General features: G+C 37.9%; 2 protein-coding genes across 8 annotated transcripts in view; both read left to right on the forward strand.

Annotated features, from left to right (window-relative positions):
* DGKB (diacylglycerol kinase beta) overlaps positions 1 to 36,508 on the forward strand; it is a gene marked incomplete at both ends in the record, with an annotated part of 339,119 nt that extends 302,611 nt beyond the window's left edge. The window contains 3 exon segments of the mRNA XM_083379029.1: positions 18,410 to 18,530; positions 21,029 to 21,089; positions 36,401 to 36,508. Of these exon segments, the coding sequence (XP_083235155.1) occupies positions 18,410 to 18,530; positions 21,029 to 21,089; positions 36,401 to 36,508 (290 nt within the window).
* A 95,843-nt stretch (positions 36,509 to 132,351) lies between these two features.
* Positions 132,352 to 226,215, forward strand: ETV1 (ETS variant transcription factor 1; the record flags this gene model as incomplete). 7 transcript variants are annotated; one of them, XM_083378052.1, is made up of 12 exons in its annotated part: positions 132,352 to 132,411; positions 133,111 to 133,198; positions 134,785 to 134,832; positions 143,816 to 143,869; positions 188,916 to 189,045; positions 192,749 to 192,937; positions 198,023 to 198,270; positions 215,297 to 215,377; positions 216,673 to 216,741; positions 220,903 to 221,072; positions 223,365 to 223,466; positions 225,994 to 226,215. In XM_083378052.1, 12 exons carry the CDS (start codon positions 132,367 to 132,369, stop codon positions 226,213 to 226,215), a joined length of 1,446 nt encoding a protein of 481 aa, XP_083234178.1. The 7 variants fall into 7 exon arrangements, with proteins under 7 accessions (XP_083234178.1, XP_083234173.1, XP_083234172.1 ...); XM_083378047.1 differs by lacking the exon at positions 215,297 to 215,377 and having other exon boundaries at positions 132,367 to 132,411; XM_083378046.1 differs by lacking the exon at positions 143,816 to 143,869 and having other exon boundaries at positions 132,367 to 132,411.
* Positions 226,216 to 248,019: the final 21,804 nt, after the last annotated feature.

Here is a 248,019-nt window from a genome sequence, read left to right on the forward strand (position 1 = left end):
GAGATAGGAGGAGAACCACTGAAGAACCGTGCCTCCCACTCCCAATCCCCTGAGACGCCGCAGCAGGATACCATGGTCGATGGTATCAAAAGCCGCTGAGAGGTCTAATAGGACTAGAACAGAGGAATATCCCCTGTCCCGAGCCCTCCAGAGATCATTCACCAGCGCGACCAATGCCGTCTCCGTGCTGTACCCGGGCCTGAAGCCCAATTGGTACGGGTCTAGATAATCCGCTTCATCCAGGACCAGAGGGAGCTGATGAGCCACCACACTCTCAACAACCTTCGCAAGAAAGCAAAGGTTGGAGACCGGACGACAGTTATTCAAAACAGCCAGGTCCAAGGCAGGCTTCTTGAGGAGAGGTCTTACCACCGCCTCTTTCAAGGCGGCGGGAAAACTACCCTCACTCAGAGAGGCAGATATAACCGCCTGGAACCAGCCTCGTGTCCCCTCCTGGGCTGCATAAACCAGCCAGGAAGGGCACGGGTCCAATAAACATGTGGTGGAGCTCAGCCTCCCCATGATCCTGTCCACTTCCTCCAGACTTACAGGATCGAATTCCTCCCAGGTGACATTGACAGGACCGCTCGTGTCCTGATCGTCCGATACTGCCCAGTTGGAGTCCAAACCGGTCCGAATCTGAGCGATTTTGTCCGACAGATGTTGACTAAATTCCTCGGCACGCCCCTGCAAGGGTTCCTCACTCACCTACTGATTAAGGAGGGAGCGGGTCACCCTAAACAGGGCGGCCGGGCGATTATCTGCGGACGCGATGAGGGCAGCGAAGTAGTTAGACCTTGCTACCCTCATCGCTGCGAGATAAGACCTAATATGGGGTCTTAGTCGCAATCGGTCGGATTCAGATCGGCTGGACCTCCAAACGCTCTCTAGGCCCCGTGTCCGACGCTTCATCTCCCGGAGCTCTGCGGAGAACCATGGAGCCCATTGGGATCTGCGCCGGGTCAGGGGCCGCAAGGGTACAACTCGGTCAAGTGCCTCCGTGGCCGTCCTTTCCCAGGCTTCCACTAAGGCATCCGCCGAGCTGTGAGCTGAGGAGGCAGGTGGGGACCCCAGTGCTGCTGGGAACCTCTCAGGGTCCATTAAGCGCCTGGGGCAGAACCATCTAGTTGGCTCAACAACCCCACAGTGGGGAGTGGCAAAACGGAAGACCAGCTGCAGGAGATGATGATCGGTCCATGACAGGGGCATAACAATTGGGGAGCCCCCACCAAGATCATCTAACCACCGACCAGATAAGAAAACCAAGTCAAGGGTGTGGCCTCCCTCATGAGTCGGTCCATGAATTACCTGCGTCAGGTCCATGGCCATCATGGAAGCCATGAACTCCCGAGCTAACTCAGATGCTCCTCCCAGGGATGGTAGATTGAAGTCTCCCAAAACCATAAGTTTGGGAAACTCAATCACCAGCCCTGAGAGGATATCGAGAAGCTCAGGCAGGGATGCTGCTGCGCGACTAGGCAAAAAGTACACCAGCAGCAAGCCCAACTGCGCCCTAGGACCAAACCTCAATAAGAGAGATTCACACCCGACTATCTGAGGAGCGGTGGCCTCCTGCGGACATAAGGTCTCCCTCATAACCACAGCCACTCCCCCACCCCTACCCTGAGTCCGAGGCCAGTGTAGCACCCGGAAGCCTGGTGGGCAAAGATCAACCAGGGGGATCCCACCCTCTGGGCCCAACCAGGTTTCCGTGATGCAGGCCAGGTCCGCATGCTCACCCTCGACCAGATTCCGGACGAGAGGAGCCTTGTTAGCAACGGACATGGCATTCAGGTACACCAGCCGGAGCTCAGGTGGCTGCACATCCCCGCTCCCAGAACCTTGGGTCGAAGACAGAGGGTCAGAGCGCCTCACCGCTTGTAAATAGCGGAGAAGCCCTCCCGGAGGTCGATACGGCCCTCTGATCTTACACCTGCTGCCATTCCCTATCGTCGTGGGAATTGGCAATCCCACGACCCGCTCCAGAGCTCCGGAGATGACCGACCTCGGCTCCCCCTCAACGCGATCTATCCTGGGCCTGGCCTGAACAACAGTTGGCGGATTACCCCCCATCTCCAACAAACCACAACCCTCCCCCTCCCTAACCCTACAAAAAATTTGGCTAAAAAAGTAATCAGGGGCCTCTTATTAAATTTATATCTTAGGCCCCTGTTCCTGCCCGGCCATCTCTCAGGGTCCCAGCAATCGGGCCAGGATAAGGCCAGGATGTTGGCAGAACTAACATATTTATGCTTCTTTTATTCTAGAGAAATCATTAAGGAAGCTTCAACTATGTATTTTTTTAAAAAAAAATCTACATCATATTTTTTATCTTTTTGTTTACTATGTAGGTTATCTTGATTAAGATAGGTAGCTGTATAAATTACTTTATGTAATAAGTAATAAAATAAATAACACAGCATTGTTTTATTAAGAGACTGGGAAACATGCCCAGACTTCAAAAAACCTCTACTGGTCTAAGAAACAACAGTTTCTTAAAAAGTTTACTTTGGGCAGACTAAAAGAATAACAATGACAAGCTAATATTTTCTTCCAGGATAAGATATTTGTGTTAGTTATTGTCAGTGCTCTTGATTTAATCACCTTTATCTGTGATACAGGAAATGAAGTACAGTTATCATTGACTGAATTAATGACAGTGTTTTTTCTGGATAAGCTCTCTAGAATGGGGCTTGGAAGGCACTGAAATTCAGATTGTTCCAATCTAATTGGAATAACTGAATTACCTAAACTATCTCCTTTTCTGATTAATTATCTTTGTTAGTTCTGCCCAGGTACTCTTTTCAGCTGACAGAACTGCGTGACAACTTCTCAGTGTATGATAATAGCACATGGCCAAAGTTGGATGTGATTCTCTTATTTCTTTCACTGAGAAAGGAGATAGTGGTTGAGCCCTTGAGTTTAATTGTTTGCTGTTTGGTGTTCTGTCTTTCATCAGTTGACTTCTTTTGTCTTGATATTGTTTGTTTTCTTTTAATTATTATCTCGACATTCTCCAAGTTGATAAGAAGTTGGGTGTCCTCAAAATTCAAATGATAAAAAGTGAATGTGTATCCCTTACTGTTTCACAATCACACACACAAAGTATTGACAAGTATTTGAAAGGGAGAAGAGGTCCTAACATATCCCCCAGCTGCTTTTCCAGCAATAGTATTAATTGTTACTACTACTATAAAATAACTATACCAAACAATTGTTTGTATGTGCATATACACATAATCACCCATACAAGCACACACACACACACACACGTGTGTGTGTGTAATATTGCTTTGTATGTATATGTGTGTGTATATGTATACACACATACATATGTGTGTGTGTTTGTGTCTGTATACATATGGATAATATATACACAAAGCGATATTATACACACAAATATACACAGGACATTTGCAGGAGTTGTTACTTATTGTAAAAATATCAGGTTTCTCGTCAATTTTATAGGGAGGAATCAAACTTTTTGAACAAAAAGAAGGCACCTTACCGAAAGACTTACCCTTTTTATAAAGGGGTGTTTGTATCTGTTTCTGCTTAGTGCAGTGGAAAAACAATATATGTACACATTTATAAACACACAATTCATTCATCCTGCAAGTTTTATAAATATGGTTTCAATCAATACTATCAATATTTTAGAAACTAGAGAGCTCTTCTTAACATACACAATTCTTCTAAGTGAAAATGTTCTGCATATTGAGAAATTATTATTGCTTAATTCAGTGTTACCATACAGCCCATATGCTGTGAAATTGTTTAACATATCATAGTATAAATATAGAAGAAGCATGTTTTACAACTGAAAAGTATATTAGGAAGCTTCACTGTTTCATTTTGCCTGTCTACTTATAAATCCTTGCACTATAATTAAAAATTAGGTTGTGATAAATCTATAAAAGTTAAACATAGATAGTACATATGTTGACTTCTTTAGTCACTAGCAGAGCAGAGCAGATACAGGAAAATCCATCTGTGAACTGCAATATCCATTGATGAATGGAATATGTGGCCTTAGTTTCAAGTTAATGAATTTCTGTTTTTCAGTCAATTTTATACTAGCCACTTTTTTTCCCAGTTCATCTGTTCCAGCAGTCCGGCCTGGCATGATAGCGTTAATTGGGGTCCCAGTTTGTTTTCATTAGTGTTTCTTATTATTTTTATTGTTCAATCTGTATACATTCCTTCCTCTGTACACCGCCCCGAGTCCCTCGGGAGAAGGGCGGTTTATAAAAACTAATAAATAAATAAATAAATAAATAAATAAATAAATAATATTATGTTATTAATCTATTTAATGGTAAATTCAGAAATGGCAACAAATAGCATTGCTGTGAAAGATGGAGAAAAGGCATTATGGAAAAAAAATCTATATTTTGTGGAAGTGCAAAAAAAGTATTTTAAAACAGAATTTTAATAAATAAATAAATAAATAAATAAATAAATAAATAAATAAATAAATAAATAAATAAATAAATAAATAAATAAAAATAATGCTAATGGAATAGCCTTCCATCACCCAAACCGGCCCATTAAAGGCTGCTGGCAGTAAGCATCAGTTGAATGATTTAATTGGAAATAGAAAATATGAGGAGGAGCCTTGTTTAAGCTCTAGGAGCTTATAATATCCTAAAACAGAATACAGTTGGTTTCACTTTCTGATTGGAATGCCTGTTTTTGAAAATAGGTAAGATCATCTCATCACTTTTCTATTTATTTACAACATCAAACTGAAAGAAGATATTTTTGCAGAAGTTGTTACTTATTGTCACTTTCATAGGGAGGAATCAAACATTTTGAACAAAAAGAAGACAACTTACCTAAAAACGTACTGTTTTTATAAAGGGATCTTTGTGTCTCTTTCATTGTAGCTGTATGTTTGTCTATAGGTATGTTCAGCACAGTGGAAAAACAACATCACTATCTCTATCATCATCATCATCATGTTGGAAGGGATCTTGGAGTCCATCTGGCTGTCCATTCTCTTCTTAAAAGCTTCCAGTGTTGGAGCATTCACAGCTTCTGGAGGCAGGTTGTTCCACTGATTAATTGTTCTGTCAGGAAATTTCTCTTTATTTCTAGGTTTCTTCTCTCTTTGGTTAGTTTCTGTCCATTGCTTCTTGTCCTGCCTTCAGGTGCTTTGGAGAATAGCTTGACTCCCTCTTCTTTGTGGCAACCCCTGAGATATTGGAATACTGCTATCATGTCCCTCCTCATCCTTCTCTTCATTAAACTAGACATACCCAATTCCCGCAACTGTTCCTTATATGTTTTAGCCTCCAGTTCCCTAATCATTTTAGTTGCTCTTCTCTTTACTCTTTCTAGAGTATCAACATGTTGTTTTTACATCATGGTGATCAAAACTGAATGCAGTATTCCAAGTGTGGCCTTACCAAGGCATTGTAAAGTGGTATTAATACTTCACGTGATCTTGATTCTATCCCTCTGTTAATGCAGTCTAGCACTGTGTTGGCTTTTTTGGCAGCTGCAGCACACTGCTGGGACATCTTTAACTGATTGTCCACTAGGACTCCGAGATCCCTCTCACAGCTACTGCTGTTGAGCAAGGTAACTGTACATTTGGTTTTTCTTGCCTAAATGTAGAATCTTACCTTTTTTGACCATTGAATTTCATTTTGTTAGATAGCACCCAATTACTATCATTTTTTTTCTTGGAATTACCACCTGACATTGACACAAATTTGCATGGTCATATTATTCCAAAGAGGCAATAGTAGTAATGGTGAATTGTGTCATTCCAAGTGCATTGAGAAAGTGATAGGATATGACATGCAGCACAAGTTATTTATTCTCTTCTATGGAAGATGAGGTCTTTCACTTACACTATGCAGTAAAAGATTCCAACTTCCCAACCAAATGATTATCCCAGATACATGCAGCTGATTGCATTTAACTTTTACCATTGCTAACTTAAGCTTATGTGAGACTCTCTGGCAATTAAAGAATATATTTGTTGATTATGTATCTGAAAAATGATATACTGTATTTGTGTTCACAATAGAAATTGTCCTATTTTTTTCTGTAAGAAAATTCTTTTCAGCAGGTGCTTTCACACTGTGAAATTGATTGTGAACAAAAGAATATATATATATATATATATATATATATATATATATATATATATATATATATATATATATATATATATATATATATATATATTTAAAGCCATGGGACATGAAATTGATTTAAAAAAAAACCAAAACTATCGCCAAAATTGAACATTTTAACAACAGAATAATCAGAGAAGCCATTGAGATAGAAAAACACCCCCACAGCATGAACAAACGAGATGATACCTCTCGCCTACCAGCCATTTGGAAACCCGCCTTGATTGACAGACAAGTCCCAACCACCAAGAATGATACCAGACCCAAACCCATAATAACATCACATGACATCACCACCACACAACCATTCAAAAAGCAAATCCGAACCCACAACGATAATGACACACAACCACAAAACAGAAACCTAACTACAGCTGCAACATCAGCCACTTTAAACCCCTCCAAACCACACAATAAGCAAACAGACACCCACTATAAAATCATGGCACCACCACAAACACAGAGCCGAACAAAAGCAGCACAACTCACCAGTTCAGGTCTAAGGCTGGCAGCTGAGACCAGCCCATCCACTCAAAACACATCCCCACCCAATCAGAACACAGCCCCCATTCAACACACACTCCCACCCAATCAGAACACAGCTAACCCCCCACACAATCAGAGCACACCTCCACCCACAGAACACACCCCCTCTGGCAGTTTAAAAAAGAGGAACAAACAGCCACTACCACACACTTCTCCCAGAAGAACGAAGCTGAAGCCACCAGCCTGAGGATGACGGATGAGATTTCGTCGAAACGTTGCTCTTATACCTTCAATTCTACGTGGGAAAAAACCCCAAATGACCAAAGATACAAACACCCGCGAAAACCTCAGAAAACATATATATATTTGTTTTCGTAGATTCTCGCGGGTGTCTGTATGTGTAGATCTAGAGTCTCGGGTTTCTTCCCGCGTTCCTTTCATCTTCAGAAAGTTATGGCGACGTTTCGACGAAATCCCATCCGTCATCATCAGGCCAGAGTATTCCTCCTGATACTCTGGCCTGATGATGACGGATGGGATTTCGTCGAAACGTCACCATAACTTTCTGAAGATGAAAGGAACGCGGGAAGAAACCCGAGACTCTAGATCTATATATATATATATATATATATATATATATATATATATATATATATATATATATATATATATATATATATATATATATATAGTTAACAAGCATTTAACATATATGTATATGTATATGTATATTTATATGTATATTTATTTATTTATTTATTTATTTGTTTGTTTGTTTTTATAAACTGCCCTTCTCCCGAGGGACTCGGGGCGGTGTACAGAGTAAGGAAGGTATACAGATTGAACAATAGTGAAAAAACAATAGTAAAAACAAACTGGGACCCCAATTAGAGCTATCAGGCCAGGCCGGACTGCTGGAACAGGTAAGTTTTTAAGTCACGCCGGAAGGTGCGGAGGTCGGGGGCCATCCAGATTTCGGTTGGCAAGCAGTTCCAGAGGGCTGGCGCACCCACTGAGAATGCCCTCCCCCTGGGGGCCACCAGCCGACATTCCTTGAGTGGTGGCACCCTGAGGAGGCCCTCTCTGTGGGAGCGCACAGGACGGTGGGGTGTTGACATTGGCAGAAGGTGCTCCCATAGGTAGTCCGGACCCATGCCATGTAGGGCTTTGTATGTCATTGTTAGCATCTTGAATTTCACTCGGAAGGCAACCGGAAGCCAGTGCAGCTCACGGAGGAGAGGTGTGATATGGGAGTATCGGGAGGCCCCCAAAAGTGTCCGTGTCGCTGCACTTTGCACCAGTTGAAGCTTCTGAGTGGATCTCAAGGGCAGCCCCATGTAGAGAGTGTTACAGTAGTCTAGGCGAGAGGTCACAAGGGCATGTATATGTATATGTATATGTATATGTATATGTATATGTATATGTATATGTATATGTATATGTATATGTATATGTATATGTATATGTATTGGTAAGATAATAATGATAGTAATAGTAATAATAATAGATACATGGAAACTGCCTATACTCAGACGCTACCATAATAGCTCTTAGGTTCTTGGTTAGGACTTGAACTGTTAAGTTTTTACCAGTCCCAGACTGTGAAGTGAATTGAAGATTTAAAATAATAACAATGGTGATGAAGGTAATGATGATGACGATGATGGGACAACAACCCTACCATGAGTGTACAATATATAACTGTTGATAAAAATCATGTAGGATTCCTTAAATGTCATTTGCCTTTGTGCAAATGCTGTCAGAAATACAATGCATAGTTTAACAAAAAGTACAATTCAGATATGACTCCTATTGATCCAGCATTTTTAGTTCTAGTATTTTTTTCCCAAGGTAAAGGGCTGTTTATAGAACATTGGAAAATATAATGTTACTAATAACCATTTGAAGTAAATGCCAAAATTGTTAGAAGTAATATGAGAACAAGATCTATTTCTGTTAGTAGAAAGATCCCTGATTTGTTCATATTGTTTTGTGCCTGATGCACAGCTATTTGATATTGCCCTGTCAAACAGGAAGATATCAGGTTTAAATTTCTTAAATATCCAGCTAAAAGCAACGAATGGTCTGAGCACATTAAAATTCCATTTTCCCTTTACAAGTGTTTGCTTCAGATGACCCCCACTGATCTTAAATATATTTCTGTATCTGTAACTGAATAGAGGTTTTTCTGTACATCATGTTCTAATGATACTCTGGCCTTTCTCCAACAAGGCACTGAATAAAGCTATTTTTAAAATTCACAAAATGAGAACAGCTGCAGCAATCAGATTTGATAAAAACAGGGAACTTTCCTCCTCCTCTTCTTCCTCCTCCTCCCCCTCCCCAATTTCATCCAAGTTCAAATTATTTCATAGAATAGCTTTACAGGAAAGGACTTACAAAAGGGATATCCTTACAAAACAAATAATATTTAAAATGCAGCTTAAAATGATACAGGCATTTTAGATGCAAGTTTAAAAAAATTGCATTTCCAGTTTTTAGAATAGCTATTAAAGGAAAGACATTTTTCCCCAAAGATTTTCCTATAATAATCTCCTAGAAGTAGAAAATAAGATCCTTTGTTTCCCAATGTTAACATTTCTGGGACTGGTTTTATTCTTAATGTTATTTGCATTTGAAAGAAATATGGTTGAAAATTGAAGTACTTTTTCTTATATTTTCTTCAGCATTAATCAGGAACTGTGCTGTTTTAAGGGCAGAGGGAAGTCACTTAACTCACTAATGACAGCACTTGTTCTAAAGATTTTTTCTGTATGTCTTGATTTTTTCTCAAAATCACATGAAATTGATAAGTTGTGTTTCAGTTAATATAAATAAAGAGATGCTTAGATTCCACCTGTGACCTCTTTAACAGTGTTCTTGAGATTCCTTCCAGCTGCTTGGGGTGCATGTTTGAAAAACAGAAGTGGAGTTTTAAATGTGCATGTCTTAGGGACTTAAAAGAAACCCCACAGATTAATTTCCTATAATTTATTCATTACATGTGATGTAAGAAGAGCCCCAACAACTAAGGCTAAGTCCTGCCGTGTTCTGCTTTCAAGGAACTCAACTAGTTGCCTTTGGAAAGTCCATAAGCAAAGAAAGGAATGGCTTTCTCTCAATGCTATTCTGCAGCAGCTAATTTTTCAGGATGTCCTTACTTCTAGATGGGAGATTCCCACCTGGAAAAATTCATTTTTTGAAAGTCATTTTGGTTGATTGCATCCTTTTGTGACAACATATTTGATCAATAGCTTAAGTGTTGTATGTAGACATTAATTGGGCATCTCATATATTTTACTTGAAATACCTTGAAGGATTCACAACTGTGACCCAATTCTCAGCTGCTTAATAGACAAGGAGCAAACCTTTCTTTGTTATTGTTGGTGTAGCCAGTGGCAGAGGAGGTATCCATTAAGTACTCAGTAAAAAAAATCTTCTCTGTATTGTTAATAAACTAGGTACTTTTCCCACAAAAGGATTTGCACCTACAAATTTCTAGAAGCATTTTTTTTTTGCGGGGGAGGAAATCTGAATTAGGACTAATTAAAATAAAAGAATAATCCCTTAAGAAACCACAATCTCACTTGAATCCAGGAGTTTATAAGATTTTTTTTGTACATCCTTTTTAAAAATGTATGTTAGAACTGTCCTTTGGAAGGATGTTTGAAGCAAACATTTAGTTTAAATTTATACCACATAAATATAGGAATCAGTTCTTGAATATTTGCTAGATATACATTTTCCAAATCTTCCAGATCTTTCTATAATTAGCATACACATGATGAGTGTAGTCTTTATTTGTATGAGCTGATTCTCTATGGACTTGGATACCATTGCAAAGGTCTATTATATATACTTTATTATATTATATCATAGATTATAATTGCGCTATAGTATAAGACTTCTAATAATTTTGTAATTGAAAAATACAGTATTTGCCATAGACTCCAGGGTCAAAGATTAATAATAACCTGTTCACCAAACCTAATGAATTTATATTAATAACTCTAGTTAAATCATTAAGATAATTTACTATGAAGAACGATTACTTCTTTAATAAATATTGATCCCATTTGTATTCTCTGCATTATATATTTCTTATACCTTCCTTCTTAAAATGCTTATAAAAACATAGTAAATATTTTTATAATTCATATTATGAGTACAAATCTATTTTTGAGTTATTTACTTCAGATAAACTTGCCCGGGTTAAATTACAATTATATTACAGAAAAAGAATCAGTATGCCATATTATCTTAGATTCACAACCAGTGCTGTTACACCTCTACCATATCTTATTTGCCATTTGCCCATGAGCTGTCTCTCATCTTTGTTGTTGTTAGTTGCGAAGTTGTGTCCGACCCATCGCGACCCTATGGACAATGTTCCTCCAGGCCTTCCTGTCCTGTCTCTCATCTATCCCTATTTAATTTAAAGAAGAAACTGAAATTGTGCTCTATACCAGTTTCTATCAGCCCCAAACTGGTCTTGTGTCTAGAAATCTACAGGTTTCCCAAATCCAGTCTATTTACTTAATATTTAGTATTTAATAATAATAATAATAATAATAATAATAATAATAATAATAATAATAATAATAATAATAATAATAAAACTTGAAATACAGCTGACTAAGCACATTGCTACCAACTGGCAATGCAACATCAGTTGACCATTTATTTTTATACACAAGCATGATATGTATATATTTGTTTCCGATAGTGGTAGTTCACATTACAGCATACAAGACCGTGACATTAAACATATCTTTGGCACCCAAAGCAGCTAAAACAATTCCTGTCTCTGTATATTGTACAGTTCTGTCTTCCTGCAGATTGCAAAATTGTGTTACTAAAGTGGTGGTGGTGATGTAAAATAAATAAATAAAACATTCCAAACAGACTTTAGTGATTAGGACATATTGCATATCCCTCATCCCAAAGTATTTCCAAGGATTCTATGTAAGCCAGATCTTAAATTCCCTATTCTATAATTTGTAACTGAAACTCAAACTTTCCCCAGAGTAATGATTACCAAGTTTTAATTACATTTAGGAGTCATGTATCCTCATCACTCCAAAGACAAACTGCCAAGAAGGAGAGATTTACTGCCAACCAATGATATTTTTTATGTAAATCTACTTGACTAAGTGCAATAACCCTAAATTCTAATAGAGACTTTCAATCTCTTGCCAGGTCTGCAATACTTATATACGGCTAAGATGAATTGAGTATTTACAAAACAGCTCCATTATAGAAGAACAATCCTCCATGTGTAAATCACTATTTCTAATCATAGTACTACTAGGTTCCTTTTCACCCCTGCCCTTGTTTATTTTCTTTGATTTATATTCATAGAAAAAATGGTTAAATGTAGTATTCTGTTCAATGGTGCATTGGTCCAATAATGCTTTTCAATGTAGACTTCTAAAATGTTCTTGAGTTTCTTAAATATTTTATCACCATCCTGAGCAGACAATAAGAATTGAGCACTGCAAAGACAAACAAAGGGTTATGTAGATTTCACTTTGTCTTTTTAATTGCTTAAACAGCTTGAGCAGGAGAAATGAAAGAAAAAAATATTGTGGTGACTTTATTCTTCTCTCCACCCAGCTGTAGATACATTTTAAAATAAGGGCAAAGGGTCAGGTGCCCCTTTACATGCTATTTGCAAGTGGCTGACATCAGCAATCACTATGTGAGCAGCTTTGTTTATCCATAACACTAATCTGAAGAGATGTGTGAAGTACTTTGGCTTGTGGAAGAGGGCAGAAAAGCATGGTGCTATGCAAACATTCCCACATGGTCCCTAATAGGTCATTCACACAGAAAACAAGGGAAAGTTTTTATGTCATGGACAAACTTCAGTGTAGAGCCAACAGACTGTCAAGAATCTGATGACATAGAAAATCATAATGGGGGATGAGTATAAAAGTGTCTGGACTGAATCATTGTTATCACACTTTACCAATGATGTTATTTGAACAACAAATATAGATGGAAGGAAGGAAGGAAGGAAGGAAGGAAGGAAGGAAGGAAGGAAGGAAGGAAGGAAGGAAGGAAGGAAGGAAGGAAGGAAATGAGTCTTAATATCTGGTAAAAAGTGGTCAGGGCAGTTCTAAGAAGACGTTTCCTTTTTGGTCATTTCAATTTATTCCACATTAATCAGATTTAGTTTAATATTTTATATGCAGGGTTCTGCCAGCTATTTATTTATGCCATTTATTTCCCACATTTCCTTTATGAAACCTATTTATCAGAAGCAGAGAATGGACATAAATGTGGTCAAAGATGTCAACAATAAATCTACGAAGAAGATTTGAAGATAGCTTTAGATTGCTAAAAAAAAACATTGATCTGCCGGTTGAAATTCAGATACTAAACCAACCACTGTAAGTTAAGAGCTGCGGGGGCAGGGGCTATTTTTCAAAAGCACAAAATTATCTGATAGCCATATATTTCATTTGAACTTTAGAAGGAACATGGGCTAGAGTGTGTTGTAATAATAAAATAATGTCAGTGAAGCCAGTTACATTAGGAAAATGGTCTGTGGATAGTCACGAAGTAGAGGCACACAAGCCCAATTTTCATTACTGGATAGAGTCTGGCTACAAAATATCTCTACTGTAATGATTTTAAAGAGATGTCTGATAAGGGCAGCAACATATCATTGTAATTCATTAGGATAAGGAATTGTCAGCGTATTCAATGATACACTGTATGGGATGAGTTCTTATTGCAATGAGGCTAAAGAATTTCTTCTTAAATGAAAACATCTCTGATCCTTTACTCTGCAAATGAGGAGCTACTTGGAGCTACTTTCCGAACAGAAGAAGAAAGGATTGGCCACTCCCATGGCCCATCATTTAGCCATTTCCTGCCGAAGCCAAAAGCACAACAAAGCACTTGAAAGCACTTGAAAACTGGGTGAGAATTGCCTTCTTGTTTTCCTAATTGTCTACTTTCCCTGCCAAAAGCTTCTCGAATTTGCTTCCCCCTGCAAGGAGAGAGGGAAGGGATTTCTTTTCCCCACCCTCCTTAAGAGTGGCCTTTGTCTACATTGGGAGAGAAAATAAAAAGCCTTGCATTAAATTGAAACCCAGACTGCAACTAAAGAACTTACACTTCAGAATATAACAAAATTGGAAGATATTACTATTGAGACAGAGGAATATAAGAATCAACTATCCAAAAAACTAACAACTTTAAAAGTACAAGGAACTATCACTATGGCAAATAACATTAAGGACCAACAACATACTATGGGAAAACGTAATGTGCAAGATAGTGATGCTAACATAGAGGATGTGGAAGATCAACAAAGACAGTTTCCTGAAAGCCTGGATAGCCAAGCATTAATTACAAAATTGGATAAGTATTTAAAGCAGATGAACCCAGACGGAAGAGGAATCCAGACCGAACTGAAGATAAAGTTTTTAGAGCAAATACAGACACTAGAACTAACAGGGCAATAACATAATGATTACATATGGTTTGGTTTTTGTGGATCACTGATGGCTAGATGGCCTCCTTCGATTCAAATAATATGTATTGGAGCGAAGGGAGACCTATCTGGCAATTCAAAGGCCTTGGTCTGGAAACCTGATTGGCAAAAAAGAAAGAAAGAAAACAGCCAGAGTTAGATTTAAAAAATGAGTTTATCCTTTTAGTAATCAGTGACCTATCAGGATCTAAAATAGAAAATGTTTATGAGATAGAATTAGAATGTGTTTGTGTATCTATTAGGCTTATTTTAGACATTATAATTTGTGCACTGACATAATGGAAATTTGGTTTATAGATCCCAAGTTTGATGTTAAAAGATGTTGATTATTCTATCTAAGAATTAAGAATTAGTTAAAATTTAAAACAGAATCTGGTTGTGTATAAATAGTTGTAGATTAATAAACATAGGCTGTGGTCCTGTCAGTAATGTGTGATGTATTAGGATGTGAAACAGACAATGTTTATTAGGTAGAATACAGCTACTCAGCCACTGTGTACATGTTAGATGCTATAGTTTTTGCTGTAATAAAATAAGGGAAATTTGGGTTCTCAATATTATTTGGAATGTTAAAGGCTAAATTTAATAATATAATTAAAATTAGAATTAGGTAAACTTTAATAACAGGATATAGATATATCTCAATGAAATTGAATTGACAAATTTTTCAACTGACCATGCTTTTTCTAGAAATTTATTTAGTTTAAACTGGTTGTATGAAATGTTAAGGGAAATTGAGGAGGATGTTTTGATAATATAACCTGAATTATATACTGAAAACTCTGTTACTGACTCTCTGATTACCCAGTCATCATGATGCTTTTTAAATATGTAGATTTTAACTGAAAAACCAATAAAACTTGTTTTTTTAAAAAAAAAAGTGAGAAAGGTTTCCAGAAAAATCCTCTTATGACCATACCTTGAACTATCTGGAATAGTAGGACAGTGGAGTCCTTGGTGCTCTCTCAGCTTGGTTGTTTGCTTGCAAATGTTTCATTACCCAACTAGATAATACTGGTAGGAATCAGAAACATATTCCCAGGAAAAATACAAAGAAATGAAGAATCTGAATCTATTTAGAGACATATTTAGAGAATATGTCCCATAGGAAATAAGTACTTGAGCCAGAAAGAGCTTTTTAGATAATGACAGAACTTTGAACTGTCCCTGGCCTAGAATAATAACTGTAATTTGGAATTTACCTATAGCCTACTGCAATGCAGCAACCACAGAATGTGTATTGCTTTGCTAAACTGGGAACCAGCCATCAGCTAGTAGGCAACTGCATTTTAGACCAATTATAGTTTCAAAAGCAGTCCCTAGTAGAATATAGCAGTTATCCATCTATTCATTGATGAGATTAGAAGAATATCAATGCATTTCATTTCAGAAACAGCATCATCTGGGGCACCACAAAAGTTGAGCAAAAAGTTATAGCAGGAGTAGCAAGTGTAGAAGGACCCCTGTATTTCAGACACACAACTTTAGGAAGAGTGCTGCCCTAAAGAGGGCTAGTATATTAGATCCAGATGGCTTCAACTTGTAGTCATTGCTGAGATTTAATCTGTGAAATGAAGATTTTTTTTGTTTATTTTAAAAAGTATATTGGGATTTCCATTTCTCATATCAGATTTTTCTATACTAAACCATAAAGCTGACTATAGATGGGTAACAAGTATTTGTTTTTTTTAATAGTTTGAAGAATATTTTCTAAGAAAACTTGTATTAACAACCATTGTATGAAACATGAATTTTAAGTAAAAAATAGTTATGAACATGAAATAAAATGTTTTTGTTCCTTATCCATCTGTTCTTGGCAACAAGTTTAAGCAAAAGTAGAGTAACAAAAAAGTCTGTGTGTGTGTGTGTGTGTGTGTGTATGTTTTAAGTTACTACTTTTTAAGATTTGGTGATCATATATCTGAGTTTATGCATCAATTTAATCACACAGCCTGAATTGATGTCATTCTAATATGTGATTGGTTAGTCTGTATTTTAATAAATCATGCCAAAACAGTTTTTTCAAAAATAAGTTTTACTAAATTTGGTATATTTATTTCTGGTCTTTATATATAAGCTTTCAGTCTAATGCTTCAATTTTTTACGAGGTTACATAAGAGTAAGTTGAGGCTGAAAGTTTGTTTTCCAAGCTTGTAGGTTGATTTTTGAACTTTTCATTACCGGACTAGGTAGCATCTTCAGAGGCGTTTAAGGGATGTCAGTGTCAATGTGTTTCTGTGCATAAGGGCTTCTTATGATCAGTAGGTCTTGTAATGGGTCAGGTGATGGTTTGTCAAGTAAGGGTCTTGTAATGGGTCAGGTGTGAGTCATCAGTGGGAGTCTTGTGATGGGTCTTGTGTTGGGGAGGTTATATCAGGTGAGGGTCATTGAGAGGTGAAGTGCTGATTGGGGGGCTTCTGAGGGATGGTTGAGGGTTGGCGCTGTCTCTGGTTAGCTGTGTGGTTGATTTGGATTCTGAGAGGTTTGTAGGCTGGTTGTAGGTTGATGTGTCTATTGATGAAATTGCTTGTGGAATGCCAGGTTTTGATGAACTCATGAATGTGGCGGGTGGTAGTGTGGCCGATGATTTTTTTTGTTGCTCCAATTGAACTGGTGATGTTTGGTGTGAGTGTGGGTAGAGATTAAGGATTTGGGATCGTGGCATTTGACTGCCAGCCAGTATTCATGGATCCTGTTTTTTACTTATTGTGATATTTTTCCCACATAGAATTGGTTGCAATTGTCACAATTGGTTTGGTATATTACATTGTTTCTTTCATCCTTCTTATCTTGTCTTTGGTTCTGGATAATTCCTGGCAGAGTGTAGTTGTGGGTTTGTGGACTATTGCTATTCCTAGAGGTTGGAGAATTCTGGCTGTCATTTCAGGCACACCTTTTGTATATGGTAGAATTAGTTTTTGTGTGGTGGTTGGCCATCAGGTATGTTGTAGTTTGGCTGCTGTGTGTTGGAATACTAAGTTTTTTGGATAGCCATTATAGAGAAAGACATCAAGCAGCCGTTTCTCTTCCACTTTTCTTAGTGGTGCTGCACTGTGTCCTGGCCCTTCTGAAGAGGGACTGGACCCAGTTTCTTTTGTGTGTGTGTGGGGGGGGGTGATTTCTTGCAAAGCTGAGGATTTGGTCATGTATGTGGGTTTGTGGTAGATGTGGGTTTCCAGTTCTTCGTTGTCTAGTCTCCTTATGTAGATGTTGAGGAATGGGAGTCTGTTGTCTGTTTCCTCTTTGCATGTGAAGAGTAAGTCTTGCTTAACTCAGTGTAATTTATTCCTGAGTAGTTAAAAATAAAATTTTAAAACTTTGTTAAAGCCATTTTTCTAAAGAAACTGAAGTCCATGGGATGTAATCCTTAATAAATATAATTGGGTATGCAGTTTACCAGTGAGACTTCCTTTTAAATAAATATGAATAGGATGGGATTTAACTATGATTTCAGTAGAATAGGATTTAACTATAATGGCATCTTCCAGTTTTTTGGATAGGCACTTCAGGTTGCCTTGTTAATCCAAATATACTAAGGTCTTTTCAATTAATGGATGAACAGCAAGTGATATATCCCCCTCCCCTGACATAATGTATTTAACTTAGAACACAACTCTTATTTCATTCCCATTACATTTATACAGATAATTATTTTAAATCCATCTATTAACCATATCTGTAATGGCTTGATTTTGATTTGAGATTCTAGTTAATAAATGGATATTAAATCTCTGTTTTAGTCATGACATAGTAGGAAATTGAAAGAACAATAGTTCAGAGTTAAGATAATGCAATTGGAAGTTACACAGGGAATATGCTTATTCTTGGCTTTATATTAAAAATGCTTTTACTTGCAGCTCAGGTGACTTTCTAAATCTTAATGCTTTCACCTTTTTTTGTAGTCTGACCACATGTTTTGCTTATTGTGGTCTCTGATTATATTTGTGGAAAGGTATCAATGCAAGGATTGTAGTATTTTTTCCCTTTCAATTATGACCCAAGAAAACAGCTTTGTTGAAATCAGCTTTACTGCTACTTTAGTTGTCACCAAGGCTGTTCTTTCAATGACATGCAAGACCAAATTCTCCTCATTCCAATATATTCTTCAAAAATGGTAATATTTTGGCCAGAACTGTTGATTGGTTTCTAATTTATTTGTATATGTTTTTATTGAGAAGAGCAGGAGAATAAGGCAAAAGCATGCTGTTCACATTAGCATTCATGCTTCCTCCACAGTTTTCAGTAGAGCTGTGCATTTTGTTTTCAGCCCTAAGTGATCAGTTGGTAGAAGTGGTTGGCCTGGAAGGAGCCATGGAAATGGGACAAATATATACTGGTTTGAAAAGTGCAGGAAGAAGCCTTTCTCAGTGTTCTTCTGTTGTCATTAGGTAAGAACCAACTTTTCCCATGGGAAAAAAAATATTTGCCTTTATCAACCAAGGAACCAGGACAGGCTTAACCCAGCTTTACCAACTATAAGTAATACATTTCTAGAACTCAGTATCATACTTAATAGCTTGGATGTTTTTAAATGAGATTTTAAGAAAATCATGGAAGATACTCTCAATGGTTAATTCAGAAGTAATGGAAGCAATTGTGGAATTATGTCAAAACACTTCAGGTTGGACAAAGTGGAAAACACCATACTGGGATAGACCTTTGATCAGATGCAACTTGCCTTGCTTATGTTCTTTTGTCAAATCAGTTGTCTGGCACTCTATTCACAAAATATGACAAAAATATGACAAAATATGACAAGACCATTGAATTTTTGATATGTAACTTTTCTGTGTTAGCATGTTGATCAGCATGTGTTAGTTATCTTCACATGATAGTTTGGTTTTGATAGGTCATTATGTTGTATTCAACCTATTACTGAATAATCCTTTTGTAGTAAGCTCAGAACTAAGGATATATAACTTACAAGGCAGAAAAAGCTAATGGGAAAAGAAATACAAGATAGGTATAAATGTCTAAAAAAGAAAAAAAGGATTAAAAAGTTCCAGTGAGTAAAACAAAATGGAGAACATTATAAGTATAGTTACACAAAAAGATTAGTGAAAATACAAAAATAAAAAGTTGCATAAATCACAAAATAAAAATGATAGAAGTATTCATAGTCTGTTTAGCTGGTATCAGAAAACTTAAATCTGAATGGTATTAAATTAACAGAAATGAAAAGAAAAGCAAACAGCACAACTTCCAATATGTTCACAATAAAATTAAGAGAAAATGAGGTAAAGTAACTGCTCTAAAGATGACAAAAAAGTAATAGATAACAAAAAAAAGCAAAATCATTTTAATTGCCACAATATAATTTGTTATATCTCAGAGTACATTTTCTGATTTGGTAGTTTCTTTACTATCAAGTAGATTATTGGGTTGCTGTGACATGATATGCCTAGATTTCAATAAATTTGAACATTTAAGATTTGGTAGTTAAATAAGGTACATATGGCATTCTAAAGATCCACAGCAAGAATCTTGGAGAATGGCATCAAGATGGGTACCAAAAGAGTCAGTGCTTGGTTTTGTACTCTTCCAAGATTTTCCTCAATAATTGGATTAAATGAATGATTGGATTTTATTTGCACAGACAAGACTGGTTATGATAGTTAATACTAATACTAAAAATTCAAAAAGATTTCAGTAAGCTGGGGCAATAGCTGAAATTAATAGAATGAAATATAATAGAATCAAATACAAAATGATTCATTTAATAATATGCATTTAATGCATACAAATATGATGTGAGCTAGCTAGCTTAATTCTAATACATGTGAAAAAGATCTTGTTAATCACAAGCTGAATGTGAATAAGTAGCATAATAAAGTAGGCTAAAAAGATAACTCAGTGTTAGAATGAATCAAGAAAACTAGTGTTTCCAAATCACAAGAAATATTAATTCCATTACATTCTGCTTTGGTCAGATCTCATCATGTATATTGTATCCCATTCTACACATCTCTACAAATATGTCACTATATTTCAATCAGTTCATTAAAGGAGAAGAAGAGTGAAAATTACAGGGAGAGATTAGGGAATTTTTAGCCTGAAAAGAAAAGGATTGAAAGATGATATGGACCACTGTTCAAGTACCTGAAAAGATGCATGGAAGAAAGGCATATTATTGTGTTGTTGTTGTTGTTATTGTTATTGTTATTGTTATTGTTATTGTTATTGTTATTATTATTATTATTATTATTATTATTATTATTATCATCATCATCATCATCATCATCATCATCATCATTATATTGTTGACTGCATTACTTTGTAAAAGTTATTTTAGAAAGACATTTAAGTTATAGAGAGACAAGTTCCAGGGCAATTTTAGGAGTATTAGCATAATGGTAAGAGCAATTCAATAGTGGAATTAATTTGCATGGGAAGTAGTAAGCTGTTTTTATTAGTTGTATTCTAACAGGAGTTCTGATATAATTTTTAGGGATGTTTTAATCTGGATTCCTGCACTGAGCAGTGGATTGAATTTAATGTCCTAAATAGGTCTTTCCAAATCTATGATTCTTTAATTCTGTGAATGATTTGACAAATATGTTGGCTCACATATCTTTTGGAAACATGCCTGTTGGAGACCTGTTGAAACAAATTGCTAATTTACCATATGGCAAAGTTAACTAAGAGTAACTTGAGCCAAAATTGTTAAATCAATCATGCTTGTATTTGATGCTTTAAAAAATAACGAATTATGGATTTATTGTGGATTGGGAAATATACAGTTACACACTATATGTTTAGAAAGGTGTATATACCTTATTTTTCAACTATGATTGACATTAAACTGTACTATTTTCCATGTGAGATGCGATATTTAAAACATGTCCTTGATTTATTTTCCCTGCATTCCTATATTTTTTTGCATTAGGACTAGCAAATCTCTGCCTATGGAGATTGATGGGGAGCTATGGATGCAAACACCTTGTACAGTAAGTTTGTTTTGATCAGTATGTGCAATAAGCTGATCAAATTAATGAAATTAGTGTTTATTCTATGATCCTGAAATCTTGCACATTTCAGTAAGAATTATTTATGTACCATAATATACAATTGCATTCCTTACTTCCTTTTGTATGATTTAGAACATAAAGCTTTCTGTTGCACTTTGATAAAAGAATGCTCAATAAATATTTTTGGCCATTCAACCTTTCTGATTTTATGCAAACAATTCAGGTTTCTGAAAGACTATGTCAGGCTTTGATTAAATAATCAAGGAAATGTAATCTTGATGCAGAGATGATGAGAGATATCTCTATTCTAATGTTCTCTCTAGAGAAGAAAAAGGAAATCAGATGAAATCCATTACAGCCAATTCACATATTACACCCAAGTTTCTCACCAAGTGTTCACACAAAAAGGAACTGAATGCAATCACAGATGGATGCATTTTTATGTTGATAATTTCAAATTGATGTTCCACCTTTATTTTAAAAAGAACACTCAAGAAAGAACAAGATGGTTAAAATAATAAAATGTCAAACCGTTTTTTTTTAAAAAAGGATGATAAGCTCAAAATAATTGGAAATACCATAAAGAAAAAGGACAGCAAATAGTAAAATTTCAGACAAACAAGAAAGTGAATTTAGTATGAAAACATCAACAACCAGGCAAAGGAAAACTCTCCTAATGAAAGTATGACTTTCTGAACAGGAAGATCCACAGTCTTAGTGTGAAAGTCTTTTTCCTATAATAGCCAATAATTTCTCTGATTGTAAAATGTGAAGAAGAACCTGAAATAAATGAATGAACAGCATTTACAGGATCAAGCAATCAGTTAGATACATGTGTCTAACATGCTTTTTTAATTATTATACTATAGATTTTAAATATACTTCCTATGGCATCTTTCAACCAATTAATATAAAAGTGGAAAAGAATTCCCTAAGAAATCATAAATTATACTGTAATTAAATGAAATTTTAGGTAGAATATCAATAAATCCTACAAAAAAAGAGAGAGATAAAGGCAGTGTTAGCTAATTCAGTGTGTCCAATTGTGAGAGGACAAGCAGCCTCAAAACAGTCAGCATCTAGGCTGCTGGTGCTCTGTCCCTTAAGACCTTTCCCTAGCCAACACAGAAATTGATGCCTATAAAAGCAGAGTAGAGAAACAGTTGTGGATGGTGTTAGTATTTTGTGTTGGTTTGGAAAACTAAAACTGCCTGAATCAGCCTAAAAGAAATAGAAAAGTTACTGTTCTCCATAAGTAAGGCTCACAATGAGAAGTAGTGGAGGAACAGGAGTTTTAGTAGAATTGGGAAACAATGGTGTTGTGTACTGGGTTCGTTGCTTCAGAGAAGAGACGAGGCAAGCAAGTTCAGCCAGGAAACTTCTTTATTTGCTTGCAGGAACTGAACTGGAAAACAGGGCTGTGAATGCAGCTATTTATATCCTGGCTGCCAATAGGTTTAAAGCAACCTATTGCCGCCCTAGAGGCAGCCAATGGCAGCACTGGAGACAGGTTGTCTGAGGAGCTGGGAGCCCTTAACCAGCTCCCTGCTTAAGCAACCTTCCAGCATTCAAACCCCACAAGGTACACTCAGTAAAACAAGGCCCAATACATTACTCCCCTCCCCCCTAGAATGTACACACAGTAGCAGCAACAGAAATAAGTACAGCAATTACAGAGTTTACAAAAGTACAAAATAGCAGTATGCAGAAGTACAGCATTGTTCCAAATGTATTCACTAATACAGAAACTTTCCTGAGCAGGCAGCAATTTCAGTAAACACACACAACATTACAGCACAATTATTTTAGGACAAAATCCTGCAAATAAGCTGGAGGTTTACGAACTCTCATAGATCGCCTGGGGGGATCCTGGCAACTCCTGGTCTACCAGCTTCCCTGCCGGGCTGGGTAGACCAGGATTATTGAGTCCATGAGAGTCTGGCTGACTCAAATTCCTCTGGCTGGCCATTCCAGGTCAGCCCACCCCAGAGTCCATTGTTTGAGCAGAGTTAGAACAGTGGCTGTATTGTTCAGGTTGACTTTTCCCATCAGGGGACCCATGTTGCACTCCCAGGCTTTGCTTCTCTATGACCACCTCCCCATTGCTCTGACTGCTAGGGTCCTCAGACCATGTGAATTGTTCTGCTTGGCTGCCAGTTTGAGGTTCTAGAATTGGACCTGGGATGAGGTCCTCACTTTGTGGGCATTCTGGGAACCACTTCCGCAGCTGATCAGTATGGAAGTGAACGACTTGCCCGCCATCTAAAGTCACTTCGTATGACAGAGGGCCCAAGATTTTAGCAATTTTGCCTGGCACCCACAAGTTCCCATGCCCATAGTTCTGGGCCCACACTCCATCAACCACTTGCAACCCCCTCGGAGGCCTTGGGCGAGAGGCATCTGCTGCCACCCAGTCTGGGTGCAGCCTGTACAGTTTTGTGATTAGTCACCTTCCCCGGTGAAGCTCTGCTGGGCTCTTGCCTGTGGCTGTGCAAGGTGTAGTATGCTGGCAAAGCAAAAAATCAGCCAGTCTGTGGTGCCAATCCCCAGTCACTATGCGCTTCAGTGACTCCTTTATAGTGCGCACCTTCTGTTTGGCTTGCCCATTACTGGAAGGGTGAAATGGAGCTGATGTAGCGTGCCTAATGAGGTTAGTCTTCAAGAAGGCTTGAAATTCTGCTGCTGTGAACTGGGCCCTGTTATCGGATACTGTGACGTCCGGCAGCCCATGTGTTGCAAAAAGTTTCCTAAGCACCTGGATGGTCCTAGCAGTAGTCATATTCGTGATTGGAATAACTTCCAGCCATTTAGAGTGGCTGTCGACCACTATAAAATATAGCTGTCCCTGAAAGGGCCCAGCGAAGTCAATATGAATCCTTGACCAAGGAGTATGTGTCTCCTCCCATCTATGGACAGGAGCATGTGGCATTTCAGGCCTGGACTGCTGACACGTGTAATACCCATGTACTTGAGCTTCGATAGCCTTATCTAACCCAGGCCATCATAAGTAACTTCATGCCAATGCCTTCATCCGGACAATGCCCAGATGTCCCTTATGAAGTGATTGCAGTACCCTGTCTCTCAATGAAGTGGGGACAATGACCCTGCTCCCCCATAGAATACAACCCTTGTGAGCTGAAAGCTCATGTCTACATGTGAAGTAGCTCTGGAACCCGGGTCCAGGACTGTTTTCAAGCTACCCTGTGTGAATCCAGGATAGCACTCTGCTTAAAACCTTGTCTGCAGCAGTTTCTGCAGCCACATCCCCAGCATGGAGGGAGAACTCAGGAAAATCCTGAATAGACAAAATGCAAGCCACTGAAGCCGGATCTGGCTCAATCTGAGGCAATGGCAACTGGCTGAGTCCATCTGCATGGCCCATGTCTTTGCCGGGTTTGTGAATCAGCCTGAAGCTGTAGGCCGATAAGAAGATGGACCATCTTAACATCCTAGGAGACAAGATGTGTGGTGTCTGTCTGTCAGTAGTGAATAACCCCAATAGCAGTTTATGGTCTGTGAAGACCGTGAAATCCCTGCCATACTTGTGGAATTTTTTTTACCCCAGCTACGATGGCCAATGCCTCTTTATCAATTTGTGCGTAATTCTGCAGAGGATAATGTTCTCGAGTAATAAGCAATTGGGACTTGAGTCCCATCGCTCTCCAAATGGCTTAAAACAGCCCCCACCCCATATGGGGATGTGTCACATGCAAGGCACACTGGCAAAGACTCTTTAAAGTGGGTAATCACTGAACTGGAGGACAGTAGGGCTTTCAATGGACCTTGCTCCATTTCCAAGCAATGTTTTTATCCAAGAGCCGGTGTAACGGCTCTGCCACTGCGACCTTGTTAGGAAGGAAGACATGGTAAAAATTTAGGAGGCCTAGGAATGCCTGAATCTCTCCTTTTGTCTTAGGGCTATGTGCCAGCTGAATGGCTTTCAGCTTGGAGTCAGCAGGATGGATGCCATCAGCATAGATAGGGAAACCCAAGAACTCAGTTGAAGGGACTCCTATACTACACTTGTTTTTCTTAAGTTTAAGGCCCGCTTCGTGGAGCCATTGAAGGACAGCTTTGAGCCTCCTTGCAAGCACTTCAGTGGACTCATCGGTGATGAGCACATCATCAAAGTAGGGGCAGAACCCAGGAATGCCCTTGATCATATGCTCCATAATGCTTTGAAAAATGCCAGGGGCTACACTAACCCCAAATTGGAGGTGTTTTACTTTAAATGCTCCTCTGTGCATTACAATAGTCTGTGCTGTGGCTGTGGCCTCATCCATAGGTAGCTGTTGGTAAGCCTGTGCTAAATCTAACTTTGTGAAAACTTTACCCCCTTGCAGCGATGCCAGGATGTGCCTCATGACTGGCACCGGGTATGCGTGCTGCTTGAGTGCATGATTAATTGTGCAATTGTAGTCAGCACAAATCCTGACCTCTCCATTGGCTTTTAGTGGTGTGACAATTGGGGTTTCCCATTCACCCCCATCTATGGGCTGTAGTACCCCCTGTTCAACTAGCTTGTCCAATTCAGCATCTATTTTGTGTTTAAGAGCAAATGGCACTCTACGTGACTTAATCCTGATAGGCATTACAGCAGGATCCAGTTTTAATGCTATCGGACTTGTGTCAAAAACATCTGCGAACTCCTCGCATACTGACGCTAAGTTTGTGGCTTGTGTCTGGTTGATACCAGTAACTTGGATACCTAATGCATCAAACCAATCAAGCCCTTTCAGGCTCGTTCTCTGACCCTCTACTACGACAATGTCCAGGTGCCCAGAAAACCCCTTGAATTTGACAACCAATGTGGCCTCGCCCTTAAAGGCAACTCTAGCATTCTGAAAGTCGGTCAGGAAAATGTTGGATGGCCTAAGCTTGGCCCATCTCTTACTGCAGTTGCAGATGAACCTGAATGTATCAAGTGATATGATGGACATGGCAGACCCCGTGTCCAGTTCCATCTTGCAAGGGACCCCTTGCAGCTCAACCTGAAGTCAAAATTTGTGCTTAATGGAGTGGGAAGCTCCTGTGCGGCAAACACTGCAATGGTTAGAGTAAAACCCTATGCTAAATTGCCCTGGGGCCCCAGTACCTCTCCTGATCGGAATGTCCGATTGGCAGTTTGATTGGCAGTCCTTCTGGCGACCTCTGCAGATGGTCGCATTGTGGCCCATCTTCCTGCAGGCCTGGCACGTGGCTGTCTTGAACTTGCAGTCCTTGCATTGGTGGCAGCCGTCACAACCTGGGCACCTAAGGAAGGGACCTGCCTTGTAAGTTGTCCCATGTTGATTGTCGCTGCGATGTGGCTGATTGTTGTGCTGTTGAAGCTTGTCCATTTCTTGGCTGCTGTTGGAGTCTTCTGCATGTTCAGCATCCTTGTGGTGGATGGCCTCCTCATGCTGCGTGCCTTTGACAGGCTGCATGGCTTTTACGGCTCCGCCAGCGGCTTCATCCACCATTTCTCTTAATGCGTCTGGGAATGATAAAGTCTTTTTGGTGAAGAGCTTCTGTTGCAGTTCTCGATTTCTGAGGTCACAGATGAGCTGGTCCCGAAGTCTCTCTTCTACATCGCAGAACTGACACAGGTGTGCAGCCTGCCTCAAAGCCGCGATGAATTCGGAAGCTGATTCACCCGGCTGATGGACCCTCTGTTCAAACATGTGCTACCAAGCTATTACTGAGAGCTTGGGCTGGAAATGGTCGCCGAGTCATTTCTTCAAGTCCATGAACGTTACGGACTCCAGCTGAGTCAGGGTGATCAAATTCTCCGTGATGTCGAATGTGGCTGGGCTGCAAACGCACAGGAGCATTGCGGCCTTCAGGCCGTCTTCAGCAACTTGATTGGTGCAGAGATAATTCTTGACCCTGGAGATATATGAAGACCATCTTTCTGGATGAGATACATTGAATTCTTCCAGTTTTCCAACCTTCACCATCTCGGGAAGTCTTCGCAGCTGGGGCTCGTCGTCTTTTTGTCCTGGTCCTCTGTATGCCCAGGAACTGATCCACAGGGCTTGTGGTCACTAGCGTGGCTGTGCTAGGCCAACCATGGGGGGGAATTGCTTTCCCGCCAGGCACATTCTGGCCTCACCCCTAGTGACTCTCAGCTCTGTGGAAGGAGCAGGATCCCATCCTCGTCGCCAGTGTTGTGTACTGGGTTCGTTGCTTGAGAGAAGAGACGAGGTGAGTGAGTTCAGCCAGGAATATTCTTTATTTGCTTGCAGGAACTGAACTGGAAAACAGGGCTAGGAATGCAGCTATTTATACCCTGGCCTCTAGGTGGCTGCCAATAGGTTTAAAGAACCTATTGCCACCCTAGAGACAGCCAATGGCAGCACTGGAGACAGGTTGTCTGAGGAACTGGGAGCCGTTAGCCAGCTCCCTGCTTAAGCAACCTTCCAGCATTCAAACCCCACATGGTACACTCAGTAAAACAAGGCCCAATACAATACAAATGGTAATAGCGAATAATAGCCTTTGAGCGCCATTTGTTGCCTAGAAGCTAGGTAGGGTTGTGTTGGCTCTCTGGGATTTTGGAGCCCACTAATTATAGTTGTCAGACCTGTGGAAAAAGTGGCATTTATTCCAAGGACTGTAAATGTTAGAGGAAAAAAGAAATGACTGCAATAGTGTAAGCATCTCTGAAAGAAAATTATGATTCCCAACAAAAGTTAATGAGAGGCTTAGTATATACTTTGTCTTATTTTTTTTATCTTTTCTTATCATTTATTTCTTTTTATCTTTTCTTCTCTTTTTCTTATTTTTTATCTTTTTTACATTTTGTATCTTTTATTTTCTTTTTTCTTATCTTTCTTTAATCTTTTTCTTTTTCCATTGTTTTCTTATTTTCCTTATTTTATCTTTTCCTTAACTTTTTGTTATCTTTCCTTAAAGTCTCTTATTTTGTCTTTATATTTTTTCCTTATATTTTTTCTTATCTTTCTTAATATATTACTTACCCTCCCATATCTTTTTTCTTTTCTTTTCATCATATTTTTTCTTATGTTTTCTTATCACTTTTCTTATTTTTTCTTATCTTTATTCTTTATCTTTTTCTTAACTTTTCTTATCTTCCTTATTTTTCTCATCTTTTGATTTTCATTATCTTTCATTATCTTTTTCTTATCTTTCCTATCTTATTCTTTATCTTATAATTTTCTTATCTTTCCATGTTTTAATTTTTTCCTTATTTTCTTTCTTTTCTTCTATTTTTCTTATCTTTTACTTATCATTTCTTTGCTTTTATCTTTTCTAAATTTCTTATCTTCTTATCTCTTTTCTTATCTTTTACTTATTTCTTTTTTCTTATCCATTTTGTTAACTTTTTTGTTTTCTATTTTCTCATCTTTCTGTATCTTTTTATCTTATCTTTTCCTCATCTTATATTTTCTTTTTCTTGTCTTTTCATAGCTATTTAGATATCTTCTCTTATCTTTTTAAATCCTATTCTTATCATTCCTTTATAATTTCATTATCTTTTTTTCTTATCTTTCACTTACTTAGAAGTTTTCTGAGAGATAGGAAACAGCAGGTCAAACTAGATAAAATCACATTGAATACCCAAACAATTGTACTGTGTGATCTCTCCATTATTCTTTATGTACTAATGATTGAATCTTGAAAGATCCCTCTGTTAAAGTGCAAAAATCATTGGTTGCATTCAAGATGTTGATGTGTTTGCATATAGATGGGAGTTGTACAACTGGCCCTGTGGTGCAGCCAGAACAATCTGGAGCTGAACACACTTAAAACTGTAGATAAGAGTGCATTTGTATCCTGGAGTACTGGAGTCACTTAAATATGAGCCACTAGTGTACTGCAGAAGCCCAAAAAGCCAAAGCAATCTTAGGATCCATTAATAGAGAAATAGAATCAAGATCATGTGAAGTTCTAGTACTGCTTTACAAAGCCTTGGTAAGACCACACTTGGAACACTGCATCCAGTTCTGGTTACCACAAAATAATATATATATTTAGACTCTGGAAAGTGTGCAAAGAAGAGCAACAAGAATGATCAGGGAGTTGGAGACTAAAACATATGAAGAATGGTTACAGGAATTGGAAATGTCTAGCCTAATGAAAAGAAGGACTAAGGGAGACATGATAGCAGTGTTTCAATATTTGAGGAGCTCCTACAATGACAAGGGTGTTAAATATTTTCCAAAGCACCAAAAGGCAAGACATGAAAACTAACCAAGGAGATAAACAACCTAGAACAAAGGTTGTGGGTGTTCTATCACTGGAGACTTTCAAAAAGACACTGGACAACCATTTATCTGAAATGATATAGGGCAGGGGTGTCAAAGTGCCGGCCCACAGGCCGGTCATGTCACAAGGAAACCACATCCACCCAATTGCCAGCAATGGGGAAAAAGTTCTCATACATTGCACAACATCATGTGACATCGTGATTTTGACATATCTGGTATAGGGCCCCCTACTCAAGCAGGGGGTTAGACTAGAAGACTTTCAAGCTCCATTATTATTCTTCATTCTGTGTTCTATTTTACCACCTTTTACTATGTTAGACATCACAATATCAGCAGTAGAATCCTTCAATCCTTCTATAATCTCCCAGGATTTGAAATGGACACCTCACATTAGAACCATCATTAAAAAGGCACAACAAAGAATGTTCTTCCAGCATCAACTCAGAAAGTTCGGACTGCCCCAGGAGCTGTTGATATAGTTCTATAGAGGAATTCTTAAGTGTGTATTTGTACTTCTATAACTGTCTGGTTTGATATTGCAATCAAACAGGATAGGTACAGACTTCAATGGATATTTAGGACTGCAGAAAAAACAATTAAAACCAGCATGCCTTCCATAGAGGCGGTACCTTGCTCATGTCAGAAGGAGGGCTGACAAAATATCCGCAGACTCTTCACATATAAACTGTTTTGATTCCTTCCCTGGGGATGCTGCTACAGGGCATTGCATGCCAACACATCTAAAGACAGAGGCAGATTTTTCCCTCATGCCATCAATCTGCTGACCATCTAATTTCCACAGTACTCTCTTATGTCTAAGTATATTTACCCATGTAATATGGTTATAGTATTATCCTACATCTTCTCTACTGCCTCTTCTTATTGGCATCATTATTATGATTATTATTACTCTGTTGTTTTGCATACACTGAACACTGGGAGCTTCTGCAAAGAGACAAATGCCTTGTGTGTCTAATCACACTTGGCCAAATAAAGAAGTTCTGTTCTGTTCTGTTGTTATCTTTGTCTTATCTTTTCTTAACAATGTTATTATTTTTCCTTCTTTTTTATTTTCTCTTATCTTTTCCTCCTTTTTCGCTGTTGTTTTTTCTAATCCCTTTCATATTTTCTAATTTTATTTTTTTCTTATTTTTTATCTAATTCTTAACTTATATTATCTTTTTATATTATCTTTTCTTATTTTTTTAATCTTATCATTTTAATCTTTTCAAACTTTTTCCTTTTTCTTATTTTTATCTTTCCTTATTTTTTATATTATTCTTATCTTTTTTACCTTTTTTCTTCTGTTTTCATTTTTTTTCTTTTCTCATATTTTTCTCATATTTTTATCTTTTGTTCTTTTTGTTTTCTCATATTTTCCTATTTCTTATCTTTTATCTTGTCTTGTCTTGTCTTATTTTACCTTACCTTACCTTATTTTAACTATCTTATTTTTCCTTATCTTTTTCTATTTCTGATCTTTTCTGATCTTTTTTTTTCCTTTTTTCCTTATGTTTTCTTGTTTCTTCTTCTTTTTCCCTTTTGCTTTTCTTTATCCTTTTCCCCGATCTTGTCTTATCATTTTCCCTTTTTATTGATCTTCTTATCTTTTGTTATCTTTTTTATGTATGTAATATGGTACTACTGAAGAAATGTTCCTCTACCTAGTTGCTGTATATTACATTCCAAAGGACAGAACTGACTTCTCCATTTTTATCAGCTAACTGGAGCAAAATAAGATTTTGTGGCTTGGTTTGGTCAGTTTTATAAGGTTTAATGGGAAATCTCTAGTAGATTTTCACTGCAAGTTCTTTTGTAAGGTAACTTTAAGAACCAAAAAGAAAAAAGAAACAAAATGGAAATAAATGGATAGGAATTTGCATTCATGACTTGTACTACTCCTACCTCCAAATAATTGGGTCTATGTTGGTAGCATGTGGATGAAAATAAAATCAGAGGGTTTAAAAATTATACATATTTCTTATAAGAGAGAGGTAAGATTTATCAAATCAAAGGAGGTATCTCAAGGAAGCATCTCTACATAAGGAAAATAATCTGACAAAAGAACAAGTTCAATAGATAAAAGTGATAACTAGAAGCAAGAGAGACAGTATCTATTCTACACTATTAACTGAGAAACAATTTCACACTCTATTGAAGAAGACTCTGTAACTTCAGGGAAATAAAAAAAACACTGTGGAATAGGAAAGATAATGAGTTGGTGACATGAAACCATAACAAATATACAGTGCTCCGGGAGCAAGGAACATGGATTGACTTCCAAGAGTTATTAAATTTATTAACAATTATTTCTTTCTGTTATGGGTATAAATTAAATTACAAAGAACAGTTACATCATCCCACAATATAATTTGAATATCTAAGAAGCAAGCTCAAGAAGCTGATGTCATTTATATTGACTTTCATGACAGAAGACTGGAAGAAGAAAGAATGACTTGCTTGATAGATAATGTCAGTGGAAAAGAGCTGAGACTTTCGCATAAGCAGGAATACTCAAACAACACTTATATGGAAGTTCTTTAGTTAAACTCATCTATTTGAAAGAGCTTGTATTTTAATTAAAAGCATAATAGTTTGATGCATCAGGTCCAATGCACTCCACTTTGTGTGGAGAGATATGTCCTATTCCTTTGTACTCCATGTAGTAGGACTACACTTCTTCTCAGGAAGGAAAGACTCTTATTGGAACATATATCCAGCTGTGCTCAAACAATTCCTATCTAAACTCACAAATGTTATTTAGCAGTGAATAACTCATTTGCATACATTTGAGGTTTGTCACTCTGTTGTTTAGATGAGTGTTATTTTGGAGTTCCCTTCACTAAACAGCATACACTTTTTCTGTCAACCTATGCACATTTTTTGGTTTTATTTTACAAGTTTCTTTTTTATTTTTGGTTCTTTTCTTTTTGCATAATTGACAATGCAATTTACTGCATGTGTGCTTTCTGCACCTTAGACAACTATATTGAGATGAAATCACCTATCTTTCCAGTTCAAACTGTTAAAAAAAAGAATTAGTTGTGACTAATTGCCAATTAATTTGTAGTAGTTAAAGGTGGGGGAGGGGCCAGAATAATTGCACCTACTAATTAAAATTTAAAATATTCCAAAGTGTCATCTTTAGGTGTCTGGAATACATAATTTCCATTTTGGTTCAGTGCTGGATCCTGTAACAACCCTGAGCTTGACAGCTTTATTAATTTAAAGGCTCAGCAATACCTATTAGTATAAAACATGAAAAAATGTCATTAATCATTTATTTTAATTTTGCAGCTCTGTCATTTTCTCAGTATGTTTAAAAATTATGATGACACCACCATGTTTTCCAATTTACCTGTGTGAAGGGAAAATGGATCACACTATTTAGGGGTGATACTAGACTACATTATTAAAGCTTAATTAATGCCAAACTAACTGGATTTAATTTCAGTTGGTGCAATGATATTACTAAGAAATTGTTTTAAATTTTTTAAATGATATTCTGTGGTGGATCACTGGCAAGCAGAATCTCTTTTATAAGCAATAGAATGTAAACAATGACAGGAATGGTGGTATAATTTAAAAATTTACAAATCCTGCTAAACCTGCTTTATATTTAATAGTTCTGAGTTGCAGGTATGCATGTGAAATTAGTCTTTTCAAATCACTAAAGTCACCCCATGTTTTTTCTAGATTTGCCTGCATGGACAACAGAAAGTAAGTTCCAGAACAATTCTAAAAACTGAGAAAGATGGGGTTGAGTTTAATGATTTGAAAAGAGTTGCTTTTGTGGGCCCCTGTGCATTATCAATCCTCAGTTATTGTTCCTCTGTACTTTTAAGTTTATGAGTATTTACAATCTTCAAAATTCACCTTCAAAAAGTGAACACTTTCTCCAGCAGGGTCATGTCCTTGATAACATTTTATATAGGCCTCCAAGCTCATTTTTTCTTGTAATTTTGTTTGTTTGCTTGGTTGGCTGTTAGGCTTTTTTAAGTGTTTCCTTTCAATTTGTTCTCCATATGAACCAAAGCAATAGTATTTCCAATGGCAGCAATAACTGACTCTTTAGGGTAGGTAAAAAAAAAGAGTTGGCCTTCAGTGACCCAGTTTGTTTAGTACTCAAATGAAAGGAAACAGGTTATTCTCTCCATTAATGAAAGCCTTAGTGCCTCAGCATTTTTTTCCCTTTACTATTTCTTATCATTGTCATTGCATTGCTCAATCCAGATGTCATTCGGTAAAAAAACATCTAATGGCTGGCTTCATTGATAATATTAAGCCATAGTTTGTTCAATAAACTAAAACTGCTCTATTGATAATGTTTTCTAAATGCCACCAAAATAGAAGATATAAGAAGCAGAATCAAAAGAATTGTGTATCCAGTTACATTATTAAAAAAACTTGAAATATTTCTTAAACATTTCTTCCCTGCACTTTTTAAACAGGACTTTTTAAATGCATTTCTGATGGGCATGAACATTAACAGCACTAAAATAAACCAATACAAGCTTTTGTCCTTCAAAATATCCCAAGCTTTCAAAAGTATCAAAAAATAGGAAAAATGTTTAACACTACCACTCTGGGCAGTTTATAAGTCATAAAAAGGTCCATACGTAGCTGTGGTCTATAATCTCTAGATCTATAATTTGAAGAGGAACTAAAAAAGTGAAAACCTCCAAGCATCCAAGAAAGGAGATTGTGGAGGTCTTTGGATCTAACCTATGTTTTACATTTGCAAACTGATAGTTAACATAGAATGCTGGTTTGGATATCTGAATTGTGAATTTCTCAATATAGAATTCATTCCACAATATAAGAGCAAATCTACAGATATGACATTCAATATCTAATAATGTCCTGTAGATTAGGTAGTTAATGAATGAGCTTATCATGTTTTAAAATATATACAGGTAGGTGGAAAGCTTTTCAGCATCTAAATATCCCTACACCAAAAATAATAGTACACATTCACATAAACATCAGTTTTCATATTAAGGTCTTTCTCCTGTAGCCCTGTCAATTTTTTTACTGGACAGAGGAAGATTAATTTTGTTTCTTTCTTTCAAATAATTATCATCACAATTTTGCTGCAGAAATATATTAAGGATAGCTTTCCATGTAAGTCCTTTTCATAACCTCATGTGCTACTCAGCCTGAAAAGTTTATATACCCCATATCAGATTATGAACTGGAATAGTTCATTTTGAATGTTTACCTTTCAGAATGTTGGGTGGCAGTTTCCCAAATGTATGACAAAAGATATAGTTTTAAAACAATATGCAGAAAACATATACATAAGTAAAATATATTTTTGGCCAAAAAGCATATATAAATGCATAGGAACATCCACAGCATTTTTTTTATAAATATTCCTTAAAGAGCTACAGTTGAATTAAAACAAATTAAAGATTAGGAAAAAATTAAAATTAATCATCTATTAAACAGAAATCCATATATGTTCTATATAAGTTAGTTTGGGAAATAATAAGTTGTGTGTGTGTGTGCATCTTTGATTGCAAATTTTCAATCCAAGAAATAGTCTTTCCTCTGTTTTAATGATTCTCTCCTCTTAGTGTACTTTTTTTGTTTCATTGGTATTAGTGAATGACAAGTGAAGGATATTCACTTTAGCTTGAAAATGTCAGGTATGCACTTTAAGAGATATATTTTTGCCAGTTTTAATGAGTCGATGTTTCTTTTTCAAAGAAATACTTATCTGTGATGGGGGTGCTGTATAGATGACAACTGATATTTAATAAGTGATAGCTCTTGTATTAGCAGTAGTTCACTAAAGAAAATGTCTCAAATAGCTTTTGAAAAAATGTAAGCCTCACTGGCCCAAAGGCAAGATGTGACCTTTTTATTACATAATGAGAATCATTTATTATCTCACAATGTATCTTAAAGTCACAGACAAAATGCCACTTTGATAATTGCTTTCAATTAGCTTTGAGCATAGCATACATTCATAAAATGTCTTCTCTAATTTAGACTTGAATTAGAGAAAATTGGAGACATAATCTACACGAGGGTTGTCTCATTTAAGGTGATTTCTGGTTTTATATCAAAGAAATCAAAATAGGTAGTTGTGAAGTATTTTTCATAGCGTTTTAAACAGGCTTTTCATATTTGATTTGATTTTACTACCAATTAATTAACAAATTAGAATGCTACTTAATCATTTTTGACCTTTTTAACATGCTAGACTTCGACTTTAAGTTCTACTGGTTATTTTCAAATTAAGCATGGAAGTTCATATTAAGTACAATGAACCCAGAAGTATAAATAAGAAATAGTATAATTGAGTGCCAATTTTTAATACATAATGGATACAACATTCATTATTATCTTAATCCAGCAAGAGCAAAACAGAGTAGAACCAGTTTCTACCTTTTTTGTCAAACAAGGGATACAACAGACCACAATGGAGAGAAATGTCCTGATCAAGGGGAGATTAAATGTGAAACATCGACTCATTACTGTATTGAGATTCATATTCAACACTCTACTCTGAGTATGTATATAGTTGCAAGCACATACTTTTCTATGTGTTTACACTTCCTTGGATCCAATGTATATTGAATTCTATAAATGTTTTAAACTATAGATGAGAGCAGTTGCCTATATAAATAGAATGTGATATGATAAATAAGATTCCACCAAGTTAAGGGGATGACTGCTATATGCAGAGAATACCGTGGCTTATTTTTATTCCAATATGCTTTTTGTCTACCAAATATTTCCTATTTTATGAAAATGTATATTTTATATGCTCTTGTTGTTACTATGTTTTACATGTGTGTGTGTTTTATACATTTCATTACACTGTGACTTTAAAATATTCTAAAACAAATGTAAGTAGACACTAGAAGGGTGAAGTAGTGACTTTAATTTAATTGATACGATTATGTTAATATTTCATTTGAATAATGGTCTAATCAATTATCAGCTTTTTAAAATTGTGTTCACTTGCCCTATGTTCTATTGGAACATGTTTAAAAGTTAGGAAAGGGAAGCTTAAAATTATCTTGTGGCAGGTGATATAATTATAATTGTTTTCTTTTTTACCAGATAAAAATTACCCACAACAATCAAGCTCCAGTTCTCATGGGGCCTCCTCCGAAAACTGGCCTCTTCTCTTCCATCATTAAGAGAACAAGGAACTACAGCAAAGAGTAGTTCAAACCTTACAAAATCAAATGAGCAGGGATGTAGACTGGAAATCTTTCAAGGATTTAAAAATATTCTCTACTTAATAATCATGGAAGCAGGAATAACAGTTGCTGTGACAGAGCTAATGTAAAATGATGCTATTAGAATAATTTGTTGCCACAGTTTGTAGGCATTTTGCATGAAGAGAGAGCTAATGTTTACATAAACTGGTAAAACATATTTTTGTTGCATGTATTGCAGTCACTAATTTACAGTATAAATATGCTATAGATGGGGTGGAGAAATGTAACTATTAGAAATGTGATTTTCATACAATATGATCCTCAACCTGCTTGCTTTAGTTTTTAGATGAGATATTTAATTCCTTACACCTCTTCAGGCCTTTACTGAGGAAAATATAGAGTGATTTATTATAGCCTTACTGCTTACCGCTTACAAATAAATAACACTTCATCAGTTGTCGCTCTTAAATAGAAGTAGTCCAGATTAGTGTGGATCCAATTCATTTCAAGACTGAAATATGAAAGATTCATTTATTTTTTCTGCATTTAGCTTCCCTCAGAAACACATTTAACAGATAATACATCCATTATCCATAGGAGGATTAACTTTCACATAAGCATGCTTAGAATTATGTTGTTTACTTTTCACATTGTTATCACATTTATAAACATTTCCAAGATGTACAAATAAGAGTAGAATTTAAATAAATGTTGCTAACTTTTTTATAAAATAATGAGCTGTTTAACGTTATAGAGAAGAAACCCTGAATTTATCTAGTGTTGATTGAACCTGAATGGTCACCCATTCTTTTGTCCCCAATAAATACAATTATTTGATTCCTATGTTTTCAAACAATTGTCATAGTCACATCTCATTATATTTAACTGTACATCTATAAACAGAATATACAAAAATTAGCTAGTAATTTGATCTTTTAATGTCAGTTTTAAATATTCTCCAGTACACCAAATAGAGTTACAAATAAGCAAATAACATGCCTAATAATCCACATTTGTCTTTTCCTTAATCAACATAGTAAGTATATGAGGAATTAGATTAATGGATAATTAACCCATTTTCTGGATAACCTTCATTTTTCCAATCTGTTAATTACATTAAGGATATTTAAGAAACTGGAAGAACAGGGGTTGAAATTCACAAATAATATCCATAGAGGTTCATGACCGTGTAATTATTTAAATCTCATCAATGTAAGATTACTAGCTCACCTTAGACATATGACTACTAATATGTGGATAGACCATATTTATTGTGGCACTTTATGTAGTAAGCAACTCATTCACTCAAGGGATTCACTGTATCCAGCAGCCTCTGTAGTTGATGTAAGACTTTGTTCTATTGTACCCATGTCCTCATGAGACAGAATTTATGTCCTGATGCTGCTTTTATTCTTCTGATGTAAGCAGTAAGAGCAAAACAACAAATGGAGAGAATAAATATCAACCAAATCAATCACAACTGGGGAACCAACTTAAAGTTTAGCTGGTTTCCTGGAACCCCAAGACTGATAACACAACCTAGTCTTAAGAAACTTCCAAACATCACCTTAGAATAATAAATGTTCTAAGTATCCACCTTTCACAAGTGTACAAGAAACGTAATGGAAATACTGGATTTGGAAAACACTTAAGCCCATTTTAATTCTTAAGGGTTCTAAAGAAGTAGAAGAAGAATATGATAGCTCAATTCTCCCCTTACCCTAATTTTCATATACATAATAAGGAATGACTGTTTTCAGCCTTGGGAACTATTCATAAATTTTGAAATCCATTTTTCTAGAACTCTAAATGGTACAGAAAGCTTGTAATGCACACAATAAATTTAAAATCAATTGTGGCTGGAAAACAGATCAAAATTCTGAGATACAGAAAATTATTTTTGCTATTCTGTTGTATATTAAATAATGCTCAACCTTTTACAAATTCTCAAAATGTTCTTAGATTTTGTATTCTGACATAAGATATTGTGCTATACCCCTAAATGTATTAAGATTTTATTATTCTCATAGGAGATTGCTAAAATTTTGCAAAAGTTGAGATGCTTGTTTTTAATTGAAGGGTTGTGAACAGGCCATCATGGAAGAATGTGCCTTGCAAATTTACTACTGCAAATATTGAGATTTAACATACTTAGAACCATTGAATAAATGAAAATTATGTGATAAAGTCTTTCTTGAATCCAATAATTTCTACTGAGGTTGTTCTTTCTCTTTCATGGCCTCTTAAAAATACATTTAATTGCTTCAAGGCTGCAATACACTTTGCGTGCTTTTAATATGCTCCCTCATGGTGAAACTCCTCACTGCTTTAGCATTGCAAAAATTTTATATGTATGACAAAAGTCTTTGGATTGAATCCTAACTTATTCAGAATAGACACTTTCAAGAGATGGAGCTATTTCAGTCTGTTTCAGTGATATTCCAAGTGTCAGGTAAGCATAAATGAAACACTTTGTGATTTCTTTGAGAATTGCTTGAGTTGTATTGTTTTATCTTATTTTTATTTTACTTCCTACCATAAAAACTTGTTTAAAATGCATGGATTATTAATATCTTTATTAATCTATTCCATATATTGCTAATTATCAGTCAAATCTCTTTTTAAGTTGATTCACTCATCAATGTAATGAAATGTAAAAAGTAATCATGTGTAATGCACAGTATGGTACATATGCACACTACAGAATTTGATTGATTTTGTCCATATGTAATTGAACATAAATCTAGAAAAGCCATTATTGGTAATGACAGGTACATGAAAATATATTTAATAGTAAACATTAGTGGCAGAATACCAATTAATGTGGCATTCAAGTTGAGAAATAAGATACCTGTCACCAAACATAAGGTTGTAAGGTTTAGCAACCATGGATACTGTGATACTAACTACATAATTCTTATGAGCTACATGAAAATATCCACTACATTTAATACAATGCTTACACCCTATCTACGCTTTTAAGGTAAATATATCTTATTTAGTATCACATAATGTGTATGTAGATTTTATGAAACTATAGCTACCATAATAAATATTTTCTCATAATGATACAGTTTGGTGCATGATTTTCAACATAGTTTGTCAATTTCTTTTTCAAAAAATGTCAAAAGACATACTTTTTTTAAACAAATCTTTGTGTTCCTTAAGCATTTGACATGTGCTCTTGCTACTATGCAGTTTGTTAAAGAGGCACTTTGGGAAGATTTGCAGGAGTGATTCATATAAAAGTGTAAGCAATAGCTACAGTGTTTTGATATTTACAGAAAAAACAACACCTGTGTTGACGATAGACTAGCAAAATTCAATATTTACTGAGTGCTGCTTTCAAACAAGCTCACTATCATTCACAAAGATTGCCAGATACTGGAAGTGAGATTAGAAAATACAGGAGATCGCTAAGCATTCCTCAATGTGGTAGTCTTCATTTGCTCTGGAACAGCTCTGATATCATTCTTATCAGCATAGTCATTTGAAAAAGTTGAACTTATCTAACGAGGCAGAGGCACAGACTAAATCAGCCTAAGTTCCTATGTGTCACAGGAGCCTCAGGAAATGTCATTTCTCTTTCATCTTGAAGAAAATACAATGTAAGGACCTGCCTCAATCCCTCTTCCCAAGAACGTAGAACTCCTGAAACAGCTTCATCCCAAAAGGAACTTTTATTAGGAGAAGTTGACAGCAGGCATAGAAGGCAGGATCTGAGAGTTTCCTGTGTGAATTAAAAGGTTAAAAGAATAATTGGCAAACCCCACCCCAATAGTCAATCTGGCCAGTTCAATGGCCCAATCCCCAAATGCTATTTCCCCCACTCTCTAGTAATTCCACAATAAAGTCCATAGAAATCTCCTTCCAGGGTACTGTCAGGGTTGCCACCATCTGCAATAATCCTGGGGTCTTTCCTACAGGACACCTGGCCATGTAGCTCTCAATATCCTTTTTTATCGAGGACCACCAAAATTGCTGTTTCACTAGGTGAAGGGTTTCATGAACCCAAAGTGCCCAGCTACTTTGGAATCATGACAAAAGTGCATGAAGTTTAGTCTCTGGGCTTTGGGGACATGGAGCTTTCCCCAACCCATGGCAGTCTATCATTCATTGTAGACAGATTCTTATGGCTTAAGAACCACTCATCCTTCCCTAAGCTTATCTGAATTCCACCCCCACTGTGTTTGCTAGGGGTTTGGGATTTTTTGTTTGGACTCGTGTGGTTACTGGCGCCGCTAGTTGCCTTGATGGCATAAGTGGGTCTGTTTTGTTTTTGTACTGTTCCGTTGTGGTAAATGTGACAGAGCATCTGCTAGGAAGTTCTTTCCCCCCGGTAAGTCTCTAATGGTGAAATTGAAGCGATTGAAATGCTGGGGCCACCACGCTTGTTTTGGGGATAGTTTCCTAGATGTTTTAGGACCTCTAGGTTTTTGTGATCAGTCCATATTTGGAAAGGGATTTTGTTTCCTTCTGTGAAATGCTACCATGTCAGGAAAGCCCAGCAAATGGCATAGGCTTCCTTCTTCTGTAATGCCCATCTCTGTTCACTTTCCATGAGTTTCCTTGATGTGTACGCACAAGGTTGTAACTTCCCTTCATTATTCTCCTGGAGTAATACTGCACCTACTGCTACATCACTGGCATCTTCCTGAATGATGAAAGGTTTATTGGTGCCTGGGTGTTTCAAGATTGGTTCTGCTGAGAATAGTCTTTTCAGTTTCTCAAATGCCGCTTGGCACTCCATAATTCATTTCAGTGGCTGGCTGGGCTTTGGCTTCCCCTCCCCCTCCAAATCTTTAACAAATTTGTGATGGGCAGTACGATCTGGGTGAAAGGGGGTATGAATTGACAATAAAAGTTAGCAAATCCCAGAAAACTTTGTAACTGTTTCCAGGTGCAGAGCAGAGCCCATTCTAACACCACTCAGACCTTTTCAAGAGCCATCTCTATACCAGTGGGAGATATGTGGTACCCCAGGTAATCAATTCTTTTCTTATAGAATTCACATTTGGACAATTTGGCATAAAGTCAGGTGGCTTGTAACTTATTTAGCACCTCTCTGACCAGTTTGACATGCTTTTCTTTGGTCACTGTGTATATTAGGTTGTTGTCTAAGTAGACAAGCACCCTTTTGTAGAGGTGCTCCTGGATCACTTCATTTATCAGTTGAATGAACACAGCAGGTGCCCCTTGCAACCCAAATGGAAGCACTCTAAATTGGAAACATCCCACGGAGTAGTTAAACACTGTCTTCTACTCATCCCCTTCCTTAATTCCAAACATCAGTTTGGAATTACACCTCGCATAAGTCCAGTTTTGAAAAGAAAAAAAAATTCCCCTTCAACAAGTGCACTAACATGTCCTTCATTAATGGGAATGGGTAGACCACTGCATTCAGAGATCTATAATCTATGCAGAGGCAAAGAGACCCATATTTTTTTCTCACAGAATAGCACGGGGGCTGCCATTTTGGGTTTTGCTGGCTATATGAAACCTCTTCCCAAATTTTTGTTTATGAATTTTTGTAGCTGTTCCAACTCCCGAGGGGTCATGGAATACATTTTCAGCTTAGGTAGCTTTGTTCCCAGTAAGATATCAATGGCACAATCTGTGGGTTGTTGGGAGGGTAGTTTGTCAGACCTTTCTTTGCTGAATACTTCAGCTAGATCCTGGTATTCCTCAGGTATGCCATCTAGTCCCACATCATTTGCCATTGCTACGCCTTCTGGACCCGTTCCTTACTGGGGCAGAAACCTCTTCTTTTATGCCATGTTTTCCTTTTGGGAATCTCAGTTCTTCTGTCCTCCAGTCCACTCTTGGGTTCCACTTCATTAACCACACCATCCCTAAAATAAGTGGGTACTCCATCTCTATGTGATCGCCTATGGATGGGCTGTGTGGCAAGGGTGGCTGGAACTCCCCCTGTGATGGACACATCTAGCTGGCCAACTGAAATTAGTTTTTTCAGCCTCCTCACTGGGATACCTAAATTCCCCACCAGGGTTGGGCTTATGAGGCAGGAGATGTAGCCTGAGTCTCTCAGGGCTCCTAATGAGACCTTTTCTGGCATCCCTGGGCTAAACAGTTCTATGGTTCTGGTGAGGGGCCTGATAGGTCCACTTACCAGGGTTTTTCCTCTGAGCAGTTGTCAGAGGATTCGGGTGGTTTTCCCGTTGGGATCGGAGTTCTTTCACCTTAATTGGTGTTGCAGTGGGTGATCTCGCCAGCTCCTGGGCCTCCTCTGAGGGGGAGTGTTCCCAGGACCGTCCCAGGTGTCACTGTCTGTGGGCTTTATCAATTTTGGCTTCTTCTGCCAGGATGTACCAATCATGAAGTTGATCAGGATCCTCCTGGGGAATGCAGGTGTAATACAGATCATAATTCAGTCCATCTTTAAAATGTCCCACAAGGACTTCTTCCACCAGTTGAGTCTGCTTGCCAGGGCTTGTAATTCCTCTGTGTATTTGGCCACTAGGAGATGACCTTGCCTCACCATTTTGATGCGTTCTCTAACCTGATTGGCCAAGGGGTCCTCGAACCTCCTACTTAGGGCAGCCACGAAGTGATTGAAATTCTGCAGCTCCAGAGCATCAGCATCATGTAGGTTCACTATCCACTTGGCGGGTGCTCCCTCCAGAGCCATGGTTATGATTCTCACCTGCCCATGATCATTGGGGATGTGCTGACTGTATTCTTTCATATGACTCGGGATGTGGGCCAGGAAAAAACCGTTTCTGAGGTTCTCTGTTGTACAGGATTGGGAACTTCCATCCGTACTGGTGGCCTCTCCTCTGCCTGGCCCTGTGTCTATCTCCGTCAGCCAGTACGACTTGCACTGGGGTGGCAGCCATGGCTGCAGCTGCTACAGTCTCCGAGGTGCTGGTGGAAAGTGCAACCTAACTTTCCATGCAGTCTTCCTCTGTAATGCCCATGGTCATGAGCCCCAGCATGGATCTACCTTCTCCTTTAGGGAGTCGAAAGTGATCCTCAACATATTGATAGCTTGTTCTAGGAACCAGATAGAGCAGGCCAGTCTCTTGTCCTCTTCTCACTGAGATAAAGTGATCTCTCCATCTCCCACTTCACTCCGGCTGATGGCTGTCCCATTTGAGGGTCACTTTTCTGGCTTTTACCTCCTAGACGTCTTTCTTCTGAGTGTCCATCAACTACCTTGGTTTATCCCAATGCTTGGTGGCAATAGTTTCGTTGGAGAAACTGGAGAAGTGTGAACTGCTGCCACTTAGCCCAGCCTGGGGGGGAGCTTCTCCCCTAGACTACCTTCTCCTTTCTCTATGCCCTGGTTCAACATCGTTTGTCTAGTCCCCATGGTAAGGGTCTTCTTTCCGGGCTGAACAAAACTGCAGATCCTGCCTAATGTAAGGACCTTCCACAATCCCTCTTCCCAAGAAAGCAGAACACCTGGAACAGCTTCATTCCAAAAGGAACTTTTAATAGGAGAAGCTGACAGCAGGCATAGAAGGCAGGATCTGAGAGTTTCCCACATGAATCAATAGGTTAAAAGAGTAACTGGCAAATCCCACCACAATAGTCAATCAAGCCAGTTCAAATGGCCCAATCCCCAGGTGTGACTCTGCTATGGGAACAGGGTTGATAAGGTGCCATTCCCAAGGCTGTTAGGCTGTTAGGTCTTCATGCCTCTTCTTCCACAGCTAGAAATAAGGCAGGTGGCCAGAAGCACATTCCAGTTTCACCCCAGGCTGGCAGCAAAGGAAATAGATCAAAGAGCAAGCAGATAGAGGAAAGTGGAGAAGATACATTGTAGCTCCCATAGCTCCCCCCTCCTCTCAGAATTATGGCAGAATCCACAAGAATAAAGAAATCACCCCCCTCCCAACAACCGGATTCTGACATACAGTTAGTCCTCAGTTGATGAAGGTAATTTGGATTGGAATTTCCCTTGCTAAGCAGCACAGTCATAAAAAGTGATGTTATATGATAGAAATTCCAGCACTTCCGACTGCCATCATTAAGTGAATCACCATAAGTCATTAAACAAGCACATTTCATGCTTGCCATTTGAGACTTCCTGCTGGCTTCCCCATTGACTAATTGTAGGGAGGTGACAAATGATGTTATGATTTAATTGGAAGCCAGGTGTCAAGTGTCCAAATCACAATTACATGATTGCAGAGACCATTGTGAGTACAAGGACTGATTGCAAATGTCACTAATTCAGTGCTATTGTATGTTCAGAAAGTCATTCAGTGGGGACTGCCTGTATAGCACAGTTGTGCAGGTCTACCCACTTTCTGTATTCTGTACTTTTTAAAGAATCAGTAAGTATCAATGTTTAGGATTGTGGTAAACAATTGGAAATTTTCTTTTTTGTTTCATTGGCTTTGAAACTTTTCACATGACAGAGCAAAGAATCTGATGTTGATTGAGCAGAAAGGTAAAGAGTTCTTTTTGCCTAATTTTCACAGTAGGGTATTTGAGTGCATAGATTTTCTCTAGATTTAAATTTACCTTATTTTTTTAAAAAATAAATGCTATCTGCAACTGTAAAGAGAAAGGTAATTTGCTTTTGGAAATAGGCTTCAAAAGGAATAAACTCTGTCCATTAGATATTAGTGGTATCATTATTGAATATATGTCTTCCTTCTCCAGGTTCATGTACTTTCTGACTTAAATTAAAATTTCTGTCATCTTTCTGTAGTAAGTCAGTACTGTATTGAGATGAAAGGGATTGTCATAAAACACACTGAAGAAACATCACTTAAATTCATGAAGTACAAAGAAAATATTTTCCCCATAATCAAATTATTAACCCTGAAGAAAAGACCTAGAACATTTCAGTTTCAAATTCTATCTTGGCTTACATGTTGCATGCTATCAAAATTCTAAGGTGGAGTATTTACAACATTAGCAATAGTAATAGCACTTAGGCTTAGGTACAACCCCATAGTGCTTTACAACACTCTCTGAGAGGTTTATAATGTAGAAACATTATTTGCATATTACCTCCTAAAATGGCTCCTCAGAAGGATGTAAGACTGAGGCAACCTTGAGCTGGTCAGGATTGAACTCCTAGCAGTGGGCAGAGTTAGGCTGCAATACTGCACTTTAACCACTGCACCATCAGGGCTCCTCAAAGGAGAAGTACTTATAGATTTTTGTGGATAGAAAAGTCCGTCCCCTAATAACCATATATTATAATGCTAATATACTATAACACATAATTCAGGAGATCCTTTATGATCTTTCCAATGTTTTTTTCTGCATCAATAGAAGCTACTTGAAGGTGTGGTGTATGGCAGGGCTTTTCAACCTTTTCACCCATTGTACCACTTTTAGGATATGACAACATTCAAGTATCACCAGTCACCTAGCAAGGTGTCAAAAACTTGATGACCAAAAAAAAGGAAAAAAATGATGAAGTACAGGTAGTCCTCAACTTACAACAGTTTGCTTAGTGACTGTTCAAAGTTACAATGGCACTGAAAAAACTGCCCTTCAAGCCACAGCCGAGCAAGACACCTGCCTGCCTGCCTGGTGGCACTCTTCCTCCTGTCTGAGGTTTTCATTGTTGTGAGCTTTTCTGTTGAGGATTGGCAGCAGGGGTGGGGTGGCGTGGGGGTGTTCAGTTTTTATTCCCCCCATCTGCTGGATGGTTGCAGCAGGCTTTGGTCACTTCACATGACCCTGGGATACTGTGACCATCATAAATTTGAATCAGTTGCCAAGCATCTGAATGTAAATCACAAGACCCTGGGGATGCTGTAACATTCCAGCTGATCGGCGCTTCTTCTGGGCTCAGCAGAAGCACCAGGATCAGTGCTGATCTCCAGTTGGAGCTGGAGCTGGATGGCCCTGCAGTTCCAGCCATCTCTCGCTCAGGCTTGTGCAATGCTGCCACCGGTTCAGCTCATTCCCCTCTCCCACTACCATTTTTCTAAGATGGTCGTGTACCACCTGCCAGGTGCCAATGTACCACAGGTGGTACCCATACAACTGTTTGAAAAGCCCTGGTGTATGGTATCTATTATGAATGATCCAAGAATAAGAGGCAAGGCAGAATAAAAAACAATGGGAGACTCTGGAAATGAAAGAAAGTAATTAAGGAGATTCAGGAATGCAATAACCAAGAGAAATCAGGGGGGAAAATCCAGGTTTTATTCATCAGAAATGCTTAGGCTCCTGTGGCCTACATGTGATGATAGAAGGCTCTGGTAATTGTCACCCCCCAAAAGTGAAAATTAGGAGGCCCACTTATTTTTTTTGGACCAGAACTACAATATCCTCTAACCAACCATGTTACAATGTTTTCTTTTTAAATTCCTTTCCTAGCTAGTATGGTGGCCCGGGAAAAGGAAAATAAGAGAATTTCTTCTTTAGTACCTAAAGGCACATCACATCACTTCTTTAGTACCTAAAAGCACATTGATTAATAAGAACATTATAATTTAAGAGAGAGAAAAAAAGATTCAGAGCTTTTTTTCCTCTAGTCTATTCCTATACTGTATATGGAACCCAAGATTATGAAGGCAAAAAAAGATTGTTATTTTTTTCACTTTTTCCATGTTGTTTGCTAAAGTACATCCAAGGTAAGGTTTGCCCCACTCTCCCATCTTTCCAGAAGGCCCTGAAGCCCTGGCACTGCCAGTTGGCTTGGAAACACAATAGGGGAGTACCACACCGGAGGTAGCTATTGGATTAATTAACTGATCCCACCTCCCCCCTGTGCTTACCCCCTCTTTTTTATTTCATCTTATACTTAAATTTATTTTTATTGTTTTATTCCTTTACTATTGTTATATTTACATTTTTAATCATCCCCCCTCCCCAGTTTTATTGCTGCATGCTGCCCAGAATAGCTTCATGGAAAGATAGACAGCAAATAATTTGATAGATTGACTGACTGACAGACAGACAGACACAAACAGGGTGCCTTAGTCATGGAAGCATAGAAATAAATAAGAGAAATGGAATCAATTTTTTCTCCAGAACTACTAACACCATAATTTTATTTATGACAGTTTAAAACAATCCCATCCATGACAGGTTATATTTATAAAAATCCCATTACATGTTATATTTATAACGTTGTTCCCATGTTTGCAAACAATGTCTAATTAAAGAAAGCAATCCAATCAACTCTTCTTTAGGAGGAACTATTTTGTTTCACAGAAATCATGAACGAATAGTGCGAAACATCCTCCTGATGGTATAATATAGTAAGCTTCATAATGTCCAGCATTTAATAATACCTAGCATATGCAAACTGAAAAAAAATTCCTAAAACAATGCAGTCTATTATCAGAATACAGGAAAAAAAGATAAATGAAGATTCAAAGTGCCTTTTAAAGGTTTTCTCCTCAAAACTAACTGGCTAATTTCTGTAGTGATTTTTTTTTGGGTGGGGGGAGGGATCTCACAGATAAGGTACAGCCACTGAAAACCCAATTTTCCAAGGAGAATCAGTTTCTAATTGAAAGAACCTGAATAAATAATATTTCATTTAATTAACTCCAATTAATTGAAAGGAAAAATGTAAAAGTACATAAAACAAAAGGAAAAAAGAAACTATTAACATGCTATATGCAAAAAATAATTCCACTTAGTTTTAAACACATAATTATATATTGACTATATAAAATAAGTCTTCCTCTCCCTATCCCTCTCAATTCCTGGTTTATCTACTGCATATTACTGTATTGTTCTTTCAGCCATAGCATGTCTCTAAAAACAATGGGATGTACCATTGAGTAAACATGCATAGGTAGAATTTTCTGCTAATTACTTAACTAATTGGTTAGGCATGAATCACATCCTTTTCATAAAGGAGAAAAGGAGACAATTGTTTATTTTTTTTCCTGGCCAAAATCAAATGCTGCTTTCTCTAATACAGAATCGTCTGTCCATCATTGTTCAGATAATATGGTTCTATCATATTGGCAAAGGGAAATCTAATCAATAACAGGAAAAAATTAAAATTCTGGGTTCCTGAGTTGAGCCAAGAATTCTGAAGAGATTCAAAACAAGAAGTGCTTAGATGGAATCATAAGAGAGTGTTAGTTACTATTTTCAACTACTGTAATCTTCCTCTGTTTTATCCTATTAACATCTTGTTCTGGCAACACACTGATGGGAAATAGCGAACTCCAGATCTGAGTCACCAGAGTTATAGAATGGTCACTATTGTTTTTCTGCTGGAGACAGTCTAGAATTTTCATGACTGTATGACAGCAGAAATCCTACAGGTATTGTTTCTGAAATCACCAAGGCAGGAAAATGTGGCTACCTATTGCGTCAAATAGGGAAACTGCTGATGATCCAAAAAATAAAAGGATCCTATGTCAATCTTACTGAGAGACATCTTAGCCCAAATAAGGAGGCCAGAAAGACAGCAGAAATATTGAAAAGTGGAAAAGAAAACAACAGCTTTCATTAAGTTCCACTAACTGTTCTCTGTATTGTTTCTCTGCTAGTACCTGCTATTTCCCATCGGTATTTGCCAGAACAAGATGTTAACAGGATAAAACAGAGCAAGATTATGGGGAGTCAGGGGAAATTAATGTGTTATTTGCTACACAGCTGAAGTGCAACACACACTGTATGGAGAACAGCTTTAATTAAAACTTATTTTGGAAATAATGACAGCTGAAGTACATGTGGAAAGAGAGAAAAAGGCAATTTGTAGTTGCCTTGTTTTAAAAGAGTCTCAGAGGGACCAAAATACACTTATATGACTAATTCCTCTAAGGAAGGGGAGAAGGAGAAGTCTACTCTTGGTATGAGGGATTGTGGGGGTTTTTTAAAATCCATAAGGACCGAGCCCAATTTTCTGAGTGAAAATTTTATCAGTTAGAGCCATCCAGCAATATCAACTACAGTTTTATAATTTCATCAGCCACTCAGACCAGACTCTTCTGGGTGTAGTATTCACAGGATCATTATCTAAGGAATTGAAAATAAAATTGCCAAGACTGTGATGTTCTCATACAATCTACTATACTCTGGAATGCTATGCATGGATATGTTGACCAGATATGAAAAAAATAATACATTAGACATGCAAAAAGTACCTTAAAAAAATCAGGGGCTCAAACATCATTCCTACATGAAAATAAATTTAGATTCTCACTTGGAAAAAAAGAAGAAGAGGAGAACTAATCAAAACCATACATAGAATGGAGAGAATACAGAAGGAGAGATCTTTCATTGTGATAAGATATAATCATGACTACTAACTTTAATGAATTTTTAAAAAGATTTTATAAACTCATAGGAGAAATTAGTCCTGAAGATTTAACAAACTTGTTTGGGGCAGCATGTTTCCAAACACACCAAATTGAGGGAAACAATGACTATACAAAGCCTTCTTCACTTCAAGGTCTTCCAGCTTGTGATCACTATTAGAACATCAAATTGTATTCTGAACTAGAATGATTCTTGTCTTGATTTATGAATGCTTTTCTTATGTTTTTTTCAAGGAGCCCACAGACTGTTTCTAGGTAATCAAAAGGTCCAATAGGCTTCTGAATGGTGTCTCTAGGTGGGCCATCTGTACCTCATAAGCCAATACCCCATAGGTCATTAACATCTTTTTTCATAGTTTTTTAACTTCCTTCTTGATGGGGAATTTGACAAAACAAAGTCATTCCTTTGATTTTTCCATGCTGGGATGGTGAGAAATCCTGCACACCTCTTGGCAGCAAGGAGAGGGAACTTATATACATAGTACTGTTGTGAGTATGGCTGCAGTGAATTTCTGGGGCCTGCTGACTGCTCCAGATAAAGCTGAGATCATGAACCTTTTGTGCTTATAGAGGAATTTAGTGATGTTTGGTGCTTAGACTTTTGTTGCATTTGAGTTACATCCTACTATTGGATGGGATTGGTACATCTTCTGCTTTGTATTTGCTTGTAGTATTTTGGGAAAAATATTTGGAATTGCCTCAAGGTGATATATGGCAGAGCAGCTGGTGCCCTGCTATGATGGAATGCATGAGTAATCTAGGGGGAAAGGGGAAGAAATGCCAGATGCCCTTCCTGATGCCTATGTGGAGCTCCCAGAAAAAATATTTGCAAACTCTGGATAGGCATCAAGACAGCATCTGACCAATAAACTCAGCTCCTTCCAGTCAACCCAACTCTACCTTGCATTAAGGGATTACAAGATCATAAAAAGGAAGGGGTTTCTTTATGCTGGTAGTAAATAATCAGACATGAGAGATAGGAACCAAAAGTCACTTAAGGGTCAAAGAAAGAAATTAAGGAAGGACTACCCTAATGAATCAAGCAGGATTTGTAGCTAGCCAGCTGTACTCAGCGTGTGGTCCTCAAAGAAAATTCATCTACATGGAGCAAATGTGTAGTGGGGTGCCCCAGGACTCTGTTCTAGGCCCAGTGCTCTTCAACATCTTCATCAACAATTTGGATGGGGGACAGATGGGGAACTCATCAAATTTGCAGATGACATCAAGCTGGCAGGAATAGCCAACACTCCAGAAGATAGGCTTAAGATACAGGAGGATCTGGACAGACTTGAACACTGGATGCTATCTAACAAAATGAAATTCAATAGTGAAAAAAGTAAGGTTCTACATTTAGGCAAGAAAAAATGTACAGATATAGTATAGGGGGTACCTTGCTCAGTAGTAGTAACTGTGAGAGGGATCTCAGAGTCCTAGTGGACAATCAGTTAGATATGAGCCAGCAGTGTGCTACAGCAGACAAAAAAGCCAACACAGTGTTAGGCTGCATTAATAGAGGGATAGAATCAAGATCATGTGAAGTATTAATACCAATTTACAATGCCTTGGTAAGGCCACACTTGGAATACTGCATTCAGTTTTGGTCACCACGATGTAAAAAAGATGTTGAGACTCTAGAAAGAGTACAGAGAAGAGCAATAAAGATTATTAGGAGGCTGGAGGTTAAAACATATAAGGAATGGTTGCTGGAATTGGGTATGTCTAGTTTAATGAAGAGAAGGACGAGGGGGTGACATGATAGCAGTGTTCCAATATCACGGGGGTTGCCCCAAAGAAGAGGGAGTCAAGCTATTCTCCAAAGCACATGAAGGCAGGACAAGAAGCAACAGATGGAAACTAATCAAGGAGAAAAGCAACCTAGAACTAAGGAGAAACTTCCTGACAGTTAGAACAATTAACCAGTGGAACAACCTGCCTCCAGAAGCTGTGAATGCTCCAACACTGGAAATTTTTAAGAAGAGACTGGACAGTGATTTGTCAATGGTATAGGGTTTCCTTCCCTAGTCCAGGGGATTGGACTAGATGATCTCCAAGGTCCCTTCCAACAACAACAACAACAATAATGATAATGATAATGATAATAATAATAATAATAATAATAATAATAATAATAATAATAATAATAATAATAATAATAAAAATTTATTCATGAAACATGAACCTCAGTTAACTGAACACTCAAATTGACTGGCACTAATGGTTGACACGGGCTGCTGCCAGCATCCTAGGTATCAACTAGGTATCTCCTTAAAATGTAAGATGTTCCGAGTAGCGCAGTTTTTTGAAGCTTTGCTGTAGTTATTGCAGGAAGCTACCATTTCTTGATGTATTTTGCAAAGTTTTTGGACATAGTTCCCAGTGCCCGATGACAATGGGTATCACTGTTCCACGGTTCATCCATAATCACGCAGTTTTGATAGCCAGGTTGCAGTATTTCATAATTTTTTCCAGTTCTTTTTCTTCGACTTTGGCATCTCCTGGTACAGCGATATCAATCAACTGTATGCTTCAGTTCCCTATACCCGCGACATGTGGCGTGTTGTGTTCCAAATGACGATCTGTCTGTATTCAGAAGTCCCACAAGATCTTCACCCTCTCATTCTCGACTATTTCCACCCTATGTTCCCACAATTTTTCGGACACAGGCAAGTCGTATTTTCGGACACTGGCAAGTGGTATTTTTTATTTACTACTATTACTACTACTACTACTACTATTATTATTATTATTATTATTATTATTATTATTATTATTATTATTATTATTTCCATGAATCAAGGCAAGCTGCACGTGGTCAAACAAGAGATGACAAGACTGAACATCGACATCTTAGGAATCAGCGAACTAAAATGGACAGGAATGGGTGAATTTAATTCAGATGACCATCAGGTATACTACTGCGGGCAAGAGTCCCTCAGAAGAAATGGAGTAGCCTTCATAGTCAATAAAAGAGTAGGAAAAGCAATACTGGGATACAATCTTCAAAATGACAGAATGATCTCAGTTCAAGTCCAAGGCAAACCATTCAATATCACAGTAGCCCAAGTCTATGCCCCAACCACCGGTGCTGAAGAGGATGACATTGACCAGTTCTATGAAACTCTACAGCACCTTATAGAACTAACACCAACAAATGAAGTCCTTATCATCATGGGGATTGGAATGCTAAAGTAGGAAGCCAAAAGATAACCAGGCAAGTTTGGCCTTGGAGTACAAAATGAAGCAGGGCACAGGCTGATAGAATTTTGTCAAGAGAATACGATGGTCATAGCAAACACTCTTTTCCAACAACCCAAGAGACAACTCGACACATGGACATCACCAGACAGTCATCACAGAAATCAGATTGACTATATGCTCTGCAGCCAAAGAGGGAGAAGCTCTATACAGTCAGTAAAAACCAAGACCAGGAGCTGACTGTGGTTCAGACCATGAGCTTCTTGTTGTAAAATTTAGGCTTAAATTGAAGAAAGAAGGGAAAAGCACTAGGGCACTCAGGTATGAACTAAATCATATCCCTGATGAATATACAGTAGAGGTGACAAATAGATTTAAGGAATTAGATCTGATAGACAGAGTGCCTGAAGAAGTATGGACAGAGGTTCACAACATTGTACAAGAAGTAGCAACTAAAACCATCCCAAAGAAAAAGAAATGCAAGAAAGCCAAATGGCTTTCTGAGGAATCTTTGCAAATAGCTGAGGACAGGAGGGAAGCAAAAGTCGAGGGAGAAAAAAAAAGATGCACCCAACTGAATGCAGAATTCCAGAGAATAGCTAGAAGAGATAAGAATGCCTTCTTAAATGAACAGTGTAAAGAAATAGAAGAAAACAATAGAATAGAGAGTACTAGAGATATTTTCAAGAAAATTGGAGAGAGGAAGGGAAGATTTCATGCAAAAATGAGCATGATAAAGGACCAAAATGGCAGGGACCTAACAGAGGCAGAAAAGATTAAGAAGAGGTGGTAAAATTACACAGAAGAACTATACAAGAACAAGCTTAACGTTCCTGATAACCATGATGAGGTGGTCACTGACCTTGAGCCAGACATCCTAGAATGTGAAGTGAAATAGGCCTTAGGAAAGCTGAGCAACAACAAAGCTAGTGGAGGTGACAATATTCCAGCTGAGCTATTCAAAATCTTAAAAGACCATGCAGTAAAAGTGCTGCATTCAATTTGCCAGCAAATTTGGAAAACTCAACAGTGGCCACAGGATTGGAAAAGATCAGTTTACATTCCAATTCCAAAGAAAGGCAGTGCCAAAGAATGTTCAAACTATTGCACCATTGCACTCATTTCACATGCTAGTAAAGTTATGCTTAAAATTTATTTATATTTATTTATTTATTTATTTATTTATTTATTTATTTATTTATTTATTTATTTATTTATTTATTTATTTATTTATTTTGGGGACTTATATGCCACCCTATCTCCTGAAGGACTCAGGGTGGCTAACAACAATAAAAATACAATAATACAAAAGTTAAAAAAGAATTAAACTAGCAGCCCCAATATTAAGTTAAAAACATTTTAAAAATCCCTGTCAGTCCAGGTCAGCCTGATGGAAAAGGAATGTTTTAAGGCCGCGGCGAAAGGACTGGAGATCCGGGGCTATCCGGAGCTCAAGGGGTAGTTGGTTCCACAGGGCTGGCGTTCCCACAGAGAAGGCCTTCCCCCTGGGTGTCACCAGCTGACATTGTCTAGCCGACGGCACCCTGAGGAGGCCCTCCCTGTGTGAGTGCACCGGGCAATGGGAAGTTGTTCCCCGCAGTAGACGGTCCTGCAAATATCTCGGGTCTAGGCCATGTAGGGCTTTAAAGGTAAGTACCAACACCTTAAATCTCACCCAGAGGGCAACTGGTAACCAATGCAGCTCACGCAGGAAGGGTGTAATATGGGAGTATCGGGATGCTCCCATCACTACACGTGCGGGAGCATTCTGCACCAGCTGGAGCCTCCGGGTGGTCTTAAAAAGCAGCCCCATGTAGAGAGCATTGCAGTAATCTATATGGGAGGTAATGAGTGCATGAGTGACCGTATGTAGGGCATCTTGGTCCAGATAGGGGCGCAACTGGCACACCAGGCAAACCTGGGCAAATGCCCCCCCCGGCCACAACTCCAATATGATCTTCAAAACTGAGTCATGTATCCAGGAGGACGCATAAGTTGCACACCCTATCAATGGGAGGTAACACCTCTCCTCCCATAACCAAAGATGGAACCTGTTGGACTAAATGAGATGCCGGTACGTAAAGCCACTCAGTCTTGGCCGGGTTGAGCTGGAGCCTGTTCTTCCCCATCCAGATCTGTACCGCTTCCAGGCAACAGGACATCATTTCGAGGGCATCGCTGGGTTGGTTCGGGGTGGAGATGAAAAGCTGGGTATCATCAGCATATTGATGATACCTCACCCCGAAGCCATGGATGATCTCACCCAGTGGCTTCATGTAGACTCCAGCAGTATGTGGATCAAGAACTATGAGAAGTACAGGCAGGATTTCGAAGAGGCAGAGAACCTAGAGATCAAATTGCCAACATACGCTGGATCATGGAGAAAGCTAGGGAGTTCCAGAAAAACATCTACTTCTGTTTCATTGACTATGCTAAAGCCTTTGATTGTGTGGATCACAACAAACTGTGGCAAGTTCTTAAAGAGATGGGAGTACCAGACCATCTTATTTGTCTCTTGAGAAACCTATATGCGGGTGAAGAAGCAACAGTGAGAACTGGACACGGAACCACTGATTGGTTCAAAATTGGGAAAGGAGTCCAGCAAGGCTGTATACTGTCACCCTACCTGTTTAACTTATATGCAGAGCACATCATGAGAAAGGCAGAGCTAGATGAATCAAAAGTTGAAATTAAGATTGCCGGGAGAAGTATCAACAACCTAAGATATGCAGATGATACCACTCTAATGGCAGAAAGTGAAGAGGAACTAAAGAGCCTCTTGTTGCGGGTGAAGAAGGAGAGTGCAAAAGTTGGGTTGAAACTAAACATTAAGAAAACCAAGATCATGGCATCCAGCCCTCTCAATTCCTGGCAAATAGATGGGGAAGAAATGGAGGTAGTGACAGATTTTATTTTCCTGGACTCCAAGATCACTGCAGACTGGGACTGCAGCCAAGAAATTAAAAGACACTTGCTCCTGGGGAGGAAAGCCATGGGAAATCTAGACAGCACACTGAAAAGCAGAGACATCATCCTGCCAACACAAATGTGTATAGTCAAGGCTATGGTCTTCCCAGTTGCAATATATGGCTGTGAAAGATGGACCATAAGAAAGGCTGAGTGCCAAGGAATTGGGCCCTTTGAGCTATGGTGGTGGAGAAGACTCCTGTGAGCCAGTTGGAGTGCAAGGCATTCAAACTGGTCAGTCCTAAAGGAGATCAACCCTGACTGCTCTTTAGAAGGCCAGATCCTGAAGTTGAAACTCAAATACTTTGGCCAACTAACGAGAAGAAAGGAGTCACTGGAGAAGAGCCTAATGCTGGGAAAAATTGAGGGCAATAGAAGAAGGGGATGACAGAGAATGAGGTGACTGGATGGAGTCACTGAAGCAGTAGGTGTGAGCCTAAATGAACTCCAGAAGATGGTAGAGGACAGGAAGTCCTGGAGGAACATTGTCTATGGGGTTGCGATGGGTCGGAGATGACTTCACAACTAACAACAAATTATTATTATTATTATTATTATTATTATTATTATTATTATTATTATTATTATTATTATTATTATTATTATTATTATTATTATTATTGACAGTTGGAGATTTGTGCCTTCAAATTTGCATGTCATCATATAATGAACTAGACTGAGTTTCATATAGTTTTGTATATAGCCATTGCCAGAGAAGACTGCTATCAGTTGTGATGGTCCTTTCAGAACACTGGATAGGGCATGAAATTCTTTTAATCATTCTAAATGTTGGGAGGTTGTGTTTAGAATTCCCCTTTTCCTTTTGCTTTCATTGTTTGCAGAAGGAACATTTGCAAATAGATTAAAAAATGAGCATGGTTAGATTCCTCTGTGGACATTGGGAAAGTCTGTTCTCCAGTTCCACCTCTTATATTGCATGGGCAAAGAGATTACATACAATCCCACACATGCCCTGGGTATTGTGTATCCATGTCTTTAAAATAATTATAAAAATCTTCTGACAGGAGATGACTGGTTATCCAAATAGTTGAGTCTTTCATCAAGTCTCAGATGACAACACAGCTCCCAACTATTTCTTACAGACCAACTGTTGGCCCATCTATCCCAATGTTATATTTTCTAATTGGCAATATGGCTCAAAATTTTAAGGAAGACATAGATATATCCTTTGTGCCAGGGATAAAAACTGGGACTTTTCCAGGCAAAATACTGCCTGTGCCAATGAACTACCATCTTATCTTCTAAGTTATTTATTAAAATAAAAAAATAAAGCTAGTTCTTTATTTCTACTTCTGTTACTTATTTTACACTTAATTCAAGTAATAAAATAAAATTTAAACACTTGTATACCATAGGAAGAATAAATAAAATTATTCCAAGTTACGATAGGTGAGCAACCAAATAAAATGAACTAAATCCATCAAGATGAAAAGTTCTATACATTTAATTAAGTTATAAACATCTTGAATAAAATTCAGGTAAATTATGTTTAGAGTCAAGGTTCTCTGGCTAAGTAGCAGAGTCAGATAAGATATTGCAGAATTTCTGAATTCTCTTTTTTATGTGTAAAAGTAAGCAATTCTAGAATTACATAAATTGTACCTAGTTTCTAAGCAATTTGCCTTCAGAGCTGCTAATGTATAACACCTGCTTAAAACCCTATAAATAAATTTTCATTTGCTTCTTTTAGTGAAATTTTTGTGGATGTCATTCATAGACTTTTGGAGCACTACCATTTTTCTCTTTCTTTTATCCAGTAACCCCTGGAAATTTTAAACCTGAGAAAACAGATGAGCAATACCCATTAACAGAATCCACAAATGCATATTTTTGTAGTTTAAAACCAGCTAATAAGAGTTTTGTTTATCTGTAGCATGGGAAATTATGATTGCTACAGTGTATTTAGAAAGTATTCACACCCCCTTCACTTTTGTCAATTTTGTTTTGCTGCAGTCTGATTCAACAGTTGTTGAAATTCATTTTTTTCTCATTAATCTACACTCAGTACCCCATAATGACAAAGTGAAAACAGAATTTTAGAAATGTCTGTAAGTTTATTAAAAATAAAAAACTGGAAAAAATGGCATAAGTATTTAGACCCTTTGCAACAACATATGAAATTTAGCTCTGGTGCCTCTCATTTCTTTTGATTGTTGCTGATTTGTTTCTACACCTTGATTGGGATCCATCTGTGATAAACTAAATTGAAGACAATTTGGAAAGGCACACACCATTCTATAGAAAGTCTCACAGCTGACAATGCAGAGCAAAAGCCATGAGGTCAAAGGAACTGCCTGTAGAGCTCAGAGACAGGATTATTGCAAGGCATAGTTCTGGAGAAGGCTACAATAAAATTTCTGCTGCACTGAAGGTGCCTAAGGGCACAGTGGCCTCCATAATTCTCAAATAGAAGAAGTTTGGCACAACCAGGACTCTTCCAAGAGCTGGTTGCCCTGTCAAACTGAGCAATCAGGTGAGAAGGGCCTTGCTAAGACAGGTGACCAAGAGACCACTGGTTACTCTGACTAAGTTCCAGAGATCTTGTGTGGAGATGGGACAGAGTTCCAGAAGGACAACCATCGTTGCAGTCCTCCACTGATCTGGATTTTATGGCAGAGTGGCTGGAGAGAAGCTCCTTCTCAGTGCAAAACACATGAAAGCCTTGGACTTTGCAAAAAAGTACCTGAAGGACTCTCAGACTGTGAAAAACAAGATTCTCTGGTCTGATGAAACCAAGATTAAATTGGCCTCAATTCTAAATGTTATGTCTGGAGGAAACCAGGCATCACTCATCACCTACCCAATATCATCCCAACAGCTAAGCATGGTAGTGGCAGCATCATGCTGTGTGGGTGTTTTTCAGCAGCAGAGACTGGGAGAATGGTCAGGGTTAAGGGAAAGCTGGAGCAAAGTACAGAGATATTCTCAATAAAAACCTGCTTAAGAGCACTCAGGACTTCAGACTGGGCCGAAGATATACTTTCCAACTATCTTAAGCACACAGCCAAGATTATACAGGAATGGCTTAGGGACAGCTTTGTGAATGTTTTAGAGTGACCCAGCCAGAGCCATGACTTGAACCCTATTGAACATCTCTGGAGGAACCTGAAAATGTCTGTCCACCAACAGTTGCCCTCCAATCTGACTGAACGTGAGAGAATTTCCAAGGAAGAATAGCAGAAAATTCCCCAATCCAGGTGTGCAAAGCTTGTTGCATTATACCCCCAAAGACTAGAGGCTGTAATTGCTGCCAAAGGTGCTCCAACAAATACTAAGTGAAGGGTCTGAATACTTATGCCAATGTGATATTTCAGTTTTTTATTTTAATAAATTTACAGACATTTCTAAGCTTCTGTTTTCACTTTGTAAATATGGGGAATTGAGTGTAGATTAATGAGAAAAAAATGATTTTCCACAATTGGAGAATCAGGTTGCAGCATAACAAAGCTGACAAAAGTGAAGGTGGTCTGAATACTTCCTGAATTCATTGTAAATAATATAAATTGCTATAAATGTATTGGATGTCCTGAATGTGGAAAATGTGTAGACAGCAGAAATATTGGCTCACAAACAATTCCTATTAATTACTTGTGGTTTCCTCCTGAGATTACTTGGAATATCAGGTTTATTTAATGAAAAAGGTTTGGGGCAGAAAATCAGTGAAAAAATATTAACAAGTACCTTTGCAAGTAATCTTCCTAGGATATTTAAACTTTGGTGATGAGGAAAAAGGCCAACAGTGTATAATTGTACACGGTCAGCTATTAACATTTTTTAAAATAAATACTCATGTGTTTTGACCCCAGTGTAAAAATAAAACTATTTTTCCCCCTGAGGGCTAATCTGCATATTTGTAGATAATTCTTTGCTGGAGGCAGAAGAAGCAGTATCCTCTACAGAAGGAAGCAGTATCCAGTTTCTGAAGTAAGGCAGCAAGAAAATAGTATTTCTGACTTCTGGTGTTCTGCAGTAGCACAGCAGTCAAGGGATCGTAGGGCTCTGAACCCTATAGTCGATTTTTGCCTGTAAGGTGACCCTAAATGTGCTGGACGTTGTCCCATAGAGGGAACAAAAAATGAAGTCCCGTCGATTGCAGAGAGATGGCAGTTGATCTGATATATATATTTCCTGTTTCGGCCTAACCGAAGGCCGTGACAGCTCATATTTGTGTAAATTATATATATATATATATATATATATATATATATATATATATATATATATATATATATATATAAAGTAAAGGTAAAGTTTCCCCCGCACATGCGTGCTAGTCGTTTCCGACTCTAGGGGCCGGTGCTCATCTCCGTTTCAAAGCCGAAGAGCGGCTTCCGGTGGCGACACGACGTCGAAAGACAGCCGTTTTCGGGCTGCCCGCTCCGCAGCTGTGTTTTTCCATCATAAACAGCGTCTATCAGCTGTTTAGATGGATTTGAAGCCCCCTCCTCGGGAGAAGAGGAGGGGGTGAGGCCCCAGGTAGGGGTTGAGCTCTCTGGGGCCGCCTGAGCTGAGAGCTTGGGCGGCTGAAGGATGAGCCCCCCCCGAAGCCTGGGTTGCTCCGAGCTGCGCAGCGCCTCTGCTCTGGGATTCTTGGAGCAGAGCCAGGCGTTAGCAACCACCCCTGCCAAAATGAAATACTTTTGATTATCAAGATGCAGGCAGAGCGGTACAGGAGGTCAAGGTGAAGTGGACTCTTTATTTTTACTCTCTAGCTCAATGGATTTTATAGCTTTAAAGTGAAAGTGCGTAATAAGTGAAAGTGGGAGAAGATGGCGGCTAAAACTTCTAAAGCTCTTCGGAATGCGGGGTCTTCCCTGGTGCAAGAGACCTCACTGCAAGCTTTGCTTCCTCCTGCATCTCCTCCGGTATTGACGCTTAAGGATTTACAAGACGCTCTTGGAAAGCACGCACAACTGATGTCTGATATGATGGATGAAAAGTTGAAAAAGCTGGAGGAGAAATTGGAGGAGAAAATGGAGGAGAAAATGGAGAAATTGGAGAAGAAGATGGAAGAGAAGCTGAGAGCAATGAGGGTGGACATCTTGTCTAAGGTTGTATCCGTAGCTGAATGTGTGCAACAGCTGGATGTAAAAGTGGAGGATCTCAGTCAAAAGAACTCTATATTAGAAGCAAAGGTATTAGAAAATGAAAATATAAGGGATAAAATGGATGAAGAATTGAGCCGTGTTCAGTATAATCAGATGCAGAATGCTATTAGAATTAGGGGTTTAAAGGAGAATGGTAAAGAAGATTTAAAGCAGCTGATTTCTGAGGCTCTGGAAGGGGTACTGGGCCAGTCAGCATCTGAAATTGAGGGAAATATGGACAAAGTTTTTCGTGTAAATTCATGGATTGCAAGACAGAGGAAGTTACCCAGAGATGTGGTGGTCTATTTTACAAAGAGAGTAATTAGAGATGAAGTCATTCAAGCTGCTTATGATACTAATTTGGTAGTGGCTGAGCAAGAAGTTTTGGTTTTAAAAGAGATTCCCCCGAAGATCCTAAGGAGAAGGAAAGATTTCGCATTTCTAGTACAGGAACTTAAGAAACGTGATATTAAGTTCAGATGGGAGATTCCAGTTGGGTTGGTGACAACGCACGAAGGTAAAAGACATCGTTTGGTTACTGTGGCTCAGGCACGTGATTTTTATAGTAATGTGTTAAAAGCAATCCCCCTATCATTTTTGGAAGCTGCAAAAGGACACGGTGTGGGAAAGTTTCAAGATGTTGCAGACAGACAGACAGAGGACAATGGTGGTGGAGGGGATCAAGCTACAGTCTCATCGGTTGCTGCAGGAGGCCAGAAGATGATGCGTGCCGCCCTAAGAAGAGCGAGACGAGAGCAAGAGCAAGACCAGCGGAAAGTTATGGAATCTTCAAAGTGTGCTTACAATGAACATGTAGGAGGAGAGCGGTCTAAAGAAGTTTTGGGGGTCATGACAGAGGTGCTCCAAAAGTTTTGGGGCGTTAAGATTGCTGATTAAATTTTTAGATTAGAATGTCAATGGAGTAAAATTATTATAGAGGAGAAAGAAAGTTTTTTTTTCTTTTTTTTAATATTTTATATAATTTAAGATTGATGTTATTTGCTTGCTAGAAAAGTATATTAGGGTTACGGACTTAAAGTATGTGTTGAACTAAGAGTGGGTATGTAAGCACCTAATTAATAACAAGTTGTCTTAGAGATTGCTTAAAAATTTTTTTTTATATATACTCTTTTTATTTGAACTTTTATTTGAACTTAAGGATGATTTGGAACTGTGAGACATTTGGCGTGATACACGCAAGAACTATTTTAGATTATAGTTTAGTTTGGTTGGAGATTATTAAGATTAACAGAGATAAGTGCTTTTGGTGCGTAACTGAGAATTTGTTTGGAAATTAGAGAAAGGTGGGAGAATGCAAATAGCAGGTGAAAGTTTTTTTTTCTTTTCCCCTTTTTTTTTGAAATTAATATGAATAAGGACTGGGATTAAGAAAATTTATTTTGAGTAAAGATCTTTTTTTGTTTTCCTCTTTTTCTTCTCTACTTTATTTGTAATATTAATATTGTTTGTATTCATTTTATATGAGCTAGAGAGAGATAGAATTTATACTTTATTGTTGATAATATAGGGGTGTTTATGTTTGTTTTTTGATTTTATGCCCTGTATTTAGCTCTGGGAAGTCGGGGGGGGAGGAGGGAGTGGGGGAGAGGGGGATTAAAGTCAAAATGCATTGTAAAACTTTTTAAATAATAATAAAAAAAACAAAGCCGAAGAGCCAGCGCTTGTCCGAGGACATCTCCGTGGTCATGTGGCCGGCATGACTAGATGCCAAAGGCGCACGGAACGCTGTTACCTTCCCACCGTAGTGGTCCCTATTTTTCTACTTGCATTTTTACGTGCTTTTGAACTGCTAGGTTGGCAGAAGCTGGGACGAGTAACAGGCGCTCACTCTGTTACGCGGCACTCGGGATTCGACCCGCCAAACTGCCGACCTTCCGATCGACAAGCTCAGCATCCTAACCCACTGAGCCACCGCGTCCCTATTATATATATATATATATATATATATATATATATATATATATATATATATACTATAGTGTGTTGCATTTATGAAATCAGTGAAGTGTCCCTCTCTCTCCCTCCCTCCCCATCCCAGCAAACCACTTAGTGGGAAAATCTAACAAATTCCAATCCTTTTTGTCTTTTAAAATGGGGTGGCCGCCACTCACCTGTCTCAATAACTGTCTGACAGAAACAGGAAAAGTAAAAGGACCACAACAGCTTGCTTTACATGTTTTTCCCAGGGCTCTGAAAAGCCGTCTGGAAACCAAATTAATACTGCTTCATTATTGGGGTTGGGAAGAGACCAGCCTCTGCTGCAGTTAACATGCTCTCTCTCTCTCTCTGCCAAATGACACTGCCAAATGAATAGGCCCCGCCACTCCTGACATAGCCCATTTGCTTCTCCCTCAAACTCCTCATTGTGCCCCCCTTTCACCAAAATCCCTGCGTAGAGTTGGATGAGGCTTCTCAAAGAAGGGGGGCTACCACGCCTGAGTAACTGATTGAAGGAGCAGTCCGGATGGGAAGGGGGTGGCCAGAATTGAGTCCAGAGTGCCTTTACCTTGCATTAGCCTTATCGAGTGGGAAGGCGCCTCCACCGCCACTTCTGGCTGTCTTCGTTATGCTCCAGGGCGTGAATGAGGTGGGCACCTCGTGCATAAAAGGCATTCTGTGGGGCGAGACCATGTGGAGGTTATAAAGAGTTGACCTTTCCTTCAGGCCCCAATAGAATCTCACCGGAGGTATTTATTAAAACTTCTGGAGCACAGCACAGCCGGCACCTCTTTCTAGGTCTGCAATTTGGTCTGTGCACTTTTTCTGATTTGGATTGGTCGGTTCCCACCAGATGAAGCGACCCATGCCGAAACCAGCTGAGAGCTGGAATGGCTTTCTGTAGCCAACAGTGCTAAGCGGCTTCGAGGCTGGAGAGGAAGGTGTAAAGCAGCCTCGGCTGAAGCTCTTGCAGCTGCGGAGCTTTGGGCAGTTCCTGAGGAAATGCTCTTCTCCTCACTCAAATTGGCTGCTAGCGGCTTGGATGGCTCTGCTCCATCCAATTTGAAGAAAGCAGAGGCCAACTTGGATGGATTAAATGCACGTCTGACCTATACGTCTGCCATGCCTTTCATAAACAATTTTTACATTTCAAGCTTAATTAGGAGTTGATGTCTAATTTGAACACAACTCAGTGAAAGTTCATGTTCACTGGAATTTAAGATCAGCAGCTCAATTTGCTTCCTAGAACTTTACATGTTAGGGCTCAACCTTCAAATATATGTAATAGAAATGAAAAAAAAGACCTGCATACATGTCATAGTTTATTTTTTTCAGTTCATTTAAATGATACACATGTAAGAGTTCAGAAATTGCAACAATTCTATGGCAGCAACTATGGTTATTAAGAAAAGCTAGAAAGTAATCTTCCATATTGTATCTGTTCATTTATTAATCAAACTGGCATGGTGCCTGACTTCCAATGATTCTGGGTACACCTCACAACAATCAAAACATGGCAATTACAACAAAACCAATTAACAGAAGGGGAAACAAAACAAAAGATGACAAGGACCACAGATTGGATGGGAACAAATCAAATCTCGGCAACCTTTACAAATCTATGATAGTAGTAGTAGTAGTAGTAGTAGTAACAATAATAACAACAACAACTTTTAAGACTATCTGCCCAACTATTCAAACATGACTGAATTTGTGTTCTAGCATCTCTTATTCTATGCATTCTAACATAAAACAAGCAAGCAATACAGATGTGGATTAGTTATGGGTGGGAGGGTTCCCCATGAAAGGCTCCTGCTCTTGCGGGGGACCCTTGACTGCTTTTCACTATCAGCCCACAGAGTGAAAACCCTGTACATGCAAGTTACTCGCCGCCTCCACCACTCTTCCAAATTGCCATTGGTCTCACCCGCATTCTCACAACTGGCAGACCCCGCTCCCCTTGTGCCTAGCAAAAACTGCCACCACCGCTGCCATCCCTTGCCAGGACCCAGCAGGGGAATAGAGAGGCCCAGCTGCTGCTGCTGCCCCCTCACGTTCTCCCAAGCTCCCTCTCTGTAATTTTAGGATTCAATCCCAGGCACAGAGGCTCCTTGGGACAACCGAGAGAAGAAAGCAAGAAGCTACTCCCACAAGGCTCCCAGAGAGCATGAAAGACTCCACTGGAACTTTCTGTGGAGCTCCTTCTGGGCCCAGAAACCTCCCTCATCTTTCCAGGATACTCCACTCTGGGTGGCCAGCCCTGACTCCCATGCCCCTCACTAGCCAGCCACACCTGCCCACACCACTGGCTTTACTTAACCATCTGTCATGGCCACTTTGGTGCCTCCATCCTGTGCGCAAAGCTCCAGGCAGAGGAGGGCTTTCTGGGTGGGCTGGGAGATTGGCAGCACTTCCTGGAGCTGCTCCTCACTGAGAAAAACCAGCTGGATTCTGCACTGCAGAAGAAAGTGTAGGCCAAATTCTGCAGTGCAGTGCATCCAACTCTATGTAGGGGAGTGTGGAAGACAAGGAGAAGAAGAGCGTGCAGCCAGGTGAAAATATTGGCAATGGTGGCTGGGTGGCTGGGGAGGGGGGATGATGGCAGAGGCATTGGCAGCTCCACCACCTAGCCCATTTCCCCAACCAGCTCCATACGATGCTTGGCCGAACCCACCCACCCCGAACATCCCCTCTGACCCACGCACCTTCTTTCCAGCAGTCCTATGTCTCTTCCTCTGCCACCGCCACATGTAATCCCAAGAAGAAAAGAAGTTTGTGGGCAGTCCCACAAACAAAAGAATCAATGCCAACTTTGTGACATCTTTTTTTGTGAGAAGTTGTAACTTTGAAAATATAAATGAACACACCTCCAATTTAACTTTACAACACAAAAATTCTCAGAAAATAAAAACAGAGAGTGAGTAGAAAAAACAGACAAGTGAATATGAGACAGAGGCAAGAGATTTCAAGATGGAACTTAACAATAGAAGAAAGTATGATTTAACCCAGGTGGAAAAATCTTATAGGAAATAATGGACATGGAAAAGGTAACCTATACTCTAAGATTACAAAATAAGTTTGAGAACAAGAAAAAAGATTTGACGAAATGGATTCTGCCAGGAGAACTATGAGAACTTGAGAGACAAAAAATGATACATAAAATCAAGAAAGAAAGAAAAAAAATTCTTAATGAATACGAAGGGGTGAAACCTTCCTATAAAAACATCTCACCTGTTTTGCCTTTTGTACCTGCAATAACACTTTTAAGATTATGGAAAGATTCTTTGATTCAGCAAAGCATATTAATCAGAAAAGATGTTTAGCAAAAAAAAAAAAAGGTTAAAGTGAGAATTAAGAAATTAGATGATGGGATTTACAAGAGGGAATATTTAAAAATGAAACATCTATTTGAATATGGTTAAAGAAATAGAAAGATGTTGGATATAAATGAAGATTAGTTTAAGAGGGATGGACCCCTCAAGTAATATATTATTTTTTCTTTCTTTTTTCCTTTGTGGTTTATTTTTTGACATGAGAAATATGGGATGGTTTATATAAAAGAAAGTTTTCTCTGTTTTTTTTCTAAGATTTGAGAAATTTAAAAGTGTTGGGATGGCTTGTATGAGAAAAAAGACTTAAATACTTAAGTATAACTAATTTTGAGACAATCTTAAACAGTAAGAATGCTTTTAATATTGTGGGGAAAACAAATTTAAATAAGAATTCAGTAAACAGGTTCTACAACAAGGCAATTAGAAAAGAAGCTTTATATTGATGTGGTTATTTTTGCAGAAACATGAGAAAAATATCTATATTTAATTGTCATTTATTCAAATAATAATAACTGTATTAATTTAAGGTTGGCAAAAGAGAATATTATTGGAAGAAGAAAAAAAATCAAGCAAAGCCATTATATAGACTATATAATTATAGAAATTAATTGTTATTGTTTTTAATACTAACCCAGCAACACACCATTTACCAAATATTAAGGTGATTATGTTAAAAATCAATTAAACATATTTTTTAAAAAAGGAAATAGTATTTCTATACATTTGTAGGATAGGTGACAACTATTTAAATTTCTGGGAGTCTACCTCTGTGAAGATCTGACCTGGAAAGTTAACACAACCCAGGTGGCTAGAAAGGCCCAACAGAGGCTTCACTTTCTTAGGATCTTGCAGAAGAACAGGGTAGAAGAACAGCTAATGACCCTCTTTTACCGGTCTACCATAGAGAGCGTCTTCTCGTATGGTATTGTGGTTTGGTATGCTGGTCTGACAGCCGTGGACAGGAAAGTATTACAGAGGGTAGTGAGCACAGCACAAGACATTGTGGGCTGTTCCTTGACACCACTGGATGACATCGCCAGGGCTCGTTGCCTTGGAAGAGTGAGGAAGATTCTCAGGGATGACTCACACCCTGGACGGTATCTCTTTACTCTACTACCATCCGGTAGGAGATACAGGAATATAGCCAGCCGTACCAACAGGCTGAAAAATAGCTTTTATCCGTGGGCTGTTAGGCTTTTAAATAGGACATAATCTTATGCAGAATTGACTTGGGAGGCCGGTGTGTGGTGTAGTTGGTTCACATGGTGTGGTAGGATAGAGGGTTTGTTGTCACTGTGTGTTGGGGGGAGAGAGCACGGGGGGAGGTTCAGTTAATCTCAATGTACAAATGTTGTACTTTGACAATAAAGGTTTATTTATTTATTTTATTTAATAGAGAAAATTGAGTTTGACAAAAGGGGATTCTTTAAGGCTTTCCACTTCCTTATAGTGACCCCAAGATGCAAAATGTATTCTAATAATAATGGAAGTTAGCCCCACTTCCCTCCTTAAAAAGGCAGTAGAGGTGCCTAGAAGGCCCCAAATCTTCCAGGTTGTTTTGGACTACTTCCAAGTGGGCAATAAACTTTTTATCCCATCTCTGGTCTTAGTGCCATACAATACAACATCTGAGCTATCACCTTGCCTTGAAATATTTTAAATGCATGGACTTTCAGATGCTCCTTTTTAGAACAGATCGATTGAATCTTTATTATAGTCATGGACCAACATAAAGAGAATGGGATAATAAATAATAAATAAAACATTATTTTTTAAAAAGCTAAAAAAAAGTGTTAAAATCATTAAAATATTGCCCATAAATTTCAAAGAGGGGCATGGCTCTATTTGTTGGCCATTAATTGTCCATTTGTGTTTAATCATTGCTATACAGGGTTAAAAAGCATTAAAAATACAGTAAACACATACATGCAAATACACACAGAGAGAGATTTTTTAAAGACTTTTGCAAAAAAAATCTAAAAAAATCGATAGGGCAAAATAAAGGCATGAAATAAATTCAGGGGAACATAAAAGTAATATATGGCTAACTAAATCTATCACAATATAAACACTGTTAGCTAACAAATTAAGTGCTCATTAGAGCTGGTTTGAGGTGCAGATCATCATCTGACAGATTTTAAGCACTGCTGTACAGAACCTGACAGCATTATGTGTTGTAGCAAAGTTAGTATGCACAAGCAAGAAACAGATATAAAATTGTCCTATGCATTCTGGATATTTATTCAATAATGGTAATGGTAATCTCTCTGTAAAACAGGCATTGGAGAAGCACTGTTGTTTCTATGTGTCCAGAGTCACAGGTACAGTGTATCTCCAGGTAGGGAATTTTCTTTCTATATTAGCCTCCAAAGACAGCTGAGGGGAGAAGATGACATCATTCCAGCATAAAAGTTGCCTTTAGAATGGGGGGTGGGGGGAGGAGACCAGAATACCACCTACTGTACTCTGGTCAATTCCTAGCATAGTATAATTAAATATAGTTTTCATAAAAGAAATTTATGACAAGTGACAACCAGGAATTTAAAAGAGGGGCATGGCTCTGTTGGATATTAATTGTCCATGTGAGTTTAATATTATTTCTGCCAAAAACTAATACTTGTGTTTTACTATAATTTATCCTCAGTTTTTCCTTTCATGGAAAGCAGCTAGTCTGGACCATAAGCTTCTAAGGCCAGTCTTGGTAAAGGTTATAAAAGTTATGCCATCAGCATACATTAACAATGACATTTTCTGTTCATTAAGTGAGAGCAAGAAAAGTGACTTCATGGCCAGTACAATATCTTAAAATCAAAGTTAAATTGGAAGGAAGCATGTAAACAGTCCTGTTTAACTCGTCTCCTATAAATTAGGGTCTGACAAGGACCCATGTGGACCCATTCTTATTCTAGATGCAATATCTTCATTATTACAGAATGCGCTGATTGATGCATGTCCTTGTTAGTTTCCCTGTAGTCGAGCTCTGCAGTGGAATCAAAAACAGATGTGAGAATAAAAGTGATATACATTTAGTGGTGGGATTCAGCTGGTTCGCACCAATTTGCTAGAACCGGTAGCTAAATTTTGTTGAGTTTGGAGAACTGGCTGAACCCATGCTGCTTCTGGAAGTCCGTTCTAGGCCTCGGAGGCCTGGAGGAGGTCTCCCAGGCCTAGAACGGCCCACCAAAAATGTGTGGATGTCACTTCCGGACATCTGTCCTAGGCCTGGAGGAGGCCTCCCAGGCCTAGAACAGCCCACAGGAAGTGCACAGATGTCACTTCTGGAAGTCCATTTTAGGCCTTGGAGGCCCAGGCCGGCATCCACGCAGAGAACTGATGTTCAGGTATTTGAATCCCACCACTGCATACATTGTTTTGTATACCCATTGGTATATTTCTGAATAAGATTATTCAGAGTGCGATTTGCTGTACTATGTCTTTTTAAAAAAATTCACCTGTCCTGGAAGACCATTTTTCCATGTTTTAATTTCAGTGGAAGAATGATTCTATGTATGTTTTGGAATGTTCAATAGGACTAGTCACTCTTTTAATATAGAATGAATTATTCAATTGGGGTTGGTATTTATGCAAGAAAACGTAATAATTTAAATTAAATTAAATGTTAAATTAAAATCTAAAAACAAAACAAAACCTTATTCCAATGCTTACTCTTTTTTTGGTTCCCTATTTTTTTTATTTCAGAATGCTTTTTAATATCAAAGCATAGAATCGAATGGCTCTTTGAGTGATTATTGAAGCTATAGGCCTTGTTGTATTTTATGAATTAGTACAATTTGATGTTCTCTGGATTCAAAATTTAAGGAGCTTCCAGTGACCATTCATGGTGAGTTAGATGACCCTGAAGGAGTTGGGATGGGATTGCAGCAGAAAACAGTGGCCAGGTAAATTCTGGCTGACGAAGTGTCTCTGGAAAAAAGAGAGATCACTCCATACAGAGGCTCTGTGTAATAGATGGCAGCAGCTGAGGTTTTGCAGTCAGTTTGTGAATTGAGCACCTGGGAATCAAGGAATTCTAATAAAACTCACAGCCATTTATTTGTTTGTTTGTTTTTATTTAAAATTTATTTATTTCTTCATTCATTAATTTACATTTCCTATTTCTTAGCTGCCCATCTCCTTCAGATATTGGCTATATGGGTATACGTTTTCATGAACCTTTTCTTACCCACTTTTGGATGTAACTAATTAACAAACGAAGGGAAAGTAGCAGAATAAGAAAATTATACTTGGTGAGATTATTTTTTCTGGATTACAAATGAAAAAATAAAAAAAAGATTTTAAAGTCTTAAAAACTTTTGGCAAAAGGCTTAACGAGGAATTAATGTAAGAACATTTAAAATGGATGAAGGGGACAGTTATTGTGAAAAATTATTTTTTGGTGAAGGTGGTTTTGGATAAATAGGAATTAAATTAGACGAATGAACTGGACCTTCCTCGGAATATTTTCTGTTAAATAATGCAGACATTGGAGGACTACACAAAATAAAGGGCAAAGTAGTTTGAGCCAGACACTTGAGATGAAAGTTTTTCCCTTGTTTGAGATACCTTTATTTTTGAGAACATAGGTATTTCTCAGTTATTATGTTGGTGGCTAGCTAGTCCTTGTGCTGCTGGGCTGTCAGCTTCTAAATACCTAGTAAACTGGTGGTAAATCAGCACTCATGTTGACTCCATCAGTACCCCAATCAACAACTAAAAGCCACAAACAGGTACCACATAAATATTATGCATAGAACAGCCCAGTGTCCACATCCTGGAGATTGAGAAGTTTTATGAGCATGGGATCTAGCACAAGTCTGAATGATTGGAAGAGCAAATCTCTGCTCATGGTGACCGACTCAGATTGGAAGTAACTTCTCTAGACAAAGCAGATGAATACCTAAAGAAATAAAATTCACTGGGTATTAAAGAGGAGCAGAGACAGATTATGAATGAACCTATAGCAATTATGGAAGTTTCTGAAGCCATAAAAATATTAAATTAGAAAAGATGCTGGGACCAAAAGGATTATAAGTTTCTTTTTACAAATGCTTCGAAAATAACCTTTTAGAAACATGATGTAATTTTTCCTATAGGGAAGAAAGATGCCAGAGCATTGGAAGGAGACCAATATAACATTAGTAACTGAACAGAAACAAGATTTGACTGTAACAAGAAACAAAAGGCTGATATTATTATTGAATAATGACTACAAGTTGTTCACAATGATTCTAGGTGATAGATTGAAAATAATTTTGCAAGAATGTATTCATGAGCATCATTATGGCTCTTTACTTAGAAGACAATTAAAAGACAATATTAGAAATGTGTTGGACATTTATAATATATTTGGAAAAACAATGAAAAACAAGCTACACTGATTTTGTTAAATGCAGAAGTTTTTCACAATTTGAATTGGATTTCATTTTGAAAGACAGGAATTTTGGAGAGAATCACATAAAATAGATAAGACTGATTTACACAAATCAAATATAAATAATCTTACAAAATTCTGTAAGGTAAAAAAAGAACAAGAGACTTCCATTGTCTCTGCTCTTGTTTATTTTGCTAATACAGATATAAGACAAGGTGAGATATTTGTGTATAAAAAATTAAAAAGAAACTTGTAAGTAAAGGGTTTTGGCAGATAATATGATGTTGATTTTGGAAGATATTTTAAAGTAATTGAAATATAAATGGGCAAATTAGAATAGTAGATTTCAAGATTAATAAGCAAAAGATATTAACAAAAAAATGTAAAAATAAAACATCAAACAGATCTGATGAATAAAAGAGGATTTAGGATTGAAAAGAAGATAACATATCTGGGTATCACAGTGACAAATATGAATTGTATGTTATTCCAAAATAACTATGTTAAAACATGGAATGAAATTAGAAATATATGTTAATATGAGAGAAATTACAGCTGCCATTGCTGGCAAGAATTTCTGTGATAAAAATGAATGTCTCGTATAGAATGGTATTTTTGTTTCAGAAATACCTGTTTTGACAAGTGATCCACAATTTAAATAGTGGCATAAGGATATATGTGAATTTGTTTGACGGGAAAAAAAGATGAGTTAAATATCAGGTGTTATAAAAGTAACAAACACCAGACAGAGCATAGAACAACCCTAAGAAGTAGTGCAATTGTGGAAGATGTGGAGAGACCTGGCCAATAGCATTGCCAAGAGTTGGAATGGATAACACCATCATCATCATCATAAGATGCAAAGAGAAGGACTGAATTTACCTTATTCAAAATTTTATTTTGCACTTCCTGTTTGGTTTGGATGGACGCTGTTGAGAAATAGATAGCTTTTCGAGTTACAGATATCACCTCAGATTTGGTTGATAAAGATAATTGTGGCATGATAAAGTCAAGAGTAATGTGCATTTTTTTTTAAAAAAAAAACCCATTATGTTAGATATGCAATATTGAGAATATGGTATAGTAGTAGCTGGGCCTACTACTGTGCTGTGGCCTGTTTGAAACCTGGCTGTGCCAGCAGCAGACAAGCACATGGGCATGTGAAGCTCAACTCGCATGAACGTTGGGCCATTGCTCTTGCACGTGAAGCTCCACTTGCATGAGAGAAGGGCACTTGAGCAGAGTGTGTTTGTGCTCAGATGTGAAGTGCTACTTGTGTGAGTGGAGGCACTCATATGGAAAGTTCCATTTGTGTGAATGGAACTTCATGCATAAGCATTCTCTGCTTGCATGAGTGGAGTTTTGCACAGGAGGACAGGTGCCCCCCACTCAAGTGCTGTCTGCTCATGCACAAAGCTCCATTCAAGCACCCTGCCCACTCACACACACCTGCCACTCACATGCTCTTTGGCGCCTGCCACTCACACCAATGAAGCTGAGTGCTTATCTATGTGCTTGCCAGTCACACACCCACCTCCCACACCATGCTGGACTGCCAAGGTGGAAATGTTGGGGACTCCTGGAATACATAAAACTTGAAAACATCCTTGTGGATCTTAGTACAAGAAGCATTTTATAGATGAGAAATAATAGGCAAACACATATGTTTAATTTATTATGAGATACTAGAATTTGTCAATGTAAATATAAAATAAAATCAAGGGAAGAACTGATGGCAGATGGATACAGTTGTCAATATATTAAAAATAAATTATTAGAAAAATAATTTATAGATTTCAAATTGTAAGATTGAGTTTGAAACAGAATTGTGTACAAATGATAAATATGTAGTTACTAAAATGTATGAACTTAAAATTTTAAACAAAAGAAAGCAAGAGAAAGAATACATGATAAAATGGGTTAAAATTTTTATTATAATATACTGATAGGACAATGGGAAAATATGTGGCTGAAGGACTGAAATTTACACTTTGTTCTAATCTTAAAGAGAATTTTTACAAAATGATATATCCCATTAATATATGTTACATAAAAATTGTCTAAAATGTATAATGGCACTTCAAATTTATTTTGAAAATATACAGTTAAATCAGGTATTTTTCTTTTGAGATTGATGGAAAAAATTGGGGAAAAAGCTGTGGAACTTTTTAAATACATGGTAATTGTAGCAAAAATATTCTGTGGACAAAGATAGAAAGATCTGACATTACTCACAATGGAGAAGCGGTTGGTGAAGCTGATGGAACTTGCTGAGAATTGATTTCTTTGATCAGAGAAAAGGCAACGTCCACATTTATTGCAGACTGAAAACCCCTTATGAACATTTGCATGAAATAGAAAAAAACGAACTTTTTTGATAATGATTATACAGGATAGATTATAAACAGAAGACAGCCATGCTGTAGCCATAAAATAATAGGTAAACATATTATTATAAAGTTACTTCTTTGAATATTTTCTGTGACTTTCTTTTTCTTTCTTGATTTCTTTTTGTTATTTTCTTTGTCTTACTTTATATTAGTTTGTTTTACTTTTTGTTGCCATTTAAAAATATTTAATAAAAATGTATTAAAATGGATTCAAAATTTAGGAAGATGGAGCACATGGTTATTTTGCCTCATGTCCAGTTTGTTGGGCATGAAGCAACATAAACATTTACTGAGTTTTGTGTTGCTTTCCCTACTACACTATATTACAATGTGCATAAAATTCTTCAAAAAAGCATTAATGTGTGGTTTACTAGCATTAATGTGTGGATCACTTTCATTTCTCAGTTCTAATAAGTGATGGCAATTCTGAACTGTTATCTGAAGCCAATGCAGTGAATTCCTTTGAATCATGTTGGATTATTCGGAAACACCTTGACAAGTCCCTGCAGATTTTTGAAATATTTTTCAAAATTGGTTTACCATTGTCTTTCTCCTAGGGCTGAAAAAAGCTACTAGTCCAAGGCCACCTAACTGGCTTTGTTCTTAAGGTGAGTCTAGAATACATGGTCTCACAATTTCTAGACTAATGATTTAATCACTACAACAAACTAGCTCTCAATTTAATATCATTTAAGATTTACATATTAATAAAAAGAATAAAAATGACTGATGATACTATACTATATTATACTATAAAAGACAGTGGCTGTGTTCTGGGACATCTCTTTCAGTGAAGAGTTGAACTATGTATATAGTTTATATATATAGTTTTTATATCTGTGTAACATATTGCAGCAATAGCACACAGACTTATATACTGCTCCACTATACAACACACTCTCAGCATTATACAGTATTGACATATTGCACCCAACAATCTGGGTTCTCACTTTATGGACCCTGAAAAATGGTAGGCTGAGTCAACCTTGAGCTCCATCAGAATCGAACTCCAGGCTGTGGACAGAGTTTGCCAGCAAACTAGGGCTCCATGTCATATGGATTGTTGTTGTTAGTTGCGAAGTCCGACCCATCGCGACCCTATGGACAATGTTCCTCCAGGCCTTCCTGTCCTCTACCATCTTCTGGAGTCCATCTAAGCTCACGCCTACTGCTTCAATGACTCCATCCAGCCACCTCATTCTCTGTTGTCCCCTTTTTCTCTTGCCCTCAATCTTTCCCAGCATTAGGCTCTTCTCCAGTGAGTCCTTCCTTCTCATTAGGTGGCCAAAGTATTTGAGTTTTAGCTTCAGGATCTGGCCTTCTAAAGAGCAGTCAGGGTTGATCTCCTCTAGGACTGACCGGTTTGATCGCCTTGCAGTCCAAGGGACTCGCAGGAGTCTTCTCCAGCACCATAGTTCAAAGGCTTCAATTCTTTGGCGCTCAGCCTTTCTTATGGTCCAGCTTTCACTGCCATACATTGCAACTGGGAAGACCATAGCCTTGACTATACACAATTTTGTTGACAGGGTGATGTCTCTGCTTTTTAGTGTGCTGTCTAGATTTGCCATGGCTTTCCTCCCAAGGAGCAAGCGTCTTTTAATTTCTTGGCTACAGTCCCCATCTGCAGTGATCTTGGAGCCCAGGAAAATAAAATCTGTCACTACCTCCATTTCCTCCCCATCTATTTGCCAGGAATTGAGAGGGCCGGATGCCATGATCTTGGTTTTCTTAATGTTAAGTTTCAACCCAACTTTTGCACTCTCCTTCTTCACCCGCAACACGAGGCTCTTTAGTTCTTCTTCACTTTCTGCCATTAGAGTGGTATCATCTGCATATCTTAGGTTGTTGATGTTTCTTCCGGCAATCTTAATTCCAACTTTTGATTCATCTAGCCCTGCATTTCTCATGATGTGCTCTGCATATAAGTTAAATAGGCAAGGCGACAGTATACAGCCTTGCCGGACTCCTTTCCCAATTTTGAACCAGTCAGTGGTTCCGTGTCCAGTTCTCACTGTTGCTTCTTGGCCCACATATAGGTTTCTCAAGAGACAAATAAGATGGTCTGGTATGCCCATCTCTTTAAGGACTTGCCAGAGTTTGTTATGATCCACACAATCAAAGGCTTTAGCATAGTCAATGAAGCAGAAGCAGATGTTTTTCTGGAACTCTCTAGCTTTCTCCATGATCCAGCGTATGTTAGCAATTTGATCTCTAGTTCCTCTGCCTCTTCGAAATCCTGCCTGTACTTCTGGTAGTTCTCGATCCACATACTGCTGGAGTCTAGCTTGTAGAATTTTAAGCATAACTTTACTAGCATGAGAAATGAGTGCAATGGTGCGATAGTTTGAACATTCTTTGGCACTGCCTTTCTTTGGAATTGGAATGTAAACTGATCTTTTCCAATCCTGTGGCCACTGTTGAGTTTTCCAAATTCGCTGGCAAATTGAGTGTAGCACTTTTACTGCATCAGTCATATGGATTATTAACTTCTAATTACAGTGTATAATATTTTCTAGACACAAATATCTGTCTGCTTTTCTCCTGTAGTATGCCTAAAATTGCCTCCTTGGTGCCTGGGATCAATTCTACCCAAGCAATGTTAAAAGAGTGTGAACTTTTCCTCCTGAGTCAAATTCACTCAGGACTCTTATCTTAGTTAACAATAAAAAGTGTTATATATAACATTTTCCTTCCTGATCTCTGATATGGCATCGACTTTTTTCCCTTGGAGTATTCCAATGTTTGCACTAAGGATTATTTTGAACTTTTATGTCTGCTATGATGAACATTGACCTGTTTTAATTGATTTGGGGGCCATATTTACAGTAATGCATATATTGGATTTGGTAGGTGCCACTGTTTTATTGCTTGCACATTGCCCTTCCTGGTTGAACAAATCCCACAACTGGTGCTTCCTAGAGCATAAATTACTTAAATGAAGAAACACATAAAACCTTTATTGAAAAAGTTATACCTCCATTCACCTAGAAGATCTTCCTAATTAAAGGTTAGATTTCCCCTGTCCAGTTATATCTGATCTAAAGGATGGTGCTGATCTTTGTTCCTAGCTGGGAGAGCCAGCATTATCCAGACACTTCTGTGGTCAAATGGCCAGCATAACTATACATTGCAATGCACAGAACACTGTTACCTTCCCACCAAAGTGGTACATATTCATTTGCATGCTTTTGAACTGCTAGGTTGTCAGGAGCTGAAGCAAGAATGGGAGCTCACTCCATCACCCCATCTATATCTTCTAGGTGAATGGAGATATAGCTTGAACTGTTTTGAACTGCCAACTTTCCAGTTAACCAGTACAGCATCTTAACTGCTAGGCCACTGCATCCCTCTTCAAAATTATAAGCCAATGTCAAATATTCCATTCCTCAAAAAGGTAGTCCTACAGTTCCAGATGGATTGGGATAAAACTGGCTTTGTATACTCATTTTAATAGAGCGATGTGTTCTTTATCTGGAATATAACACAGAAAGTGATTTGGTCATCTCAGTAGATGTTTACACTGGAAATAAAATGGAGAGAATGTAAATCTTCAGGATCATCAGTCATGAATTTCTGATTGATTGGTAGAGGTGGGCCTTGAAAATTGTTTTGTAGTGGTTTTCTTTGTGTTACAAGACTAATTATCTAGACTCCTATTGTAATGTATTGGGATTTTACTTGAACTGTTTTCACATGTCTTTTGAATGCTGCTTAAAGTTGCTCAATTGAGTTGTCTGGGTAATGGTCGATGGCTAGCCAGACATGCAGTCTCCAAAAAAGATCATTGGATGATTTGGGGCTGGAATGGGTTCCTTTAAACCTATTGGCTGCTGCCTAGTGGCCAACTGTATATGTAGCTGCGCAGAAGCCTCTGATTCAGTTCTGTTCCTGTTTGCCTCAATAAAGCAACGTTCCTGTTTGCAACCTCTTGTCTCGCTTATTGCCTCCGAAGAACTCACTACACAACACTGGTGACGAGGGTGGGATCCTGCTTCTTCAAAAGAGCTGAAAGTTACTAGGGGGTGAGGCCAGCAAAGTGCCTGGCAGGGAATGCATTCCCACCCGCCTTGGTTGGCCTAGCAAGCCATGCTAGTGACCACCCCGCCCTGCGGACCAGTCCCAGGGCCTACAGGAGGAGCAGGATGAGGCAGAGAGAGGCCCGAGCTGCGAAGGCTTCCCAAAGATCGCAAAAGTCGGAAAGCTTGAGGAATTTGATGTTACTCACCCAGAGGAATGGTCATCCTACATCTCAAGAGTGGAAAACTACCTCTGCGCCAACCAAGTCACCGAAACAGCCTGAAGGTCGTAACACTCTTCTGTGTCTGCGGGCCTGCAACATATGACATCGCGGAGAACTTAGTCACACCAGCACAGCTGGAGTCCGTTACTTTCACGGACCTGAAGAAACGGCTTGGCGACCATTTCCATCACCATCTCCACGGTGATTGCATGGAGGCATGCCTTTGAACAATGAGTTCAACAACCTGGAGAGATGGCCACAGAATTCACAGCGGCATTGAGACAAGCTTCACGCCTGTGCCAATTTTTGGACTTGGAAGAAAGGCTTTGAGACCAACTCATCTGTGGACTACGGAGCAGAGAGCTGAAAACAGAAACTTTTTGCAAAAGAGACTCTCTCGCTCCAGGAAGCCTTAAAAGAAGTCATGGCAGACAAAGCCGCTGCTGGAGCCATGAAGGCCATGTGGCCTGCCAAAAGCACTTAGCACGAGGAAGCCATCCACCACAAGCATGCTGAACTTCCAGAAGACTTCGACTCCGACCATGAAGTTGACAAGATCCAATGGCACTATGACAAGGAACTGAAGACTCCTTACAAGGCAGTTCCCTTCCCTCGGTATTTGGGCTGTGGCAGCCGCCACCAACGAGCAGACTTCAGTTTCTGGCCAGCCACGTGTCAGGCCTGTGGGAAGATCGGACACATTGAGTCAGTCTGCAGAGGTTGCCAGAAGGACCGCCAATTGGATGTTCTGATAAGGAGAGGTACTGGGGCCCCAGGGCAGCATAGTGTAGGGTTTTTCTCCAGCCATCAGAGCATTTGCCGCATGGGAGCTCACCATCCCCTTAAGCTCAAACTTCAGCTTCAAGTCAAGCTGCAAGACATTCCTTGCAGGATGGAACTGGACACGGGTTCAGCGGTATCCATCATTTCCCTGGAGACTTTCTGATTTGTCTGCAACCATAGCAAGAGGTGGGCCAAGCTTAGGCCATCCGACATAATTCTGACTGACTTCCAAAACTCCTGAGTTGCCATCAAAGGTGAGGCCACCTTGGCTGTCAAATTCAAGGGGTTTTGGGGGGCCCTGAATGTGATTGTGGTAGAGGGCCAGAGAACGAACTTAATAGGGTTTCATTGGTTTGATGCTCTGGGCATCCAAGTCACTGGAATCCACCGTACACAAGCGGCGAACTTGGAGTCAGTATGTGAGGAGTTCGGGGATGTTTTTGACACAAGCCTGGGAGAGTACAGGGGTCCTCCGATAGCCTTTAAACTTGATCCTGCCATAATGCCTATTAGGATCAAACCCTGTAGAGTGCCATTTGTGCTTAAACATAAAATTGATGCAGAGCTGGACAACCTAGTCAGCCAGGGGGTACTACAGCCCATAGATGGGGGTGAATGAAAAACCCCAATTGTAACACCACTTAAGGCCAATGGGGAGGTCAGAATTTGAACTGATTACAAATGCACCATAAATATTTATTTATTTATTTATTTATTTAGTTACATTTATATACCGCCCTATTCCCTGAGGACTCAGGGCAGTTTACAGGGAATTAAAAAATCCACCATACAAAAGTTAAAAAAACCAAATTAAAAAATATTAAATTGACCCTGTATACTTAAAACCCCAATTAAAAATTCCTCCTCAGCCTGGGCCTGAGAGCTCAAAGAGCCAGGTCTTCAGGCCCCGGCGGAATGATCGGAGGTCGGGGGCAGTTCTCAGCTCCACCGGCAGCTGGTTCCAGAGGGCAGGCGCTCCCACTGAGAAGGCCCTATCCCTGGGTGTCACCCGCTGGCAATCTCTCACCGGCAGCACCCTGAGCAGACCCTCCCTGTGGGAGTGCACTGGGCGAAGGGCGTTTGATGCCGGCAGCAGGTGTTCCCTCAAATAGCCCGGACCCAGGCCATGTAGGGCTTTATAGGTAATAACCAGCACCTTGAATTTCACCCAGAGGGCAACCGGAAGCCAATGCAGCTCGCGGAGTAGAGGTGTTACATGGGAGTATCGAGAGACCCCCATTACAACTCGCGCGGCCGCATTCTGCAACAGTTGAAGCCTCCAAGTGGTCTTCAAGGGCAGCCCCATGTAGAGAGCGTTACAGTAGTCCAAACGGGAGGTAACAAGCGCATGAGTAACTGTGCGTAGGGCGTCTCGGTCCAGATAGGGACGCAACTGGCGCACCAGGTGAACCTGTGCAAAAGCCCCCCTGGTCACGGCTCCTATGTGGTCTTCAAAATTGAGCCGTGAGTCCAGGAGGACGCCCAGGTTGCGAGCCCTATCAACGGGGGGTAACACCTCACCCCCCATCGTTAGAGGTGGAATAAGTTGGTTAACCCGAGATGCCGATATGCACAGCCACTCAGTCTTGGCGGGATTGAGACGAAGCCTGTTTCTCCCCATCCAGACCTGAACCGCCTCCAGGCACCGGGACATCACGGAGAGGGCATCGCTGGGTTGGTTCGGGGTGGAAAGAAAAAGTTGGGTATCATCAGCGTACTGGTGATACCCTACCCCGAAACCACGAATGATCTCGCCCAGCGGCTTCATATAGATGTTGAACAGGAGAGGCGAGAGGACCGACCCCTGAGGAACTCCACAAATGAGAGACCTCAGGGCGGATCTCTGCCCTCCTGTCAACACCGACTGCGAGCAGCCCTGGAGGTAGGAGGAGAACCACCGTAGAACGGTGCCTCCCACTCTCAACCCCCTGAGACGCCGCAGCAGGATACCATGGTCGATGGTATCAAAAGCCGCTGAGAGATCTAATAGGACCAGGACAGAGGAGCAACCCCTGTCCCTAGCCCTCCAGAGATCATTCACCAGCGCGACCAATGCCGTCTCCGTGCTGTGTCCGGGCCTGAAGCCCGATTGGTACGGGTACTTAAGCAGCATGCATACTCGGTGCCAGTTGTTAGCCACATCTTGACATTGCTGCAAGAGGGCACTGTGTTTGCTAAATTAGATTTGGCACAGGCCTATCACCAGTTACCTGTGGACAAGGCCACAGCAGCTGCACAAACTATTGTAACACACAGGGGGTCTTTTAAAGTCAAACGCCTTCAATTCAGGGTTAGCATGGCCCCAGGAATTTTCCCAGGTGTCATGGAGCGTACACTCAAGGGCATTCTAGGGGTTTGCCCATACTTTGATGATGTCCTCATCACCAGTGAGTCCACGGAGGTGCTTGCAAGGAGGCTCAAAGCCATCCTTCAACAGTTCTGCAAAGCGGGCCTTAAATTAAAAAGAAATAAGTGTAACATTGGGGTTTCTTCTACTGAGTTCCTGGGTTTCTGTATTGATGCTGAAGGCATCCACCCTTCCAAGTCCAAGCTGAAGGCCATTCAGCTGGCACCTAGCCCCAGGTCAAAAGGAGAGCTTCAGGCATTCTTGGGTCTCCTTAATTTTTACCATGTGTTCCTTCCTAACAAGGCCGCAGTGGCAGAGCCATTACACCAGCTCTTAGACAAAAACATCCCATGGAAGTGGACCAAGGTTCACGAAAACAGCTTTAAGGCAGTAAAATCACTACTGTCTTCCAATTCAGTGCTTACGCACTTTAAAGAATCATTGCCTGTATGCATTGCGTGTGACCCTTATGGGATGGGGGCTCTTTTAAGCCATTTGGCAAGTGATGGGACTCAAGTCCCAATTGCATATTATTCAAGGACATTGTCTGCACCTGAGCAGAATTAAACTCAAATTGACAAAGAGGCCTTGGCCATTGTGGTTGGGGTGAGGAAATTCCATGACTACTTGTATGGCAGGGAATTCACGATCTACACTGACCGTAAGCCACTGTTGGGGTTATTTACTACAGATAGGCAGATGCCTCAAATACTGTCCCCTAGGATGTTAAGATGGTTCATCTTTATATCAGCCTACAGCTACAGGCTGATTCACAAACCCGGCAAAGACATGGACCACGCAGATGGCCTTAGCAGGTTGCCATTGCCACAGGTAGAGCCAGATCCGGCTCCAGCAGCTTGCATTTTGTCAAATCAGGATTTGCCTGAATTTCTCCTCCATGCTGGGGATGTGGCTGCAGAAACTGCTGCAGACAAGGTTTTAAGTTGAGTCTTGTCATGGATTCACACAGGGTGGCTGGAAAACAGCCCTGGACCAGAGTTCCAGAGCTACTTCACACATAGACATGAGCTTTCAGCTCACAAGGGTTGCATCTTATGGGGAAGCAGGGTTATTGTCCCCAGTTCATTAAGGAACTGTGTACTTCAGTCTCTGCATGAGGGACATCCGGGCATAGTCCAGATGAAGGCATTGGCACGAAGCTTCCTATGGTGGCCAGGGTTAAATAAGGTTATCAAGGCCCAAGTACATGGGTGTGACATGTGTCAACAGTCCAGACCAGAAATGCCACATGCTCTTGTCCACAGATGGGAGGAAACTCATACACCGTGGTCAAGAATTCACATTGACTTTGCTGGATCCTTTCAGGGACAGCTATTTTTGATAGTGGTCGACAGCCACTTTAAATGGTTGGAAGTAATTCCTATTGCAACTATGACTACTATTGCAACTATGATTACTTACAGGAGCACCTGCTGCCGGCGTCATCTTCCCTTTGTCCTGTGTGCTTCCACAGAGAGGGCCTCCTCAGGGTGCCGTTGGTCAGAGAGTGTCGGCTTGTGGCCCCCAGGGGGAGAGCATTCTCTGTGGGCATGCCAGCCCTTTGGAATCAATTACCTTTGCTCTTTCCACCGTGATCTGAAAACCTATTTATTTGAACAGGCCGGCCTGGTTTAAGGGTTTGGGGTATTTTTAATTATTTATTGTTAGGGCTTAATTAATTTAATCTTACTTTTAACTTTTGTATGTAGTGCTTTTATTGCCCTGTACACCGCCCTGAGTCCTTCGGGAGAAGGGTGGTATAGAAATTCAATTAAATAAATAAATAAATACTGCTAGGACCATCCAGGTGCTTTGAAAGCTTTTTGCCACTCACGGGCTACCGGACGTCGTAGTCTCGGACAACAGGGCCCAGTTCACAGTGGCAGAGTTTCAAACCTTCTTGAGGACTAACCTCATAAGGCATGCAACATCATCTCCCTTTCACCCCTCGACTAACGGGCAGGCCAAACGCATGGTGCACACTACAAAGGAGTCACTCAAGTGCATAGTGACGGGATTGGCACCACAGGCTGGCTTATTTTTTGCTTTGCCAGCACACTACATCTTGTACAGCAACAGGCAAGAGCTCCAAGGTAGTTGCAAGTGGGTGATGGGGTGTTGGCCCGAAACTATGGGCATGGGAACTTGTGGGTGCCGGGTAAAATTGTCAAAATTTCAGGACCTCTGTCCTACGAGGTGACTCTGGATGGGGGGCAAGTCATTCACCACCATATTGATCAGCTGTGGAAGTGTTTTGCATAATGGCCACTAAGTGAGGACCTCATGGCAGCTCTGAAAATAGAGCCAGAAACCGGCAGCCAAGCAGGGCAGTTCACACACTCTGAGGACTCAACCAGTCAGTACAAAAGGGAGGTGGTCGTAGATGGGCAAAGCCCGGGAGTGCAACATGTGTCCCCTGATGGGGAAAGTCAACCTGAACAAGACAGCCACTGTGCTAACTCTGCTTCTTCCTTGGACTTTAGTCTGGGCCAACCTGGAATGGCCAGCCAAAGGGACTTGAGTCAATTTGACTCTCATAAAATCATGAGTCCTGGTCTAAGTGAGGACCTCATGGCAGCTCTGAAAATAGAGCCAGAAACCGGCAGCCAAGCAGGGCAGTTCACACACTCTGAGGACTCAACCAGTCAGTACAAAAGGGAGGTGGTCGTAGATGGGCAAAGCCCGGGAGTGCAACATGTGTCCCCTGATGGGGAAAGTCAACCTGAACAAGACAGCCACTGTGCTAACTCTGCTTCTTCCTTGGACTTTAGTCTGGGCCAACCTGGAATGGCCAGCCAAAGGGACTTGAGTCAATTTGACTCTCATAAAATCATGAGTCCTGGTCTACCCAGCCCGGTGGGCAAGCTGGTGGACTGAGAGTTGTCTGGATCCCCCAGGTGGTCTGCAAGGTCACGCAGACCACCACAATATTTGCAAGACTTTATTCTCAAGTAATATTAAGAATATGTGCATTCTAGGGGGGAGAGGTGTAATGTATTGGGATTTTATTTGAACTGTTTTCACATGTCTTTTGAATGCTGCTTAAAGTTGCTCAATTGAGTTGTCTGTGTAACGGTCACTGGCTAGCCAGACATGCAGTCTCCAAAAAGATCATTGGATGATTTGGGATGGGAATGGGTTCCTTTAAACCTATTGGTCGCCACCTAGTGGCCAGCTGTATAAGTAGCTGCACAGAAGCCTCTGATTCAGTTCTGTTCCTGTTTGCCTCAATAAAGCAACGTTCCTGTTTGCAACCTATCGTCTCGCTTACTGCCTCTGAAGAACTCACTACACAACACCTATGTTGTTTAACTTTGCTTAATCCTCAATTCTGATAAAACAGATGGATGAGGAAGAAAAAACTGAAATTAAATCCAGAGAAGATACACTGTAAATTCCTGGAGATTCAGATGACCCCAACCTCTTCCTCAAGCATGTAATTAAATGTTCTGTTGTTGATGGTGATGTTCTATTTTTTTCCCCTGTAAGTGGGCTTATTGTTTAGTTTTGAGTGCTAGTGATTGTAGGTCATGGAAAAAAGGTAGTGTGTGTGTGTGTCTTTGTGTGTGTGTTTGTGTATCTTCAATCATATATATCCCAGAGTCCCTGTTTAGTATGGGTGGACATTACATAAATACATATATAATAAATCTAATATGAGATTAAGCTTGTTCTGGATTAAGCTTTTTGTACTCCTCCTAAAAGAGCAGTTTTATAGTTTGACAATGTCCCTATCTCCAGCCATTACAGGATTATAAAAGGTGATTGTGGCAAGGAATACATATGTACCACTGAAACTAGTGTGTCAACTGCAATTTCTCCTGAAGTAACCAGTCTGAACAATGATTATTTACATCTTTGTTGCCCCACTCCCATCTGGAACACTTCAATGTGTTTTATGTGAAGATTCCTCTAAAACTGTTTAGAAATTGCAAAGTACCTAAGATGCTGGGGACCGATGTAATGTCCAGAGATCATATGATGTTTTGTGCCTTCCTCCTAATGTACAATCAAAATTTCTAGCGATTCCACTCAGTCTAAAGGCATAAGAGATAGAGAAGAGGGGGGTTGGGTGGGAGAGAACACCAGTCTGCTAGATTGGATCTGATTCTTTACTCATATTATGGCAAAGAAACTTCATTTATCTGTAGTAGTGCCAAAAGACACAGCAAGTGACAGATGCAGCAGTTTGTAACAGTTTGGATAAGAAGTTTAGGACAAGCTTATTTCTCTATTATGAAATGACCTTTGGGATTGGCAAAAAATCAGCCTCTGATTTCCATGAGAAATATTAATTCTGAATAGGGTCTTGAAAATATCTTAGCTCAACTCAGAATCAGGCTGTTGATTGAGTTACAACAATTCTCATTGGGGAATCATTTTGTTAATTCATTTCTCAGCACAAAAAAATGTGTTATCAGATTTCATCTTTGTGATCTAGAGATTGATGAAGACAGAGAACAGGGAGGTTCTGGCTATAGAGAAATTATTATATATATTTTGTATAAGTGTCCCAAGCCCATTGCTGATTCTTGCCTAGTTATGAAATCCATTAGGTTGATTTTGAATCAGCACATTACTTTCTCATATAGAGGTATTGAGATTTAACTTCTTTTCCACTAACCTTATAATTCAAATGGGAAAGTATGGGCTGATTGTCAAGGTTGAATTGCTAAGATGCTTGCTAACCTCTGTCGCTACTCAGCATGCCATAGAAATAGGGGGGAGGAAAAGCCTGGGAAAGGAACGGGAGTTTCAAGATGCCGTTCATGGACTGTGAGACCCAAGGTCATCAAAAGCAGGTGTCTGATAGAGAAGTGGATTGTTCCCATAACAAATGGAAGGGATGTGATTGGGCAATGTGAACACTCAGTGGATGGGGGTTATGAAAAGCCATTGTTAACTAACCAGATTTTCATGCAGGAAAAGTAGAGTTCATTTTGCTTCTTCAGTGCCAGTATGTGTAGTCAATAAAGATTATCTCTTATGGCATCTCAAAACCATAGAGTTTCTTCAGTATTGAATTAGCCGGCCAGACTGTTGACACTAATTCAAAATCACCTAATGGACTTCATAATTAGGTTTCTTGGGCAAAACGCAAATATGAAAATACATTCAGCTGAAATTATTCATCAACATGAAGTCTTATGAAGGACAGGAAGTAGCTTGTGATAGTCTTTGAACATATGAGTTTCAAAATAATAAGTCTTATGTAAACTTAAAAATTAATATATTCAAATCAGAAATTAGTTAGTTCCATTGATTTGAATAAATGTATTTTAATAATGGCAAAGCATGGGACTCAATCTGCCAAGTATGTGAGCTTTTATATACTATTTATATAATATGTAATATCCTATTATGTGTGTGTGTGTGTGTGTATGTATATGTGTATATGTGTGTGTGTGTGTGTGTGTGTGTGTGTGTGTGTGTAAATATATATAAAAGAAATGATTGAACACCAGGATAAAATGTAAACAAAAGTGTTTAATGCACTAATACACTTAGCTTTCATCGTCAGAGTAAAATGCCAGAGTTCTGGGAGCTTGTTTATAACGCTAGTTGTTTTTGCGCCCTGCTCATTGACTTGGTTGTCGGATGGATACTTGATTAACCACCACATAGACTTATTGCCTGCCTACCAGGCACTAAGAGAGTGGGAAAAACAATTTTACAACTTACAGCCAGCACAGCAAGCCCTGCCCATGCAGGATCAGAACTGTGTACCCACACAAAAAAGAACGACAGCCTTCAAAATGGAGGAATCCCCAAAGTATCTTGCACAAGAACCAAAGACGGGTGCCTGGGCTCAGAAAAAAGTGGGGGGTGGCCATGAAACAAGAGCCATTAGGGAAACAACCCACAGGCATTCGGACACAAACCAGGCAGACAAGAAGAGTGATCGCGAGTGAAGAAATGATCCCTGAGCCTAGAAATACGCAGACTGATGCAGGACAGCTAGAAACTATACGGTCAATTCGGGTGGGTAGACCTGCAACCCGCTCAGTGAACAGGGTGCAAAAACAACTGGTGTTATAAACAAGTTCCCAGAACTCTGGCATTTTACTCTGATGACGTTGGCAGTTAGCCAATGAAAGCTAAGTGTATTAGTGTATTAAACAGTTTTGATTACATTTTATCCTGATGTTCGATCGTTTCTTTTAAATATGAATATACCCAGGATTCGTATTTTTAGTAATCCAAATTTAATATAAAAATGATTGTCGCAGTTAGTTTGGGCTGATACAGGCAAAAGATTCCTTCTCCCCCATATTTGGGTCGACAGGGTGCATCAAAAAAAACACTGAAGACATATCTCCTCCTCTGGTCTCTTCCCTCCCTGATATAACTGACAAAATGAGAAAGAGCCTGTGGTCTAGAGGTTAAGACAGCTGCCTAACATGCAAGCAGCCCAGGTTCGAATCTCAGAAGAGTGTGTCTGGCTGACAAGAGCAAAGCAGCTTGAAATAGCTATACCAGTCTCCCTTTAACTCTTTGTTAGCAATCCCAATTTATATATATACTATACTATACTATAAACCACACACACACACACTCTCTCACACACACACACATATACACTGTATATATAAGAAATGTTATTTATTGAATAGGAAAGAAGTTAAAAGATAAACTGTGCTTGTGAATTATTTTTATTAGCTTTGATGGTGTTGGTTGCTGTTTTATTCATTCTTATTTTTGCTGTGTATTGTGATTTTATATAATGATGTTTTACCTCTGCTTGGGTTAGGGTTAGGGTTAGGGTTACCTCTGCTTGGCACACAGAGCCAAATTCATGAGATGGCAACCATGCAAATTGAATAAATTAATAAATATATAAATTATATAAACATATTAAATAAATAAATAAATATAATTAAAATATAGCTAAAAAGAAAAAGAAACACAAAGGACAAAAAGAATAAAAACTGAGAGTATATGTTTTAAGTTACATTTGCTTTGAAAGGGACTTGGCCATGCCATTAATATAGCTCATTAAAGCTGCTACATCATCTTTGAAATTGTCATGGAATTCTAAAGAAAGGTATAGCTCATTTAAAGAGATGCAAATTTTATATTTCTGCATATTTTAAAGCAATTTTTCCCCAAATACTTGTTTACAGCATGCACAGCCTTAATAAAAATATACTGTTTACTGTAGCAAATTGAAAATAAATTCTACACCATAAAGTCTTCTAATGAATCACTGACTTGAAATCCCAAATAATTTTCAATGAGCTTTAAATATCTTTAGGAGAAAAGTAGACCTGCAGCTTAAAATGTATCAATTTTAAATAATACTGATGAAATTGCCTTACCATTAAATGAAATAGATATACACCATTTTTCAAAAGTTGTTAATGGTCTTATTGATGAGACCTAGATATTTTACCAAGAAATGATTGAACTTGACTGATTTGAAACCAAGGTGGTACTTGTCACTATTACTTTTACAAAATATATTCAACAGTAACAGAGTTTCCATCAATAATTAAATCACTAATTCTACAAAATCGTCTATCTTTCCTTATATTGAACACATTTATCCTGATGCTTAGAAAAAAAGAATAAAAAGAATGGCAGAAAATGAGAAAGGTCAGGAGGCAACAGAAACCTTTTCTAGATGTCTCAAATAAGTTTCAAATATGGATTTGAGATAACAGATATTTACAAAATTTGATGGAATCAAAATCAAATACTTAGGTATAGTTAGAAAAGCAGTCCAAGAAAATAACTTTAGTTTTATGTGTTGCATCCTTCAGCTCACAAGTTTAAGATTGGTTCATTGACTTTTGAAGAAACTAACACAGGAATTGTATGTTCTTGTTTTTCATCTCAACCATTTCTCTACATCAGGAAAAATGCAATTGTTCTCTTGAGATAATACAAAGCTATGGATTTTTTTGCAGCTGACAAAGAATATATATTTTTGGGACAAATACTATAGTTATAGATCTCAGCAAGAGTACAATTTGACCTGTGACCTACAATACACACAGACTTGAACATCGAACTTTCATACATCCCTGAACTTTGGATATAGCCTTTATTTGAAAATACTATCCTTACCTGCCAGGGACATGATTCTTTTTTGTAGGTTTCAAATTATCTAAATAGTTATATATTCTTCCTTGGAATTTTTAACTAAAATATTTATTTAAACGTAAATATGATAGATTGATCTTTTTCAATATACTACTGATACTACCTAAAATATTTATTTAAACGTAAATATGATAGATTGATCTTTTTCAATATACTACTGATAATATAGGAATGTATTATATGTGCTCAGGACTATAATAATAAAGTTAGTATATGTGAGTTGAAAAAATCCATTTTTGTAGAATTTACTGGAAGTATTTATTGGGAATATATTACATACATATCCAGCATATTGTTTTCTTTTGGATAAGCAATGTTTTGTAGAGCATATAAGCCAAAGAAGTAAGAACCAATTAAGAAAAAAAAAAACACAGCTAAAGCTAATTTACAGCAACATATTTATATCTCTTCATATCTCTTTATGCAAACAAACCACCTTGATTCCTATTACATCTATTCATAGCTTCAAGCACTGTCTTTATTCTTGAGATTTCTCATCTCTCATTTCCGGGATGTCATCATTTTTTTTTCAATTATCTATACATAACTTTCTCAAGCTTCTTCTTCCTCTCTACTCATCCATTCTTCCTTCATATAATTTTTTCATGATTTGGTTCTCATCTCTTTGTGAACAAATAACCTCTACGTATTTTCTCCATAGACTCTCTTTTATATTAAATCCACATTAATTCAGCATTCATTCATTCTTGGCTGTATGTCCTCCTCCTCCTCCAGTTCTTAAGCATTCAACTTCTAAAATTCTCTTGACATATCCAGTCTCTTCTCTACAGACATTTTTGCTGCATGTCCATTCCTCACTAAGCCAGACACTATCCCCTACCCTTGTGTCTGAATTTCTATGTGTTAAAATTCCTCTATCAATTTCCCCAGTTTTAATAAACATTCTGGCAAGAAACAGAATATTGTACAATTGCTTTACAATAAGCCTTTTAGGTAAAAATTTTCTATGGTTTATTCTATCTTTTTAATCTAATACAACTATCCTAATCTTTGATTGATGAATTTTTAGAATATAATGCTCGGTGCTTCAAATGATCTATATAACATTTGTTCCAAATCATTTAATTTTCAGCCAGTAATATGGCAATATCTGCATACAAAATACATAAACATTCACATTCTTTAACCAGCATACCTTGAACATCACCATGGGCATTCCTTATACATTTATCTCTAAATATATTAAACAATCAAGGGGACATCATAGATTTGTCTCCTTGTTCACTTGTGAGACATTTGATAAGTACTCCCTTTATTATTATATATCTTTACTGCCATTGTAGACTATTCTTAATCATATTTAGTAAAAAGCCTTACGTTCCATTTTCATGCAAAACATTCCATAGTATAACCCTAATCATATGGTCTTAACCATAGCTTCCACCTACTCTTTTAGAGGAACCGTAAGTCCAAGAGAACCTTCAAGTTGCTAGCACTTCTGACTGATGTTCATCTTGCTCCTGGTTGAATAGTACAACTCAAACCAACCCAACTAGGAATAAAGATGGACATTCACATCCACTTAATTTGGTCAATTTCTTCTTATCTAGACCCACACAGCCTCCAGACACTGGGCAGACTTTGAAAGCTTCACTTGGCTGGCCTGAATTTAAGAGGGTAATTTGGTTACCATATACAATTTATTTTTCTCACTTTTCCAGCAATCATTTTCTCATAATATTCTTCTCATTCATAGCCTCTTTTAGTTCATTGGTTCAGCAAACATCCTTCTTTTATACGTCCTATTAGTGGAATTCTATACATTTCGGTGGCACTTTGTAATATTTTTTTTCATTCTGCCAGAAGCAGCTTCTACTGCCATTTCCTGACTTCTTATTTTTGTGTTCACTTTATTTTTTTCTTCCTCGTCCATTCTTCTATATTCTAGGATCAGCGAATGGCCTAATCATTCTTCTAATCTCTTTTGTTCTTTTTCTACTCATTTTTCCCATGAAACATATTCACTGTAAATTCCCCCAAAACCTTTGGATTGTTTTTTTTTCTTTATCATGAACTAATGCAGTTTATGTAGTGTTGGTAACATGCAGTTATCATCAACCTACATATTCCTGTCAAAGTTTTTTTTTGTGTGTGTGTGTGTGTTTATAGAAATTGAGAGATATATGAGATGATAGAGATATATGAGAAATGATAGATTTATTATATATATATATATATATATATATATATATATATATATATATATATGTATGTATGTATGTATGTATGTATGTATATATGTATATATGTATATATGTATATATGTATATATGTATATATGTATATATGTATATATGTATATATGTATATATGTATATATGTATATATGTATATATGTATATATGTATATATATGTTTTTTGAGGTTTTCGTGGGTGTTTATATGTGGATCTTCGGATATAAAAACATGGCACCACCACAAACACGAAGCCGAACAAAAGCAGCACAACTCACCAGCTCAGGTCTAAGGCTGGCAGCTGAGACCAGCCCATCCACTCAAAACACACCCCCACCCAATCAGAACACACTTAATCCCCCACCCAATCAGAGCACACCTCCACCCACAGAACACACCCCCTCTGGCAGTTTAAAAAAAGAGGAACAAACAGCCACTACCACATGCTTCTCCCAGAAGAAGGAAGCTGAAGCCTCCAGCCTCATGATGACGGATGGGATTCCGTCGAAACGTTGCACCTACATCTTTAGTTCTACGCGGGAAGAAACCCGAATGACCGAAGATCCATATATATATGGATATATTTTTATTGCTGAAAAATCAAGCTTTTGTTGGCCAACTGCCAACGTCGTCAGGATGGAGATGCTGGGGTGGGGAGATTCCGTTTATACTGTTGGTGTCTGCACTCTGCTCATGGAGCATGCTCAGATCTGTTTGTTGAAATCTGCCGTATTTCTTTGAGTTGTCGCGCATCCGTTTTTGGGATATATTTGTCTCTGGGTATCTGTTGTTAAAAATGAATTGTTTATAGCTCCATATGTTGTAGCCATAACTCTGGTGTTAAATGGGTGTTGCTCTTCTTCCTTGTGTTCGACATTGCAGAGTGGTTGTGTGCTGGTGCAATTTTGGATTTGATGCAATGAGGTAATTTGTGAATTCTTGCACTGTTTGTCTTCATGTCGCACACGTCATTCCTCTTCCCAATTTCTTAGTGCCTGGTATGCAGGGGGGAGGTCTATATGCCGGTTGATGGAGGAGTGGTTTGAAAACCAAGCTTCTTTAAACAAGCGGCCGCCTTTAGTGTTGTCGCTGGCAATATATATGCAAGAAATTAGAACACTGGGACCAATGAAGAGAAGTCCTCAGTTGTATATAAGATGGCATGTGAGAACTGCCACTATAATTATATTGGGGAGACTGCAAAACAGCTGAGGACTAGAATACACGAACACAAGCTTGCAATCAGAAGACAGGAACAACATTCACAGGTATGGGCACACATGGCCACATACAATCACACCTTTGATCTAGTGGGGGTTAAGGCGATCACCCATGACAACACCAAAGGTGGACAATTGTTCAAAGAAGCCTGTATTCTGACCATCTCTCAATCAACCATCATATAGACCTCACCCCTGCATACTAAGCTCTTAGGATTTGGGGAAAGGAACGGCATGGACAATGTGAACGCAGACAATATGAACACTTACAGGGCACATCGCCAAACCAGGATCAGGACTCCATAACTACACAACGACCCCACACCACAGAACATGAGAAAGAGGAAGAACAACCATTAAGACCCTTCGGTATGAGAACACATGCAATGACAAGAGCAATGACTATGACTGATAGAACGGATAGTGATCCCACTCGGACAGCAAACACTCAGAGACAATCGCAGCCTACAAAAACGAGTGTGCGGCAGCTCGAGAAAATATGGCCAACAGAAATGAATAGACCGGTGACGCGTTCCATGAGTGGAGTGCAAAAATGCCAATGATATAAATGTAGTTTCACCACTCCAGCGCTTTTATCCTGACGACGTTGGCAGTTTGTCCAATGAAAGCTTGATTTTATTAAAAACTGTTTTAGTTTTTTACCTTGTCCCAGTGTTCAAATTTCTTGCTTCAATTTCAATATGCTTGGGATTTGTGTTTTTAATTTAATTAATGTGTGTGTGTGTATAAATACAGTATATGTATATATATTTCTTGTATTTAAAAAAAAAAAACATTTCACTTCTCATCCAAGAAGTTTCTTAAGCTCTGTCTGCATGGTGAGGAATGAAAGGGTTTTTATACTCCTTGCAGACAGCTAGTCATTTGCATTCTTTTAGAGAGTCATTGAGGCCACATGGAGGTTTATCTAAGTCATCAGGGTCACCTGAGTAGTGCAGGGTGTGGAGCCTTCTTGGAACTGTTGAAAGGACTGTATTGTAGACTAGAGATAGATGATCCATATTCCTCCCCCTCTGCTGAGAGAAGGTTGTTCAATTTTGACATAGATGGCCTATTTGACCCCTCTTTCAAACCAGCAGTCTTCTCTGCCCCAAATACGGACAGAGTGGTCTTTGTCTTTTAAATGCAGATGGACTGCTGAATCTTGTCCTGATGGGTTTTTCTCCTACATTGTGCCATGTGTTTATGAAGTGACTCTCTAAAAGAATGCAAATGACCAGCTCTCTGCAAGGAGTATAAAAATCCTTCCATTCCCTACCATCCATTGAGGGCTGAAGAAGCTTCTTGGATGAGAAGTGAAACATCTTCAAAGAAAAACAAGAAAGTTGCCTTTTGAAAAAGCATCTTTGGGACAACTGAGAATCTCCATAGAAATTTTGAGAGTGGGCATCAGAATTTAATTTTAATGTGTGCCATTGTGTACACCGAAAAGTGATAGTAAAGGTTATCTTATCTTAAATTATGGCTTTATCATTGCTAATGGCTGCTACTGGGCTGACGTCACATGATCTTCATTTTCAATGTTCCCAATCTGTCTTACAATCCCTCCCTCCCTCCTTCACCCAACAGCAGTCATTTACTTGCCTACTGGAAAAAGAAAGGAAGGAAAGGGTGGACTCCCCATGCATCCTTCCCAGCCCATACCAAACCCCATGTGATAACCTCATGATAAGCATAGTCAATGAGGTTAGCAGGTAATCAGAAGTCCTCCTGCTTCTACTGTTTTTTTCTTTTGCCCAACCATAGTCATTTTGTTTCTCTGTTTAGTAATGAAGTATATATGAAACAATAATCCAAAATCTACTATTTTCTGAGCTTTACGATGTTTCCCTGAAAATAAGATGCAACAAGAAAATAAGTCCTAGCATGATTTTAAGCATTTGCCATGGCCCCTGCATTCTTGGCCTGCTAAATTTCATTTTGCTAAATCAGACAGAACTTCCCCACACAGTGTAGACCAGGCTGAAGATGAGCCCTCCCAAAAGCCTATCACCAAACCAGGAGGAACCCTCCAATAAGCCCAAAACCAATGGATGGTGCTCCCTTCTCCTTTCAGTGTGGGGCATGTTCTGCAGCTGAGAAAGTAAATGAGTCAAATTTTTGCAATGCAGTGAATTCACAGTGTCAAGATGCCATGCATGGCAATTGAAAATACCCATCTGCTGCCTCAAAGCCAAGTTTCCAGAGCCTCTGCAAGAAAACAGTCCTGGAGAAGAAAAAAAGCAATGAGAAAGAAAGCTGCCACTTGTGGATGGAAATAGGGAGATAAGGAGGTGGTAGTTGAAAGAAGGGGGTGGGTTTAGGATTGCATACTGGGAAGGCAGGGAGAGAACTGAATCACTGAGGCTTTGAGGTAGAAGTGAAAAGAAGCACAGGGAGCTTGGTGCTGAAGGAAAAGGGGAATGATCCCTGAATTTTACCCACTAATATTCTAGTCAAGGGACAGTGTAAAAGCTGAAACCACATTCACTGGTCACCTTGGATTAAATGGCTTTGGCATGGTAACAGTATATTCTATCTCATTTGTATCATGCAAAACTCTGTAGTTCCTGTGCACCCCCCGCCACCTCTGCCTCTGCCTGCTGTCGATGTCACCAGGGCAAGGTGATGCAGGTGGTGAGGTGGGAGTGGCGCCATGCCATAGCCCCTGCATGCTTGGCACCTGCCTTCTAACCTGGTCCTCCAGAGAGCCTGCCGCCCCCTCCCCTCATGTGGCTGCCCCACCTTCCCCTCCTGCACCACTGTCTCTGTCTCTGCCTGCTGCTTGGAGGGCAAAAAAAATAAGACATCCCCCCAAAATAAGCCCTAATGGTTCTTTTGGACCCAAAATAAATATAAGATCCAGGCCTCTTTTTGGAGAAACACAGTACTTCCCTTGATGTATTCACCAACTCTACTTCACGTTATCAACTACATTCAGATCTATTACAACCCTCCCTCACAGATATACCACCAATTTATTTATTTTTTGCTTAAGTTCATTTGTGTCAGGGCCCACTCCAAACCCTCATCCTAAGAAAGTAGAACTCGTGGAAGCAGTTTCTTCCAAAAGGAGCTTTTATTAGGAGAAGTTGATAGCAGGCATAATAGACAGGATCTGAGGATTTCCTGCCAGATCAATAGGAAAAAGTATCCCAAGCAAAACCCCACCCCATTGTTCATCTGGTCAGTTCAAACAGGCCAATCCCAAGGGGTTAAGTTCATTGCAGGAAAATGTGAGTGAGGTTTGGGTTTAGAAGGGGAAAAGAGGTCCATTAAATATGGATTCTGACAATTTGTTAATTCATGCTCCATCCTATTTACTTCTTTTTCATTCCTAGACACATTTTCTCTGTTATCACCAGATTGTGGTTGTCAATCTCCTCCACTCATAATGACTTTGGTCAATCAAGGGATCCACACGTTTTTATTTACTCTTTCAGCAATAAAGAGAAGATACAGACTAGATTAGCAGCCTGTCATATGGTGCCCCTGATAATGGGAGTGAACATGGTTTGAAACTAAAATGACACTGAAATTACCTGGCAAATCTTTGGAATTCTTGCTGTTGTTCTTGCTGCTGCTACTCTTACCTACTGCTTCCTTCTATTAGCAGATACCACCAGTTTGTCCTTGAAGGCCTTTGACAGACAACAAAATCCATCAATTTGTCTAAGTGTATATAGCTGGTTCTGTGAAGATGACCTACTAGAACCTATTTGGACATATATACACAGATACTGATGCATGCATGCATACATATTCCTATCAGCTATGATCTTGAATAACAGAAGGAATTGTACTAGAGGTTTTCAATGGGCACATCCTTTTGAATTACTGTTGCCCAATTTGGAATGTACACATACTTCGTCTCTTCAACCTTTTGCATCTCATAAAAAGAAGAAAAACAGGAACATTTTTCTTCTCAGCAATAGCCAGACGTTTATTCATTACTCCTTTGTTTAAAATACCAATTAGATCCTTTTTTTCCCTCTTGACAACCTTTATGAAATATGTTAATCAATTTGTTTATAATATGACTCATTCTTGTGTCTGCTTTAAATGTTTTTCTCCCTCATTGCTAGAAATTAAGCCCTGCTAGATACTGTATTCTTCTACTGAATTTTAAAAAAAGGAGACTTTACCATTAGAACTCTGACTGGAGCCCCTTATGCTTGTTAGGACAGAATGTCTCATGTATGCTCAATTTTGTGGAAAGAGGGTTTTGTGGATTTTTGGTTTATTTTAATGAATAATGCCAGAAAGGTTTTATGGCAGATGATAATGATAAACCCTTATTAATCTTAAATGTAGAGATTGGGGAACTGGGAAGTTTGAAGTTTGTATGATGCTAAAGGATATCATAAAACATTAGCAGTGATCCTATCTCCTCAAAAATTGAACTCACACCCTTTAGTGGGTTATGTCTACCCTTTGTAATAGATTCCTCTCTGAGATTTATATGGCCCTAGGCTTGGTAGAATGGTTTAGAATATTATGCTATGTAGTTCTGTAATTCTAATTCTGTTGCATGCTATGTCTTATTTATATCTCATTGATCTCTTTTTTTAAAAAAAATAATTTTATGTTAGCTACTCAAAGTCCCAATCGAGAACTGGGAGGCCATACAAAGGAACTAACTAAATACATACCTACATATCCACATATATTTCCTTTAGAAGCAAATAACCTGAACATATAGCTCTTCAATGTTCAAGAAAGGCAATCCATTCTGATTGGTCAAGAGCTGCAAAAATCAGGAAAACCTACTAGTGTTTTCTAGATATCTCTTTGCTGCAATCCTGTGCTCATTTTGGAGAACTGCAGCTGATACTTGCTGTGTCTCCCCTTTTCCTGAAAAGTCAGGAAGAAAGTAACCAGGAGTAATCATTAAGGAGTCTATGAGGTTTTTGGCTTTTCAGCTAGCAGACAATGGTTAAATCAAGAGAAGGAATGGTGACGAAGACAGTAGCAGCAGTGACAGCTCTTGCCTCAATCACTGTCTATCTACTTCCTTACATGCTATACTTCTTCCGTGACTGCTGTTGGGGCTCTGTTATTGGTTACCAACCTGACCAGCAAAAATCAGGATGTCCCTTAAACATGATAACTAATAGATAAAAAAAAATAATTCCTTACTTTTTGCTGCCTATAGGTCTTGGTGCTCTTTGAGCTTGGTTGTTTTCTTGCAGACATTTCATTATTCAATTAAATAACATTGTTGCTAGAATAGAGAGGTGTTTGCTCTCTGTTTATATACAGTGACTTTCCTTGTCAGTAGGATCATTCTTGGTGGTTCTTTGATTATGCTATTGTTTACCGAGTTGGTAATTTTTTTCTATTGCTTAGGGTTAATCTGAGTATATGATTGCTGTTCAGGAGATATTGTGCTCTTTTAGCTTTTTAATTGTCTCTCTTTAATGGTATATAGATGTTGTTTATCTCTATGTGCCTGTTGATGGCTGATTTGTCTGAGTTCCAGGCTTCCAGGAATTTTCTAGCATTTTTAGACTTAACTTGGTCTAGGATGGTCACTGTTTCCAAGATGAAACTATAGGGAAGTCTTTTCTATGTGTTGTGCAACTAAGGAGTTTTTGTCATAACTTCTGACTGCTAGTTGGTGTTCATGCTGTGCTCTGCTAGTCTTCTTTCTGTCTGTCCTACATAATGCCTTTTACAGACTTTACATGATATATTATAGGTGACTCCCATTTTTCCTTCTGGGCTACTGGGCATTTTGGTTTACTTAAGAAATTTTGAAGGGCTTTAGTTGGTTTTTGTGTTACAGTGATGCCATGTGGTTGTAACAGTCTGTTGTTTGTTTTTTTTAGATGTTTTTGATTTATGACAGTATTATCCTTTTCACAGCTTGTGTTGGTTGTGCTATAGTAGGTTGAGAGGTCAGGCATTTTTGATAAAGTTATGTGGGTATCCATTTTTCAGAAAATGCTGTGTAGATGATTTGTTTCTTTTTCTGATGTTTAGGTTGTTGCAGTGTGCACAGTTTGTTCCCATTAGAGTATTAAGGTTCAGAAAACGTAGAGGGCACCAGCTTAGAAAAGGGTAACACTGGAATAGTGAAATGTCTTTTTCTCTATGCTTACAAGCTGTCCATAATCATGTTTGGCTTCATAGCTTTTATGTATAGAACATCTAGTAGGGGAAAAACAAATATAAAAGAAAAGATATATAAGAAAATAAGGAGTTGGTCTTGTATGTACCTTTTAGAAGTTATGAGGTCAATATAACTCATTGATATATTGGAAAACATTTATAGGAATATAATCTGAAATTTATAAATCATTTGATTCCAATTAAATTGGTGAGGAAAAAATAGTTTGTGACTTTAAATCTTGAAACAAGTAAAAAAAAATGTTGCTTGTTCCATTTCTGTTTGGGTTATTGTTTCCCTACATACAGTGCTTTATGGACAGTCATCCTGCAAGATGTCATTTCTAGCCATGATAGAATACTGAAAGATCAAAGATGAAACCAACATTTTTTTATCTTTTGGTGCTGTAGAAGAATGCTTTCTTGAGCATTTATTTTGTCCGTACATCCTGATCTTTCAACCCTTTCTTAGTAGAAAAGTCTTGGGTTCTCCACGCCCCTCCTGATATAAACAGCAACTTGAGGTATTTAGTTTAGCAACATACAGTCAACATTGACTGCAAGCTATAGAATGCTTGCTCAGACTTTGCAAAACAGGAAACAATTTAGGGATTTGTTTTGTTTTGTTTTGACTGTAAGGTCAGAGGTCTTTTATTTAGAAAGATCCTAGCCAAACAAGCAATCTTAGCTGAGTGGAAAGAAATCTTATGGTCTTTGTTGATGAAATCTATTCTTTTTTAACTTTTTTATTTTTTAAGTAGATGAAACCCACATGATTCAAGGATCTTTCAGATATTCAGATATTCTGGAATATACACCAAATCTACCAAAAATATGTGCTGTGAAGCCACTTCTGCCTTAAGTGGAGCAGAGTGCTCCACAAGCTCCATTTTGTTTTAGGAACAAAATCACTATGTCTCTACCGCCAGATGTTGACAATACATATCCAAACTTTCACACCATGGCTATGGATTGAACAAGGCTTGTTCATGATGGATTAGCACTGTAGGTCTTTGCTAATTACCCCATAAAACATTTTACTCACTAAACAAAATACTCTTCTACCTTGGCTTTGGGCTGGAAAGCAGCTGCCACTATTGAAATATTTGCTTTAAAGCTGTATCACTGACTACTTTTAGTTGATCTTTTTAAGTGTATAGGTTGTCTGAACCTGGCCCATTTAACATAAAAAGATCATGGTTGTAGATTTAGCTGGGAATGAATCTGTACAGTCCATTGAGTTGCATAGCATGAGAAATGCTAGTATAAGAAAAAAGAAAAAAAAGACACACGGCATGTAATTCATAAAATTTATAGAGGAATTTTGCATTTTTTAAGAAAAAAACTGCATTAGGAAATGCACATAAAAAATCCAGAAAGATTATTTAGTTTTTCTCCTTTAAATAAATCCTCAGGTATTTATGCTAGAGTTATATAAATAAGAGGTACTCCAAAAGCTTCTCTATATAAACATTGTAAACTGAATTTATTTCATATTTTCTACCTGTTTTTTAGAAATAATTTGCCATACAGGAATAATATTATAATATAATATACAGTATACTGTAAAAAGGTCCTCACTTTAGCCCATTTGTTGATACTGACTTGCAATACCTTACAGGAGTTTCAAGCAGAGGTTTCTGTAATATAGCCTACAAATGCTTACAACTGAAGGCAAAAATCTGTACTATAGTATTGAGTTATAGCTTATTTACACATCAGACAGATAAACCTGCCCTGCTTTATCACTTCCAGCAACTCAGCACATATTATTTATTTGTTAGGTAATTTGATTAGTCTGGAAAAATTTTCAGGATGCAGTCATTTGACTAAAAATCTATCACATGACAGGGCTTATAGCTGCAGTTTTTATATGTATCTTTGTCACTTATTTGCTTCAATTTTGTATTTTTATCATCAATTGACTCATAGTCATTTTCCATCTGGTTTTTCATAACTGTAAATTATGAAATAATAGCTTTTTTGATTAACCTCTGCAACTTCTTTTTTGTAGTAGAGTGGAAACATAAAATATTTGACGGGAGAGAAATGCATATTCTCAATCAATAACTAAAATCTCATGTTACACAAAAGAGAACAAGCTTTTTTATATTATAAACAGTGACCATCTTTGGTGTTCCTTGTCTTTATAGTAGTTTTTGGTTTTCAGGGATGCCTGAGTACAAAGAAGGTACAGCATGACCACGCTCAGGCACAAAAGAAGAATGACATGACAGTGAATGCCAGGATACAAATCAGATCAGTCCATAGAGTAGTTCATGTTTCAGTTGTGCTTCTGGTGGGAGAGAAGTTCCCTGAGGATGGGGTCCAGCACTAGTCTGAAAGCTTGGAAGACCTAACTGAGCCCTTGTGACTGACCAGGACTGGATCCTCCAACATTATCCTGGGACATGTATATTTGCTTTCATTTGTGAATTGCGCTTCTGTCTTGACTGTGAGGTCCTTGGTGCCCTCTAAGCTTGAAGTTTTTTGGCAACTCCTTTAAGCAAGAGTTGTCCCCGTGTGTCATCTAAGGCAAAATCTATTCTAAAAAATCATAGTCCTCTGAATCAGCCTTTAAACCTGCATCAAAAGATGCTGCCATTCCACCAGTATTCCCAAAGTTCTTTGCCTTTATATAGCTGGGTTAAATATATTGTTCAGGAAAACAAAAAACCTGGTGTGAAGTAAAAGCATTATTGCGTCTTACAAATGAATTGGTTTACATAAACAGCTCAGTTTTGCATCCTCAACTACTGTTCCTTCATACAATGTTTCCTCAACACTATGCCATTTTAAAAATCCAAATGGATAAAACACAATGTATTATTGATTTATTGGCTCATTATTGCAATACACCCTCTTCATGGATTACTGCCTTGTCATGGTGAAGGGGCTTGTGTAATTCAATGAAGCTATGAGCTATGCCGTGCAGGGCCACCCAAGATGGAAATGTCATAGCAGAGAGTTCTGACAAAACATGATCCACTGGAGAAGGAAATGGCAACCCACTCCAGTATCTTTTCCATGAAAACCCCATGCACAGTACCAAAAGGCAAAAAGATATGACACTGGAAGATGAGCCCCTCAGGTCGGAAGGCGTCCAATATGCTACTGGGGAAGAGCAGAGGGCTAGTACTAGTAGCACCAGAAAGAATGAAGCGACTGGGCCAAAGCCGAAAGGATGCTCAGCTGTGGATGTATCTGGTGGTTAAAAGGAAGTCTGATGCTGTAAAGATTTTTTCTCCATATGAACCTAAAATATAATATCCATGAATCAAGGCAAGCTGGACATGGTCAAACAAGAGATGACAAGATTGAACATCGACATCTTAGGAATCAGCAAACTAAAATGGACAGGAATGGGTGAATTTAATTCAGATGACCATCAGGTATACTACTGCGGGCAAGAATCCCTCAGAAGAAATGGAGTAGCCTTCATAGTCAATAAAAGAGTAGGAAAAGCAATACTGGGATAAAATCCTCAAAATGACAGAATGATCTCAGTTCAGATCCAAGGCAAACCATTCAATATCACAGTAGTCCAAGTCTATGCCCCAACCAGCGGTGCTGAAGAGGATGAAATTGACCGGTTCTATAAAGCTCTATAGCACCTTATAGAACTAACACCAAAAAATGATGTCCTTATCATCATGGGGGATTGGAATGCTAAAATAGGAAGCCAAAAGATAACCAGAATAAAAGGCAAGTTTGGCCTTGGAGTACAAAATGAAGCAGGGCACAGGATGACAGAATTTTGTCAAGAGAATACAATGGTCATAGCAAACACTCTTTTCCAAAAACCAAGAGACAACTCTACACATGGATATCACCAGACAGTCAACACAGAAATCAGATTGACTATGTGCTCTGCAGCCAAAGATGGAGAAGCTCTATACAGTCAGTAAAAACAAGACCAGGAGCTGACTGTGGCTCAGACCATGAGGTTCTCGTTGCAAAAGTTAGGCTTAAACTAAAGTAAGTAGGGAAAAGCACTAGGACACTCAAGTATGAACTAAATCATATCCCTGATAAATATACAGTAGAGGTGACAAATAGATTTAAGGATTTAGATCTGATAGACAGAGTGCCTGAAGAACTATGGACAGAGGTTTGCAACATTGTACAAGAAGTAGCAAACAATGTGAAAGAAAAAGAAATGCAAGAAAGGAAAATGGCTGTCTGAGGAAGCTTTGCAAATAGCTGAGGAAAGGAGGGAAGCGAAAGGCAAGGGAAAAAAGAAAGATACCTCCAACTGAATGCAGAATTCCAGAGAATAGCTAGAAGAGATATGAATGCCTTCTTAAATGAACAGTGCAAAGAAATAGAAGAAAACAATAGAATAGGGAGGACCAGAGATCTTTTCAAGAAAATTGGAGAGATGAAGGGAATGTTTCATGCAAAAATGAGCATGATAAAGGACCAAAATGGCAGGGATCTAACAGAGGCAGAAGAGATTAAGAAAAGGTGGCAAAATTACGTAGAAGAACTATACAAGAATGAGCTTAACGTTCCTGATAACCATGATGAGGTGGTCACTGACCTCGAGCCAGACATCCTAGAATGTGAAGTGAAGTGGGCCTTAGAAAAGCTGAGCAACAACAAAGCTAGTGGAGGTGACAGTATTCCAGCTGAGGTATTCAAAATCTTAAAAGACAATGCAGTAAAAGTGCTACACTCAATTTGCCAGCAAATTTGGAAAACTCAACAGTGGTCACAGGATTGGAAAAGATCAGTTTACATTCCAATTCCAAAGAAAGGCAGTGCCAAAGAATGTTCAAATTATCATACCATTGCACTCATTTCACATGCTAGTAAAGTTATGCTTAAAATCTTACAAGCTAGACTCCAGCAGTATGTTGATTGAGAACTAGCAGATGTACAGGCAGGATTTTGAAGAGGCAGAGGAATTAGAGATCAAATTGCCAACATATGCTGCATCATGGAGAAAGCTAGAGAGTTCCAGAAAAACATCTACTTCTGCTTCATTGACTATGCTAAAGCGTTTGTGTGGATCACAACAAACTGTGGCAAGTTCTTAAAAATATGGGAGTACCAGACCATCTTATTTGTCTCTTGAGAAACCTATATGCGGATGAAGAAGCAACAGTGATAACTGGACACAGAACCACGGATTGGTTCAAAATTGGGAAAGGAGTCCGGCAAGGTTGTGTACTGTCACCGTGCATATTTAACTTATATGCAGAGCACATCATGAGAAAGGCAGGGCTAGATGAATCAAAAGTTGAAATTAAGATTGCCGTGCGAAATATCAGCAACCTAAGATATGCAGATGATATTACTCCAATGGCAGAAAGTGAAGAGGAACTAAAGAGCCTCTTGTTGCAGGTGAAGAAGGAGAGTGCAAAAGTTGGGTTGAAACTAAACATTAAGACAACCAAGATCATGATATCCAGCTCTCTCAATTCCTGGCAATTAGATGGGGAAGAAATAGAGGCAGTGACAGATTTTATTTTCCTGGGCTCCAAGATCACCGTGGATGGGGACTGCAGCCAAGAAATTAAAAGACGCTCCTGGGGAGAAAAGCCATGGGAAATCTAGACATCACACTAAAAAGCAGAGACATCACCCTGCCAGCAAAAGTGCATATAGTCAGGGCTATGTCTTCCCAGTTGCAATGTATGGCAGTGAAATTTGGACCATAAGTGAGTGCCAAAGAATTGAGGCACTTTGAACTATGGTGGTGAAGAAGACTCCTGCGAGTCCCTTGGACTGCAATGCATTCTAACTGGTCAGTCCTAGAGGAGATCAACCCTGACTGCTCTTTAGAAGGCCAGATCCTGAAGTTGAAACTCAAATACTTTGGCCACCTAATGAGAAGGAAGGACTCACTGGAGAAGAGCCTAATGCTGGGAAAGGTTGAGGGCAATAGAACAAGGGGGCGACAGAGAATGAGGTGGCTGGATGGAGTCACTGAAGTAGTAGGTGTGAGCTTAAATGGACTCCAGAAGATGGTAGAGGACAGGAAGGCCTGGAGGAACATTGTCCATGGGGTCGCAATGGGTCGGACATGACTTTGCAACTAACAAAAACAACAATCTGGAATACATCTGCTACTCTTTAATACTGAAGAAAATTCAGACAAGGTTAAATGAATGACCAAGGCACACATTAACATCTTTCTTTAAAAAATTCTAAAATGAACTCTGGTGTCTGTTAAATATGGAATTTTAAAATGTGCATAGTCAGTCTATGAAGTTGTTAAAATGTATTGATTTATCATTTTACTTCACTGCATGGGATGATAACCAGAAACAATTTCAACCAGTTTGTATCCCATAGATTTCAGATAAAGAATAGACCCATGGTGCTGAACCTATGGCACGCGTGCCAAAGGTGGCATGCAAAGCCCTCTCTGTGGGCACGTGTGCCATTGCCCCAGTCCAAGGCCATGATCAACCTGCATCAAAATCTCCCTGGGCAAGTGGCTTTTTAAGCTGGCTTTTAAAAAACGTTTTTGCTTTAGGCCTCTGCCGCCATGTGCAAAAAAAGAATTCAATCAGTCAATTTCAACTTCTTGTGGGGAAAAAAAAGATCTTGTAAAGTTGGAATTGATTGATTGAACTTTATTTTTAGTCCCACACAGTGCCGGAGGAAGTGATGTGTTGGAGGTGGAAAGAAGGTGCTGTGTGGAATGGGGGGAGTGGCGGGAGCAGGGCACTCCATGCGAGGGATGGTGTGGGGCCTGTTAATGGGGTAGAGAAGCAACACATTGGCACTAGCATGGTGATAGACCAGTTGCTTCCCTCCCCCTGCCAGACACCTCCCGAAGCTGCACAGGGTAAGGTTGCCAGCCCCCCCTGCCCACATGCCCTTGCCTCCCCCAAGCGTTTTTTTTTTTTACTAACCTGCCTTTCAGCTGCATTCTGTTTCTCTGTTCACTTCTCAGCCTTCGCTGCGTGTTTGTGGACTATCGGTAAAAAACAAAGTTCCATAAGACTTTCTAACACAAACACATGGTGAAGGCTGAGAAGTGAATGGAGAAACAGAATGCAGATGAAAGCAGGTTAGTAAAGAAAATGCTGGTGGAGGTGAGGGCATTTGGGCAGGGACGGGCGCAGCAACTTTACCCTGCATGGTGGTGGGAGAGTGGGGCGCATGCCCTTCCTATGCCAGGCCAGCCACTGCAACCCCAGGGCAGCCATGCTGGGTGGCGGTGGACAGGGTGTTAAGATGGTGGCCGGCAGGCCGACCAAAGCTGAAAGTGGAGTGCCAGAGGCTTGAGGAGGGAGGGTGCTGAAGTGTGCAAGGAAACAAAGGTTTTTTTGGAAAAGAAAGGTCAATCAATCAATTTCAACTTTGCGATCTTTCACAAGAAGTTGAAATTGATTGATTGACCTTCCCCCCCAAAAAAAAACAAAAAAAAAAAGGCAAGCAGCAGCAGCAGATCACAAAGTAGAAATGGCATGGGGCTGGGAGTCAGGTAAGAAAAGAAAGGCAATTGCTGGGGGGAGCGGGAATTTCTTTCCTTACCTGTCCCACTTGTTCTGAGGCCACTTTCCGCTCAACCATGTTGTTCTTGCCAATGGCCCAAATGCCCACTTCAGCACCCTCCCTCCCTGAGCCTCCGGCGATCCACCTGCTGTTTTGGAGGCTCTGTAAGCAAAGCTGTGAAGTTCTCTTCTCTGTCAGCTCTGCCTACAGAGCCACCAAAGCTGAGCTGAATGGGCATGTGAGGGGGGAACCTGCCCCACTTGCTCCACAGCAGCATTGGGCACAATTGGGTGCAATATGCGAGGTGGCAAACAGCCACGCCACTCCAAAACTAGCTGTTTGCTACCTCCTGCACAATGCCACTTCCAAGAGGTCATGGAACAAGCCAAGCGGTGGTAAGAAACTGGTATACTGGATCCTCCCTCCCCTATTCTGCCTACTGATGGAGGGCTGGCCTGGTATTCACAGCGGGCTGCGGAGCCTCAGAGTGCACCGGTCAAGGAGCTGGCAGGCTGTGGCTGCTGATGGATACAGTTGGTCCCCATGTGCTCACTGTGTGTAATGGCTGATGGTGTCAGGCAGCAGCCCCCCCGGTCCCTCCCTTGCCTTGCCTTGCCCTGTGGCAATGGCACCCCTTCCCTGCCCCCTGCCTGGTCTCATCTCACCCTGCAGGACTAGCCTCCTACCCACTGTCCCACCCACCAGAGACCCGCTGCATGTCCCCCAACCCTGCCCGGCCCCCACAGGCATCCCTCCCCATGAGCAACATTGAGGTGGCCATGCCCACTCCAGCCATGCCTACCCATTGTGCCATGACCACTGTAGCCACACCCACCCAGCACCCAATGATAAATAAGTGGGGTTTGGGTTGCAGTTTGGGCACTCGGTCTCTAAAAGGTTCGCCATCACTGGAATAGAGTATTTGACACCAGTGATGGTTGCTCCCAGATGCTTTCTGAGCAGCCTAAATATAAGCTAAATTTGTCTAAAATATCCATGGCTCCTAATTTGAAGTAGTCCTTGAGATACAACTGAGTTACAACAATTCATTTAATGACCATCCAAAGTTACTACAGCATTGAAAAAAATTACTTATGACCGTTTTCACATGTATGACCGTTTCAGCATCCCCATGGTCATATGATCAAAATTCAGATACTTGACAACTGACTCATGATTATGATGGTTGCATGTCATCCCCCTTTGAGCTCTTCTGACAGGCAAAGTTGATGGGGAAGCCAGGTTCATTTAACAACTGTGTTACTAACTTAACAACTACAGTGATTCAACAACTGTGTCAAAAAAGGTCATAAAACGGGCAAAACTCACTTATCAAATGTATCATTTAATCACAGAAATTTTGGGCTCAATTGTGGTTGTAAATTGAGGATTATCTGTATATTCATATAATTCTACAAATGAATTGTGTAGAAACTGCTGTCTAATTGCTGCACTAGTGAGAATTTTGACTAAATCAGTTTTCTGGAATACTAATATATTAAAGGACGAATTGTAAGAATATCCTTTTTAATGATCACACATTAGGCTTGTTAATAAGGGACACCCTTTACTCAAACACTATTGAATAGAATGGACATTCTCCAGGGGAATCTATTTGGGGGATTAAAAAAAGTTAAAATGACAGCTTTAATCAAAAGGTTGTCCCTTCTTCTTTACTTTTTTGGTCCCTTTTCCACTGGAAGTGCACATGAAGTAATTACTGAGTAATTTATGCTGAGCAGTTGCATATGTGCTCCCAAATGGTGGAACATTTCAGTATAAAAGAGGTTAGAACCTATCAGTAACTAAAAGTAAAACATACCTACTATAACTATAAGGTGATGAAAGCATTAGCATCAGTGTATATATAAATCAAAAATATGGTGTTAAAAAGTCATTTTTAGGAGACCAATTCTATAAGACTATTCCATTGACATTATAATGGCTCAGAAGTCAAAGGAAGTACAGGAGACATTAATCCATTATGTTATCAATAGAAGTATACAAAATGCTACAATTGGCAGTGCTCAATAGAAATTGAGAAGTCTCTTTATGTAAGTGTGAGATATGCTCATTGACATGTAAGGGTTACTTCTAGAAATGGCATTGTGCCAATGTCAATGTCCCTTTATGTCTTTGGCAATGGAAGAATTTATGAAAGACTAATAAAATTGCATGTATGGTAGTTGTCAAGCTTTCTGGCTACTTCTCAACTGCTTCTTTTTTAATTATTGGTGGTTGAGTCCTAGAAACTTAGAAATCCACTTAGAAACTGCTGCACTGTGTCTTCATAGTGAATCAAAATGTGCATCTCAGTTGAGCTTAGTCATTTCTGTACACAAGAAACATAGGAGTGAAACTGAGAGACACAAACCACTGTAGGCTATTCAACAGCCACAGAATTTAATGCTTCAGTTGAATTTCATGGAGAAGAGGATGAAAGATAAAGCATTTAGATTTGTTTGTTTTTTATTTGCTACCTCTGCTAATCTCAAGATTCCCATGTGATGGTTTGGCAGTTAAACAATCCTCAGGGAATCATACACATTCGCCTTCAAATTTTACATAATCAATTAAGGAGTGAAGAAGCTTATCACAGAATGGAAATTTTACAGAGTTCTTAAACTCTGTGGCAGAATGTTTGATATTCTTGATATTCTTGAATGATACAAAAGAGCTTTCCCATATAATTTCATTGTATAAATAGTCTCAATGCATGATTTGTCTCAATGCATGTTTTCTAATTTCCATTTTATCTTTCAAAGTTAGCATTTTTATTTTCTGTGTTTTTAGATTATTTTCAAGTATTTCCCCTTTGGAAAAGAAGTAACTACTGTATTTACAAAATATTCTCCCACAGTGAATTCCCATAAGACTTTGCCTTGTCATTTTAATGACATTTAAAGAGAGGCATTGTTCTTTAGTGAACACTATAGGCTGAACCTAAGTGGAGCATTGTCTTGTCAATGAGGTAGAATGTCTTAGCTAGCAATATCTGGCTTTTTATATGTCTGAGTTTTTAAATTACAGCCATCTGCCAAACTGTGCATCAAGTCAAACTCTTAGTTTGGACAGTGGAAACTAGCAGGAACAAGCGGTACATCATTTGAATCGGTTATAGTTAAGGTAGCTCTGGAAGTGAAGAACTAATCAAAGTTGGCCCTCTAAACAAACTGCCAAATGTGGAAATAATATGATTACTACCTTGGATTTTAAAATATTAGGGCAAGAAAAACAAGACGGGAATTCTGAGGACTCCCAAAACTATTTTTTGAAATAGATAAATAAATTGATCTACTTTACTGGAAGGAGAGATTGCCTGCTCTAAATATCATATGTCATATATTAATGTATATGGAACAGAGTCCCCTTCATATCTCAGTAAATCTGAGTGGATGTGATTTTTGTCTAAGATGCAATTAAAGTCAGAATTTATAATTAACATTTGGAAATAACTTATTATTAGCTGTTGTGCTACATTTACAGAATGATCATCTTCACCTGGCCTAAATTTCAAACATGAAAGTGTTCGTAAGTAACCTTTCTGTTGCAAATGTGAATCAGCACTAATAAGACAAATGTGTACAAATAAAAGTGGAAGGAATTCATACTCAAACTTTATTATAATGAAATTCGCAGCTGGAGATGGGCTAAAATACTTTTATTTGGAATATCTATATCATCTATGTCTATATCTCCATATTCAGGAAAGAGCTTGATAAAGGCATTGCCTTGTGTGAAGTCAGCCCACCAGGGAAGGAAATATTAAAAGGGCAAAGACACCTAAAATCTACATACCCCACCCGAAGTCTAAGACAGGACATAATATTAACCCACGGATGACAAAGGGCACACCTAGACACAGGTCAAAATACATGACACAGGAAATACAAAGCCTCAAAACAGGAACAGGAAACAACTCCAAACAAAAGGCTCCAGAGGATATAAAAACCCACTCCCTACTCCCTTTTTTCTTCTCTTTTCTGCCAGAGCCATCTTTCTGTCTGGCTCTCCTCTTCAATAAACTGCAACCTTCTTTCTGAAGCATTCACCATGTTTATTCCCAACTTGGACTGAACCATGATGAAAACTTCCTTCCAACAATTTGGCACCCCAGAATGGGACTCTAAGCTAACCTCTCCAATGGACTGAGACTGGTAAGCCCCATCTTCCTGGTACCAGACCCCTTGTGTCTGTGGATGGGTTTCCCAGGCCCTGCCCATGTAGATCCAGGGTAGTAAAGGGAGTTTTGAGTTTGAGCTCAAGGGCTGCTTTGGAAAGAAGGTGAAGGTGAGTACCTCTAAATTTTAACTTTAAAGCCCAGGGGAACAAAGGAAATGTGTGTATCTCTCTGTGTGTGAGTGAGAAGACCCTTTTTCCCAATCACAGTGGGATTTTGCTCCCTTTGGTATTTCCTAACTGCAGAAAGGCTCTGTTCAACTGGCAGACCCTGGAAAGCATGGGGGTTTGGCCAGAGCACCGGACCTTTTGTTAGGGAAAAGGGAGAGGCTGTGTGAAAATGGAATCGAATGAGTGAATGAGAGAATTGGATTTGGGCAACCAGCTGGTAAGGCTCTGGAAGCAAAGCCTAGTTCCAAAGGTGCCAGGTACTCACTGCGAAGGGGGCAGTAGGTTCTTCCAGATCCACAAGGGGTCTGAAAACTGGTAGCAGCAAAGGAGGTGCTCGTACTCACTGGTTTTTTTATACGAGTTTTTATTGAATTTTATAGGGTTAGAAAAAGGATATAAACAGTTTAAGGATCAGGATTTGGGATGGGGTTAGGATCAGGATTGGGGTAGGAACAGGGTTGGGAACAACATTGGGGTTGCCCCCCAATAACATTTTCAAGCTTTAGCAAACAGACTATTGTCCAGGTACATATGTTCAATTAACACTAATTAATATAACAGTAAATAGCTATAATATTTATGCTAAATGATAATCATCCCCTTCATGGATTACTGCCTTGTCATGGCGAAGGGGCTTGTGTGATTCAATGAAGCTATGAGCTATGCCATGCAGGGCCACCCAAGATGAAAAGGTCATAGTAGAGAGTTCTGACAAAACATGATCCACTGGAGAAGGAAATGGCAACCCACTCCAGTATGTTTGCCATGAAAACCCCATGGAGAGTACCAAAAGGCAAAATGATATGATGCTGGAAGATAAGCCCCTCAGGTCGGAAGGTGTCCAATATGCTACTGGGGAAGAGCAGAGGGCTCCAGAGTCCTTCGGGAGATAAGGCGGCATATAAGTCCCAAAAATAAATGAATAAATAAAATAAATAGTACTAGTAGCGCCAGAAAGAATGAAGTGACTGGGCCAAAGCTGAAAGGACGCTTAGCTGTGGATGTGTCTGGTGGTGAAAGGAAAGTCTGATGCTGTAAAGAATGTTTCTCCATAGGAACCTGTATTATATCTGTAAACAGCTTTAATATATAAGTTAACAAGTTAACCGGTTATACGATGAGGGAAAACAAATCTGACAGGAGAACACGCAGGAACTTTGACAGCTGTCAAAGTTCCCCGCACGGCGCAGGCGCAACCACTGACAGCTCGCGGCTGTCAAAACACCGAGCCATGCGGAAGCCTGAACTGTCAAGAACAGACGACGCGGATTGGTCCGGATAGACGCGGCGCCAAAATGAACGTTCCTGATTGGCCCTCACTGACAGCTGCCGGCTATAAAAGCCGGGCAAGTTATTCTGTTTTGTCTTGCTCTAAATAAACAGTTAGTTAAGTAGCCTGTCGTCCCGAGTGGTCCTTCGGCTACTTCACTGGCGACGAGGATGGGATCGCTCCTGAGCTGAAGTCACGGCCGTGGAAGAGAGTTCCCGGCCAGAGCTGTCACTGGAAGTTTTAACTTCCAACGGAGCGAGACCTAGGACCGGACGACATGGCAAACTTCGGGCGCGTGAGGGAATTCGATACCCGCCATCCCGAGAGATGGCAATCACACCTGGGGCAAGTCGAGGGATTTCTCCTCGTCAGCAAAATCACTGACGACAGAGCAAAGGCCGCCGCGCTTCTATACATCAGCGGACCCCCAGTATACGACGCTGCCGTCGGGCTGTTTAGCCCGGTACCCATCACCGAGGTCTCCTACGTGGACCTGGTAGACCAGCTTACTAAGCATTATATGCCGGCCCGCTCAGAACTGTACTGGCGGGTACAATTCGCCCAGAAGAAACAACGACCAGACGAACCCGCAAACGATTTCATCGCCGGGGTCAGACACGCCGCGCGGAACTGCCGCTTTCCCAACCTAGAAGACCACATCAGAGACCAGGTGGTGAGCGGGTTGAGGGACGAACGTCTACAGAAGAAGCTGACATCCAAAACCGACATGAGCCTGGCAGAATTGACCAGAGAAATCATGGCCTACGAGTATAACCACAAGAAGAAACCGACTACCACGACCCCAGAGAGCCCAGCGACCGTATACCAAGAGAGTGCAACGCTCAGCGACAGCGACGAGTCGGTGGACTTCACTGACGGGGAAGCCCTTCAGCGCAGAATGGAACGCAGACAACAGAGAAGAAGCGACACATCGGATCGCCGAAGATCCAGGAACCCCCCTCCGCCACCGCCGCGTTACGAGCAACGGGCCGCCTGCGCCAGCTGCGCGGGCAATCATGCCCGAGGAAGCTGCCGGTTCAGAAACGCTAAGTGCCACAATTGCGGGAAGACTGGCCACATCAAACCGGTGTGCTGCAGCTGGGGCCGCGACAACGTCAATGATTTGGAGGCCAATTCCCCAGGTAGGCCAGCTACCCGGGCCAACAGAGGAAAAACGCCAGGGGCCCTTGTAGAAACAATTGATAGGGTAAACAGCTTAAGCTCAAAGGTGAGGATCAGGGTAAAAATTCAGGGAGTGCCCTGCCTCATGGAGGTGGATTCCGGGTCAGCAGTCTCCTTAATTTCATTTGAAACGTATCAGGAGATCTGCCAACAAACCAAGGGAAAAATTCCTCTGAAGCAAACCCAGGTCCACCTAGCAGACTTCCAAAAAACCCCTATTCCTCTGGAAGGGAGGGCTAAGGTTGCTGTGGAGTACAAAAAATTCAAGGGTCCCTTAGAAGTTCTAGTAACGCCAGGGAACCGCACCAACCTGATAGGGCTGAACTGGTTCGGCCCTCTAGGGATCGCCATAACGGGGGTAAATACAGTCCAATCACCCAGTCTCGAAGCCGTTTGCAACAAGTATGCAGACGTCTTCGATGGCACGCTAGGGAAATACACCGGTCCCCCCATCTCTTTACAATTAAACCCAGCAATCCAACCCATAAAGATAAGAGCTAGGAGAGTACCCTTTGCCCTTAAAGAAAAAATAGAAAATGAACTAGAACGCCTCATAGGTCTCGGGATGCTCGAACCTACGGAGGGGGGAAGCTGGGAGACCCCAATAGTCACCCCTGTTAAACCTAATGGGGAAATAAGATTATGTGCAGACTATAAGGCGACCCTCAACCTAGCTCTCAGCCCCCATGCTTACCCGGTGCCAGCGGTAAGGGACGTATTTGCTTCCATCCGCTCCGGCGCCATTTTTGCTAAGCTTGATCTTACGCAGGCGTATTTGCAACTGCCTGTCACAAATGACACCGCGGAAGCCCAGACAATTGTCACCCACCGCGGTGCCTTTAAAGTAAAAAGGCTCCAATTCGGCATATCGGCAGCCCCGGGTATCTTCCAGGGTATCATGGAGAAAACCCTGAAGGGAATACCCGGGGTCTGCCCCTATTTCGACGATGTTCTCATCGCCGGAGAAAATGAAGCAAACTTAGCTGACAGACTGTCAGCTGTGCTGAGCCGGCTCAGAGAAGCCGGTCTCAAACTTAAACGGGAAAAGTGCTCCATTGGAGTCACTTCCACAGAATTCCTAGGGTACAAAATAGACGGCCAAGGCATCCACCCCACCACAGAAAAACTAAGGGCTATTCAAACAGCACCAAGCCCAAGGAATAAACAAGAACTCCAAGCCTTTTTAGGATTATTAAACTTTTATCACGCCTTCCTTCCCCACAAAGCCACTATCGCAGAGCCTCTGCATAGGCTCCTGGACAAGGGAACTGCCTGGTCCTGGACCAAAATACATGAAAATAGCTTCCAATCATTAAAAAAGATTATTTGTAATAGTTCAACGATCACCCTTTTCCGAGAAGACACACCAATATGCATCGCTTGCGACGCATCTCCCTATGGGATTGGGGCAGTGTTAAGTCATTTATACAAGGACGGCACCCAAAGACCCATAGCCTTTTATTCACACACTCTGTCAAAAGCAGAAAGGAATTACGCACAAATAGACAGAGAAGCCCTAGCAATAGTCGCAGGGGTTAAAAAATTTCATGACTACCTCTATGGAAGACCCTTTACTATATTCACAGATCACAAACCCCTACTAGGGATATTCACATGGAATAAAACAACACCTCAGATTCTCTCACCGAGAATACTACGGTGGTCCACATTCTTATCTGCCTATTCTTATCAGTTAATCCATAAACCAGGAAAGGAATTAGGACACGCAGACTGCCTCAGCAGACTGCCAATTCAAAACAAGGACCCAGACCCAGCCCCAGCTGGACTGATTCTAGCAATTTCTCAACTTCCAGACTGTCCCCTCTCTGCAAAGATTATAGCTAACAACTCAGCTAAAGACAAAATACTCAGCAGAATTCTCAGGTGGGCCACAACAGGGTGGCCAGCACAAAACCCACACTCCCAATTCCAGCCATACTTTAACAGGAAAAATGAAATATCTTCACATAGGGGATGCCTGCTATGGGGAAATCGAGTCATAATACCAAATAAGAACATAAATCAAACGTTAGACATCTTACACGAAGGACACCCAGGCATTGTCAAGATGAAAGCGATGGCCAGAAGTTATGTCTGGTGGCCTGGCATAGATAAAGAGATAGAAAAATATGTGGGAGGGTGCTACACCTGTCAAGCAACACGAAACGAACCACCCCAAGCACCAATTCACAAATGGGAAACTACAAAAAACCCATGGTCACGCATACATTTAGATTTCGCAGGACCTATCCAGGGACAGAGTTTCCTAATTGTAGCAGACAGTTATTCTAAATGGTTAGAAGTCACTCCCCTTAGAAAAACAACGTCAGGAGCCACTATACAAGCCCTAAGGAAAATATTCGCCACACACGGCCTCCCAGACACCATAGTTTCAGACAATGGCCCTCAATTCACCTCTCGTGAATTTCAGATGTTCGCTATGAAGAATTGTATTAGGCTGGTCACGTCTGCACCCTTCCACCCATCGACAAACGGGATGGCTGAAATTATGGTGCGTTCCACAAAAGAAGCTTTGAAAAAATTCGTCAAGGGGAACTGGCAGCGACGACTCAGCCAGTTCCTAATGTCACAACACGCAACTCCATGCACAACAACGGGCAAATCCCCTGCAGAACTAAGATGGGGGAGGAGGCTGATAACGCGGCTCGACAGACTACATCCTGACACATACCCGGAAGAAAACGAGCAACCCCCCCCCAAACCGCACACTCAAACCAGGGCAAATGATATGGGCACGATCATACACGGATAAAAACAAATGGGTCCAAGGGACAGTGCTAAAACAAAAAGGACCCATTTCCTATCTTATAGCCACACAAACTCACGGCAATCTACGCCGCCATATCGACCAACTCAGACCCAGACAACCCCCACACAACACAGAACCCCAACCGGAGGAACACGACCTGCAACCCCCCCCAGAAATACTACCGTTGCCAAACCAAGAGGAAGAGGGGCAAAGAGACGCACTACCGGCAGAACCATACATCGCCCCACTTCCACGTCGCTCCAACGGGAACCGAAGAGCCCCCGCCTACCTAAAGGACTACCAGTGGGCAGGTTCCAACGACCAAGGGGGAGGAAACGCTCCAGGGGAGGGGTAAGGGGTGTATTATATCTGTAAACAGCTTTAATATATAAGTTAACAAGTTAACCGGTTATACGATGAGGGAAAACAAATCTGACAGGAGAACACGCGGGAACTTTGACAGCTGTCAAAGTTCCCCGCACGGCGCAGGCGCAACCACTGACAGCTCGCGGCTGTCAAAACACCGAGCCATGCGGAAGCCTGAACTGTCAAGAACAGACGACGCGGATTGGTCCGGATAGACGCGGCGCCAAAATGAACGTTCCTGATTGGCCCTCACTGACAGCTGCCGGCTATAAAAGCCGGGCGAGTTATTCTGTTTTGTCTTGCTCTAAATAAACAGTTAGTTAAGTAGCCTGTCGTCCCGAGTGGTCCTTCGGCTACTTCAGAACCTGGAATGTAAGATCCATGAATCAAGAAAAGCTGGACGTAGTCAAACAAGAGATGACAAGATTGAACATTGACATCTTAGGTATCAGCGAACTAAAATGGACAGGAATGGGTGAATTTAATTCAGATGACCATCAGGTATACTACTGCGGGCAAGAATCCCTCAGAAGAAATGGAGTAGCCTTCATAGTCAATAAAAGAGTAGGAAAAGCAGTACTGGGATACAATCCTCAAAATGACAGAATGATCTCAGTTCGAGTCCAAGGCAAACCATTCAATATCACAGTAGTCCAAGTCTATGCCCCAACCACCGGTGCTGAAGATGATGAAATTGACTGGTTCTATGAAGCCCTACAGCATCTTATAGAACTAACACCAAAGAAATGATGTCCTTATCATCATGGGGGATTGGAATGCTAAAGTAGGAAGCCAAAAGATAACCAGAATAACAGGGAAGTTTGGCCTTGGAGTACAAAATGAAGCAGGGCACAGGCTGATAGAATTTTGTCAAGAGAATACGATGGTCATAGCTAACACTCTTTTCCAACAACCCAAGAGATAGCTCTACATATGGAAATCACCAGACGGTCAACACAGAAATCAGATTGACTATATGCTCTGCAGCCAAAGATGGAGAAGCTCTGTACAGTCAGTGAAAACAAGACAAGGAGCTGACTGGCTCAGACCATGAGCTTCTCATTGCAAAGTTTACGCTTAAACTGAAGAAAGTAGGGAAAAGCACTAGGCCACTTAGGTATGAATTAAATCACATCCCTGTTGAATATACAGTAGAAGTGACAAATAGATTTAAGGAAGAGTGCCTGAAGAACTATGGACAGAGGTTTGCAACATTGTACAACAGGTAGCAACCAAAACCATCCCAAAGAAAAAGAAATGCAAGAAAGCAAAATGGCTGTCTGAAGAAGCTTTGCAAATAGCTGAAGAAAGGAGGGAAGCAAAAGGCAAGGGAGAAAAAGGAAGATACAGCCAATTGAATGCAGAATTCCAGAGAATAGCTAGAAGAGATATGAATGCCTTCTTAAATGAACAGTGCAAAGAAATAGAAGAAAACAATTAAATAGGGAGGTCCAGAGATCTTTTCAATAAAATTGGAGAGATGAAGGGAAAGTTTAATGCAAAAATGGGCATGATAAAGGACCAAAATGGCAGGGACCTAACAGAGGCAGAAGAGATTAAGAAGAGGTGGCAAAATTACACAGAAGAACTATACAAGAATGAGCTTAACATCCCTGATAATCACAATGAGGTGGTCACTGACCTCGAGCCAGACATCCTAGAATGTGAAGTGAAGTGGGCCTTAGAAAAGCTGAGCAACAACAAAGCTAGTGGAGGTGACAGTATTCCAGCTAAGCTATTCAAAATCTTAAAAGACCGTTCAGTAAAAGTGCTACACTCAATTTGCCAGCAAATTTGGAAAACTCAACAGTGGCCACAGGATTGGAAAAGATCAGTTTACATTCCAATTCCAAACGAAGGCAGTGCCAAAGAATGTTCAAACTATTGCACCATTCAACTCATTTCACATGCTAGTAAAGTTATGCTTAAAATCCTACAAGCTAGACTCCAGCAGTATGTGGATCAAGAACTACCAGAAGTACAGGCAGGATTTTGAAGAGGCAGAGAACCTAGAGATCAAATTGCCAACATACGCTGCATCATGGAGAAAGCTAGAGAGTTCCAGAAAAACATCTACTTCTGCTTCATTTACTATGCTAAAGCCTTTGTGTGGATCACAACAAACTGTGGCAAGTTCTTAAAGAGATGGAAGTACCAGACCATCTTATTTGTCTCTTGAGAAACCTATATATAGGCCAAGAAGCAACAGTGAGAACTTTACACGGAACCACTGATTGGTTCAAAATTGGGAAAGGAGTCTGGCAAAGCTGTATACTGTCGCCCAGCCTATTTAACTTATATGCAGAGCACATCATGAGAAAGGCAGGGCTAGATGAATCAAAAGTTGGAAATAAGATTGCCAGAAAAATATCAACAACCTAAGATATGCAGATGATACCACTCTAATGGCAGAAAGTGAAGAAGAACTAAAGAGCCTCTTGTTGTGGGTAAAGAAGGAGAGTACAAAAGTTGGGTTGAAACTTAACATTAAGAAAACCAAGATCATGGCATCCGGCCCTCTCAATTCCTGGTAAATAGATGGGGAAGAAATGGAGGTAGTGACATATTTTATTTTCCTGGGCTCCAAGATCACTACAGATGGGGACTGTAGCCAAGAAATTAAAAGACGCTTGCTCCTGGGGAGGAAAGCCATGGGAAATCTAGACATCACACTAAAAAGCAGAGATATCACCCTGTCAACAAAAGTGCATATAGTCAAGGCTATGGTCTTCCCAGTTGCAATGTATGGCAGTGAAAGTTCGATCATAAGAAAGGCTGAGCGCCAAAGAATTGAGGCCTTTGGACTGTGGTGCTGGAGAAGACTCCTGTGAGTCATTTAGACTGCAAGGTGATCAAACTGGTCAGTCCTAAAGGAGATCAACCCTGACTGCTCTTTAGAAGGCCAGATCCTGAAGCTAAAACTCAAATATTTTGGCCACCTAATGAGAAGGAAGGACTCACTTGAGAAGAGCCTAATGCTGGGAAAGATTGAGGGCAATAGAAGAATGGGACGACAGAGAATGAGGTGGCTGGATGGAGTTACTGAAGCAGTAGATGTGAGCTTAAATGGACTCCAGAAGATGGTAAAGGACAGGAAGGCCTGGAGGAACTTTGTCCATAGGGTCACGATGGGTCGGACACGACTTCGCAGCTAACAACAAAATGATAATCATAAATGGTATCAATTAGTCAATACATATCATTCTGCTTACTAATATATATTCAAAATAATATATCACATTCATTTATCGCTAGTTCATTTTCCTAACCATTGGTAAAATTTATCCCATGTTATAAAATAAATTTAATCCTCTTTCTCTTTAATCTGTAATGTTAATCTGTCCATTTCTGCACACTCTAAATTTTTCTTGATTAAAATCTCCTCAGTTGGTAGGTTTTCATTTTTCCAGTATCGGGCAAATGCTATTCTTGCTGCTGTCAGTACATGCAATATTAGATACTCATTCTCCTTCTCATAATTAGCTCCTAATATTCCTAACAAAAACAGTTCTGGTTTAAATTCAACCTGTATTTTAGTCATCTTTTCCAACCATGTATGTATCTTTAGCCAGAACCTTTCCCTTTTCTCTATTGTCAATGTCTTTTCTGTATCGTCCATTATCTGTATTTGTTGAGTAGTTGAATCTTCAGTCATAGCATTTGATTGTTCCATTTTTTCTGTAGAATTCTGTATAGCTGATTTTTTAGTTAAAGTCATAATTAAAGTCCTAACATGTTGCAAATGTTCAGTTCAGAAGTGAAACTTTTCATTTTTGTTCTTACCAGATTTCAGCTTTCTTTTGTCCTCATCTGTGATGTCCTCATTTTGTCTGCCTATCTGTTTCTTTAACCACTGCAATATGCCTTTTCAAACTCTGTCTGCAAGTTACTCCCCCCCATTTTACTTCTTCTTTTCTTATCCTCTGTTCTCCATGCCTTTGTCTGCCACTCCTGGGAGAGTCTTCCCAAAAAGGGATAAGGAGATCTTGCTCTCATGTCTTTCAGCCCTACACAGATGACCCCTCCCCCACAACCTTTGGAACCAGAGCGCACTGAGCCAGATGCTGCCTTCATCCATTTGAGCCATGTTTGAATCCAGCTATCCACTAAAAAGCCACTATGCAACCAGAGTGGAACAGATCTTCCCAGGTCCTACCATTCCCCCAGATGCCTGTGAAAGCTGCAGAAGAAGGAAGGAGTCCTGGAGCCATTGGTCCCCATGTGAAGCCTCAGAAGAAAATTAGGAAGACTATGGGGGGAAGGCGGAAACTCATTGTAAAGTTTTCTTTCTTGCCCCATTTGTATTGTAATAAGCCAGTTGAATGTACTTATGGAGAGATGGCATTTAGGAATAATTGGCACAGCAAGTACTGAACACCTTGGACTTCTGTCTGGTGGGAGGCAAAATTTATCCAGGATGGTTGTATTGCCTGTTTTGTAAAAGCAATTGCACAGATGCACACACTCCACTCAGAATCACATTGAGTCTATCTCTTATCTTTCACTTTACCTTCAGTAATACTCCACCCTGATTCTTGCCCCATGTCATTAAAATTTTGCATGTACAACTTCCTGCAAATTCCAAGGGGGAGGAAACCAGGTCCCCTCAGGTGATTTGCAATTCATCTGCCCTGACTGATGAAGTAGCAGAAAAGAGATCTTCAAACCTAAGCCCTGAATATCTTGCACTGGTGGACTCAGATTGGGAGTCATAGGGCTCACTATGTGTATTTAAGCAAAAAATTAATAGCCTGCCTTGCATACTGGCTAACCTCAGTTGGACATTACAAACCTGGATGCACTGAACTAAGAGCTAAGGCAGGAAACAACCCTTGAAAATGGGCAGCCAATGGTTATGTACTGAGGCAAACTGTTGTGTAGTGGGTCCGACGCAAGGAAGAGACGCCAGCCGGAGTATGTGTTTAGCTCTTTATTGGAAGGGGGTGGCGTACTGAGGAATGACGGTTACCTGGCCTCCTTAAATACCTAGCCAGGTAAGCGGACAGCCAATGGGGTTGGCCCTAGGTTTCCCGCTGAAACTGGGTTTCCCGCCAAAACCATTCAGGCCAACGCCCCCTGGTGGCTGTTGCTATGCAGGTGCCTGCATACATAACACCCCTCCCCCCTTAGAGAAGAACCACATAACAACGATAAACAATTTGCAACTAGCTACATAACTATATACACTGTGTGTCAAATGAAAGGCAACTGTGTGGTGGTCACCTGCACACATAGTCCGCCAAGTAGGCAGGTGTCCTGTGGGGCCGGGTGGACCGTCTGGGTGTGGCTTGGCCCTGGGCTTGGACAGCCAATTCTTGAGGCCTCTGTCCTGGGTTAAGCAGAACTGGGTTCAGGAGGCCTTCCTCCTCTGGTTCCTGTTCTGTGTTGTTCCGGTTGGGCTGACCTCTCCTGGGGTGTGGCTTTCCTGTTGGGCGTGTGTGGTGCAGGGAAACTTCCTCTGAGCTGGTCTATGTGTCGCCTTATGTGTCTGTCCCCCTTCACCCCCACGATGTAAGAGAGGGGTCCAGGTTTCTCAACCACTTTCCCCGGAACCCATGGATGCCCTGCCCCGTAGTTCCTTGCCAGACCAGGTCCCCCACATTGAGAACCCTGTGTGCTGGTGATGATGATGATGATGACGATGATGGTGGCCTATCTGTCTCAGCTGCTACTCGGTCCAGGTGTAAACAGTCCAGCTTGGTGATGAGACGCCGTCCCCATCGAAGTTCTGCTGGGCTCTTCCCGGTAGCAACACATGGTGTAGTGTTGGGCGAGTAGGAATTTTGCCAGTCTGTGATGCCACTCCCTACTAATGATGCGCCGGAGTGCATCTTTGGTCGTCCTTACCATCCGTTCAGCTTGCCCGTTGGTCGATGGATGGAAGGGTGTGGAGGTGGCGTGCCTAATCCAATTCGCCTTCAAGAACGCCTGGAAATCATTAGCGGTAAATTGAGGCCCGTTATCAGACACAATTACATCGGGGAGGCCGTGTGTGGCAAAGAGAGCTCTGAGCACCTGGATTGTCCTACCCAAGGTCATGTTGGGAACAGGGACTACCTCCAGCTACTTAGAGTGGCTGTCCACTACTACTAAGAACAGTTGGCCCTGAAATGGCCCTGCATAGTCAATGTGGATGTGGGACCAGGGTGTGTGTGTGGCCTCCCACCTGTGTACTGGTGTGTGTGGCATTTCTGGCCTGGATCTCTGGCACGTGTAACAGGCCCTGACCCGTTCCTCAATGTCCTTGTCCAGCCCTGGCCACCAGAGGTAGCTTCTGGCCAGTGCCTTCATCCTAACCACCCCCAGGTGTCCCTCATGTAAGGAGTCCAATACCTTGCCCTGGACTGCAGTGGGAATGATGACCCTGCTTCCCCAGAGGAGGGAACCCCTGTGTGTGGAGAGCTCGTTGCGCTTGGTGAAATAGGCCTGGAACTCAGGCCCCAGGGACTTGTCCTGCCACCATGTGCAAACCCATGTGTGTACCCTGCTCATGATGTTGTCGGTGGCTGTGTTGCTGTCAATGTCCTTGGCATGGAGCGGGAATTCTGGTACCTCCTGCAGGGCTAGGATCTGTGTTGCTGGTGCCGGGTCTGGATCAGGGGTGTCTATAAGTAGCCTACTTAGACCATCTGCATGGCCCATCTCCTTCCCTGGCTTGTGCACCAGCTTACAATTGTAGGCTGCAAGGAAGATGGACCACCAGAGCATTCTGGGGGACAGAATTTGGGGTGTCTGCCTGTCCATTGTGAACAGGCCCAGGAATGGTTTGTGGTCTGTGTAGACAGTGAACTCCCTGCCATACAGATAATCGTGGAATTTTTTGATTCCTGCCATGATTGCCAGGGCTTCTCTGTCGATTTGGGCGTAGTTTCTTTCTGCTCCAGACAGCGTCCTGGAATAGTAGGCTATGGGAATTTGCACCCCATTGGGCTCGATGTGACTGAGTACTGCGCTCACACTGTAAGGGGATGCATTGCATGCAATGCATATGGGCTTGGACTCGATGAAATGGGTTACTGTGGACTTATCTGACAGTAGTGCTTTTAAGGCCCTGAAGCTTTGGTCGTGGGCGGAAGTCCAGACCCATGTTGCCTGCTTGTCCAGTAGCCTGTGAAGTGGCTCTGCAATGGTTGCCTTGTGTGGAAGGAATGTGTGGTAAAAGTTTAACAGGCCCAGGAATGCCTGTAGCTCTGCCTTGTTCTTGGGTGTGGGTGCTAGTTTGATTGCCCTCACCTTGGACTCTGTGAGGTGGATTCCCCTGGCATCTACCTGGAATCCCAAGAATTCTGTGGAGGGAACACCTATGCTGCATTTCTCCCTCTTGAGTTTGAGGCCAGCTGTGCGCAGCCTGGACAGTACCTTCCTAAGCCTACCAGCCAGCTCTTCTGCTGAAGTTCCTGCAATCAGGATGTCATCAAAATAGGGGCAGACTCCTGGGATGTCCGAGTGTCTTCCCCATAACTTCATGGAAAATGCCAGGAGCAATGCTGACCCCAAACTGCAGCCTGTTTACCCAGAACGCTCCCCTGTGTGTTACTATTGTCTGAATGTCAGCTGTTGCCCTGGTAACTGTGAGTTGCTAGTACGCCTGCACAAGATCAAGCCTTGCAAAGATGGCGCCGCCTTGGAGGGAAGCGAGAACATGGCTGACCGTGGGGACCGGGTAAGTGTGCGGGTTTAGGGCGCGGTTCACCGAGCACTTGTAGTTGGTGCAAATCCTTATTTCCCCATTGGATTTAAGGGGGGGGGTAATGATTGGGGTTTACCACTCCCCCATCTATGGGCTCTAAGATTCCCTGGGCCACCAGCTTATCCAGTTCGCGCTCGATTTTGTGTTTCAGCGCGAAAGGGATTCGCCGCGGCCGGACCCTAATGGGGGGAACGTTTGAGTTAAGCTTGAACGATATGGGGGGCCCTGTGACCTGCCCAGCGACCCGTTGAAGATGTCTGCGAACTCCTTGCAGACGGCCTCGACGGAGTCTCCCTGGATCCGGTGGATCCCGGAGACTGTGATTCCCAGGGCCTCAAACCAGTCTAAACCGACCAGGCTGGCTCTCCGGCCCTCTACCACTACAACCTCCAGGTGCTCTTTGTGACCCTTAAACCCCACCGATACGGTAGCCTCCCCTTTTACCTTGACCGGCAAATTCTGAAAATCGGTCAGGGTTAAATTTGTAGGCCGTAATTTAATCCGCTGCTTGCTCCGGCTATTAATATATTTAAAGGTCTCGTCTGAAATTATCGAGACCGCTGATCCGGAGTCAAGCTCCATGCTGCAAGGAACACCTTGCAAGCAGATTGTTAGTCTAATTTTGGGTTTGAGCAGCCGGCGGCTATCCGTGTGGTTAATGGCCAGCCGGCTCTCAACAAAGCCAATTCGCATTTTGGTCGGGGCCCCAGTACCTTCGAATGGCGATTCCTCCGGTTGCAGCTCGTGGATCTCCTCTCAGGGGCGGCGGCTATGAGAGACCACGGCTATGTGGCCTGTTTTCTTGCAGGCCTGACACGTGGCTGCCTGGAACTTACAGAGGCTGCGCACGTGGTTTCCACCACACCCTGCACACTTCTGAGGGTTGGTGCCATTGCTAGGGGTCCTGGGCTTGTCTGGGCGTCTGCCTCGCTGGTCGTGGGTCAACTTCCACTGGAGGAGGTTGATGCTCTGCTCGTCGTCGGCCGTGGCGACCTGCCGGTGGATGCTGGCCAACTGGCTGCCGGTCTGAGTCTCCTGGAGTGCTTGGATGGCCCCGCAGGCCGCTTCGTGGGCCAGGATGACGTCCTTGGCTTCCTGGAGCGAAACCTCCTCTCTCTCAAATAGGCGCTCTTGCAGCCGCCTGTCTCATAGGCCGCAAATCAGCCGGTCCCATAGCCGCTTCAACAAGTTCGAAAACTTGCAGGCGACAGCGGCTTCTCGTAGGGCAGTGAGGAATTTGGCACCGGACTCGTCAGGGCGCTGGTCCCTTTTTTTGAACTGCGACCTCGCGGCCACTTTGGAGTACCGGGGCCGGAAGTTGCCGTTGAGTTTGGCCATGAGGTCCCGGTACACGACAGTGTTGATGGCCTCTGTGGCGAACAGGTTCACGGCGATCTCCAGGAGTGCTGGTCCCCCGATGCAGAGCAGGGCTGCCACCTTCGCGCCGTCCTCCAAGATCTGATTTACCACATGTACAGTTCGGTGTGAGCCAGGTAACGGGCCCAGGTCTCGGGGTGGCGGTTGTGGAATTCGTGGGTTTGTCCGGCTCTTACCATCGCAGTGTTGGTTCGGGTCTCGAGTCGCGGATGCGATGACCGGCATGGTCTGGTCGGCTGGCAGTCGTGTGGGGAAGAAGGAAGGAAAAATGACTTTTCCCTTCAACTCTTGGAGCGTTCCCCAGTGACTTCAGCTTCTTGTCAGCAGCTATGCCATCCTCGTCGCCACTGTTGTGTAGTGGGTCCGACGCAAGGAAAAGAGGCCAGCCGGAGTACGTGTTCAGCTCTTTATTGGAAGGGGTGGCGTACTGAGGAATGAGGGTTACCTGGCCTCCTTAAATACCTAGCCAGGTAAGCCGACAGCTAATGGGGTTGGACCTAGGTTTCCCGCCGAAACTGGGTTTCCCGCCAAAACCGTTCAGGCCAATGCCCCCTGGTGGCTGTTGCTAAGACGGGACATAATAGGATTAATCCACAGATGCACAACCAGACACAGGTCAAAATACATGACACAGGAAATACAAAGCCTCAAAACAGAAACAGGAAACAAAAGGCTCCAGAGGATATAAAAACCCACTACCTACATGTGCTCAGCCCTTTATTCTTCTCTTTTCTGCCAGAGCCATCTTTCTGTCTGACTCTCCTCTTCAATAAACTGCAACCTTCTTTCTGAACCAGTCTCCATGTCTATTCCCAGCTTGGACTGAACCATGAAGAAAACTTTTTCCAACAGCCTATTATGAGATTTGGATTTTCTTTTTCCCCTAAGTGTATAGTAGTGTACAGATAATTCTTCAGAAGGTGGAGCCAAAATTTATAAAGTGGTTAGAGTTTCAAAATCAAAGGCAGTTGTTGACTTCAAATAAAGTCTATTCAGGAGAGAGAAGTACCAATTTTATATTTGAAAATTGATTGGGAAATAAAGAATAGATTGGTCTACTCAGAACTTTTGTTGAGTTGAAGTAAGGAAAGTCATACCTGGGAGAAAGAACAATTATAAGAAAATAGTCCAATTAAGCTGGAATGATTCAATAGGTGAATCCCATATTCAGCATATACATTCATGTGTCATTTTATTTCCAGCTAATTTCCATGATTGAGTGGACAGTGATTCAGTACAAATAAATGGTTTCATTACATAATTTGCCTTATTTAGCTGAAAAAAAACTTTTAAAAGCAATCATTATTCCGAGCAGCAAAAATCTAAATGGCTACTAGAGGGCAGCACAGAAATAAAGGAATCTGCTGTTTCGATATACCAACCATTTGGAGTTTTGCAATACAGAAGTAATAGTCCCAACAGAGGTCCATTACCAGTACATCCTTGTCAGTACCTTTTCACATCATATTCTACAGCTTTATGCAAAAGTCAAAATGTATGTCAAAATGTATGTCTTAATAATTTCTTAAATCAGTGTTTCCTCAAACTTTTCAATTTTAAGATATGTGGTCATCAGCTCCCAGAATTGTGAAGTCAGTATTTGGCTGTAAAATTCTCAGAGTTTGATCTGCTTATGTTAACATTTTCAAATTTGAGAAACACTGCCTTAAATAAACAGAAGTTGATGCAACCTTTACATTGTATTTAAATTTTCATTGCCATTTTTGTGCAAATCTGAATGCATCTTTATTATTTATGTGCAGCTATTTACAGATTCAAAATTAGAAAACAGTGCATGTAGAAACATGCAGATTGGACAACATTTCAATGGATTCTTGCTGCATTTTCTTTTCTGTACAATAAAGCGGTTAATAAAGCACCGAAAGGTAATCGAATCATTAGGGCTACTAAACAATTCTTCAGCTGGACAAATATGCAGATCCTCCTAAATTCTTAAGTTGTGATTGCTGTTCTGTCTACTTTTACTGTTATCTCTCTGTGTCTCTGTGTCTCTGTGTCTCTGTGTCTGTATGTATGTATGTATATATATATATATATATATATATATATATATATATATATATATATATATATATATATATATGTGTGTGTGTGTGTGTGTGTGTGTGTGTGTGTAAATTTTAGATTGCTAACAAAGAATTAAAGGGAGACTGATATGCATTTCAAACTTATTATTTCAAACTTATTTGTTTTCATCAGTCAGCCATACCCTTCTGACTGGCTGACTGATGAAAACAAATAAGTTTGAAATGCATATCAGTCTCCCTTTAATTCTTTGTTAGCAATCTAAAATTTACACAAATATGAGCTGTCACTGTTGTGACTACTGCCTGTCGATGGCCTTCGGTTAGGCTGAAACAGGAAATAAAGATTTGTCCCATGTTTGGGGCCTAGCAAGGTAATCTAAATAGTTAACAAGCATCAGGTCTTTAACTTGGTCTCTTAGAAGAAGACAGACAAATATCAAAAACAGAACACCCCACAAACTAAGTTCTAAATTTGTTAGCATTGTAGCATAATTAAGGTTTATTGGGGTTTATTGGTTTCCAATTGCTGAAAGAAGTGACTTAACAATGCATCAAAATTGAGATTTGACAGAATTAAGAAATGTATCAAATATTTTTGAAGATATTAAAAGAATGCCTGCTTTGTAAGAAGGTCTGGGCTAGATCCACATAAAAATGGGCATATTTTGTTCTTCTGTATGAGAGAAGGAAGAGCTCAAAAGACAATGCCAGCCTTCATATTAAGTCTATGTCCATCAAATCTTTTGATTCTTTTTTTGCAATATGTTGCTTTTGATTTCCATAAAACTTCCATTGCTTACTACATTTGTTGCTGAAGGCCAGACAGACAAATCAAAAAACTGTTATAACTTTCACACCATTACTTGCTGATTTTCATAGAACTGATACTATCCCATGATATTTATCCCATTTTCTTTTACAAAAGAACCACTATTTCTAGCACTGACAATCCTACATGACTTTAGAAGCAGCAACAATAAGTGCTCATTATACAGAACCCTAGGATATTGTGGTAAGCATCGTGGAACTATATAATTGCTCTTGAGTGCTCATTTCCATTGAATCAGCAGTGACTCTCCATCTCTAGCAAAGAGACAGTATTGATTTTCAGTCTCTGTAAGAGTCAAGAAAATAAAGAAACTAATGCTTGCAAACCTATAGTTACTGTGGTCCACTATTTTATTCCTGATCTTGATATATAGATACTGAGGAAAACACCAACCAAAGAAGACATCTACATAAAAATTGGAAGATTGTCTATCTTTTCAATCTAGAAGTTATCTGATTTGAAGAGATACTTCAAGTTTAATATAAGAACGTTTCAGATTAAATTACTTCTTTATAATCAGTTCAGTTCCTTTAAATCAGGTGTGAACAAGAAAGGAAATGTTAATCTCTTAATAAGAATGAGTATTGCTGCCATGTACTATGTATTCAGTTTTGAGAAGATAATAGCAGTGGCTCATATCTTTCAGTCCTTGAATTGCTGGTGTTGAGAAACATTGCCCTACAGGAATGCTAAATGCCTTAACTGATGCTTTCTGAATCTCTGATCAAGTCTTACAAGGCTTTGTGTAAATATAGATTTGGTGTCCTTTTGAAAGAGTGCTAGATCATGCTGATTGGGGAATTCTGAGAGTTGAAGTCCACATATCTTAAAGTTGGAGAGTTGTGAAACACTGTCTTTAGTGTAAGGCTTGTTCTTCAGCCAGGTCTTCTGAATTGTATTAATTATTTCAACTGATGTTTCTCTCTTGTAAACAGTGTTTGTTTAATTTAAATTTGCAATCTTTTTTTCTTGTTTTGCTGCCTTCAGTACTCCAAGAAAGGAAAAAAAATAAATTAAGCTGGCTTTCATTAATGGAGTTTTAAACCAACCTGTTAGCTCTTTTAACTATAATTAATAACAGTGGAAGATATACTATCAGCATCTGAAGTGGAAGGTAAGTGACACCACAATAATCATTAAATCACCACAGAAATCCCAATTCTATTTGTGCACTGACATCATAACAATCTTTATTTCTCTCTTCCCTTAAACATATATACACACCTAAGGTATGTGAAGTATTCTCTTCTTCAGAAAGGCACTCAAGGCATAGCCTACTTCAGCAAGCCCTACATGCTATGACCATAATTTCCCAGATACTCTTGAGATGATTTGTGTCACAGATCTTTCAGTTCAAAGTACTATTGTATGGCTGATGTGCTTTATTAGCCATCATAGAGTTAGTATGGTGCATTGTTAATGTGCTGGCTAAAAAACTAGGAAACAGATTTTGGCCTGTCTTAGTCATGGAGGCTTGCTGTGTAACTTAGTCCCTCTCTCTGAGCCCAACCCACCTCACAAAGTTCTTATTGTGGGGAAAACCAAAGGTGCAGGAGTATAAGGTATATTCACAACCTTGAGATGACCAAATATGAAGATGGAATAAAACTCTAATCACCAACATCTTGCTTTAAGCAAAGTGAAATATAGCAGCAACTCCATTCTACTGTTTAAAATCAAGGAAACATTTCTCTTTATTAAAGTGCTTGAATCAGACTTTTGTGGAAATAAGGACTCCTTTTAGCATTCAGCACATTCTTCATATTTACATAGCAGTGTAATGTAAAACATTTATACCTGGTGCTTATTAAAGCACCTTTGGAATGAAGCACCTCCCTTTAAAACATTAAAGCAGCCTGTTCATTGTGAAGCTCTCTTTGATTCTTCAGGATGGGTTTCCTGATTTCCTCTGTGGATATGTGAGTACACTATCACTTTCCTTTGCTGAAGTCCCAGTTGATAGTACATGGACATGCAGGCAAATAGGGACAGCTTCCAAAGCAGCAGATGCTAGTTCAAAACAGAACAAAAAGGATGCTTTGAAACTGGAAAGCTTAATGTATACAAGTCCAATAATTATTAAAGTTTGTACTTCTCAAAAGTTCAGGAGAAAAGTTTTATACAGTAGATGAAAGGAAATTGTTATGAACTTTTAGGTGAAAATGTTCTTGTGAATCCACTGTATTTTGGTTATATTTATATCTTTGATGAATTATATTTCAACTGTGTCCCTTTCTATTAGTTTGAAATTGCATATTTCTTCTAGAAAAGTGTAATATACATGTTCCTGAAATATGATTCCAAAAACTTGGCTGAGAGAAAAAGTTTGTTTTATATTCCAATCAAATTACTACATCGCCATTTTGAGCATTGAATTTATACAGTCTGGGTATTCATGCCTTTACAATAAGATTCATTAATCAGTAAAAGAAATTAATTCCCAGTAGCATCACTTTAGTCTGCATATAGGTGAATTGGGTTTGATGATGATGTTTTTGGATGAATTTGGGAATTGTAGGGAATGATAGGCTTTTTAATGTTTGATCTCATCCTTGAAAACAAGTTATGTGTATGAATTCTAATGCAATGGTAGCTGAATTTTGCAACGTTCTGACAGTGAGCTGTGATTGGAGAACAGCGTTTTGTGAAAAAAAGCCACACCAAATGAAATACACAGAGTGGGTCCTTTTTACTGGCACACGGGGAAAATCTCTTCAAATTGCATAAGCAGAGGCATTAAGTCGTGGGCACTGCATTAATATTAAACTGAGAATCTAGCACTGGTCCAAGTCTTTGCATAACAGCTGTGTGCGCTTGGGGGGAGGGAAGGCAGAGAAAAAGAGAGGTAAAATTATGGAATAACAACGATCCCTCGAATCCCCTTCAGAATCCGGGAGGATCCGGCTTTTCCCTTTTTCCTCGGCTCTCTCTCTCTCGCTCTCTCTCTCTCTCGCTCTCTGTGTGTGTGTGTTTGTGTGTCTGTGTGTGTCTGTCTCTCTCTCTCTCTCTCTCTCTCTCTCTCTCTCTCTCTGTGTGTGTGTGTGTGTGTGTCTGTGTCTGTGTGTGTCTGTCTCTCTCTCTCTCTCTCTCTCTCTCTCTCTCTCTCTCTCTCTCTGTGTGTGTGTGTGTGTGTGTGTGTGAGAGAGAGAGAGAGAGAGAGAGAGAGAGAGAGGCAATTTGAATGACAGTCAGAAATCTGATCCTGTTAAAGACGCGGTTAGCCAATGGGCTACAGAGATCCCTCGGTTTAGACTAGAGGCCCCTGGAGGAGAAGCAGAGGAAAAACCACTGACTGTTAGCGTCCTGTCAGTGGCACTTTTCGCTTGAAAGGAGAAGTGCTGGGAGAAATTATTAATGTTCTTATTACATTTGTAGGGACTTTTTGTTTTGGTGCGCGTGCAGGCGCGCGCGCATCCGATCGTCTTTGCTGTACTTTCAGGTGGGTTTTTAACAGCAACTTTGTTGTCTGTTGTTCCGGCGATTACGTGGTTGTGGTTTGCAAGGAGATGGTAGCTCTGCCTTCTCTCTCTCGCTCTCTCGCTCTCTTTTTCTCTCCCGTTAGGTGTAACGCGAGTTGTGTCGTGCGCCATTACTAGTTCTGCACACGTTTACGAATGGGATCGCTCCAGGGACCAAAGCGGGCATGCCAGCTTGGCTCGCGATTTGATTTCTTGTTTTTTTTTCTTTTTTCTTTTTCCGAAGTCCTTTCCATCCTCTTGCTATCCTCTCCGGTTCTTGCTTGTAACCCAGAGGAAGGCAGCAGAGGAGGGATGTGTGTGTTTTTATGAATGGCACTCTTGGAGGATCATTAGATATGCAAATTGAGGCAGTTCATTCATGACTTAAAAAAAAATCTAAAAGCCATCTTGTGTTCTCGGTTTTTTAAAGGCTCTTTGAACGCTGCATCTGGAGGAACTCTTTTAAATCCAATGTCCAGAAAATAATAATAAAAATACTGCGCTAAAGTCATCAGAATGGATGGATTTTATGACCAGCAAGTGCCTTACATGGTCACCAATGTGAGTGATCCGTCCTAAGTTGTTGGGTCTCTTGGTGGGAGGATGCAATTTGCAGTTAAAAGGGGAGAAGGCAAAAGCTTTTATGGGGAAAATTGCTCTGGATTTTTTTTTTTTTTGACGGAAGTGAAGAGAGGAAAATTTATACTTTGTAATGAGATGTACATTTAATTCAATAAATTTCCATTTCTTTCCACATACCATTTTGGTTTGAGGAAAAACAAAAGCACTTTCCCCCTCATTATTATAATAAAATTGTAATTGTTGCAGTTTTAGAAGTTTTTAGCTGTCTTTGTCATCTTAAGTAGTCCCTAAAAAGAAAAGTTTTTCTTCTTTTAAAGGACTTTGACAAATAAAAAGTTAAAAATCAAAGTATAATATCATTCTCCCAACCAGCATCAATCAATTTAAAAAATACTCTTTATAGGTGTTAGAACTTTCGTTTGCCAAAATTAATACACCTACAGCTCTGCCCTTCTATATAGGTGTCCATATGGACATATGTTTTGAGTAGGTGGATTGAACCATAAATATTCCTTTGCCTCATTTTAATAATTCTAGTTTGAAATTAGTGATAAGGTCAGTAGGAAAGCTTTAAGCTTTCTCTATAGCCTTAACATTTAAAATCTATTGGTAATATTGCTTGATATCTAACTTCTTCCCCCTTTTCCTTTTAAAATAACCATTCTATTCTATTTGTAGAATCTCTGTGGGAGAAATTGTAATGAGCGACCAGCAAATGTCAGGAAAAGAAAATTCATTAACAGAGATCTGGCTCATGACTCAGAAGGTGAGGATATGTGTTACACAAGGAGGGGAAAATAAATGTTACTGGCTCCCCCTCTTATATCTACATACCCTGTAATATGCTTTTTAAATGTTGATGTCTGCGCAATTCTCTCCTTTTCTCTCCATTTCCTCCCTCATGCATCTTCCTGGAGTTTTGTCTACATCTATTTATAGAAATGAGACAAGAAAACCAAATCTCATGATGTGACACAAACTGACAAAAGCAATTCACTGCTAGGCTGATGTACCTTCAATGACTCACCCTCTTTGTTAGGTATTGCCACATTGCAGGGATGTAAGTAAGACCATACATCTGGAGGTGAAAATTTGGCAAGGATTGATATAGTAAAAAGGTGCACACAATTTACTCACCTGTAGGCCTCTGCATACTCTCTTCCCATTATTGTTTCCTTTGGGAGTGCATACCATTGTGTTTCAGAGACATATACTGAAGTTTTGCTTTAACCACTAGAGTCAAAATAGGACAAGATTTAGATACTTTTTCTATCCCTACCCTTTGGTTTGTAACTTCTATAGTAACCAGCTGTGAACCAATAAGAAAATGGCTCACTACACTTTTTAACATCATACCTTGTGGATAACACTTGATAAGTTTGTGGAAAGGCTGTTTCAGGGAAACAACTGTTTCTGTAGCAATGCTGCCTTGATAGCTTGTTGCTTGAAACAGCAACCTCGTGGCTTACTGGCTGCAAATAGTCCCCACTTGCTTCTCTCAAACTCTAAGCAAAGCACCAATGTTCTGCACTGGACTGAGTTCAGACTAGAGAAATTCACTCCTGTCCACCTGCATTATAAGGCTATGCTGTCCAAATTGCATTAGTAGTTTATAAAAACTTCCCAGAGCATGATCTGTAATAATTTTGAAAGCCATACACCCTTCTAAAAATGCCCTTTAAAAAACAATCTTCTACTAATGTGGACATAATGATTACTTAAATAGCACAAAACAAAATCAAGAGCTTCATGGAATTCATGCATTTGTCCCAGAGAGAACTGATTCAGGTTTGCATTCTGGTTATGTTTAGGATTTATTAACTAAATACATTAACTAGCAAATTCCTCCTCTCCAAAGTAATTTAATTACTTTGCAGTGGCAACTTGTCTAGATTTTATTTCTGTCATTTTATAATATTTTATACCAAACTTATGGGCAAAACTGCATTTCATTATTGAGTACTCCTTTAAAAATATTAGGTTATAACCTGATGTAGTTATTTTGGAGTAAGCCCCACTGAAATCAATAGAATTGTCTCTGGGTATGCATAAAGAAGTTCAAGGGATTTCTCTTTAAGTAGTCTTGGTCATTCAGAAATCAAGTCAATTGATTTTTATGGGTTTTACTCTCAGGGTGGCTAGTAAAGTCTGTTGATATATGTAAATTATTATTACTGGAGTTGATTATGATGAAGATTTTACCAGATATATTTTTATGCAGAATCTAAATATTTGCATCTATACAAAATTAGACAAAAATATAATAAATTACAAAGATCTTTGCTTAATTTAGTATTATTTGAACATTACAGAGCTGCTGACCCTTTTTAAAATCTCTTATTCTTTTCTTAGAACTGTTTCAAGATCTAAGCCAATTGCAGGAAACATGGCTTGCAGAAGGTAAGGAGGGAAAAATATTTTCTCCCCAAAATAGAGAAGGAAAGGAAAGAAAAAAAAAAGCACTCTGGAAGAAAAAGGGAGGGGGAAAGGGAGGGGGGGCGGGAAAGTCCTGAACTTGCTGTCTTAATGTTCAGCCCAATTAATTGAGCTCTAAAAGAGCCACCTCATGTGTCATGCATACATTAGAGCCTCTGATGAGTTTGTCTTTGGGGACTCTGGGGCTGCTCTATCCAATGTCATCACAAATTACCAGGAGAAATTGCTTCCAGCCCACAATCACATCTGCTTTTGGCAAGAACTAATGCACCAAGACTTCACGTTCCAAGCCTCTGTTCAGATTTTAATTGCAATTGATCAGGTTTATATTATTGTACCTCAGGAGACTGCCTACAGCCAGAACTGGGCTTGCTCTTTCCTTCAGAGCAGAGCATACAATTGTTTGGTGTTCTGGAGGAAGTACTTTTCTGATGGCAGAATATAGTTTCTCTGAGTTCATCAGGACGGGATGCTTCAAGATTTAAGTGCAAGTGTCTTCTTCCCTGCTTGCTCGCAACACCGAACGTTAGGTGTGTATTGGCTACTTAAGAAATGATGGATTTCTATTAGTATTTCAAATTTATAGGTATTTATTTTGAAAGGCATTTAAAAGGAGAAACTTTATTTTTTTTTTCTTTTCCTTCCTTTCTCATCCCCTTGTATGTCTTTAACTCTGGTTTATTTTAACAGTTGACAAATTATAAGAAAATAGTTTTAATGCTGGAGTTAAATTACAGTGGATTTTGATTTGAGTAGAATGAGATGCTGAGGGAAGTTTTGCAAAAGCATAGAAAGTTGATCCTAACTAAGGTATATTTTCTAACTAAAAAGTTGATGCTCGTGTCATGTTTGGGTTTTTTCCAGCATTAAGATAACTCAATTCAAATTCTTTTTTTAAAAAATATATATATAATTGAGAAACAAAGTTTAATTAAATCTCATTCAGAATTAGATGTTATGCTTTCTATTTATGTGTGCTTTTGCTTGTTTATACATTTTGGTATTCATTGGGGTTTAATTTTTTTTAAAATCTTACTGAATGTGCATTGTTTATTGAATCAACATTCTATTTCTTTTGAAAAGGAAAGGGATAATCTGATGTAGTTGCCTAACAGATAAAAGAGAACTATTGTAATAGTATACACAGACTGCCTACCTTTTTTGACACCACCCTATATAATTTGCCAAATAATATGTGATTCTCATATATATAACTTTTTTGCCATGCTTTTATGTATAGTATCTAGCAAGGACATATTAAGTATCATGATGTAATAGGTGGTAAACCTCAATATTAATATTAAAGGTCTCAGCTAAAATTCTAGAATAGCTATGTAAAGTAACTCTAATAAACATCTATACATATGCTGAACTTTCAGCTCATCCTGATAACTTGGAAGACCATCAAAGCACTAAGCATTCAATATTGCTGATTTCATTCAGTGAGTTGTAGTTTTGATGCATGTTCTAATTTGGTAAATTTTGATTAAATGCAGTTTTTTAATGTGTAATCAGATATTTGCTTAAAATGTTTCTGAAAAGGAAGAATGAACAAAAATGGATTTTATATCATTTGCTAATCATGTTTCTCTGTGTGTATGCATGCACACACATACACAAACAAAAGGAAATAAAGAATTTGGGCTATAGACTTGTACTCAGTTAGAAATAAGTTTCACTGACAGCACTAGGACACTCTTCTGAATTAGCATGCAGAGAATGCTTTGTGCTATTATTAGTTAAACAGATGAAAAATTAAAATCATACTTTAGAGACTTATGCTGTTTAAACTAAAGCGTTCTACCAACATATCTAAGTAATGTGTCCAGTGACCAGCAGTGTAGTTTAGAACTTGGTTGAATCAAATCCTAAACATGACAGCTAGCTGAGTTCATGTGAAATGTAATAGTTGAGGGAAAGTTTTGTAACCTAAGACTACAAATCATACTCATCACTTCATAATTATGTTTTGCACTTTCCAAGGAGGAAAAAAAAGAGATGCTCTGTAGGTAGTAAGTATCCACACAAGATTAATTATAAAATTGGTCTTGAAGTCAGCCTAGTTTGCTTACTCCTTGATTAAATTTTGTCCATTTATGTTCACATGATTGCTTATAAAGTTATAGCTCTGTGAAATAGTTAGCTTTCATAATGCTTTGTAGCCCGTAATGTGACTTTAACTTTCTTAATTCTGCCACTCCTTTTTTTTTTTAAAAAAATGTAGTAGAGTAGCATCTGACTGTATTACTATGGATTATCACTTTTTAGTTATCAGAGGATTCTGTCCTCTTTTCTCCTTCTATCCCCATTTTAGAGAAATAATTTTTAGGTAGGAAAAAAAATGGGAACATGAAAAAGAGGGGGGGAAAGTTAGTTGAGGTATTTCAACTGCACATTTATCAGTATCCCTATTTTTCTGGGGAAGATGTTGCTTAAAATGAGTAATCATAAACAGTCTATTCTCTTTTCACAAAAGTGGCATTGGAAACAATGGCATTTACATATGTATTGAAGATGGAAAAAAATAATTCTGTGGTGAACAGAATCAGATTTGGTTGTTGTAATGTGGTGTGCTGTAATTTGGTTGCTGTAATGTGTGTGCCAGATCTAGGATGTCAGATTCAAAAATGGTTTGCATCTAAGTGGCACAAGAACCTAGCAGAATGCTTGACCAAACTTTCTTTCTTGTTTTCTCTGTGAGATACAGACTTAAACACTTGTTTTTCCGTCAGTGGAAACTGCTACTGCTGCTGCTGCTACCTGTAGTGTGTTGAGGCATAAAACAAAATAAACCATTGGGAACTGAGCATTTGCAAAAAAAAAAAAAAGAAAAGAAAAAGAAAAAAAAAGAAAATTGAACAGCTGTTAATAATTTCCTAATTTAGTAAAACATTACTATCATCTAACAAGCCTGAGTTATTCAGGCGGCAGTACTTCCTTTGTGCATGCATATAAAAGTTTATTCAAAATCAGTGGGACTTTCAGCTAAACCTGTTAATTCCAGTGCATGCAATGTCATAGTGATGCCATTTTGGCCCAGCACATGATGGGACTCCCCTATTGAATTTAAATTGCTCTTGACAAATAGAAGTTAACAACTGACTTCAAATAATCAGCTCAAATATGAACTTAATGTATTTTTCATTATCGGAAGCTCCTGCTGTTTATTCTGTAACAAAAAAGGGAGAGAAAAGACTGGTGGTGCTGAAAGCCTGCTGTGTTATGATGGAAACAGTTTGTGGTTTGAAAGAAAAATAAGCTGAAAAATAAGAACGTTTTAAGTTTGTATTCAAAACATTAAAAATGATGGATAAATAAGTGTAATGTAAATGTTATAGGAAGTAAAACTGTTATATTAGCATTGATTTAACAAAATGTCATCTAGAAAGAATGATCTGTTAATCAAAAGAAGGGTATTTTTTTTTAAAAAAAAGTCCATTTTCTCCTTTGGGTGATACAAGAAATGATTTGTGAAAAAATATATTGGTGCCAGTGAAAGTAATGGCCATATTTTGTGAGTGAACTTTGTGAAAATTTCATGTTCTTGGCATAGTTTATTCTGGCTTTATTTTATTTTATCCTTTCAAATGAAATGTAATTGCCCCTTTTTATTTTGATTAAGAGAGAAAATGATATTGAAGTGCCATAAATCAGGATGCTAGTTTTTTAAATTCCCTTATCCTCGTCTTCACAATCAAGAGAGTTATAAGAACTGTTCATGTTTTATACAGTGTTTAAATATGCCCTTAAAATAAAGAACTAAAATGTATTTTTTTCAGTACGAAGAATTAATGAGAAATAAAAAGTTGGTATAGTAAAAGCCCCTGAGGTATTTGGGGAAAAAGTTCCAGGGTTATCTCTAATACATAATAACTTGAAGGCATATGTAAGATGAAACCTTCTAAAGGAGTATGTCTTAAAGACACCAAAGATATATAAAGTTAGGCTTTTGGAAGACATATTCATGATATCTTTAAATGCATGTAGATCCTAAGAACTTTTTTTTGCTCATTATAAAATAGTGGAAAAACTTTATATAATCAAAGAAGTAATAATCTGTTTCATAGATCTACTTTCTAGGGCTGCAATGTTAAGATCAGGCTGTATTGACAAAACTGTTTTGGATCTGAGATTTTATTAGTTACTTTTGTATCTCAAAGCTCTTAAAAGTATTTGAACAGAAAGTGTAGATTTTGGAAAGAGTGTGCTTTTTTAATAAGTTAAAAGGCAAAGTGTTATATCCTTACTGTATGATTCACTTTAGAAAATTAATTGGCAGAAGCACCATTTCTTTTATTTATATCTTAGCTGGTAAATAATTTCTTGTGTATAGAATTGTGAGAAATGTACTTGTTCTTAATTTGTGTAGCTCTTTTTTTTTCTTTTCAAAGGAGAATTCTTTGATGTTCAAAATCTTTGACAACTTGGCTTATGGATTGCCAGAGTATCAAGAAGTAATGCTACCAGAAATGTCACATTCTATGTAGAATTGATTAAAAAAAAATAGTGCTTGGCTAATTTGCCTTGTGCAGTTTCCCTTTTCTCACTCTGTGCATCTCCTTTTTCCATTTTTAGACCATCTTGTATTTTTTTTATATCTCATTTATTGTATTTGTTTCCCTGATAGGGTCTGTGTAGTGTCCTGAGACAAAACAGTGGAACTGGTGTGTTTATATAAAAAGTTCAAGTTTATTCTTCTGTCTCTCTTTCGTTGTCTCTCCTTTTCTATTGGGGGTGTGACATGAAAAGATTGCAGTTGAGGCCACATGTTTCTTGCTGGATTCTGTTTTTGTGAATGAAGGCAGAACTCCAGTTCTGACTGCTTCTCTTGAATAATTGTTTAAGAGATCAGCTGTCTCATTCACTGGCAAAGAGAATGACTCATACATCTTCTGCCTTGTTTGGCTGCAGGTCATTGTTACAATGGATAGAGCTGGTTTTAATTAAATATCAACTCAACTTCTTTTGCTGTCTACATTTCTGTCTTCTTTTGCTCTCCCACCCACCATATACTTTTAGGAGGAGAGAGTTTGAAATGTTTGGGGGAAAAACCACCCTAAATTTACCTTCAGTTCCATTCTGCTCTTGCTCAGTTTAATCACAAAATCTTAAAGATGTTGCCTTTTCTTCTTAATATTAAAAAATGATCTGAAGCATTTGGGTGCATATTGAAAATGTTAATATCTTCTTAGATTGTGATCCTGTGTATCTCTGGGTCAGTGCCATTAAATCAAAAAAGCATATTTCTGAGAAAATCTCAGAATTTTGTTGTTGTTGTTGAAAAGTAATGGTTTTTGGAACTAAAATCTCCCTGTAGAGTTTTTAACCAACACTTCATTACTTCTACTTTCACCCAAGGAAGATTTGAGAAGTTGACAGGAAAAGAATGAAACGAAAGCAAAGTACAGAAATTACTTTCTCAAAAGTGAGACAATTAATGGCACCTTGTGTATTAAGGCAGAATAAACCTGATAAAGCTGTTTCCATTATTATGCCATTATTATTATTATATGGTCTCTTGTTCTTATCCCTTAAAGCTCTTCTATTTACGTTTCTTCCTAGTCTTAAGTAACCTATTAGAATGCTACTACAAAGGGGATCTTTGTAGATATTTAAATATTCTGTCTGAAAAGAATCTAAATTCCCACCTCCTCTCTCACCATATTAAAAACTACTATTCCTTTTATGAAAAACTCACTGAATTGTAGCAGTGACAAGGAAAAGGAAATGATTTGCATCTAAAACTGCCTGCAGTTACCATACTCCAAAGTCATTTATTTTGTTTGGGTATTGAAAGTATAGTTATACTTAATTGACTAGTGCGGAAACCTAAATGTCTTTGCAGGGTAGTATTGTGAGGTACCTGATAAGTTTACCATTAATCAACTACGGCTCTTTATTTTATTTGAAGAATAGAGAAATCATGATGGACTGATTATCTATTTGAATCTTATTGGGTTTTGTACCTTGAATATTTAGTAGTTATCTTTCTTCCATTGTGTGTGTGTGTGTTTAATACTAAATAACATTTTATATCTACTTAATTGTAGCCATTGAGTGTTTGTGCAGGATAGATTGTTTACTTCAGAAGAAAACAAATATGTTAATTTAAAACTGGACAAGATTTCATAAATTGCTATATACAAGACTTAGCATGTAATCCTACATTTAACATATGCTATAACTTTGCTTTCATTTTATAAAATAGGATATACTAGTTTTCTTCTTTACTGGGAAATTTCTGTGGAAACCAGCTACAGCTGTCACTATTACGGACAAAAAAGACATATACTGTGGCTGTTAAACAGGTGGTGTGTTAATATAGTGTTTGCATCTTAGACGCAAAAGTTTAAACTTTGTCTTTTCTTATTTATAAGAACAGCAATAAGTATGCCATTGGTCGATTTGAGAATATGGTACTTGCTCAAGTTATAAAAAAGGCAGGTAAATTGTTGTTATAATTGCTGAAGAGTGTATGCTTTAAAACTTCTCTACCCAATTACGTGGCTCATAATTTTGTTTTGCTTTGTATTTTAAATGTCCTTATTTCAGCAAAGTGAGATTGAAGTTACAGGTGACATTCTAAAAGTTTAGTTTAATCATTGTGAATAATTCCCTACAACAGTTTAAACATGTTTACGCATTTTAGCAATTAGTCTAGGATCTTTATTTTGCATTGCTGAAAGTGCAGTGCAGAAAAAGAATCCTCTGTTTTTGATCTGAATGCAACAACTTGTAGAGTGCTGCTGGTAAATTTTCATTTTCTTTTCAGCTTATGAATTAGTGAGAACAAGAGTTAAATGTTATAGCTTAATGTGAAAAATCTAGCTTTTAATGTGATAAAGTCATACAAAATCTAACCCAAAGAGTTCCTGTGAAGTCAGGAAGATGTGCAGAGTTCCTGAAAGATAAATTCCTTAGAGGATATTAAGAGCATTGTAGTTTATTATGATAAAGAAATAATGATTAATTGTGTACCTGCAATACCAGCAGATTTTAAAAGGAGAAATGTGAAATACAGTGGACAGCTTTCTATGCAAATAAGGGAGAATAAATAAGACAAATCTGCAGTGTATCTTTAGCTTATCATTTCTTCAGATTACAGTTCCAATGGTTCTTATAAACTGTTGGTGCAGTGTGGAAACCATCTTTTTCACAATTAAGGGTAATTGTTACTCTAGTATAATATTTTGCACCATGAAAAGAGAAAACATTAGCAGTTGTCCACTCTCTGTGTATGGAAATAGAATAATTCACGGGTTGCATAGTTGATGTTGCCTATATGTCAATATATTTTGAGCTGAATACTATTAATGATGTCCAATTAACAGAATTATGAATAAGCATTTGTGGTTCTGATATGATCTGAAAATTTGGGCCTAAATCCAGCAACAATACTAACATTATTTATTAGCCAAGATGCTTTTAGACAAATCTTGTTTCCAAACAACATTTTGTCCTACTAGACATATAGATACTGGAAGTAAAGGGAGGCTTTAGACTGTAGTAAGTTGAAAGAAAATCAGTTTAGCCCTAGTTCTTCACTTAAGTTAAAGCTCTTTGGATTGCAAGTTCAGAAATACTTCAGTCATTCTCTTTCAGATTTTGCCTTATGTGGATAACTTTTCATTAACTTCTAGAGTGATTTTAAATTAGATAGCCTGGATAAAACAGTAGTGGATTTAGCATTTAATGCTACCATTGTCCAATAAGCTTTAAATAGTTTCCTATTTATTTTCCCTATCAAAAAAGAAAATATGGTAGTGCGGTTAATATTTTGTTTTTTAAAAAATATTTATTTGTTAATATGTACTAGTACATACGGTTAGCTTATAGCTAAATTAGTTTATGAACTTACATGGCATAAGGTAACTTATAGATGTATGCATGAATTCTATTTGGACATCCCAGTAATGCTTTCATTCAGGTGAATTCTAGCTGAATTAATAAAATTAAAAAGAAGGATTTCTAGAGAAGGGTTTCTACAGCTATGTCTAGGATCATTAGCTAGAAGGTAAGTTTCCCAGGGCTTAATAGGATTTAACTCTAGTCTAGCATGCACAAAGATAAGCTTTTAAATGTAGCCAAGAATTTGGAGACTTATTGTGAATATATTATGTAACTATATGCTGTCTTTTAGATATATTTTGTCTATATAAATGAATGAGTGATGAATCCTTCTATCAATTACATATCATTCAAGAAGCTTATAATCTCCTCTCCAAATTGTGAATGTTTAACAACAAAACTATCTTAAAGGTGTGGAAACAGATTTCCAAATATGCTTTTTTTAAAAAAAAAGAAAAAAAAAACTACTTTGGAGTGAGGAGTATGAAATGTTTTATATCACTGATTTAGATGTGTTCTAGAATTTCATAAAATTGAAGGGAAAATTTATCTTTTTTAGTCTTCCCAATTTTTCTCCTTGCTATTTTTCCTCTTAAAATGTTATAGTAGTTCAAAGGAAGAAGCCTGAAAAGCTTCAATGGGATTCAGTCTGCATTCTATTTGACCCCTTGGTTGCTTGCCTTAATGACATTAGTTTAATTTATTACTACATAAATGTAATTCTACCTCCTAAATGCTGGCAAGTTAAAACCATAAATCTAATGTGGGTTAACTGTTCACTACCTAGTTTTAGCATGAAGGTATTTAGTGACTAATACATCACCTTACTTATTGAAGTAAATGCTTGGCTCTTGTGAAGTATGCCCAATATATGGGATGTTTGTGTTCCGTGCTGATTAATGCAACCTCAAGTGCAGAATTTCCCAGTTCATGTTCGTATGCAGCTGATTCCCATAATCATTTAAATTTTTGATTTTTATTCTTTTCATGATTTGGCTAGTCCTAAGAGTTATAATTCTTTTCCACTTAGTAGCTCTTTTTTCTAATCATAATAATTTCTAATTATTTCTTTTCATTTTCTCCCTTACCTTATCTTCAGCTCAGGTACCTGACAATGATGAGCAGTTTGTACCAGACTACCAGGCTGAGAGTTGTAAGTATAGCACTTTTTAACCCTTTCCTTTATATATATATATAACTTTTTAACCCTTTCTTTTATATATATATTAGCACAATCTGAGAGCCTAATGTTTTTTTTCCTATTATCTCCTATCAGCACTGGAATCTAAAATAATAATAATAATAATAATAATAATAATAATAATAATAATAATAATAATAATAATAATAATAGTGTTTAACTAGAAGTAGCATTCTAGCTAGATGTTCCAGTGATGTGCAATCAGAGCACCTTCAAAAATAGTTACCCAGTGCAGTTTTTAAGAGGACACGAGAAATAATAAATAGTAAAACTATTTAATGAATTGTTATTTATAGTCTACAATATGTTAGCTTTTGTCTTACCATGAGTGATTCAGAATGTAGTTCCTAACATTTTCTGACAATGTGTGTAATCTCTGGCCCGGATTTACAGCAAACTTTGTATTTTGATTCTTCAAGCCAGTGGGCCACTATCAATGTTTCTTTGTTTTGAATAAATGAATAAATAAATGAAAAAGGGGAGTAGGATATATAAAAGGCAACTTTGAGGCAAAGCAAAATTGGGGAATATAGGAGAGTCAAACAATCTGTTACCCAACAATTGTATTTTCAAGATTGTAGTTGCTTGGTGTTAGCAGGATAGCCTAGTCGCAAGGGTGTACACTAATAATTGGTTCTTAAATAGGATTTCAGTTATTGTGCTGCAAATACAAATACTGAATGTAGTGCTGCTCCAACATTTATAACTGTTCTCATTTTTATGAAAGAAAATAGCTTTTGATTTTCCCCTACCAAAAGAAGAAGAAGAAGATAGGAGTTACATTCTCAGGTGGAGTGTGGCATTCATGTATTTACCTTACAAAGTGGCCAAAGATTTGTGTGAATGTCTTTCATTATCCATCCTGCTCTTCCTTGCCTCTTTAGTTTCCTATATTTCAATCAAAACTTAAAGGCAAAACATAAAATAGAGCTCCTCCCATGGGACTTTTTTAGAGCAGGAAACAGAGGAGCCAATAAAGTTGTCATTTCTCAGTAGTAAACTCAGAAACACTATCAGATTAATTTTAAATCACACTAAACCAGAAATAGAAAGTGGATTTATGGAAAATATTAGCTAAAACAGAATAGTATCTCCCTGTAAAAAGCACTCCTTAAAGTGTGCTCAGATTCATGGTAAGATTTATGTGCTGTTTATTTCAAAGAACACCTTAATGGGAGGGTTTTATGGTTGACTAATATCTCTTCATTTGACCCACCTCATTATTTGACAATAGCTAATTATTTGCAAGAGCCTCAAATGATGAATTTAAGGGAGCAAAGCAAAGGGCAATGCTGTTATATAATAATAGGTGTTCATCATGTACATAAATTGGATAAATGAATTTGCTTATCACTCACTGCTTTTCAAGACATTTATGTATTTATTCAGCAATTTATAATTAATTTTCTCCCATTGCTCCATGTTCTTGCCAAACTCAGAACAGGGAAAATCTTCTGTCAATTAATAGAGCCTCTTTAATGCACCATGGTTGTTCTTGCATTCTTAAAATGATGGGCAGTTACCTATTCAGATCTTCCCATATTTGTTCTTGGAGCTCATGATTATTGAACTTGTTTCTCGGATTTTTGATCCAGGTATATAGTGAGCTTGGCGTAAACTGCCAACACTGGAAACATTATATTGTTGATTAATGCACTTAAACAGCACACTATACCTTTGAGAAGTATGTGCAGTTTACTTTTTTTTATCCTGCTGTTATTATTTTTATAAATATCTCAAGGCGGCAAACCTACCTAATACTTCTTCCTCCTCCTCATTTTCCCCACAACAACCCTGTGAGGTGGGTTGGGCTGAGAGAGAGGGAGTGGCCCAAGATCATTCATGCCTGAGGTGGGACTAGAACTCTCACCACCCTGGTTTTTAGTCTGGTAGTTGAAACCTCTAGATCAAACTGGCTAGGGAAAGGAAGAATCAGCATGGCGGAGAGCATAATCTTTTGGAGATCTGGTAAGATAATTTTCTTCAGTTAAATATTAAGTGGTAGTAGCACTAATAATGTTATCTGATTTTGGAATTCTTTTTTTAAAAAATTAAATTTTTATCTGGCATGATTGCCCTACGGGAAAAAAGGCAAGGCACAATCCTTTCCACCAGTATCACAATGAATATATCATTCATTATTCTTTTCTTCTGTGCAAAAAGCCATCCCCATAATTTCAAATGGTCTTTTTGAGTTATTACAACATGGTATTTAATACAGATCTTCTGTATGTTCTTCACACTATAATTTTAATTCCTCTCTTTTAATATTCTTCATTAAGTACTGAAAAAAATCCATAATTATGGCATAGTATATTCTCCTGTGATTTACGTGAAAGCTTCAATTGATTGCTATGGTTTTCTTCTTAAAATATGGTTACTTGGCAAACATTTCCTATTCAAACAGGTTATAAGATTAACTTTTTTCAGTTTCTTACATAAATTATAAATTGAAAAAACCTTTGAAATAACTTTAATTAATGTTCCTCAGTGAGAAAGATGGGTGGTTTCTAAATGTGATAAATAAACCTAATTTTAATAATAGAGTTAAAAAAAATAATATTACATAAGTAAAGGTGAAATAAAGTTGTTAGGAAGTACTGGTATGTATAATCTTGACTTTAAAGCATGATTAAACTTGATTTATTATATTTAAAAAGAATTTATGCATGATTTTATCAAAGACTATTTGCAAATGAAATGCTTTCATTATCACTTCATTGATTTTGTTAGAGTTTATAAGACTGAATTTAAAAAAAAAGATTCACACATGGACCACTGATGTGAATTTCATTCATTTGGAATGAATATCTTCAATTAAGCAGATGTTTCTGCTAAGCGCAAAACCAGTTTAAGATAATCAAACCTATCCTAGTGAGGAATGCAAAGTTTTGCCAACATTTCGTTTTACAACTGACACAAAAATAACAATGATTCTTATAGAAGGACCACATATTTTTTATGTAAAATCCTGTCAAAGGTGATCAGGTTTTCTTAAGTTGAACATTAGCCCCTCAGACATTAATGCAGTGATGTAGCTAAAGATTATCTGTCCATATAAATAGTCTTCTGTGTATGTGCAGATGGATCTATATGCAACTGCTGGGCTGTATAGACAGAGACTTAAACAAAATTAAAATCTTAACCATTTTAGAGGGTTTGAGATATTTTAATCCAGATATTTTATTCCCTTAGCAAGTGGACTTTGCTGTTTAATCTTTGAAATTGTTTCTCAGATACACACTAACACCTTTGAAATCATGTGCTTGATATTTTCTGATTATCATTACAACTCAAATCTCTAACCACAATTTACATAATACAATTGAACAATTTTATTTTTCCTTGTTCTTTCCTTTTAAAGGGCCAGAATATTTCTGTTTGTTAGAAAATTAATTCAGCAATAGATACAAAGTTACAAAGATTGTGCAATAAAATATTGCTTGGAATGAAAGTTTTAAATATGTGTAAGCACAAATTTAGAAATGTTTGTAAGAATATTTGGTACACATATACTTACACATATTTTGTGTATACACATATGAACGGTAAAGGGTAAAATGGGAAAGAAGACAAGTTATGGATTAGACAATTTTCTTTTCATTGGTTACCAACCAGTTCTGATTCTGTTTTGATGGCTAGTTTCAACACTGTTAGGTGAAGGAGAAAAACAGCTAAGCTTAATTTGGATTAATTACAGACCATAGAATGAGGTTACACAAGTTTCCTTAAATTCCAAGAATAGAGAATGTCTAGTAAGTTATTTTATTTTTAATTGCACTGAAGTTATTCTTAAATATGGTAATCTGCAACATTGAAAAGAAGCCTTTGTACCAAGATAGTAATGAAAAAAACTACCTTCTCCTCATACTTTGCCTTAAAATGTGCAAGAAGATTCTGATATGGCTACTCTCAAGAATTCTGGGAGTTATTTAAGTACTCCAGTAAGATTTTCTGTTTCATTACAAAGGAAGTATATGGGTTTGTTCTTACATGCTCTGATTTTTAATAAATACAGTCAGAAGCATGGATTGTATAACAGTAGCTCCTTTTGACAAATATCTTGACACTCAATTGTGAGACTTACATTTGTTATACACTATTACTGTGTAATATGAAAGATTTGTTTGTCGTCTGTGGTGGCTGTCTTTCATATTCAGATGAATGTTACAGTGATTGTATAATCTCTTTATGCCAGGAAATTAAAGAACCGAACATATAAACAACCAAAGAAAAAGTAAATCAGGAAGAAAACAAAGGGCCTTCTTTTTTTGTAGGCATTGCACAATAATGGTTTCCAAAACTGAGTAATGAAAACGCAAAGAAAACTCCTCTACATTTGGGATGTTCCTTTTTCTTGTCAGTTAAAAAGAATATCTAAAAACACAATACTTTTCTTCTGATCCTGATTTTGTTTTTGATTATATTTCTCCTCTTATTCCTCATTATTATTATTAATTCAATTTGTTTTCATCCTTTCTTCCCAGGGGGTGTTGAAGGCAACTGACAACAAAAAAACAAACAATTAACACCCAGTAAAAAAACACCCTTCAGAAAGGCCTAACAAAACAGGCCTGTTTTCTAAAACCAACAACAAAAAAAACCCAGAAAAAAGTGTTGAACACAATTCCCTGAAGATATATATTTAAGACCTGGAAAGAAACACAGGAGACAAGGCTGTGTCCCTTAGGCACAATAAATGTGTCTTACCGTATATCTTACATATGCACTTCCATTGAGTTGATTGGGGACTACACCCAGGTAAAATGATTGCCCTTGACACCTACTAATTGGAGTCCCTCCTTCAGGGAAGCAAGTGGTCTAGAAGCACAAAACATAAATAAAGTTTTGTTAGAAATAATGCAGCAGGAGCCCTGACAAGAACTAGAAGCCACTTAACCTAAGACTCCACTTTTGCACTTTGGTTGGCTCTTGTTATCATTTCCAGACCCAATAAAAGATGCTGATATTAACCTATAAGAGAGGGTATAATGGGTCAACTCAAAAGCTTACAGCTCAGGTTTGAGACCCAAGCGCCACATGATGGGGTGAGCTCCCTTCCTTACCCTAGCTTCTGCCCACCTAGCATGCAAATGTGAGTAGATAAATGGGTAGCACTTAGGTGGGAAAGTAATAGCATTCTATGCTCCTCAGTATATAGTCATGCTGGCCACATGATCATTGTCTTCGGACAATGCTGGCTCCTTTGACGAAGAAATGGAGATTGGCATTGCTCCCTATAGTCAGACATGACTGAACAGCGAAAACATTTACCTTTACCTTATTAACTTCTAAAGTTTTTTCATGGTTTGAAATTAAAACACATGAGGGAACATCTCTTTTCATTTGTTCCTATTTATACTGAAATCATTATTAACAGGGGTGCCTTCCTGAAAATACAGTGAGTGGCTACTTGAAAGTAGATCTTTTCAATGATAGATTCTTGATTTTCAGTGCCATCTCTAATATTGCAATATGCCTGGTGCTGACTTTAAAGACTTTTAAACATTAAGGAAAACACCTATCTACATACATACATACATATAAGATTTTTGTAGCAGTAGAATTTACAAACATTAGCAAGGATGTGTAGAAATTGTATTTATTATTGACTGTGTGTGTGCTTATACCAATACTCAGGGAGACTTCCAACACTTTTCCTAAGTATGTTTTTTGGGACTAACAGAATACTATATAGATTTCCAAGTTGGCAGAACAGTGCAGCATTCCAGGGTGCTTGCACACGGTCCCTCTGTATAAAAATGGAATGCATATATCCACTGCAGGTTAGCTAGAAAGACAGATAAGGATGGAACTACATGCATTTTCCACCAGAAGCTTTTTTGTGTCATTCTTCCTGATATAACTCAGAAATAAAATATACATTTCTCTAGGTAAATATATTCTAATAAGAACACTAATGCAGAAGAGATCAAAGGGCTATCTGATCATGTAAATAGTTTCTAAGGGCATAATATCTTTGCATTCATTTCTGGCATGTCTAAGTTATTTCTCTTTCTGGAATTATCTTTAGAGTTGCAGATTGTATATGTGCATCTGCTGTGATCTCATTACTGCCATTTGCAGAGGATGTGGAGAATTATTGACATATATTCAACTTTTGCTCTTTTCTATTTAGCATATTAAGCTTTGTAGCAATTTCTGATGTTCTGAACCTGAATCCACTTTGACTTGCATTTCAGTGATAGAGGATAACATTACATGAAGTCAGAGCATGAAGAAGTATCCATATTAATTCTAGACATCTCCATATAGACCTGGAAAAACTCTGAAATCCATATATGGCAACATGCCATAAAATGTATTCCTTCTTTTGGCTATTTTGAAAGAACAACTGAAAGTAAATACTTCCTACTTATGTATAATGTGGGATAAACCAATTTTCCAATAACTGAGTATCACAAAAGTATATATAGGAAGATAGAAAGCTGCCATTTACTAGATCACACAATAGTAAAGTTTTAAAATTGGCCTGCTAGTCCCCCCTCCCCCAAGTATTTTATGTTATCTGCAGAGTGTTTTAGACTTCCATAGTTGTTGTTATTGTTGTTGTTATCATTATCATCATCATTTTATTTACCAAATTTGTATGAGTTTAATAAGTCCTGAAGCAAGTCCTTGCAACTTCTCAGACTTCTCATGTATCCATCATTTCTCTGTTTGGGCCAATTGCCTATTTAATCATAGAAATGTAGGCTAGACTGACATTAATAAACAACATTGTAAAAAAAAAAAAGACGGCAATGGTAAATTACCACTGAATTGTCAAAAAGGACTACATTGATAGGCCAATGCAGCCCCAAGGAGTTGACCTTGATTATTTGTCTGGTTTCCTATGGTTACTGAATTTTGGAAATTAAAATACATACAGATATTCTTCAACTTACAACACTTCATTAAATGACTGTTCAAAGTTAAACTGAAAAAATGACTTATAATCATTTTTCACACTTACAATCTTTGCAGCATCTCCCTGGGCACATGATCAAAATTAAGATGCTTGGTAACAGACTCATATTTATGATGGTTGCACTGTCCCATGATCACTGATAATTTTTTGTGACCTTCTGACAAGCAAAGTCAATGGGGAAGCCGGATTCACTTAACAAACATATTACTAACTTAACAGTTGCAGTGATTCATTTAACTATGGTAAGAAACAGGGCAAAAATCACTTAATAAATGTCTCACTTAGCAATATAAATTTTCAAGGCCTACCTGTACTGTATAAAAAGTTCAAATATTTGGAGAATGTCCAAGTTTAGAAAACCTGATCAAGTCCATTTTTGTCTATATTACCTGGTTCTCCAGGGTTTCAAGGAACATCATTTATTTAACCTGTTTCAATTTAAAATGGTCCAATGTATTAAACATAATGTTTTATCTTGCTCTGTAACTATGCTGAAAGCTAACCACAAGGCTGTCAAAATAGTGTGCTCATTCACTATATCTTACCCACTAATAAATATTTCTATATATTACATTTTTATTCAAATGTCAGATCCTTGTTGATTTTCCTTTCACTTAAAGTGAGTGAAATAATTTGAATAATATACTTGATTCTTTGTTCCCCCTTACCTCTATAATTTCATTTTGTGGTTAGCCCCAAGCATTAGCTTGTATGTAGATGGAAGATTTATCTTTCCTCTAGTGAGTGAGTTTGTTGTTAATCTTTATTCACTGGAAGTGGAAGATTTTGAAGCTATTTAAATTTATGAAAATTTAAGTTCCCATTCTGTATGTATGTATGTATGTATGTATGTATGTATGTATGTATGTATGTATATAAATTAAAGAGAGTTGGCCACAATGATCGTCCTATTAATGCCCTAATCTGTGGTTGTTGTAGCAATTTAAAGTATGCATTTGTTTTTAATAAATAGGTCTTGATGCATTATTTTCTGAAGACTCTGGAGATTCATTTTTTTCTTTTTAAAAAATGTAACTCCTACCTCTGAAGGATACAAAGACCTTGATAGCCTCACTATTGATCTAATCCACAACTGGCACACTACCACTATTAAAACAAATGGCTGCTCCCTACTCCCCCTTCTCTATATATAGACAGTATTGATCTCTAATCCTTTTGGAAATTTATTTTTTATCTTATTTTTTTAAAAAGTGACCTTGTTTCTGAGGTGAACACAGCGTAACCAAAACTGCCCTCTCACTGTTACAAGATATATGAAAAACCAAGACCCATATACTTTGGCTTCACTTCCTTGTGGCACTTAAGATACACCTTGGATTGATTTTGATCTATGTATCCTTGATTCCTTGTTTATTCAAGTCAGTAGATATGCCATGGCTGAATCTTCCTCAGCAGCAAAAGCAAGATTTCATTTTACCATTCTTTGCTTGTCACACAGTCTTTTGGTTGGCTTTCCTTTTTTTTTTCTTGAGTACCTCTTTCTATTTGGCTGCAGTGAAGGAATAACTAACTTAGTAAGAAAGTTTGAACTGATTACTTATAAAGGGCTTTGGAAAGCAGATAAAAGCTACCTATCCCCTTTCTAGATTGTGCCTTTTTTCATTGAGAATACTAGAGGGGACTCTAATCAATGCAGTATTAATACACAAATACCTACAGGTTAAAATAAAATAGCCCGTAACTCAGAGGAGCCCAGAAAGTGTTTATGCAAAGATATAAATACAACTTTCATATAGAGATAATATTAATAAAATACAGTTTAATCAGAATAATACAAGATAAGGATGGAAATATCAAGACCAAAAGCAGCCTAATTTGAGAGAGTTTTTTGTGTTTAGAATCTTGAACAGCAAACAAAGTAGTATTGGCTTCTCAAACATTTGCTTGGGTTAAAAAAGGAGAGACCCATAAACCCCTGTTAGCAAGCATTTATTTGAAGGAAGTATATTAAGAGCACATGTCTTTATAAATAAAAACAAACATCCAGCTTGTCATGGTGCTTTACAAACATTGCTAAGTTGTGAAACACAATAAAGAGGATGCCATGGAAAAGATAGCAATGAAGTCCCTGTTTTAATAACCCTATTATATACCCTCATGTGAACAGTATATTGCTTTTCCCTCCCCCTTTCACAGTCTTCAGTATCCTTTAATTAGAGTATTTTCCTGTCCTTTATTACAGCTGTGGGAAGTGTACGCAGTTTATCGACATAAGTAATGGCTCTGTCATAACATAAACTAAGCATATGCTGTTCATTTGATTAGACATGGTTAGTACTTACATTTGGAAAAGCAGTGTAATTAATTGGGGTTTGACTTTAGAAGGCATGGCTGCTTTTAAATAAAATAACTTACGATTTGATTGAAAGTATGCTTAAAGGAGAAGGTTCAAATATTGCTTTACATTTTACATGTGAAAATTTGCCAAAGGCAACCAAAGATTTTTTTTCTTCTTCCTCTCTCTGTCTTGAATATGGGATATATAAGAGTTTTCATTTGGATAATCAAGAGGTGTCTAATAAACTCGTCAGACTTTAATACTCAGCAATCTAACAGGTGTAGGAATTATATTTTACAAATCTAATAACATTCTTCTGTAATGAAAAAGCCAAGCCTGTTGAGTCATGCTGTAAAATGATATTGGTTCTGAAACGGAAAGCTATGGTGAAGAGGCCTTGTTGCTCTTTCACAATGAGTTAAGACATCTGTATGTTGCTAGGAATTTTCTTGGAGGATGAAAAAAAAAAGAAAGTTCACACATTATCTTGACAGTTTCCCATTGTAGGAATAACATACATGGATTTAGAAGAAATAGAAAAGCAAGGTGCCCATGTACTCTTCTGTACTCTTTTCTGGATTGCAAGCTTTGGTATTGAGGGAGAAAGAGCATCAAATGATATGTACCAAATGATATTGCATACAGGTAGTTGTCAAGTTTTGACTGTAATGGAGCCCAATTTTACAACTCTTTTGTAGTAGTCAATAAGCAAATGCTGTAGTCATAAAGCAACTGCTGCAGTCATTAAGCAAATTGGTGCTTTGCTTTGGGTGCAGTTTTGTCAAAACCTGGAAATAAGTGCAAATTTCTGGCAAAACTGCTCTAAAACACAGTCATGTGACCATGGAGACTGCAAAGGTTTATAAATGAAGCCCAGTTATTGTATGCCCCAAATACCCTTAAGAAGGTTTAATGATTGTTCAAAGTTACAACGGTACTTAAAAAGTGACTTATGACTCTTCATACTTATAACCATTGCAACATCCCCATGATCACATGACCAACATTCAGATGCTTGGGAACTGGTTCATATTTATGAAGTTTGCGGTGTCCTGAGATCATGTGATCATCTTTTATGACCTGACAAGCAAAGTCAATGAGGAAGCCAGATTCATTAAGTCAGTAAATGATTTAAAAAATGGTTCAGTTAAAAAGGGATAGAATAGAAACTATTTGCATGTATTTCTATGTATGTATATACAAGTAGCAAAACTAGAGATGTGCACAATCCAGTGCAATGTTAATACTTTATACTGCTGTCTTATATAACAAGAGCATGTTTTTATCTGATTTGAAATTTGGTTATGGCTGATATAATGGATCTTAGGATGGTCTCAAGTTGGAATTGAAAAGCAGCTGTTCCTTTCACTTACAATAGGAAAATCAGAACTTGTAATTTATTAGGCATTTATTCAAGATGTTCTGCATATATTTATATAAAATAATTCATCCTTCCGAGGTTGGTAAAATAAGGACCCAAATTGTTGGGGCCAACATCCTGACTTTGTAAGAGAGGGCTGTAAAGCACTGTGAAGTGATATATATGTCTAAATGCTATATAATTAGCATATTAATGCAACCTAAAAAAGAGGTTGGATCAATATTTAACCAGGGGCTTTTTAAGTCAGTTGGACTTCAGCTGGTAATCTTTGGTGGAACTTATTTCTGATTGATTTCAGTAACTGGCTGACTGACTATATTTGCATCCAACCCATGGGCAAAAGTTTTCACAAATAATACATTTTAATTATTGAAAAACATAAATATATAAATATAAAAATATATTAGGATTCCAATGAACACAAAAAGCAAAAGTGAATCAAATTTTTAGCTTTTATTTTTTTAAAAAAGTGCTTGTGCTTGTTTCCCTCTTTCCTTCCTTCCAGATGCAAAAGTTATTCAGCTAGGTGAAATCAGGAGCTCATCAGCTGTCACAGTTAAGTTTTTTGGCAAGAGAAAAGTTCAATCCAAATTAAACACTGAAGGGAAACAGTACAATACTAAGAGAATAAGCAAAAACTGTAGTTGGAATATAAGACTCACTTCCTCCAAAATATAAACTATAGTTTAAACTTATATAATGCAATCCTGAGGTCAGGTTGTGTTTAGTCTTCTATACCTGGTATTCCTTGAATTGTGTTAATATTGACTAAGCACTCTAAACCTGGCTATTAATATCTGGTTGCTAATAAACTTCCAATGTTTAAAATTATATTTGGTTTTTCTAACCTTTGGTCATTCTGGGTCTACTGGTTGTGAGGTTTGTGCTAAATAATTATTTATTGATCCCAGCAAGCATTTTGTTGCTGTTGCTTGCATTTCTGCAAGTGTCTAACACAGGCATTAGACTGGAGTGATAAACAAGGTCTGTGCATAAGAAATTAATCTGTTGCAATACTTAATGATTCATCATAAGTATTAGATGAACTTAGTAAGACGTTTTAGGGTATTAGTATCTTACATATGCTGAAGTATTTGTGCATATACAGCTAGTCCTTGACTCACAACTGTTCAAAGTTACAATAGCACTGAAAAAGTGACTTATGACCGTGTTTTGGAGTCATGTAATCAGCTTTTGTAACTTGTAACAGGAACGTCAATGGGGAAGCCATATTAGTTAGCCAGATAATAACTGCAGTGATTCACTTAACAACTGTGTCAAGAAAGGTCATAAAATGGGTCAAAATTCACTTAACAAATGTTTCACTTAGCAACCAAAAAATTGGGCTCAATTGTGGTCATAAATCAAGGACTACCTGTATTTTGTACTAAGCCTATTACAGCAAGCAGAGTTTGGATTATCACAGAAGTTGTTTCCAAAAACTACCTAATCTCTGGGGCTTTTCTTATATTTCATTAGCAATTGCAATTGTCAAGAAATCCATTAATATTAGGAACCATGATTTCTGAATCTGGATATTCTGGATTACTCTGCTTTCTATTACTTAATGTAGCAGAAGTGACACTTTCATGGATTCAAGAGGCTTTAGAAAAGAGTTTATCAATCTTTCTGGCTTTGTGGACCAGTGGTGGTGGTGGTAGTGGATGGTTCCATGGGAGCAGCCAATATGCACGTGCATGTGCTCACCCACTGCTCATGCAAGTGGGGATGCATGCATGTGCTTACCATCTGCTTCTGTGGCCTGGTTCCAAACAGCTCACAGCCCCAGCAGCCCAGGCATTGGAGACCCCTGCTTTAGATTATACTAGGATCAAAAAATAGAGTAAAATCTATGAAGGTTGAAATGATTGTCTCCAAAATTCATGCTAAGATTGGGATCCTTAAAGAAGGGGGGAAATCACTGAAGTTAGAGCTTTCATTTTCCAATATCTATTTTTCTGAAGAAAGTATTTTAGATGGATATGATCATAATACTTTGCTTCTATTTAGTATTCCAATCCTCTGGGTCTTAACTCATATTTTGTGAATATATGCTTTGTTATTTGTATGAGGGTCACCTTGATTCTTGAAATTTCATTTCTGCATAAATCAAGTGCATACATTCAATGTCTCTTTGTTTAATGATTTCCAGACTGATTCTAGGTTTCAGGATGGAAATGTTTATTATTATGAACCTTTTCCTCCTTGTTGTTTTCTTTAAGTCACTTCAAAATTTGTGCTTCCTGAGCAGTGTTGCTCCCTTCAGCTTGGGAGCTATGAAATGTTAGCAATTTTTTACAGATCAATTTTGCATTTATTTTCTTTTTGTTCCCATCTACAATTTCCTTATCTACTTTTCCCTCTGTCCCTCATTCCTACCCCTGTGGGTAAGAACTGCTTGCCCTTGTGTTCTCTATATTGAAAAAGAGACGCTCGTTCTCTTGCCACATAGGTATATTTCTCTTTTATTTAAGCTGTAACTTAGGACAGGAGTACCTTTACAGTTTTATTTTTTTAATGTTTTATGGTGCTGAGTGAGAACAATGCCTTTCTTAGTTAAGTAATATAACTCTTAGTTCTTGCATGCATGTTGGCTTACATTTAAGCAACACATGCAGAAGCTATTCTTCACTTGGCTTGTGTTCCATCTACTATCATAAATCCAGCATAAAATCAAAGGCTGTCTTCCAAATGTCAAGGATGTTCCTAAATGTTTTCATTTGGAATATGAAAAATCTTGCAGGTATTAATGTACCTAGTAGAAAAGCCTTAAACCTGGTGGTCACCAGTTGTCTTGGGAATTATATTCCAACACATAGCAAGGGCACCAGATTTCAAATGTTTGTCCAGGAGGATCATCTAGTTTACAAAGATTATGTAGTAAAACTACAAGGGAATTTTACTGTAAAAGAGTTGAATTATCCTGATTGGAGTATCTGAATCATGCAGTGATTCATTGTTTGATTGTTATGAAAACATACAGTGCTGCAATTTGATCCATGGTATACCTCAGAGTTCTCCAACCTTTCTTACTTTGCAGACTAGCCAGGGGATGGGAAGGGGAGGATGGTTATGCGTGGGCAGCCTGAGATCATGCACATGTGCACAGCTCTATTTGCATGAGCAGTGGGCATGCACGTCTGCCACATGGAAATGTAGCATGCGTACATGTACCCCCTTGCCTGCCACTTCCGCAGTCCAGTTCGAAGCAGCTCAAGGCCCGGTATAACTAACTCATTTTCTGTCTTCTATCTCTGATCATAGCTATAGTGAACATCCAAGATCTGTTTTAAAATCCTTTGAATTAAATTAGGAAGATTCAGCTCAATGATGTGAAAATTCAGTCCTGATGAAGTTTATATCAAATGTGAGATATATACAGTATGTGGATAGTTCTTGAGTTACCCTTCACAATAGGAACCAGAAGTTTCATCACCAAGTTATGGGATTATTAAGTGAGTAGTGCCCTATTTTGTAACCTTTTTTTTCCACGGTTGTTAAGTGAATCATCTGGCTGTTAAATGAATCCAAATGAATCCTTTATTGACTTTACTTGTTGAAAGCTCTCTCGGTAGGTTGCAAATCATAAATACATGCCTCTTGCTAAACACGAAATATGGATTATGTGACCAAAGGGACATAGCAAAGGTCATGTAACAACCAGGTATAAGTCAATTTTTCAGTTCATTATAGCTTTGAATGATTATTAAATGAGTCATTGTAAGTTGAGGTAAATTGTCATTTTGAAGTGAAGAATAATGCAATGTTTTAATTCTTTTTATTCCCTAACCATAAAAGCTCTGCCTCATCACTTTATCTAGGCCCCCCAAAAAGTGTGATTGAAAGAAGATCAATCTGTGTTACCAGCCATTATATTGTGCAGGTACAACTATACATGGGTGGTATGATTCTCTAAAGGGCTATTCATATCAGTAGCAGCCACTTGAAAAATTATTTTTCCTAAGCTTGCTTCCATGCTATCCCTTCAAATGGGAGAGAAATCCCTCCAGCTCCTGGAAAAAAAACTAGATAAATTGGAAGGGGGAAGAGAATTGAAGGAAAGAGAGATCGCTGCGGCTTTGCATTCATAACATAAGGAGAGCCATGTGAAATTAAGTATTGTGCTCCTCTAGTTCAGCTCCGTGTTTCACATCATGTCCAAAATGCATTTATTCTTTGTTTTTTTTTCATTCTGCCTTTTTGAGCTTTATAAATAAATCAAGGCAGAAAACATATCTAATGCTCTAATCCTCTTCCTATTTTCCAGACAACGACAACAACCCTGTGAGGTGAGTTAGGCTGAGAGAGTGTGACTGGCCCAAACTTACCCAGCTAGATTTCATGGCCAAGACAATAGTAGATTTACAGTTTTGGGAAACTTGCAAATAGCATGGAAAATGATAGTTCTTCTCTCCAGTAACTTCCCAGCAAACTGTGCATAAAAGATTCAAGAGGTGTTAGAAGCCACTGGAATTATTAAATATGTCCTGTCATATTTTAATACCATCCCTGTTGTCTTCCTCTACCACAGTTGCTAGCAGTGAATTCTACTGTTTTTAGCTTTGCATTTTGTAAGAAAGTTGTTGTGATTCAGGGTCAGCCTGTGGGTTCGGCAGTTGGGTCGGATGATTCAGAGGAGGGGGAGGGGGGTGTTGGAGACCTTGCTCAGGATAGTATTGAGGTTCCGCAGAGCCCTCAGCCAGGCCCCTCCCATCTGGTCACGGCGCAGACCCAGCTGTGTGAGCCTGACAGCGTGGATGAAGATGACCCACAGCTGGCCCTGTTCAAGGATGCCCGACGCAGGAGGCAGTCAATCAGGAGTAAACAGAGGAAGGCAATGGGGCACCTCGGAAGGAGGCAGAGAGAAGCCACGCCCTGAACTGTTTAAAAGGGGGATGTGTGGGAGGGCTGGTTTGCTGAAGGCAACCGTTTGAATAGCTCCTGTTTCATGGTTCGTGTTTGCTCTCTTTGCTCTCTTTGCTCTGTTTTATGTTAATAAATTTGGCAGGCTTAGTTCCAGCCTCTTGCCGTTTTGTAAAAGGGGTTGTCCCTGCCTTTTCTGCAGGGCCAGTAGTAGGCTGGTACAGAACAAAAGTATTTATTTCTGTTGGTCACAAAATCACCCTGTAGTTATTTTCAGCAGACGAGTTTGAACACTGTGAAATAATTTCTTTTAACCACTAAACAGTATTACATACCTCTATCAAATCTCTTCTTTCTTTCAATGCAAAGAGCTCCAATTACAATAAGCTTTCTTTTGGGGAAGAATGGGGAGATCTTCCAATTGTCTTTTATAACTTTTTTTAGATATGTGAGATCATTTTTAAACTTCATAATAGTTGAAATGTGGTCTCACCATAGATTTGTATAAAGTAATTGTTATATGGAGAGATCTATTTTCAGTTCTATTCTTAATGATTCAAGCTACAAGCCTATCACTTTTACTGGATACTACATAATGACTTGCATGCTGGATTGATACTTTCATTGGGCAGTCCACCATTACTCCAAAATTAGTTAGATTCCATAAAAATATAGATGTTAGATTTATGTTTATATTTAATATAACATTATATTTATTTGGATTTGTTAAATCCTGTAAATATATAGATGTCTGGATTTCCTTGATTTTTTCAGATTTGAATTGCATTTCCTGTTTATTAGATTTTGCAGACTAATGCTAGAGTTAAACAAAAGTTGCACATTTATGTGAAAAAATAACCAATTGTATACTTACATTCTTTTTTTAAAAAGTAAATATTGTTGTAGTTTGTTATTACCTTTCTTATAGTTTGAAAAAGTTGGTTTGCTGTAGGTACCTTTCTTATGTCTTCAGCAATGAAGACAAAACGAATGGGTATATTAACCACTGAATCAATTAAATTGGATCAGAAATAAGCCTTGCCTTCTCCTCCTTCTCCTTAGTTCCTCTGCTTATTTTAAGTCAACTGAAATTGACCCCAGGGAGCTTTCCAATTTTTTTTCTGTCTTGTGATTGTAGAAATAATCTGAAAGGCTGCATGTAAATTTCTGCTTTAATGTGCTGATATGAATCCCACCCAGTAATTTATAAAACTGAATTAGTCAAGGGCTGAATGTTTTATCATGTTTTCTTGAAACTCAATTTTTCCCCCCTGATGTAGTATACTTTAATGGAGCTCCTACTATTTTCTTATTCCTAATAATTGCTCTGAGAAGGCTGGCTTTGAAGTACAGAGTCCTTTTAACATAAGCGGCAAAGAAGAATCTGAATGGGACTCAACAAGCAACAGTTGCTTAGCATTTAAGCATTAATGATTTCTGGCTCTCCCCCCCACCCTCTGTATTCACATACCAATTAAATGAGGTATGAAACATTTCAGGAATTCTAATTCTTAGAAATACAGTGTATGATTGAACAAGATTAACAGAGTTGAGAGCCTAATTGATAACTTTTATTTAAAAAATAAAATGTTTTTTAAAAAAAACATTTGGTATTCTACGTTATGTGATCTTTAGCCCTTCATGCTATGAAAAATTTTACAATTTTGATTTTCTTTGTATCATATTACAGTAAATGCATTTCTGTTGATTTAGTCTTTGTAGATTTCATATCTATATTGTGATAATAATCTTTTAGTAGCAATATTTGATTAAGGTAGGTTTAATTGTCCAGCCTCTGCTTAGTGAGGGAAACTCACTAATAGTCAGCTATAATACATTCAGTCAGCTATAATGCATATCAGTCAGCTATAATACATTCTCCCACTTTTATTTTGTTCAGACTGGTGAGAAGCTTGTCTGTAATGTCTATTCATGTTATTTTCTTGACCTGGATTCAAGCTGCTTTTATCTGTTTTTCACTGGTAGTGTTTTTTTCTTCTGTACTCCCACACCATTCCCTGTGTCCTCTACATCGGAATAATAAATGGTTTGACAAGGATTCAGAAGACATACTTTGGACATTATACAAATACAGCATACATTTTCTAATTATTAAGTACCTAACTTTTATTTAGACTTCCACTTATGCTGAGAAAAAAATGTTTTTGTTCAATATCCATTTATTAAACTTAAGATAATTCTTAGTACGGTAAGTTTTGAACTGTGCTGAGCGCTGGTACCTGATATAGTTTAGTTAAATGTATTACTATCTTTTTTCACTTTGCAACACCAAGGGTGTCAAACTGCCAGCCCATGGGCTGGATGCGTCACAAGGAAACCACTCCCACCCCATTGCCAGCAATGGGGGAAAAGCTCTGATAAGTCACACAATGTCATGTGACATCCCGAGTTTGACTTGTCTGGCATACACCATAGTCAAGTGTGCATGTTCCTAGCAAATTTCTTCCACTTATTTTTGTTTGTTTGTTGATATCTCACCTATACTATTTTTACAAATAACTCAAGGGGGCAAACATATCAATCACACCTTTCTCTTCTTATTTTTACCTTATATTTTTATATTATATTTACGTTTTACTTACCAGAAATGGTTGAGAAACCTGGAAATTTTAATCTGCTTTTTATTTAGAAATTTTCTATCCATTGAGATGACATCATGTACAATGTCATCATAACATCAGCTTGGCAGAAACTCAATTCTTGTTGACCTCCTTAGGAATAGCTAGAGTCCTTTCTCTGTTATCTGAGGAGCTGGTGAGCAGATGATGAGAGAGAGAAAGCCTCTGCAGCACATTAATTTGTCCTTTTTGGTCTCACACCTTTAGCTGATTTATGGGATTCAACTCTCATTGTCGTTGCTATACCTGAATTTCTTGAAAGCTATCTATAGGATGGAATCAGCATATCACTAAGTATGGGCAGACTTGAAAACTGCATATTAGAAATGGTAGTTTATTGGCTGTCCAGCCCAGAAAATATGCCATTCAGTGAATGGTTTTTAAAAATAAATAAATAAAATAAAAGCAACCTGTGGCATGGTAGTGATGGGGATGGGAAAATCAGCATTTTACATTTATTTTAATCTTTCCAGAACCACTCTGACCTTGCAACAGGATATACATGCCAAAGGTTAGGAATACATTGTGTGATGTAATTCATTTTGAAAGTGGTTGTTTCAAGTTTAAAAAGCCAATCTATAGCAGTATGAGTAATCACCAGAATCTTTGAAGATCATGATATATGAGGCACTACAAACAATTTCTTTGGAACTGCCAGCTTCTCATGTATTCAAGGCTTGAAACTTAGATGCAATAGCTAAGATAGATTTCTGAGAAATTATACTTCCATAACAGCAACAACAGCTATGGCAGCACATTTGGAGTGCAAAGGTTAGTAGTTAGGACTGTTGATTTAAGAACTACCACATCAGGCAGGATGGTGGCATTCAACAGTTTGTGAGTTTTAAGGTAGGTTTATTGCACTCCAAATTAAACAAGTAAAAATATTTCAATTTTTATTCCAAATGGCCAATATAGTTTCTTGAGATATTGGAATTCATATCTAAAATCCTGTGAGATATGATAGGAAAGTGCCAAATGTCATATTGTATAGCAACATTATGAACTGTTGTGTTACAGAATAACAAAGCAAAAGGAAGATTGCTGCTTAAAATTTGGATGTTAAGATGGGAGAAAGAAGTACATTAAAAAAGGCAGAGGCCAGGATAAAGAGTATCTTGAGTCAAAATTGTTCCCATTTACTGAATTATCCATTTTGAATAGTCTCTCAATTCTTTGAAACTACACCAAGAATTTCTTTGGGATACTTCCCTTGTTTTAACCTGTTTGAAATTGATGGGGAGAAATCTAATTCAAACCATTTTCAGAGACAAGTGATGGGATGTCTAAATATTATCAAAACATATAGTATTAAGGAAGATTACATAAAAATTTAAGATAACTAGCTAATATTGCATTTCTGTTTGAGCAAGTTTCACTTAAATTTCAATTCCAGCAAATTGGTAAAAGCTGAAACAATTGCCATATATAAACTGAATGCAAAAAATTTGTATTCTAAGAGACGATGGTAAGCAGGTTATAGATGTATTTGTTTCTTTCAATTATGTTCTTTCTTTGCTTCTGTTATTTATTCTCTACAGTTGACAGCACCTTCTTTTAAATCATGTGGATTTCCATCCTGTGAACAGCTGAAACAGTTTAGGCTACAATCATTCATTTGGCCTAACAAGTCATTTTTACTGGCAGAATATTGAAAAATGATCTTTGTAATTGCTGTATCATTTCTGTTTTGGAAGCAGGTGAAGTGTTCTTGGTGTTTAGTGAAAGCTTGGCTTTAACAAAACTGACTTTCCTTTTGCAGTTGAATTTAAATTTCTTAAATGGACATAAGATTGCAGTCTCACCACCAAAGTAACTTGGTTTTTAAAGGCACAGAGTGTCTTGAATGAAGTAACAAACCATTAAAACAGATTTCCATTTTGTATCTTGTTCTCTGATTAAAATATAACAATCCTGGTGGTGCAGTGGTTAGAATGCAGTATTGCAGGCTAACTTTGGAACTAAATTACATTTTTGATGTGTGCCGTTGTGCCCACAGTAAAAAAAATGACAGTAAAGTTTATCTTATCTTATCTTATCTTATCTTATCTTATCTTATCTTATCTTATCTTATCTTATCTTATCTTATCTTATCTTATCTTATCTTATCTTATCTTATCTTATCTTATCTTATCTTAATCTTATCCTGGAGTTCGAACCTGATTGGCCTTGAGACTTACTTAACCTTCCATTCTCCTGAGGTCAGTAAAATGAGAAACCAGATTGTTGGGTGCAATATGCAACATAAACTACTCAGAGAGTGCTGTAAAGCACTATGGAGCATTATGTAAGTCTAAGTTCTATTGCTATATTGCTGATTGAATTAGTTTTTCCCAAATATCTATGGCTTCCGAACTCACATGACGTGATTCTGGATGGTATACAACCAAACCCAGCAATTAAAACATTCTATACAACCAAATAAAACAATGTACATAAAGCAAGGTCATGAGTGAAGAAATTATATATAGTATAGCCAGCATTCCTGCTCTTACCAGAAGATCACCAGTCCTGCAAAACCACATTTTGGGGACTTTTTGGGAGGTCACCTTTGTTGGGACTAACCCCATAATGAGCAGGATGATGTTACAGAAAGCTCATTTCTGGGTCTGGTCATATGGAGCTCCTTCTCATATAGGACTGATGGGAGAAGTAGATATACTTTGGAAGAGGCAGTCCCTCAGATAATCTGGCCCCATGCTGTTCTTGTCACTATTATGGCTTTTTCTTTCAATAAGTAACCTCTCTGGCTATTCATTTTTCCTGATATGGAAAAGCTCTATAGATTGATTTGTCTCATAGTATCTTCCTTAAAGATCATATAAGAAGCCAGGGAGAATGTCAAAGATATAATTGTAAAGTAAGGTCAGTGACTAAGTTAAGTGCACAAATTTATCAATGGAAATTTCTGAGAGAGAGAGAGAGAGAGAGAGAGAGAGAGAGAGGGAGAGAGAGAGACAGAGACAGAGACAGAGAGAGAGAGAGAGAGAGAGAGAGAGAGAGAGAGAGACAGAGACAGAGAGAGAGAAATTGAAAGTTTTGTTTGGTGTGGTATTTAATGTAAGTTCACATAAAATTGTCTTAAAAATGAAAGCTTATAGAATGCAATTTAGATTTCTTTTTGGGGAAAAAATGGATTAACCTGTATAGCTGTGGAGTTCATAGGACACTCTGAGCTTGATTATTTGCTGAGCACTAATAATGATATCTAGTGAAATGAAAAGTCTGCAAAAAAACAGACAAGCTCAGAGACAACAAAACATTCCACATTTCAACTCTGAGCTGCACATATTCTTTTCTACTACAACCTTCATAGCTTCATCACTTTCATCTGATAGCATCTGCCAATCTTCTCTCATTGTTTCACTATGACAATCATGTTCTATTACAGTGCTGACTAATAGAAATTAAGCTTGGCCAACCAATTGGGTTTTAATTTATTCTTGCTTTGTCTTTTAGATGACACTTTAGCGGGATAGACTCCATACCTCAGAATTTAAAACTGTCCTGTTTCTCTGTTACAAGAGGCTCGTTTTAAATTTGAAATATAGCAAAAGAAATCTTATCTCTATTATACTTTTCTTTTCACTTCTATTATGATCTTCATGTATTCTTCTATAAGGAAGGTAAGGGGAAAGAAAATTGGCTGGGAACTAGATTCTAACAGATGATATTTTTAATTTGGTTGTCTACTTTTTGGATGCCTTCTTTTCTAGAGAGTGGCAACTTCAACTGTATAACTGTACTTTTTTTTTGTTAGATAAATGTCCCACATGGTTTCATCTCGCCCACATGATACATCATTGCCAGTTGGCTGAGTTTTCCAGGGCTTGGGCTCATCATACAGAATTAGTTTCCAAAGATGAGATGCCATGCTGTTTCCATCTACTAATCTAGTGTGGGTTGGATAGATCTGAACTGAAGCCAAAGCAGAGCAAGATAGGATTGGATTACATCTACTGTCTTTGCCAAACTATTGTCAAGTTTTGCTAGTTTGCTTTCTGCGAAATGATAACTGGAGGTTTCTGTCATTATTAACGTTTTCATTCACATGAGTGCTCCTGCAAGTAAAGCCAGTGATGCAGACTGAAATATGAAAGTGTTGAGGCTGCTATTGTTATAGTTATTATGTACTCTGTATATAGCCTTAAGCAGAACAGAGCTAGCAGGGCAAACTACTGTTAAATTTATTTCAAGATTTCAGTGATTGACGTATTTGTTAGTGGTAACTGAGAGATTGATTGCCTGTTGATTGATTTTACAGTATTTATATCTTGCCCCAACAAAACAGCCTCCCCAAAGCATGTTCTAAATGATTAAAACAGAATAATATTTTAAAAAAATTCACAAAGAGCAAAAATCCAACCCGAGATAGCATCCATAATTATTCAGCTTTGACCAAATCCATTGAAATAATATACTTTTAATCTGTTGAATTGCAATAAAGGGAGTCTATGTGTACTTCTGGGGTAAGAATATTCTGTAAGATGGGAATTATTACAGAGAAAATCAGCCATCTCAGCCACATACTATTTACTTGCTTTATTTATTTACAGAACTCATATGACCACCTATCTGAAATAATGATCCTAGAAGCTCACAACAATCAGCAAAAACCAAAATAAACACCAAGACCACATTCCCCCTCCCTATCCAGGCATGAGACTAAGCAGACTCCCAGCTCCATCTCCATTCCAGTCCAACATACAGAGGAAGAGCCTGGTGTTCATGACTTTCTGAAAAGTTAAAAGGGAGGGAATCTCTCAAATCTCATCTGGGAGGTTATACTAAATGGCTGGAGTGACCACTGAGAAGGTGTTTCTCCAAGGTCCCATCATATGACACCATTTAAGATAGGGGACCTGGAACATGCCCATCTTATCAAGTCTAGGGAATGAGCACATAATCTGGACCTGGATCGTTTAGAGCAGACATGTCAAACTCACGACATCACATGACATATCAGAACTTTTTCCCCATTGCTGGCAATGGGGTGGGTGAGGTTTCTTTGTGATGTATCCAGCCCATGGGCCGGCAATTTGACACCCCTGGTTTAGAGCTTTAACATTTTAAATATAACCTTGAAAGCAACTCAGAAAGCAACTAGAATTCAGCGTTGCTTATGCAATAGTGGTGTAATTTAGATGAATTGTTAGGCACTGAAAACTGTACATGCAGTTGCATTCTGAAGCAGTTGTAGCTGTTAGATGGTTTTCAAGGACAACATCATGCAGTTATCTGAATGGGAAATGACTAAAGCTTGAATTACTATGAACAAGTTTTTTCAAAGCATTCCATATCTTGGGGCTAGTATATCCTAATGCTGCAGCATTGTATCTTTAAACATAATGACCAGTAATTTGAATTGAGCCCAGAAGCCTGCTGTCAATCAGTATAGTGATTTAATGTAAATGTCATTCTATTTCCAGGTTTTCAGAAACAACCCTATTTTCTAGGTGCATTAAGTAATCCAAATTTAATGATGTTCAAGCCCTGAGATACTGAGCTCCTAGTCCAGATAAGGTTGTAACTGGTATACCAAGAAAAGTTGGCTAAAGTTGCCCAGCTGCCACTTTTGTCTGCTGTTTGAATGGTAATCCTGAGTCAAGGAAACTCTTGATAGTAAAGAATTTTAATTTTTGATAACAATATATCTCTGAGATATCCATGAAGATTCACTTATTGTTCTTTTTCCTTGTTTATTGTAAACACGGACCAGGAATTCTTTTGAGACATTTGTTCAGGAACTTATAACTCAGTTTGGACTTAATCATTTCCTGACTTGCTAAAAATTGATCAGAGGGTCACTATTTCATAATTTTTCTTACTTTTACTTTGATGTCTAATTCCTGTTTCCAGGATGACCTTTGCTTTCTTTTCAAGTGACTTTCTGCTGCTGCCCCCTCAGCTTCCATATTTCTAGTAAAGCTGAAAATATTTTCCCTCTAAAAAGCTACAGACAGCTTTATGTTTATTTTTGACTAGGTGATTCTTGAAGTTCTTGTTAATATGATAATGAAGTTTGTCCTACCTATGAGATAAGGCTTTTCCTATACATTTGCTTGTTAAATAATTTTGAAATTGAAAGCACAAGACTTTGGCTCCAAAGTCTCTATTAGTAGCATAGCCTCCATTCTATATTTCCATCACTTCTATCATAATTTTGCAGTCTAATGAAGTTTTTTATTTAAGAAAATTTATATGACAAGCTAATTTACTCTTGGTGCCCAGGGTGGCGTACAAAGATAAACAATAAAAAAGCAATAACTCCTAACTCCTTAATCAAATAAGCCACCTGATGGGCTCCATCTTTTTCTATGGTCGCTAGGCCAATTGGTCCTCAGGGTCTTGCAAGAGTGTCACAATGGAGGCCAATCTTATTTCAGTGGAGATGATGTTCCAACTACAGAGAAGGTCCTTCTACTTGATCCTGCTAGATAATCCTCCTTAGAGTTAGGGGATTCATAGCATTCTCTGCCTCCCAACTCTAGTGGATTGGGTAGATATGACTGGGAAAAGATGGTCTTTCAAATAACCTGATCCCAAGTCATTGTGATGAGTCTCCTGGATGCTTCCACAGATACCTCTTTAGATGTCAGCTCAGGAGAGGATGAACCAGTTCCTGGCATATCAGGAGCTGAGTTGATTGATGGCTCTGAAGAGCCATCTGGAAGGGATTTGGCTGAGGCTCTCGATGGGAGAAGCACCCAGCTTCCGCTGGTCAGTGAGGAGTAGGAAGAATTGACTTCTGCACCTGATCCAAGAATACGTAGGACAGAGAAAAGGCAGGAACAGAAGTTCAGCCAGACCACTTGTGAGGAGAAGGCTTTGCCTTTCTTGATGGGCTGCACAAGAAGCTGGCTTTTTAGCACAGTAGACAAATGGAGATGATGCTGGGAATGTGTTTGTTTTCTAGCTATGTGTTTTCTAGTTGTTGTGATTCCTGCCTCATTTTGGATTGACAGCGTGCCTTGACTTGGAAACTCTGGACTTTTTTTGAGGATTTAAATTTGTCTGGTGGATTTATTTTGATTGAGAGACCTTCAAGTGCCTTGTGGACTCTAGCCATTGCTCTGTGGACAAGCATTACTCTGCTCATGCCTGGACTTAATTGGGACAGTTCTGGGGTTTTTTGATGAAGGTAGATATTAATAAACTCATTTACCACAGTTATGTGTATGTAAGCATGAGCAAGACAGCACAGTCATATAAAACTTTGAAGGTTACAATCAGCACTTGAATTGGACCTGGAAGCAAATTTGCAGCCAATACAGCTATCATAGAAGATATGACATATGTGCACATCTAGGCCTGCACAAAACCATATGAGCCACTGCATTTTGAATCAGTTGAAACTTATGGATAATTTTCAAGGGTAGGCCCATGTAGTGAAATTTGCAAGAGTCAAGATGGGAGGTGATTAGAGTATGAGTGACTGAGCCGGGATTGTTGGTCCAAGAAAGTTACCTGTCAAGGTTCCAATAGACAAGACCAAATAAATCAGAACTCCCTAGTGTTTTGGGGAGTTTTTTGGTAGGAGGACAGTGCCCACAGCAACATCACTGGCATCGGCTTGAATGATGAACGGCTTCTCAGGTTTAGGGTGTTTAAGAACATATTATAGTCCATTGTAAAGGCTGACAAGGTTGGTTTCTCCCCCCCCCTTTTCCAGTTTTTTTGTAATTCAGTAATGGGCTTAGCAATTTTTGCAAAGGAGGGGATGAATTACCAATAGAAATTTGTGAACCCCAAAAAACCTTGAAGCTGCTTACGGGTCTGTGGAGGTTACCATTCTAGCACCACTTTGACTTTGCAGGGTCCATTTCAACTCCCCCACTAGAGATTTGGTAGTCTAAGTAGGTGTGTCTGATGAAACTCGCATTTAGATTGTTTGATATAGAGGCTAGCTTTCAACAGTTTCTTGAGCACCTTCCAAATGAATTTGATGAGTTCCTCCATGGTTTCAGTGTAGATGAGGATATTGTCAAGGTAAACCCAAACTTCCTTGTACAGGTGATCATGCAGCACTTAGTTTATCAGTTGCAATATAATAATTTTGTCAGGAATATTGAAAGGTGGGATGGGTTGACTTACCATCGGGTTATCTTCATCATCTTCATCGCTATCATATGGCACCAGTAGGGGCAGGTGCTCAGGTGGGACTCTTGCTTCTTCTTGGGCTGAAGAGATTTGGACAGCTTGCTCCTGTTTGGGCCAATTAGACTTCTCCTGTCCTGCTCATGGAGGTGGGTTTTTTGGCTTAGTGGTCAAAAACAGTGCAGCTTTTGCTTTGAGGAGCAGAGGCTAAGCACTCAGTAAGATGACCTTGCTTTCCATATCTGATGTATTTGATGGAAACCCCAGCAATTGCTCAAGGAGCTTCGGCTGTCAAGTCCAAACAGGCACTTCTCTGGACCTTGTCTTGGTTTCAGCTCAGTGGTAGCTGGTTGCTTGAAATGATCCAATTCAATGTCCAAGGTTATTGTCATGCTGTACCATTCTTGTAGTTGGTTCAGGATCCCTTGGTAAATGCACACCTGGAGCAGGTCATGATCCAGCCCTTGAAATAGTGGATCAGTGACTGCTCTGACCACTTTCCTAGGCAACTAGTAATTCTCCAGAACTCCTGAAGTTTTTTTTTTCACTTGGCAATGTCTCTCCCTCAAGCGATAGATTTCCTTTTCTACTCGCAGGACTTGGGATTCATCCTCAAATCTTTCCCTCAACTGCTCCATGAACAAATTTGCATTCAGCAATTCTGGAGCCCCTTTGTCATGAACATTGGTCAACACTCCACCACCTCCCCTTTCAAGTTGGTCATCACCACATTTACCACCATGGCATTGTCGAGGTAGGCTTAGACATAACGATCATTGTGGGCCTACACCTGGCTTAGGAAGAAAGACAACATCTCAGGGTCTCCATCAAAAGTGGGCTTGATAAGGGGTGGCTCCAGTTGTTGTGGTACACTGGTTGTTCAGCAGCTTGGAGTTGAGGCTGTACCACTCTTAGGAATCTTCTCTGCTGGCCATCCAGGCTCACAGAGCAATGCTGCTCCAGAGGGCTTGGTTGGAATCAGGGACTTGAGACTACGGCTGATGGAGGGGTAGGTGAAATAGCACAGTCCCTAGCAACTGGACTGGGACTTTTGCAAGGGGTTGTAAGCAACGGATAAGTTTTCAACTCACTCCCCATCGAGCACTCACATTAGGCTGTAGGAACCCCTTCACTGACTTCTAGCCAGTAAAATTTCTCCTATAGTTGTTCGACTAAGGGACTGTGAAGCACTGTTTGATACTTCCACTCAGTGGAGTTGTCCCATCCAGTTGACCCCTTCCCTTTCTTCTGCACTGCAGAAGATGGACCCTGGAGTGGAATTAACAATAGTTCCTCTTTGGCATGTTTGGGGGTGCTTCTGTGTCTCCACTTGATAGAGGTCCACCAGGATGGTGATTCTCTCTTGAGGCACCAACTTCCCTGGCTGGATTATCCAGTTCTTTGGCCAGGCCTCTGTTAACAGACCCTCTTCAGTGGCCAGAGCAGCTGCTTGTGCTCCGATAACCGAATCCCCACTATAACCAGTGGCAGATTCCTCTTTCTTCTCCATAGTGAGATCTTCACTGAGTCTTCACTGTCTTCCCAAAGTTGTGGGTAGGCAGCCAGGGATCAGCACTGCAGGAAAAATAACATTTTGAGTGAGACTTGGTTTAATGTCAAAGTTCTGATAGACAAAAGCAAATAAATCAGAACTCCAAGGCTTGAGATTTCCTCAAAGAACATGTTTATTGGTTACATAGCATTGGCATGGTCAAAACTGAAATCAAGTCTAAAATTTTCTTCAAGGAGAAACAATATTACAAAGTTAAACTTCCCACCCCAGTGCAGTGTAATCAGCTACATTAGCGGGCTTGCTAATAAAATGCTCATGCCCCCATCAAACTGACAAAAATGACCTTGGTCCCATGGCACAATACAATGTTTAGACTAGTAGAAGTCCTTCTCACTCCCCTTCCATTCTTATGGCAACCTAAAACAAGCAAAAAATGGCTGTAGCCAGGTTCGTTTTAGAATTGACATTACCCTTACCTCTTGGGATAACATAGTTCTTGAGTGCCTGAGTTATTTCATGTAAACTTGTAATTTTTTTGTTTGCCGATGTGTAATAAAAACTGGAAATGAAATGCTTTACGTTGGTTTCTTTCTGGTTCAAGTACTTATAAAATGCTTTTGTTCTCTTTTGCTTTTATTTTTCATTTCTAAATTTTCAAATTGTATCACTCTATTTGCCAATTTACTTCAGAATAATATAACTGTTGGATTAGGAGGAACTATGAGGATTATAATTGAGCCCTTTGTGGTGTTAAGGATAACAAACTTCTTTAGAGGTGTCTGTTCAGTTTTGTTTTAAAAACTTTCAGAGATGGAAAACTGAGAGTTTCTGTAGCTATACATTCTACTGTTATTGTTAGGAAGTGTTTCTTCCTCCTCCTCTTCCTCCTTGGCATGTGTCAATCACAGAGCACAATAATGATCTCCTTTCATTGTAACCATACTTTGTTCAGTGTTGTGTGCACTTTGAGGCTGCCATCATTTATAGATGGGATCCTAGGTAATGGAAATGTTTCCATATATTTGAATGAAATTTAGATTGCTGCAATTTATATTCATTATGTTAGGTCCTGGCTTTTGATGCTGTAGGAAACAGTCTTCTTTGTGGCTCTCTTTTATGTAACTGAATACCTGATATTGTACTTCCAGGAATTTTGTTTTTGTCCTATTTAAATTACCATTACAGTTTGGTACAATTATGATACCAAAAATTATCTCATTTTGGATGTGAAAACAGAGGTAAACATGCAGAATATGCTTCTTAGAGAATCTCAGTGTGCTACCGATCGTTTATCTCTAATTTTGCCATACATCCAAATATTTCCAAATACCATTGTCTATTGCATATTTGGCTAGTTTCCTCTTGCTTTCATCCTTTTATAGTTAGAGTTAGTGGGCTGGCCCACATGTAGACATCCCAATGAATATATTTGCACACAAGAAATCAAAGAACACAGGAAAGGTCTTTTTTTCCTGGTTATCTAATTAGTCTTTGATTTCTTGTGTGAAAATAAACTATAGTTTCTAGTATTTTTTATTTACTGTGTGTAAAAGCAAATGCTTTATGGCCCAATAATTGCCACCTTTCAGAAGAAGGTGTAAATTAATAATTATGCAAATAAAAAAATCATGCATACATCTACTATATGTGTCCCACATGCCCCTATCCACAAATATTTGTACTTCTCAGTTCATATGCATATAAAATGGAGGATTTTTTGTAACTATTGAAAATAAGAAAAGAGAAAAATTGATCTTAGAAACACTTTCTTCCCAGAGCTCTCTAAGGCGTCTCATAGCAATAGCAATAGCACTTAGACTTATATGCTGCTTAAAGTGCTTTATTGCCCTCTCTAACTAATTTATGGAGTCAACATATTGGCCCCAGCAAAGTGGGTTCTCATTTTACTGACCTTGAATTGAACTGCTGGCAATAGGCAGAATTAGCCTGCAGTACTGCATTCTAACCACTGCACCATCAGGCTGACAAATGACAACCTTTCAGACAACCACACTGTTAACTTGTGGTCCAAATTCTAATACTCTGAACCTTAAGAGAGAGACCAACTGCCTATATTATGCTTCATTCAATTACTTCTATTTTATGGACTGCATGTTGTAGTCTATTTTTATAAGTAATGTAATCTATCAGACCTCTTTACTACTTGAATGGGAACCCTCTAGGGCTATGGACTAGATTAGGAAGCTAAAAATAATCTAGGAAGAAGGCAATGGCAAACCATTTCTATATTGTTGAAAAAATGCAATATGGGCATGATCATATATCCACTATAGGAATCAAGCTCAAGGAACAATATTTATTTTTTAAAAATAAATTGTGGTTTACTTGCCAGCCAATCCTTTTATTGTTATCAAGAACATATAGCATAAGAAAAAAAATAACCTGTTAGACCAAACTATTAACTCATATAATCTATTATTCTGTGTCACAGAGTGGGCAAATAAATACGTTATGGCCAACAAAACAGCAGTAATAGAGATGTTAACATCATAAGCAATTGTAATGATTAAAATGAGCTAAAACTAAACAAATAAAAAAGATCCAAATAATATTAGTATAAAAATAATCCCATTATTTCATATTATTAAATTTAGGTCATGTCAAACATATCAATATCTTTTTAAAAAAATGAATTAAAAAACTCATTTCAAAAATCATTAAAAAATACATTCCTTGAGTACCAGATTTAGTAAAGAATACATTCCTTGAGTATCCTATTTAACTACAGGGGTGTAAATTTCCATGTTCCACTTATACTATTGCTTTGTAACAGCTGGTATTCAAGACATGCTGTCTGCAATTTCAGATAACAGTCATCAGGACTGGCAGCCAACAGTAGTCCAACACTGCCATAAATTTGCCAGGCGCCTTTTAAACCCATTGAAATTAGTGTCTCTTATCATATCATATTGTATTATGTTCCAGATTTAACTATGTTTAATATAAGGATATTTAAAGGAGTCTATCTTTTTTGCACATGGGTTCTTGGTAGAATAGCAATGAAGATATTGCTTGGAAAAGATATTGAGATGGCATGATATGGTTCTACAAAGATCAGACTCATACAATTATTTTTCCTATGACATTCTATGACAAAGTTGGATTTTGTAGAGGTGGAATAGCAAGATTAAATGCTTTTGACTTTTGCTGTTTGAAAAGACTCCTGGGAATACCAGGTTTAGCCAAGAAAACGAATAGATCATAAAGGTAAAGTTAAAGGTAAAGGTTCGCCCGCACATGCATGCTAGTCGTTTCCAACTCTAGGGGCCGGTGCTCATCTCCGTTTCAAAGCCGAAGAGCCAGCGCTTGTCCGAGGATGTCTCCGTGGTCATGTGGCTGGCATGACTAGATGCCAAAGGCGCACGGAACGCTGTTACCTTCCCACCGTAGTGGTCCCTATTTCTCTACTTGCATTTTTACGTGCTTTCGAACTGCTAGGTTGGCAGAAGCTGGGATGAGTAACATGCACTCACTCTGTTAGGGGGCACTCGGGATTCAACCCGCCAAACTGCTGACCTTCTGATCGACAAGCTCAGCGTCCTAACCCACTGAGCCACCGCCTCCCTATCATAGAATTAATTAATTAATTAATTAATATCATAGAATTAATCAATTCAGAATTCTCACCCAAGGCACAAGTGCCAGGCTTATCATATTCTGGACACATTAAACAAAGAGCCAGCTCTCTAAAATAAATCTAGTGCTGGAAAAGATGGAAGGAAAGGGGGTAAAAAGAGAATGACAGGATGTGAAAAAGCTCATTTTATAGCAGTGATGGTGCACCTTTGGAAGAGCTGGAAGATCAAGTTAGGACAAATCCTCCTAGAGAAAAATCTGTGTAGTTGCTAAAAGTTGATACTAATTTGATGACATATAATCAAATCCATCAAATTCTTTCAGTTCATATTTCTATGCTACAGAATGAAATTTCTTCAATTTATTCTTTTTTGAGGTTAAAATCCCTGAAATTAAAAGTACTCATTAAAATAGCTGTCCTTTAAACTTGTTTTTTAACAGATGCTTCTAGAGAATTGGTATATTGGGAATATTATATTATGGGGTATAGCTCCTAAAGATGTTTAGCATTGCTTAGACAGAGTTTCTAAGACAACCCCACCCAGAATTTCATATTCAGCAAGGTGCAGTTTTCAGTGATTTTTCTAATTCAGACTCACTACATATTCTTTGAATTTCTGGATTTTATCTCATCAGAAAGTTTGTATAACGGCAGTGAAGCACATGAGACTCCTTCATTTTCCAGAACATTAACAAAGTGCCTTGTATATGCAGCTTGACATTTTGTTGCTGAACTATGTACTTTGCTCCTTGGCCAGTGTTCTTGATGAGAAATGACTCATGCGCTTAAGTTTTTTAATCTTCCATCATTCAACCTGAATGCATGCAGATCTCAAATGTTGAATTTCTGAGCCACTTGAGGAATACTGGATATAAGTAACCACAGATGTATATTCAGCACGCTTCAGGGTTTTTTTTTCCTCCACGTCATAGAGATAACTAAGAATAGCAATCTTCCATCAAGTCTGTAATCTTGCATCTCTTTGATAAGTCTATATATGCATAAATCAAAGTGTAGATGCAAGTAACCAAAGAAAAAAACATGGTTGAAGTCATTAATGCATACAATTGCATCATAAATATGGTATTTATATTTAATATTTTTTCAGGAGCACTGTCAGGATGATCTGTGGAAGCATTCACTTGATGTTTTTGACTAGGGGTCTAGCAGGATTATACTAACCAAAGATGATTGAGATAATATTTCTTCTAGTGTAAACAAAGCAGTCACACTCTTCTACCCTCCCTTCCCTACAAGATATATATAGGGGGAAAAAGATTGAGAAAAATATAGGAAATTTTTTCCCAACTCAAGACAGGTGAAGAACATTTCCAAACAAAACCCCAAACTCAAAAACACAAAAACAAAAACAAAACCCAAACCAACCAACCTCCACCCAGGGACTTTGTCCTTTAAATGTATTTCAGTTTGCATTTTGATTTGAGTTTGGAAATGTTATCACTCACTTTGTCACAGACATAATTCACATCTTTCTTCAGGCACTGTAAACAAGAGAAATGGTTTAATGGCTCCCTAAAAGGCACTCTGCACTGATAGCTGAGATTAGACTGTTTAGTAATGGATTTTTGTGTGCTGGAAAAAGAAGGGGAGGGAGACTTTGGCAGGGGGAAATGTAGTGGAAAAGAATCTTTGAAAAGCAGCAGTGAAGCATCTGAATGCTTGCTGGTTGAGTCTTATGCATGAGCAGGTAGACGAGTTTAAGGAATCTTCAGTACTGTGAGTTTTATCAGGACTCTTTTGCATCTAGAATTTTGCTGCATGTTAATTGAGGCCATCTTAATCCATTAATCACCTACAAGACAGAGTGAGATCTTCTGAGATCAGACCATGGCTGGCCCTTGGAAGCCCTTGTGAAAAAGCATTGGCCCCTTCACACATGACATTGTTGTAAGACTTTCCATACCACACCAATTCCAAAATTCCTTGGTGGGGCTGAAAGTGAGTAAAACGTTTTGAAGCTATCATGGTAAATGCTTTTGAGCTTGTTAGCCAGAGATATGAAAGCAGCTAAGGCATCCTTTCCAATATACATTTTGGAGGAAATCTTGTGTTTCTGAGGTTCCTGGTTAAAAGGAGAGTATTCAGAAATACGATTTCTTTTGTTGACAAATTGTGCTTTGTATATAGGGTTGTAAAGTCCCAGGTAGCTGCAGCTGGCAACATTTAACTGCATTTCACTGTCAAATGATGGTGCATGTCTTCTATATCTGAATATAGATTATCTTTTACCTCCAAAGATTTGATTTTTTTTAGGGTGACAGGTTGTTTTGCAATAGGATAATGATATCCATTCACATTTCTTCTATTTCACTTTTTTCTCTTTGCTCAGTATTACATGTTTTATCTCAAGGTTGTTTTTGCTCATCACACTTAAGCCAGGTGTTTTAACTTAAAGCACCGGAAACTACTCAACTTTTTATTCTGAATCACTATCAGCAATATTTTTCTTTGAGGTTTGGCCCATGAATCTCTAGCTGATTCTTTTTATGATTCAGATTCATATGCTTTGGTTGTGGGGGTGAATTTAATGTTTTTTGAGAAGGAAGGAGAGTTTCACAGGAGGCAGGTCTACAATGTGAAGTGAGCTAGATCTATGATAAACCAACATCAAAGGGGCCAAATTTTCTACGTGTTTCAGTTTGGGGACTGTTCAAATTCAGGTTTTCTTCAAACAAACAGCACAGCTATTGGTAAGAAACTGTAATGTTTGTCTTACTGTTCTTCTAAAGCTACTGTCCCTAACTGCCAGTATATACTACCACATTTTCTAGTCAAAGTGTTTTGGAACTGCATATTATGTGGCCTGATACAGATCATTAGAATTCATATGTAAAATGAATGCTCTTATAATCCATATACACCTAGATCTCCAAGACATTAAAAAACTCTAAGCACATGTTTTCACTTGTCTTCTTAAGTATAAGCTGAGTAAGAGAAATGCAAGTATACATAAAAACTTACTTGATATTTACTCTCCCCATTTATTATAGATGTAGCTAAGATTTAGGAAGAACAGGAAACTGTTAATTGTAACTATTAATTGTGTTCTTTGAGCACTTAAATCTGTATGTGACATGAGATTTCACCAAGTCAGAGAAATCTTTCAGATTATTAAATTGGAAGTGATTATTTGACTAGCTTGTACTATTTTTTTCAGACAATGGAAATCTGCTTGAAATCTGGCATTGTTCTCTCTAGAAGGAATTTAAATTATTTTATGAAAGTTTATGCCTCTGTATACCATGGAATGGTGAAACAGAGAGCTGGGTAATATCATATTAAATTGGTTGTTTGTGTGCATTGCTTATATTTCTATGCTGATGATAGATGCTATTCCCCACCCTTTTAATAATGTTTCCAAAAGGAAACAATAGCTAATTGTTTTAGCTATTCATAAAAAGCATGAACCAAAAGTTCAACCAATCTCACCATTGAACATTTAGTCCCCTGCAAGCACCTGATTCTTAGACCACTGATAGACGTTGACCAGATACAGAAAAAGCTTCTTAGCAGGTTTCAGATGCACCGTGATGACATTAAAAAGTTAACTTTGCTGGCCTCAAACAATATATCTTGAGACTATAAAACAGATGGCTTGGACTTTTAATTAAAACTCCAGGGTAGTAACCTCCTAGCTCTGTACTTTGAACCTTGCTATCTTTGTATCAGAAGCAAAAGAAAATATATCTTGTAGCAGAGCAAGAGGCAGACATCATGTTCAGAGAAAGTTATTTAATTAATGTTGATCATGACTGCTGTTGATGGTGATTTTATAAGGAATAATTTAGTACTTAATAGTCTGTTGCATGCACCAATTCTATGTGGGAAAGAAATGCAAATTGTATAAAATGAATGTAATATATTTGAAAAGTCTTGTTCCAGTGAGCTGAAAATTTGTTTTACTGTCTCTTCATATTGTGATGAGATACCCTGGGATATGTCACATAAGATGCTGTGTGAACCTGTGTGTTTCCTTCATTTTAAAGACAATTGGGAAAAATAGTTTCTCATTATGGATTAAGAAAAAAAACCAGAGCCGACAAACTGAGAATGGAAAAGGGCCTAAGGTATAGATTCCACATGTATGAAGATCAACGCTTAAAAATCGAAGCCCTCTGAATATGATCTAAAGCCTCACTTTTTTAAAACAAAAATAATGTGCCAGATTAGAAAATTTTGATCAAAGTCCAGATACACTATCAGTAGCATGAAATATAATTGCTAGAACCTGGTAAAATACATGAAACAAAGCAGACATATTTTACAGGAGGGACAATTGATGACTCTGGAACTACAGTTAAGTTTCTTGAACTTTCATTGAGTTGCAGGAGAATCTGAAAGCAGAAGGATGGACCTGAGAATGTTCATGCTTTTTATGTTTGCTTTTGAATTTTTTAATGGATGAAAATTGAAGTAGAAGGTCTCTTGGAAGCAAATAAGTTTTCTTTCTTCTTTTAATCTCTTGAATAATTCCCTAAAATTGTTATTTGGAGGGACGAGGGAACAATTTACTGAAGTTTCATACTTCAAGAAAAGCTGCAACTTTAAGAGATCTTGGAGAAGGACTTTGCTACTTATTTATATGGCCCAGGAGAAAAGTCAATTACAGGTTGAAGTGCACATAGTAAGAATGACTATTTCAAGACATCTGAAGGACCTTGAAATAGTATCCCAAAATCTCATCTGTTATTGCTTTTGCCAGTAAATAGGCTTTTCTCTATTACTTGATAAAGAATGTGACCCTATAAAGGAGACATCTTTAGACTGCTAGGGATAGTAATGTGACATTTCTGCTTGAATTTCTATTTTATTACTTAATTATTCTTTATTGATTCATGTATTATGGTTTGTTTTCTTTTTTGTTAGATTCTCATTTTATCTATCCAGGTGACTTTAGTTGAGTTGTGCAACTGTATAAATGTGAAATATAGTCGATAGATATAGATAGATAGATACTGTAGATAGATAGATAGATAGATAGATAGATAGATAGATAGATAGATAGATAGATAGATAGATAGATAGGAAAGTTCTACATCTATCTAGCAAAAATTCTTTTTAAAAAAGCAAAATTAGAAGTTTTTTTTGTTTACAAGGTGATATTATTTTATAAATTACTTATTTAGAGGAGAATTTATATCATATCACATACTAATGTGTTGAATAATAGTTTATCTCCAAATGAAATTGTTAGAGGTTAAATCTGTGCAATCATTTCTGAAAGCCAGTCTTAACTTTGGTATCATTAATTTGATACCAAACATTAGTTCTCATGTTTCTAAGAAGGATCATATTGAATTTTATCAAAGGCATAGCACAGCTGATATTTTATTCCCAAAGAGTTCAACCAAATTCAAATAGATATCCTATAAGTTGGAGATGGTGCTACAATAGTAATGTTTCGTTCATAATTTTCAACAATGATGTTTGGGAGGCATAATCCCTTCTTTCCATCAGGTTATTAGACTCACTAATTTGTCTGAAAGGTATCTAAATTGGCAACAGTTCCTTAGTACCAAATTTTGTGCAAGAAACTTTACTTGATTAATATGCCCTGTTGAAAACTTATGAACTGTATTAGTATTAAAGGTTTTCCCCATAGTTTAGAAAACTAAATTAATAAGAGGCTGTTTGCAGGCTGCTGCTGATATTTCATTATGACTTAGAGTTAGGATTTCAATGGAGAGGTATTTAATTTATAACTAAAAATACTATTTGAAGCATTTTATGCTGAAACCTGCAGTATTTTTAGCATAAGGTAATTAAAAGCAAATGCAAATAGTTAAGGTTTGTTTCACTCATGGTGACTCATGCCCTCATCACTTCTTAATTACACTGTTGTACACAACTTGAGATTGTCTTTGAAGACCACCCAGAAACCGCAGTTGGTAGAAAATGCAGCTGCTGTCTGTTAATCGAGGAGAGTTGCTGCAGCAAAATAACTCCTGTCTTGTGAGCACTTTATTATGGGTACTCTATTGAGTCCTTATAGGTTTCTGCATTGAATTCAAAGTTTTTGTGCCTGTTACTCGTCCCAGCTTCTGCCAACCTAGCAGTTCGAAAGCACGTAAAAATGCAAGTAGAAAAATAGGGATCACTACGGTGGGAAGGTAACAGCGTTCCGTGCACCTTTGGTGCCAGCCGCATGACCATGGAGACATCCTCGGACAAACGCTGGCTCTTCGGCTTTGAAACGGAGATGAGCACTGGCCCCTAGAGTTGGAAATGACTAGCACGCATGTGCAGGGGGAACCTTTACCTTTTACCTTTATTAAGCCTTACATAGCTTGGCTTCCTGTTTGGGGACCATCTCCTCCTGGTACAATCTGTCTTCTTCTCATTTAATCTATGAGGGACCATTGCTTTGGATTCTTACCTCAGTTGAGGCTAAGAATTTGAAGGCAGTTTTTCGCTGTTGTAGCCTAATTGCTATGGAATGGTTTGCACCTGCCCCAAAATAGACTGGCTCCTCCCTGCTTTATATGAATGTTGGAAGGTATCGAACTGGAATTAATGAAGATGTGGCCAACCTATAGCTATCATATCTTTGTATAAAGATTTGTAGATGTGTAAATCTGATTTTGTAGGAAAAAATGACCTCAGAGAGAAAAATAATTGATGGTAGATTTCAGGAAGAAAGTTTGATAGTTTAATTTTGATTGTGAGCCATCAAATCCATGGTGACCACATAAATATTTTCCATGATGATTTGTTTCTAACCTGGCCTTTCAGATCTTCCAACCATGCCATTGCCATTATAGCTGAGTTCATCTATGTTGCTCTTGGTCATCCTTTTCTTTTTTTTTCCTTCCCACTATGGGAGCTTTCTCCATTTAGATCTTAATTTATTCAAAATAAAATAACCTGACCTCGGTTACTTGTTCCTCAAATGAGATGTCTGGGTTGATTTGGTCAATGTCCTATTGATTTGTTTTCTTGACTGTCTGGTATTAGATAGGATTACTGAAAATATCACAAAGTTCAAAAATGTCAAAAATGCTTCAAAAAAGGATACTCTTTCTCTCCTTCCCCCCCCCCCCAAAGTCTGATTCTACTTTCACAGAGTATCTGTCAGAACCTAGTTATTGGGATGGGGTGATTTCTTTATTCTATGTTTCTGGGGGTTCTGCCATACTCCTTGGGGAGGGAGGAAGCTATAGGTCCTACAATGTATCCTCTCTGCTTTCCTCTATTTGCCTGCTCTTTGATCTATTTCGTTTGCTGCCAGCCTGGGATGAAAATGGAATGTGCCTCCGGCCATCTGCCTTATCTCTAACTGTGGAAGAAGAGGCATGAAGACCTAACAACCTAACAACCTTGGGAATGGCGTCTTATCAACCCTGTTCCCACAGTGGGTTCACACTTGGAGATTGGTTCACTTGAACTGACCGGATGGACTATCGGGGTGGGGTTTGCCATTACTCTTTTAACCTATTGATTCGCATGGGAAATTCTCAGATCCTGCCTTCTATGCCTGCTGTCAACTAATAAAAGTTCCTTTTCGAATGAAGCTTTTTACAGAAGTTCTGCTTTCTTGGGAATAGGGATTGAGGCAGGTCCTTACATTAAGCAGGATCTGCAATTTTGGTTAGCCCAGAAGGAAGACCCTTACCATTGGGACCATGCAAACAATGTCAAACCTTAGCGGGGAGAAGGAGGAAGGCAACCTAGGTGGGGAAGCTTCCCTCCAGGTTGGCCTAAGTGGTAGCAGCTCACAGTCCTCCAGTTCCTCTGATGAAGCCATGGCCACTGAGCACTGGAATAAGTTGAGGTGGTTGATGGACATTGGAAAAAAGAAAGTCTGGGACCAGAAAGCCAGAAAGGTGACCCTCAAATGGGGCAGCCACCAGCCAGGCTGTAAGCTGAAGATGGAGAGATTGCTCCATCTCAGTGAGGAAGAGGAGGAAAGACCAGCCCATTCTATCCAGTTCCTGGAACAAGCAATCTATATGCTCAGGGTCGCTTTTGACTCCCTAAAGGAGGAGAAAGTGAACCCATGCAGGGGCTCAATAACCACGGGCATGGCAGAAGACGAGTGCATGAAGAGCATGGTTGTGAACCCAGGTCCTTCCACCAGCACCTCAGAGATGGCAGCATCTGCGGCCACAGCTGCCACCCCAGCATGAATTGTGCCAGCTAACGGAGATGGGCACTGGGCCAGACAGAGGAGAGGCCACTGGTCTGGATGAAAATTCCCACCCTTGGGGGTAAAGTACAATGGAGAGCCTGAGAAATTGGGGTTCTTTCTGGCCCATGTCCTGACCTACATGGAAGAATATGGCTGAGATATCCCCAGCGATCACAGGTTACGAGAATTGTAACCATGGCTATGGAGGGGGCGACTGCCAAATGGATGGTGACCCTATACGATGCTGATGTTTTGGACCTTCAGAACTTCAATCACTTTATGGCTGTCCTAAGGAGAAGATTCAAGACCCCCTGGCCAACAGGAAAGCTAGGGAATGCATAAAAATGGTGAGGCAGGGCCATCGCCCTGTGGCTTAATACACTAAAGAATTCCAAGCCCTAGCAAGCTGATTCAGCCGACCAGAGGAAGTCCTCATGGGCCATTTTAAAGATGGATTAAATGGATTGATTTGTATTACACCTGCATTCCTCAAGGAGATCCTGATTGACTCCATGATTGCTACATCTTGGCTGAAGAAGCCGAAATCAATCAAACTGGTAGACAGCGATGCCTGGGACGGTCCTGGGACAATCCCCCTTGAAAGGGGTTCAGGAGCTAGCAAAACCACCCACCACATCACTGAGCTCATCAGCCTGTTTCAAGTGGGGCAGGGAAGGAGGGACACCCCACAGCCAAGTGCCACTCGAAGACCCCCGTGTGGAAGCCTGACTGAGCTGGATGGGAAAAACTCAGGAAAATGCTGCAGCAGCCAAAGGAGATGGCCATCGAGAGTGTGGAGGTTGTCAAGGTCCAAACCCCAACAACTAAGGGGGAGAGCAACTGCAACAGGAAACCCCCCTGAATCCTCTGATAGCAGCTCAGCATGCCTCACTAGAACTGTAGAACTGGTTAGGCCAGGGATGCCAGAAAAAGTCTCATTAAGAGCCCTGATAGATTCAGGGTGCACCCACTGCCTCATAAGCCCAATCTGGTGGGGAATTTAGGAATCCTTGTGAGGAGGCTGAAGACCAATTTTGTTTGGTCAATTAGATGGGTCCCTCGTGGGGGAGTCCCAGTCACCCTCACCAAGCAGCCCATCCAATTCACCATAGGGGATCACATAGAGACTCTAACTTTTGTGGTGACTCCTGGAATGAAGTGCCCACTTGTTTTAGGGATGGTGTGGTTAATGAAATGGAACCCAAGAATGGATTGGAGGATGGGAGAACTGAGATTCCCCAAAGGGAAATATGGCAGAAAAGGAGCAATCCAGACCCTAAAGGGGAACAGAGGTCTGGAAGGCATAGCTGTGGCAAATGACAGGGGACTGGATAGCATACCCGAGGAATATCGGTATCTAGCTGAAGTGTTCAATGAAGACAGGTCCAACGAACTGCCCCCCCGACCCACAGACAGTGCCATTGAGATTTTACCGGGACCAAAAATATGTAACCTGAAAATGTATTCCATGACCTCTGGAGAATTGGAGGAGTTACAAAAATTTATAGACAAGAATTTGGCAAGAGTGTTCATATAACCAATGAACCCAAAAACATAGCCCTCATGCTATTCTGTGAGAAAAAGGACTGGTCTCTTTGCCTCTGCATTGATTATAGATCTCTGAATGAAGTGAGTGAGAGTAATCTCTACCCACTCCCCTTAATAAAGGACATGTTAGCACATTTGGTGAAGGGGATGTTTTTTCCCCCAAAACTAGACTTATGAGAGGTGTATTACTGGGTTAGAACTAAGGAAGAAGATGAGTGGAAAATGGCATTCAATTGCCTCCTGGGGTGTTTCCAATTTAGAGTGCTTCCATTTGGGTTGCAAGGCACACCTGCCATATTTATGCAACTGATAAATGAAGTGCTCCAGGAACACCTTGACAAAGGAGTTCTTGTTTACTTGGTGACATCCTGATATTCATGGAAACCAAAGAAGAGCATGTCAAACTGGTCAGAGAGATGCTAAATAAATTAAGAGCCACCCACCTGTATGCCAAATTGTCCAAATACAAATTCCACAAGGAAAGGATTGACTACCTGGGGTACTGCGTATTTCCCACTGGTATAGAGATGGATCCTGAAAAGGTCTGAGTGGTGTTAGAATGGGCTTCGCCCCACACCTGAAAACAACTACAAGGTTTCCTTGGGTTCACTAACTTTTATCGTCAATTCATTCCCTCTTTCGCCAAATCACACTACCTATCACGGGTTTGTTAAAAACTAAGGGGAAGGAGAAACTGAAGCCCACCCAGACACTGAAATGGACTATGGAGTGCCAAGCCACTTTTGAAAAACTGAAAAGGCTATTCTCAGCAGAGGCAGTCCTGAAACACCCAGACACCGAAAAACTTTTCATCATTCAGGCAGATGATAGTGATATAGCAGTGGGTACAGTATTGCTTCAGGAGAATAATGAAGGGAAATTAAAGCTTTGTGTGTAGACATTGAGAAAACTCACAGAAACTAGACAGAGATGGGCAGTGTGGGAGAAGGAAGCCTATGCCATTTGTTGGGCCCTCCTGACATGGCGACATTTCCTGGAAGGGAACAAAATCCCGTTCCAAGTAAGGGCTGATCATAAGAACTTAGAGGCTCTAAAAATTCCCAGGAAATTATCCTCCAAACAGGCAAGGAGGTCCCAACACTTCCATCATTTCATTTTCACCATTAGACACTTACCAGAGGGGGAAAAAAACCTTCCTAGCAGACACTCTGTCACGATTATCACAATACAATAACACAAAAACTGAAATAACAGACCTACTTATGTCATTGAGGCAACTAGCTGCACCAGTAACCACGTGAGCACAAACAAAAAATCTCAAACCACAAGGGGGTGGAGTTCAGACAAGCCTTAGGAAAGAACAAATGGTTTCTAAACCATAAGAACCTTTGCACCATGAATGATGAACTGCTGTGGGTTGGGGGAAGCTCTATGTTCCAAAAGCCAAAGACTAACCTTCATGCACCTCTGTCATAAATTCAAAGTAGCTGGGCACTTCGGATTCATGAAAACCCTCCACCTGGTGAAGTGGAAGTTTTGGTGGCCCTTGATAAAAAAGGACATTGAAAGCTATGTGGCTAGTTGCCCCATTTGTGCAGCAGCCAAATGAAGGAAAGAAAAGACAGCAGGATTGTTGCAGATGGTGTCAACCCCACCAGCACCCTGGACTTTATTGTGGAATTACCAGAAAGTGGAAGGAACACTTGTCATTTGGGTAGTGACAGACCTGTTCTCAATTAAGGTGCATATCATCCTGTGTCAAAAAATCCCACAGCAAAGCTGTTTGTGCAAAACATATACTGACTGCATGAAGCCCCACAATGAGTCATATAAAGATAGGGTGATGCAGTTTACATCTGAGTTTGGGAAGGCTTTCCTGGATCTTTTGGGGTTGCCATCTAGTCACCATCTGCAAACAAATGGCGGATCAGAATGTTCGAACTCTGTACTGGAACAATACTTAAGAAATTTTATAAATTACCCGCAAGACAACTGGACTGATCTGCTTCCCTTTGCAGAAGTTGCGTATAACAACACCGTTCACTTCAGCACTGAGTATACTGTATGCCATTCCAAGTCACAACAGGACAAAGCTTCTACCTGATACCTGAACTACCATCTAATGAAACCACTATCCCCTCTCAGAAGGAATGGATAGCACAACTCTAGAATGAGGAATACAAGATTCAAGCAGATAAAAAATGAATAGAACCAAAACCTTTCCAAGTAGGAGAGAAAGTATACCTGTCCGGTAAATATTTTAAATCTCTGCAAATGTCAAAGAAGCTGGGACCAATATTTATGGGTCCTTTTCCCATTGAACAGATAATAAATCCGATGATGATAGAATTGGAACTCCCCAAAACACAAAGACAGGGTCATCCTGTATTTCACTGCAATCTATTAAAACAAGAATTAATCTTGCCCTTAAGGCCAGCTGTAGCCCCTCCTCCTTGCCCGATCATGGTAGAAGGAGACTAACATTTTGAGGTCAAAGAAATCCTAGACTCTAGAAAATATTATGGTTCCACACTATACCTAATAGCTTGGAAGGACCTAGATCCTTCCCAAAATGAGTGGATTCATAAGCGACATGTCAGGGCCTCGAGAACACTTAATAAATTTCATGCCAAATACCCTGACAAACTGGACTAACCCAAAAGTGTTTTCTCTCCCTATCTTGTTCCCTCTGCAGGTGGATCTCTCATTTTTTAAGGGGGAGCAGCATGTCAGAACCCAGTTATTGGGAGGAGGAGGATTTTTTTTATTCTATGTTTCTGTGGGTTCTGCCATACTCCTGGGGGGAAGGAGGAAGATATGGGTGCTAAAATGTATCCTATCCACTTGGTTATGGGCACTACAGTGTATCCTTTCCACTTTCCTCTGCCTGCCTGCTCTTTGATCTATTTCCTTTACTGCCAGTCTGGATGAGAATGGAATGTGCCTCTGGCCATCTCTCTTATCTCTAACTGCAGAAGAAGAGGAGCGAAGACCTAACAGTCTAACAACCTTGGGAATGGCATCTTATCAACCCTGTTCCCACAGTGGGTTCACACTTGGAGATTGGCACGTATGAACTGACTGGATGGACTAACAGGGTGGGGTTTGCCAGTTACTCTTTTAACTATTGATTTGCATGGAAAATTCTCAGATCCTGCCTTCTATGCCTGCTGTCAATTTCTCCTAATAAAAGTTCCTTTTGGAATGAAGCTGTTACAGAAGTTCTACTTTCTTGGGAAGAGGGATTGAGGCAGGTCCTTACAGTGTTATATTGAACACAATTATGATGTTTGTTGGTATGGATACATCCTGTCATTTGAGTATCTTTTCCAACTTGGCTACTCGATCAAGTGCTAGTCTGTGGCCTGCTGGTTCCTTTGTTGATAATGTTGATTATGTAAATAGCTTGGTCTTTATTTTTAGTCCTGATGCTACTTGGCTTTATCTAAATTATATTTCCTGTTACAGTTGTAAATATTAAACATGTTTGCCATCATATTTTATTCTTAAGCAAGGATGGGAAGTCTAAGGACCTCCAAAGATTGTTGAACTACACTTCCCATTATTCCTACTTATTGGCCAATTGGACTAACAGTGATGGGAATCATGTTTCATTAATTTCTGAAGACCAAGAGGTTTATCATACTTTTATAAATTTTTCTTTATAGTCATTCAAAAAATCCCCAAGCAATTTCCCCATTATATCCAATTTAATATAGTATTAAAAAACTTTTAATTTTATTGACCAATAAGCTATTCCATCTGGCCAAATTCCTACTTACAGCTGGTCCTCAGTCACAGAGTATATTGAATTAAACCTTTGCCAGGCTAGTGCCACACAGCACGTAACCTAGGACAAGGTTGAAGCTAGAAGATTAAAAGCCATATAGTATAGAAAAATCAGGTAGTCTGGCATTATTTTTGAAATGAATTTCAGTATTATGCATATATTATATCATTCTTACATTCTTACCTACTTGAAATTAATTTCTCTTCCTGTTGTTTTTTAATCTTTCCAGCAGCTTTTCATGGCCTTTCAGTGAAAATCAAGAAAGAACCCCATAGTCCATGTTCTGAACTCAGCTCAGCTTGTAGTCAAGAACAACCATTCAAATTCAGTTATGGAGAAAAGTGCCTGTACAATGTCAGGTAAAGTAACTAGTATATTTTGCATTAGTGCTTTCAGTAGGAGCTTTAACATCACAGTGATACAGTAATGAGAGAACTGAAATGTATTTTTTCTCCATGCTGGGAAAAGGTTCTGGTCTTGTGATATAGTTGTATCTGATCGTACAAGTTTGTAAGTGGGGAAATAAATTTTTGTCGTATTTAGTCCTAAAAAAAATAAGCTAGTTTGGGAACACAGTAGCTTAAATTGTCCCAAAAGGGAAATTAGACTTTGTTTTCCCCTGATTCCAAAGTCCTCTTTGCCTTTTAAAAAAGCAGCTTTGGGACAGCCATGATCTCAAATGACTGAGAATCTCCATAAATAATAGGCTAAATTATTTCCCTTAGATACAGGGGTTTCTCTCTCATAAAGAGAAACAGTATTGGCTGAAATGGTATTGGCTGCATGAACACTTGGATTTTTTGTTTAGTTTGTATTTTTAAAAATAAAATTTTAAAATAATTAAACCAGTGTTTCTAAATCTTGGTTTCTTAAACTTGTTATATTGTGTGGACTTCAACTCCCAGAATTCCCTACATAGCTTAAAGCAGCTAATATAGAGAAATATAGTGATTCCTTTATAACTAGGTGTGCAGGGCTTCTGCTTGCCCCCACTTGAATGGTTTTGCCTATAGATGCAGCCAACAAGCCTATGAGTTTTTGTCACAATAGCAAACTAGTTTGTCCTTCTCTAATACCATAACAGAGTTCCTGATTTGCATATTATGATGTACAAACCATCTGTTTGTTAATCTATCCATTGACAATTGACATCGGATGGGCATGATCAAACAAGGTGTACAGGAATGCTTGCACATTTCTGGAAAAGTCAGATTACAACTGCTCACCCTCCATTACGTGCAAATAATTGTAGCTGAATCTGGAACCTTCCACTGAGACTCATACATGATGAAACTGGTATTGATTCTTTGAGTGAAGGTTGAGATTAAACTACAGTTCTTGACTGAGATGTTCAACACATCTGGAAGCTACCTATTCCAGTGTGTGAACAAAGGGACAAGAGGACTGTGCTGAAAATTTTTTGGGGAATAATAAATCAGAATAAAATTGTTTTGCAAGCTAATCTGGAGCCAGTGGACACTGTTATATAAGTATTCAACCTCCACTTTCAGTGACACCTGATAGCTGTATATTAGTTAATTATCACTTTCTGCCTCTTTAGGCTGCTATGCTGCCGGAATGGTGGTCTGCCATAGCTTTGCAGGTACTGCATGATTAAGAGGACTCCTGCCTTTATGGAAACAAGGACAGGGGCTTTGCTTGCACCTGTTACAGGAGCAGTACCAAACAAAAGGGGTAGCTCTTTTCCCAGTTTTAATGATTGTGAAACAAGTGAAATTATGAATCATCTGAGTGCAGTCAGGGTGGTCAATGATCTGAAAGCTTGTTAAAGTTGTATAATGATATAGGATTATAGGAGCTGAAGTAAAAACTATGTGGGTCATTATCACTTCCCTTAAGAAGATGCTGTTTTTCTTCTTTGGAACTGCTTCTTTCACACATTCTGCATTGCAAGTAGAACTGTGGCTCCATTCATTTTCATTTATATCTTATTTCATTTCTATAATTTCCAGTGACAAAGAAAGTGTAAAAATGCAACAGAACATAGCAGCTGGTGTATATGCTCTGTAAAAGTATCAAAAGCAGTCTGATGGTGATGATCTCCAATAGTATAAACCTGGGAAAATTAAGCCGGTTGCCAAAAAGAAATCAAAGTGGGGCACGAGGAATGCTTCCTTTGGAGAAAAAAAAAGGTCCATAAGTGGTGTCCAGATGCATTAGGATGGGTATAAAGTGTCTGCCTTTTTGTTCATCCCACAGAGTGCTTTGCAGCAATGTATTTACCCTTGGGAGTTCAAATAGCGCTGCAACCAAGACTAACCTTTTTTAAAGAAAAAATAGCATCATTTTAATATGCATAACTTGGTATTTTTATTTTAGTTTTACTGTATGCTTCTAAAATTCTAACAGTGCTTCAAACTCTAATATAGCAACAGACTCCTGAATGAGGATGGGTTATCTGTCCCCTGTCTGAATTTCCCAGAAACCCTTTCTCATCGGTCATCAATAGGGAATGCTGAGAATTGTAATTCAGCTGTATATAGAAGACAACAGGTTCCTTCTCCTAGATTCATATAAAAGAAATCCTTTTCTCCCTTCCCCAAATTTCCTGGACTTCCTTCATCTTTCAAGGATATGGATTCTTAACAGGTTTATTCACTTGTTCTAATCAAAAATGTCATGTTTAAATTCTTTTGAAATTCAAATTTCTTATACACATGTATACACTCATGTACACACTTATAGAAACAATGCAAAAAAACCCCATAAGATGTCATTTTACTGACACGTTTCTTGCTTAAAGATAATATAAATCTTGCTTTGGAGATAACTCTTGAGAGGTTGATGAAACTTAAAAATGAACCCAACTTCAAACAATGAAACAACATACAATACAGTCTCTGACTTCCAATTATCCATTTAGCATCTTATATCTTCCAGTCATCTTAAATCAATATTCTGAAGTGATCCAGTGAAAGACTAGCTTCACTATTCTGCATACTGATAAGACAATACATTTGTTTCTATTTCCTATCAGGCTTTGAAATTATTCCTAGTGCAGCTCAATCTCACTCTATACGCTAATACTGGCCAGATTCATATTAGAATTAGATGACCTAGAAATTTGATAACTACATGACAACTGACAAGATGTTATTTTAAATAAGAGTTTTCAGGCTCAGGGGATCATTTTTAACACAGTTTTGTGGTAAGTTCTTTGAAACTTAAACATTTGAATCTGTTATGTAAAACTTGAGTCAGTCTAGTAAATGTCTTCCTTCTACGTTTGTGGAATATTTCTGATTTTTTTAAATTTAAATTTTAACCATTTTTATTTTATTCTACAGCTTTAAAAGTTCATTTTTGTAAAATCAGCTTGTCTGATCCAAAATCTTTATAAAGCTGCAAAACTGTCTTTATAAAAATTGTGGTGCAAGCATTTTGTTCTACATATTCTTAAAAAGTAAGAAAAACAAACTCTCCAAACAAATAGCAGATGTATCTAACAAGCACAAAGAATAATCAGTGTGCATTTGTTATGTATATTATATCCAGAACTTCCTAACTGGGTTAGGAAATAATGCTGGATAGAGAATGATTTGTGCTTTGATCATCTAGTAGAATCAAGGTCTCATGTTCAAGATTAGAATTAGTTATTGGGCCAGAGGAAGTTGATTAAATACTGTGCTTTGTGCTACAGTGTAGTTGGTGTTGCCTATGTGCATAATATAAACTTAGTTTTTGCATTTGTAAACCATAATTCAGGACTTTACATGATATCTGAACTCAGCCATTATGGTATAGTAATGTAATCATGGCTAAAACAATCTGGAAACAAATGGAGAAATAAAATTCAACTTCAGAATTATACATATGGTCTGTGGATCAGCATTCCCTAAAATTGTGCCCTTCAGCTATATTTTGGAATTGAAACCCTCAGAATTCTCACCAAAACAATAAAGGAAATCAGATGTAGATAAGATTGTATATGGTCTTGATGTGATATGCTAGAAATCAGTATCAGTATCCATTGATGGTTCACAATCAATCCAGCCATCTATCTGAGAAAGCCATTTATCTCTCCCCTTGTTTAAAAAATAGTGCCTATGATCAGAAGCCACAAGTGGGAATGAGGACTTCTAACCCACCAACTCCATCAAGCACTCCAGTTTCACCACTGCATCATGCATCTTCAAACTCGGTTCAGAGTTCTAAACCTGACCGGATTTTTCCAACTCACTTGCCTCCATCCCAGCCCATCCCAGACAATAGCTTTCCTATGGATCACAGGTAACAGAGTCAATTCTTCCTATATTTGTTTTCCACTGCAAATAGGTTTGTCCTGCCACTTTCTTATGTTGTATTTATTATTGAATATCTCAGGATCATCCACCACAGTTTATTTTTTTTAAACGTTGAAAATAATGAATGAGTGAATTCGCATATATGCAGAGACAGGAACCATAATCAAAACACGGAAAGGTAAAATATTCTGAGGAATGTGTTGTCTATCAGCATATATGGTAGGTCTATATACATTTAAAAAATAATTCAGAAAAAGATCCTTCAGAGTATGCAGAAATTTGAGCAGAAATTTGTGCTAGCTAATTAAAATAGCTTTAAAAAAAATTCTTCTCAAGCCTAAAAAAAGTTGCTACTGATTTAAGAAAACAAAACTGCATATTTTTCAGGACCAGACAAAAGCATGATAAAAAGCATGACTTCTTTAATGAATAGCAGTGAAGCTTGAAGGATATCTTCCAAGTCATTTTCAGAACATGCTCAGTTCTAATACATCAGACTATATTATAGCATTTTTTAGTTTTGTGTTAACTGGACTACAAAGTTAAAAGCTCTTGACTTTTGCAAGTAAAAATGAATTGAGAAATCATTAGCACTAGACAATCTGAAAATGTTTTTTTAAGGATGATATTTTAATGGCAATAGATGCTATGATCAACACCTCGTAAAATGTTACTGTATTTGGACAAAGTAGGCAATCTTCTATAAATTCCATACAGATAAATGTATTTATTTGACTGGAAAATGTTTGCTACATAGGTGGTTATTTTTATGACGTTTACAAATCACTCTTTGTTCGTTGTTTTGAATTTAATTACATCAATTGTACAAAAATATTGCTGTTTATTCTTATAATTTGCATAATATCTATTGAAAGGGTGTGGGCTTTTTTGTTTTTTATTTAGTCCTTTGAGCATTTTGAAATGCACGAGCTTAGGAAAAGGAAGTTAAACAGCCAAAACAAACTATGTTCAAATAACTTTAGACTTAGCAAAACCACAAAAGCTAAAAAAACTGAACTGAAGCTTCAGCTACGACCCTGAATCACCCTGCTTATTTCTTAAATTTGAATTTCCTAAGACAAAGCATCCATAGATTAAACCAATATATTTTGCTTAAATTTAGTTATGACTATATTTGAATAATGATTGTTAACACAAGTCTATTTTATTCAGTTGGCTATGTTCTTACCTTATCAGAATGTACTCCAGAATTCACTTTTATTGTGATACCATATTATTTTCCACTCTCATAAAGTGTAGTAATGTGTAGGTCCACAGCTAACATACTATTTATGAAATTTCCCTGATATACATAATGACACAGATAATTTAGTGATGTTCCACTAGTCTTTGAATTTGCATTTTCATTTTAAAGTCAGAATATCACTATATAGATTCCTTATTAGTTTCTTCTAATAGACTTGGATAATAAAAATTGCTTGTTGTACTGCAATTTCATCTGAAAAAATGAACAGACGTCCAAGTTAATCCATTGAACGTTCTTAATTATTAACATTCATTTTATTTATATTGATATAATATGAGGGACTGACTTGATTTTTTTTAGTTAGGTAGTTATGGGATAACTCATTTATGTTTCAGCAGTTGCTCATTGGTACATATAGCTCTTTTTTCATTGCATATAGTAGTTACATGATTGTGACTAGACTAGGCCAAAGAAATCTAGGACTGAGACAGAACAAAAACTCAAAAAGTTAACAAAATGTAATGAACCATGGCTCAATATATTTGTAGCTTCAATAAATTATTAAATTGTTGTTAGCTACCCAGAATCACATGTTAGCTGCCCAGAATCAATACTATTGTATTCTATTATTTGTGAAAAGTCCAATTACCTTAATGAGTACCAAAAAGAAGCAAAGCTACTTGTATAAAGACATAAGGCTTGAGACCATCTTCCCATGCAGGTATTATTAACTTTTTTAAAGTATAGTACACTAACAACAATAACAACAACAACAATTATCAACTGGACTTTGGCTGAACTGGAAAACCTAGACCAGAAGACGCATAAACTTTTGAATATGCACCATGCTCTACATCCACGAAGTGACATTGTCAGGTTGTACCTGCCAAGAAAAATAGGGGGCAGAAGGCTATTGCAAATCCACCAAACTGTAGAAGAAGAAAAAGGAAGTTTGAATGGCTATGTAAATCAAAGTACAGAAAGATTGCTGCAGGCTGTGAAAACAGAGCATTATAAAAATAACAGAAACAAAGGCAGAATATAAGGAAAAACAGCTGGATGACAGATTAAATAGATGGAAAATCAAAGCTTTTGCATGGACAGCATTTGAAAATCATTGAAGGAAAATGTGATAACAACTTGACTTGGGCATGGCTTAAGATGGGAACCATCAAGAAAGAAATGGAAGGCTTAATACTGGCTGCTCTAGAACAAGCACTACAAACTAATACCATGAAAGTGAAGATACAAAAATCCACTGACAATCCAAATTGCTGACTTTGCAATGACAAAGTTGAAACTGTTTCACATCTAGTATGTGAGTGCAGCAAAATCGCGCAAACTGATTACAAAGCTAGACATGACCGAGTTGCTAAATTAATCCACTGTGTAAAAAATACAACTTGCCTGTGTCCGAAAAGTTGTGGGAACATAGGGTGGGAAAAGTTGTTGAGAATGAGAGGGTGAAGATCTTATGGGACTTTTGAATACAGAGAGATCGCCATTTGGAACACAACATGCCAGATATTGCATGTTGCACCAACTAGAAAAAAATATGAAATATCGTGTCCTGGCCATTGAAACTGCGCGATTATGGATGAAACGTGTAACAGTGATACCCATGATCATTGGGACACTGGGAACTATGTCCAAAAACTTTGCAAAATACATCTAGAAACTGCAGCTTCCTGCAATAACTCCAGCAATGCTACAAAAAACTGCACTACTTGGAACATCTTACATTTTAAGGAGATACCTGTTTGATACCTAGGATGCTAGCAGCAACCCTTGTCAACCATCAACGCCAGTTAATTTGAATGTTCAGTTGACTGAGGTTCATGTCTAATGAATAATAATTATTATTATTATTAATAATAATAATAAATTATAAATTTATAAATTATTATAAATTAATATATCAGGAAGGCTTACTGACTACTGGAGAGACCAAACTGGCCTACAAGAAAGACCAATGAAGAACAGAATAGAGGCATGGGAAGACAAAGCACTACATGGCCAGTACATTAAAAAAATAGCTAGGAAAGCAGATAATAACAAGACCTGGCAATGGCTAAGAGCAGGAAAGTTGAAGAAAGACCGAGGGACTAATTCTCGCTGCACAAGACCAAGCCTTAAGGACAAATGCATACAAAGTCAAAATTGAGAAGACAGCAACAGACAGTAAGTGCCACCTATGCAAAGAAGCTGAAGAAACAGTGGACCACCTGGTAAGCTGCTGCAAGAAGATTGTACCGACTGACTACAAGCAGCGGCATGAGAAAGTAGCAACAATGGTGCTTTGGAAGATCTGCAAGAAATATCATTTGCCTGTAAGCAAGAACTGGTGGGATCATAAAATAGAAAAAGTCATAGAAAATGATTAAGTTAAACTGCTCTGGGACCTCAGAATTCAAACAGACAAGCACCTGCAACCTAACACCCCGGACTTAACAATTGTCAATAAGAAAGACAAAAAAGTCTGGATAGTGGACGTGGCAGTGCCTGGAGACAGCAGAATAGATGAGAAAGAACTGGAGAAGATAACAAAATATAGAGATCTACAAATAGAAATAGAAAGACTGTGGCAAAGGCAAGCAAGGGTAGTACCAATTGTAATAGGCACCTTGGGTACAATCCCAGAACAACTGGAGCACCACTTGAAAACCATTGGCATTGACAAATTCGCCATTGTTCAATTGCAAAAGACGGCCTTACTAGTAACTGCTTCCATCCTGCGACGATATCTGTAATACCATCAAACATCCACATCTGCCTATCCCAGGTCCTTAGTAAGGACTCGATAGGTAGACAAAAATGCCAAATCCAGTCTGAACATTTGGCTGACTGGGCGATGATCAATAATAACAGCTGGAAGGGACCTTGGAGATCATTTAGTTCAACCTCCTGCTCAGGCAGGAAATATATATATGCAGTCATGCAGAATACAGAATCAGTCTAGCTATTTTAGAGCACATTGAATGAAACACTTTTGTTTACTAAATGTGTAGGCAAACAACAAAGGCATTACTCCTTGCATAGGGACATGGAATATTCTTAGTTGTGTAGAATATAATTGCTTCTGGGTGAATGTCCCTTTCCTTCTTTGCCATAAATGATTGCATAAAATTAACTGTAAAAGATAAGAAGTAAAAACAAAAGTTATTTTTAACAGCAAACACTTTGGTCGTCAGTCTTCTTGTTCTTTTTCTGGTCTACATCTACTTAGAAGGGAAACCTGTGAAAGAAATGAAATGGATAATTGTATATGAAATTAATACATGAAATTAATACAGGACAGAGTGGTAAAAAAAGGAAGAGCTTTTTGCTGTTGCAGAAAAAAGCTTAGAATATTCCATCTTTGCACAGAGTATTTAAACTTATCAAAATCTGCCACAAAAAAACTGTAAGCATTTAAGTGAAAGGAAAGGAACTAAGCATTGTATAGTCTTTTCTTTATTTTTTCCTTGTGTGATATGAAACAGTTTCATTCATTTATCTGCTACTTTTAGCTATGTTATTAATATCAAATGAACAAAAAGGAGCATACTTAATTGGTGGCTAATAAAACTGTTTATTATGGCAGGGCCAACCATGAAATCTTTCTCTAAGGGCAGCTGTTTTTATTTAATTCTTACAGAATGATGTTTCCTGTGCTGTCTTAGATTCTGGTTGTATTCTGAAAAAAAAATGTATCCATGTTTCTTTCCCAGGAGAAAAAATAATTTCCAAAATTTACTATCATTTTTCCGATACCATCTGTTATGACAGTTTATCTTCCTTACCACCATAATCCATTATTTCTCCATGGTACTCCTCTCTCCACCATCACTAGATTAATAATGATTTTTTGTGTTATTATCCTAGATTTCGCCGTCAGCTCTCAGAACCTTGTAATTCCTTTCCTCCTTTGCCTGCCATACCGCGGGAAGGACGTCCAATATACCAACGCCAGATGTCTGAGCCAAACATCCCTTTCCCACCTCAAGGGTTTAAACAGGAGTACCATGATCCAGTATATGAACATAATGCTATGGTTGGCAATTCAGTCACTCAAAGTTTTCCTCCTCCTCTGATGATTAAACAAGAACCGAGAGATTTTGCATATGATTCAGGTAATCCAAACATATTTTTTCTTCATCTTATGTTCAGTAGGATTTGGTTCATTTGACCAGATTTGATTTATTTTAAAGATTTAAGTCTGTGAAGTTTCACTAGGAACAATATTTCTAGTTAACTTAGGAGCATTCTGTTTTAACACATTAGATTGTTAATGAAAATACAGGTTTTATCATACCAGATTCCTCCATATAAATAAAATAACTTTTTTTCCCCAAATGATCTTGTCATCTGAATTGGAATTCTATCTTTGGAAGAATACCTGTGTTAAGGTACCACAGTCTGTAATGGAACTTTAATATGAATATTTCAGGCTCTTTCCCAGCCTGAATTAAGAACCTGCATTACAAGCATTAAATACCACTATCCCTCCATTTTTAGAGTCAATACTCTGATTTTTAAGTTAATTAACAAAGCAGTAGAGGAACCCTGATCGGTCAAAACACTGAAGATTGAAATAAAGTTTTATTGCATAAATAATTGCATATCAATATAATTATTCACTAATATTTTTATTTATTTGAACTTGAAATTATCTAGAGATTTGGAGACAAAACTGACGATAAATCTAACACATGATTTCTGTAAAATCCCCTCCAATTGATAAACCAACTTTTCATTGATACTAGTTCATTTTTAATAATACTTTACAGTATAATGGGCTACTTTTGGCCCCTTGAAGTAAAAGCTCTGAATATATTTAGTTTTAAGGGAAATTAGTAAGAATATAAGGAAGGATAGTATTTTGTAATTTACATCTCTGATTATTGCCAGATGTAGTTGTAAGATATTTACTCCAATCTTCAGATGTTGGAAGAGTTCTTCTTCCTAGAATCCTATTTCTTTATGAAGAGATTATCATATTGTTGGTCACTTAAAAATTGCTGAGTAAGTGGTAATTGAGGTACTATCGATTCCTGTTAATCGTATCCTATTGCATTTGGTAGGATTTTTATTCCTCTCAGAGAGAAAGAGATTGCAAAAATGTGTTCAGCTTTTTGAAAACATTTCAAGGAAAGAGGCACATTTTTAGGAATCCCCTTTTAATAGCTTACTTGGGCTATTCAGCTGATATGATAACAAAGCTCTTGTTTTTTATATTTTAGCAGGAGGGGTTACTATTTCTTATCCTTAAAGTCTGAACTGAAGCTGATTTATCTTGCCCCTCCCTCATCATTCTGAAAGATTTGGTAAAATAATATATGAACCTCTATTTCCCATGGTCATTGGTTTATATTTTGCCTAAGCATAATTGTTGATTCTTGACTTAATTGTTGATAAAATAGTATTAACTCCTCTGAACTAATCCTCCAAAGCATAAATTAAAGCAGTTCTTTTCTCCCACTGCTCTCCTAGATTAACAGTATATTAAAATCAAAATCTTGTTCTTCTTATCTTGCCTTTCCTACAAGGTTATCAGAGAAGTGAATTGAGTTATCCATTTTCCATTTTATCATTACAGAAGGACTGCTAATGTACCAATCCCTTTTACATTTTTTTTAATCCAGAAGAGATAATCTCTTTCAAGACTAAGGACATGAGCCTTCCTAGTAAAATCTGGATTTCCACTGTTCTTTGCCCATGTGTGCATTGCAAAAATTATCTGGAATAGCAGGCTGAATTTTCTCAGTCAGTTATCTATTCCTCTCTTTCTAATCCATGACCTGATTCAGAATGAATTAACATTAGAAAATCTTGGGGTAGCTAAAACTTGGGTTAGCTTCCCATTCTGAATAATAAGCTGTGAAGGAGACCATTGTGTTAGATGGATCTGTCTCATTGCCCATATATTTGTAGGGAACAAGAGTGCTTTTCATCTTTATAAATATGGCATGTGATTATTCTTTAATACCAATTAAGTTTTGTTTCTTATTCACATCCATTCTTTTAATTTCAAGAGTTGGTCTCTGCTTCTGCAGGACAAAATATTAGGTTAGAATGATTTAGCAGGACAACCAGTAGTCATGAAGAATTCATTTGTGGCCTTAGAGTACTTTTTATGGCTCTAAATTCCTGCATTTAAGTTAGCACATCTGTACCAACATAAAATGCAGTCAATGGTTTGATGCTTTGCCTTGTTCTGCAGAAGTCACCTATCTTTGCTCTAAGAGTACTTTAAATAACTCTTTTGGAAGCATAATGCATTTTGCCATTGAATCATTGATTTTATTATGTTTATGGATGTTTAGGGATAAGTCACACTGAAAAGGAGCTTGCATAATATTACTTTGCTATCTAGATAAAAAATAAAAAAATCTCTTTTGCAAGATCATTACAATAAGATGTTCCTTCTGGGAGATTTTGAGTCTCAACACTACTTATTGCTTTTGAGCTCCATATTCTTACCCATTTTAGAAATCTGCTGAATGAAAACCATTATTATGGAATGATTATAACTCTATTAAAACATGACATTAATTATGACATCGGAAATGGCAGATCAATTAGTTGTAATTGCAGGTATGCAATTTCTATTGCAGAATGTTGAGATAATGGAACATGGAAAGAAATAGAAATGTCAACACAGTAGAAGATGTTTTATTTTTCCACCCATCCTAGGAGCCATGCTGTGGGGATATTTCAGACTACAAAATGAAATAGTAATATCTATTAGAGTACACATTTTTATAGATGCTTTCTAGGTGCACATAATTCTCTGTGGGGAATTATTCTAGGTCACAGAGTCATAGCATCAGAAAGCCATCTAAACTATTGAATTCAATTTTCTTGGCACAAGAATCCAATGTAAATTATCTCTAAATGGATGACTATTGTTTAACCTCTGCAGAACACATTTAGCAAAGGATTGTCCTTGTCAAAATGGTCTCCCATTAGGAAGCAGAATTTTTCTATTTATTTTTCATTTGGTGCCCTACCTTCTGTGGTGATAGAGAAAAGGTCTTTTTCATGACATTCCTTTAGGTATATGAAAAGTATTAGCCCATTTTCTACTTTCTCATCTTTATTAAAATAGTAAGTTTTCCTCATAAGATTTAGGTTTGAGGCCGCTGATTATCCATACAGTCATTTGCTATGCCATTTGCAGTTTCTCTGAATCTTTGTTAAAATGTGGTGACCTGAAATGGATGCAATATTCCAGGTGAGATATGGAACTATTACTTCTTATGGTAATTATATTTCTGGTGATCCATCCAAAAAAATGCATTTACCCTTTTAGGAGATCAGTCTTATTTTTTAAGTGTGGTCTCCCATGAGAAACTAGAGTAGCCACAACATTATATTCTTCTAGAAACAAATTAGAGAGAAACTTATTTGGATGACTTTTAAATTTTAATTAATTGAAAGGACCCCTTACGTTATGTATTTATGAAATTTATGTTGCCATTCATCTTTAAGCAAGTAATTTGGTATTCAAAGGCAGAACAATAAAAACAACCTAAGTACAAGTACAAGGATAATAAATATAAAAACCAAGGCAACTTACACACTATTTTCATTTACAAATTCCCATATGTCAGGCTCTGCTAACAGCCTGGCCCTAATGCCTGTGAGAAAAGCCATTTTTTAAAAAGGCCCAACAGAACTGGACCAGCCCAATGCCCAAAGGAGAAGCTGTTCCACAGGGCAGTTGATGCCCCATAAGAGGCAGAAGCAACTAGAAACTGGCAGTCCTAGAGGAGGGCTTTAAAAGAGTCTACAGTGAAATATGATAACATTTTACTCTGCTTTTAATTTTTGTCATATTATACTGTGGATTTTTCTTATATCCTGGGGTATTGTGAGTGCTATTTATGATCTTCCCAGCTGACTTCCACTCAATGGAGAAAGCTTAACAGTCGTGCAATTCACTTTATCAGGATGATTGACTTAATAACCATGCAAAATAGTTGTAAAACTGGACATGATTCATTTAGCAATGGAAGTTCTTGCCCCAATTGTGATCATAAATCTGTATAACTGTACACTCAATTTTTTTCTTAAATCTCTTAATCCTTCCTTAAATTTTTGCATTTATCTCTTAAATGTCAGTCAATTATTTCCAGACTATTTCTCTAAATTAATCAATTTAAAATTCTTTCAGTTTTCAAGAATATTAGTTATTCCATCTAGTTTTGCATCATCTGGGAGTTTGATAAGCATTCTTCTCTTATCTTTACATCTTAGCCTTTAATTAACTATTTGGACTGACCTTTGTATCAACACACTTTTTGCTTCACTCCAGCTTGATAAGGAGATACTGGTGAATTTTTGAGCATAGTTTTTAGTTAGCCTGTAGATGATTTGTACATAATTAGCTTGGCACTTCAACTATTCTTCCAAAGTGTTAAGCGATGGATTCATGTTTGGCTACATTCTATACATGATCCTTGTCTAGGATGCAAGATTTTGGCCTGAATTAATTTAAGTTTGGAGTATATCATGATCAGCTTAAAGTCAAGCTGGAATCCAGATATTTCAATCATATTGTTTATAGAAAAGAGTAGGACAAAAATTAGAGTGGAATAGGTCTTTTCTATTTATCAGGTGTTTTTTGTTCATTTTTGCCATCTTTACTAAGTAGATGGTATTGTTCCCTTTTTTAAAAACCTTGCTTAGAAAAGCCTTCTTTGTTATTTTTAACATCTTTTGTTAACCCCAGCTTGCTCTGGGCTCTCATTTACTTTATCTTACAGCCAGTTTGATCTCTTTGTTGTCCAATCTGCCCCTCCTTTACTTGATCTTTTTTTTCCTTTTTGATGTTTGCAAGTGTGCTAAACTTTTTGTTTAACCACATTTCCTTCTTTAGAAATATTTGGAATTGTTCCTCTTTCTCTCCCACCCTACCCATTTTAAGGAACTCTCACTAGTTTTGAGCTGCTTGAAAATTGCTTTTATTTATTAAAATTTGGGTGGGGATTAGCCTAGGGTAACTTCATTTATTTTTCATTTTCTTAAAAATTAATATTTCAGAATTAAATGATAGTACTCTCCTCAATTCCCGCAAAATTTCCATTCTTTTTATTGTTTGTAATTTAGTAGATGGATATTCTTTAGCTGAAAATAACTCATTTAAAACACTAGTTTTTAAACAAACAAGATCCTCATAAGTAGTAGTAATTTTTATTATGATCACAGACTAACATTACAAATAAGAAGCATTAAAAATAAAAAAGACAAGATAGTATCTAAGATTGTCAGTGGGCAGTCAAAGTCTGCCTAATGTTGCAGACAGTGTAACAAAATTTAGTTACATTTAAAGAGACTACGTTCGACTGATTGGATAACCATTGTACAGTATAGTTGGTCATGGATGTACTTTCGATAGCTCCTTGTCCATAGGGGCACAGTCTCAGCTCATATGGGATTTTGTTATCTTGGTCCTCCAAGAAATCCCATATCAGTTATTGTGTTATTTCAGAGGCACTTAGAACGTTAAATTATTGTTACTGATTGACAGTTGGTTAATTGATATTTTTTATTATTATTCCACAAATAATTATATGGTATGCAACAGATTTACCTTTAAGAACAAGTAATTATAATTTAATATAAACACTGTTTCATAAAAAGTGATAGAGCTATCAACTTTGTAAAATCTTTATGAAACAAAGTGACTAAATAACAAATATTTTAAGAGTAATATGCCAGAATGCCACCTATTGAATATATACTATTGAGTAAATAAAAGGATGCAAGTCTGTGTGTTTGTAAGTAAAATCAAATATATGCCAGTGAAAAATAAGGTACAACAGAAGATAAAACTGAGAAGACAAAATAAAATTGTATATTAATAGAATCATAAAATTAAGAAAATATTTTCCACTTTAGCGCAAGGGCAGTTGAAAGAAATTTTGAGCCTCTCATGGTGTTTTTAGGCTCTTGGTCTGATGACAACAAACAAATAAGATTTAATTTAATTTAATTTTATTAAATTTATATACCACCCTTTCCCGAAGGACTCAGGGCAGTTTACAGGGTATTTAAAATCAAACAGTACAAAATACAAAAGTTAAAAAACAATTTAAAAAGATTAAATTATCCCTTAACTAAAAACCTCAGTTAAAAATTCTCAGCTTGGGCCGGAGAGCTCAAAGAGCCAGGTCTTCAGCTCCCGGCGGAATGAACGAAGGTCAGGGGCGGTCCTAAGCTCCATGGGCAGCTGGTTCCAGAGGGCAGGCGCACCCACAGAGAAGGCCCTCTCCCTGGGTGTTATCCGCCGGCAATCTTTTACTGGCGGCACCCTGAGAAGACCCTCCCAGTGGGAGCACACTGGACAAGGGGAGTTTGATGCTGGCAGGAGGTGTTCCCTCAAATATCCCGGACCCAAGCCATTTAGGGCTTTATAGGTCATCACCAGCACCTTGAATCTCACCCGAAGGGAAACCGGAAGCCAATGCAGCTCATGGAGTAGAGGTGTTACATGGGAGTATCGGGAGGCCCCCATCACAACTCACATGGCCGCATTCTGCACCAGTTGAAGCCTCCGGGTGATCTCCAAGGGCAGCCCCATGTAGAGAGCGTTGCAGTAGTCTAAACGGGAGGTCACGAGTGCATGAGTGACTGTGCGTAGGGCATCTCGGTCCAGGTAGGGTCGCAACTGGTGCACCAGGCAAACCTGGGCAAAAGCCCCCCTGGTCACGGCACCTATATGGTCTTCAAAATTAAGCCGTGAATCCAGGAGGATGCCCAAGTTGCAAGCCCTATCAATGGGGGGTAACACCTCACCCCCCATCGTTAAAGGTGGAATGAACGGGTTAGTCCGAGATGCCGATATGCACAGCCACTCGGTCTTGGCAGGATTGAGACGAAGCCTGTTTCTCCCCATCCAGACCTGGACCGCCTCCAGGCAACGGGACATCATGGCGGGGCATCGCTGGGTTGGTTCAGGGTGGAAAGAAAGAGTTGGGTATCATCAGCATACTGATGATACCCCACCCCAAAACCACGAATGACCTCACCCAGTGGCTTCATATAGATGTTGAACAGGAGGGGAGAGAGAACCGACCCCTGAGGAACTCCACAAACGAGAGGCCTCAGGGCGGATCTCTGCCCTCCTGTCAACACTAACTGCGAACGACCCAGGAGATAGGTGGAGAACCACCGTAAAACGGTGCCTCCCACTCCCAACCCCCTGAGGCGTCGCAGTAGGATACCATGGTCGATGGTATTGAAAGCCGCTGAGAGATCTAATAGGACTAGGACAGAGGAGCAACCCCTGTCCCGAGCCCGCCAGAGATCATTCACCAGCGTGACCAATGCCGTCTCCGTGCTGTGCCCAGGCCTGAAACCCGATTGGTACGGGTCCAGATAATCAGTTTCCTCCAGGAACAGAGGAAGCTGATGCGCCACCACGCTCTCAACAACCTTCGCCAGAAAGCGAAGGTTGGAGACTGGACGATAGTTATTTAAAACAGCCGGGTCCAGGGCAGGCTTTTTGAGCAGGGGTCTCACCACCGCCTCCTTCAAGGCGGCAGGGAAGATACCCTCCTTCAAAGAAGCAGTTATTACTGCCTGGAACCAGCCTTGTGCCCCTCCCGGGCCGCATAAACCAGCCAGGAGGGGCACGGATCCAACAAACAGGTGGTGGAGCTCAGCCTCCCCATGATCCTGTCCACATCATCAGGGGAAACAGGATCAAACTCAGTCCAGATAACATGCTCAAGACCATCCGATTCCTCCACGTCAGACTCCGCCCAGTCAGAGTCCAAACCGGCCTGGATCTGAGCGATTTTGTCTGTCAGATGATGACTAAACTCCTCGGCCCATCCCTGCAAGGGATCCTCCCTCACCTCCTGGTTAAGAAGGGAGCGAGTCACCCTAAACAGGGCGGCCAAGCGATTATCTGCGGACGCGATGAGGGCAGCGAAGTAATTAGCCCTCGCCGTCCTCATCGCAGCAAGATAAGACCTTATAAAGGTTCTTAACTGCAATCGGTCAGATTCAGAACGGCCGGACCTCCAACCGCTCTCTAGACCCCGTCTCCGACGCTTCATCTCCCGGAGCTCCACAGAAAACCATGGAGCCCAACGGGATCTGCACTGGGTCAGAGGTCGCAAGGGTACAACACAGTTGAGTGCCTCAGTGGCCGCCCTTTCCCAGGCATCCACCAAGGCATCAGCTGGGCTGTGATGGCAGAAGGGAATTATTTTGGCAGATGAGAGTATAAGGGTGGAACTGGGTTTACCATAGAAAGAATATGTTCTTCCAGAACAGAATTTAGAGGGATTGTTAATATATCTTCCCTTAAGTAATAGAGGGTGAGATATTACAGGAGCTAAAGAAAGTTCTGTGGTATGATGCACAAATATAATGAATAGTTTCCCAACATGAAAGGTCTCCTATTTATACAGTCTACTGCCAGGTACAATTAGCTAATCTGTCCTTTTCTACCGGAGAGCTTTATCAAATTCACACTGCCATACTACTTTCTTTTGAAAGCCTTAGGACAAGAAGACCATTCCTGAAAAATCTTACTGGCATAAGTCACATTGGTCCTAGAAGTGGGTGATTTAATACATAAAATATTGTTACATAATCTAGTCTCCACCTTTTTAATATTTTCCCTTCTGTTGAATTATAGATTACAATTTGGCAATTTGTGGAGTTCACATTAAAGAGGAACCTAGTATTTCAAATTGTCCATTCTTGTACAACAGTGATAGTTCCCTTGCATACAAGTGGTGTTATAAGTTTGGTCCTAGTATCACAAGACTTATTCTGTCTGGAAAGGAATTTGACATCTGATCTATGATGTAAATCACATTATTGGGAAGAGATTTTAAAAATCTAGGTATTTTTTTTTCCTTTTCAACAAATGGAAAGGAAACACTCAGAAGGTGGAAGCAGATCTACAAATATTTTTGAATAAAGGCAAAACAAAAATGGGTATGGTGTCTTAGACATATTTGATTAAATCAATGTAAAATGACTTTGAAAGAACTTCCAGAGAAGAATTGTTTCTAGGATTCTATAAAGTTTTGCCTCAAGTTTTAAATTGGCAGGCTATTTAATCCTACAATAACTAAGAGGAAGTAACATAGGGATCCCTGGGGCATTCTTGGCTTTCTGTATTGATGATATAGGATTTTTTCTTTCTTTCTTATATTAGGCATCTTGATCTAGATCAGCCCAATGTATAAGGGACAAATAATTTAAAGGACAGATTTTTTGCATTTGCTTTTATATCTAGTGAATGCAGTCTAGAATGAGTACTATATCATAAGAATGTATTATTTCCTGCCTTTGAAAGAATATTTTATACCTATATCCTCCAATCTTTTCCATTCCTCCATCTGTGTATAAAAATGAAACAAGTGTTGTTAAAACTACATTTTTATGTAATTATAATTTAATACATCACATCACAGCAGCAATAGCTCCAAAAGATTGTCTTTCCTTGGTTTTATTTCTTCTCTCTCTTCCCCAAAGGAATACATAAAATATCCTCTGAATCTACAGTTACAGTAAGTGGCATTGGCTAATGATTTGATTTGAGAATTGAGAATACAGTCTGGATTTACTCTTTGTGCATTAATGCAGGTCAAATGGACATCAGCTGAATTTTCAATCAGTAATGGAAGGCTGAAGATTGTCTTAAACCAATCGCATCAGCCTTACCCAAGTCTGACTGATCCCTAGAGACTATACCCAGTAAGCAAAGCTTTTATATGAATGGAGCCTGAAGTTTCATTCATAAAATGGATGCTGAAGGGGGAAAGGGGTGGGGGGGAGAGTGATGGGAGAAATACACTGGAATGTCCATTTATATAAAGCTGAAGGGTGTAGTATTCCATCAGCTGCTACTCCTGCCTGTTGACTTGAAACAATGATTAATATGTGCTGGCCTCCTCAGTGTGTAACTTGACACCGTTTATGTGGCCTTGGCATGTTTCTAAGGTATAGTGAATGAAAAGGCTACATGAGCCAATCAGAAACATAAACAGGAACTGGTTGGTCTGAATTCCATTCAAATATGTCACTATAGCCCAGCAGTGTTTGCAGAACTTAATTTTTTTATAGACAGAGAACAGGGTGGAGAAAGAGGCTAAAGCACAGATGTTGATGTTTATTTCCAGCCAAAGATCACAAAACAGAGTGAAAAATGGTATGTGTGTGCACTCATTTATGTGCACTTCTTTATAAAAAAAGCAAGCTAGTCTACACATCACTTAAAACTAATGCCATACGATTGAAATAAATACATAAAAATAGGCACTTTGGAGAGCTTTTTTTTGCGTTACAAACACATTTGTCTTTTTTGATTCTGCAACCCTCTGTAACAAATAACCATTTGTTAAAGGAGGCTGGCTGTTGCCTGATGTGTTTTCTGAAAACCGGATGTCATGACAATGCCAGAATAAACCAGCAGTTTGCTATAGAAAGCAATCTGGTGTACTTCAGGGAGGAAAACTGTAGGTTTTATTTGCGTGTGTTTTAGTTTCTTTTGGAATGACTGTGGACAAATTAGATTAGAATTTAAAGGTTGTTGCCAGATGAGAGGTTGGGTTTAAGTTTTTTTCCACTAAGATGCCTGGATTTTGTATTTTGTATCTGCCATAATGTGATGTTTCTGTTATGCTGAATTTTAATTTTTAATGTAATTTTACAAAGACCATTTATTTTTCTTTCGTTTGGCATCCTGCTTTAATATGGTCATGCTCTCCCTGTTCAAATATAGGGAAAATAGTTTACAAATACTTTACATTGAGAAATATTTTTAAAGGGGAAGAATTGAAGGATAATTATATTTAAGTTTGTTCCAGTAAAATTCCATGAATGAAATAGGGAGATTACTTGACAGAATTTTGGCTGGAAAATGCCTTCAAGTGTCAGTGATGGTTGTCTAAGGAGCAAATACGTGTTGCAAATTACTAGTTATTTTTATTTTAATTGGAAATGAAATATAGATTGTTTTGTGGAGGATTTGCTACCTAGTTTTACAATACAATTATATTTTTCTGCATTGTTTTTTATATTCTTAAATTCTGGACTTTTTGCCCATGTTCCTAAAGAATGCCCCATATCTTTAGACCACTAAAGCTCAGTATTGCTTATTCTGATGTGTTGTTTTCCAAGCCTTTCTACAGTTCTTGAAGTTGTTCTGAAACATGTAGATTTTCTATAGAATTAAGAGTTACTACTCGCTTTCAAAAACTAATGGACATTGTTATATCTGCTTTTCTGCCTTCTATACAATGGGCAAAGCAAACACACCATAAAATAATAGAGAAGACAACAGGATTTTTGCAACAGCTGCCAAACTACTTTTCCAGGAAACAGATTTAACAAGAGTCAATTAACTTTATAGATTATAAATACATCATATGGATATTCCTTTTTTAAAAAATGCTTCTATCAAGATAGTCACTGATCTAAATCATATTTTTTCAGCATAGCTCAAATGGTACACCAGATAAGGTAAAGCTTTATTTTAATATTGCAGATTAGAACCATTTTCATAAAACTGGTCAGAGAAAAAGCTGTGGTAAAATTGTTGTGGCACTTATCAGATCCAATTCTGAGGATTAAGAACATGCTGTCATCATGCTGTTCTTGACATATTTGAGTGGTATATTAAGCCTGTCAGTAAATAAAACCTGGAAAGAACTTTGTTTGCATTACAACAATGGAAGCAATTCTTTTGTCCTAATGCCATTAAGGGAGAGACAATTTAGCATACTCTGAAATCCTAACAATAAATATTAGCATCGGAATTACTTATTACATCTTGCAATCAGGCAGTTTCCTTTATACAGCTGTGCATCTATTGGAACTATATGCTACATCTCATTTTACATATGTTCTGTAAATGCAAGATTGTTATGTTCTCAGCATATGTGGCTTGAGAAGATTGCTGTGGTTCAACTCTACTTAATGGGACCTGTGTACTGTATGTAGTTTTCTTTGATCTGAGGCATCTAATGTAACAATTTATGTCCTCAAGCTAAGAGTATGATTAGGGTCATTGTTATTTTCAGGAACCCTTTAAACAAATTTTCAAAGAAGGCCTGCCTGCAAAGAAGGAACAAATATCTAAAGTTCTGTGTTTGATACAGAGAACTAGCAGATCACCTGATTTTTTTGAAAGGGTATAGAGTAAGGATGGAGACTTCTTATATTCCTCTGCTAACCTACCTTGTTCCCTATTGGCTGTCTCTCTAGTATGTAAACATATCTATACATTAGCTGCCTCATTCTCTGGTGCTCTAGTTCTATAGTTGGAGATGATCCTTATACTTGGAGACAAGTCCTCCAACAGTGAATCCACACTGTATAAATGTTCTGGAACTCATAATTAAGGGAAAAAGAGAACACATTGCAGATAAGAACAAAAATCATATTTGTCAACTCTGGCTGAGAAAGGCTTTGCAATACTGGAAGGCAGTATTGCATACATGCTTTGTAATACTGGGAGACTGCAACTATTTTAAAATACTGGAGTTCAACTGCTAGAATTCCTCAGCCTCCAGTTTAAGTTCACATATTCTAAAGTTGGTGCGGCTGAGGAATCCTGATTGAAGAGAAGGATTTCCACTGCAAATGTTGTAGTTGGATATATTTGAATTTACTTTAATTTACTTTAACAAAGGAAATTTGTTAAAGTAAAACTTAAAGTTTAACTTAAATTTTAACTTAAAAATTAACTTAAATTTTGTTACATAAACAAAGTCCTCCTTCCACTTCTGAGAATGTAAATTGCTCACTGCATGTGTATCTGCCCATTGATTTAATAATGTTTCAATCATTGCTGGACTGAAACAAAGGGATTGATGGTTAAGAGCAAGAGTCAGTCAGGATTGGGATTATTTCGGTTTGTCCATGTTTTCTCCTCATTGGACCTTTGGCTATTCCCTTCCTCATGTCCCATAAAACTTTGTGGAAACTGCATTGATAATGATGCTGGAATGCTTATTTTAAAGTACTGTGATTGATTTTGTTTGTTTTAAGGAAACAAACACTATTTTATTAATGAATATTATTTGTGGTTCTTGTTGTATACTGAATGCTGCTTCTGTTTATAGTTTGTTTTATTGTTTTTTCATCTATATGAAGTGAGAAAGCATACCATGAATACTCAGGTAAACTTGCTAATACTAGCATCAACATTTCATTTTAGGGAGTGTTTTTCATCATACGTAGAGGAACATGATAATAAAGTTAGAACTACTTATATGTGCTATAGCTTGGCATTTCCCCACCTTACCAACTTTAAGATGTATGGACATCGATACCCAGAATTCCTCAGTCTGTATGCTGGCTGAGGAATTCTGGGAATTGCAGTCCACACATCTTGAAGTTGATAAAGTTGAAAAACACTAAGCTGTTCTATAGTACTAACTTTGGATGCAATAGTTCTGACCCATCTGTTTTGTTTCAAGTGTTATGATCAAATCTGCTCTTTTTATTCTTCCCCCTTTCTTTCAAAAAGGCCATCAACTTTCAAAATATACACAGTGACACAGTTTTTTTAATCATTATCTACCAGTGCAAGTTCACTAGTTAAATTATTGCTAAATATTAGTCAAACATTTAGCACAATTTAAAACTGCAATGTTAAATTTCATTTGTTGGTCTTTTTATTAGATAAACTAGAAATGAAAGCAGCAGGGAATTTAATTGGCAGTATTTTTTTCTGGTTAAGTCATTACTTTGATGAACTTCAGAGCAATGTTTATGGCTCCTAATTAACCATGATAGTCATTTGATTGAATAATCACTTTGGAAATGTTTCTAAAATTTGATTAGAGCTTGACCCATTCTGATAGTCATAAATTAACCAACAGCACTTTTAGAATCATAAGGCTTTAGGTCTTTGGGGGAAAAAAAACATCAAAACAGGAGAGTCTTCTTTTCAAATCTTAGTGTAGTGTTTAATCATATGACTATGTTAAATATGAAGTGATGGATAGCATGAAGACTGCTAACATGTCAATTGCAATATTAAAAATTTAAACATTTGGACTACAGGTTCCATCATCAATAATCAGATTGCTCACTGCCCATGCAGGTAGTTCTCAACTTATGATCACAACTGGGATCTGAACTTCTGTCACTAAATGAGACAGCCATTCTCTGCTTTGTGACCTTTTTTGACACTGTCATTAAATGAATTTGGCTTTCCCATTGACTTTGGTATCGGAAGCTGGATAGGAAGATTGCAAATGGAGATGATGTCATCCTGGATGCTGCAACTATTATAAATACACCCCAGTGGTCATTTTGAATCACATGATTGTGGAAATGCTGCAATGGTAGTAAGTATAAAAAGTGGTCATAGCTCACTTTTTTTCAATTCCATCACAATTTCAAATGATTACTAAAGGAATGGTCATAAGTTGAGGAACACCTGTACAGACTGTGCTTTCAAAAACAAGACATTGAAAAGGGGAGGAGAATAGAGATGTACCCTGTGCATTTAGATATTTTTTTATATCAAAGGTATTGCTAAAGATGTGCAGATATGATCAAGAACTCTATATACTATATGTTCTTGGTGCCTTACAAAGCCTTCACACTGCAGAAATTTAACACATGGTCATTTTCTTTCAAGAAATAAATGGATCCAAGACAGAAACAGTGATTAGAGCTTCTATGTACTCTTGATTCAGTGATACGTAGTAAAATTTATTCTATAGGTTTTTTTAATCTCAGTATGATTATTCTGCCCCTTCTTTTCTTTTTTCTTGGGCATACTGTGATGTTTAACACCCTCCTGGTAAAAATAGGGATTGCATACCAGGATATGGAATCAGGATTTGATTTGACAAATAGAGGTGGGGAAGGCATTCTGGTGCTTTAACACTTCTCTCCATTATCCTGCTTACATACTGTATTTTATAATAAAACTAATCTTGTGCTACATGCAAAGCTACAAATGCTTGAGTAATATGAGATCATAGCTAGAGCAAACATTCTATATTATGTTGTTAATGTTGATATGAAGTTACATGTTCCATTCTTCTAGTAGTATCTACTATTAGTTTGAAGTTTGAGGTGGGAAACACAACCCCAAAAGCTATCATAACACAGGTAAGTTTGCTTAAATGTTACACGGATGGAAGAAAGAATTGCTGTTGTTAATGGGAGGACTGATTGCATTTACAGTATTCTGCTTTGCACTGTTAGTATTTTTAACTGACTTAAAAAAATCTTTTAAGTATCGCAAGTCTAATGTAACAGATATAGTTTATAGTAAAAAAAAAAGAATAAAGATATGTGGAATAAGGAAACAGATAGATGCTCTTATTCTTATTAGTGGCTACACTCACTTAGTGAATTTGTTGTAAAATCTTATTTTCTTTTCCCTCTCCTTGATACATATCACTAGTCAGTGAGCAGTGAAATTGGGGATTGCATTTTGGAAAAGGACTGCACACCACACTGAGTAAATTACTTTTGGTCCTTTTGCTATTTGTTGTTGTTCTTTAATTCTTCAGAGATAATTTAAGAAAAAATGTGATAGTATAGCAAACTACATTTTGCTTGTCAGAATGTTAAGATTAAAATTCTATAATAATACATGCAAAGAGTTTGCTATGGAATTGAAACTTAAGAATAAAATTCATATCCTTCAGAAAAGCTGCAAGTATTGGGCACAAAATGTGTGTTGAAACTGCTGGCCTAGAAATCAGGAGACTGAATTCTAGTCCTACCTTAGCCCAATCCACCTCACAGGGTTGTTGTTAGGAAAATAGGAGAAAGGATCATTAAATGTTTTTCTCTGCCTTGAATTACTTATAAAGTAATTAAAGATAAAGATTTATTTGGTAAAAATCTAATAAGTAGATAATTAAAAGTTATGCCAATAGAGAAACAAACTGCTTGAGTAATTTACTAATCTTGAGTAAATTACTGGTTTACTTAAGAATAAATCTTATATTCCAAACTTCTTGGAATATTTGGGGACTAGCTGAAATTAAATAATAGGAAGGCATCTGGCTTTGAAATGTAAGTTCCCAACACCCACATTATATGTTAAATGGGGAAATTATATAAATTGTATAAACAAATAATAAACATATGACAATTGTATTAATTTTACTTCCACTACCAATTACCTATTTCACATTTAAATCACCAAACAACAGCAATAAAAAGCTCCAAGAAACAAGAGGGTGTGGAAAAACCTTGGCAAGGTAGACATAATTTCTCCTTATCTCCACTTCTATTAGAGCAAACAAATAAAAGGAAAATATTTGGTGTTTGAACAAACGTGGTGTTTGAACAAACTTTCCCAATGCAATAATACTCAGAGTATTAAATGTGTTTGAGAACTCCATTATGTATTCTGGTTATATTGATTGAACATCAGAATAAAATAATATAAACTTACGCATAAGTCTGATGTTTCATTGAAGTTTGATGGAGTGGCTGATTATGTTAGATGATTGGTTTTAATATCAGCCAAATGCTTGCAAGTAGTTCAGTTGGAAAAATCAAATATTTGTAGACTTTTGTAGTGAATATACTTTCCATCAAAATACTATGCTCAAAATCTATGCTTGATAAAGTATCAGGATATCTAAATGACTGGAAACCTAAGAAAACATGGAATGATTTGAATTGTTAGAATTTGGTTGTAACTAGATAATCAATGACCCATTGAGCCATCCTTTCAGATATATATATCTTTATCTAAACACGATGCTAATCCAAATTGCTCATTGGTCTTCCACCTATGCAATCTTCCCATATTTCCTGAATGATTTGTGGGACGGTCTTAGGAAAGCTGTAAATGAAAATCACTTGAGTATGGCAGTGTGGCAGTAGTGCTGAACAGCAGCAGTGCAGTAGCACTGATAAGACAAAAACTTTCTAAAACTTTCTTCCCTTATGAGTAATGGATCCAGCATTCTGTAAGTTAATTCATTTGAGATACATCGTCCCCCATGATTCACAAATTCACCCAGTTAAGGGTGCTTTACTAGGAGCTTTACTAGGATATAGATTCTAAATGGAACCAAGCTTTAGTGACATCTTAACGATTTTGTTCAAATCTGGCTGGCAACATTATTTTCGTGTTTGCCATGTACACAATCTCAATCAAACAATCCTCTGACTAATATTGCCTTCTCATTTCAGAAGTGCCTAGTTGCCATTCCATTTACATGAGGCAAGAAGGCTTCCTCACTCACCCAAACAGAACAGAAGTTAAGTCTCTCTGTATATGCCCTTATATGTATGCATGAACTTTTCTTTCTACTTGTCTAAAAGCAGGATTTTAGCTTAGACAAATGAACAGAATTAGAAAAATATTGTAAAACTGTGGTGTCTGTTCCGGAAACACAAGCTTTCTTAGAGGGACACTTGTTTTTCTAAATACCGTAGACAGTGTAAGCTCTGGAAGACAGGCCTGTGTCTGGATGGTTTTAATTCTTTACTTCATCTTTCATCAAGCATATTCTAACTAGTTTATGGGACAATTCTGGTTACTACAGTAAAAATTGAAATCTTTTCTCTAAGACAAAAAGTAGTATGGCAAGCTACAATTTATTCTTTGGGTTTATTTTGAACATATTGTGCATTGCCTAGTTACCTACTTTGTACATGATAGATACTGCATACTTTTATAAAAGTAAAGAATATAGAAAAGGGGAAAAGTGTTTTTTATAAAACACCAGTTTTTATAAATGTAGTAACAGTGATGCTAACAAGGCCAGTCAATAAAATTCATGACAAGAAAAAAAGGGTTCACACTTGTTTTAACTCCTCATAAATTCATTTAATTGTGAACTTAAATAGTTAAATAGTTTCTAAATGTTTTAGAGAATTTATAATTATAAATTATATTATAAATTATTATTATAGTAACTTCTTTCCTTAACAATTGACTAGAGTTTATTTGAAATCACTATTCTTTGCTTTTAAATAACAAAATAAAGCTTGTAAGATAAAATTTAGGAAAAAGGAGAATGGATAATTCTAATCCTTCACTTGACATTACTTTGTACTACTAGTAACTATAAAATAAATAAAATAAACTAGATCTATGCCATCACCATCAGCATATTTTTTTCTCACTATTAATTAATTACATTCCTTGGGCCTCCTTTCAAGGCAAGACATTTTCATGTGTGTGAAGAAACACTTGATAGGTGAAGCTTTTCAATATTTTCATTTGACTTGGGAAAAGCCATAATTTTATCTATATATGCCAATATAGTAATTTTGGGGATTCATATTTTATTCTCTCAGCAGATTGTTCTACTGCTAAGTAATATTCTAACCTGTAACATTCTAATCAGCCTGGAACATAAAATATATGTATCTTGATCCTTAGCTGTAGCATTTACTTGGAATTTTTTCAGTTTTGAATTCCAATTTTCAAAATTCCTCATGTTTTCTAGATAAGAACTCTGAAATTTTGAACACATTGAAGGAGACCAGGTTGGGAAGGGCAATGTATTTTAATAATCTGTTTCAAGTGAGTAATGTGTCTGCTTTTCATAAAATTACAGGTTGTATGTATGAAAAAGGACCAAGACAATTTTATGATGACACTTGTGTTGTTCCAGAGAAATTTGATGGTATGTTATGGGCATACATTTATTTGTTTATCTATCCAGGCTTGCTTATGGAGTTCTAAGTAATGAAATCAAAAGAGAATGAAGAAAAGGGGGGGTTTACTTGATAAAATTGAAGAGAGATAAATATATAATTTGTTATTTGTTTTGTTGACCTTTGCTTTTAGAAATCAAAACATGTTTTGCAATCATATTGCTCTGTTCTTGAAAGCAAAAATTCTAAATTCAGAATTGGGGCAATCTATTTTACTTCTAATTATTCCAAGGAGTCATAGGTAGACTTCAAATGCATTGATAATGACATAAAACCTGTTATTAGAGATTTATTGAAAACTGATCTCATAATTAACAAGCAGAACAGAAAGCAGCTACTCTGGATTTACTAACAATCCAGCCTCTTATCTTATTTTTCTATCCCTAAAGAGATGAATTATAGTGCACAAGTATGTCTGGTTTTCTATGTGTGTCAACAGTTTTGTTGATTTTTATAATCTCTTGTATTTCTTGAAACTGATGCCCAAAGAGTAGGATATATAATACCACATACTGTGTTTAAAATAATTTTTAAGATAGCTAACTAACATCACATGTCATGTGAAGCAAAGCATATTCCTCTCATTATCAGATATCAAACCCAGCACATATTCTGAAGGGAAATTACAAAGGAATGTGAATTGATATTTCATTGTGTTCCTCTTCAGCACTGGGGAAAGCTGCTTTGCAAAACAGACAGCTAAGTGATTTATGTGTGGAATTGATGGTGGTATCCATACTAATATAGAACCTTTAAAAAAATAGAGGGATAGTTATGGTGGCAAAAAAAGGAAACATAGGAATTGTAATGGTTCTTTCTAGCTTTGCAATTTTTAAAAAAATATTTCAGTAAATATTCTTCAGCTGTAAGAAGTGATTGAAGCATCACTTCTTTCATATGTGTTTTATATGTGACGCAAGTAAACATTTGATACTGTTTTGATCAAATCACTATTTTCACTTTCCCCTTTCCTCCAAAAGATGCTCCTGGAAACACTATTATATACTTAATAATCCAATTTTCAGCCTTAAATTTATTCAGAGGGCTTAGCCTTAAATTTATGGATCAATCAGTTCCTGTTTGGTATATTAGAAATGCTTATACGGTAGATTCATATTTCACATGGCTTAGCTAGGCGGTTGGAGATCCAGCCGATCCGAATCCGACCGATTGCGACTAAGAGCCCACATTAGGTCTTATCTCGCTGCGATAAGGGAGGCAAGGTCTAACCACTTCGCCACCCTTATCACGTCTGCAGATAATCGCCCGGCCGCCCTGTTTAGGGTGACTCGCTCCCTCCTAAATCAGGAGGTGAGGGAGGATCCCTTGCAGGGTCATGCTGAGGAGTTTAACCAGCATCTGTCGGACAAAATCGCTCGGATTCGGACCGGTCTGGACTCTGACTGGGCAGAGTCTGGCGATCAGGACACGGGTGGTCTTGTCGATACCACCTGGGATGAGTTTGATTCTGTGACTCCGGAGGAAGTGGACAGGATCATGGGGAGGCTGAGCACCACCACATGTTTATTGGACCCGTGCCCTTCCTGGCTGGTTTATGCAGCCCGGGAGAGGACACGCAGCTGGTTCCAGGCAGTTATATCGGCTTCTTTGAACGAGGGTATCTTCCCCACCGTCTTGAAAGAGGTGGTGGTGAGGCCCCTCCTCAAGAAGCCTGCCCTGGACCCAGCTGTATTGAATAACTTCCGTCCTGTCTCCAACCTTCGCTTTCTTGCGAAGGTTGTTGAGAGTGTGGTGGCACATCAGCTCCCTCTGGTCCTGGATGAAGCGGATTATCTAGACCCGTACCAATCGGGTTTCAGGCCCGGGCACAGCACGGAGACGGCATTGGTCGCGCTGGTGAATGATCTCTGGAGGGCTCGGGACAGGGGACATTCCTCTGTTCTAGTCCTATTAGACCTCTCAGCGGCTTTCGATACCATCGACCATGGTATCCTGCTGCGGCGTCTCAGGGGATTGGGAGTGGGAGGCACGGTCTTACAGTGGTTCTCCTCCTATCTCCAGGGACGTTCGCAGTCGGTGTTGGCAGGAGGGCAGAGGTCGACCGCGAGGTCTCTCGTTTGCGGAGTTCCTCAGGGGTAGGTCCTCTCGCCTCTCCTGTTCAACATCTACATGAAACCGCTGGGTGAGATCATTCATGGTTTTGGAGTTGGGTATCATCAGTATGCTGATGATACCCAACTTTTCCTTTCGACCCCAAACCACCCCAGTGATGCCCTCAACGTGATGTCCCGTTGCCTGGAGGCGGTTTGGGTCTGGATGGGGAGGAACAGACTTCAACTCAACCCCGACAAGACTGAGTGGCTTTGCATACCTTCATCCCGGATTTATTCGGACATTCCACCTCTTGCTATGGGGGGGTGAACTATTACCCCCCGTAGATAGGGCTCGCAACTTGGGAGTCCTAGATTCACGGATCACCTTGGAAGACCATATAGGAGCTGTGACTAGGGGGGCTTTCGCCCAGGTTCGCCTGGTGCGCCAGTTGTGGCCCTATCTAAGCCGGGATGATTTATGCACGGTCACTCATGCACTCGTGGCCTCTCGTCTGGACTACTGCAACGCTCTCTACATGGGACTGCCCTTGAGGACCACCCGGAAGCTCCAACTGGTACAGAATGCAGCCACGAGAGTTGTGTTGGGGGCCTCCCGATACTCCCATGTAACACCTCTACTCCATGGCATGGGGCCGGAGTACCTCAGGGAACATCTGCTGCCGGCATCAAGCTCCCTGCGCCCTGTGCGTTCCCACAGAGAGGGCCTCCTCAGGGTGCCACCGATCAGAGAATGTCGATTGGTGGCCCCCAGGGGGAGATCCTTCTCTGTGGGCGCTCCGGAGCTGTGGAATCAGTTACCGGTAGAGCTCCGGATGGCGCCCGATCTTCGCTCCTTTCGTCGCGATCTCAAGACGTTTTTGTTTGTACAAGCCGGCCTAGCCTGATGGGGATTGGTGGGGTTTTTTATTTTTTGTATTCTTAATTTTATCTTTGGGGTTTTATAATTGTATATCAATTGTTTTAAACTTGGGCAATCATTTAATTTCTTTTTAATATTTGTATTTTGTATTCTACTTTTGCCCTGTGAACCACCCTGAGTCCTCAGGGAGAAGGGCGGTATAGAAATATTATTAAATTAAATTAAATTAAATTAAATTAAATTAAATTATTCAGAGGGCTTATTTAATAACATTGACTCATTCAATTTTCATAGATAATGAGATAAAAGTTGTCTAAATTTTTCATCTGTATGGTGGTGAGGAATCTACTAACAACAGACTAAATTAAATGCAAAACTAATTGAATTGTTATATGATGCAGTTTTTTATTAAAAAAAATCATTCATTAGTGTGAGAAATTCTGCATTTAAAAATATTTGTAGTACTCATAAATGAGTAACAATTTCATTTATGAACTTTTAGCTGATAATATTACTGAATAAAAATAAAATTGTTTTAAAAATAATGTGTTTGGCATTTTATTAGTTTTGGTGGGAAAAATATAACATGTTAGATTATTTTTGAGTTTTAATGTATATGTGTACACTTTCTCAACTGACAGTGCTTTTCAGAAGATTTATTAATGCCTAGCTAAGCCATGTGAAATATGAATCTACCGTATAAGCATTTCTAATATACCAAACAGGAACTGATTGATCCATAAAATTTGAATATCCGTACAATAAAATCCTATTAAATCTTATTCAAATACTGTTAAAGTTTTTCATATTAGAATTTGCAAGCAATAGCAAAAGATGCACACTCTGTTTGTATCTAAAGAGAGATTGTATCATGTATTGCATACAGTCCTTCAGATATCATTGTTTCCGAAGCTGGATCTTGCATAGCATTTGATAACTACTTTCATACTGTATGAATTGACTCTGGAATAAGTAAGTAACATTGTATTTTAATAAATTTGTAATTAGCTATTTTCTGAAGAATTATAGTGCACTGCATTGTCTCAAAGTCACCAATAATATCCTGTATACCATTCACTTCTGTCTTCTCTCTTACTACAATAGCATTTCTCTTTTTTTCTTTGTTGATATTAAATTTACTCCATCCTTGGGTCCAATGAACTGAAATAAAGTAAGCCACATTTTCTTTTGCATAGGTGACATCAAGCAGGAGCCAGGAATGTATCGTGAAGGACCAACATACCAACGGCGTGGTTCCCTTCAGCTGTGGCAGTTTTTGGTAGCTCTTCTTGATGATCCATCAAACTCTCATTTCATTGCTTGGACTGGCCGAGGTATGGAGTTCAAGCTGATTGAACCAGAAGAGGTGAGTAGATGCTGTATTATATCTTTGTACTTTAAAACATTGCTTCAGTATTTTTTTTCTTCTTTCTTTCTGTATTTTCTTCATAAAACTCAAAAGTAATATGGACTTATGCATAATGAGCCTTTGAAGTCCTTAAATATTTATGATTCTGTAAAGATGTATGGCTCCATACACATCAAAGCTTGCAAGAATTGACTGCATTGGACTTGCAGTCTAACTGATCTGCATGTTGCTGCCCATTCTCAGCCCAACAGCACTAGGATTGATTATAAAATAGGAGGAGAGATCACTGTGTACCTCACAATGAGCTAATGGAAGAAAAGTAGAATATAAATCCAATAAATAACCATTCCCTTTATCAGTAAGAGTGACAAATGGGGATCAGATGTGTCTATTGTACACATTTATACCCAACACCTTGCCTAAGATTTCATTCACCAAATTTTAAGTGTCTGTTATTGTCTTGAAATTCACTTTCTAAAGAATCTAATTCTACCACAGCTCTTACTATCTGAATTGGGCCTTTGTACATTCTCTTTTAGCCTCCTTTTCTGTCTTTATATCCATTTTCATGTGATCTGTGATTCTGCAAACCTTCAGAGATCGTAAAACATAAACCCTTTCATATGCCATGTGTGGATTTTCAGATTCTATCATATTGAAAGCATAAAATCCCGAATCTCCACACAGATGCAAAGAAACTATTTTGCTTGAAATCTATTTTTATCCTAAAAGAGAGAGTAGAAGAATTCTTAGAAAGGGCTAGAGTTGCTGCTTGAACTTGAAATATCAGTGTTTGGAAGAAGTTTTAAAATTATGATTATGAATAGTATGGTTTGACGATAAGTTTGGGAAAATGATGAAAAGATACTTGATGGAAACCAAAATAGATAAAACAGTGAAAACTGATCGGTTTCTGTGAGCTCAAGTGCCTACTACTAGGCAAAAGAGAGAATATGAAGGAATGAAATTATGTAATTAGGAAGAGTATATAGCTTTGAAATAATGAGTGTTTGTAGCTCGTGTTTTAGATTTTGGCTGTGGGTTGTTCTCCAAGCTTTGTTCTCCAGGAGAGTGCCAAATTGTTCATCTAAATAGAAATATGCTGATCTTGATTCAGTTGCATCCCAACATAACAACAATATACAGTGCATTAGGAAAAACTTTTGTTAATTTTTTTAAAAAATATTTAGCAAACATTTTTAAAAAAAATATAGCTATTTTTTTAAATTTCATTTTTGTTTTCATCAGTTTTTCTTTTCAACTATATGTTTATATGATGTCTACATTTTGGAAAACTGCATTTATTTGCATATTATTTATTGTGTATTAATTTGTTTGAACAATTCATGATATTAAAACATAAATTTATATGGCCATCTCTCTCTCAGACAAAAAAGTGACTTTGAAAGGCCACAAGGGTTAAAAACAATTTACTAAATCAACTGAATGCCCAAAGCTACAATCAGCTCATGTCCTACTGTGTTGCAGATTTGACAGGGACATCAGATCAATGTATGTTCTCCCTCTATTACAGAGATTTCTAGGGAGATCAGATAATTTCTACATGAATCATCTCCTTCAGTATTCAAATTTAGCCACCACTCATGTAGCAACAAGGTTTTGTGCTATTGCAATGATAATAAGGAAACAAACACTTAAAAGACCTAAAGATCCTCATTCATATTACGACTTTGCTTAATTATTTTCCAATATTTTTTTAGAGAATGTATTTATTTTAATCTTTTTGTGCTGGTCTGTGGCCGTAATAAAGATTGATTCTGATTCTGATTTATCAGCACACCCAGCTCATAAAGACAACATTAGCTAGCACAAGCTCACTTAACCATCCAGTCCAAATGACTTGGAGAACAGCAAGGCTTTTAATGAAAAGAACCTGTAGCATGTCCTCCTTGCTAGATCTGGTGTGGCAAGTATAGATAATGGTAGACAGGCAGTTTCGTACATCACCTATGCCACATAGGGCTTTATTGATGACATACCCTGAATGGCATCTGAAACCCTATTGTGAGGTAATGTTACTCACAAAATAGAGGTTTTATACTAATATATAACATGGCATAACACAGTGCAATATAATATTGCTATATTACATAACAGGAAATGCACATTGCTTCTGTACCTTCCAATGCAGAGTTAAAGATGAAAATTCTCTGGATCAGGAGACCTTAAAACTCACAGGAAGGGATCAGTTAAAGGCCAGTTTTATCAAATTTATAAAACAAATTTTATAAAATGTAACAGATGGATGCTAATCTCTCTTGGTGACAGGTGGCACGTCGCTGGGGGATTCAAAAAAACAGGCCAGCCATGAACTATGATAAACTTAGCCGTTCACTTCGCTATTATTATGAAAAGGGAATCATGCAAAAGGTGAGAAATTTATACATTTTTTGTATATTTCAGTGAAATATTACATGTTAAACTGGTTTTAAACGTATTTCTAAACTGCATTATCCAGTATGACCAATATAAGGAAGTGCATTAAATGTCTTAAGTTTTAATTTCCTTATGAAACCTTTTCCCCAGCCCATTATTTCAAAATCCATGGCTTACAATTCGAACCTTGATGTAAATTGAAAGTTTTAATAAGGTTTTGCTCAATTTTGTAAAATCTTTCACATCATTAAGAGATTGGCTTCCTAATGCCTCTGTTCATTGTTTTTCTCCTTCACATACTCTCACGTCAGGAAACAGGCAACTCTCTTACACAGTATGTTTTTAACTTCCTTCAAAACCTTTTAAGGAGGCAAGACTCGAATGTGAGGCAGAGTACAGTAGTTTCTTTAAAAAATTCAGAAAGTAAATAGAAAACTTATCCTTGATTATAAAAAAATCTCTCTCTCTCTGTACATGCACATATATACACATATGATTGTAATTATAATGGTTCAAATTTGTTTTCTGTCTTTTGACACTGCAGCTGTTTTTATGATTGAAGCTATGCATGTCATTCTTATCCTATGACTTTATTTTCATAATAATTTGCTTAATTTATATATTTGCTTAATTTAATATTAATTTATGTAAATTTGAATCATAAAATTGATAAATCAATAAATAAAAAGGTTATGAATGCTGAGAGAGGGATTAGGAGATTTCATATGTTGCCAGATGATAGTGGCCAGAATCCTTATCCATTAGCTGTACTACTTGGGGCTACTAGATAATGTAGTTCTGTAATATTTGAAGGTCTCTCTATTGAGATGAAGATATACACTTCATAAGATTATTCAATTTCAGTGGCTTGTTGGGGACTTCAGTATTGTTTCCTCAACTTAATCCAGTATTTATACCAAGAATCAGAATAACTATAGAAGTGTATTCAATATCAGTATATCTATTGTTTTTTTCTTAATTAAAACATAATTGTGCTGCCTTTGCCTTTTTAAAGCCAACTTTACTCATTTGTTTTAAATATTGTCTGTAAAAACTAATTAACCAAAACATGAATGGGTATTTGCTCAGAGTAGAAAATAAAATCAAAATCTGATGAAAGCAGTATTTCATTAGGCCATTAGTGCATTCCTAAGATTTTAAGCTTACTATAATACTTTATCAGATAAGAAAAAATAATTTCTTTAAAACTTAAGGGTCTGTGAGTAGGAAAATATATGGTTGATGTTAACCAAGTTAACATCAGATTGATATCTCTGCTGGTTGAAGTTGTAAGAAGACATGCAAAACAGACCTTATAATGAAAAAACAACAACACATGTTGTCTTCTTCCAAGAACTTTTCACAAAATTATAGAGATGAAAAAGAGACTGTCATTGAATGATACACGAACTTCCTGTTACAGTTTCTTTGTGAAAAGTAGTCATAATAAAAAACACTCAGAGTGATAACATTTCTGCCACTTTGCTGAAAGCAGGACAAAAAACAGTGGGATTCAAAAGCCATCAGCTTTTTTATACTTGTCTCAAATGACCACAGCCTCTTTCTGAGCTTTTGTGAAAATAACATCTTGATGGAGTCCACTATCAACTTACTTTCTTGAAGATGAATGTTTTTCTGATCACGTTTAGTCATCCTCCACATCAAAATAGCTTGATGGTATATAAATACTCAAAGCTTCCAATACAATTTTCATCCATCATAAAATAAAAACTGAAAATCAACCCTATTTGGCCTAAACAGCCAGGAACAACTAATACAGCATTAGCTGATGTGATACAGTCTAACTTCAATTGCTTCAAGCTTCAAAATATATATATATATATATATATATATATATATATATATATATATATATATATATATATATATATATATATGAAACTAATGAGACTGTCCTTGGCCTGTCTAATCTTGTGGGCACTTGTCTGGCACTTGTCTCCTCCTTTGTCCCTCTTCTTTTCCTGCATTTGGAACAGCTGAAGCTTATTAACAATGAGTCATAGGTTTGGATTGCTCAATATATTTTTCAAATTACAACAGTAATGCAATTCAAAAGAATTCCCTATGTTGGGATTTTTTAAATTGTGTTCCATGAACCCTACTAGTTGTTTTTTTTTTAGAAAATGTTGGTAGAGTTCCATGACAGACTAAGAACAAAAGAAAAAGTTCACTCAGACTCACCCAATTTTTCTATCACTCGAGTTTGCCTCTTATCAAGAGTTCTAGGATATTTTTAAAATGAAGGTTCTGCAGCCTGAAAAAGTTTGAAAATCCCTATTCAGTGTGATTACTTCTTTAAAATAGTAAAACCATTAATCTTCCAGTGTCATTCATTGTCATCTAATTTTTGCCCCATTTTTCTTGTGCATCTTATTTTCTGTGTTCCTGATGCACAAAATAATTTTTGATGCCCATATATGGCTGCAAAGGAAAATTGTACTTTTATTTCTTACAGCCTTTCTCTTTTCCACCCTTCTCCTTCTTTAACATTGCTCCTAAGGTTGCTGGAGAGAGATACGTGTACAAGTTTGTTTGTGACCCTGAAGCCCTCTTCTCCATGGCCTTTCCGGATAACCAGCGTCCCTTGCTGAAAACTGACGTCGAACGTCATATCAATGAAGAGGACACTGTCCCTCTGTCCCACTTTGATGAGAGTATGGTCTATATGCAAGAAGGAGGCTGCTGTAATACCCACCCTTATAATGAAGGCTATGTATATTAATTGGAGTGACAGTAGTGAAGCCCCTTCTTCATCCTAAGCTTCTCTTCTTTAATGAGACCAAGACAAAAGCTGAATTCCCTTCAGTTGGTTTTATAAGAATAAGAATTAAAAACTGTAAAAGAATAAAATAGTACTATAAAGGGGTTTCTTCTGTTGTATTACTCCTGTAGTCTGACATGGAAAGTGCACTTTATTTGAAAAGGGAAGTTTAGAATCTAATTGTTTATTCTTTGCAACAAGATGACAAGGTTGGACAATACAGGTTTTAAGTACAACAAAGCTGTATTATGTCTGAGTTTGATTCTGTTTCTTACTTGGTTAAAAGTAATGTACATGTTCTCTAAGTACCTATAGTACAGTTAATTCTAGACATGACCAATAACCATTTATACACTACTTGGAGAATTATCTGTCATGGACACTCTCCCCTCTTTCTCATTTTCACTACAGTCTAGACATTTTTCCTGTCTTTTTTTTAATTGTTAGACATTATTTACACCTTACAAAGACTGAGCTTTGAACATTCAGAATATGTGCTCTGTGACCTAGGGACCAATAATAGATGCTGGATTTGAAAAGAATTGGAGTTAGATTTTTAATTTTGTTCCTTAAAAGACAGGGTCTACTTTTATTTTATTCCTTAAAAACATATCTATGTATCTTAGACACTGCCTTGATTCTGTACACAAGGAAAGCATTCATTCTGGTCTGAAAAACACAGTTCCTGGTTTGTGCTTATAATTGCAAGGCTCTAGCTTAGCTCCTGTTATCTGGTGCCATCTTGTTATGCAAATACAACAACATTTAATCATGTTCAAGTTTTCAATGTCCACCTGAGTGTAGTAATTATTCATACTGAACCATTCAGCATATTCTTTTAACTTTATGTACAGAACTGTGATCACAAAGGGCAAGACAGAATGCTGTCCTTCCACCTTCTTTGATCCATAAATAGGTTATTTAATCAATAAGAATTAACTGTACTAGTTCTCAATATCTGATTATTCTAGTTCAATCCTTCAGAGAAATATCCAATACACAAATAAGTACTTTAGTAATTTTTAGACACGATGTCCGATAATATGCATTTAAGCCTTTATACTGCTGTGTTATGTTGATAAGCATATATACATACTAGCTAATGCTATCGCTTCTGCTGCTGTCTTTATTCCTGTAATATTCTCTTTGCTGAATTTACTATGCTCTTTATAAGAAATTATGTAACTACAGGTAGCATTCAGGACAAAATAGAAGACTTGAAACTTTTACTGCTTAAAAAAATAGCTTATGCCATAGCTGTGCTATAAACAGCTTTTATGTGCATTGATACATGGATAGGACTCTCCAGCTTGCTAAAGAGGAGCTCATCTGAATCTTTTATAATGCTCCATGGAGCAGAGACCTATACATAATATCAAAAATACAGTTATTTTCTTTTTCTTTGTTTTTTGGGCTGTTTAATGTAGTGCTGGCACTGATGCTTAACAATTTTGTTAGGGACACTAATTGTAAATGGGATCAGGTACATTTGGGAAATCCTTCAAAAGTTTTAATTTTGGGGAAAGGCAACATTGGAAAGAAGACAAATATGTTATTCTTCAGATCAAATTAAAGGAATAATATTTAAGAAGACCTTATCTTCAATGTTAACTTTTTGCATTGGAGCAAAATAATAGATAGCACGTTTGAAGTTTGGAGAGTGGTTTTTTCAAACACTTCTCTTCCAGAACATCCATCCCAATCATCATATACATGCTTTGCCCAGAACCATCAACTCTGAAATAGAGAAAGGTTGGATAGGAGTCCATAATTATTAGTTGCAAAAATAATGTTTCATTGTAAATGACATGATATCAGAGATGCCAAGATGTGGTGATTTACTTTGCACTCAGTGTTAGTCAGGAACCCTATAAATCTATAAATGATTTATAATGCAATTCATTTCAAACTAAATGAGTATTAACCACTATAAAGCGCAGCTACAACAAAGCACACCGAGTCTGCATCTCTTTCACCCTAAAACCATTAAGAGAGTTTCATGTGTGCATGTTAAAAATTCCATGGCATGTTAACCTTACAGAAATCTCTGCAAAAAGCACTTCATGTTATTCCTGCCATTGTCTAATGGCAAAGTTTATCTAGCTGGCTATAAAATTTGGGGTTTTTTTGTTTGTTTTAAAGCTACCATTGGAATAGAATCAGTGATTTTAATCATTATGCCTACAGATGTCTCCACTGACCTTCCCTAGACTTCCCTCCTCACCTGACTTAAAAATGGGGGGCTAGCATTTTCAGAGTGCCAGCTTCTAGCTGTCTTCAATCATAGTTCTGCTTTTATTTTAAAAAAATAACGGGGAATGTCTGCTTGCCTACCAAGAATATACTTAAGTAAATGAAGTGGTAAAGGTCCTGGGAATATATATGCATTTGCCATCTGGTAGATGGGCGATTTATGTCTGGCTGCATCCATCATGGCAGCCATTTTGTGAATAGTCATCTTTGTCAATATTTTTTTCTGAATGAGGTACTTAAAATTCCAAAAATATGTTCCCCAATTTTAACAACACAAGTATCTTTGAAGGAGTCAAGATCTCTAAAGTGGCAGGTGCAACATCACAGTTGAAGATCTACCTCTTGTATGTATGTATAGGTACAAAAGGGCAGGGTATTTATGTGATTGCACACCTGCCCTCTTGCCAATTTTGACCCTCTAACAAGAATCTAAAATAAGGCTTTTTATTCTTAACTGCTAAGTTAGAGTAGGTGCTTAGAAACATGCTTGCTTCTAACAAGGCATATTTAATAAACTGGCTGTGAAGCAGAAGAGGCGCCAAAGTATACATTGCTAAGAGTCCTTACAAGGAGAAGCATGTATTTTTACTAGAAACCTGAACACATTCTGCTTAATAATTGTACTTTTATTCTTTCAGGCAGCCAGACATAAAAGCATATTGAGTCAATTAGGGAGGAAATAAGGTTTTTATTTCCATCCAATACCCCTCTTACTGCAAAATATTAATTCACCACCCTTATTGATAGCACCAAAGGTAGCATTTGATTTGACCTGGGATTATCAGTCTTCTGGTGTCAGTTCATGGGATAACTGAATACACCTCTAATCTCCTGCATCATATTTGCATTTTTTTAATGGGCAGGGGTATTCAGAGCATGTCACCTGATGGCAAAAAAACAGAACAAGCTGCTGGTGTTTGTTCTGAAAAGTATGGATTAATCCAGATTTACAGAGCCACTTTTTAACTGACATAGATACCCAATGCATGGCCCCCTTAAATAAGAAGTTCTGCGATTACTTTTGGTCATGGTTTTATTGCAAGGAACAGTTATTTCAAGAGAAAATATTAGGTGAATGGGGTAGTTGAAAAAAGAAAACCTGAGTCAAATGTCTTAATATTTAATATATATCTATATCTATATACTGTATATGGTAGTGATTCACTGAAGAAAAAGATAATTCCCAGGGGGAGAAATGGTATAAGAATTTGTTATCTGAAATTGTTTTGAAACTGTACCTTTAAAAAAGAGTTTATTTTAAGTTCTGTTTTTATTCCACATTTTTCCAGGTAGATTAATAAATCTGGCAGCTGATTTCTGAAAGATGGTTGTTTGAATTTCTAATTATTTTATTTTTATTCATTTAACATAACTGAAAGGTTTATTGGAACAAAGCAAAGATATCTCTTCTTGCTGCATCTACAACACCACAGCAAGCAACTATCATAGTTTATGTGTGGCTTGCTGCTAAAAATCCCTCAAATTAAGGCAAACAAACTTTTTAAAAATGAAGAAAACTCATTTCTTTGAGCAATCACAATGGGTTGTTAACTGGCCAATCTTACTTGGAAACACAGTAAAACTTTATTTCATGTCTGGACATGTATCTCTCACTTCATAATGGTAGCCTCATTATTGGTAGTAGCCTTATCACATATACTTGTTGCTTTTTCCATATCTGGTCAAAATTGTTCTAGTTTGAGAATTTGTGAGATCTGTCCTATCCCTTTCCTTTATGAGGGCATTTTCATAAGCAGTTACTCAGTGTTGTTCTGGGAAAAATATAGAAATTACATATGAGGTCAAAATCTGCCACCATAGCCTCTTGTAATGGTATGTGGGAATAACCTTGGAAGACAAGAGGAAGAGCTACAGCCTATACATCATCAGATAAATTCAATTTGTATCCAAAAAAAGAGGGGTGGTGAAAGCATACTCTTAAGGAAGGATCCCTAATTTTCATGAGAGTAAAAATGAAGGGGTGGGGAATGTAACAAGTTCTTTTAAGTAGACTTCAAGACAACAGCCCAGGTTCCCAGGCAACAAGTCTTGCCACTCACAGATTAGTACTCACTGTTCACTATTCCATTCTTATTACTACTACATCTACTATTCTGCTTCAACCTTGCAAGTCCTATGATTGGAGAAAAACATTTTTCTAACTACTTTAGGCTGTTTTGTGCTGCTTTATTTCCATAAAACATGCACCTCTCCTTCCCTCTCTTCCACACACTAACATTACCACCTCCAGCTATTTCTCAGCACAGCTTTTATAGCCCTAATTGCTATCCTGATTGAGAGAAGGCTTAAAGGAACAGGACAATAGCTGGCTAGGTGCTGACCATTTTCTAAGCAGCCTGCCCTCACAAGGAATTTTCAGACTTGCAAGATACTGTTAATGGAATGTTACAATAAAAGTGGAGCTGCTATTCATGTTGGGGTTGTGGACTACCTCATAAGGCAGCCCTCTATGGCTGACAGCATGATGGATAAGATGGTTGGTTTGTTGTAATAATGGGGGAGTGTAAAATGGATGTTAGGGCAACTACATACAGCATTTTGCATACGTATTCCCTTGACAAAAATGCAGACTTCCTCCTCTGCTCCCAACACAGAAACAATGAAGTAATATTGGATTTAAATTGCCTGAATATGTTCAATGAAGAACAAATGCAAAAGAAAAAAAGAGAGAAAAAATATAGACTACACTCTAGACATCAAGCCTTGGTTACATCTGATACAAATCTGCCGTCATGACGTTTACACTTGAATCTGTATTTTTGACTTATTCACAGAAGTTTTAGCCAACAAGGAAAAAGGAATAGTAAAGTCAGACAGTTATGTTCACAAATCACCACATTTGGTAGAATTTGCCCATTTTTATTTTTTTTTATTTTTTTTGGAATAGGCTCATTATCAATTAGTTTCAGCGATTTAATGCAATACAATTGTCTAGTGTCATATGTCCTGCTTTACTGGGGATTGAAATCTATCTGAACATCTTGTGATTCAGGTTCAAGTTCAAGTTAAGAATAACATACTTGGAGACAATAACAAATGGAATTTTAAAATGTTTTGCAAGAGCAGGTTTACTCCTCTTGAGGTAGAGAATGAGCTTGAAGTTGCTCATCAATAGCACACCACTTAGATAGTTTTCCTCCCTGTATTGAGGTTTTTATTGATTTAAAAAGATAGCAATTATTTCTAAATTAACTAGTTAAATATTACAAAAGCCAGTATTTCTACAATTTAAAATATAACTTTCCAGGTATTGTTGAAACACAGTTCCCATTATCTGTCATTTCTGGCTACGATAGGGCCAGCAAGAACTATGATTCAGGACTCTTTAATGAGCCACAGTTTTTCATCTTCAGTATTGTTTTTTTCTTTCTTTGTCTTAGTTGTTCCCTTTTAATAGCCATATACAGTAGGCTCCTATTAAAAATATTCTGAATTTACAGTTTTGCTTTTTAACTGACTTGGCTTTGCCCATTATGCTTTGGCAGTATGTGTGTGTTGGGGGTTGTCTTGCTGTTTACAATCATTCAATATGTGCTTTTCTTAACCTGTTATCCTTTGATGACTTCCATCTTTTCCATAGTTCTCTAGCTGAAATGGTGAAACTGTAACACAGCATTTCTATTGGGCTGCAGGCTATGAAAGTCTGGCTCACTCAAACCATCTGTGTGGTTTTGGCTGTAGTTAAAAGTGCAAACAGTAGCTTAGTTTACTGTGTATGATAGTGACATATGGTGCCTAAAGGCAAGTAACTGTTGCCCTAACCTGTTTTTTTAAAAACAAGTTAATGATCTACGGCACAGGTGTCAAACTTCTGGCCCATGGGCCAGATGCGTAATCCCCAAACCACGCCCACTCCGCTGCCTCAATGGGACATCACAACACATTATGTGACATCATGAGTTTGACACCCATGATCTATGGGCTCTGTTTTTGATATTTAGTAAAATCAGTAGCACTAACTTAGAGATGAAGTACCATATAGTGCCATCTACATAACTATTTTTGTCACATACATGGTTTTCAAATCCATTCTTATTTGAATACTTCAGTTACTCTTAGTGTGATAAAATGATGGTTTTGATTTGGAGTTGTTCATAAAGGGATACACACACACCATTAAAGTGTTACACAAACATATGACCATAGTCAACTTTTTGCCCTGTTCACTGCCCTGAGTCCTTCGGGAGAAGGGTGGTATATAAATAAAATTATTATTATTATTATTATTATTATTATTATTATTATTATTATTATTATTATTATTAACTTTTTTAAAAAATGCTTAATCAAATTGATCATCATTATGCATGTTTTCATAGTTTGTTTATAGCATGGTCTTATTTTCTTTGAAATGAAATAGACTGTCTCTTCAAGAAAAATATCAATGGGTTCAGTGTGGTTTATTCCTAAGAATTGTTGTTTATATAATGTAGCTTGGTTACATTTGCCTTCCCCTGAGACATCACTGTGACCTTTATGGTCCCTCTTTCTTTGCTGCTGAAAATTAGCAGTAGTATTTTGTCCCTTTAAATTTTGGTGCAATCATTTGGAAAGGCAGGATGCTGCTCCCTTCTGAAGAGTTACCTATCCATGTAGGTCATTCACTTTTAAATTACAATTGAGAGACCTAGAACAACCATGAGGGCTTCAATTGTGTTGTACTGCAGGTCACCCACAACAGCAACTAATGCAGTTTCCATGCCATTCCCTGGTATGAATCCAAACTAGAAGATATATAGATAATCCATTTCATCTGGAACTCCCAAAAGGGAAGATTGGTGACTGAATGGAAATTACTAAGATGACTTGAGTGATAGCCTGGGAGGAAGAAAAGAATGTGCATCAATACCTTGTTTGAGGCTGATAGTATCATGGACATATATAATTCACAGAGATGCATCCTCTATCTCTTGCACTCAGCTTTGTTCAGGCTGTGGTTCCACCAAAATCTGACTGAACATGTCTTGGATAAGAAAATCTTTTATCCCCATTAAGCTAGGTTTTAGTTTTGCATGCCAAGCCTGCTCTTTTTCTCCAACAGTCATGGAGGAGCAGGAATTTATATCAATCAACCTACATTTACCAAAACCAACCTGAATGCAAGACTTCCAGCACCTAGCACTTTCAACAATTTAGCATCCAAACACTGGGTTGTGCTATGAAGCCAAGAGGGGAGGGGAGCTAAGTTTCCTATTAATTGTTTGACTGATTGATCATAATATGACTCTTCCCATAAAGCTCTTTCCCTGTAATGATCTGCTAATCACACTTTTTACTAATCACTACTACTATATTCCAACTGTCCAACTTTCTGAAGAGGACCTTTCCCAATGTCCATTCCTGCACCCTTGAGTGGGTGGTGTGTTTTCTTCAAATAAGCTAAATCAGAATGGATCACATAACGCTGCCTGACTTATCACACTTTCAGCTCCTCTCATTAGGCCTCTCTCTACCTGATATCCCCCATGTCTCTCATTCCTGGAGATGGTACTGATCATCAACCTGCCATAATCAGGGCAGAGAAACTGGGACACTACCTATTGCTCCATTATATTTCCCACCATCCCTTGCTATTGCATTCTGGCTAGCACTATTTATCATTTTGAGTCAATCAATATTTAGAAGGTAATTATTTCTCTTTGTTAATTAGAGACTTCATTTTGGAATCTGATAACAAGCAATAAACATTGTCTATGTCTATGTTCCTATCTATGGAATATCCTTAATTAGATTTTGGATATGGGTGGAACTGTAATTCCTAATCTAAATTTTATAATAGACTCCAAATCATATATTTTTATATCTGGAAAAATAATATATTAGAAGATTAGGCTTGATAGGTTACACATGAAATAAGTAAATAACCTTAAATATTTAAATACTAGAAAATTGTTTTTGGAGGCATGTAAAAAATATAATGATTAGAGAGGAATATATTTTGGCATTTTTAATCACTTCCCAAGGACTGGGATAGCAGACTATTATTGTTTTTTCACTAACCTGTTGATTCAACTAGAAGAAGAACATATGGTGTAATGGCCTTCACATGTTTTGAATGTAATCCCATCAGCTTTAATTTTTATTTATTTTTATTCTATCTTTATTATTTTTATAAATAACTCAAATTGATTGTGAGTTACCATGCTAGCTGGAAAACCAATACCAGGCTGAATAATTCTGATTTATGCTAGTTTAATTATGTTTCAAAATGGAACCCCGTTTGTTTATTTTTGGCAGCAGTGAGTCAGTAATATAAGGACTGTGGAGACCAAGACACATCTATGTAATCTTTATTTATAATCTTGGGTCAGATGCTGTTGCTCAACTACTCTGGATGTATTCTCATATAAAAACTAGAGAAGGGTGTACTATACATTCCTTTTTGAGTTCTTGAAGGAATAGTAGTACTTAATATTTTTACTTGGCCAAGGCAAATAAAAAGATTTTATTTGATGCTGTCATACATCTCTTGCATCTCTGGAAATGGCTCAGTCCAAATTATTGAAAAGTGCATCTATTTCTTTTTTAAAAATAGTTAAACTTGGACAAAGTAAAAGCATTTAAAGCAAAACAAAAAAAGGAGATGAAAGGAAAAAATAGTGCAAAAACAGTTAAGAAATGAAAGAAAAAGTAGCTCCTGATCTTTACTGCGGATATAAATGCCTCTGTATTTAACTCTTTTTCCCTAAGTTTACATCACAGTTTATTTCTTTCTTTTCATATTCTACCCTTTCTAATCATATCCATAAATCATAAGTTTACTTTTTTCTGTTTCCAGCAAAAAAGTGCATAGTGTAAAGGACTTCCAGTCACTAATAAACGTAGTTACTGCTACATTTTGCCATCACTGCCAATTCTGTCATCTTCACCAACAATTCCTCCATTATAAATATTAGAGGTTTTACAAATTGTGCACATAATACCCTCATTGTGATTACTATGCTCCAAACAACCATCTATAAGTCTTTTCTACTTGTTTGTCCATTGTCCCCAGCAAGAAAAGTTCTGATTTCAAATGAATATTAGCCAAATAATCAAGGACTGCATTTCAAGTAGTACCCTAAGTATCTAGTGAGGTAGATACATGAACTTGTCTTGCTTCCAACTGGTTATTGCTGTTTTATTTTCCCTGGAAAGGCTAAAGCAATATTTTCAAACTTGGCAACTTTAAATTATCATGCAGGCTGGGGAATCCTGGGAGTTGAAGTCCACAGTGTTTTGTTGTGTTTTTTGTTGTGTTTTTTTTTTAAAATCCATAGATCTTAAAATTGTCAAGTTTCATTTAAACTCTTCCCATTAGGACAATTCTAAACATGGGAAGTGACATCCTTAGAATGCTGCAATACACTGGGTTGTAAAATGTGGCAATTTTGATGAGGGGCAATGATCAAGCACTAAATGAACTCAAGCAACTTGCTAAAGATTTGAAATCCAAACAAGTAATATGTTCCTGAATTCATATCGTCCTGATTTACAACATAATTGAGCCCAACATTGTTTTTTGCTAAGCAACACAGTTGTTAAATGAGTTTTTCCTCATTGTATGACCTTTCTTGCCACAGTTGTTAAGTGAATCACTACAGCTTTAAGTTATTAATACAGTTGTTAAGTGAATCTGCCTTCCCCATTAACTTTGCTTGTCCTTCTGATCACATGACCTAGGACACTGCAACCATCATAAATATGAATCAATTGCAAATCATCTGAATGCTGAACACATGACCATGGGCATGCTGCATTGGTTGCAAGTGTGAAAAACAGTCATAAGTCACTTTTCCCAGTGCCATTGTAACTTTGAATGGTCACTAAATGAAATGTTGTAAGTAAAGAACCACATGTAGTCAGTCCTAATTTTTAAGGCTTGCAAGATACTTAATGCAATAACTTTTCCTCCAGGTAACACTTACATGGTATTCCCAAGAACCACTCTCAAGGGCAAAAGCAAAAAATAAAATCCTATACAAGCAAAGATTTTATGACTCACTGGTTTTGAGAAGGGCAGCTATACAAACTGAATAAATAAATAAAAATAAAGTTGTATCTCTATAGAGAAGGAGCAACTGCATCTGCAGTTCATGATCTGTCGTACTTTATGGTTCATAAAGATACAGAGCCTGAAGTTGATCAAAATACCCAGACAATTCTGATTTATTTCCTGCCCAGTTGCTTTTATCAAACCAGTATAATTTTGTTTTCTTTGATATGGCTACATTTTTGTCATACTGTCCATAAGCCTATAACCATACTGATTTCAAAATGACCTACCGTAATTATAATTATTTGCAGAATTCTAGTCAGTGACCATAATGAGCATGATTTGGTTTGCATTAACTAAAACATCATAACATATTAATTAAAAAATGGTGGAGAAAAGAAATACAAAACTATTTATTTATTTATTTATTTATTTATATTTATATACCGCCCTATTCCCTGAGGACTCAGGGCGGTTTACAGGGAATTAAAAATCCAAAATACAAAAATTAAGAACCAAATTAAAAACAATTTATCAAATGTTCATATAGAGTAGTTGGAGTAAAAATTTTTAAATGTGATAATGGCAATATAATAAATAACCAATAAACTGATATAAGAGGTCTCACAAATTTCAGGGCAGTGCAAGTACAAACATAGGGAAGGCCCATCTGCAAATGCTACTCTCTTGAATTTGATGCAGATGCAGCAAGATTATCCAAAACTAATAGTGATCCTTTAAGAGCCTTTTGTATCGAAGACATCTTGCACATGGCTCAATAGTTAACTGATAAGCAGTTCAATGGTTTAATTAAAACATACATCGTGTACATGGTAAGCTAGATTAGCTAATAGTTGATAGTTGAAGTACCTTTTGTAAATCAGCACAGCAATAAAATATAAAGTGAAATGCCTTGTTAAGGCAGATCAAGTGTGATTTTATATAACACAATTCATCATTGCAACCCCTGCAGTTAATACCAGGTACAACTTCCAGGCCACCTACAAGGACGTGCTCAACAGTGACCTAAAAAAAAAAGCAAAGATGTATAGCATGCAGAATAGAACAGAATAGAATTATCTTTGTGGGGTTAGGGAAGAAGGAATATAAAGAAAATCCTTCCAGATTTCCTTTTAGTAAAGAGGAAAAAACAGTTTTTTGTTTGTTAAATGACAATTCCCCATTCATAGCAGCTATTATCTATATTATCTACAGAACATGCTTTCAACATTCTTGATGTTTCCCTGACTGAAGAATTGGGAAACCTGTGATTTATAAAGAGTGGATTTAAAAAAAACAACACGTGTTTCTTTCCCTTGTTTCTCTCTTTGTACATATTTATAGTAAAACACTGGTTTTTAGCTACATACTGTATTCACAGCACCATCTCTTTTATTGATTTTTAAAAAAAGGTGTTGAAGAAATCTGTATCTTTGATTTCTCATTTTTGTGAAATCAAGTAAAATATAGAAATCTCAGAAGGTTCTAAAGATAAATGTAAAGGTTTCTCCTGCCCAGTTGTTTCTGACTCTAGGCAGCAGTGTTCATCTCCATTTCTTAGCCAAGAGAACCAGCATTGTCCAAAGACATTTCTGTAGTCATATGGCCAGCATGACTATATTCCAAACTGCACAGAATGCTATTATCTTCCCATCAAAGTGGGGGTATATGTCAATTTGCTACAGCCAACTTGCCACATCCAACTTGCCATGGCCAACTCACCATGGGACAATTCACTGCGGGACAGGAGTAACACTAATATCAAAGAAATGGTGGAATGGAGTCATTAAAGAATGGATACAAAAGGAGGGACAGAATGAAGTATGAATGATAAAAAATTAAAAAATAATTCATTTTAAATAATTAAATTGAATTGTTAAATTGTCCCATGGTGAGTTTTCCCTCTATGACAGACATGTCAAACTTGCAACATGATGTGATGCCATGCAACATATTGGGAAAGTTTTGCCATTGCTGGCAATGAGGTGGGCGTGGCTTCCTCGTGACGCATCCGGCCCGTGGGCCGACAGTTTGACACCCCTGATCTATGAGTTGGCTGTGGCAAGTTGTGCTGCAATGAGTTGGCTGTGATGAGTTGGCCACAGTGAGATGGCCATGGCGAATTGGCCCATTTTGCCAAAATGCTATCTATTTATCTACTTGCATTTGCATGCTTTCAAACTGTACCAGAAGCTCACCCCATTGTGCGACAGTCAGGTTTCAAGCCCTGAATGTCAGACTTTCCAGCTGACATTTAACCGCTGAGCCAGCACACTCCCCAGAAAGTCTAAGAACACAACTGTATAATTTATTTATATAATGATGTTGTAAAAAACAGTTTGAATGTGTCACATAACAGCTGAGTGAAAAGCTTTTCAAATAATATTCTAATAGAGAAAAGGAGCTAATCTGTGGAAGCAATGATGATATACATCCATGCTGATCAGATCATACCATTTCAAGATGTTTCATAGCAAAGTATTGAATGTTTGACTGATGGAGATATTGATTTTAATTGTTGAGATTTGTGATGGGGATTCATCTTCAGCAAAACAAGCCTTACCTTACATTATCCTACCTTTAGTAACTAATATGGTTTGTTTTCTCCCTCAGTATATTTCTGCAAAGGCATAACAAGCATTGGTAATGCTGCTCTTTTTAAAAAGTTGTTGCAACAAACTTAAGGGAAATGATGCTAAAAAAAAACAAACTGACCTTATAGTCTATATAGCCATTGCAACTAGAATCAGTAGGATTTTCCCTTCCTTCTCTTCTATACCCGAACAGATGGTTTTAATTATTTTTTTCAAGTCATAGTTAATTCATCCACAAATAATAGAGACTGGTTTGCAAATGTGTATAGAAAAAGAGACTTTACTGTTTGTAAATGTTGCTTAAGTTTGCTTTGCCCTATCATTAGCAACAAATGGTGTTTGCTTTAGAAACATTATTTCTTGAATCACCTTGGAGTCAATGTTGGTACAATAAATTACCTGCAAGGAACATCAATTGGTTAATGTGCTTGCTGCAGTTTATTCCACGGACAACAAAAAGATCAGCCATTTTTTCTGGATTTCAAAAAACTTTATTTCTTGTTTAAATGTAGTATTTAAAAAAAAATAAAAGGGGTGTGCCTACTTGTTACCTATCATTCTTTTCTCAGATCCTTTCACTTCAGCAGTTTAATTAACATATTATTAATGTTGCTTTGGAGATGTAAGAACACGTAGGGAATACCACATGCTTATTCCCTCTTCTAATAACCTAATAATAGTATTAAATTGATGTGGTCTGAAACAAGTTCAGAGCAGATCTAATTACCAAAAGATGATGTGCAGTAGGACTCCAATTACCTGAATCTCATTTAACAAAATTATATTTTAATACAAATTAACAGTCTGTATCCTATGTAGCCCAGTGCTAAACTTGTTAATAGCACTGTCATCTAATTATTTATTTGTTCCCTGGACAATTAATCAAATAAGGATAGGTTCTCTTCAATATATCTATTAGTGATGAGAGAAAGGTTTTACATGTATTATTTCTTCCCTACTGGTAACTAGTGCTTTTATGATCAAAAGGCTGTTCCCTCAAACTATTTGAAACCATCAAACTTCCCATTAACTGTATAAATGGTGCAAACATGAGTAAAATAATGGCCCAATATGTCCCACAAATAATGTATGATTTTTTTTGCATTACTATTAAAGCTTTTGAACACACCATTGCCTGAAGCAATCCAAGCACAATTCTATTGTGCACCAATTCACGACCATGTAGATGTGCACATGTACACAGACACACACACACACACACACACACACACACACACACACACACAAATGTCTTAAGCCTTTCAAGATTTTGAGAAGCATAAACCATCCTTTATTGGAATACCTGAAGATTAAAGCTAGAGACAAATTGTCATGGAAAAAAATGATGTTGCTAAGTCAATATTGACTTGATGGCACAATCAAATCAGCCAATGCCTGAAGCAAAATATGATCAAAGAAGTCAAGATATTGGCTGCAATGGTACATTTAAAGCTATACCCATTTTTAAAGTTTATTATATACATAATGCATGTATAAAAACAAAACAGAACAGAACTTGCATCATCATGTCTACTACCTTAACTTTTTCGACCACACTTTGCAGATACATCTCAACTGAAATGTCTCTTAGTTGGAAATAAGTTGTGTGTGTGTGTGTGTATGTATTCATTAAAATAACTTTTAAAAGAATAGAATCCTTTCTTGGACTGATGTGAAAGTCTTAAAAAGACCTGGCTACTTTAAGGAGTAGTAGAAACTGTTGGGCTTGTTCTCAAAAATTCAGAGTACTTCTAATTATTTTCAACATTTGCTCAGTCAAATAGATATGAGTTTGCAAATTCACCAAGAATATCTATTCAAACAATGGATTGGTTTATTAATGTTTAAATGCTGCTCCCAGTTTTGTGATTTAATTAATAGTGTTATTTTTAATTTGCTTTATATCTATTTTTATCCAGTTATGGATTGAGGAATTATATGTCACACAGATACAGCTGATTGGAATGGCTTATAACTTCTGCAAATAAAATAAATAGCCATAGATCTATATTAAAATATTTAATCAGAGGTTTCCTCATTCATCATGTGGGTGAATCACGAGTGCTTCAGAATCTGGTCATTTTTACTCCTATACTACAGTAGAAGGAGCAATTGTGCCTTTATTTAAAAAGACACACAACAAGATGAACAGAAAAAAATGTTTGCATGCAGCTGTGAAGAAGAAATCACATTTTTATATTTATTGGGATATAAATTGAAATAATTTGTCCTTCCATTATACTACTGATGTATATTTTTCACATTACCTACAGGCTGAAAAAGGGACGCAGGGTTTTAATTTGCTATCATTGAATTGTCAAAAAAAAACAACAACCAAAAAAACCACAAAAAACCAAAACCCTTCCTCAAACAGGCATTTATCACTTATAGATGTGAGTAATGTATCCAATTAGGCTATCCAAGATTTGCTTTCTTTACAAACTGATCTTGTTTGAAGTTAAAATGTATTTCTTGATTTATGATTGATGGTTTGCCAGCTCTGCCATTTAAAATGTAGCAAGCATAAGCAAAGGTGTTGGGATGACATTGACTATAATAAATAACATGAGATATGTGTTAAGAAAACTGTGAAATTAGATATTGAAGAGCATTGATGCTTGGGGTTGTAGATGTTTTTGATTTTGAACAGAAATTATAAACAAAAAAGAAAGTCTCTTAAATTAAGCCCAAGAAAGTTGCTGACTAGTCCTAGTGGTGTGGTTACATAACTGTGTCATCAAAAGATTTCTTATATTAAATAATTATTGTCCTTAATACTCAACCATCACTTCTGTTGTTCCCATGTAGTTGTACCAAAAAGAAAGGAAAACAATGATCTTTAAAATGAAGTTTCATCCCTCTAAAATGCTTAGCATTGATTTCAAATTAATCCCAGATGACAACTGTTGATTATGATTTCCTTTTAAGTTTAGACATTTTTTTTGAAGATCAATATTCATTTTAACCTGGATGAACTCACTACAGAGTAGGAAAAAAATAGCACTGAATGTAGTTACATATACATTCAGGCATTAGTCATGTTGATTAGTACTTTTGGAAGCTGCAGTCACAACACATCTCTTGACAAGAGAAGTTTAGCTTCTTTTCAAGTTTATTTGTTGTTGCAAAGCAGAAGGAAACAATCAGCTATCCAGAAGATTCACCATACTAAGCCTTGTTTGGTGAGAAGATCAATGTGACTTCTAATGGGAATGATTGGTCTCCAGAATATGGCAAGGAGAGGGAGAAAGAGGAAGCCATCATGCACAAAAAGTTCCCAGCTTTTCTTAAAAGTTACATGCACTATAGTTTTCCTTGCTTCTGTGGTTTGTGTTTGAACATATTCAGTGAAGAGGGATAACGTCTGAGAGCAGAGGGGTGGGGCTGTTGCTGTCAGATACTCTGTCCTGCATAAACTTTAGGAAGATAAAAAAGCAGCATTTCATGTATAGTAAGAGTCTGATCTCCTCCATAGTGCTATGCCCAGCTATGGAGAAAATTACCAGCTAAATACAAGAAGTCTATGTCTTATAGTTCTCCAATGTTTCAAATTCGTCTGCAAGAATCTTTTCTGTGGAAATGATTCCTTTCAGTTTTGACTATACACCTATCTCAGACATAAAATAAAATAGCTCTTCCTGTCTTTCCAAATGACGAACACAAAGCCAGAACTAGTCAATAACCTGCAAGCAGAGTTGATAGAATGACAGACGCACAAGATAGACGAGATCAGAAAATCAATTCCACAAGAAGACAAGAACTATACTTTATTGACTTATAAGTCTTATTGTGCTTACTCTCACTTTATCGTATATGCCAGAGAATCAGGATGGCATTTGCCCAATCTACTTCCAAATATTTTGTTTCCCAAGAATGTTTCAGCCCTCTTTGGCTAGATAATGATTCTTGTCAAGTAGCATCATGGTCATCTCCCTTACTTTCTACACATAACAATGGAATTTAATGGTATTACAAGAAGGAGGTTTAGAGGTGTGACATAGATTGAAACAAATTGCTTTTCTTATGAGGGCAACCACAGAAATGTAGTTATTGTTTCAATAAAATGTGAGGTTACAGCAAATACCCAAAGAGTTCCAAGTCTACAGTGCTGAAAAGTAATTACTAGTTTATGATTGTAACCCTAATTCTTTTCAGCTCATGTGAAAATGGATTATACCTTCATCTTGCTTTGGTAAAAAGAATATTATGGACTCTGCTTGTTTGCTTGAAGAGGAACTAAGAGAAGTTTCTCATTGTGAAAGGGTATTTATCCAATCTACTTTGAGATGTAACATCTTATCATGCCAATTGTCATGAAAGAACAGCAGCAAGCCACTGCATGCACAACTGTGAAATTCCCAAATAACAGCAATCATATCAGCTATCTGGAATTATGAAAAAAAAATGAACAGAGGTGACTATACAGAAAACTTTAGATAAGTAATCATTTTCAACCTGAGATCCAATTTCATTTGTAAGAAAAGATATGAATATGGTGTTAATAATAAAAAGGAGCATTATTAGAATAAGTGAAGCTTACATGTTATGCCTCTTAATGCTAAGGTAGCGTAAAGGAACCTGAGTATAATGCATCTTAATAAGAATTATGTGAGATATGATTTGAGTGAGGTCCAGGCAAGGATATAGTATAGTGTGCACTTTATGGCATGTAACTCTGTAACTTAAATATTATGTAAGGCTCCCAAATAGATATGACAACTTAATGTTTTTTTTTAGTTATTCTCATTTGAGATTGTGATGTAGTGGCAATCACTCTTGCTCCAGGCTGAAATCACACAATGAATTATTACATGCTGTTTGGCCAGCAATGGTCTACAATAACTCTTGACTAGAAAAGTAGAAACACTCCATGTTATTTGATCTCTTCAGAATGTGGATCTCAATATTAGAAAACTACATTGAGAAAAGGGAATACTTACTAAATTTAACATGCATTTGAGTTTAGCCAAGATCATATAACCAGAATGTCAGTAAATAATTAATGCAAAAGCTGATGAGATAAGAAAAGCGACATGAAAGCAGTTCATAAATAACATACTATCACAAGAAGAAGCAATCATTTTAGCTCTCACCCATCGCGGTCACCATTTATTTGGAAGCTCTATATAGCACAAATTTAACATGCACATAGAGAGATAAGTGTTCATTTTGCTAGAGCTAAGTGTTCATTTTGCTACATAAAAAGTGTTTTACAGGAATCTGCCTGAAAAAAACCTCCATAAGATATTTATTGCATTGTCTACCATAAAATTGGGCTGACCTCCAATCCCATTTGACTAGCTATGATTGTAGAAAATTAGCAGCATAGTTTCCTGACATTAGTGTAAACTCTTAAATCAGCTTTAGATACCTGGAAAAATCCTAAGCTTCCTGTCCACGCAGGTAAATAAGTGAAAAATTATGTAGTTGCCTTAATAAGTATGAAGTGGCTCTATCATCTTTGTATCATTCTTCTGCCAACTGTGATTCCCCAAACATTTGTAATGACTAAAAATAGTTTAAATAGCTGTTTAGAAAGTTGCTCATCCCATATTATTCAGAGCATTAAGTTTCTGAATAATACAGAACAATTCTCCTTGTTTACTATAACTTTCTGTCACCATATTTACTATATAAGAAGTGTGTTTCTATTCTTTTCATTGTAACAAATATACTTAGATTTAAGCAATGCCAGGCAGTTATGTTGTTTTGGATCACAGTGATACCCATGACGTATCTTAAAAAACTAATACTCTCTTGGGAATAACAGGATGAAATCTTGACTTTGATAATATAGATGTCATAATTGCTTATGGACATCGCTTCTGGTTAATAATAAATAAAAATGCCAAATAACAGAAATATCATGAGCTAAAGAAAACTGTTGGACATACTTCTATCTCCAAATGCAGAACAATCCAAATGTAATCCAAATAAATCTTTTACACGACCTTTCAGTATTACTTATGTATGTAAAACTGGATTCTTCTCCTTTGATAGTTGGAGCAGGTGAGAGATGAGTTTTCAAGATATTTGCTTATGATATTTGGATGCCACCTTATGATATTCAGTTCACTGAGCATATAACTATAAACTGAAATAAAAACTATTCAGATATAAAAAGAATTTCAAATACCCAAAGGCAAAAGCTAATCATAAAAAATGAACTGAACAATTTCATACCTAAGAAGGCCAATTGTAATCAATCATAAAAAACCTTAGTGAAGAGAAATATTTTCATTGACAAGTCCCTACAATGATTCCATGTGAACTTCCCTGAAATGAACAAAAGTTATTGCCAATCATCCTCTATGTCAGTGGAACAAAGGCAGGAGAAAGTGATAGATTATTTGGCATTTTTATTTATTATTAACCAGAAGCAATGTCCATAAGCAATTCTATATTACCAAAGTTAAGATTTCATCCTGTTATTCCCAAGAGAGTATATCACTTCATTGTCCATATTCTCACCCACCATTTCCTGTTCTTTCCACCTTATTGATTCTCACAATATTTTTGATGAAGTTATCACTTTGGTCATGCAATTTTTTAAAACATATATAATTATAAAACATTTCTGAAGGAAGAAAAGACAGAAATAAATAGACAGTCAGATAGCCATACTGACATCAATATTCTTGGAAGGGAAAGAACGAGAAATTAGTCTTCTCTGTAAATCAGCTTATAACTAAATGGGTTCAGAGTTTCCCTTTTATTGGGGTCACAATGTCCAAGTGATATTGGAATATGTGTTGCTAGATGATAAATCCAGTGCTGGATCAACTAATCTCTCTCTCTCTCTCTCTCTCTCTCTCTCTCTCTCTCTCTCTCATTTATCATTTATGCAGGTTCGTGAGAATTTGCAACAAAATGCATGAGATTGAAGTATGTATTTCTTCAATGTCTATAAATAAGGTGAATAAACAAAGAGCTAGAGAAATACAGAACAGGAACAGATTTAAACTAAGCAAACAGCATTTCAAAAAGAATCTCTTACCAGATCAACTCAATTATTTCTGCCAGTGTTACCTTAAATTTAATTTAATCTTAGCTTTTTAGCCATTTGTCTTGAATCCTTCAACCCAGTTTTAAGTTGCATGAAATCTATTATCTTAAGATAAAAGGTAAATCCTTAAAAAGCCAATGCATCACCATGTTTTCCAATGCTGTTTTAGAATTACTTTAGAATGCACACTATTTATCAAAAAATCTACCTTATTAGAGAGAAAAAAATCTTAATGCATAGAATGCATAGAAACAAGATATTACTAGGAAACCATTTATTACAGGCAGAGTATCATGCAGAATTTTTTTATTTATTAATTTCTATACCACTTCATGGTTCTTGGCAGATGGCAAAACAGGGGTACATTGATAAAACATCCATGGTAAATATACAAAATTAATTTAAAAATAAGTTAATACAGGAAAGTATAACAACAGATCCACCATGGCAGCCATAAAATCTGAATTGCATAAAAACCTGTCACCATCATTACCAAACTTTATCTGAAGAATCCCAAAAAAGCTTTTATCACAAGGCAATTGGACTTCCTTGCTTTTTCTTTGAAGACAGTTTGCTTGCCATCCAAGAAGCTTCTTCAGCTCTGAAGAACATTTTACCAGTTTTCAGAAAATCAACCCTCAGATGAAGTTTGTTCCATATTGAAGGATCAGCTTCAGGGAAGCAGCATCTCTGTCTCTTTCCTTCTTGACTTCACAAAATTGGGAGATACCAACAATGCCCCATGCAGTTTCTTGTAGATTATCCATGCAGCACAAAACTTTGAAGAACACAGTGGCCCTTTAATGATGGAACATGAAAAGATATTGCTGCTAGATTAGGAAAGGAACCTATTTAATCTAACATGCTGCAGCTTAGATCATGCAGAGACCAAACACATGGCTTCAGATGGCTTATCAAAAGGAGAGGAGGACAAAGAAAGGAGTGTTTTATTATATTTCTCCACAGAGGGTATTCATAGTATTGTGCCTACAGTTCAGAATGTAGTATTTAACCATCATATATCACCAAATCATCAATTCTTTTGTTATTGAAAAGTTTTATAAAAGTTACAGTATAATCCCCAAACCAACCCACCCCCAAAACCCCCTCCCTCTCCCTCTCCCACTTCCCAGAGCTGAGTACAGGGTTACAAATATAATAATCATAATCAAACTAACATTAACCAACTATATAAATAACCAAGTTCATAATGCGCTTTAACATAAATACAGGCAAAATGAAAATAAACATAACAATAATAAAAAACATAAACTAATTAATATCCTAGTTATTAAACAATACAATATCCAAGTTATTAAACAATACTACTAATAATAATACCATACAATTAAAACTAATAAAAATCCACTATAATAAACTATTAATAATAATAACAATCTAAAATTTACTCATAGGCTAAATGGAACTTTTAGTCCCATATTTATTCTGAATATAATCTATCCATCTTCTCCAGACCGAAATGTATCTTTCTTGTGAATGATCCTTCAAATAAGCAGAAATCTTAGCCATTTCTGCTAAGTTTGACACTTTAAGCATCCATTCTTCTATAGTAGGCAAGCTATCCTTCTTCCAATATTGTCCTACCAATAACCTTACAGATGTTATCAAATTCAACATCAAGTTAGTTTCTTTAGTATCACAATCTGTAATAACACCCAATAAAAATAATTGTGGAGTAAACTTTATCTTTCTCTTGAAAATCTTTTGAATGTTCCAACAAATTTTAATCCAAAAAGATTTTATATTTCTACAAATCATCAATTCTTTTGTCTATTCACCATATAAAACTATATCAAACCCTATACAAATTAATGCCTATCACTATATCTAATGAAATAAATTCCTGATATTTTTATATCACGAGTGAAATTCAGACTGTCAGATTTCAAGTGTAT

This window comes from Vipera ursinii (genome assembly GCF_947247035.1).
Source record: "Vipera ursinii genome assembly, chromosome: Z".
NCBI lineage: Eukaryota > Metazoa > Chordata > Lepidosauria > Squamata > Viperidae > Vipera > Vipera ursinii.